Raw genomic sequence first — 241,834 nt, forward strand, 5'->3', positions numbered from 1 at the left:
CAAAGGATTTGAAGAACTTGGCATTTAGTTACCTCAGCATGGCACTGTCAAAGTGGCTGATGGTCTGCTCTCCAGATTCTCTGCCTTTCAGTGGGCTTGTGCTCTCTGTTGTTGAACTAATTATCACTGTTGAAGATGCCAAAGCCTAACCTGCTATTACAATAGTAAATCTTTTTCTAAGACTTGGAAGGGATGTTGAAAAATGTCATCATGCACAATAGCTCCATTTTCTGAGAACAAGACTAGTGTGTGATAGTTGTTTCATGTTTCTTAACTTAATTACAAATTTTTTACTGAACATTTCTTACTTTGGTTAATAAACTTTCTCAGTGAAATTATCCAATTATTTGGATAATAATCTTACCTTTTCTACCTGGTGAAGGAAAATCCATTGTATGCCTCCCCCTCCCCCCTTTTTTTCTCAGTCAAATCAGTATTACTTCTTATGTGTCCTCTTGAACTGTCATATTGTACTAATCATTATCTGGGTAAATATTCTTTGCTGAAATGTTCATAGAATTTGGAATCCATTCCCCCTGGAAGAAATAGTATCTATTTAGACTTTAGAGCATATAAATCTATTGTTTCTTAATCCTAATTTTTAAGAAAAATGATCATTTTTTCAATCTTCTAATCTCAGTAATATCCACTTAACAATCTTTGGGAAGCTAACCATTGCAGCTTTGTATAACACATTATTTGTGTGTATGTATATTAATGTATATACATATATATATATAGTTACATATATTATAATTTAGCTTATAAAAGTCCAAGATTTGTTATCAAATAGATTGCTAAAATAGGATGACAGTGTAGATAGAAACACTTTACATTTTTCCAGAGTTTGTTAACCATAAAATATAAAAATTAAAAATACAGAAAGCTGGGTTATATCTATCATGTGTTCAATGAAGCTGGGTCTTTTTTTGTAGTATTCTCTTACCAGATTTTGAATATATATAGTAAGAAAAGACCATAAATCTGTAACAAATACAATCTGACAATATATATCTTATGGCATTAAATATACATTATATTCAGTTAGATCTCAGAATAGTAGTTACAAGCAATACCTAAGTTTAAAAATACAGTACTAGAGTTCTCTACCCTTGCTGCTAAGAAAGCAAAAGGTGACCTAAAATTGCCCCATTCTATTAATTAATGCATAATAAAATTCATGGAAACACCAAGAGTAAAAAGCCAATTGCTTCTACAACTTGAATACAGTATAAATATAGTATAATAACTTGCTATTTTTTTTCAGAAAAAAAGTTTTGCACTTGTTATAAACTGGAAGTCCAATTCAAACAATTCTGCAATATGTATATAGTATAGGGCATGAGGATGATAATGTCGAAGAGAAGTGTTTGTCTTAAATGGCAAATCCTTGAACTGATGCAGTTTGATCTATGGACTAATAAGGGGTGTATTAATCTCTGGAAAAACTTTAAGCCAAAGACTCACTCCATCCCTGGCCCTAGGAAGGTATTTAAAAGCCACAGATGTTTTTTCCTTCCTAGAATGTTAAAGTCTGCAGGTGGAGTCAACAGCATATGGAGAAGCCTTCATTTTTACACATAAGAGAACTCCCAGGGCTATGAATGGAAGGGCTGTGCGTGTAAAGTGCACATGATTGGCAGAGGGTCAGGCCCAGAGAAAGAAGGTATAGAGTTGTCTTGGTAAAGAATTTTACAGTGTTTATTCATAGCTTCTTTCTTGACAGGTATGATTATTGGTGCTTTCTTTGCCTTTCATCAGTTGCTGTAACCCTGAAGCACAGATCCAACTCTACATGATGGCCAGACCACTGGATCTAAATATTTTCTTCTCAATGACCTAAAGGGAAGAAAAAAAGAAAAAAAAAACAATTTGAGAGAAATGAGCTATTTCTCTCCTCCATTGACTAAAATATGCTCAGAAATACATTCATTTGCAGTTTTTTCATTCAGGCACACCATTTCTAGGTGTGAAAGGGGTTGGATATCTGTGAGAGCAATATTTTGAATGAACAATGGAAAAGCAACACTCATAACGGGGAATGAGAGACAGGATGCTTGCAAATAGCACTAGTTTGGAAACCTGAAAATGTGAAACATTTAGACTCTGTTTTAACTCAATTGGATTCAAGAAATACTAAATGCCTTCAAAAAATACTAAAAGAACTATAGTAGGAAATACTAAGTCAGAAATTAAAAGTATGGATAGCCCTCAAAGGGATGACAATACATTTAGGGAAAAAGCATCTAAAGGAATGAATTTAGGAAAATTTGAGGATGGAAAAGGCACTAGTGACTAGGAGGAATCAGGGAGGGTTTTCTTAGATGACACATAAATTGAAGATTGAAGGAAGAAACAAATTCTAATAGCTGTAGCTAAGGACAGTGAATATTACAGGCATGGTTTTATATAAAATCATCTTTTCTGCTTGTCTTTGTACAAGGAAGTGATCATATTTGTTAGTATTTATTAATAAATTCATAATAATAAAAAGCAATTAAAAACAACATTTTTAGGACATTATCAATATTTTTTTTCCCAAGTAGCTTACATAAATGAGAGAAATCTTTATAGGGGAGTTGGTAAAGGGTTAAGATTGGAATATATCATAATGATCAGGCACAGTGTTAATGAAGTGGCATAATGAAGTGATTTTAACAGCTTGAGGGATTCTGAGGTCTAGATATAGACCCTCTTTGAGGGAATGGGGCTTCAACTGGAGGGGAGATGGAAAGGTGCTATGAGGAAATCCAACATGATCTAACCTTATGGGTAGGCAATTGAGTCACTTATGCATGTTCTCAAGGTATTTGTTGGTAGGGATATGTGATAGTCTTTTTTCTACCTCCAAGTCTTTATAAGGCTGCTTTCCATGCCTAAAATTCATTCTAATTTTACTTTCTGCTTTTACAATACCTTGTTTCCCTTAACACTAAGCTCAGTTGCCACCGTCTTACAAAATCTTCTCTCAGATGCTAGTGTCTTCATTTCCTCTAATTAACCTTGCATTTATTTTGTGTGTTTTAAATATACTCACATATTACTTCCATTGATATAATATAAGCTTTTTGAAGGCAGGTACAATCTCATCTTTCTCTTTTTGTCATCATTGGTAACTAAAGTGCCTGTCATATAATAGGATTGCTGAATGATGAAGTAATTTCATTTCTGAGGGATTTGATCTTTGGATGATTCCATATCTGTAAAAGTCAACTACACATGTCAAATCAAGTCAATTAGCATGTAATAAGCATATTAAAGACAGTGCCTGTCACTCTACTAACTTGCTGACACTTGAAATATTCCTAGAAAATAAAAATATAAAAATCTAAAGACATGAATGGGTTGTAAGCTCAATATAATTTAATGTATGATACAACAGTGAGAATAGTTAATGAAATTGGATCTGAGTGGATTGTAAGCTTGACACAAGTCAACTGTATGATTTAACAATGAGATGAAATTTCAGATTATCTTAATATATAGATGTTTGTGATGTTTGTAATGAGGTGAGAAATAAGCCCCCTGTACTCTTTCCTGTCCTTAAAGTATTCAGCTCTGAGTCCAACATTTAAAAAAGATAAGTTGGTAATACATCTGGACAATCAGGATGTTGAGAGGATCTGAGGATTGTGTCATATGAAGATTGGTTGAAACAAGTGGTGATGTTCTAACTTTTAATATCTTCTCAAAAGGTGTTTGGTATAATTAGTGTTGAAAATTTCTCTACCCACTGTAATAGAGCCTTAGCATGATTCCTAGTGCTTGAAAGCCAGAACATGGGTAGTGAGGATGCAAGATAAAGCAGCATATGAAGAATGAAAATCTGCTGCTTGGTTTGAAAACTATGGAAGCAGAGAAAGTAGCTAGTAGGTGTGTCAATGTAAACATAAATTCAAATGATATCTTAGATTTACAGGTAGAAGTGATCTTAGAGGTCATATAGCCCAACTTCCTCCTTCTCCCTTAATGACTTGCCTGAATTTATACAAGACAGTAAGTAGCAGAGGCAAGAAGCGAACTCAATACCTTTTCATCCAGTGTTAAAATTGAAGAAGTCTTTAGGGTTCTGCTGTAAATGAATTGGGGATGGGAGCTGTAGCTGAATTATAGGTATCCAGGCAGGATAATGGTACATTTAGGGCTTCCACTCATAGATATCCCAGAGGACTTAGGAAACAGCATAGGCACAACCAAGTATTAAGATAGCATGCAGAAACAAGCAGATCTGGTGCATGCTCATATGGAGAAAATAATTGAAGGCCAAGTCCTAATGATAGTTCCCAGAAAGCCTTTTGGGGATCAAAATTCTGAAGTTCGCGCAGATGTAGATATTTCTTGTCACAATTGTTTGCTCCTAACTATCTTTGAATAAAAAGAGAAAATATCCAGGCATGGGGTGAGTGAATTCAATAAAATAATAACAAAAACATCAATTTATATGAAAAGCTTACTCTATGCCAAACACAACAGACACAATTGCATTTTCAAAATAGTTGGTATTTTCAAAGAAACAGCATGGAAAGGATAACAGTAGTTACAGGTAAGTTTTTGGACAAGTGGTCAGGCAATAAGGACTTATGCACTTAACTATATGTTAAATACTAGGTATTTAACAGGTTAGAATTACAAGCAAAAAGATAGATAACCCCTGCCCTTAAGGAGATTATAATTAATGAAGGAGGAGGAGACAGCACATAAGTGGGGACTGAAAAGTTAGCACAAAGAGAGGAAGAAGGAATAAAGCAGGAGAAAGTACTTTCCTGAGTCAAAAGTGCAAAGGTTTGGTCTAAATCACAAAAAACAGTAACGATTGATTGAATTTGAGAGAAACATGTGGGTGGTCCATGTAAGCCTGAGCTTAAAAGGGACACAATTACTGTTTAAATGTTTTACAGACTGTCATATGAAGTTAAATTGACATTATCTTCTTGGCCCTGGTGAGAAGTAGTAGGAACCATGGATATGAACTAAAAAGCAAGTAAAAACCCAAAACCCCAATAACCCTAAAACCACAAGCAAACCAAAATTTCATTTTGATACAAGAGGGGAAAAACCAATTTTTTTTTTTTTTTTAACAATTGAAGCTAGCCAAGATGTAATCCTTTTCCTCTCACTAGGAATCTTCAAGGATAGACTGGATGGACTTTCTTAGGGATCGTATACAAGAGATCCCTATTCAGGTACAGAAACCTCTGAGGTCCCTTCCAATTTAGACATTCTGAGGATTTTTTATTTTTTCTTGTTTTTTATACTCTGTGAAGAAGACAAAAAATGCCATTGAGGAATTTTCCTCTGGTTAATGCTATCTAATGTACCTTGGATGCAATGATGCTTAATTGGAATTTTCTTTGCACAAGAGAATTTTAAAAAGCATTGGATGATCTTTCATCCTTTCCCTTTCTAAATAAATCCAAAGTGACCTTCAAATAAGAGATTTTATGCCTACTTAAAGCTTTTCCTTTCCTGGGATTCATGAATCACTTGTGAACATTCATGTGTGATTGGTGCATAAATTAGAAACACTTTAGAATGGTGCTTATTGATTGTTGACAGTATGGTGAATGTGGACTGGAAGGAGATGATGCTTCACTTCAGCATTGGTATTAGTCATAGTCCTCTGAGAATTATGTCTATTAAATATTAAGAAACTAATTATGGATGATTGCCATAGAGTGGAAGTATGCTAAACTTACAACCAACTAGTTGCCAGCCTGAGATGGCAAAAAATTTAGTTGATGCCATCCTTACTGATTGATGATGCTAATTCTGGCACTGACATTTATATATTGTATGTAAGATTGAGAGGATACAACAGTAACTCCTACTTCCTGCCCCATAGCACAGATTCTGCTCAGGTTTGTGGCTGTAGCTGTTGATGGAAGAACTTGATGCTATTTGCAATTCAATGTTTTCTCATAATCAACTTGACTTACCATGTGCTACCTAATCCAAATCTAACTGAGTAGCCTTACCTTCATCTCCCACAAGACTTCAGCTATATCGCCACAATAAGAATCACCCAGGATCTGGCAGCATCCACATTGAAAGATCGAAGGGCCTGGAATATGATATTCCGAAAGGCTAAGGAACTTGGTATGCAACCAAAAATAACTTACCCAGCGAGAATGAGCATCTTTTTCCAGGGAAGAAGATGGACATTCAAAGAAGTAAGTGAATTTCATCTATTTCTGATGAAAAAGCCAGAACTTAACAAAAAGTTTGATCTACAAATATAGAACTCAAGAGAAATCTAAAAAGGTAAAGATTAATCTTGGGAACTATATTTTGACTATATAGATGTATAAAGAATACATGTATACCTTGTTCTAGAAATTGATGTGGAAAGGACATTGTACCAGAAAAAGGGTAAAGTGGGGGTACATCTCATGAAGAGGCATAGGAAACCTATTATATCTGAGAGAAAGAATGGAGGGGGATGAATATAGTGGGTATCTTACTGCCTTCAGAATTGGCTTTAAGTGAAAAATCTTAAGACATATTCAATCTATGGTGAAACTTCTCCCACCTCATTGAAAAGTGAGAAGGGAAAAGTGAAAAGGAAAGGAATAAGCTAAGTGGAAGGGAATACGGAAACTGGGAGGGAAAGGGGTAAGATAGGGGGAGGAACTCTAAGGCGGGGGGAGGGATACTAAAAAGGGAGAGCTGTGAGAAGCAAGTGGTGCTCACAAGCTTAATACTGGGAAGGGGGGAAAGGGGAAAGAAGGGAGAAAAGCGTAAACCGGGGTTAACAAGATGGCAAGTAATACAGAATTGGTCATTCTAACCATAAATGTGAATGGGGTAAACTCCCCCATAAAGAGGAAGCGGTTAGCAGAATGGATTAAAAGCCAGAATCCTACAATATGTTGTTTACAGGAAACACACCTGAAGCGGGAAGATACATGCAGGTTAAAGGTAAAAGGTTGGAGCAAAATCTACTATGCTTCAGGTGAAGTCAAAAAAGCAGGGGTAGCCATCCTGATCTCAGATCAAGCTAAAGCAAAAATTGATCTAATTAAAAGAGATAAGGAAGGGCACTATATCTTGCTAAAGGGTAGCATGGATAATGAAGCACTATCTATATTAAACATATATGCACCAAGTGGTGTAGCATCTAAATTCTTAAAAGAGAAATTAAGAGAGCTGCAAGAAGAAATAGACAGTAAAACTATAATAGTGGGAGATCTTAACCTTGCACTCTCAGAATTAGATAAATCAAACCACAAAATAAATAAGAAAGAAGTCAAAGAGATAAAGAGAATATTAGAAAAGTTAGATATGATAGATCTCTGGAGAAAATGTAATGGAGATAGAAAGGAATACACTTTCTTTTCAGCAGTTCATGGAACCTACACAAAAATTGACCATATATTAGGACATGAAAACCTCAAACTCAAATGCAGTAAGGCAGAAATAGTAAATGCATCCTTTTTAGACCACCATGCAATGAAAATTACATTCAACAAAAAACCAGGGGGAAGTAGACCAAAAAATAATTGGAAACTAAATAATCTCATACTAAAGAATGATTGGGTGAAACAGCAAATCATAGACATAATTAATAACTTCACCCAAGAAAACGATAATAATGAGACATCATACCAAAATGTATGGGATGCAGCCAAAGTGGTAATAAGGGGAAATTTCATATCTCTAGAGGCCTATTTGTATAAAACAGAGAAAGAGAAGGTCAATGAATTGGGTTTGCAACTAAAAATGCTAGAAAAGGAACAAATTAAAAACCCCCAGTCAAACACTAAATTTGAAATTCTAAAAATAAAAGGAGAGATCAATAAAATTGAAAGTAAAAAAACTATTGAATTAATTAATAAAACTAAGAGTTGGTTCTATGAAAAAACCAACAAAATAGACAAACCCTTAGTAAATCTGATTAAAAAAAGGAAAGAGGAAAATCAAATTGTTAGTCTTAAAAATGAAAAGGGAGAACTCAACACTAACGAAGAGGAAATTAGAGCAATAATTAGGAGTTACTTTGCCCAACTTTATGCCAATAAATTCGACAACTTAAAAGAAATAGAAAAATATCTCCAAAAATATAGCTTGCCCAAACTAACCGAGGAAGAAGTAAATATCCTAAACAGTCCCATCTCAGAAAAAGAAATAGAACAAACTATCAATCAACTCCCTAAGAAAAAATCCCCAGGACCAGATGGATTTACATGTGAATTCTACCAAACATTTAAAGAACAATTAACTCCAATGTTATATAAACTATTTGAAAAAATAGGGATTGAAGGAGTCCTACCAAACTCCTTTTAAGACACAGACATGGTACTGATACCTAAACCAGGTAGGCTGAAAACAGAGAAAGAAAATTATAGACCAATCTCCCTAATGAATATTGATGCTAAAATCTTAAATAAAATATTAGCAAAAAGATTACAGAAAATCGTCACCAGGATAATACACTATGACCAAGTAGGATTTATACCAGGAATGCAGGGCTGGTTCAATATTAGGAAAACTATTAGCATAATTGACTATATCAATAACCAAACAAACAAAAACCATATGATCATCTCAATAGATGCAGAAAAAGCATTTGATAAAATCCAACATCCATTCCTAATAAAAACACTTGAGAGCATAGGAATAAATGGACTTTTCCTTAAAATAGTCAGGAGCATATATTTAAAACCATCAGTAAGCATCATATGCAATGGGGAAAAACTGGAACCTTTCCCAGTAAGATCTGGAGTGAAGCAAAGTTGCCCACTATCACCATTATTATTTAATATCGTATTAGAAACACTAGCTTCGGCAATAAGAGTCGAGAAAGATATTAAAGGAATTAGAGTAGGCAATGAGGAAACCAAACTATCACTCTTTGCAGATGATATGATGGTATACCTAGAGAACCCCAGAGATTCTACTAAAAAGCTATTGGAAATAATTCATAATTTTAGCAAAGTAGCAATATACAAAATAAATCCCCATAAATCCTCAACATTTTTATACATCACCAACAAAACCCAACAGCAAGAGATACAAAGAGAAATCCCATTCAGAATAACTGTTGATACCATAAAATATTTGGGAATCTATCTACCAAAGGAAAGTCAGGAATTATATGAGCAAAATTATAAAAAAGTCTCCACACAAATAAAGTCAGACTTAAATAATTGGAAAAATATTAAGTGCTCTTGGATCGGCCGAGCGAACATAATAAAGATGACAATACTCCCTAAACTAATAATCTATTTATTTAGTGCTATACCAATCAGACTTCCAAGAAAATATTTTAATGATCTAGAAAAAATAACAACAAAATTCATATGGAACAATAAAAAGTCGAGAATGTCAAGGGAATTAATGAAAAAAAAATCAAATGAAGGTGGCCTAGCTGTACCTGATCTAAAATTATATTATAAAGCAGCAGTCACCAAAACCATTTGGTATTGGCTAAGAAATAGATTAGTGGATCAGTGGAAAAGGCTAGGTTCACAAGACAGAATAGTCAACTATAGCAATCTAGTGTTTGACAAACCCAAAGCCCCTAACTTCTGGGAAAAGAATTCATTATTTGATAAAAACTGCTGGGATAATTGGAAATTAGTATGGCAGAAATTAGGCATGGACCCACACTTAACACCATATACCAAGATAAGATCAAAATGGGTCCATGACCTAGGCATAAAGAACGAGATTATAAATAAATTAGAGGAACATAGAATAGTTTATCTCTCAGACTTGTGGAGGAGAAAGAAATTTGTGACCAAAGATGAACTAGAGACCATTACTGATCACAAAATAGAAAATTTTGATTACATCAAATTAAAAAGCCTTTGTACAAATAAAACTAATGCAAACAAGATTAGAAGGGAAGCAACAAACTGGGAAAACATCTTCACAGTTAAAGGTTCTGATAAAGGCCTCATTTCCAACATATATAGAGAACTGACTCAAATTTATAAGAAATCAAGCCATTCTCCAATTGATAAATGGTCAAAGGATATGAACAGACAATTTTCAGAGGATGAAATTGAAACTATTACCACTCATATGAAAGTGTTCCAAATCATTATTGATCAGAGAAATGCAAATTAAGACAACTCTGAGATACCACTATACACCTGTCAGATTGGCTAAGATGACAGGAAAAAATAATGATGAATGTTGGAGGGGATGCGGGAAAACTGGGACACTAATGCATTGTTGGTGGAGCTGTGAACGAATCCAACCATTCTGGAGAGCAATCTGGAATTATGCCCAAAAAATTATCAAATTGTGCATACCCTTTGATCCAGCAGTGTTTCTATTGGGCTTATATCCCAAAGAAATACTAGAGAAGGGAAAGGGACCTGTATGTGCCAAAATGTTTGTAGCAGCCCTGTTTGTAGTGGCTAGAAACTGGAAAATGAATGGATGCCCATCAATTGGAGAATGGCTGGGTAAATTGTGGTATATGAATGTTATGGAATATTATTGTTCTGTAAGAAATGACCAGCAGGATGAATACAGAGAGGACTGGCGAGACTTACATGAACTGATGCTAAGTGAAATGAGCAGAACCAGGAGATCATTATACACTTCGACAACGATATTGTATGAGGACATATTTTGATGGAAGTGGATTTCTTTGACAAAGAAACCTGAATTTCAATTGATAAACGATGGACAAAAGCAGCTACACCCAAAGAAAGAACACTGGGAAATGAATGTGAACTATCTGCATTTTTGTTTTTCTTCCCAGGTTATTTATACAATCTATATAGTAATTTATACAATCCAATTCTCCCTATGCAACAAGAGAACTGTTCGGTTCTGCAAACATATATTGTATCTAGGATATACTGCAACATATCCAACATATAAAGGACTGCTTGCCATCTAGGGGAGGGGGTGGAGGGAGGGAGGGAAAAAAAATCGGAACAGAAACGAGTGTCAATATAAAGTAATTATTAAATAAAAATTAAAAAAAAAAGACTTCAGCTATATCTTACTATTTGGAATTAACAGAAAACAGTCTAGATATGCATAAGGTGCATTATTTAACTAAATAAAATGAAACTTGACTTTCTGTCTCTTTCTGTCTTTGTCTCTGTGTATATGTGTGCATCCTTATACTATTGCTATTAGATAGGTAGGTGATGAGGATATATTTAAAAAGCTGATATTTCGGAAGGAAGGGTGAGGAAGCAAAATAGAGGCAGCAGATAGAAAAGGGGGGGATCAGTTCCTAAGGTCACTTAATTTAATACTCTCATTGTAGAGAGGAAGAAATTTAGACCTAGGTAGGGAAGCTATGTAATTTAATGAAGGGCCAAATCAGAGATAAGCAAGCATTACAGGTAATATTGAACCTATGTGTTTTAATTCCAGGCTAATCTTCCATTGTACTATACTGTAAGATAAATAGGGAAGAAAGGGGGAACTTCTGCAAAGGTCTAATACCAAGTCATTATGAAGTAGTGTTGTATATGAAGAAGGAGATCTTGAGGGTGGCCAGGATATTGATGAAGCTAAAAAGAGAGATTTAGGCTAGGGCATCCGGTGATCAAAGTAGCTAGGAAGGTGGTCTTTAATACCAAGAACAACTAGGAATGGTTGGAGTATAGATGATCCAAGATGGTAGAGGTGGCTGGGAAATGTTGAAAGTACTTAGGTTTTGGACAGCTGTTTTGAAGAAGAGAGATAAAATTATATGCTGGGCCTCAGAAAGTATTCCTGGGAGCAATGGGTGATTTCTGTCTCTTTGTCTATCTGTCTATCTACTATTGGCTAGCTCTTTGTCTATCTCTATCTATCTTTCTTTCTATCTATCCACATACACACTTTCTAATAATTGGAGACATACAAAAATTGGAAAGTGATGCTCCCTCTTACACATGAGGATTTTTACATATAGATAGTATGATATATAATATTTAGGTATGTTTGTCTATCTGTCTATCTACTATTAGCTAGCTCTTTGTCTATCTCTATCTTTCTTTCTATCTATCCACATACACACTTTCTAACAATTAGAGACATACAAAAATTGGAAAGTGATGCTCCCTCTTACACATGAGGATTTTCACATATAGATAGTATATCTATCTATCTAGTCAGGTATAACTTTTATTAATTTTACATATAATTTGTATTTATATACATATTTAATTCTTATCTGTTTTCCTCCCACTCCCTAGAACACAAACTCTTTAAAGGTTTCTGCTTTTTTCCCCTATATTGAGATGAGTACAAAGCCTTTCATATTGTAGATGATTGGTAAATAATACTTGTTAGATTGAACTGGATTAATGAAAATATTGGGTTTCTCTCTGTCTTCTTCTTCTTCTTCTTCTTCTTCTTCTTCTTCTTCTTCTTCTTCTTCTTCTTCTTTTTCTCTCTCTCTCTCTCTCTACTCAACTGAGCCTCAGAAATCATAGATATAAGCTGTAAGAGGCCTCAGAGACTATTTGATTGAAATAGAGTTTAACCATGAACCTAAATGAGTATATCTTGTTTTGAAATTATTGCAGCAATTCTACACAGAATCCTTGAAGAAGCATCTTTTACTTCTTTTTTCTTTGTTAACAGATATTTCTTTGTTATAGTTAATTTTCTCTATTCTCTATAACAAGCCCTGGCAAGGGGCTTGCTGGACACAAAACTCTCTGTAATTTATAATTCTTTCAAGTTTGGAAAATCAGCCCTCTAAGATGAGGACATTTAAATCAACATAAATCAGATAATTTGCCAAACGACAGAAAATTTGCCAAAGTTAGGATTTGACTCCTTGGATTCCAGAACTAATATTTTCTCCATTCTACCTGATTGTCTCTCTAGAGTGTTGTCAAAATAGCAATCATGACAGTCACAGCTACATCTTCCATATTCTTTTGGCTTTCTGGATCTGTTTTTTTTTTTTTTTAAATCATGATTTTCAGGAAGTCCAATAATGCTTACATTGCCCTTTCCTAGATCTATTTTCCAGGTTAGTTGTTTTTCCAATGAGTTATTTTATATTTTCTTCTATTTTTTCTTTTTTCTTTTGTTTTGTTTGACTGGTTCTTGAAGTCTTGTTGCATCATTTACTTCCATTTGTTCAATTCTAACTTTTAGTGAATTATTTTCTTCACTTAGCTTTTTTTTTTTTTTTTTTTTTTTTTTTTTTTTTTTTTTTTTTTTTTTTGGCATTTGGCCAATTGAACTTTTAATTTTTTTTTTTTTTTTTAGCATTTGGCCAATTGAACTTTTAAATGAGGTGTTTTGTTCAATGGATTTTTTTCCCCCATTACACAAATTCTATTTTTCAAGGAGTTGTTTCCTTTTTTTCCATTTCATCAAATTTATTTTGTAAGGAGTTATATGCTTTTTCCATTCCATCAAATCTATTTGTAAGAAGTTTTTTTCAGATAATTTCTGTGTTTCCTTTTCCAAACTCTCTTGCAAAGTTCTCATTTCATTTCTCCATTTTTCTTCTAACTCTTTTAAAATCCTTATTAAATTATTCCAAGAGAGCCTTGTGAGATGGGGACCAACTCATATCACCCTTTAGGGCTTCTTCTGGAGATGATTTGCTTTTAGGATCCTCAGGGTTTGAATTCTGTTGTTCTCTTTCTCCATAAAAGCTATTTATGGTCACAGCTCTTTTTGCTTTTTTGCTCATTTTTTAAAGATTGAAGTCTGATCTTAGGGCAAAAGGGAGATTGTTCCAAGCTTCCTCTACAAGTGACAGTGGCTTTAGGCTGCTCTAAACTAATGCTGTTGACTTTCTCCCTGTGCTGGGTGGGCCTGGCTAGATCCTGCATTATTCTGGGATTCAGGGACTCACTATTTATCTTTTGTATTTGCATTGGATGTCTCACAGCTAATTTGCTGATCCAATGGATTATAACCAGGACAGAGTAGCCAGCACTGCTAAATGTTGGCTAAGAGCCTCCCAGTAAATTCCCCAGCAAGTGGACACCACACTGCCCTAGGTCCCTGCACTGTGCCTGTATTGACCCCCCCCCCCCCCGCCCTTTGTTCCTCCTGTTCCCCCTCCCCAGTTGAAACAGACCTTTTCTGAAGTTCTTCCAAAATATCTTCTGCTGGAAACATGTTACACTCCAAATATTTGTGGGAACTGTCACTTCAAAACCAGTTCAGAGGTTTGATCTGGTGTTGATCTGAAGGACATCAGGAGAAGCTCAAATAAAGACCTGTCTGTTCTCCATCAACTTGCTTCTGCTCTAGGATCTCTGGCTTTTCATGCATACTCTGTTGAGTATCTCTGATAAACTTATCATTAGTATCACCTACTCCTTGGCTACTCTATCTGTGGTCATTACAATGTACCTTTGCCTAAGTTTTTAACCCATGCTAATATCCTATTTCCTCCTATCCTGTCCAGATCTCTCTCTCCAGTGACTTTTCTCTCCTTTGCATCTTTAATTTTTTCTACTCTAGCAGTTCTTCATCTGCCAATAACATGCTCAGGCCCTTTCTTTGGCCTTTTTACTCCATCCAGCTGCTTTCCCAATCTTCTGTTTCCCTTCTCTGACAAACAGATTGAAAAAAAAATTTATACTTTGAGACTAAAAGAGTTAAAAGTTCATTAGTAAAAACTTGCCTAACCCTACCCTATGCTCTCCTCCTTGCAATTAATTTTTCATACAAGCTGTGGAATATTCTTAGCTATATGTAGATTTAATCCACATCATTACACATCATTACTTTGCTAAAATATCGTTGTAGTTTCCTAATGCTTTCCAAGTCAATCATAAACTCTTTAAACTAAGCATTTAAGATCCTCTACCATTACATACACTTTATGTTACAATCAGAATATTTTCCTCTGTCACCCTGAGTGCCATGTGCTCTGCTTTTACTGTTATCTGTTTCTGACCATTTTCCCTACCTTTACTATATGATGCCTTCTTCCCTTTGAAATTTCAGTTTATTTGCCATGTCCTTTATGAAATCTGCCTGATCTCATTATCAGTGAAGACATGCCCATTTGGGCCTCACACAATACTTATTGGAGGGCAAGATTTTAAAATATTTATGTGATGTTGGGCATTATGATTATTTGTCTTTGTTCCTTTATAGCCACTGTATTGCAAATTCCAAGAGGCCAGGGTCTGTGTGTCTTAACTATATTTAAAATTTCCCTAACTGTTAGCATAATGCTCTATACCAAAGGTGTCAAAATCCTGCCCTCCCTCAAGTATGGCCTAAGACATAAGACAGATTAAAATGAAATTAATAAATGTTTCACAAAATAAATAAAAATACAGTACAACATAGATAGCAAATTTGTTGTTTTCTAAGTTAATATACTTCTTTATCCCAATCTGATACTGCTACTCTAGAATTCTCTGATATAAAATCTTCATTTCTGGAGATTTTGGGGAAAGGAGGATCAGATTATTTTTTTCTTTAAAGAAATTTGAAATATGAAAGTATGTAGTACATTAAGTCTCTGGGGAATATTTGTTTCCAGCCTCACGCTGCATTATTATTCTTTAAAGACTTAAACACCCACAGATAAGGTAAAAATAGACATGGTTACATATTTGGAGTGTAGAAACTGTAGTCCACTTAAAAGAGAACAAATCTAAATCTAATATGCATTTTATAGAGATTGATCCCTCTGAAAACAAAATGATATTGAATGTTTTCCCCAAAGCAGTAAGGTAATGATGAGTTCAAATCTTTTCTCAGAAGCAACATTGATCTGAATTAGCAAGTGGAACAAATCTCATTTAAACCTTTAAAATCCAATTAATTAAATATTAAATTAATAAATTGCACCATAAATTTTTGACTGGATTCTGCATCACACCCACAAATGGATTTGTGTTTTATTCTTTTTTTTTTCTGGTCCGGACCTCATGAAATGATCATATTGTTGAATCATATAATAATAGATTTCAAACTGGAAGGAATATTAAAAGCTATGTAGTCCAGCCTCCTCATCATATAGATGAAGAAACTGATTTCAGAAAGAGTTAAATGCCTTGTCCAAACTTATACAAGTAGTGATAAAGATCAGATTTTAACCCCAGGTACTCAGACTCCAAAGAAAGTGAGTGATTTTTCCAACAGAAGGAATCTAGAGATACCACTTCCAACAGATCAATCAACCAGTAAGTATATATAAAGCATAGTTGTAGGTCTTGGACATACAAGGATTAAAAAATGAAATATTAAAGTACCTCCCCAGTGAAACTTATACCATATGCTCTATTTTTTCAGGGAGAAATATACATTTCCAAACACATTCAAATATATTTATATCATAGAAGCATATGGAAAATCTACTTTCAAGCTCTGCCCCATGATATTAGCTATGTGACCCAACTTGGCAAATTACAAACTCTAAACAATTTGGTGAGATTATAAATTACTGAGAAGTTAATTAATTACATTGGTGGAAGGAGTTTTAATATCAGGAATTCTCAATGCCCATGAAATCAGTTTCATGAGTGGTTCTCCCTTCTACCCTCCAAAGATCCATAACCAACATAAGAAAAAAAATATATATATATATGTATGTATATATATATATATATATATATATATATATATATATATATATATATATATATATATATATTCTTTACAGATACCTTTTGCTTGAAAAATAGGTTAACATAATGGCATAACAATAGGATCTGAAAACATGTAATATTTAAATGTATTAACATTAAGGGAGTCAAATTGAAATTAAGTATACAAGGCAACAAATCTTTAGGGCCACGATAGGCACTTTTAGATACCAAAACATGACAATAATTTTTTAAACTACTAAGTAGATCATTGCATTTTTGTATAAGGCACAAGGCTTCCCAAGTCTTTAAAGTAAAAACATTAGGGGAGCAGGAGGAATTAGTAATCATGGGCCAGTGAGTTCAAGTGGAAGTGACCATAGCAGTCAAAGCTACCTAAAGCCTACAACAGCAATAATCCTGGCAGCCTGAGTCAGGGGTGGGGATCACCCCCATGAGAGGAAGGGGCTCATCGTGGTAGATGATTTGATGAAACTCCTCTACAAAAATTGCTAAGTATTGAAGAATGTCTTTATGCCATGCCTCAGAAAGAAATGGAGAGCCTCTTATCAAAGTGGCAAATGGTAATGCTCTAAAGCATGCTTTGAGACCTGCTTTTCTATTTACTTTAGCACTTGTAACAGACCAGGAAAGCAAATTTGGACTCTGAAAAAATAAAAATATCATTTGCTACCGCAACACATACCAAGTAGTCTGATTACCATTGGTGGTAAATTTCATAGCAAGCAGCAATATTAATATTGGATTGATTGTCAGCCTAGAAAAGGAAATTGTTCCAATGTTTGAAGAGTTAAGGCAGATTGTAGAAAGTTCTTAACCTGGTTGTGGTTTGACCCTGATCATATTGTAATCCCAGTAAATCCAGCAATCTTGATTTCATCAAGTAATGTGATTCCACGTGGTCAGAAAAAACAATTTCCCCCAATTTAGACTTAGGAAGAAGTATATGTTTATTATTTCTAAATAGATAAACTATTGTGTTGGGTATTAGGCTCAATTCTTCTATAGTATGATTTCTGGGGAAACCACTAAAATGGTTCAGTGTCAATCACAGTTCCTATGGTGTTTAGCCCAGCCACCTATGAAAAAAACTAAGATTATCCAGTGGATCAGAATCAAAATGTTCCCAAGATCCACATGAGCTATAAGCTTCCCTGTTCTGTACAGTACATACAGACTTGCAGGAAGTAGACCCTACTCAGTATATGTTATTTCTTTATTGTGAATAATAAAAAACTTATTTTTGTGCCATGTTATATGTCTGCATTGAGAGGAAGATATCCTTAAATAGCTGTAATAAACCAGTAAAATCACTGACTACCCCTTAATATCATTATGAGATGGAGATTTAAGAAAGCATTACTCAATGTGTTTTTCTTTAAAGTCTTGTTTGTCTAAAAAGAACTCTGTTGCTTTTGATTTATTATTACATTTAGCTATCAATAACCAATGAGTATTTTGATGTTTGTTTCTTTGTACAATTTAAGTGTGAAAATCATTATCAAAGCTTTTGTTTGTAAGACTTACAGGAACACTGCAACACAACAGTTCTTTTTTTTTTCCTTTTCCTAAATAAGGGTCTAAATAAAATAGTATTTTGTAAAAGTATAGCTTGACTACTTAATTTATATAGCATTGGGGGGGGGGCGGGGCAGGAAGTGAATGAGGACTTATTTAACAATAAGAAGATTGAAAGAACTTTTCATGGAATAGTGGCTGAGACATATATCAGACTGGTCTAGATAAGAGGTGGTAAGAATCCAAACCAGCATGGTTGTGGGATGACTAGAAAAATGAAGGCGCGCACTAACTGGGAGAGTATAGCAGTCCTGGGATATACCAGGGATAGAGGATCAGATCAGGTTATGGAGAATGAGAGGGATTGTTCAGATATAGGAAGACAGCATAGAGAGTAGCATCATAAAACTGAGGTAGATCAAGTATCCAAACGACATTTAGACCGAGGACTGTTTCAGAGAGCTGGTTCATAGCTCATAATACCTTCAGAGATTGAGATGAAACCCTTCCTACTGACTAGTAGTCTGTACATTGCCCCACAAAGCTCCCCACATATGACGCCATAATGCAAAGGAGTGAATGCAGAATAAAGTACCAGACAATGATTTCTTAGGTCAAGGGAATTCTTCATGTTAACATGAGTTGGAGAAAGGGAAGGATGTCAAAATGGAGACCAGGAGTGAGAAAAAGAGAAGTCCATTCCAAACAAGGGGAGAAAGTAGGAAAGGCATGGAAAGAGGAAAGAAAAGTACAAAAATGGGGAACAATCTTGTCTTAACTTTAAGACGCTGGGATCACATTAGGCTGCAATGAAAGGTGGAACTAGACTTTATAAATTACTTAACTAAAGTAGCCAGTGTTGATTTAGGGGAAATAGTTTGCTGTATCTAGATTACTATAATTGCATTTTGTGCCATGATGGAATTCTATCTTTTGGATACTTGTAGAAAAGTACATATAATGTTTCTTTATGCTATTTTTGATTTTACAAAATGGGAAAACATGCCCTTTCATAATAGGATACAAATAATTATATGTTTGTATATACATATAAATGATGCATTATATATGTATAGATAGTTAATGTAATTTAAGCATTAATAAATTTAAATTGCTCTTTAGATTTTTGACAGACACATACACATTTATGAACAAGTAACAAACATGGCATTTAATGAATGCCAATTATTCTGAAGGTGTTGTATGGTGTAATGGAACCACCAGAGTTAAAATCAGGAAGACTTGGGTTCAAATTCTGTCTCAGACACGTAACTTTATAACCTTGAGCAAATCACTTAACTTCTCTAAAATGATGGTAACAGTCCTTCCCAAGTAGTTGTAACAATCAAATCAGATAATGTATATAATATTGTAAACTTTCAAGAGCTAAATAAACACCAGTTATTGTGTTTATATAAAAAAAAATTAGGATCCCTTCTAATAATTGAAATGTCAATTGATTTTGGGAAATTTTGAAAAAGTACAGAAAAATAAAAATCCTTTATGTTTATACAGTACTTTATTGCTGCAAATAACTTTAAAAATTATTAAGTAAAAGATTATTAACAAAAATAAACTTTCTTTATAAAAAGAAAACTCCCAATCAGAATAGTAAATTAAACTGTGAATCTGTTACATACAGCATGTTTCTCTTAATATACACTGAATGTAATAGTAGTAACATTGTCTTCTTTGCACATGTCCTCCTTTGAACTCCCTTCTGGGTTCATCTGTATATTTCTAACTAGTTAATTGTTACCTTTTTCTTTCTCATTGTCCTATCTGACTACTTTACTCCTCCCACCTTCTTAAAAAACACAGTTTAGCAAACACAATTCGGGTTGTAATGGTTGTATATGGAAATGTTTGTCTCCTTTTGCACCTAGTGTCTATCCCCTATCCTGGAATAAGTAAAAAGCACACTTCATCATAACTCTCCTCTCGAGCATGATTGGTTATATATATTGAAGAGAGTACATAATTACTTATTGTTTGAGGAAAAATCTTTCAATTTTATATAAACAAAATTGTCTGTTTTGCATCTTGCAAATTTCTATCACTCTTGGTTTAGTCAAAAACTCTTCACTTATTCATAACTGTAAAAAGTATTTTTCCTTTTCTCTTTGTCTACTCTAATTTGTGATAAGACTTTTTTATATCTAGTTCATATATTCATTTGAGAATCTTTATAGATGCTGTGAAATATATTGGCCTACATTCACTTTATGTCAGCCTAATTTCTAATTTTCCCAGCAATTTTTGCAAAAATAGTGACCTTATACCAGTGATCAGCTTCCTTGGTTTTACCATGCTACTATATTTGATTGCTTCCAAATCTTAAGTATGTAATTTTTTTATTGATAAACATTGATATTTCAATTAATGTCAAATTGTTTTGATGGTATTTTGAATTCTGGTCATGATAATCCCCTTCCTTGTCACTTATTTTTTTTTTTCATTTTTTCTTCAAGTTTCTTGACTCTTTGTTCCCTTAAGGTAAATTTTGTTATTATTTCAAGTTCTGAAAAATAATTCTTTTGTAGTATGATTAATATGACAATGAAATTATAAATTAATTTAGATAATCTTCTCATTTTTATTAGATTGTCAAGGCCAAAACAATAAACAATTAATGCCACTCCAATTATTTAGGACTGTCTTTATTTTTCATAATGGATGTTTTGCAGTTCCATTTATATAACTCCTGTATGTGTTTTTAGTAGATGGATTCTCCCACAACCATAACATGCAAGGAACAAAACAAAATAAAAACCCAACAATAGTTGCATTCCTTTATTATCTTTCAATTATGATCCAATCAATTTCTTTTTCTTCTTTTGTTGCTAAGGCAAATGTTTCTAGAAATATATCAGATAATAGTAGTGACAATAGATATCCATTCTTTACCCTGAATCTTGTTAGAAATATCCCTGGTGATTCTCCATTATAGATATATTAACCTTTGGTTTCATATACTATTTAACATGTTAAGAAATAGCTGATTTATTTTCTTTTAAATTACTTTAATACAAGGGAGTAGTATGTATAGCCAAATAACTTTTTTGTCTATATTGATACAATCATATGATTTTATAATTTTAAATATGAATATTTTCTATTATGTTGATAATTTTTAAAATATTGAACTAATCTGCATTTCTCATATAAACTCAACCTGATGTATAATTGATATATGAATTGATATGTTAGATAAATGATTTACTAATATTTCATTTGATATTTATTTATTTATAAGATACGACATTGTTCTATTTATATGACTTATCTCATGATGGTTATTTCAGAACCAAATCTGTCTTACAGCAAGAGTTTTAAAAATAATGCTTATAAATTGAGGAAATTTAATAGTATTTATAATTCTACTTGATCCTTCCTCTCACCCATGCTAGGGATTCATCCATATATTGTTTTTAATTTCTTTTTTTCTATGGGTTATTTCAATTCTTTATTTCTTGCTCTGTTAATCATAGCATTTTATACTTTTATACATATTTATTCTCTTTATTTAAAGCATCATCTATATTGGCACATAACCATGTAAAACATTTTTATTTCTTTTTCATTTGCTGTTATTTCTTTTTAATTTTAATTAATTTGACAATTTAATTTTTATCTGTCTTTTTTGGGGGGAGATCATATTTTAAAATGATCTGTTTTATTATTTTTTTCCTAAAAGTCAGATCCACAAGAATTTCAATTTTGTTTAGTTTTTTCCTCTTTTTGTTTACTACTTATTTTATTAGTAATCTCAAGTCATTTCTTTAAATTTTAAATATTTTAGATATCTTTTGGGGGGTTATAATTATTTTGCAGTATAGTCAGTAAAGAATTATTTAATATTTCTGTTTTTCTGTATTTATGAGTTTTTTAATGCTTAATAACATGGTCATTTTATGTAAAGGTGAGCTTTGCAGTTAAGAAAATTCTATACAGATTTTTAATTTCTTCTATTTTTCTACTTACTTCTAGCTTTAAAGGGGCACATTAAAGTAGCCAAATATTATAATTTTGTCCTTTCGTGGTATCATAAATTAACAATTTAAAGGGCCTTTAAAGTCATAGAGTTTAATACTCCTATTTTACAGATAAGAAAAGTAAGGAACAAAGAGGTTCTTAGTGATAAATAAAAATTTAACCCAACTATTCATAACTCTGAGTTCTGTAACTCATTCACTAATGCTTTTAATTTTATTAACATTTCAGAGTTCAGATGATATACCATTCATTACATGTATTTTAACAGTGGAAGTCATTTTATTTTCTTTGATGCTTTTTAAGCCAAATATAGTTTTTCTTATCATTTTTATCACCACCCCCTTCATTTTTGCCTTATATAAGAGAATGATGGTTGCCTCAATACTTCTTTATTTTTAAAATTTACCTGAAACATAATAAATTATATGCCAACCTCTTATTTTAACTGTGTGAACCTTTATGTTTTAAGTATTTTTCTTATAAATAACATCATGTTGAACTCTTTTCTAATCCATTCTTTTCCTTTTTTTGGTTGAATTCATCCCATCCCTATTCACTCATGATTGTAAGTATATTTTCCCATCACCATATAATAATAACAACTAGCACTTATATATTTTACTATTTGCAAAATTACTTGATCCTCACAACAACTCTGTGAAGTGCTTCCTATTATTACCCCTATTTTGCAGATAAAGAAAATGAATTTGAGAGTGGTCAAGTAACTTGTCAAGTATCACACAGTTAGTGAGTATCAGAGGTCAGATATAAACCCCAGTCTTTTCTGATTCCAAGTACTGCACTCTTACCCACTTCACTATCTACCATATATACTCGAATATAAGCCGAGTTTTTCTGCCCAAAAATTGGGCAGAAAATCCCCTCCTCGGCTTATACTCGAGTCACTAGATAAAACATGTGTAAATATCCCTTTGAATGCCCCCCTACTGTGTAGTATACCGTGTAGTCGAGTGCCGACTGTGATACTACAGGGCCGGCCGTTGCTACGGTGATGTGGCGCTCTATATACGTATACCGGCACCTGCTCTCCTCCTCTGCGGGCACTGGTGCGCTACCTAAACCTACTGATATAATAAGTTTTCCCAGATTTTTGGGTTAAAATTAGGGGCCTCGGCTTATATTCGGGTCGGCTTATACTCGAGTATATACGGTAACTACCCAATAGTCAGTTATATTTTCCCTCTTTCTTTGTATACACAGAGAAAGAAAAAGAAGAAAATTATATAAGCCCTAGTAATCTATAACTAAAGTTATTTTTTCTTTCTCCTCTACTCCTTTTCTCTTCATCATTCTAGACTCTAACTATTGGTTATTATACATTTTCCTTTTTTTTTTTTAACATTATCTTTCCTGCCCCCATTTTCTACCCCATGATTAATTTTTTGAAATTAAGGTTTATTTTGGTTATGATAGTTTTCTCCCTGTCTCTGCTTTCCTTGTCAACACCTTCTCCTATCCTCCTTTTCTTCACTCAACTCTTGGTTTGATCCTGATTAGTTACTTGGTATTTAAACTATCTTTTTGGCATTTGTATCTTTGATTTAAAAACCTTAGATTTTGTCTATCACATTAGTGAAGGTCTGGAATTCCTTTCAGGGGAGAAATTGATTCTTTTTATTTTGACTTTGACTTTTGTTACCAATATGTCAGATTTATTTGATCACTTCTTAAAATGTAATATTCAAGGTTTTTTTGTTTGGCCATAGTTTTCTAGGAGTTTGAGCATTTTAAAATTATCTCTCCTCTACTAATACAGCAGATATAACATTGGTCTTGGAATCAAGAAAACCTGGATTTTAGTCTCGCCTCTAACAGTTCCTAACTGTGTGATCATAATCTATTTAAGTTATCCATACATGGGTTTCCTCATCTATTTAAAAAAAAAAAATACATTGAACTAGATAGGCTTCAAGTTACTTTTAACTCTTCATCTACGATCCAATGAGAATATAGCTTCAATTTTCTTCAGTTTTTCTTATTGTGTCATTTTGTTCTAATATTCTTTGTTTCAAGGAGTCTTTGAGTTGTTTGTACTAGTTCAAGGAGTCCACCACTAGGGTGTGGATTCTCCTTTCAATGATTTTCTCCAAAATTTTTATTTTATCCCTTGCTTCATTTCTTTCAATTACTCTTGTAGTCCTTGTGATGAAGTCATTTCCCCCCACTCTGACATCCCATTGATTATTTATTGTGAAGTGATTCTTTTATGCTGGCTTTACTTCTTAGATTTTTCTTCATTATATTCAGTGTTTTCTTCTGTTTACTCATATTTTTAGTTCCATGTCTTAGTATAGGATTCTATGTTTGGGCCAGACCACACCAGGTTGCTAAATGATTAGATAGGTCTTTGTAATTTGAATGCTGCTGCTGTCACTGCCTATCTGATTGGGATGAATCTCTGAATTAATCCCTGTCTTCATTTTCTAGTGGCCCGATGCTTATCTCTAACTCTCTTTTCACAATCTTTAATTGGGAATTGATAATCTTTTGTTGTGTTGATAACAGACTCCAGTGGATTGATGAATATTAAATTGATCTTGAGCATATTTTGGCATTAGTGCCTAAGCATTAAGTTGACTCTTTGTCCAGTTGTGGCTATCAGTTCCACGTTTGTCTTCCTATGCAGTGATTCATTCTGATTGGTTCTGTCTCTGCTCTGCAGGCCACAGACAAAAAATGGCTTCAAGCACCCAAATGTTGGAGCTGGCTTTATTTTGAAATATTGGTTTGCCTAGTTTCTGTTTTTTAACCAAATCTGTTTGTAGATATCTGGGCTATTGGGTATCTCAGTTAGCTCTCTGCCTCTCACCTCCTTTGCTAGTTTCTGATATTACTTAGAGAGCTATTTTCCCTAACACAAATCCCTTGCCACCCTCAGCTTCCTAGAGGTGATAGCTGATAGATTAGATAAAACCCTGAGATTTCAGTCAGGAAGACTTCAACTCAAAGATGTCTCAAATACCTGGTAGCTATGAAGTGAGGGGAGCAAGATGATGAGATGGTGGTAGCATAAGTCTATAATGAGAAAAATGTGATTGGAGGAATGTGACAGTAGATGCTGAGAAGGTGCAATTCAGTGAGAGTGGTTGAGGATTAAAAATTCAAGTATAAAACATAGAAGGTTAGGTAGATCCCAGGAGTGATCTAAATCTGATCCATGCCTCAAATAAATCTCTATTTTAACATATGCAACAAGTAGTCATTTAGTCTCTGTTTCTAATTAAGGGAGACGTATTGTATCCCTACAAATTCCCTAAAACCAAGATGGGTTTATGGATTCTGAGAAAACAAGCCTTGAGCTACAAAATGCAGACACATTGTTTAACTCTATATTGCAGGCAGTAGAACTACTGTATTCTAGCACCTGACTCACAGGACAATTCTAACACCTAGGCACAGTGATGAAAGAATCCCAATATTCTATATGACTAGCAGCTCTGAATTCCATTATTCTTGAAATGGGCAAAACAAAGAGCTATGAAAATATGGACTGAAGAATAGAGTATGAGCAAATCAGAGCACTAGTGTGATTAGATTCATAAGAGTAGCAGATTTAGAACTTTATTTTTATAGTTTTTTTTAAGAAATAGATTTTTATTTATATATTTTGATTTTACCTCACCTAAATTTCCTATATCTCTCTATTTTTCCCCACTCTTTTTCTCTTCCCCTCCACTAAAGGACCATAATTTATAAGAGAAGTTTAAAAAAAGAGAGAGAAAGAGAAAAATATTCAGCAAAACTAAATAAAATGTCCAAAATATTCTGATGCTATAGGCAATGTTTCACATCTGTGAACCTATCCACCCCTCAAATATATATGTCTTTGTAAAAGGTGGAAGGTGTATATTATAATACCTCTTCTTTGGAGTTACGTAGCTTGTCAATTTGGTAACATTCATTTTCCATTGTTTTATGGTTGTATTTGACTTTTACATTGTTGTAATCATTATACATATTGTTTTCTTGGAACTATGATCCTTTTCATCAGCTCATGGAATTCTTTACATGCTTTTGTGTGTTCATTATTTTTTAAAAATCTTACTGAATAATAGTATTCCATTTTATTCATATATCATAATTTGCTTAGTTATCTTCCAAATAGATGGATATTTGCTCTGTTTATTTTGCTCCTACAAAAAGTATTGCTAAAAGCATTGTTACAGCTTTGAGCAATGTTAAAATATCTAGAAAGCCATTTGAGAAACTGTCAATGGATATTTCAACAGTTTTAAATTTAATTGGAGCATGGACCTTTTTTATTAAAAAATAAAATCAAATTTTTCAGAAAAAAAGTATTGCTAAAATATTTAGTCTATATGGAGCCTTTATTTTCTATTAGTAATCTCCTTAGGGGTATAAGCCTAGTAATAGAATTTTTGCACCAAATAGTATAAAGATATTAGCCACTTTTTTTTTTTGCTTTCCAAAAAAGGTTGTGCCAATTGATAAGAACTCAGACATGCAACCCCAACCTCCTGATTCTCAGATTTATCAAATGGTATAAAATTAGTATGACTTGATGATCAAATTGTGGTTTGGCTAAAGCAATCACTATCCTATCATATTTAAATAAAGAATGGGTAGCAGAGAAATAATATATTATCATAAAGGGGTAGTTCTTGGGAAAATGTTAACTGGTTTCACATGTCATCATAAAATACTAAATAAATAAAGGTAAATATATTATGACAGATATATATATATATATACATATATATATATATCTATATATATCCATGTGTTTCATTCTGGCAATATCAGAACACTCTTTACTGTTACCCTCTCTCATAGATGTTTTTGAAAAAGTACATTGAAATAAGATTCAAAAGTTTCTTGGAGAAGTGAAGTACTTATGGAACTCTCTAACCTTAGGACCTACTGAGTTTTTATTTTCTAAAATGGAAACAGTGGAGCTACCAGATGGCTTACTCACCTTTTGCATAGATTCTCATAAAATGTTGGATTTTAAATTTCTTCAACATAGAATAGAAACTCAATATGAATCATTTTCCTCTTTTCTCCTTTCTTTTCCATTTCTTTTCTTTCCTTTTTTCCTTTTCTTCCTTTCCTTTTCCCTTTCCTCTTTCTTTCCCTCTCCTCTCCTCTCTTCTTCCCTTCCTCTTCCTTTCCTTTTCTTCTTTTCACTTTCTTTCTTCTAGAAACTCCTGTTTCCCAAGGGATTTATATAAAGGATTTGCAATACAGCCTAGATGGGTCAGATACAGAATTTTATCTCAGGTTTTCCTGATTCAAAGCTAATGAGCACTCTATTTGAAATTATAAGCTCTGGGTTCAAGTTTCATTACTACTATATTCTATGTGATCTAGAAAAACTCAAGTCTCTCTGGGCCTCCATTTCAGTTTTTAAATGAAAAGATATCAGCATGAACCTTCGCCGTCAATATATTTTTACCCCTTGGGCCAGAATGGCTCTAATATTCTTATTTTAAGGCAGAAGCATTTTAGGACCCATTAAAATAGGATTCAGCTCTAAGGGACATAGAAGACAGAGTGCTGAACTGAATTCAAATCTTGCCTCAGAAACTAGCTATGAGACCTTGGTCAATTAATAATCTCTCTCTGAGTCTTAGATTTTTTGTTTTTAAAATGGGGATGATAATAGCACTTCCCTTGCTGGATTGTTACAAGATCAAGTGAGATTACCTACGTCAAATGCTTTGTAAAGACTCAAAAATTTATATAAATGCTAGTTGTTATTATTTTTCTTCTATACCCAAAGCACACAATGAGATGGTGCCATAGCATTGACTCTGAAGGTACTATTTAGGAGTTGTCATTGTATTTTTTTCCTCATTGGAGCACTGCTTTACCAAAGGATACACAAATAGCCATTTAGAGCAATGCTTCTCCTAATCCTTCCTTTTATGGAGCTATTGGTGTCCCCTTTTCTGACCCCATCAAGGTGAGGGTTTTTTGTGTGTTGACTTATTTTTGCATTATGTTTCCTATTCCATAGAATGTTCATTCATCAAGAGATGGTTTCTTTTTTGTTTTGTTTTGTTTTTCTATCCTGGGTACCTGAAAAGCACTGTTTGGTCTCGAAGTCAACATTTCCTGGCTCTGTCACCAAGTCTCTAAGTATTCTAAGCAATTCTCTAAGGTCATCAGTTTCAAAGAATGTGTCAATTATACAATTAGATGTAGTTTCCTCCCCGTGGATTTCTCAGTATCAGTAAGAACCAGATACGGCCTCTATCATGCTCCCTAACATTTTACTTACAGCAAGAGCTTAAAAATGCTTGTTGAATAAAGCAATTAAAAAAGTTATAGACTAATGTTCTATCATAAGGTAGCACACACATGTTGAGAGATGAGCTGAATGCACAAATAAACAAACAAATGTTCATTTACTTAAGTGAGAATTTTCCCCTTCTAACTGTGCAGTTTATTATCCTGTACCAGAAGTCCTTCTTTGCCTAGGAAGCCAAGATGGTGCTCACCTAGGACATGTGGTTTTGCTGTGTCTGCTGCTGCTGCTGCTGTTGCTGTTGCTGCTGAATCAGCAGCTGCTGTTGCTGTCGGCGCCTAGCAGTCCGGAGTTTCTCAAAGCGAGCCTCCATCTCTTCTAGCACTTTGGGTGTGTAGCGGACCACCAGTTTGACACTTTCCTTAGCTGCTTTGAGCAGTTCCACCGCCTTCTCGTGATGTTCCCCTTCCACACTCTGTAGGTACACAGTGAACAACAGAACCAGTGGTCATGTTACTAATGGATCCTCCCATTTTCCCTTCATCATTCATGCTTGACTGCTGGGGGTTTGGTTTTTGAAGTCCCAAACCTTTAAGCACTACATGGTATTTAATTTTTGAGAAGTCTTGACAAACAGAAATTTGTCTGGTGCATCTTTAAATAATATACATCCTATTTACTAACATACCCAAACCTACATAACCATAAAGTTTAATTAAATAGGTATGAGTAGTTGAGTTTTAAATAGATGAGTACTCCTCCAATGCAAAAAGCTTCCTCCTTGCCTCTGCCTCTTAGAATTCTTAGCTTCTTTCAAAATGCAGTTTAAGCCATTCCCAAGACAAAAAGGGTCTTGACAGTTTTACTTATAGCCTCCCCTCCCAATATTACTTTACCTATTCCTCCCATTTACAAACCCCTCAATACCTTCCTTCTGATGATTATTTCCAATTCATACTACACATATCTTGTTTCTACATAGTTATATGAATGGATGTCCCACACTTAAACTGTGAGCTACTTGAGACTAGGGACTGTCTTTGACACGGTGTAGAACACAATAGCACTCAATAAATGTTTGCTGACAGACTTGATGACTAATTTCTCGGTGTTTCTCATCTATAAAATAAGGGTTAGAATCTTTTTTTTTTTTTTTTTAAGAAAAAGAGGTTAAATAAATTACTCCTGACACTCTGACTTGGATAGATGGAAAAAATAAACAAAACCAAGAAAACAAACAAAAATGCCAACTAAACATATGGTTACATATGTATTGGAGCTCAATTTTTTTCAGTCATATCTGATTCTTCATGTCCCCATTTGGGGTTTTCTTGATCAAGAAATTTTGACATTTCCTTCTCCAGCTCATTTTACAAAAGAGGAAATTGTGACAAACAGGATTAAGTAACTTTTCCAGGATCATCCATAGTAAATATCTGAGGCTGAATTTGAACTCAATAAAATGACTCTTCCTGACTCCAACAGGCCATGCACTTCATCCATTGTGCCACCTAACTGTAACATACATGCTCACATACACACATATATAAAAAGTTGTAATTATATATATATAATTATACATATTATATATATAATATGACTGCTGTTATTAATTACATATATATCAATATGTCATATAAACATGTATACATACATTGCAATTATACATACACACACACATATACATATATCCACATATATTTCTAGAGAAGTTTATTATCTATTTTTAGATAGCTATTTTTATTATTATTTTAAATATTAACAACTTGGCATTCTGACTTTGATAAATATCAACAAATAGTAGCATTTCAACATACAGAAAACAAAAATAAGCATTATATTCTTTTTTTAGTATATAATATATCCAACATTCCAAAGCTCTCACCTGTATGTTGCCTTCTAGACCTCCTTCTTTTCCTTTCTGTGTCCCACTTTTAAAAACACTTCCCTGATATTACCCTTTATTTTTTCCTTTATTATCTTTATTATTCATATTATTATAAACTGATTAACAACACTCTAGTGAAGTATTGTTATCTTAGCTGAGAAAATGAGGAAACTATAATTATTTTAAAATAAATACAGTTGAAACAGTCTAATTTGCTATAGCTCATCTATTTTTACATAATCTCCCACACTGCTTCACTGTCAAAACCCAATGAATTTTTAAAAGATGGAGCAAATAATATTTTACATCATCCATTTTTTTCTATTCCTATATCAAATTGATCTAATACTATCATTCAATTTATGTTTAAGGATTTAAAATATAGAATTCTTTTATCTGCAGGATCTAGTTAATTATTTAAACTATAGTCATCCCCTAGATCTATCTAATATCTATTTTGTTCTTCTCTCGCTCTTGTTTTAATTTTTTATTTCAGTGCTTTATGTAGGTTATGGACTGAAGTCACTCATTTACTAAATAAACATTTATTGAATATCTACTTCATTCGTTGTACAATGAACTTTAGTGAGTATGAAAAATATGGAAACTAAGGACCAATTCTATACTCAGCATATTTAGGGATTGTTTTTGGTCATTTGGCAGTAATTATGTAATTTTTATTAAAGATTACAATGATTTGTTTGAAACCCACCTCCCAATGGCCATTTTCAATGTTTATAGCTTACTTTTGACTTCAGAGAGCAAAATAAGTGAGCCCACTCATGGGAGTAATGTCTATGACTTCTTTTTGTCTTTTCCCTCTACACTAGTATTAATTAATTGGTTTGGAAATGCCAAATGAGCCCCATAAATCTGATGATTTTCTTTAAATATTATTTACACATATCCATATCTCATATATCCTTTAACTAAAACATGAGCTCATTGAAGACAAGGAATATGTCTGATAATATTTTGTGTTTTATATTATTTCTGTATTTCCAGTGTCACTATAGCATGTAATCGATAATGGGATTTTTGAGTTTGAATCTGACACCAGTGCACTTGCAAATGAATACATATGCTTAGTAAATAGAGACACTTGACTAAGTATGGATAATTCAATTTAACAATTATTTAATTATCATCTACTACATTCAATATAATTTGTTAGCAGTAAATGATCCATCCTGCTTTTAGACCTGCTCCTAATCAGCTACCAAACCTTACAGTTACTACTATAATACCATTATAGTTGTGGCTCATCCTCCTACTAAGTATAAGTTCCATAAGGACAAGCCTTGTTCAAAAATTTGGAAAAACAAATTCTCTCCTCCAGTTCCTAGCAAATAAGTTTAAATACATTAAATGTTTATTGTAAAAAGAGTTTTTCACTGAATAACTAAGTGAGTGACTGAAGAAAACTGGAAGTAGAATGCATTTAAAGAAGGTATGCTGACTTAGCTATTCTCAGAAATACTATGATTTAAGAAAATTCTGAAGGCCTTATGATGACAAATGTTATCTGTCTCAAAATTGATCAAATCTGAATGCACAGAAAAGCATACTTTTCTTGTTGTTGTTTTTTTTTTTTTGCGGGGGGGGGAGTAGATCTGTTTTCTTTTATAACATGACCATATGGAAATATGTTTCACAAAACTGTACGTAAAATACATCACATTGCTTGCTGTCTCAATGAGGTGGTAAGGGAAGGAGGAAATCTGAAACAAAATTTTACAAAAAAAGAATATTAAAAGCGTTTACATATAATTGGAAAAAGTATTTTTTGAAAGGCAGCCTGACATTTACAGAGATGCTTATTCTCTAAAATGTGTTTTAGCTTTACTCAGAACAGTAATAGGGAAATTAAGAAGAAGGATTTTTCTTGGGGGAAAAAGATAATGGGCTCTGTTTTGGACAAATTGAGTTTGAAATGCCAGTAGAACATTCAAATTAAAAATGCCCAACAAACTGGGCAACATAGAGCTGGAGCTCAGGACAGAAACCAGGGATAGATATATAAATCTATGAATCATCTGCATATAAAAGATGATTAAATTCCTAGAAGGGGATCAGATTACCAAGTGAGAGAATATAAACAGGAGGATCCATGGGAGAGCTTTAGAGGGACATTCATAATGTAATTATGTAGATGAAGATCCACACATAAAGTGAATGGTGGGTTAGACAGGTAGGAGGAAAAAAGTGTTATGAAAATGAATTCAAGAAAAAGCTTCTGGGGGAAATGAGGGAGGAAGGATAATGCTTGTTGTCAAAAGATGCAGAAAGGCCAAGATGGATGAGATTTGAGAAAGTACTGTTAGATTTGGCAATTAAGAAATCACTGGGTGAAAGGAAGGCGCAGGAAGTTTAATAATACTTTGGGCATAATTACAGATTGTTCTCCAAAATCTCAGTTCTCAGTTCCACCAACTGTGAATGAATGTCCCAATTTTTCCATATCACCTCTAACATTTGTTTCTTTCCCCTTCAATTATCTTAGCCAATCTCATGAGTATAAAGTAGTATCTCAAGATTGTTTTAATTTGCATTTCTCTAATCAATAATGATTTAGAATATTGTTATATGATTATAAATATATTTGATTTCTTCACTGGAAAACTGATTGTTCATATCCCTTAAGGATTTATCAAGTGGAGAATGACTCACATTATTATAAATGTAACAAAGTTCTTTATATATTTGAGATAGAATACCTTTATCTGAAAAAACTATGAATCTCTTCTCCCAAATGTTCTGCTTCCTTTCTAAGTTTGGCTACATTTGTTTTATTTGTAGATAAATTTTTTTAATTTAATGTGATTGAAATTGTCCACATTATTATTTAATTCATTTTGTTATTAATTAATATTATTATTAAACAGTCTATATCCTTTGATACAGCAATATCACTCCTAAATCTGTTTCTTAGATGATTAGGGAAAAAAGAAAAGAACTAATATCTTCTAAAATATTTACAACAATTTTCTTTGTGGTGGCAAAAATCTGAAAATTGCAGGGATGCTTGTCAATTGGGGAATGTCTAAATAAGTTTTGGTATATGATTATAATGGAATACTATTGTGCTATGAAAGACAATGCACTCAGTGATCTTAGAAAAAATGGATAGACTTACACAAAATAATAGAGTGAAATAAACAGAAAGAAGAGGATACAGTACAAAGTAACAGCAATATTGTTTTAAGAATGCTTTTGAGTGGATGAATCATTTTGACTATTATAATTACCAAAGTTAATTACAAAAATTTCATGAAGGAAGACACTAACTGCATCTAGAGAAAGAACTGATGAATAGAAGTATGTCTAGAATGATTTTCCCTACTTGTGTGTACACAGACACATATACATATTTGTGTCTAATGGTAATCATCTCTAGGGCAAAAGAAAAAGAAGAAAAAATAGAAAATTACATCAAAAATTTATTATTTATTTAAAAGAAATAGCAAGTTGTATTCGTAGTTTCATGTGCAATCATCTATTTCTATTCTACTATATTATAGAAATGTTTGTCTTATTTATAAATTTCAGAATAAAATAAATTTTAAAAGAGGAAAACCATATGAAACCAAGTCTCTGAACAGAATCTAATGGAATAAAAACATTCTTCAGCTCAAGAAAAACTTCAAGAAAGGTCAGTCTCACTGGGGAGAAAGGGGTGTTCAGTCCAGCTCAGTCAGGGAAAGCCAGGGAAAGGGTCTTAATCACACCAGATAAGCAATTGAGACCCTCTGTCTGGTTCAGTAGTGGAGCAAATCAGTAGGGCAGTCTCCAGTCCCTGCTCATAAGGCAAATTCTGAAAAATCGGGGTGTTTTCTGGAAAAAAAAAAAAAAAACAGGCAAAGCTATCCCCTGCAAACATAAGGGGCCCATGTGCTCAAAGCCAAAGATCAGAGATGCACAAGAAGGTTGAGACAGCACCTCCTTTACCCCAGGAGCAGAGCTCAAATGTCAAAGTAAAAAAAGAGGAAATACCAAAAGAAAAGGAAAGAAAATGAGCTAGAAACAAAAAAGAACTTTGACTATAGATAACTACTATGGCAACAGGGAAGATCAAAACACTAACTCAGAGGAGAACAAAATGTCCATAGAAGAAATCTCAGAGTGATATGAATTGGTCCCAAATCCAAAGAGGCTTCTGGAAATGCTCATAAAAGACTTTAAAAGGCAAATAAGAGAGGTAAAAGAAAAAATGAAAGGCATGCAAGAAAGAATCAGCAGCTTAAAAATGGAAAGCAATTCCTTAAGATATACAATTGAACAAATGCAAAAAAAAATTCATTGAAGAAAATAACACTTCCAAAAGTAGAATTAACTAAATGGAAAAAGAGAGACAAAAGCTAACGGAAGAAAATTATACATTAAGCAAATGACTCTATGAGACACCAAGAATAAGCCAAACAAACTAAAAAGAATGAAAAAAAAAAGTAAAATATAAAATAGCTAATTGGAAAAATAGCTGACCTGGAAAATAGATCCAGAAGGGAAAATTTAAAAATCATTGTCTACCTGAATGCCATGACTAAAAAAGCCTGCATAGCATTCTACAAGAGAAACAGAGGGATAAATACTCCATTGATTACCTTCAGAAAGACATCCTACAAGGAAAATCCCAAGGAAAATTGTTGTAAAACTCCACAACTATAATCTCAAGGAAAAAATACTGCAATCTGCCAAATATCAAGAAGCAACAATCAGAATTTTCCAGGATCTGGCAGCTTCTACAATAAAGGAATTGAAACATATTCCTCTGGAATACCATGTTCTAGAAGGCAAAGAACCAAGAAAATTAACTACCCAGAGAAACTGAGCATCAGTTTATAGGCTGTTTAATAACAATATTAATTGATAACTAAATTAATTAAATAATAACATGAACAATTTCAATTACATTAAATTAAAAAGATTATCTACAACTAAAACAAATGTAGCCAACCTTAAAAAGAAAGCAAAATATTTGGGGGGGGAATTCATAGTTTCTCAGATAAAGATATCCTATCCCAAAGATACAAAGAATTTTGTCAAATCTATAATAATATGAGTCATTCTCCACTTGATAAATCATTAAGGGATATGAATAATCAGTTTTTTGATGAAGAAATCAAATAAATTTATAATTATATAAAAATATTCTAAATCATTATTGAGTAAAGAAATGCAAATTAAAACAATCTAGAAATACTACTTATCAGATTGTAGGGGTAATATTTGATAAAGTAATGTAAGGAGTGGGTCAAAAAAAATCGCAAACAGTACTAAAGACAGGATGTAGAGAGAACAAAAGTATGTGCTGGGGAGAAAATAGGATAGTGGGCATATAAAGTTGGTAATCATGTGTGAATATAAAACAAACAAAAAAACCCCAGAAGTGAAGAGCAAAGTGAACAGAATCCTACAATATATTGTTTAAAAGAAACACATTTGACAAAGAGAGACACGTTCAGAGTAAAGGTAAAAGTTTGGAAGAGAATTGATTATGCTTCAGCTGATGTAAAAAAACAAAACAAAACAGGGGTAGCAATTCTGATCTCAGATAAAGCAAAAGTAAAAATAGATATAATTAAAAGAGATAACGAAGGAAAGCACATCTTGATAAAGGGTACCATAAACATAAGCATCAAGTGGTAGACCATACAAATTCCTAGAGAATATATTAAGCCAATTACAGAAAGAAATAGATAGCAAAACTATTGTAGTTTTCAATCTTCCCCTCTCAGAATCAGACAAATCTAACCACAAAATAAACATGAAAGAAACTAGAGAGGTTAATAGGTCCTAGAAAACACATATGATAGACCTTTGGAGAAAACTGAATACAGCCAGAAAGGAAAACACTTTTTTCTCAGCAGTATATGACACCTACATAACCATATATTATGGCATAAAAATCTCACAATCAAATGCAGGAAATCAGAAATGCTAAATGCTTCCTATTTCAGACCACAATGCAATAAAAATTATATTCAATAAAAGACTGGAGAAAGATAGACTAAAAACCAATTGGAAATTAAATAATCCAATTCTAAAGAATGAGTGAGTCAAGCAACAGATCACAGAAACAATCCCTAATTTCATCCAAGAAAATTACAATAATGAGACAAGCCAAAATCTATGTGGCACAGCCACCAAAGCAGTTCTTAGGGGAAATTTTATATCTCTAAATGACTATGTGAATGAAATAGAGAAAGAGGAGAGTAGGTTTGAGTAAGCAAAAATGCCTGTAGCAGCTCTTTTTGTGATAACAAAGAATTGGAAAATGAGTAAATGCCTATCAACTGGGGAATGACTGAAAAAGTTGTGGTATATGAATGTTATGGAATATTATTGTTCTATAGAAAAATGATGAACAAACTGATTATAGAAAGGCCTGAAAAGATTTACATGAAGTGATGTTGAGTGAAACGAGCAGAACCAGGAATACATTGTACACAGTGACAGCAAGAATGTGTGATCATCAACTATCAAAGTTGGTTCTTCTTAGTGGTTCAGTGATCCAAGGCAATCCTAATTGATTTTGGATAGAAAATGTCATCTGTATCCAGAAAAAGAACTATGGAAATTGAATGAAAATCAATATATGCTATCTTCACTTCTTTTTTCTGTTTTTTTTTTCCCTCTCTCCCATGGTTTTTCCCTTTAGTTCTGTTTTTTCTCACAACGTTATTCATAAAGCAATGTGTATTAAAAATAAATCATCAATTAATTTTAAAAAAGAGAGAAAAGAAATCCCCAGTAACTTTCAAAGAGAACAATCTCCTTTGAATGATGGGATCAAAAATCAACTTGTTTAAAACCATAATAGAAGAGCGGACGAGAATGTGCCTACTTTGCATTGGTCTTACAGCCAGAAAGCAATTTTTAAGAGATTTTAGAAGAGATAAAGTAGAAGTAGGCAACTCAGATGGCTTTTTCAAGGAATTTACCTAAGACTAGGAGGAGAGATATAAAATGATAGCTAGTAGAGAATAGAGAATCTATTGGGTTTTTGTTTGTTTGTTTGTTTTAAATAGCAGAAAAGATTGGATTGTGTTTGTAAGCAACAGGAAAGAAACTAGTAGATGAGAGACTGATAGTAAAGAGAGTATGGGGATAATACATTGGGCAATCTAATGGAAAAGACAGTAGGGAATCTGAACAAGGGTCCATGTAAAGGGGTTGGTCCAAGCAAGGAAAATGTTTCCTCTACATTATGAGGTAAGAGAAGAAAAGAATAGAAGAGTAAGATGTCAGAAGGATGAAAAATGAAAATGGGGGGGAGGGAGAGAAAGCATTTGGCATATGGACTTCCATTTTTTAGGTGAATTGTAAGGCAAGGTGTTCAGTTTCTTATAGGATCCAGTAATTCTTGTAGATTATTAAATGACATAACTAAATGTAGGTATCACAAAATTATGAATTATTATCAATAAATGTTTGATTTGTATAACAATTTTATATAGCTGAGATCATGTAAAATTTTTGGCACAAGTGGGAAAAGTTTAAGAAGCTCTGGTCTAGAACAGCTATTGTATTAAATGAAACAAGGACTCCTTTGAGAAATCAAGGATTCTCTTGTGAGAGTCCAGAAGAGATAGCATAAATATTTCATGGACCCTCTTCCCCCTCAACATGGTTTCATGATTTTTTCTAGTTTTGTTTAGTTGTGCTCATGTAAAGGAGGTGGATGGCAGTATTAGTACAGTAATGGAGATTTGGGGGAATAGGAGATAGGATAAAGTTGTTCAAGAGTTGGAAATAAGGACATTGTACCCAGAAAAGGTTTGGTGGCCTGGGAAGATGCTGAGAGGCAAGAGGATTGGAGGACACAATAATGAAGAATAGAAGGTTTAGGAGGTGTAAGGCTTAGGGAGTGTGGAAAGATTATAAATTATGATAAAATAAAGAAATTTCAGAGTACATGAACATGGAATTGAATTACTTATGGGGATGCTAAGATTCATGATCTAACTTTCCATAGGGATAACAGAGCTGGAGTAATTAGGCACTTAGTTAATTCTTATTGATTGGTTGGTGTAATGTTCTGATTATCTTTCTGGAGGTCTCAGGACCAGTCTTGATCTCAGCAGAATAATTACTAAGAGAATAATCAGGGATAAAGTCCAAAGTCTTTATTATCTCCTTCATAGTCTGTCTCCTTCGCCTGGGGCCTGGCTAGCTTTCTGGAAGCCCTCCCAAATGGGTCTTGGTCTCAGTGGAGAAAATGCAGGCGGCAAGAGAGCCACCAGAGGCTGGTCCAAGATGGAATCTCTCTCATCTCAGTGGAGAAGTAAAGGAGACAGAATAGCCAATATGAGGATCTTTATCTTCCAGTCTGTCTCTCCTCCCAAATCTTTTATATCTTCTATTATAAGTATATCATCATAAGTGTCAATCTTGTAGAACTAAATACTAAGTACATGTAAACTAGAGAATCAGTTTCTTAATTCCACTGAGTTAACACCTTGTTTTAAGATTAAATCAATCTTACTGAATTAGAGAAATATTAATCACCATACTAAACTAGATAACCATTGTCTTACCAATTCCACTGAGTTAACACTTTGTTGTAGGATTAAATCAATTATACTGAGCCTTAAGTATATTTCTCCTCCTGCCCTTTTAAGGTTTAAGTTTTCTTTTTAACTTCATATGCAAATGACCTTTGAATCGGCTGTGCTTTTTATCTTTTAGAGCTCCTAACAAAAAGCTAAGGGCCTGGTAGTTGTTCAGTAAATATTTGAAGGCTAATCAAACCTATAAGAAGAATAAATGGTTCTATATGCACAGTACAATTGGAGAGATTTAGATATTTGTTTCACCAACCTTTTGTTAAGACCTGAAATCCTCACAAATTTTAACTACAAGATTTAGAGATGTCACTTATTCAGAGTTTTGATTGATGTGATAGTGTGATAGTGGAGTAATGCATTAGACTCAGAGCATCTGAGTTGAAATCCAGTAGTGTGGTGGAAAAAAAAGAGCTGGGCCTGGATTTGGAAGTGCTGGATTCAAATTCTGCTTCACATATTAACTAGTTGTATGAACCTGGGCAAGTCATTTAACTTGTTTACCTCAGTTTCCTTAGCTATAAATTGGAAATAATAATAGCCCTTATATCCCAATATTTTAATGAAGTCCAAATGAGAAAAGATATGTAAAGTGCTTAGCACAATACCTTGCACATAGTATATGTTATATAAATATCAGTCAGTTACCCTCTCATCATCATCGTCAATACTAAATCCTAACTCTGCCACTACACATAACCTTGACAAATAACTGAAATTTTCTGGGTCAATATAGATCCTCACCTATAAATTAAGAAAATGACACTAGATTTATCTAATGTTTCTTCCAAATCTAAATCTATGATTTGATTATTTTCTAAATGCTTTAAAGAGCCCTTCCCCACCCACTGGCCCTAGAGTGAGCAGTTTGCTCTAGAGTCATAAAAATGGTGATAAAGCAGGGGTTTGTACCTCTACGTTACAAATTCATCAATCTTCCTAATGCAACACAATGAAACTCCACTCTTTCAGGCTGAAGGATTTTCAGATGTTCTTTAAAACTTAAACATGCCAGAGGGAAGAGTTCATAGTTTAGCATGAGTTAATTTTGCAGGTGCTTTTAATAAGATAATATGCAGAGGGCAGGCTTTCCTAAATTGAAGGCATGGTGTTAGAGAACACTGCAATTGTATTGGAGGTGGTAGGTGGGAAAAAGAGGATCCCTGAAGACAGATTTAACTATTCCACAGTACTGGCCAGCAATATGTCATCAGCAATATAATTATGCATTTCTCCTGTTCCAATCTTTATTTAAAATACTTAACAAAAATCTCTCATAAGGGAAAAAGTTAAAAATAGTTTTATTACTATTTCCAGCACTCAAGACTACAAGCTAACAAAATCCTGAACAGATGTAAAAACATATGAACAGGATTTTGTTTAACTTTAACACATAAAGAAACTCATTTTCATACAGGAAGCTAAGAACAACGTCTCAGTAAGCTATCACATGTGTGCTTATTTCACTTGTAAAGCCTCATGTTATAGTAGGCAGTAGAAGCTTTAAAACTGGTTAATTTAATTGGAAATAGGCAATAATCAAGAAACTGGTAAAATGCACTAAGCTTTTGTAATAGAAATGTTCTATACCCTATCAAACTTCCTCTTAGTGTTACCAAATGGATTGATGTGGTTCTCTGTTAGCCTCATACAGCCCAATTCTCCATACAGACTAAGGGAGGCACAGTTTTAGATAATGAAAAACCATAGGGAATCTGTTCAGCTGCACTGGGCCATGATTCAGTTCACTGTAGCAAGGACGCTTACCATGGGCTTCATGGGAAGTCATGGCTCTGGGCCAACAGGGTGGGCATGATTCCTGCCCTAAGAGAGTTTATTGTTTGCAACTGGGTAAAATCCAAGAACTCACTTTTTAAGGTGTTTATCTGCTGTGGAGTATTACAGCAATTCAAACCTTTGGAAAGAGACTTTTAGATATCATCTGCATTCATTTTTCTACCTAAAACATGAATATTTTCTACACTTCTAAGGGGGCAATGGGGAGGAAAAGTGATATGGCTGCTTACACTACTTGGATGATAGATGAGACATAAATTACAATACTTGCAGGAGAATGGAGAACCAGAGGCCTTAGTCTTTGTCTTACCTTGGCATAGTAAAGTCCTTTGGTTCTCACTGTCCTTCTATAGCTTTCAATCTTTGGGCAGTGTTCAGTATTATCTGATCTGTTGTTGCAGTTTAAGTACTACTGGACCTTTCCATGCACCATGCATGGAAATGAATTCTCTTCATTTGCTGTTTTCCTCCAATGAGAGTGGGAGCTCCTTGAGAGCAGGAGCCAAACTACTTTCGCTTTTTATCCTCAGCTCTTTAGCTGAATCATTGGCTTGACACCTCCTAAGGAATTAATATTTGTCATTCATTCATTTCATTCATTCAATGAACACTCTTTTTTTTCTTGAAGACATTTAGTAATTGGAATCTCACTAACACATCTGGTAACCAATTTCATGGTTCAAAAACTCTAGTGGCAAAAAAAAGAAAAGAAAAAGAAAAAAATCTCTTCTGTTATATTAAAATGTGATTTGTCTCCCTATAAATTCTTGCTACTTTTTAACCTCTAGAACCAAGCAGAAATCTGATTTTTTTTCAGATATTAGAAGAGAGTGAATATATGTCTTCTTCCTCACTAAATCTTCTCTTCTTCTCAACTTCTTTTAACTGAAACAAAGGGTCATAAGCCTAATCTAATTTGCTGGGTGGGAAGAGATTTTGTCTTTGTGAACAGTGGACTAGTTCTTGTTTCTCATTCAGAAGGGACATGCACAATTTACCTACAAAAGGAGGCAGTATGCTATCCCAGATCTGCCAGTTTCTTCTAGGATGATTATGGCCATGTCAAATACTAGCTTTGGGCCTCAGTTTCCTTATGAATATAATGATGGACATAGATTAAAAGACTTTTAAAGGCTTCTTTCATTTCTAAATCTATGATCCAATGTAACTGGATGGTGTAATCTGAAGGGAATTCCTTAAAAGTGTACCCCTACCTAAACATATTATACTCAGTGGCTTGCCACAGTGCCAAAAAGTATACAATTAATCACTTCCTTGCATGAAAAAACTATAATGTATATGGCATCAAAAAGACACATGACATGATCTATCTTAAATATTTTAATATAAATTTCTTAGCAGCTCAACTTAAAAGGGAAGAGGATACAGAATAAGAATAGATCCAGTTTCATTGGAGGAAGGGAGTCATGAATGTAACAGTATTTAGGAGGCTGAGGATCCCAAACCCATATATTTATGGCAGAAGTAGCAGCATGAGAAAGGAACAAGAAAATGACATTCTGTGTAACAGACTCATGAAATTATATTTAAACCAAATTTTCTATTCTAGATTCATTTCCATTACTGATTGATGACTCTCAGCATTAGAAAGATCTCAGAGGTCACTGAGTAAACCTGTATTTCAACAGGCAGTTCTGAAATATCTAACAAGTAGCTATTGAAAATTTTGCTCAGAAGTATAGACTACCTCAAGAAGTGGCTCATTCTATCTCTAACCAATTCTAATTATTGAGAAGTTTCCCCTTAAACTGAGTCTAAATTTGTTTCTTACAGATTTTCACTCAATGTTCCTAATTCTTTTCCCTAGGGACAAGAACAACAATCAATACCAAAGTGATAGCCCTCTAAATATCTAAGGAGGGCCCTTATATTTCCCTAACTTTTCTCCTTTTCTAATTAATCACCTCTGGGCAGGAAATTCATTTATCACAAGATCTCCTAATCTCCCATTCTTTGTGGCCATTCTTTTCTGCACTTATTTTGTTGGTTTCTATCCTTTCTAGAAAGTCTCATTACACCATGAACAGAATACTACCGATTCATTGGTCAAGCAAAAGTTGATGATGATGGTGATGATGGTGGTGGTGATGGTGGTGATGGTGATGGTGATGGTGGTGGTGGTGGTGGTGATGGTGTGTGTGTGTGTGTGTGTGTGTGTGTGTGACCTCAATCCAGCTAGATTTTCTACTTTTCTACTAAGGAAGTCTAAATAAAATGATATCTGTATTTTTTGGCTGTAGTGTCCTCCCATTAAAACACTTTAAGCTTGTTTCTTAGACACTTGTTTTTTTTCCAGGAAAATTGCTGTATTGTTATTTCTCCTTTGGTTTGTACTTGATTAATTGGTTACTTGAACCTAAGTAGAAGATTTTATATTTATCCCTCTTAAATTTCATCTCAGTAGATGAGTTCATTTCTATCTATCATTCTATCCTGCTGAAATTTTTTTGGTATCCTATTACCCAATGTCTTAGATATTACTCCAAGTTTTACATCATCTAAAACATAATAAATATGCTATCCTAGTTTTCATCTGTCGTTATTAAAAATGTTGAAGAGAACGGGATTAAAGACACATCTATGGGACACTCCATCAGAATTCCTTCTAACCAAGAACAACCCATTAACCATTATTCTTTCAGTCTAAGCATTCTGAATTCTGAATTCACTTGGTTATACTAATATTTATCTCATACCTCTCCATTTCATTCCCAAGGGTATTGCTATTTGCAGAAATATGATTCCCAGTGTTATGCCACAGTTTCTTTTGAACTGTTCTACCTCAGTTTCCCTATACGAGTTTCCCTTGTCTCAGTCTCCTTAACTATTCCCCTTAGTTGCAAACCCCTCCTCCGGTCCAAAACTGAGGACCATTTACTCTAAGGTTATAAATTGTTAACAAGCAAGATAAACAAGAGAGTAGACCTCCTGACTCTTTTCTGTCTTCAAGAATTTACAATATCCCTCTAAAATATTCCAAGATACCTCACTGACATCTTTATTTCTGTATATTCAGACGTCCTGTCTCTGGTTTTAAGAATTTATGGCCTCCCCTATCCTGACAGAAGTTTTCACGCCCTTTTCCCTTTTCTTTGTTTCTAAAAGGTATTTAAGAGTTTGAGATTCTCCCATTCAGCACTGGATAATTTGGGACAAGAATCCTGTCCAGTCAATTATGCTCTCCAATTAATAAAATATTAAAAACTCTCTAATGTCTCTCCTGCCTCAGTTTCTACAGCATTACATTAGGCTCTCATATTTACAATATAATATCATAACCCCAGCTCTTTATCTTTAAAAAAAAATATTTTGCTTCCACATATTCACTGATGTTTTTACTGTATACCTTTAATATTTATCCCAATGTTAATTATGACATATAGAGAAAAAATAATCCAACAACACTGTATTCCAACTCAGAGGACCAGTTTAGTTCTGAAATGCTCTGCTTATTAATTATGTGACCTTGGGCAAAATACACTAATTCTTCCTGAGTCATATTTCCTCAGTTTTAAAAGTGATAAATTTTGTATATACTACCTTCTTCAAAGGACTGGCACAAAAATTATATATAATTTCATCTCTGTGAAGCTTACTTTCTGCATGATGAGGAACTACTTAAAATAAATTATTTTTATTGATAATAAAAAGGGATTAATACCATAGGCAAAGGGGAAAAAGTTGTTCAGTCCAAAGTGGTCTTTTTATATATGTATTTTCCTCTCAGTCAGCACCTCACTTGTTAGTTTAAGGAAAATGGATCTTGCCCATTAGAGTATGGAGGCACCTGTTTCTGTATTATTCTGGGAATTGGGGGAGTAGTATTTCTGGAATAGGTCATTAGATGCTTTAAGTGCATGTAAAGCTAATAACAGAATAGTGTGATTAGAATTTTGCCAAAAGTATCGACAAAGGTGCAATAAAAAGAGCACTGGCTCTGGAGTCGGGAGGGCCTGAGTTCAAATATAACCTCAGACACTTAACAGTAACTAGCTGTGTTGGGCAAGTCACTTAACCTAATTGCCTTGCCAAAAACAACAACAACAGCAACAAAACCTAATGTGAACAATAGGGTCAAAAATTTAGAGCTAAAAAGGATCATAGAGTTCAATGAATTCAATCCATTCATTTTACAAATGAGAAACACATCTGTGTCACAGAGAGGTAAATGACTTGCTCATTGTCAAACAGCAACCAAGTTTCTCATACAGACTGAAAATTAGGTATTCTTGATTCAAATTCTAGTGTCTAATCTATTGTGCCATGACCCAGAGGACCTTCTGCCCAGAAAAGCCAAAGAAAATTGGGAAGAGGCACTATCCTCTACAATAAAGTAGACTAAGTCAGAAAATAGGTGACCCAAGGGGTTTGAAGGCTTATGCCCAGAGTAAGGAAACTCTGAATTCAAATCCAGCCTCAGATACCAGCTGTGTGACTTTAGGCAGGTCACTTCTTTTTCCCTTATTTTGGGGGATTATAACAATACCGAGAATAAAATGAGATTATAATTTGTAATGTGGATAGCAACAAAGTCTTGGGCACTTAAAAGACATGATAAAAAATATTCATTCCTTCTTCTTTTTTTCTTCCCTTTGTATTCAAACTTTAGAGAATTTGGTTGTTGCCTATGAAAGTAGGCAGAAAGTAATAGTAGAAATGGCATGAGAAGTACAAAGCCAGTCATAGAATCAAAAGGTTAAAGAAACTGAAAAGTGATTGGTCAAAGTTATCAAATGTGATAAATAATGAAAAAAAAAAAGAGAGAATGGAGGATTGGGATATCTTTCAATTGACTTATGAAATAATCCTTGTTGGTCTTAAAAAGAAGCCAGAATGCAAAGGGTTATTACAGAGGGTGACTAGGTGAAGAGGAAGTAGTAGTAGATTAGTCAAGAAAATTTCAGAGATGAAAAGAACATCCAGTATGAGAGACAAAGAGGATATCAGGATCAAAGGAAAGGCTTTGCTTTTGGTTTCATTGTGTATTAGGTCAGAAGTTATCTAAGCAAATAAGGAGACATTGCAGAGGAAGATGCTGAAGATTTAGAAGATAGGAAGATGGATGAAGATCACTGTGGAAAATTAAGGGAATGAAATCAAGGGCAGAGATTGAAAAACAGAGGAGGCAAAAATAAAAGCCACCATCCTCTTAGTCAAGAGGGAAAGAGAAAAATGCATGAAGATGCAGAATTCTGAAGTGTAGACAAAAGAATGAATCAGTGAAGTAGAAAATCATGACTGCTCAAAAGAGAGGGCAGGAATGGATTTAGAAGATCGAGTATGAAGAAGATTTAGGACAGATGGGAGGAATAAATGATAAGGAATCATCAAAAATGAAATAAGGAATTAGTGAAATAAGAGAAAGAGCCCAGCAGAGCTTAAATAACATGAATTTATAACAGTTAAATCACTATTAGCATCATGATTTTTCCCAACATTTAAAAGAAAGAGAAAGCAAATCCCATTGTTTACCCAGGGTTGGAGATTAGGAAACACACAGCATCAGAAAGCTAAGAAAGTAAGTGATTCTCAGTAACTAAGTCATCCTGAATAATTAGAAGAATTATATGTAAACATATATATTAAAACATGTATGTTTCATGTCTGGAAATACTTCCAGATAGAGTGGAAAAATAGGTAGGAATTAGGGTTTGGAAAATTGTAAATGAAGCTGAGACTGAGGTTCATTAATACTGAGGAATTTTCAAAAGTATCTGAGTGATTTTAATAATGGTCTGAAGAAAGCATAGTGGAACAAAGATTAGACTTGTTCCTTCTAGTTCTGTGAATGTAAATTAGGGGTCGAGAAAATGTTAGAGTAAATGTATTTGGAAAAGGTATTAAGGGGAATGGCTCCATTAGAGGAAAGCATCTTTCATTTCAGGTAAAAAAGCAAGAATCTTGGTGGGAGGGGTGGAGAAAGGGTGAGGACATAAGGAAAAGGACGTGGGTAAGGTAAGGGCATAGGGTATATGAAAAAAAAATTATGAGGGGAAAGAAATAATTGGGCCCAGATAATGAGAAAAATGTGATAAACTCCAACCAATGACGTGATCTATGATATGGGATTTAGCACCAAACGATAGCAGGAACCAAAATTTGGGGTTCAATCATTTGAAGAATTCACAATGGCCATTCTCTTTGGCAAAAGGTAAATTTATTTAGGGAAGAAGTTAAAGAGAAAATGAAAGGATACAATAGATACCAGGAATGGTAAATATGAAATAAATTGGGAGAGCATACGAAAGACAAATTCCTCAGTGACTCACAATTACCTAGTAGAGAGGTTGGGGCACGCTGGCAGGCTAAATCCTGAAAGGTGCTTAGCACCCTAAAGTAGCTGTGAGGACAAGTGGGAGTAAGAAGCATAATGGAGTTAGGGGAGCTACTGCCTGCAAAGGCAGGTAATGGTGGTAGGAAAAAACTTTACAAGGCAGAGTGCCATTGGCAGGATGACCCAAAGGAAGGTAGTAGCCATGGGATGGCCCACAACTAGGTTTTATGGGGAAAATTTATCCCCTGGATCATGATTGGGATTTCTGACAGGGTATGGTAATGTGAGATTGCTGAAGATCTCTACAGAGGGGGGGTGTCTCAGGAATTTAACATAACTTGAATATTAGATTTGATCACCTCCCCAAAGGGTGAGACCATGGAGCTAAATTTATGTCTATCAGAACCTTCTGCCTGCTTGCTTCAGAGATCATTTTTTTAGTTTCTCTCTTGGTCCAAAATATTTAGAATCTCAGCACCAAAGGCTGAACTTGAAGACACTGAATGTAATTATGAATCTTACCTGTGCTGCTTAACTACTATTGTGACACTGCAAGTCATTGATACAAGGGTCTTGTTCCCTTATCTGTAAACTGAGGTTAATATTGGATTAAATAACTTCTAAAGTTCTATCCAGATAGAATCTGTAATTCTGAAGTTGACCTACTTGCCATGGACTTGAGGTCCTTCACATGGCTGAACTCTTTTGGACATCTTCCAATACATCAATGCCCCTCTTAAACAAAAGCCCTCAGAACTGAATATATGGTGTCTGAAGTTCTTTCTAGCTCTAAAATTATGGGTATTTCCCAATATTTACTCTTCATGTGTGTTATATTTATTTGATTATTTGAATGACCTGTTTAATATCCTCCTTCATTCTAGGTAAATGACACTTACCATGTAAATCACTCTAAAGCTTTGCCTTAATTTGAATCTCATCATTATCATTCACTATCAAAGACCCCAAATTCTCAATATTCTTTTTTCAATTAAGATTCTGATCTTAAACTTGCAAATTCTTCACTTCTATTTTCACCTCCACCAAACCAATATAAATTCCTTGAGGCCAAGGACTCTTTCTTCTCTTTGATAACTTTGAATCCCTAGTACTCCACCTAAGTTCATTGCCTGGCAAATAACAGCTACTTAATAAATCACAATGGCTGACTTGTAAAATTTGTCCATTGAGCTCATCTCAACTCCAACTAACAATGGGAAGCAAACCCTTGAATGGAAAGAAAGGCTCTTGCTTCATAACAGTTTTAAATCTGACCTTTGTTGGTAATTATCTGTAAAATCCATTGGGAAATGGCTTAATCTTCCCAGTCCTCACATTTTCACATTTCAGTTATCTGACTTCACGCTCCCATTTGTGGTTCTCTAGGCAAAGATACTAAAATGGTTTGTTGTTTCTTTCTCCAGTTCATTTTACAGATGAGGGACAACTACTAAACATCTGAGGTCAGATTTGAACTCAGAAAGATGAGTTTTTCTGATGAGTTTTCTTGACTCTAGACCTGGTTCTCTAACCATTTTTGCTACTCTGATGCTCTGATCTTCCCTTTGCTCATCAAAGAGGGAATTGAAATAAGTGGCTTCTAAATGACACTGTGCTATTTTATTTTAGGCATCTTAGTGGTAAAGTGGGTAGAATGTTGGCTCTGCAGTCAGGAAGATCTGGATCCAAATGTAGTTTCAGATACTTACTATGTAATCCTGGGCAAATCTACTTAACCTCTATTTGCCTCAGTTTCTTCATTGGTAAAATGGGGAATAATGGCACCTACCTCCCAAGGTTGTGAGGATCAAACAAGATAATAGTTGAATACTAAATGCAGTGCCTGGCACATAGTAAATGATGAGGTTGGAGCAGCAATTCTTAGTTTGAAATAAAATGTGACAAATTTATAATGGACATTCTAATTGGCAAAAAGCAGGTTTCTTAGGGGAATAGGTTACAGACAGAAATAAGGTAAGATTGGCATCAGGAATGACAAATATGAAATACAGTTGAAAAAATATATAGTTAGCAAGGAAAAGAGTAGTTCCCCAGAACAACTCACAATTAACTAGGAGAAAGGAAATATTCTTTGAAATGGGAGGAAGCCATTGACCAGCAGATTAGACTAACCAGAATTAGCTAGACTAAGAAAAATGGCGCTATTAAAGGGAAGGCATTATGAGAGAGGGAAAAAAAAGTACCTGATGGTGGGCTTAGTCCTGAAAAGAATTTAGCAAAAATCTTCATCATAAACAGATCTTTTATTTGGGAATTATAACCTTAGGGCTTTCTCAGGCATAAAGCCACTAACTCAAGAAGAAGGGGTCAAGGAGACAGATGAAATGCACTTGGCAGACTAGGTCCCAGACCTGTCTAAAGATATGCTAATCAATATTTCAAAGGTTGCTTGAAGATACCCAGAAAATGGGGGATAGACAAAGGGGGTTGATTAAGAGTTTTTAATGATCAGGATAGTCTGATATCTGATAATAAAATTATCTAATAATAGTTTCTTCCTGACAGGGAGGAGAATAAGTCACATCAGTAAGTGGTTAAATAAATGTTAGTTATTATTATTATTATTATTATTATTAAAATCTGGCTTCAAAAAGACTTAACCTTCCTGGAATCTCAGTTTTCTTATTTACAAAATGGAATAATCAAAATAGATTCCAAGATCCCTTCCAGTTTGAGAAGTAATGTCTAAGATACAAAGAACTTAAGTGTTTAAGATACAAATGGAATGTTTCAGCTGGGGCTTAGGGTGAAGTTTGTACTATCTGAGCAGAAAGAGTTTGCTAAGCACAAGATTTCGAGGACATGGTTTAAGACTTTTTAAGAGAACCAGCCAATTGGCTCTCCATCACCCTGGAGAGTTTAGAAGTACCATCTGCAAAGGCACAATTGATATGCTAATTCGAAATCATCATTATTTATTCATTAAAGTAGTTCTAAGAACCTCTACAATCACCCTTTGTTAAGAGGAGGAAGCCAGCACAGAAAAATTGATAGAAGCAAAACCATGTTAGGAAGAAATTAAAGGAAAAAAAAAATCCTTATAAGTAAGCAAATATTACTAAGGTCAAATTGAAGCCAGGAGATCAAGGGTAGGGATGGGGAAATGGGTGTGCATATAGTTATAGATAGCCTCACCTTAAGAGGTCTAGTTATGACTATTTAATTGAACGTTTCTTGAACCATGAAAGTGCAGCTAGTGCACAGCATTAGCAGGAGACCCAGGGGGCAGGGAATCTACTAAGAGAGGCAGAAGCTTTAGTTAAAATTGGTGCCAGGAAGAAGCCCATAGCAAGTCTTAACATTTGATTGATATTGGCTCCACCTTTCAAATATGGAAATTACATTTAGAAATGAAAGGCGGGTGATAGTGCACCAAGGCGACACATGGCTCTGTAGTAACACTGGAAATTTCTGCTACTAAAGAAAAAAAGTATTACTTCCACTTCCCCACTTCCAAACTATGATTCATTAGAATCAAGCAGTGGAGGGGGGTAGAAATCTACATCTGAAGCTTGAACAATTCCAATAAGAATAGACTGATTACTCCATCCGTGCTTTACCTTGACAGCAGAAGGAGGGTAACTGGAAATATGTATTAGGAAAAAATGATGTTTGAACGAGTCTTGGGGTGCAAGGAGGGAGGCGGATTGGATTGAATGCTGGCAATACTGAAGCTACGAAAAGCTTTCACATTCACAGATTTGTGACTCATGGCTCTGAATAGCTGAGGTATAAACACTGCTTCCCCACCTCCCCACACTCCCACTCCTACTTCCCAAGAACTCTTTGTTTAAGCTCCATGGGGCATGGAGCTCCTTGCAGAGATGAAAAAAATGCATAAAATATTTGACAAGTGTCCAAGTTTCTATTTTATTCTACAGAAGACTATTTAGACTTTAGGAAAGAGGAGTGAAAGGAGAAATATTACCATACACAAAATTTGGGTACAAGTAGCACCTGCTGGATGGATTTTGACCAGCGGATATAGTTATAGAACCAACTGGTTTTGAGCAACAGTTCAAGTGCTTTGATGATTTGAGTGGATGTGTGCTGGAGTCAAGAAAACACTTGACTTCCAATCTTACCTCATTATACTAAGAAGACTAGTGACCAAGAGCATGTCCTTTAGTGTTATTTACCTCATTTGTGAGAGGGAGATAATTAGAGCATTTCCTTTATAGGGTTATTGTAAGGACCAAATCAATCACTAGGGAAATATTTATTAAGTGCCTCTTATGTATGAGCTCCTGGGTTAAGTGCTAGAAATACAAAAAGAGGCAAAAAAAAAAAAAAAGAAATAATGTATAAAGCAGTTTATTTTCCAATCCTCAAAACAGCCTATCTTGTTGTTGTTTAATCATGTCCAACTCATTGTAACCTCATTTGGGGTTTCCTTGGTCAAGATATTAGAGCGGTTGGCCATTTTATTTTCTTCTCTAGCAAATAAAGTTAAGTGAATAGCTAGGTTGTATCCTCCCGACTCCAAGCCTAATGCTCTACCTACTTTGCCACCCCACTGCCCAAAGTTGTCTATAAATGTTAGATATTATTATGGATCCAAGAGAGGAAGCAATAGAATATAAGACTGAGATCAGAGAGGAAGAAGACAAATAGCAACCAGAAGAAAGAATAAAGAAAAAGGTAGGGACAGATGGATATCCAGGAGCTGGAGCAGTAAAGTCCTATGAGGAATTCAAGTCAGATATCGACAAAGCAGAGATTTGAGTAAATTGACTATAGAGGAGATGGTAAAATGGCAGAAATCAGTCACAAAAGTTCCATGGAAAGCTGTTGAGGGGCAAGATAGCTTCTCATGACCAGAGGCCACTGGTTGGTAGAATTATGATAATAAGTGGGATCAAAAATACTTAGCCAATTAAGGCTCTTTGAAGGCCTACTATATCAAATACGATAATTAGTAAAGCTACATTTTGAAGACAAGAGCTGAGCTGTGATTTGACTAAGGCAGAGTTAAAGGGACTATATTCTCCTTATTTTTGGATACTGGATTGTTCTAAAGGTAGGCTAGAGATTGAAGAAACTTCAAAATCTAAATGCAACTCATTCATTATTCATTTTATAGATTAAAAAAAAAAAATAAGGCCCTTAAGTTCAAATGGCTTGTCCAAGATCAAATAGGCAAGACTTGAACCCTGACTTCTAATTTTATATTCTAACAATTCACAACCAAAAGTCTTCTTTCTATTATATCAAACTACCTGTTTTGCCAGTGTGACCTGGCCTGTATGATTGTCTTTCCTCAATTTGTTCATCTTCAAAATGAAGAGTTGTGTTGTTCAGCTGTTTCAGTCATTCTAACTCTACATGACCCCACGTGGAGTTTTCTTGGCAAAGATATTAAAGTGGTTTTCCATTTATTTCTCTAGCTTATTTATTACAGATGAGAAAATTGAGGCAGACAGGGTTAAGTGACTTGTTCAGGGTCATACAGCTAGTAAATGTCAAGCCAGATTTAAATGCAGGGCCTCTTGACTCCAGGGCCAGCACTTTATCCAGTATGTCACTTAACTTCTCCCAAATGGAAAAATAACTTATATAATAGCAACAACAGTGTAAAAATGAAACCATAAAAAACAAAAATGGAATAAATATGGAGAATTAAACCCTTTTTAAGACATGGTCAAATATTGATAAATTATATTTGTCAAAATTCCCCCCTCCAATTCCTCCTTATTTCTTGAGGGGGTGGCTAGGAAGAGGAGATAAATGCTTGTTAACTGGAAAAAAATAAATTTAAAAATTGAAGACCTGTAAATGACCTATAATTTTCTTTCCTCCTCTAAACTTTATCATGCTCTAAACCTTTTTCCTTTTTAAAAGGATTCAATGCTTGTACTTTACTGGGTAATTAATCAAAGTTGTATCTTATGAATGAATATGGACATTATGTTGCTTTAATAAACTAAAAAGTCTGACTTAATTGGAAAGATGTGATTCTTGGTTATTGTGAAGAAAACAGTCTGTAAACCTTATCCACTATACCAAGGTGAACTATGAATTTTAATGGTCCTTCTGACCTGGAAGAGGTACCCAAACCAATTTTTTCTATGTGGGGCTGGAATCTGGTAGAGAGAATCTCTCTTTGGGTTGTTTATATTTATAACACCCAGGTGGCCACCAAGAAGAATTTAGGCAGAGGTGAGGAAGGTAATAGATAAAAGGCATTGGATGGAGGAAAAGGCTCATTTGAGATATTAGCTTGAGAACTATGAATTCTAGGGTTTATACCGAGATGAGAACACAAAGTCATCTAAGTATTTGCTGGCCAAAGTAGATCAGTTATCTCCAGCACCAGACCACCAGGCTGGCAGGGAGAAACTGAACCAGAAGGTTTGTCTTACCAACATATAATCTAATTGAATAAGGGTAAGATGAGAGAGATCAGCATGTTTAGATCTCAAGTTCATAAATTTAGAGAGGACCTACAATAGTGTAAAGCAGTGGTTCTCAAACCTTTGTTCTCAGTATCTTCAAGTTGTTAAAAAAAAAAAAACTATCGAGGACCTGTTAAAAGAGTTTTTGTTCACATGGGTTATATTTATAGCTATTTACTCTAATAGAAATAAAAAATTTTTTGAATTTGTAGACCCTCTGAAAGGGTTTCAGTGACCCCACCAATTCTTTGGACTATACTTTGAGGAGCACTGGTGTAAAGGCTTAAACTAGCATGCTGTTAGTAGAATAAAATCAATTCAAATATTTCTAAGGAAATCTTCCCTGATTTTCAAAACTTGGGAATGACATTCTCCAGTCTCTTAACTGATTTGCCTCTCTATTCAAACAAGAAAATAATCCTCTCAACACTAGAGAACTCACTAAAAGCTAAGACTTTTACTAGCCAGGCTTATGAGATCATTTATTTTCAGTTCAATCTTCTACTGCACCAGATGTTCTCTTTTTCTGTATCCCTATACCCTCATTTAAAATTTCCTCTTCTCATTGTTCTCCATTCTAAAAATCCTTGTTGTTGAAACAATAATTTTGGAAACCTTGTGGCAGATGAATCTAGTAATATTTCTACTCTGTTATACAAGATGAATATGAAGAATTTAGAGATGCATTGGCAAAACATATGAACTGATGCAGGGTGAAGTAAGCAGGACCAGAAAAATATACTTATTATTATAATAATTAAAGTAGAAAGAAAAAAATGAATGATGTAATTTTTTTCCATGGTCAAGCTTAGCCTCAAAGAAGGGGATGAGAAAGCAAACATTCTTTCTTTTTTCAGAAGTGGGAAACTATAATTTGGAACTATGAATACACTGTCAACCTGGCTTGATATTTGGGTTAGATTTGTCTTTCTTATCCTTCCACTCCTCCCACCCCCAAAGAAATCTGTCACTGGTTAGGGAAAAGGGAAAGGGAAAAAATATATGTTTTAGAAATAAAATGAAATAAAAACAAAGATATCAATAATTATTTTTAAAATTTGATTTTCACATTGATCGGTATTATACACCATATCCTGAAAAACTAGCGACAAGAGCTACATAGCAATTATCTTTTTCTTTGTTTGGTATAAGCAGGGCAGAGGGATGTTCTTCTCCAGAAGTCTAAGGACCCACTCATTTTCATCTCTGGAATAAGCTCCATACCTCTTATCTCTATCTATCATCTCTTTTGACTCTGAAGTGTTTTAGAATGTTCTTCATGTACCAGTTGTTACTGCATAAATGATATAACATTCTTCTGATATATGCACTAGAGCTTAGCAATTGGCTTATTGTTTACTACTGCTGGGATCTTACAGCATAGCCCAAGAAATACCAAAAGATGATATTATCCCTTTTCTCCAGATTAAAGAGGAATTCTTAACCTTTTTCAGATCATTAATACCCATTGATCTTCAAAGATTCCTTCTCAGAATAAGGTTTTTAAATACAAAAAAATAAAATACACAGCATTATAAAGAGAACCAGAGGTTAGTAGAAATAAAGATGTAATTTTAATTTTTCATCTAAGCTCACAGATGCTCCTGAAATATATAACTGAAAGGGGTTTATGGGCCACAAGTTAAGAACCACGTCAGAAAGAAAGATCATTCTGGATTTTGTTATTTTTAACCCTAAGCATGGAAAATGACATCTGCATCCAGAAAAAGAATTATGAAAAAATAGACTGACACACAGTATTTTTACTTTTTGTTTCTTTTTTTCTTTCCCATATTTTTTTTCCCTTTTGGTATGATTGTTTTTCTACAACATGACAAATATGGAAATGTGTTTAAAAGAATTGCACATTTTTTCTTTTTATTAATAATAGCTTTATTTTTCCAAATACATGCAAAGATAGTTTTCAATGTTCACTTTTACAAAATTCTGTGTTCCAATTTTTTTTCCTCTCCCTCTCCATCTTCCCCCTTCTCTAGACATCAAGCAATTCATTATGGGCTAAACATGTAGAAAGGAATTGCATATATTTAACCTATATCAAATTATGTGTTGTCTTGAGGAGGGGGAAAGTAAAGGAGAGAGGAAGAAAAACACTAAGTCTTACAAAAACTATTGTTGAAAATTACCTTTATGTGTATTTGGAAAATAAAGTACTATTGAAAATTGAAAAAAAAAAAAAGAATTTAACTCTATGCTTTCTTTTGGAGCTCTCCTCCTATCCTTTCAAGTGGTATATATGAATGGGCTTCTTCCATTTCACTTACAGTCCAGATAAATTATAGAAAGTGAGTAGAAGGAAAGACTACGGAGGGAGGATGTTTTGAATTTTTGTCTCTATACCTCTGCCACTTATCACAGTTTTGACATCTAGCACAGTACTTGGCACATAGTCCCTTAATCATTGCCTATTGATTGATTGTTGCTTATATACTTAAATTGTGCGCAAAGCCTCAATGAAAAACAATTAGAGAATTGGCCTGTGCCTGGGAGATGAATATTCTATGCTCCTGAAATTGCCAGAAAAATAGATCCCTGAGGTTATTCAATTAAATCTTGGAAGGGATACAATTTTTTATTTAACCTGCTTCACAATCCTGGAAGCCCAGGAGATTAATAAGAGCTATGAAGGATGAAAACAAATCTTAGGCAAAAACTCTCTGAGGACAGGGCTGTCAAATTTGTATCTTATGAATTATAAACTGACATGGACATTGATGCTGCTATGTGTTAGGAATAATAATTTTTTTTTATTTGAAAAGCTGATTTAATTGCAAAGATGCAAAACTATAACAGAATTCAAGCATGGAACTAGATCTCCTTTCTCTGGGGCATAGCCAAAGTGACTAATAAGGTTATAAGTATAATCATTTGAGTGACAAAGAAACTGTATGAACTATATAAACCCCTGGATGCATCATTAGTTAGCCTACTCATGATTATTGTATTCAAAGGCACCTGGAGTTACTTACCCTGGATTAGTGAACTTGGAAGGGGGACCCACACTCGCTGTACTATTCAATGGGAAACCACCTAATCCCCAATGATTAGGAGTTATTCATGTCAGGATAGGATCCTGGCAAAGCTGACTGGCTACTGGGTGAATGGACCTCATCTATACTGGGGCATGTCCCCAGACAAGGAAATTATGCTAAGTAATAAAGCCATCACCTGGATTCAGACTCCTTTAATAATTTCTATAGGGTCCAGAACAATTTAAGAAGCTGGGGGTCATAGATGATAGACCAGTTTTACATCAATGACAGCAGGATCCTAGTTCACTTACTCTTTCTGGGCCTCAGTTTTCTCATTTATAATATGAAAGGTTTGGTGACTTTTAAAGTCCGTTTCAGGTGTAAGATATATGATCCTAAAGGGCCTTAATTTCAAAGGGCTACAGAGAACTCTTGAGAACTATAAACTAAGGGCCAGTTACTGATTTGAGTGGCATCTTTTACATGAAGAAAAATCACAAGACTGCATTAAAATAATAATATTTCTTGCCATTAATTTTTGGGTGAGGCACAATTTTGATTTAATTAGGCGAGTAAAAGTCTAAATAGATATTCTGGGATATTTCACTTATTAGTGTCTACATAGTTCCCCATCAAGGTACAATTTTTGATGTAGACTCATAATTTCTTTGGTGTAGAAAATTCTTGGTGACAAAAATACCCCTGCCAATTTGGATCCTTCTCCAATTAAAATTCATTCATATACATCATCCTTCTGATTCAACTTTGGCACTTTGTCAATTTATAAATTGATCCAAAACCAAATAAACAAACAAAAAGCCAACCACTTTCTTCTTTCCTCCAAGTTTGACTGTTATAGGTAGTTCTCTTGAAATGATACTCTCTGGTACAGGTTAGTCGATATGAGGGAGAAACTTAGAAATCTGTACTTTTCTTCTGAACACTGGCAAGTATTTGAATATAAAGTACTGTATCCCGGCATTGCCAAGGGAAAAATTAAAGAGCAGGCTGAATAACAATAAAAAGGGTGGAAGACATGATTAATTCTCTTTAAAAAGCACCTTGTGGTGGGTTTGGGGGCTTATTTGTAAAATATATATATATATATATATATATATATATATATATATATATACACACACATACTGTTCCATTTGTAATATATATATATATATACACACACACACACATATATATACACATACTGTTCCAATTACTTGAGGAATGCAGGTAAAATTAGGGAGTTTTCAGCAAATTACTCAGGAATTGTAGCTGCAGAAACTGTAGAAACTCAAGAATTATGGTGGTTGCTGACCCACTATTATAACTGGATATCTCCTCAATTACATTTGAACAGTCATGACTGAGCTTTTTCTCTCTATATAATTAATTCGATGGAAAATGAGTTTTGCTTTCCTTCATTTCTTCCTACTTGATTATTTCAGTTGGTACTCTTATTTCAGCTGGGTGTGCTGAGCTGATGGGAGTCTGGGTGTTTTGTCACCAGGTTTTCAAGGCAAAAATTTCTCTGAAAATGGTGAGAATCATAAAATAATGCATGTTTAAAATTTTGCTTTTCATCTAATAAGATTAAAAATTGCAGTAGCTTCTGAGCTTGATAGATGTGGAGTCCCAGAGGGAGTTACAAATCAATCAACCTAAGAGCTTTGGGTTTTTTTTGAAAATGTGGTTAGATGACCTGGTGTTCTTACTCCTTCTACAACTCTAAAGTCTGTAGAGAACAAAGGAAGAAATACATTCCTTAGCTAATGGACTCCCCAGTGCCTAACATAGTGCCTGTCATGTAGTAGATACTCAGTAAATGCCAAATAATTTCTCTCTTGACTATATCAAAGCTGATGTTTAAAATATGAAGTTTAAGAAAAATAAAATAAATTAGGTGGGTGTTTACATCTGATAAATATTATTAATAAATGGAATATCTTAATAATCATTGCAAAATGATGTGTGATCTTGACATTAGTATTCAGTGGCTTTCCCAAAAGTTTCATTGTAAATAATAAGATCCATATGTTAACACTTCTATAAGCTTGATTTATTTTTTTAAATTTGGCATCAGCACATTAAAATGGGTATATACTGCTCTCAGTAATAATTATACTTATGTTGGTCTCTCTGTTCTCAAAGCTAATAGAAATTTCCTTAGCACCCTTCACCAGGGTCAGTGACATCTGATAAAGAGCTACATAAAACTGAAAAACATTGATAAACTACCAAGGATATAATTACATTATGTGGGACCCTTTGAGAGTTTACTGTTTCTTAGTTACCTATAACCAGTTATCTGGTAATAACAACATGGATAGGTTAGTTAAGGATGTTCATAGAAGTGGTAATAACCCTTTGTTGTTTGAGGAGGAGGATTATTTTATATTCAAAGCCTCTTCAGTCCCTCTGACTGTTTCTATTTGTGTTTTAGAAAAAAGGTATTGTATTAGGAGCAATATTTACTCCACGCACCCTAGAATGCTGTTGTTATTGTTGAGTCATTTTTAGTAAAGTTCAACTCTCTCCATAATCCCATGTAGGATTTATCTAGCAAAGATACAGAAATAGTTTGCCATTTCTTTCTCCAGCTCATTTACAGATGAGGAAACTGAAGCAAATGACTTGCCTACATCACACAGCTAGTCAGGCCTGAAGTTAGATTTGAAATCACAAAGATCAGTCTTTTTGATTCCACGTCTGGTGCTTAAGGAACCCCTCCCTTATGATAGCTAGCATTAAAAAAAAAAAAAAAAAACTTTAATTATTACAAAAATAATTTTAAAATATTATCTAACTTTTATACTCATAACAACCCTGGTAAGAACATGCTATCCCCATTTTACAGATGAGGAAACTAAAGTGGACAAAAGTGAATTAATTTGCCTAGTATCACACAACTAATAAATGTCTGAGACAGAATTTGAATTCAATTCTTCCTGCCACTAGGTTCAGCAATCTAACCACTTAGCCACCTAGCTAAGATGTTGCGACTGCAACTAAATTAGACATTTTTATTACTCACAGTATTATGTAATCTGAGCTGAAAGGAATCTTAAATATAATTTAGTTTAAATCCTTCATTTTCCAGAAGAGGAAACCCAGTCCAGAAACCATGAGAGTATTTTCCCATGGTCACAACATATAGCATGTAAATGACCTACAATTTGTATCCTAGGTCCTTTGCACTGCAATTTTTGAATTTTTTTAAAAAAAGATTAAGTTGCTTAAGAGAAGATCTGATAAATAATCTTCCTATTATGCTACCAAGAACTTTTTCTCACCTTGATATCCTGCTTTGCAGATTGGTGAGAGTTTACTATATCTAGACTCACCACAATGCTTCTGCCTTGCTGCTATGCTGCTGCCTTTCTTGACCTTTAACCTCACTTTTCATTTCCTTCTCTGATAATAGTAATCAATTCAACATCATCACAATATCATTTCCGGAAATGGCATATCAATTTTCCCATGACTCTACTTACCCTCTACTATGATTTCTAAAACTAGCACACTCCTTGTTAGCCTGTATACCTAATTTTTTACAATCCCCTATAAGTTCCTTGAGGTCAAAGTACCTTTTGTATTTATATCCCCAGCATTTTGCACATTTTTAGGCACATAGGAAATCCTTCAATAAATGCTTTATTTAATTTATTCATAATTTAAAATTTAAAACTTAAGCAGTATAGGAAAGTGATAATAAACTATTTAAAAATATAAATTACTCAGAATAAACACCTTTGAGGTCATTCTGTGCTCTTTATGGATCTCATTTAGAAATCAATAGGCCAGGTGTTTTCTTATTTTTATCATCATCAATTTTTCCTCCTTCAAATAATTCCTGGAACCACTGCTTGGGAAGGGTAATAGAGCTCCTGGGTAGCTCAGTTATTCTGAGAGCTAAGAACTAATCAAATGATACTCTATAACTGAATCCGTTCCTGGAACTACATTTAGAATACAATTTTAAAAATAGATGATTATGCTGAGATATGAGCAGTGACCTCACTCTAGAAACTAAAGATGAAAATTTAGCACATTATCATTTTTAACAAAACTAACTGAAAGTACATCAGGTAGAATTTTAATATAAGAGTAATTTGATTGCTTTGTCTAATTCACAATTTAATCAGACATGACTTTTAAATACTGCATGTAATTAGACTTCAAAGGTTTCTTTCTAAGAAAAATCACATTATAATGGATTCAGACAAACTCTAAATATATCTGATTCTTTTTTATATATTTTATTTTGGGATACGACCTGTGATTTTATTGGTGTAGGGTATTGGTCTTTAAATCACTTTAATCACAGTCTCCTATCATTATAAAAAAGAAAAAAAAGTTAGGCAAATAATTCCTATATATGTGTATTGGCTTATATATTATAGATAAATGCATCATCTACTAATAAGTGTACACATTGATAATCTAAATTGAAATTTAAGAAAATGAGATAAAACTGAAATATTTTAGTCTAAAATCAATAGGGAGCCACAGGAGATTATGATGTGGGGAATGACATAGGAATGACAAAAGGAATGACATGGTCAGATCTGTGCTTTGGGGAAATCAATTTGGCAACTCAGTGGAAATGAATTCTTAGAGGGAGATTTAAAACAAGGAAAAAGTTATGATGGCATTATAACAATCCAAATGAGATGATTAGAGCCTAGTGTCTAGATTGGTGGCTATGTTAATAAAGAAAAGGGGATTAATATGAGAGAGAATCTAGAGAGGGAAGGTATAAGATTTGGAAACTGGTGAGATATATGAAGTGAATGCTTAGTTGAGGATGACATTGAGGTTGAAAAAGGATAATGATATGCATTGCGGATGTTCAAAAGAGAGGATTTGAGGTAGAAGAGATAATGAGATGTCTTTGGGAAATTTGAGTATTGGATTTGAGATGTCAACTGGGTGTCCAGTTTGTAATGTCCAAAATGTACTTGTTGATAGGGGCCTAGCAATCAGAAGTATTTCAGACCTGGACAAACAGTTCTCTGATCATCTACATAAAAAGAATACTTAAATTCATGAAAACTGATGGAGTCAACAAGAAAAGCTACCAAGAGAAAAGGCCGCTAGACAGAATATTGGGGAAAAAATACAAATTATGGTGATTATATAGATTAAGCAAAGAATATCAAGATAGTTCAATAGAAAACAGTTTTGACACACTCCCCATTTGGGGGGAAAGGGTTAGAAGTGTTAAATATTGCAGAGTGACAGGTAAAGATGGATTAAGAACAATTTTATTTGCCAGTTTAGAGATCATTGATGTTTTAGAGAACATATTTAATAGAATGAGGAAATTAAGATAAATAAAAGAAACTGAGTACCTAGCAGGCAGATTGTAATTTTCAAAGAAACAGGTAATTTTAACCAAATGAGGGAGATTTGGGGAAAAAATAATGTCTAATGCATGATTACTTATTCTTTCCCATTACAAATGAAAACTGTATGGGTTTGAGTTGGGGGAAAGGATTACTCTCTATTCCCCTCACTTTGATTTCAGCCCCAGTTGGAAATGTCTGGGGCAAAACCAGGAACCTTGTAGAATGATCTGGAGCCATCATCAACTTCTCTGATACCTGTAAGTAGGTACTGAGGGGCCTTCCTCCCACCCTATGAGCAGATTCCCACAAATAAAGGAAACCAAGTTAGGAGAGTTCTGGAAAGGTAGATTGTTTGCTTTTCTGTGCCATTTTTGGACCTGTCTATAAGCAGACACAAATTAAAGCAAAATCTTATCTTTTCATGAAAAGGGAAAAAAATACATGCTATTAGAGGAACTTAACAGTAATTACCTACAAGTATTTATCCTGAAATTCCTAAATTTCCATGGGTACAATATTCAATAAAGTGAGTGAGTGTTAATTATTTTGTCTTTTCATATCACAGCCATATGATCAGTGAGCATGTTGTCCTAGCTCATGCCCATGCCCATGGGACATGGGGACAAGCTGTCATTTATAAATTTCTCTGCCTGACCAGATCTGATAGAGCATCATTTTTGCTGATCTTAAATCAGAGGGCATGATGGATAGCATGCAAAATGTACTTTGTGGATTTTAATAGAGGAGCTATTGGAGATCAGTTTGTGATACAGTAAAACATCAGTATTTGGACTGAGGCAAAAGTCAGCTAAAATTAGCAAAAAGTCTGCTCTATGGAACCTTTTTCAAGTAAATGGATTTTCATTTATGCAATTGCCACCAAACCAACACCAAATATTCTTCCCTTCCTAACATATGGGTCTATTTTTTTATTTAGTTGCAAAGTGCCTATCAGGCACATTCAATTCCAATTCAATTCAATTCAACAAATTGATTCCCAAATTCTAAATGAGATTCCAAAGTCAGAAACAATCAAGTTCTCTCCTCTTTAGTAGTGGTCCTTGCAAGCAGTTTCTTACCTTTTGCTCACCTTTAAATCTTGGGGTTAAGGGAAATTTTGATTTCCTTTTATTGATGTTTATTATTGAGAGTAAGGGCAATTTTTCCTAGTGAGAAGGTTATTGAGATGACTGAAATCTCTCCCATAAGCTGTGATAATTTACTTAAAGTCTCAAACATTCTTTATACAAGCTCAAGAAAGAATCATCTCAGGACATGTGAATCCTTTCTCCCTTAATTCATCATTGTGAATCCACTAAATGGTTTAATTTGTAATTTGACTTCGTTTACCTGTGGAGTCTGTTTAATCGGGTTTGTGTGTTTAGGTAATATATGAAATCACAATCCTGTTTAATTAAATTTGTTCAACTTTTATGATATTGAAGGGAGTATGGGATTATAATTCTTTAACTTTTATGGTCTAAAAATATATACGATTACAATATGTAAGAAATGTAAGATTTTTCTTTCTCTTTGATGTAATTCTGTCTATAAGAAGTCTTGTTAGTCAGCACAATGCTGGTTCAGGTTTTTTAGTTTAGTTTTGTTTGTTTTTCCTGACACTTGAATCTGTGCCTAAGTATAATAAAAATCTAGGAAGTTTTTGTTTGTTTATTTTTAATCTTCACATCTTCTTCATTGTGCTAGAACTATTTTGGCAGCAGTTAACTAGAAAAAGAGATAGACCAGATCACTACTACACATGAAAGCTTTATTTTTTCCCTTCGTCCAAACTGTCACAACTTTTCTAGAACAAAGTATTGGATTGTCATCAGAAAATATTATTAATTAAAATAGTTCTATGAAAAATATATGTTTAAAAGTTTTGAAGGGAAAAGACTCTAGCTCTTTAATAGTCCTATTAGGGGATAAAAAGAAGGAAGGTTCCAGATAAGAAGTCCTTTGAGAAGGCTAGCATATCTACGTTAGTAAAAAACAAAAATCTTCTTTAACTAATAAATAACCTATTGGCAGAACAAAGAATTAGGGGCCTAAGAAATAGAGGAGCATAAGATTTAGGCCCCAACTTTAAAAACTCCCAATCTATTTGAAGATTGTAAGTTAAAGAACGGAGATAATTAAATAATAATAGAAAAGATGAGTAATAGTTCAATATATGACAGAGACAGCCACAAGATCAAAAAAGATTCTTTACCAAATGAAAATGCATATAAACTCCCTGTGAATGGAAATTGTTTAGTTCTTTGTATTTATATCTCTAGTTATCAGGAAGAAAGCCTGAAGTCAATTTGAGAAAGGCCTAGCAATTTGGAGGGTTTAACAATTAGGACTTTTTCTGATGAGTTGTAAATTCTGTTAGAAGCTTGTTTTGAAAAATGCAAATTTGTTTCAATGAAACTGATTTAACAATTTGAGTATAACTTGAGGATTTCAGTTTTCTTATTAGAAATTCTCTGAGATATAGGATGATAATATAGGAAACTTTACTCAGCTAAACCAAACTAGAAGACAGACAAAGAGTTTCACCCACCCACATGGAATGTTGAGACTTCCCTTCTGAATTGTAACAACCCTTCCTTATTATTCACTTTCCCTAACTCACAAGTTACAGCCCTTCCCACAATTACTAATATAGCAAGTTTCAGGTCTTTTTCAAGATAAAATGCCATATTTATTTGTCTATCTTCTGGTGAAGAACTAGCTATAGGCAAAGAAGGACTGGTCACTGTTCCCACCTCCCCTCTCCACTGCCACCCCTCATCTCATTCATACCAGGGTTTCACTGCCAGGTCTCGAGCTGTGGGAACCTAACTGTAGGCAGAACAGCAGATGGAAGCACTGTTGCTCCCATTTGTGTATTTCTTAACCTCTTAACATGTATAAAATTACATTAATTTTTATGTTATTGATAGTTTTTTAGTATTATGCTCCCCCATTATTGCAAGATTTAGCAGGGGATTTTTAGGAACATAAATATAGTATTAAAGCAAAACTAATTATATTAGTAATCATAATAGTACTAGTAATAATATTTGTAATAGTCATAGTGATAGTAATAGTAGTCGTAATAATACTAAGAGTAACAATATTAATAATAGTCATAGTAGTAATAGTGATAAATATAGTAGCAGTAATAATAGCAATAGTAGTCATAGTAGCAAAAGTAGTAGTAGTAGTAATGATAATAGTAGTAGTATTAATGGGAGTTGTAGCAGTAGTAATAGTAATAATAATAGTTATGGTAGTAGTACTAGGAATAATAGTAGTTATATTAATAGTAATAGTAGTAATGTAATAATAGTAGTTATAGTAGTAGTAGTAGTCATAGAAGTAGTACTATAGTGACAATAAATTATAGTAGTAGTAGTAGCAATAATAATAATAGTAGCCATTGTAGTAGTAATAGTAATAGGAGTAGGAGAAGTGATAGTAGTCATAGAAGTAATCATAGTAGTGTTACTAATAATCATAGCAGCAGTATTAGTAGTCGTGATAATAGTAGTCATAGTAGTAGTAGAAATAGTTGTAGTTGGTAGCAGCATTTACATAGCACTTTAAAGTTTGCAACATGATGTGCACTTGATCCTCACAGCAACTCTATGTGATATTATTCCCATTTTGCAGATAAGGAAACTAAGACAGGTAAAATGACTTGCCAAGAATCACACAACTAGCAAGTGTCTGAGACAGGATTTGCACTCAGTTCCAGACTATAAGTCAAACATCCACTTACCTCATCTTCTTGCTAGCTGAATGAAAACTGAACCCTTTTTAAAATAAGATTAATAGGATTTAGGAGTTAGATCCTAAAGATCAACTATGCCAGTCCTCCTGATTTTATAAATGAAGAGAATTAGGAATCTTACTCATAATATTGAGATTAAGTAGCAGAAGGAAGCTTTGAATCCAAGCCCTCTAAACTCCAAATCCAGTGTTCTTTCCCCTGAATTACCTAAATCTAGCACCTGTATGCATAATGCATTAGAGGGGATTGAGACTGAAGGCAGGGGCTATTTTGACAGTCCAAATGGATGCACTGAAAGTCCTAGACCAAAATTTTAGCAATGAGAACTAAAATCAAGTGATGGATGGATGGAAGAGGCATTTTGGTAATGAGGGAGGAGAATGACTCAAATATGATTCCAAACTTTCAAGCCTATTGTTCCTAAGAAAATCAAGATACTATGAACACACATGAGGAAAGAAGTTGTCTTGGGAGAAAGCTGAGTTCAGTTATAAGCATAAAATTATTGATCCTGGGAGAAAGAATAAGGCAGAAGACAAAATTTTAGATGACAAAGTTAATAGTTTGACTTGCAATCTGGAATAAACTACTTCCATTGTTTCTAGGACTAAAGCTTTCAGTGTAGACAGCTGTCTGTACCGTTATTAAGTCTTTCTGCTTTGTAGCATATTCCTTCTTCCTCCCTCTATCTCTTTGGAAATCCTCCATTTCTGTCTGGTCCAAGACCTGTTAGCTCTTGCCCCATTTAGCAAGAGTAAGCTAAAATGGCTCCTTGTACCCTATTCTTAAAGATTTCATATTTCTGAGATTAATCTGAGCCCTGGGAATAGACACTTGCTATACTAGATCCTGAGCAAATCACTTCACATTACTTGCTCAGTTTCCTCATCTGTAAAGTGGGTTGGAGAAAAACATGGGAAATCGCTGTAGTATTTTCTCCAAGAAAACCTCAAATGGGATCACAGAGAGTTGGAATTGACTGTAATGACTAAACAACAAGAAGAGGAATAGCCAAGGATTTTCTCAGAGAAGGTAAAAGCTCAGTTAATGCATCTGGGGAGTGCTGCCTCTTTTCTTTAATGAGTCAGCACAATTAAGGAGGCAATCTTGACTAAGTGTGAGGACTTTTGAGATGTCCATACTCAAAGTATAAAGTCAATCAAGGGTTCTTTGCAAAAGTAGCATAAGGTACTCAAGCTCAAGGTCTTTCTATTCAGATACTCTCCAAGTAATTTCTCCATGATGAGAATGGTGAGAAAACTTTAGAGTATGAGAAGATTCTGCACATATGCTGGTTGTTTGTGGGAGAAAAGTGCAGTTAATTTTAAAATTAAAAAAAAAAAAAAAACCCTTTCCCTTCAACTTTCTATTTGAATACCTCATTCAGTGCCTTCGTAAACAGTAAGAGCTCTATAAGTGAATTGAAGAGAAATTAATTAAAGTTTCAAAGTGATTAAGTAGGATTGGGTTCATCTTTTTCTTATAAATGTTGTTGCTTAAGATCAAAGATACTTTTCCTTTATTTATTTTTTTTTGTTTTATTTTCTTTCATTGCATGATTTACAAGTAAAACTGTTTTGCATGATTACCCCTATGTAACATATGTCAACTTGCTTCCCTTCTTACTGAGGGGAACTGGGAGTATGGGAGAGAATTTGGAACTCAGAATTAAAAAAAAAAAAATCTTAAAATTATTTTATATAAAATTGAGGAAAAATAAAATGTTAAATTAATGGATAGAAAAGTAGAAAAGGTTGTTGCTTAAAATATTGTAATTTTCATAAAATCATACAAATTTAGAGCTGAGAAGAACTTCAGGAGATAATCTCTTTGGGACCTCATTTTCCCAATATGTAAAATTATACGTAAGTATATTAATTAATTCTTGTATTTTCTGCCTTCCAAGATTGCTCTGAGGAAAATACTTGCAATCATTAAAGCACTAATAATAGTATCAACACCAACATCTACTTCTGGAGTTCTTAAATTTTGGGGTCATGAACCCTTTTGTCAATGTTATTAAGTACTTATTCAAGCCTAGTTTAACTTTGATTGATAAATTCAATGAATATATGTCCCGGCTTTCAGTGATTAACATGAATTAATCACAAGTACAGAGTCAGGAGCACAAATACTCTGACAGTTGGATTTTACAAACTCAAACCTATTACAGAGACTAGAGAATGGGGAACTACTTAGATGGAAATGGATACTTAGACAAACTTTGGATCCTTTCGATGTTCAGAGAGCACTCATTCTGCACCATTAGCCAAAAATGATATTCTTAAGACTTAAAATACTTTTTGTAGACTATAGGTATGCTGCTGATAGTGATGATTAGCACAGCAACTAGTGGAAGACATAATTCCTCCCTCTGTGAACAGAGCTCTCTTTGAATAATAATAGCTGACATTTATATGGCTCTTTAAGGTTAGCAAAGTACTTTACATGCATTATCTCTTTTTATCCTCAGACCAGCAATCCTCAGAGATAGTTATTGTTATTCTAGCTTTGTAGATAGAGGAAGGGAAGTTCAGAGAGATTTGGTAATGATTGTACCATAATCACAAAAGTAGTAAATTATAAGTTATATGTTCTAGCCTGTGTTTCTCATGCCACCAAGTCCAATGCTCCATCTATTTCCACTGTGCCATCTCTATGGGAGACAGAAGGATGCAGCAATTCTTGAATTGAATTGAATGGGGGATTCAATAAGTGTAGGGAAGGAAGCACACCCAATATTCTCATTTTAGGAGCAGGGTCAACCATGATAGAAATCATAGCTGGTCACTATTCTGTAATATGAAGAAAAATAGTAAAGGACAAGTGGACAATATATTGCACATAAGAAAAGATACTGTTTCTGGAGTTAGAGTAGTCGGGTTCAAATCCCAATAGTCCTTTTGCCTCAGGAAAAGTCTCTTTACTTCTCCTAATCTCAATTTCCTCATTTATAGAATGTTCCCTTTCCAGATAAAATATTAAACCAATGGATAGAAAAGTAGAAAAGTTTGTTGTTTAAGTTATTTTTGATTTTCATAAAATCATACAAATTTACAGCTGGGAAGAATCTTAGGAGATAATTCTAGATTCAGGAGATAAATTCCAGATTTAGATCCATGGCTCTAGGAAGGACACAAATCCTACCCTAGCACAATAATAGGGGCCTCATCCTAAAGGGTACTTAGAGAAATAATGTAAAACTACATAACAATAAATAAACTACTTAACAATAACAAAAAACTTAAATATATATATAAACACATAAATAATTAAAATATAAATAAATATATAGAATATATAAATAAATGTATAAATAGTAACAATAAATGTTTAATAATAATGTATAACCAAGGTCCCTCAAATTTAAGAAAAACTCTCTGTGGAAAGTCATATATATCTATATATATTATATATAATATATATATTCTTATATTTATATAAGAAGACTTATAAAGTCTTCTTATGATCCCAGGAACTTCCATGTCCTAGTCCTGCATTTCTGGGAAACAGAAGTTAGGCAAGTAATGTTCAAAATATAGCTTGGGAATTTCACATAGACCTGCCAATTCCCTTATGCCTTCTGACCTGCACTTTCTGTTCTGTCTATTCTAGTATCCTCTATCTTCAATAAAAAGAACAAAATCAAGACTCCTCACGGCAATTTTTTTACAAGTCTGAGATTTATGTTTCAATTACATTTCATTACCCACACCAATGGCATTGCATCACATTAACAGCATACCAGCATTGCCCTAGGTTGTCTTCAGATTGCCGTCAGACATTAATAAGTAAAGTAAAGTAGATTTAAGTGAAACCACAAAGTGACCTGTCCCACTAACAGTTCAAATAATGGCAGATAGTAGGGCATCTGTAGGGTTGAGGTTAATATCAGAATGGGACAGATCAAATTCTCCACTGCTTTGACCAAAATCAGATTTTACTCAGTGAGACTTGAGAATTGGTCTTTATTGAGGTAATGTTGCAGTTTTCTTGGAAACTAATTGTTTGGTGTGAGGTACAGTCAAATTTGTTTGAGGTAAGGTGTGGTTTAGTTGAGGTAAGTCAAAAGACCTGTATTGGGATAGTGGCCCTGGATTCAAATGTATCTCAATTCAAACTCAATTACCTTAGGACTTAGGTTTATTTGTAAAATGGAACTACTTATATTCCTTCCTTCGCAGAATTACAGTGAAGAAATGATTTTTCAAAGTGCAAAACACTATGCATATGTGAGTTATAATTTTACAGTTGAGGAAACTGAGTTAAACAGGGTTTAAATAACTTGCCCAAGATCTTACAGTAAGTAAGGATCTAAAACCAGATTTGAATTGGGGTTTGCCTTAATCCAGACCCAGTGCTCTTATCTACTGCATCACTGAGCTGCCCATCTTTGATAATCCAGGTTTATTCTTTGCAAAATTCCTCTCTCTGGACATGAATGGTATGTGGGGGAGAAGATTACTGAGTCAGATTGGAAGGAGGAAGGATGACTAGAGAAAAAGAGCTATTTTAAAACCATGTCATCAAAATAAAGTTAATATTGCAACCCTTTCATTTTGAATTCTGTATAGAGTTACATGGGATAAACTCACCCCTCATAAGGATGTGGCTTCAACTTATGTCCTAATTGTGACTTGAGATTTTGCAATAACAAGTTGAGCTATAGCTAAAAGCTTTAGGTGTTAGATTATCTTAGATAAACAAATATTTCTCTCCTATCTCTCTCTCTCCTTTTCATTAGCATTGAAGAATCTAATATGGTAAATTGTGTTCTGGTGTTCATATTTAATCTCTGGTTAAATTAGAACTCTCCAGCCAAAGGGAGAAAAAGTCAGAGGGCAAGGTGGGGATTTTTGGATAGGGTCTATATAATCCTGTGTTTGCAGTTTGCAGTTTACTTTCATTCCTCTACTGATACCTTGTCTGTTGGGAGTTGCCCTTTCTCAAGAAATCGTAATAAAGCCCTTTTTTGCTTTTCTTACTCTGAAAGTCTCTGATTTTAATTTGGGTTCACACAGTGATGATTTTGCTTTGGTTATCTGGAAATGTTCGAAAATACCAGGCATAGAACTTTGAAAATGTATAAGATTCATACTCTTATAATCTAAGCTGATTGGCAGACATCTGGATCTCAAATAAAGATGGCACCAAGTGTGCTATCTGGTCTCTATTTATACCTTCCTTACTTATAAAGACAGTGGGGGATAGTGCATAACATAGTAATTTAGCCTTGGAGCCAATAAGACTTAGATTCAAGTTCTGCTATTGAAACATAGTGTGACTGTGATGAAGGGAGAAAGAAGAAGGGGAGGAAGAGTGAAAGAAAAAAAGAAAGGAAGAAGAGAAAAAAAAGAGAAAAGGAGAGATGGAGGAAAGGAAAGGAAAAGTAGGAGAAAGATGGATAATTATAAATTTATTATATGTGTTAGGCACTGTGCTAAGTGCTTTACCAATATCTCCTTTTATCCTCACAACCCTTGGAGATTGGTGTTATTATTATCTTCATTTATCACTTAAGAGAACTGAAGCAGAAAGAAATTTAGGGTCACTTGTCCAAGGTCACTCAGCTAATAAATGTTTGAGGCCAAATTTTAGTCTTCCTGACTCTCGGACTCATTTCTCTATCCATCAGCTATATATATAGCTAACCCTGGAAACAAATCACTAAAACTCTTGGGATCCCTCGCTCTTAAGACTGAGTAGCAAGAGACCTTGCTGAACTACATTGATAAATAGATTGTCTTTATCTGGAAACTCATTATGATTGATGAGATCATAGATCCAGAGTCCTGATTCTATAACAAACACACACACACATATTTTTTTCAAAGAGCAAAAATCAATTTTCTCTCCCAACCAACTCTGCCCAATAATTTTAAAACATTTTTTTAAAATTGCTCAGTTAATTAAAAAATACTTGATACTTAAAAACAATAAACTAGAAAACCAATTTTATCTCACTTTGTCTCGTATATAACCTAATAATTCAGTGGATCTGTAATTTCATTTATTTTGATATCCATTCAAAAACCCATTCTAGCAATTTTTGCCTGGGACACTCTTGTGTGTGTTGTTCTACATATACTCTCCTGCACAGAGGTGCCACCAGATAGCTTGCTCACTATCCTTTTAATCTTTTTATTTTACTGATGGGCAGCTAGAGGGCAGTCAGGAAGATCTGATTTCAAATCCAGCCTCAGACAATTACTTGGCAAGCTACTTTATCTATTTGCCTTAGTGTTCTCAGCTGTGAAATGAGTTGGAGAAAGAAATGCAAATCACTCTAGTATCTTGGCCAAGAAAACCCTAAATGGGGTCACAAAGAATTGGACAAAATTGAACAACAGTCATTGTGACAGGGCCAGTAAAGCAGCCAGATGACCATCTTTTATCTCTCACTGTCTCGTTCCATCAACAACTTGCCTTCTTTTTTGTATTTACATCTCAAATTATGATTAGATTATATCTTTTGCTCAACTTCTTAAGTTTGGTCAAAGATTGCAGGCTCTTTGTGCCTGATTACATACCTCTCTTTTCCTTGGGACGGCCAACTATATAAATATTTTGGAAACTCTGAGAATTTTCTTTGGCTGTCCTTCATTCTTTTAATGTTCTCCTTCTAATCTTTGCCCCTCAGCTTCTCTATGAAAATCTCATTTCCCACAGGAATTCTTTCCCAATCCCCTTTATTTCTAGTTAGCCTTGCCTCTCTTGATTATTCCCAATTTAACTTATATGTAGCTTCTTTTTATATAATGGTTTGCATGTTGTTTCCTCAATTAGACTATTGACCTCCTTAAGAGAAAAGATTTTCTTTTACCTTTCTTCACATCCTTAGAGCTTATCATAATATTTGGCAAAAAGTAAGTCATTAAATATTTATTAATTGACTGGAATTCCAAGATTTGTAGCCAGGCAATATAATTAGAAAAATATTGGCCTGGCTTACCTAACCTCCTTCAAGTCCCAACTACCAGAAGCCGTTCCTGAATCCCTTTAATGCTAATATTTTTCCTGTTAATTATCTCTAACTTATCCTATATATGGCCTATTTGTACATAGTTGTTTACATGTTGTCATTCTCATTAGACTATGAGCTCCTTGAGAACAGGAATTGTCTTTTGCCTGTTTTGTTTTCTCCATGCACTTAGTACTGTGATTATTTGTGATTGTGATTAATAAATGCTTATGAGGAAAAAAAGCACACTTAAAACTTAAAATTTAAAAAATATTGTGAAACAATTGAACAAACCATTATATGCAATCGGAGAGACAATCCACATAATTATAAATATAAGGACACATTTATCTCAAATACATGGATAATGAACAAAGAACCAAGTATGGATCAGGTGGAAGCAAGCCAGCTGGATCGCAATGGTGATGCTATGTTGTATTTTCTAAATATGCCCTATACTCAACTTTTGTTACAGAGATAGCATGAAGTAGTGTATAAACATTTAGCATGAGAGTTTGAAAGCCACTGGTTATGTGACCCTGATCAAACTCTTAATCTATGATCTTTTGAACATCTTAATGCCCCCAGACAGCTCTCAAAGATCAGGTGCCAATATGCATTAGTCTAGAGAATTCTTCATACAGTGAATCATAGGTTGGATTAAAAAAAACCTGAATCTAATTAACAATAGGTTTCACACACACACCCATGCACAGACACGCACACACACGTGTGTGTGTGTGTGTGCGTGTGTGTGTAGAAAGAAAGACTCTAATAGGTAATATATATGTGTATATAGATGTATATATAACATATATGTATGTGTGTATGTGTATGTATATGTATGTGTGTGTATATATATATATATATATATATATATATATATATGTATCTCCTTATATAAAAGATAGAGAATTGGTCTGAAAGAACCCAAAAGACCCAAACTGAATTCCCAATTCTAGCTGCAACCTAAATTTCACTCTATTTTCCCACCAGTGGCTTTACTTCTCAGTCCCAATTATATCACTCAAATAGATATGGATCACTAAATCAAAAGTAAAGATCCCTTCAGGCAGCATATAGACTTAGAAAACCACACATTAACATTATCTGTGTTCTATTTTACTTTTATTTTGTTTACTATTTCCCCAATTACATTTTAATCTAGTTCCATAGTATGAAACTTCCATTCTGAACAAGTGAACAGAAGGTATCTACTTGCATTAATAGAAGGAATATCCTTATCTGAGAGTTCCCTAGATCTTTTCCATTATAAGTCTAGTTCCTATTCCAGTCCCTTAAAGTTTACAAAACATCCTTATACAAATTCTGTCAATGACTCCTTATAATTAAGGGCAGCCAGATGGTTAATTGTAGACTTAGAGTCAAGAAGACATCTGAGTTCAAATCTGGTCTTAGACATTTACTAAGCTTTGTGACTCTGGGTAAGTCAGTTAACCCTGTTTGTCTCAGTTTCCTTATCTGTAAAAATTAGAGAAGGAATAGCAAATCATTCCAGAAATTTTTCCAAGAAAACCCTAAATGGGATCATAAAGAGTTAGACACGACTAAACAGACTGAACAGCAGTTATAAGACTGAGGAATAGCGTATATATGGGGGAAGCTGGTAGGGAACAGGTAATGGTAGTGTAGATAGATTGTAAACTCCAGACAATCAAACCTGAGATTATTTCATTCAATGTCATTGTATCCTCAGACCCTAGCACAGTGCCTAGCATAAAGACTAAGCTTAATACTTGCTTATTGATTAGTTTTATGGGTTATTGGTTAATTGGACGGGTGAGGAAGATGAATGGAAAAGAGGTTAAGTTAATAGCTAGTATCAAATATGAGATTCTAATCCATTCCTTTCTCATAGCTGAGTCTATTCCAGGCTATACCTGCCTGATCTCATTGCCTCTTATCCCACCAATGCCTAGAACTCAACTTGGCAGGTGAAATTCAGAAGCATTCTCATCCCTAGAATTCTTCTTGGCTGTTCAATTGAGACTAGAACAATATTTTTTCCATTTGTGATTTTAAATGAAAAACTCTCTTATCATGAACCTGTCAGGGTGAAGAGGACTGAAACAATGACTATGCAGCATTGCAAACCATGTCAGATTATGCCACATTGTTTGCTCTGTTCAAAAGGAGCTGGGATGAAACACCATAATTGCACTGCTCTTGGCGCCCTCCTGGATGTGAGTGAAGAGTCACATGTTGTTATTGCAGTGAACAAAAATTTCAAACACTTGACTGAAATTCCAGCTTGCAATCCTATTTAATTATAACCCAAACAAGCTCCCACTCAGTTGCCAAGAAAGGTAAAGAATCTGCTAACAACTCATGGACAGAGACGGAAACCAAGATGAATTTATTCATCTGAGCCCAATAAACCAAGAAATCAGTTGAGCTTTTGCTCAGTAAGCCTGTGGGGGAAGAATTACATTTACTTATTGATGTCTATTCAGAATAGCCTCTAATATCTAAATGAACACAGGGAACCTGAATTCAAAGCTTTCTTCCCTTCTGCTGGCTCCTTCTCTGCTACTTACAATCACCCATAGTTCTCCCCTATGTTTTTTTTTGGGGGGGAAACATAAAGCTTTACTTGACCCTACTTTTTATCTTTTTCTTCCCTTTTATTATCAGATTTCTAGAGAGAATGGTCACTATTTGCTCCCTTCCTTTCCTCATCTATCTGCTTCTCATCCATGCAACTTGAATCTATTCCATCCCTAATATACCAGTGAATACTCCTCTTTAATATGAATGACCATCTCTTTACCCTCTGTGATCACTAGGACTTCCTTACCTATTTAGAGGCAGCATGTTTCAACAGAAAGAGTATTAAATCTAAAGGTAGAGCATCTTGGTTTTAATCCAGCCTCTGATTATCTTGTGTGTGACATTAGGCAAATAACTTAAAATCCCCCGGGGGTCAATTTCTTCATTTGTAAAATGAGGTGAGTTCACAGCTCTGGATTTATGATACCCTGACCCCAGCCCTGGTCCCCCTCTATCTATATTCTTAGTTCTTCTCTTTATTTTTGCATTGTTTCTTCCTGCCTCTGGGGTATTGTTTCCTAAAAGCTCTGTCCTTGGGCTGCAGTCTTTGCTTTGGTGATTTCATTCATCCTTCCATAGTTTCATCTGTGACTCTTATACAGATGATTCCCATGTCTGTTTTTTCAGCCCTGAGCTCCTGGATTCCCAAAAGCCTAAGAAACATCTGCACCTGTTAGCATAATAATGAAAGTTGCTAAGTAAAGAGGCAAGAGGAAGCAGATGCAGCTGTGATCCTGGGAAGTGGCTGCAAGCAGCCTGGCATTTAAACAATGAACTCAGCTAGTAAGTGTCTGAGAGCAGATCTAAACTCTATTTTTCCTGATTCCAGGTTTGCTACTGTATCCACCAGTCACCTAACTGTCTCTAAGGCTACTCTATTATGTGTCACCAACTACCTGTCTGATTTTTCTTTTTAACAGGATGTCCCTTAGGCATCTTCAACTTAGCAAAAATGAATTCATTACAGCTAGATCTTAATTAATGCAAACAATGAATCTTTTGAGGTGGGCACATTATTTAAATTTGACTCTCTCTCTCTCTCTCTTCATATATATATATATATATATATATATATATATATATATATATATATATACATTATATATGTAAATCATTGAGCTGGAAGTCATTTATATTTCATACAATTATTACTTCAAATAGTGCCAATTTAAATACATGGGACTTCAGAGGAACCTTTATTTTAACTGTAAATCTAGCGTATTTTCCCCCAAACCCCACTTCCCTTTAGAAAAGTCTTATTTATGTCACCATCATCATTCTAATTCCCAAAGTTTATGACTTGACATTATCTCTGATGCCTCACTCTTTCCTCATTCCAAATATTACATCATTTGTGAAATTTTGTTATTTCTAACTAAAATGCATCTCACTGAACTCTCCTCTCCACTAACATGGCACTAACATCCTAATTCAGCTTCTCATTGCCTCTCTTCTGGATAAAAGCAACGTTCACTACATCTAGCACCACATCCAGTCATCCTAATTTACATCTTTCTACTGGACCCAGATGGTTCTAGAACAGACATTGAGGCTGGTGATTTTGCATAGCCTTTCCTCATTTTAATCCAACTCACTCACATGTCATAATATCACCTTCCTGTTGTCATGATTGTATTTGACAATGAAAGATAAACAACAGCAACCATCATAACCTCCTAATTGGTCTTCCTGATACAAGTTTCCCCCTTCTCCAGTCCATTCTCCACTTGGCTGCCAAATGTGATTTTTCAAAAGCACATTCTGGCCATATTATTATCCTGCTCAATAAATTCCAGTGTTTCCACATGCTTCTCAGATCAGATATAAATTCCTGTTTAGTTTCAAAGCCCTTCACAACTTGATCCTAACTTAGCTTTCAAACTTTATTTTATATTACACCCCCTTCCACACTGTAAGATATCAAGGCAAACTGGCCTTGCTGTTCCTTACTCCATCTCCCATCTGTTTTCCTAGCCTAGCATTTAAGTCCACCTCACTTCTACTTCTGAGAATCCTTAATTTCTTTCATAACTCTGTTCAGACCACATCTTTTATATTGTCTTTCCTAGAAATTCCCCCACTTCCTCACCAAAAAAGCATGCATTTATTTTTATGTTTATATATGTATATTTATATTTTATAACTATTTTATAGATTAGCATATATACTATTTAAATTTATATTCTATAGGAGAAGAGACAAATACACTCACACACACACACACACACACACATATATGATATATATGATAAGAACAAGGATTGCATATTTTTTATCTTTGTATGCTGAGCATCGAACCCAGTGCTGGCATACAGTCAGCATTTAAAAATGCATTTGCATTCATTAGTCCTCAGGTGACAGAAGGTCCATTGCTAGACTGTACTTCAAGCTGTTAGTATATATTGCCTTCAAGAAGGCAGGGTCACTTCTGTAGTCTTTAAACTATGATGAGGAATTTGGAATCTGGAAATGTGCCTCTATTCCTTTGTTTGAATCTGAAATGATGAGGAACTTATATAGATTCAGGGGGAGTGGGTAACCCCCTTTTTTTGGCTCTTCTCTCTGCCAGACAGCTCAAAAAACTCTCTAAATTATTTCAGTTCTGGATTTTGTTCTCTGTCTACAATTAAGTTACAGTAGTTAATTAACATTAGACTACAGGGTTTTTTTTCTTTCTATATAAACAATGACATGCCGAAAAGAGAGATTATTATTATTGTTTGCAATGTTGCAAATGACAGAACCTGATAGTAAGGATAACTAACAGAGGGCATATTTAAGAGGAAGCCTAAGAAGCTATTTCTGATCCAGCTTAATTCCACTGCCTTCCCTCTGTGAAATTTCTCTTCTGAAAGATAATCAGGGTTAAGTGACATGCCCAGGATCACACAAGGAGATAGAGTTGGTGCTCTATTTACTGTCTGATTTTCTCTTATTTGGTGCATGTTGTCCCCATCATTATGCTGTGAACTCTTCAAGAACAGAAGCTAGTTTTTGCTCCTTTTTGTATCCTTGGCACTTAGCACAGTGCCTAACATATAGTAAATGATTAATAAATGTTTGTTGACTCATTAAGACATATAATATATGAAAGAATTGGAATGGTATGATGGGTACAGTGCTAGAATAATGATATCTACATAGTAGGAAGAATGCTATATTAGAAATTTCCATAACTGAGATCAAATCCCAGCTGCCACCTATTGTAAAAAGAAAAAAAGAAATAAGCATTTATTAAATGCCTACTATATGCCAGGTACTTCGCTAAATGCTTTTAAACATTATCTCTTTTGATGACTTCCTTGTAACTTTGGGGGATCATTTAACTTCAGTTTTCTCACTCACAGAATAGGTGAAAATTTATAGGAGATTTCCTGTAAGGTTCTTCTAAATCTATAATCCTCTAAAGATAATGGAAAAACAGCATAGCATTGTAGATTAAAAAGCTGGCTTCAAAATCAGAAAGAAAAGGGTTAAGTCCCACCTTTGACACAAACTGGCTGTATGATCCTGGATAAATAACTTTACCTCATTAGGGCTCCAGGCACATAACTGTGACAAAAAGTTAAGAGTGAAAATACTGATCTGCATTGGGAGAGAGTTGTTTGCTTACTGGGAGTACCCCATACTAATGAAATCACAGATCAGGTTCCCTCATAACTCCAAATGAAATTGTGATAGTTTGGAAAGTTAGGGTGATTAATCTTTAATACAGATATGTGCAAAATCCACAAATGGTAGGGGAAAATCTGCTACTAAAATACAAGATCAGGAAGCTATTGCTATATAACATGGCATATAAAAAGTCTTGTGGGTTTTAGTACCCAGCAGTGTGCTGGTTCCCTGCAGAGCTGATAGTTAAATTTCCAATGTGTGTATTTTTATTTTGGAAATGAGCAAATGCTACAAATTAGGGCACAAGTTACTGTTTTGTTGATTGTCTAGACTTGAAAAAAGTATTAATGATGAAGATTAAACTTAAAAATGTGTTATGGGCATATTTTTCTCCCATTAGAAAGCCAGTCATTAAACATTTACCAGTCTACTGCTGACTGTTCTCTTTGGAGAAAAGTGTATAAGGAGCAGCCTGTAACTGCAAGTGAGAGTAGCACCATATTATTAGATTTGGTCAGACTCGCATCTTCAGTATTGTGTAAGCAAATGGAGAACTGCGAATGGGATGTTGAAGGAATCCCAGAACAATGCCACCAAAAGATCATTTGAAGTTAGGAATATTAAGCCTGTGAAAGACTTAAGGATGGGATTTTGGTCTTTAGCTACTTGAAGAATGGTTTTATAAAGAAGAATCTGCTGACTTCTCTTTGGAAGCAGGATGAGGACCAATGAGTAGCAGTAAGATTTTGCCTAATTATAATGAAAAGTTAAAGAAAGCTTGAATGAAAAGTTCAGATTGAATGGCCTCTGAGGTCTTCCCAGATCTAACTCTGTGATCTTATACTTTAATGATTTGGAACAACTTGCTATTATTCAATCATGTCTGACTCTTAGTGAAGATACTAGAATGGTTTACCATTTCCTTTTTCAGCTCATCTTATAGATGAGGAAACTGAGGCAAAGTGACTTGCTCAAGGTCATACAATTATGAAATATATGAGCACATTTTTGAACTTAGGAAAATGAGTCTCCCTGGCTCTAGATTTGCCATATAATTGTCCAATTAGAATTGAAAAATTAGACTTGTCCAAAAGAGGTATATAAGAGGCAATATCCCCATTTGAGGTCTCCAATAGAGACTGGTTATCATTTATCATGATATAGAGAGTTATTCTTCAGATAATGTCCCCATCCCCCCAAGCTAACATTCTTTGGATCAATGCTATATCTGCCAGCTGCCATTTTAGCTAACTTGGATTAAGAATATTCACCCCTCATATGCTAAGGTTATTTGGGAATTGAAAAGAGTTTCTAACAAAATAGTTTGATTTGATCCCTGTAATATATTTTTCATCTCACTTTTATGCCTGTGTCAGCTGGGATCCTGAATAAAGCACAACACTGCTTTATTTAGCACAAACTATAAGAAAAGGGTAGAATATCTAAGTGGTACAATGGATAGAGTGCCAGCTGGGAAGTCAGGAAGTCTCATTTTTGTGAGTTCAAATCTGGTTGCAGACAGCTAATTTAAAGTCATACAGCAGGCATAAATGTCCCTTAAATTTTTCACATCCAAGCATTTAATTCTCTCCTTGCCAAAGATACTATAATGGATACACAGAGCCAGCTGATGCCCTTCTCAAGTCCTAACAAAACATTGTGGGGATTCATAACAACCCTTTGTATTCATTCTATATAATGAGAAGGTTTCATAAGGTTCTTCCTACCTCCTTATATATGATGCTATAAACCTTGTCCAAAGTCAAGTATCCCTTAATAAAGTCTCCCAAACTTTGAAGTTATTAGGACTATTTTTGGATGCCACTATTGTTTTCAGAGGAAGGATTTATCAGGGGTCCTCAAACTTTTTAAACAGGGGGCCAGTTCACTGTCCCTCAGACTGTTGGAGGGCCGGGCTATAGTAAAAACAAAAACTTTGTTTTGTGGGCCTTTAAATAAAGAAACTTCATAGTCCTGGATGTGGAGGATAAACGTCTTCAGCTGCCGCATATGGCCCATGGGCCGTAATTTGAGGACCCCTGATAGATGCTCTGAAGTCAGTGCCTTCCTAGTAAGATGAGTAGGTGGTTGTCTCCTTGGTATGATTTGAAAATTGTTGGAATCTTCTTACCCTAAATTATCTGCTATTAGAAATGTTTTCTTTTGATTTTTCACCAGGACCCCTTTTAAAATGCAAAGAGATACAAGGTGGGAAATCACCCTAAAACCTTTATCTCTTAAGACCTTTGGAGGATCAATAGATAGGTAAAAAATGCATTGCGGAATTTTGGAGGGGATGTGGGAAAACAGGGACACTGATACGTTGTTGGTGGAATTGTGAACACATCCAGCCATTCTGGAGAGCAATTTGGAACTATGCTCAAAAAGTTATCAAACCATGCATACCCTTTGATCCAGCAGTGTTTCTACTGGGCTTATACCCCAAAGAGATACTAAAGAAGGGAAAGGGACCTGTATGTGCCAAAATGTTTGTGGCAGCCCTGTTTGTAGTGGCTAGAAGCTGGAAAATGAAAGGATGCCCATAAATTGGAGAATGGTTGAGTAAATTGTGGTATATGAATGTTATGGAATATTATTGTTCTGTAAGGAACGATCAGCAGGATGAATACAGAGAGGACTGGCGAGACTTACATGAACTGATGCTAAGTGAAATAAGCAGAACCAGGAGATCATTATATACTTCAACAATGATACTGTTTGAGGACGTATTCTGATGGATGTGGATCTCTTCAATAAAGAGAGCTAATTCAGTTTCAATTGATCAAGGATGGACAGAAGCAGCTACACCCAAAGAAAGAACACTGGAAATGAATATAAACTGCTTGCATTTTTTGTTTTTCTTCCCGGGTTATTTATACCCTCTGAATCCAATTCTCCCTGTGCAACAAGAAAACTGTTCGGTTCTGCACACATATATTGTATCTAGGATATACTGTAACCCATTCAACATGTAAAGGACTGCTTGCCATCTGGGGGAGGGTGTGGAAGGAGAGAGGGGAAAAATCGGAACAGAAGTTGTACTCACAGAAGTGAGTACAAGGGATAATGCTGTAAAAAATTACTCTGGTATGGGTTCTGTCAATAAAAAGTTATTTTAAAAAATGCATTGGAGAAAGGTAGCTATTATTATAATCATGAGGTAACTGAAGCTGCAACACTTTAAGTGACTTGCCAAGGATCACAGAAGTTCTAAGTGTTTAAGGCAGAATTTGAAGTGAAGTCTTCTGACTCCAAGTTTAGCACTCTCTCTTCTGTTGAGAGTAAAACCTGTCCATCTCACTCTAACTGACTGAACACAATGTTTGCTTTTTGGTCAGTATACAACATGTCCTTCCTAGAAGAGGCAGAAGGCACAGCTTGGAGAGCAGGGAACTAGCTTCTTTTGACCCCATCCTTCAACCATTTAGCGCTATGTTCCAGCCTAAATTCCTCTCATGGGTGGGGAACTACTCAGGGTTCACAGTTTCAGCAGGGTGCACAGTGAGACATATGAAATCAATTTACACCTCTTATCTTTTAGACCTGTGTGTTTTTATGTGTCTGGAGTGGCTTCAGTGACCTCACAGTCCCCATCTACCTGAATGAGTTTATATCACTCTCAGTACCTATCACTATCACATCTATTACTTCCTCCTAATGATTCTTATCGTTAAAATTATTCTAAGTAGTCTAGGACTGTGGATTAAGAAATAGTCACTTTCTTTCCTCTATTTTTCCATTGTCATTATGATGATAGATTTTTTATCTACTTTGTATTCATACAGAATTAATATATTCAGACATTCAGACATAATTTGCTTTAAGAACTGTATGACCTAATATAGAAGCCTTCTATTATTATCATTGGACAAGATAATTCAACTCTGAAATAAGTTTTCTTTTTGAAAATTTTCTTTTGAAAATTCAGGAGTGTTCAGAGGTCAATTAAAAATTGTAAAACATCATATTAAATATAATACAAAACAAGAAATAAATTTCCTCTAAAATTATATGAAACCAGTCTCTTATATAATCAGGAAGGAAAGATGACAGTTTTGATGTATGTCACACAGCATTAGAATCCTAAATAGTTTATGATGCCAGAGGCTTATGATTCAGGTTTGACCCCCATACTCCATGTTAAAAAAAAAATCCCTTTAACTGAAATAAATTATAAAACATCCCTCAAAGTTTTTATGTCTAAATCTGTATGTTCTAAAAAAAAGAATCTAAAAATGAATTAAGACTTTTGAAACACCCTGTGTAATTAATACCAGATTTTTATTCACTTATTTCCTATTATACTTTGGAAACAGGAAAGGAATATTAACTGGATAATTTTTCCATTCTTTGTTATTGAAATCTCAAGTTTATTAAGCAAGACAACTAAGAGTGGATGATCAAGGTAAGTAGCAAATCTGAGCCTCCTTTTCTGCACATCTTTGTCAGAAGATTTATAATTGGTACTTGTGAAACTTTTGAGAAAAAATTATTATAATTATCTGCTAATTGTAAGAGCCATGGAGTACACATTGGTACAACCATAGAAGGTTGGCTTCTGAGTTTTTACCTCACAGCTTTAAATGACATTTTGGTATATTATTGTTACAAAGGTTTTCTCTCTCTCTCTCTCTCTCTCTCTCTTTTAAGGGCAGAGTAATGGAGGAAAGCTAAAGATGAAAATAAATGATTTTATTTGAAAAAAATTTAAGTTGATGTTCCCTGTATGTATATTGAAAAGTAGCTGAAACTTTCACATAACTTAGCATAGTTTCTCTCTAGAATCTTTTTCAAGGTTGGGGGGGAAATCAATATTAAATGAGATTATTATTTTTTTAATTTAAACATCAAGAAACCCATGATTTTACCAATATAGATTCCCCCCTTCACTGGTATTCTATACCTTTCAAGCCTTATTAAGCAATCCTCATGTGTGAGTTTAGAAAAATTAACCACCTGGTGATCAGCCATCTGGAAATAAGCCTCTTTGAATTTGGGAAATATGGCTCTCCCAACCAAAATACAATCTCAAAATCATGCCAGAGCTTATGTTCTACTGATATAACCTGTAGGAACCCAAGTTTCCTTGTAAATGGTGAAGTATAAGGAGAGAACCTTGGTGAAGCATTAAGTACTGTAATCCAACTAAAGAATAACTTCTTTTGGGTTCACAAGACACAATAGTCAATGACTATAGTAATCTAGTGTTTGGTAAACTCAAAGACTCCAGCTTCTGGGATAAGAACTCACTATTTGACAAAAATTGTTGGGAAAACTGAAAAATAGTATGGCAGAAACTAAGCATTGACTAACACCTAACACCTTTATACCATGATAAGGTCAAAATAGGTTCATGATTTAGACATAAAGGATGATACCATAAGCAAATTAGGAGAACAAAGGATAGTTTACCTCTTGCATCTGTGGAGAAGGAAGGAATTTATGGCTAAAGAAAAACTAGAAAACATTATAAAGTGCAAAATGGACAATTTTAATTACATTAAATTAAAAAGATTTTGTACAAACAAAATCAATACAGCCAAGATTAGAAGTGAAGCAGAAATCTACGAACCATTGTTATATCCAGTATTTTTGATAAAGGCCTAATTTCTAAAATATATAGAGACATGGCTCAAATTTAAAAGAATACAAAGCCATTCCCCAGTTGATAAATGGTCAAAAGATATGAACTGACAATTTTCAGGTAATGAAACTAAAGTTATTTCTAGTCACATGAAAAAATGCTCTAAATCCTTATTGATTAAAGAAATGCAAATTAAAATAACTCTGAACTATTATTTCACAACTCTCAGACTGGTTAAGATTTCAGGAAAGACCGTGATAAATATTGGAGGATATGTGGGAAAACTAGAACACCAATGCAAAGGTTTATAGAGTTGTGAATGATTCAACCATTCTGAGGAACAATTTGAAACTATGACCAAAAGGCTATCAAACTGTACATAACCTTTTATCCAGCAGTGTATCTACTGGGTCTCAAAAAGGCCATTAAAAAGGGAAAAGAAGCAATATGTGCTGGGCAAATATAATAAAGATGACAATACTACCTAAACTAATTTATTTATTTAGCACTATACCAATCAGACTCCCAAAAAACTACTTTGTTGACCTAGAAAAAATAACAACAAAGTTCATATGGAAAAATAAAAGGTCAAGAATTTCAAGGGAATTAATGAAAAAAAAATCAAATGAAGGTGGCTTAGCTGTACCAGATCTAAAATTATATTATAAAGCAGCAGTTACTAAAACCATCTGGTATTGGCTAAGAAATAGACTAGTTGATCAATGGAATAGGTTAGATTAAAAGGACAAAACAGCCAATAACTTTAACAATCTAGTGTTTGACAAACCCAAAGACCCCAGTTTTTGGGATAAGAATGCATTATTTGACAAAAACTGCTGGGAAAATTGGAAATTAGTATGGCAGAAACTAGGCATTGACCCACATTTAACACCGTACACCAAGATAAGGTCAAAATGGGCTTATGATCTAGGCATAAAGAATGAGATTATAAATAAATTGGAAGAGCATAAGATAGCTTATCTCTCAGACCTGTGGAAGAGGGAGGAATTTATGACCAAAGAAGAACTAGAGATCACTATTGACCATAAAATAGAAAATTTTGATTATATGAAATTGAAAAGTTTTTGTACAAACAAAACAAATGCAGACAAAATTAGAAGGGAAACAATAAACTGGGAAAACATTTTTACAGTCAAAGGTTCTGATAAAGGCCTCATTTCCAAAATATATAGAGAATTGACTCTAATTTATAAGAAATCAAACCATTCTCCAATTGATAAATGGTCAAAGGCTATGAACAGACAATTCTCAGATGAAGAAATTCAAACTATTTATAGACATATGAAAATATGCTCCAAATCATTATTAATCAGAGAAATGCAAATTAAGATAATTCTGAGATACCACTACACACCTGTCAGATTGGCTAGAGTGACAGGGAAAGATAATGCGAAATGTTGGAGGGGATGTGGGAAAAACAGGGGCACTGATACATTGTTGGTGGAATTGTGAACACATCCAGCCATTCTGGAGAGCAATTTGGAACTATGCTCAAAAAGTTATCACACTGCATACCCTTTGATCCAGCAGTGTTTCTACTGGGCTTATACCCCAAAGAGATACTAAAGAAGGGAAAGGGACCTGTGTGTGCCAAAATGTTTGTGGCAGCCCTGTTTGTAGTGGCTAGAAGCTGAAAAATGAAAGGATGCCCATCAATTAGAGAATGGTTGAGTAAATTGTGGCATATGAACGTTATGGAATATTATTGTTCTGTAAGGAATGACCAGCAGGATGAATACAGAGAGGCTTGGAGAGACCTACATGGACTGATGCTAAGTGAGATGAGCAGAACCAGGAGATCATTATATACCTCAACAATGATACTGTTTGAGGATGTATTCTGATAGAAGTGGATCTCTTCGAGAAAGAGAGCTAATTCAGTTTCAATTGATCAAAGATGGAGAAGCAGCTACACTCAAAGAAAGAACACTGAGAAATGAATATAAACTGCTTGCATTTTTGTTTTTCTTCCCGGGTTATTTATACCTTTTGAATCCAATTCTCCCTGTGCAACAAGAGAACTGTTTGGTTCTGCACACATATATTGTATTTAGGATATACTGTAACCTATTTAACATGTAAAGGACTGCTTGCCATCTGGGGGAGGGGGTGGAGGAAGGGAGGGGAAAAATCGGAACAGAAGTGAGTGCAAGGGATAATGCTATAAAAAAATTACCCTGGCATGGGTTCTGTCAATAAAAAGTTATTTAAAGAATAAAAAAAAAGAAGCAATATGTGCAAAAACATTTTAGCAGACCTTTTTGTAGTAGCAATGAACTGGAAATTAAATGGATGCCCATTAATTGGGGAATGGCTGAATAAGTTATAGTATATGCATGTTAAGGAATATTATTGTTCTTTAAGAAATGATGAGCAGGCTGATTTCAGAAAAGCTTGTAAAGACTCGCATGAATTGATGCTGAAGTGAATAGAACTAAAAGAATATTGTACATAGCAGTGACAAAATTATGTTATGATCAACTGATGGACATGTCTCTTTTCAACAATTGATTTAGGGCAATTCCAAAAGACTTATGAAGGAAAGAGCCATCTGCAGCCAGAGAGAAAACTATAGAGAATGAATGTGAATCAAAGCATAGTATTTTCACTTTTTTTTTGTTGTTGTTGTTTGTTAATTGGGTTTTTTCTCATGTTTACTTTTATTTCATTTTTTGATTGGATTTTTCTTATGCAGCATGATAAATACAAAAATATGTTTAGTCTATATTTACCCTGTCTGTGGAAGGGGTGGAGGGAAGAGAGGGAGAAACATTTGCAATACAAGGTTTTGCAAAGGTGAATGTAGAAAACTATCTTTGAATATATTTGGAAAAATAAAAAGTCATTAAAAAAAACAATTCTTGACATATTTGCCATTTCTATATATGTTGGGCCTTCAAGACACAAAGGCCAGTTTCTTGCTTTTTAATATAGACATAAATACCTTTTATTTTATTATTTTAAATGATCTCTTTAATAAAACATGTATATTTGGCTAGATCAAAGCTTCTTAAACTGTGGACCATGACCCTATAAGGAGTTCATGTAACTGATTGTGGGACTCAAGAAAAACTTGGCAATAATAAAAAGTATCAAATATGCTAAAATATTGTAAAAATAAGCACATACATCTCATTAATATGTAAATTTGCTTTCTTCTTTCATAAATGGTAAAATTATCTTTATATCAAATAATTATTTTAAAATAAATTTATTTATTATTTATTATCAGTAAATGTTTGATTTATATACCCATTTTACATACCTATATATCTGGGGTAGTATAAAAATTTCTTGGGCCAAAAGAGGTCATGAGTGAAAAAAGTTTACGAAGCCTTGGTCTTGAGCAATAGTTTTTAATTAGGGATTTTTAGTTGTCTCCCCCAAATGATCTATGGATAGATTTCAGACAATCTGTGAACTTAGATGTGGAAAAAAATTTACACCTGCATTTTCACTGACTTTTAACTATAATTTAGGATTTCCTTTATTATTAAAATATCATTCTGAGTAGAATCTATGTTTTACCAAACTGCCAAAGACTTCTAAGTATCCCTAGTCTATAGTACTTGGACATGTGCTTCTATTAAAAAAAAAATTCTACCATTTACCAAACTCAGGTTTAGCAAGAAGAGAGTAAAAAATAGGAATTCCACATACATGGACACTTTCTCACTCAAGTTTTAATGCATTTGAATGAGAATCGAAGGGAGAAGTGAACCATAAAATAATTGTTAACCATTTACTATCCTCACTTATTTCACATGAAATTGTTGTCTATGCCAAGAGTTCTAGCTATGTCAACAGGATATACTAGGATTTCAGAGATGTCTATAATAATTCCATGGGAGATTTGAGGGAGGAAGGGAGGGAAATGCTCAGAGAAAATCCAGGGTTATCATAAGAACATACCACTCCATTCACTGACAGCAGCTGGTCTCCCCTTTTGAGGCCTCCATGTCTTTCGGCTACCCCTCCGGGAATGATGCGAGAGATATAAATGGGGGAGTTTTGCTCCTTTCCTCCCATCACATTAAAGCCAAGGCCCTCATCAGTCTTGGGTAGTTCCACTACTCGAGGATGGGAATGACCTTCACTAGCTGCAAAAGCTGCAACTGTTGCCTGAAAGACAAGATGGTCATTTGGCAATGAGATTAAGAACAAATCAGGGTACTAATTTTATAGTAGGTAAACAGCAGTTATTCAAGCTAGGATGACATTATCCTGGGAAAGAAAGGGAAGGAATGTGACTTTTCACTATTTAGATACCAATTGTTCGTTGGGATTTCTTCTAGAATGCCCTTGGCTCCCTTACCTTTTTTTTTTTTTTTTTTTTTTTTTGGACTGTGAAAATTCCACTCTTTAGGAAGGAAGAATGGTATGGTAAGAAAATTATTACACTGGAAGTCAAAGGACTAAGTTCTGAATCCTTGTCTACTATGTCCTCTGTGAGTGTATGTGTATCTGTGTTTTGAAGCAAATCAATTCATTTCTATTGACCTCAGTTTCCTTCTTTGTAAAATGAAAAGCTTGATCTCTGATTAATCTAAATCTGTGATTTATCATTCAAGGCCCAGATCAAAAGACATCATGCTCCTTAACTACCATAGCTAGAATTGATTTCTCTTCACATGATATATCACATACTGCTTGGTATTGAGATAGCTGTCTTATCTCTTCTTTTAGACAATGAGCTCTTTGAATCCAGCTAGGCATCCCATTAGAAGTGTTAAGTAATAAGCCAAATATAACTTGTATCTTTTATGGACATTATCAGACTATTAACTTAGCACAATTCACACACACACACACACACACACGCACGCACGCACACACACATACACATATTCCCTTTTTTGATAAATATTGATGATATCTATGGGGACTATTACCATTTAAAACATCTGTAGTTTTAAATATTTTGAATTAATTTGGGTTCATTAGAAATCCTGAATGAAGAAACTAAATATTTATAAGTGGTACTTTTACTGATATTCTCAGACTATTAATTTGGTAAATTTCATCCCTCCTTTAAAAAAAAAATAAAAACCGATGATGCCTATAGGAACTATTACTATTTAAAACATCTGTACATTCAAATCTCAGTTTTATTTGAAATTAATTTGGGCTGACTATACAAAGCTTGAATGAAGTTAATATGTATTCCCAGATTGATTATTAATTTGGTTAATTTCATCCTCTTTCCACCTCTTCCCTTTCTCCCATCCTTCCCTCTCTCTCCCTCTTTTCCCCCCTTCTTCTGTTTCCTTCTCCCCCCCCCCTTTCTCTCTCTCTCTCTCTCTCTCTCTCTCTCTCTCTCAAGTAATGATGACATCTATAAGAACTATTACCACTTAAACCACTGGTATATTTAACTATCTTAGTTTTTTTTTTTAATCAGTTTGAATTCATACATGACCTTTGATAAGTCTGAGATATTTATCTTATTGCATAAATATAAATGTGCTCTGAGTCTTTTTCCCTTTATTTTCAAATATTTTCACCCATGTTGGTATAAAAAATTTTGCAAAAGAGCAGCTTTCAAATATCATCTAAAATAGAAAAGAAATTAATATGCTGATTTTTCTTCTGAGCAACTACAATAATTTAATGCATATGTATTATTTAGCTCTTACATTTTCCACTATATTAATCATTCATTTTTAATAACTTTAAATAATCATCCAACTTTATTATTTTCAATAGAAATCCAGGTCATAAGGACGTCAATTTAGATTTGGAAGAGACTAGGGAGGCTGCCAAGTCCAGAAACTTTTATTTTATAAATGGGCAACCTGAAGGCTTAGAGACTAAGTGACACTCCTAGGATCACACAGCTTACTAAGTATGACTATACTTAATGTACTAAGTTTAAGTTTAAGAGACAGCATTCAAACCCAGGTCTTCCTGATCCCAAATCCAGTGCTTATTCACCATCCACTCTGCCACCAACCTTTGTGACCTTGAGCTAGTCATTTCTACTTCATTGGACCTAAGTTTCTTGATTTGTAAAACTTTGAAGTTTGCATGAGATGGCTTCAAAGGTCCCTTCCAGCCAGGATCTAAAACCCTATTATCCTAAAGTATGGAAAGTTTCTTTCAAGAAAAGCAATTTTCACTTTTATTTGCCCCTCATTTTTTTTTTTTGATTATCTGTCTACTTTGGAGTGATTTATGAAACATTAATAAAATATTGATCCTTGCTAGTTAACATTCTTTCCTTCACATGGTCTCATTAACATCAATTTAGCATTATGCTAATTTCTTCATTTAGTGATAGGAAATGAATGATATGACAGTAGTGGCTTGCTTTCAGCTACATGCTTTGGGCTCATGCAGACCTCGCCATCATGCATGGGTTAAATGGCTGACACAAATGCAGTGCGGACAGCCCAGAGACAACCAGGAAATACTGTGCTATTGGCAACATGGTGCTGCTCTCCTGCTGTTCTACATGAATAAGAAATGAGAATGGTAAAGCAGTACATAATTCTCGGCAATTTTAATTACACAACATAGAAAATATGTTTTTGTGTTCCACTTTAATATAAACAAATCACGATTTAATGAGAACGATATTCCATATTTGCTTGACTATACCTTATGGATCTACAGCATTCATTTATATTTTTGAATGTGAATATAAAGGCTCCCAAAAAAAGGACACGAGAGAAACCAGACAAAGGTTAGCTCTCAAACAAGGGATGATGAAAAGCAGAAAAGATTTAATGGGGAGAAAATTCTTACTATTTCTGCCATGTCAGACAGTTAGCTTTCCTGGGGAAAAAATACATACCTTTTCTAAAATATGCTGAATTTTTAAAAATACTTGGTTCATTGTAAATCATTTTGAAGGTCACAGTTTACTAACAGTTTATTTTACAGAATACTGGATGATCATTTTAAAATTTTCTTATAAGGTTCCTAATGAGAGAGCCTCTGATATCTCTCATTCTGAGTTTCAAAGAAAAAAGGTCCCTATCACAGGGTAGGTGAAGCAAGCCAGTCCTCTTGGGTCTCAAGATGATCAGGGCTCCCCCTCTGAGTGCCCACCCCATTCAGTGACCGTGAAACACAGAACCTAGCTGGATACCCAGGAGGAGTCTGAGGTCAATGCATGGAGCATGATACATTTACATAGCTAATAGATTCATTTTTCAGCCTTATGCAAAGAAATCCCCCATGCACTGAACAGGCCCTATTGTCCTAGAACAATATCAGAAAACCATGGAGTATCTCATACAATGAGCCAGTAGATTTGCTTGACACTCAGTGAATTCAATGAAATCATTCTCCTTTGTTAAGCTACAGAAGCAGCAGAAACGTTGAATTTTCCATTAGGAGTTTTACCTGGGAAGCAGTACTGGTCTAGACTCTGGGCTGCCACTGATGTCTAAATTTTCTTACAGTGTACACACGAGAATACCTGAAACACACACGCGCACAATCAATTACTGGATCACTGGGGTAGAATATATTTTTAAAGCAGCACAAGGCTTACCTTTGCAGTGGCCCTGGCACGGAACTCTGGGCACCCATTCACTGTTATGGTTTCATGCATATATTGATACACCTGAAGGGTTCACAGAAGAAAAAAAAAAGATCTTGTAAGAACACTAGAAAGGAATGTCTTTCATCATTCATAAGACATTTAATTTTCACAAAGAGAAAATAACAGGGAAAGTGAAAGAGAGAGCTGAAGCTTTTAGCCTAAATCCCTCTTGTTTTAGGAGGAGGTACAAGAGCTGGGGAGAAGATGTGTTTCACTTCTGAAGTTTCACTTTAATGAAATTTAGAACTTTCTCCTTTACTGTGCCATGGATAATCCATTACACCTGAATTATACATGTGTAAGGAGTGTATTTAATCACTTGGTGGTATAACATATTGGTTGGTAACTCTTTAAAAAGTTTTTCAAATTAATGTTCTCCCAAAACAATTCTATTCTTCTTCATACAAAACTATATCACTTTTTAATTTATTTTATTTCCCCCCAATTATAAGTCAATACAATTTTCAGCATTCACTTTTACAAGATTTTGAGTTCCAAATTTTTCTTCCTCCCTCCCATTCCCCCTCTTCCTAAAATGGTAGATAATTTGATATAGGTTATGTATATACTACTATCATGTAAAATATATGTCCATATTAGTAACAGTTATAAAAAACAGATAAAAAACATGAAAAAAGAATAAAGTAAGTAAAAGAAGTAGGCTTTGGCCTGCATTCCAAGTTCATCAGTTCTTTATGTGGTTGTGGATAGCATTTTCCTTCACAAATCCTTTATACTTTGTCCAATGTACTAGATCATTGTGTTACTGAAAAGAGTTAAGATATTCATAATTTATCATCACACAATGCTGCTGATACTGTGTACAATATTTTTTTGGTTTTGCTTATTTCACTCTGCATCAGTGCAGTCTTTCCAGATTTTCTGAAATTTGCTTAGTCATCATTTCTTAACGCACAGTGGTGTTCCATTAGATTCATATTCTATGGTTTGTTCAGCAATTCCCCAGTTGATGGGCATCAATCAGTTTCCAATATTTTGCTATGATAGAGTTTTGCTATAAGTATTTTTATTCATGTATGTTCTTTTTCCTTTTTTGTGATCTCTTTGGGATATAGACCTAGTGGTATTGCTAGATCAAAGGATATACACAATTTGGTTACATATTTCCAAATTGCTCACCAAAATGCTTGGATCAATTTACAACACATTAGTATCCCAATTTCCCCTCCATCATCTTGAATGCTTAACATTTTTTATCATATTGACCAGTCTTATAGATGTGAAATGGTACCTCAGAGTTATTTTATCATTTCTCTAATCAATAGAGAACTTCTTCATATGCCTACAGATAGCTTTGATTTCTTCATTTGAAAAATTCCTGTTCATATTTTGGCCATTTATCAATTGAGGAATGACTTGCATTCTTATAAATCTAAGTTAGATTTATAAGAAATGAGACCTTTACCAGACACGTGCTATAAATATTGTCTCCCCATTATCTACTTACCTTTTAACTTGGTTGTATTGGTTTTATTTGTGATAAAGTTTTTAATTTAATATAATCATATATATATATAAATATAATAATATGCTTAGTAACAATTTCCCTCCACTTTTTCTTCCTTCTGTTTGTCCTCTCCCTCCTTTAGTTTAATCTCCTTCCTTCCAATTTTCTTATTCAATAAGACATATTTCTATATCCAAGTAATTGTGTACATTATTAACTCTTTGAGCAAATATTGATGAGAATAAGAGTCAAATGATGCTCATCAACCACTTTCCCATCTTTCCCTCCACTATATAAAATTTTTTGTGATTCTTCATATGAAATAATTTGCCTGATTCTACCCCTTCTGTCCTTCTTCACCCAGTATACTCCTCTTTCTCATCCCTTAATCATTTTAGATCATTTCTCTCAAATTCACCTTCTATTCATACTCTCTATGTATATTCCTTCTAGCTATACTATTAGTAATACAATTTTTAAGAATTATGGATATTATCTTCCAATGAAGAAATATAAGCAGTTCACTCCATTGAATCTCTGGTTTACTTTCCCCCTTTTTCCTTTTAAGAGATCATTTTTTTGGTTTTGTTTTTCATTTTTGCTTTACCCCTTATTAAAGATTGATATCCTATTTCTTTGAATGACCATTTTGTCCTTTTTGAAGTATTATGCTTAATTTAGGGTGTTATGGGAAGGTAATTTTGTTGTAGTCCTAGCACTTTTGCTTTCTAGATTATGTTCTGTGATCTCTGATTATTTAATGTTGTAGTTGCTAAATCCTTTGTATCCTGATTGTGGCTCCCTAATATTCAGATAGTTTCTTTGTCCAATTGCAGTATGTTTTCCTTGAACTGAAAGTTCTTAAGTTTGGATATAATGGTTTTGGGTATTTTTTTTGTGGGGATGGAGGGATCTCTTTTCTGAGGAGATCAGTGGATTCTTTTAATGCCTACTTTGCCCTCTGGGTCCAGGAATCAAGGTAGTTTCTTCTGATGATTTCTAGAATGAAGCTATTCAAGTCTTCCTTTTGATTATGGCTTTCAGGTAGTCTAGTGATTCTGACACGATCTCTCCTGCATTTATTTTCCAGGTCATTTGTTTTGTTATCATGTATTTTCTATTTTCTATTTTTCCATCATTTTGAATTTGTTGATTGATTTCCCCCCTTTTTTCTGCTTTATTTTATGTATTTAATATTTTCCCCAGTAATATTCAAAACAATTTTTTCACATTAGTTTTTAAATTTTTTGAGTTTTAGATTCTCTCCTTTATCCCCACCCACATTTAAGAAACCATTTATGAAGTTATGTAAAACATTTCCATAAAAGGCAAATTGTGGAAAAAAAATTAGATATCCTACTCTAATGCAAATAAAAACCCTTGAGAAAAATTAAGTTTAAGAGAAAGAGAGAGAGCGAGAGAGAAACAGAGAGAGAGAGACAGAGAGAAAGACAGAGAGAGTCAGAGAGACAGAGACAGTGACAGAAAGAGAGAGAGACAGAGAATGCTTCAATCTGTATTCATTTATAATCAGTTCCTTCTCTGGATATGGATAGGATTTTTCATCATAAGTCCTTCAGACTAGTTGTGAATGATTGTATTGCTGAGAATACTAAAGTCATTCACAGCTAGTCATCCCAGAACATTGTTATTCCTTTGTACACAGTATATTTCACTTTGTTTGAGTTCATGGAGGATTTTCTAGATTTTTTTTTCCCTGAGAGCTTCCTGCCCATCATTACCCTTAGAACAATAATATTCTATCATAAACACATACCACAATTTATTGAGCCATTCCCTAATTGATTAGTATTTTCCTAGATTTCCTTTTTTTTGTCCTGAGAAGATAGTTGCTATGAATATTTTATATATATATATATATAAAATATGTCATTTCTCTTTTTTTGTCTGAATCTCTCTTAATATTAATGCCAAATAGTGGTATTGTTAGGTTAAAGGATATGCATGAATTTATAGCCCTTTGGGCACAGATCATATCTTTTGATCATTTATCAATTTAGGAATGACTTATTTTTTTATAAATCTGACTCAGTTTCCTCTATATGTGTGACAAATGAGACTTTACCAGAGAAACTTGCCTTGAAATTCTTTTTATAATTACTATTGCTAACTCTATTTCCCCTCATTTATTCTCTCTCCTTTTCACCCTGTCCCTTCTCAAAAGTATTTTGGTACTAACCACTCAGTCCCCCCAAATGTCCTCTCTCTTATCACCCTCCCCACTCTTACCATATCTCATCACTCTCCCATTTTTCCTGCAGGGTGAGGTAAAGTTCTATACCCCTATTATTGATTGATTTTTGATATCTCATAGAATCATCAACTCCCACATGACCAATTTTTTTTTCTGAAACAATTGGGGTTAAATGACTTGCCTGGAGTCACACAGTTGGGAAGTGTTAAGTGTCTGAGGTCACATTTGAACTCAGGTCCTCCTGACTTCTGGGTTGGTGTTCTATCCACTACACCAACTAGCTGCCCCCCAATTCTAATTCTTTAAGGTACTGTTTTCCTGTTAGCTTTTGTACTTTCTTTTCCATTTGGCCAATTGTATTGTTTTAAGTAGTTGTAATCTTTTTTTTTTTTTCAATTTGTTGATTCTTATTTTATAATTCTCATGCATTACTCTCATTTCTTTTCTCAATTTTCTTTCTACCTCTCTTATATTCATGATCTGTCATCTTTATTCAGATTGCTCATTTGGTGGCTGAACCCCCAAACAGAATAGCACCTATGCACACTAAGTTACAGGTAACATAGGGGGAATGCAGACATACTCCTAAGGTTTCTTGACTGTCCTTTTGATGGAATCAACAGGAACAGCCATACAGAATAAACAGGTAGGAGAATATTGAGGGTTAGGGTGACCCACCACTAAAACTACTGTTTCAGTATGCATAGTCTGTCCTGAATTCTCAGATTGCCTTTTGGATACACAAGGAAATCTGGGATCAATGTAAAGAATGCAATATATTTATGTAACTAAAACTCAATTTTCAGTTCTATGTAAAGAATTTCTCCAGTATTGAACAGACTCTACTGTCCTATTATATACTACACAGGAAATCTCCCAAAGGGCTACTCGTTTAGACAGTTATATGCTAGCCCTGATTTGGCTAGTATACCTTGCCTAAATACTTTTTCTTCCATGACTTAGTATGGGTGAATTAATCTCTTATTCATGGTCTTATCTATGTTTGCCCTTTCCTAAATTTATTGCCAATGCCCATCATTTTTCAAGTTTTAATTGTTAAAAATTAAAGAGTATAAGCTAGAAGGATAATTAGATAATCTAGTCCAAACCATGAATTTTAGAAATTAAGAAAATAAGGCTCAGAGAGAATGAAGTTTACAAAGGTTGTTTGTGGTAGAATTATCATTCAAACTCTATATTTTCATTTCTAAATCAGTGCTAAAGTGGACTGTTCTCAGAAATTTGCTAGCTGTATGAGTTTAAACAAGTCCTTTAACCTCTATGAACCTCAGTTTCCTCATCTGTAAAATAGATGGATAACAATTCCTGAAATAGAGAGGGTGCTTTCTTCAGTGAATTTCTTTTCCCAGACCACTTTGATGATTTCACTGGTATATGGAATTTCCAGTGAGGAAATTCCTTCAACCAACACTGATGCCTGTTTCAAATTATGGTCTTAGAGAGTTTCCTGGTGACTTAGCTAGGGTCACACAGTCATTAGTAGTTAGAAGTAGAAATTAAAGCCAAGTTTTCTGGCACTTGAGATTGGCTCTCTCGCCACTATACCAGCTGATGTCAAACTCAAACAGGACTGAGGGCTACTAGACTACAGACCCTGTAGTGTTATGTTGACTTAAAACATCATCTACTCACATTATCAATGTTACTTTATAGTTTATTTTATTAAGTATCTCCCAATTGGATTTTATTGTTATTATTATTATCAAGAGGAAGCATTTGATTCTAGGTCTTTCTAAGTGATTTGCTCTCTATTCACCAATACCATCTACTTTTCATATAAGACTTTCCTATACCAAAGAAATCACAAATCTACTATCCCCTTCAAATGTCTCTGTTGTATATTCCAGAATGGTCCCAAGTATCACAGGATCTCAAGACCATAGATTTAGAGCTAAAAGGGATCCCAGTGTCCATTTAGACCAAAATTCTAATTTTACAGGTCAGGAAAACTGAGACCCAATGAAGTTGGATGACTTGCCAATGTAGTAATTTTAGAGAAGGTATTCTATAACCCAGATTCTCAGACTAGAGAATATTGTTCTTTCACTAATGTAAGGAAATAAATTTGTTAAAAAAAAATAAACCTCTCTATAAACATCTTCATCATTGATGGACGCAACAGCAGCCTACTGAAGACAAGAATATAAGTCTATTTTTAATACTTGTAATGAAATGTTAACCTTTTTCCATTGGTCAAGACCTCAGGTTCTATGTTTCTCACTTTAATAATATTTGAAAAATAAAGTAGATCTGCAATATAGCTAATTAGAGAATTTTGACTGTGATCTTAATGAAATACAGCTCCTAATGCAAAGCTTATTGAAAATGTCTCACAATGAAAAGGAGAATCTTGCTATCCCAGAACTATCCATGATCCTTGATTCTTCTAATTCCATCCCCATGTTGTCAAAACATTGGAAAGCAAAATACATGAACTATATTACCTATTTTCCTCATTAAAAAAAAAACACACACACACACAGCAACAACAACCATGTTTACTTAGTTATGAGTTAATGATATGCCCTCTGCTTTTTAGAAGATGATGATTTACGCCTAGGTAGGGCTATGTGTGTGTGTGTGTGTGTGTGAATGTGTGGTTTTTGCAAAACTCAAAAGATAATGTCTAATACGTTATTCTCTATTCGTTATAAACAAACCCTTGTGATAAATTCCTGCTCTTGCCTGATTCTGCTGAATTTTGTCTCAGCACATGAATTCTTAAGATTTCTTTTGTCAGAAAATAAAAACTATGTAAGAAAGCATGGTCTGTTTTGGATTTAGCTACCAGGAAACTTAAAACACAATTTATCGCTCAAGTTTTCAAATCTCTTTAACTCATGTGCCTAAAAGTATATATCCCATCTCTTCAGATAATCTCTGTTCAGCTTTTACCTTATTTTTAATTTATGAGACCACTCAAATTTCTGAAATAAGGCAGGGTAGCCATCGAATATAAATATAATATAATAATAACTAACATTTATACAGGCAGCTGGTGGTAGAGTGGACAGAGTGCTGAGCATGGTGTGAGGAAGATCTACATTCAAATCTGATCTGAGAAATTTACTGGCTGTGTGACCCTAGATAAATCACTAACTTTCTGTTTGCCTCAGTTTTTTCAACTGTAAAATGGGGGTAATTATAGCAGCTACCTTGAAGGGTTGCTATGTGGATCAAATTAGAGAGTTCTAAAAAGTGCTTACTATAATGCAAAGCACATAGTAGATCATAGAAATGTTTATTCTTTCCCTTTATATATTAATTTGATATTTGCAAGGAACTGTACATTTATTATCTCCTTAAAGCTTCATAACAACTTAGAAGAGAGGTGCTATTATTATCTCCATTTTACACATTAGGAAACTAAAGGGGAGATTATAAGTGAATTGCCCTGGGTCACATAGCTAATAGGTATCTGAATCAGAATTAGAAAACAAGCCTTCCTGACTTCAAATTCAGCACTCTTATTTTGTATTTGACCTCTTAGAAACATTTCTACATCTAAATCTACATCCATCTTTATCATTCTATAAATTAATGAGTGCATCAATGCTGATCACAACCCATCTAGAACTTTCTTCCTCTTATCTTTTATATATGTCCATAGATGAGGTACCTAAAGGGTCTATTCAATATGCTAGAAACATTTTATTGTTGTTCAGTCATTTTTCAGTTATCTCCAACTCTTCTTGACCCTGTTTGGGATTTTCTTGGCAAAGATACTGGTGATTTGCCATTTCCTTAATTCTCCACCTCATTTTACAGATGAGGAAACTAAAGCGTACTGTGTTAAGTGATTTGCCCAGAGACATACAGCTGATGAGTGCCTGAGGTCAAATTTGAACACAGAAAAATAAGTCTTTTTGACTTCAGGCCTGGTGCTATGCACTATGGCGCCACCTAGCTGCCCCTGGAAATTGAAAACATGAGTATATCCCATTCTATAGTTTTCATCCCTGCATGTGGTCTCTTGTTTTTTGCTCTCCCTATGTGACCAGTTTACCTCCTTTTTCAATCATCAATTCCCTGGGTGACATCTTTAAACTTCAGGTACACGAACCAAGATTAACAATAATTAGCAGCCTATTTCAATTCACCATATTTTTTTCTATTTCTGTGTATGTCTGTGTGTGTTTGTGTGTGTGAGATCCCTTTAGCAGTTTGGTAGAGCATATGGACCCCTTCCCAAAATAACATTTTTAATTACATAGAGAAAACAACTATATTGCAATGAAGATATATAGATAGATAGATAGATAGATGTATGTATGTATATATACATATATATTTTTCATTGAACTTCTTAGACATCCTGAAATCTATATTTGATTCTCTTAGGGGTCTGTGGATCCAAGATTTAGAGACCTTTTTCTGGGTCACTAAGTAATTTTATTTTTCTTTGAAGACTGTGGTAGTCCAAGATTCACAGCCTCACAATATCATTGGAAGAGTACTAGTGTAAAAAAATCGGGGTTTTGTTGTAGGAAGCAGATTTACAGCGCTTGATGTAAATTCCTAACAATTGTCTAAATTAAATATGGTCATTCTCTACTTTGGGGGCATGCTTGAGCTGTGCTCTATGACTTCTGCAGTGTCTGTTCAAGATATACATACAATTCAATGGGTAACATATCTAAGTGCATATCATGAATAGTCTGCTTCCTAGGAAGCAGTTTTTACTGCATGGATTGTTCCTTGACCCTCATTAAAAGTTTATTAAGATTTCATCTTTCCCTTATTATTTGAGACTATCATTTTGGATAGCTTTGAAATACTTTGTTTTTGGACTAAAAGAGTTTTTAAAAGGAAAACTAGGAATTATTAATAAGAGGGATCTGTAACAATTTTAAAGCCCCTACTACGTGTCAAGAACTATTTCAACTGCTGTATCTCATTTTTCCCCATACCAATTATGTGAGAAGGGTCTTCTTCCCCTCCCCATTTTATAATTCAGAAAACTGAGGTAGACAGAAGTTAAATGATTAGCCCAGAGTCACAGCGCTAGTAAATTTCAGAGAAATCTTCCTGAATCTAAACTTATCATTGGATCCATTGTGCTATCTTAGCTATAGAGTAGATAAAATGGATTTCAGAAATAGGATCCTATATTTTTTTAAAATGTTAAATTTGGAGTCAGAAACCTGGGTTCTAATCTCAACTATGGCATTTACCACCTGTGTGGCCTCTCTATAGAGAAAATAATATCTTTATGGAGGTTTTATTATCTCCCCTTGAATAGTTTCCCTTCCCATAGATGGTACCCACCAAAGCTCAGACATATCACTTTCACAAAGTTCTTAGAATACAATAAAGTCTGGTTCAGTGAATAATACAAATGAAATATTTCAAAGAGCTATACCAAATCTCATTGTAAAGTTCAGCATCTATCATTTAATCCTTTATGGATTCCTCAAATGAGATAGTATTTGTAAAGCGCTTAGCACAGTGGCTGCAACATAGGTGCGATAAAATGCTTATTCTCTTCCCCTTAACCTTCAGCAAATCTCACAGATTCAATAGGGTTATTGTCTTCAGAATTTATGATAAGCCTACCAAGACATATTTGGAGAGAACCATTTGAAAAAGGAAACAAAATGTATTATTATAGGCAGAAGGTCATTTGTTGTCAGGTTTTAGAAGAATATTTAATAGAAATTAAGAATATTAACCTTTCCTCCACATAGTTCATTGCTATTTTTCTTTATATTGAAAATAAATTAGATGACTTTCTCTCTGGCTGAAAATTCCTTTATGAGATAATGGAAGTATCTTAAAAAAAACAAATACAACTGATATAAAAAGTCTATTCCATCTAGCAACACAGTATTCTGACTAAAGGGAATTTAAGTTGTTAAATTTCTTAAAGAATGATGTTCTTTCACCTTAAGACTTCCATTGATATTGGTGTCATTTAGTATAACTGAAAGAACATTACTATATCAAAATGCAAATTGTGTATATATGTATATCCATATATATGTAATAAAATAGTTTTACGCAGAGAAAGAATTCTAAAGCATTAAGAAGATAGAAATATATTTAATAAATTTCTGCAACAGAGAAGCAATTCTATGGAACCAATGGGTAATTGTTACCCATAAATTTGAGGAGAGCTTTGGATTAAAAACAATAACAACAACCCAGTGTCTGCAAAGTACTATATGGTTTTTGGTCCTTACTTGGGACCATAGTTCATAAGATATAATTGTAGGTAGGGATCTTAGACATCAGTCAGTCCAATTTCTTTAATTTACAGAGAAGAGAAACTGAGGACCAAAAAGTAGAGTGATTTTCCCAAGGTCTGAAATCATCTGATTCTAAAATTAGTTGTCTTTCCATGGAATCTTAAGGCACTGGGACCTATATACAAGGAAATCTTAACTGAATTCTCTTACTTTACAGTTAGGAAAACAAGTTCAGAGAGACAGAGTAGCATTCCTAAGAGCATACAGTGAATTAATGGTGGGATGGTCACCCCTCATTGATTCACCATGTGAGAATGCATATTCAGAGGCTGATTCAGATGGGTCAGTGCCCAAACTCTGTTGTCCTAGATATTTGACTAAGAGTATGCTGTGACTTTCCTTTTTGCATTGGTCTTTTGATACGTACTTTGAGTATAATTAACATGTTTATACTTTACAGCAACTAAACTATGACATGTTGATTTTTAAAGCTGGATCTCATAGGGACCATAGCTGGTGCCATAGTGTACAGAGTGCCAGGACTGGAATCAGGAATATTTCTCTTCCAGAACTCAAATCTGGCTTCAGAAACTGTGTGACCTAAAGTAAGTCACTTCAGCCTATTTGCATCAATTTCCTCATTTCTAAAATGAACTGGAGAATGAATCTTTGCAAAGTATCTTTGCAAAGAAAATTCTAATTGAGGAATGGAGAATTGGACACAACTGAAACAACTATACAATAACAACAATTATTTCATGATGTATGGAATTCCTTTTACCAATACTGATTGGCAGTTGCTCTATAATTTATAATCTTAGTTGCCTAGGTCAAGGGCTTCTTAAACATTTCTATGCATGATCCCTTTTCATCAGGGAAATTTTTATGTGACCTCTGATATACTGATATATAAAATAGGTACACAAATCACATATTTACTAACAATAAATAATAACTTCATGACACTGACATTCATTTACAAGATTCTATATAATGTTGTAAACCACAATTTAAGAAGATGGGGCTTAGTCACAAAGAAGTGACTCACCTAAAATTACTTAGGATGAGTCAAGAAGCAAGATATGGGCCCAGTTCTTCCTGATTCTAAGAGCAGCTAGTGATGCAGTGAATAGAGTGCTGAGTCCTAAAATCAAACCTGAGTTCAAATCTAGCATCATATATACTAGCTATGTGACCCTAGACAAGTCACTTAACCCTATTTGCTTCAGTTTCCTTGCTGTCAAATGAGCTGGAGAGGGAAATGGCAAATCACTCCAATATTTCTGCCAAAAAAACCAAAAAACAAAAAACCAAATGGAATTAAGAAGAGACAGGCATGACAGAACATCAACAATAAACTTCCCAATTTGGAAGTCAGCCTAGTATTCATTTTATCACTGCCTTTTGCTACTATGTTAGAATATGTTTTATAAAAATCATAGTAGTAGTAAATATGGCATGAAATTGCAACTTATTATATAAAAGGCTTAATGTTTTCCTAGTCATCTCCAGGTCAAAGAGTGAGGTTATATTTAGCACATTAAAGAGGCTTGGAGATGTCTGGTAAGAATACAGAAGCCTCAAACTGAGATATTAATGAAAAATTTGGTAGATAATAACAGAGGCTTCTATTCCAAACTAGATGGAAATTTTAAAAAATGAGTCAAAAAACTCTGATCTTATGCTAGATACTGAATGGCAGGGCTTTGAAATACAAAGAATATGATGTGCAGTCTTTGGGAAAGTGTTTGAAATAATACCAAAGAGACCCTGGGCTCCAAGGGTCATAAATGTGCAAAGGAAGTGATCTACTTTAATGGATGATAAAACCTTGTAGCAGATACAGGAATGCTCCAGCGATTTTCTAAGGCTTCAGTGTAGATGAGATGGGAACTCAAGTGTCAAAAGAATTAGAATTAGGATCAGTTTGGCCATTCTATATCTGTGACCTGAGGGGAGAAATGAACCTTTCACTGTAATTGGAAAAAAATGAAAATGACACTAGAGTGAGTTGCCTCAAGAGAGGGGGAGAAGAAAAATGGGAAGACATATAAAGGAGTAATTCTGTAGCGAATAAGTGATTTTATGAACACAGGCCATATAATGGGAGGGGAAGGTAAAGGATTATTAAGTATTATACTAAAAATATTGTCAAAAAATTTGATTAAGAGAAGGTTGTATATGATTTTTTTTAGAAATATGATTCCCTGATCTGCTTTAGAACTACAGAGATAAAAAAAAGAGAACTTAGAGATGTGCAGTATATGGTGGGATTTGAATATATGGAATTAAAACTTGTTTATAGCATCCATAACTAAAAGATGACTCCCCATGTCCCTTCATAATTTCAGGCCATCTGTGTACTTGGACAACATTTGCAATATTAAGCTACACTGTTTTTTACCATAATGCAATAAGAGCCCCAGAATTTTTATAGCAAACAGTAGGGTGTGGGAATTGCCTAAAATTAATTAGTGACTTGGAATTTAAATGTACTCAGTAAAATGGAGTCCACTAGAGCTAACTCCCAGCAAAGTAAAACCCTTGTAAATATTAAATGCATTGATGGGAAGATACATATTATACTTGCTTTTATTACAGAAGAGTACAGATACCTATTATATGCCTAAGCTAAACACTATTTGGTCATTTTAGGTCATTTTGCAGAAATAATTTTGACAGAATTGAATATTGATTCAGATGCTCAGAATGGTATGTATCTATGTTTGAAAAATCCCAAGTTTTTTGTTTGGCCAGTTTTCTTTCACAAATGACTAATATGAAAAGATGTTTTGAATGACCACACATACATTAACTATTTCAAATTGCTTGCCTTCTCAATGAATGGAGAGAGGAATAAGAGAATTTTGAATTTTTTAACATTGATGTTAAAATTATTTTTACAGGTAATTTAGGAAAAACAAAATACTAAATATACAATTTTTTAAAATCCTAAAACACACACAGAAACTTTTCCAATTGTTGCCTTGGAGTAATGGTGCTCTGAAATCATCAAAAATAATATTTTCTTCTAGAAGAAAACATAAAATACAAAATATGTTGAACATGAACATCTCTAGAATACAAAGTATTCAATGGCATTACCCAATAGTTTTGCCACAAGATAAAGGTTTGATTGGAATGCACAAGTTGTAAGATATCTACTGCATTAAGAAACTCTTGTTGTTTATGATCATTGTAAAGGCACTAGAATGAATGATGGTATTTTGATGTTTGAAAGACCTCAGAGGTTCTCTAGTCCAAACGGTACCTCAATAGGAAACTCTACTACAATATCTCAAATGACCTTCTAATTGAATTATCCAGTCCAATCTGTTTCAGTTCTACACAATCCAACCCAATTCCATTCAACAAATATTTGTTAAGTATGTCAAAATATTTTGGAAACACCTTGTTTCCCCCAAAGCTAAGGACCAGCAAGCAGATTGTTCTCTGAACATAATAACAGTCCTCTGTGTTCTGGATGAGTTTAATCTCTGGAAAAGTATATTGCTTTGAGTAGCGTGAGGTGTTGCCTCCTATTTCTCAGGGAAACATCTCTTGACATGTTCACAATTCCCGTTTCTTGTTACTGCTAAGTAAATAGAACGCAAAGTAATAGAACCACTAAGTAAATAGAATCAGAAATATTGGATTCCCGCTCCCAGAACACTGGTTCTGTAGCCTTCTGTGAGACAATTAACTTGGAGACTATTCCCTTAGAACCCAGGAATTTCTGCATTGTCTGTGCAGGAGCTTGCTAGGAGACTTGCTACTTAAGTCCTAAGAATGGTTATTTTCATGGTGCAGCCCACTTTTGGGTTTTCATATATAGAATCTGATTTTGCTCCAGCATGTTAAGCTCTCCTTCTTAAAAGGATTTCTGCTTTCTAATGTTTTCCTTGTTTTGGAGTTAATCAAACTTCTGTTTGATACCTGGCAGATTAGTGTCCGATTTTGGTCTATTTCACAGAGCTTAAAAACACACATGTGAAGCATTTATATCTTATATAGAGAGATAAAGACATAAACAAAATAGTCCTTCCCTTTAAGGAGCTTTATATTCTAGTAGTCACATCAGCAAACATTTATTTGTTCTATGTCATTTTCAAATGTTCCTACTCTTTATGACTTCATTTATTTTGTTTTGTTTCTTGTTTTTGTAAAGATACTAGAGTGGTTTACCATTTCCTTCTCTAGCTCATTTTATAGATGAGGAAACTGAAGCAAGTGAAGTGACTTACCCAAGATCATATAGATAGTGAGTATCTGAAACCAAATTTGAACTCAGGAAGATGAATTTTCCTGAATTCAGACCTGGCACACTATCAACTGTACCACCTATCTGCTCATTTATTAAGCACTTTCTAATATATCAGGCCCTGTATACAAAGTGTTAATAATACAAATATAAGAATAAAGATAGCCCATATCTTCATGGGACTTAAGGTCTAATTATGGAAGATAATACATTAAAAGGAAGGAGATATATTAAGGGAGCATGGTAGACAACTTTTGTGGAGAGTCAGGAGTAGTTTGGAGAAATACGTCATGGTTGGTCTGAGCCTCTCAAAGAATTTTGAAAAGAACCTAACAATCAAAAAAAAAGAAGTTATAAAAGACAGAAAGTACTACCAATGTGATTTCAGGGTAGTGGTCTACCTCTGGAATATTTTAGGATGAAGTGAGCTTTCAGGCTGATAAGGTTTCTATGGCATGCTACACAACATACTGTAATGGTGCAATCAGTATTGCAATCTGAATAAGAATGATACTCAATTGCACATAGAATGTCATTTCTCCCAAGGGATTCTCTTTCTACTTTTCAATATACTGTATTTTAAGACCACTAAACTAGTGGTCTTTGAGGGAATGCTCAAACTACTTCTCGGAAACATACAATCATTGTTCCTATGTCTCCATCATGGGCAAAGCAACAGAAATATAAAAGTTCTTCCATATGATAATGCTGATTCAGCTAGATGAAGGCAGCTATGATGTCCACTCTAAGGTTTTGTTTTGTTTTTCCCCCTAGGCTAAAAAATTTCTGTTATCTACACCAATGATTTTATAAGCCTCTTTACTAAACTGATAGGACACTAATCTCTAAACATGGAACCTTGATTACAATTATGTACCATGTGTGATCCTACCAAGTCAGAGGACAATAAGACAATCAACTTTCTCATGGTGGCTGTTAAGCTGGATGTTATACTATTAATACAACCTAAGATCCACTGTTTATTGTGTCATTCTTTTGACTTGGTTTAAGTTTAAAGTTCAAGAAAAGTTTTTCCCACATAAGTTATTGTCTTTTACACATTCTGTTTGTACAATTGATATTTTGAACTTAAGTATAAGATTCTTGTACTTATTCCTATTGAATTTAAACTTATTTGATTCGTTCTAGCCTTTTAAGTCTTCTATGGATTCCAAGTCTTTAAGCTAACTTCCTAGTTTTGGATTATCTACAGATTTGGTAGAGATTTCACACACTTTCATTCAAATCATTGATTAAATGCAAAAAGATTAGGGAGAATAGAGCTAAATACAGAGAACCTTATGCCACTCTACTAGAGAGAATAATCCTTTAAATGTATTACTTCTGTCAGACATCATCCTTGGTAAATGTTTATCTAAATGATATATATCAGTATATATATAAAGATATATATACACACACACAATACAGAGTTAGGCTGATAAGGAGATTTGCTAAAAAAAATTATTATTTAAATTATTTTTTAAAAGACAATATCAAACTTATTAATTCATTCATTGAAATGTATTCTTAATAAATCTAATTTATCATAATTGGTTTCCTTTCAAATTTAATGTATTTTTCTTTATGTATTTAAAAAATTCTATTCTGATTTAGCATAACTACATGTGTTTCCTGCTAGCTCTGGTACATCTTTGGAGTTTAGAAGTTTTGTTATATCTATCAAGGGACCACATCAAGTTTGACATCAGTATAGAGAATTTCTGTGAGTGGATGGGGAAGCAGTCAGATGGTTAAAGAAGAACTGAACCAACCTAGACTGGAAATGGAATAAGTAAAAATTAACTCCTGTGTCAATCAGTAATGGAATCAGGACTTTAAATCATCTTATCCATTACCTGTAAGTTCCAACCTGGGCAAGATGGGCAGATTGAATCCTAATAATAAAGAAACATTCTGAGAATGGGTTCATGTACTTCTCCAGACTTTTCAATGAGGTCTTTGATAAAATTAGGTTTAGATCAATTTAGATCTAATTTTACAAAGAAGGGAACAGAAGATTGGAAGCCAGATATAATTTTCAGGGAGAAGTTGATAATTTTATTTCATTACTGAAAAACATTTAAGGAAGAAAATATTTATTTCTTCTTAGGCTGCCACACATAAAGAGTCATAAAAGAATCTATCTTACTTCTATATAAATAAGTATCTGCTTATTTCAGCTTTTCTTTTCACAACATGAAACATATAAAGTTTTTGGAAAAATGAGGAGATCTAAGGGATATTATTGGTTCATTTAATAATTGGGATACATGGTGCAATAGAGTGCAATAGACTGCATTTGGAGTTGTGAGGAAAACTATTTCTTTGTTCCTCAACAAGGCCTTCTTTCAGAAAGTTACCCTCTATTAACACTCATGAATATGAATTGATTTACAAGGTTTGCCATAAGAAGTAAACTTTAATTTGCTGGCTTGTCACACAAAGCTAAATTCAGCAGTATCACTTAAGTTAGAAGTATCAAAACGTCTTGAATTTGGGCTGTTACCCAGATTTATGGTCATTTAATTTCCTAAGAGCCCTACTCCAATTTATTATAAGTGTAATAATAAATGATATATACCAAGACCCAGTTTTAGAATTTAAGTCAATAAATTAATAAATTAAGTATACACAAGTCACTAGGCATAAGGACAATAATAGAATAGTTCTTACCCTCAAGGAGTTTGCCTTCTCCTGAGGATTGCAATCTGCCTATGGATAGGTGACTGCAAGATCATTTCAGAAGAAAGTATACCAACAATCAAATTTTGTTCAAGAAATTTGGTCCTATGAGTGTCAAAATGGTTAAAAGTTTTAATAAGTGTAAGAAAAGGAAGAAGTCTCTTCAAGGCATGGCAGCAGAAATGCTGAGTTTGGGGTGGGGGGAAGTCAGTTTTCACTTCAATGCAGAGTGTAGGAAGGAATTAATGGGTCCTAAAACTAGAACCATGTTTTGAAGAGCTTTAAATGCCAGAATGAGCTATTCATACTTTATTAAAGATGAAATAGGGGAGGGAAGTCATTTCATATTTTTAAGAAAATCACTTAATATCTCTAGGTCTCAGGTTCCTCTCTTGCATAAAATGAGGGTGCTGCCTAAATGATCTCTAAGATAATTTCTAAATCCATAAGCTGGAAGGTTTTTTAGCAGTCACGGAACCTAGATTTAATCTTTAGGGAGATTATTTTGTCAGGTATATGGAAAAAAAGATTAGAAAAAAGGAGAGAATGGAGACAGGAAATCCAATTAGAAGGCTATTGCAGTAGTCTAGGGAAGAAATGATTAGAATACAACCTAGAGTGATAGATCAGAGTAGAGAAAAAAAGACATAAGGGATAGAAATGATCAATGATCATTGAACTCATAGAGGCTGATGAGATCACTAAGCAAAACAGAGCAGAAGAAGACCCACATCAGTCTTGAAAGAATAACCACCAATTACAAAGTACATTATGAGTTCAGCAAAGGGAGGAGGAGTTAGATATAGAAGGTAACCAGCATAAAGCATTATGTCAAAAGAGCCAAGTCAGCCAAGTCAACTAAGTCAGAAGAGAATGTTTAGGAGGAAAAGTTTGTTAGTAATGATCAAAGTTGTAAAAGAGTTTAAAAAAAAAAGACAAGGAATGAGAAAGAAAAGCTCATCATATTTAGCATTTAACAGATCATGGATAGCCTTAGAAAAAGCAGTAGTTGACTGATAGAATTAGTAAAGTCAGATCAGAAAGAATTTAGACGCTAATGGGAGGTGAAAAAGTGGAGACAATACTTTAATACCTCAGGGTTTTTGAGTTTGACTGGAAAAGAGAGGAGATGGTAGCTTGAGGGGATATCAGGACCAAATAAAGAATTTTAAAAAAATAATTTTTTATTCTTTTTTTAATATTAAAGCTCTTCCAAAGGAATACTCTTATTCAAGTAACATAATTTTTGATAACTTATTAGTCTATTCTTTATGCTTCTTATAATGTAACTCAATATCTATACCAACTGCCCATTCTTTTGGAATTATTTCTACCAAATATTGAAGGAGAAAAATGATAGCTATTTAGGGAAGGGCACTCTGTACTATAGAAAGAAAGCTAGACACTAGCATGACCAAATATAAATTGAGATAGTTCTTTAAAAAATTAAATAAAATGCTATAGTTAATATTTGAAGCAATACTCTAATCATGTGGCAACTCCCATTTTTGAAACAAATAATGTGTAACATATCCAAATTATTAAGCTTTGAATGAGTTTAGGGCATCCACTCTCACTGAAGCTGGACTAAGAATATTATTTGTACCCTTGTCATTACTCATTTATTTTATTATTTTTTAAATATGGTTATATAGACTAATAGCACACTCTGCAGAAAGTCTATTAAGAGTCATTCAATTTAAAGACTGATAACACAATGCAAAACAAATCAGCCAAACTAGATTGTACAATGACTAAGTGGAAAACAAAGGTCACAAGTTTCAAAACATTTTCCCCAATGACAGGGCAAGCAGCCAAGCCTCTAGGGAGAAATCTGCTTTTTATGGTCATCCAAATGGAACTCCCCAGAGGCAGTTGCTTTCACTCCTATCAGGGCCAGCGTTCCCCCTGGCAGGAAATGCCTGAGCAAAATTTTTCTGAGCTGTCATTCCCAATCAATGTATCATAACGTTCAGTGGTGCTGTCATTCTATTGGTTTAGGCCATCTACTGAAGGTAAATCTCTGGTGGGAATCTAATCTCAAAAAACAACTCTATTAGAACCTTCTAAATTCACTCTTAGCCCCCCTCTTTAGCTGATGGCATTTTGATGTGAAAGTCCCAGCAGGTTCTTAATAAGCCTGACTAGCAATAGGATATAGATTAGCACAATATTTCTACTGCTTAGTCTAGATTTTCATATTGCCAATGCATTGGAGTCATAACTAGCTCCACTGAAGATATAATGATGATGATAATAAATTTTAAAGCTAATTTTATATAGTAGTTTAATGTTTGCAAAGCACTTTACATATATTAGCTTATTTGAGCAGCATTACAATCCTGTGAGATAGAGATTACCCCCATTTTACTGATGAGGAAACCAAGGTTTTAAGTAACCTGTCTAGGGTCAAATAGCTATTAAACATCTGAAGCTAGCTTTGAATCCACTTCTTGCTGACTCCAAACCCAGTGCTCTAACCATTATACCATGACATTTGAGATGTAAAGGTGAGAGGGTAGGGATCCATGCTTCCTCTCTTTGTCATCCACTCTCTTGTATCCTGCTGTAAGTACTTTTATAGGGCCTGTTTTTCCCCAAAATCCTATGGGGGCAAGCACCAGATTCTATGGGACAGTTCAGCTTCTCCTATTCTAACTTTGGTGGGCTTGTCTTCACCACTTCCTCTACCCTTTTCTTTTGAAACTGAATTTGCCCCAAGTTCCAAGGAAATCAGGGTTCTGACCTGAACTAATTAATCTGGTCAGTTATATTTTTCTCAGTCCCATTAATTTTAAAGTCATATACATCATCAATTCTTAAATAGTGAAGTTCAATTATTAATACAGTTAATACAATAGAAACAATAGATAAGTTATATTCTTTGTCAAAATGATTGGATCAGATAGCTAATTACTGAGTATCAATCTGTAACTTGGGAACCTTTCTTTTTATTAAAGTTTTTTGTTTTCAAAATATGTACATGGATAATTTTCAACATACAAATCCTGTGTTCTATTTTTTCCCCTCCAGTCCCTCTCCCAGTGGGTAAGTAATGCAATATATGTTAAACATGTGCAATTCCTCTATACATATTTCCACAAATATCATGCTGCACAAGAAAAATCAGATCAAAAGGGAAAACTGTGAGAAAGAAAACAAAATGCAAGCAAACAACAACAAAAGGAATGAAAATGCTATGTTGTGGTCCACATTTAGTTCCCACAGTCCTCTTTCTGGGTAAAGATGATGGCGCTCTTCATCACAAGACCACTGAAACTGGTCTGAATCATCTCATTGTTGATGAGAGCATGTCTATCAGAATTGATCATCGTATAATATTGTTGTTGAATTGTATAATGATCTCCTGGTTCTGCTCATTTCACTTAGCATCAGTTTATATATGTCTCTCCAGGCCTCTCTGAAATCATCCTGCTGGTCATTTCTTACAGAACAATATTCCATAACATTTATATATCATAACTACAGAGGGCTGGAACTCTGAAAAGGCATATTTGAATCTAAAGACAGCAGAGTACTTAAGGCTAATAATGTGAGATAATGGCTCTTTATGATGACTCTCCTCATGTTAGCACTTGCTGAATGTGTTGTGATGAGGTAATCAGAGGCAAGGATTGGAGGGCAGAGGGAAAGGGTCAGACTCACTCTGCCACAGCACACTCAGGGGAGAGGACTTCAGGCTCCAGATTCCAGAGTCCAAGATTCATCTTTGGCAAGCCACGTGGCAGCTTACCTGCCTCCTTCACTTCTCCTCCTAAAGACCAAGGCCTTTGACTGATCCTGAGGTCCTCCAGAGAACTAGCCCAGACATTATACATAACTTATTCAGCCATTCTCCAACCGATGGACATCCAATCAGTTTCCAGTTTCTTGCTACTACAAAAAGGGCTGCCACAAGCATTTTTGTGCATGTGAGTCCCCCCTCCTTTATTATCTCTTTAAGAAACAAGTCCAGTAGATACACTTCTGCACCAAAGGGTATGCACAGTTTGATAGCCCTTTGGACATAATTCCAAATTGCTCTTCAGAATGGTTGGATCAGTTCACAACTCCACCAACAAAGTATTAGTGGAGAAAGAAGTAGAAAATCATTCCAGTATCCTTGCCAAGAAAAGCCCAAATAGAGTCATGATGAGTCAGCTCCAACAAAACAACAGGGAACTCGTGGTGAGGATTACTCAATTGTTAATGCAAATCTATATTGGTTTTGCAATATAGTTGTACTTGGGGCAATTGATAGACTAAAAGACTTGTCAAGGGTGACAAATACATCAGGTGTAGGAGATGATACTTGAACCCAAGTCCTGGCTCTATCATTCCATATCTACTGCATCACACCATCTTTCTATTTCAGTGTATACTTTTTTCTTTCAAAGTTGGAAGTTGGAAGTCTATATTTGAACTAATATATTTTATTTTTTCCCTAACTCGTAACTGTAACTTATTTCTGATGGCTGGGTCATGAGAGACTAATTTTAACCTGGTCTGAGGGACAAGTAGAAGTAGTCAATAGAGGGATCCAAAAACCTCTTTCCATTGTCCTAGATCATGCTGTTCAATTCCCACAAAGTCTTGAATATTGACTTCAGTTGCATGTTCAACCCCACTTCCTCTTCCCTCAACCCCTGCTTGAGTTAACCTAGGGTAGCTAGACCTTTTAATGTGTGTTTCTTCCCTTAATTAATAATAATAATAATAAAGAACTGTTTTGCACAGTGCTTAGCAAACAGTTTAATAAAATCCTTTTATGTTCCAGAACTTTTTAACCAACATTTGGATATTCAGAAAATGGCTACTTTCCTAATATTTTGTTTCATGCAAGAACTTTTCAATTTTATGTAATCAAATATAGTCCATTTAATTTTTACAATTACCTCTCTTTTCCAAGCCATAGATGTAAAATGTATTGTCCTCCATCACACTAGAATATTTTTGTGCTGTAACCTTTTACATTTAGGGTATTTGGAGATTATTGTAACACATACATTTTCAGGGACCAAAAAAAGTATTGAATTGTTTTGCTTGTCTACATTTCTTTTGAGGGAGAACTCTACTAGAAAAATGGCAAGAGGATAATTACTATGAAGGGATAAGAATGTGAAAAAACAAAAAGAAAGAAAAAATATCCAAATAGGGCATCCCAAAATCTTAGTGCAGTTTTAAGCTTTACTAATTTGAAAAGTATAAATATTACTGACTTTTAAAAATCACTTGATGTGTAGCATATGAAAAATGCTCTAAATCACTATTAATTACAGAAATGCAAATGAAGACAACTCTGAGGTATCACTTTATACCTCTGAAATTGGCTAAAATAATAGGAAAAGATAAGGAGAAATGTTGAAGGGGATGTGGAACACTAACATATTGTTGAGGGAGTTGTGAACTGGTTCAACCATTCTGGAAAGCAATTTGGAACTATATCCAAAGGGCTATCAAACTGTGTATTTTTTGATATAGCAGTGTCTCTACTAGGTCTGAATCCTAAAGAGATCATAAAAAAGGGAAAGGGACCCACATGTGCAAACATGTTTGTAGTAGCCCTTTTTGTGGTGCAAAGAACTGGAAACGGAGTGGATGCCCATCAGTTGGGGAATGGCTCAATAAGTTATGGTATATGAATGTAATGGAATATTATTGTTCTATAAGAAATGATGAGTAGGCTAATTTCAGAAAATCCTGTAAAAATTTGCATAACTTATTTCACAGTGAAGTGAATAGAACCAAGAATAATTCATTGTACACAGCAACAACAAGATTATGTGATGATCAACTCTGATGGACTTGGCTCTTTTCAACAATAGACTTGGATAGAAAGAGCCATCCACTCATACTTGTTGCTATTATTTGTTTGCTTGGGTTGTTTTTTTTCCTCTCTCAAGTTCTCTTTTTTCCCCTTTTTGATCTGATTTTTCTTGTGCAGCACTCCAAATATGGAAATATGTTTAGAAGAAGAATTGCACATATTTAACCTACATTGGATTTCTTGCTGTTTAGGGGTAAAAAGAGGGGAGAAGGAGAGAGAAAAACCTGGAACACAAGGTCTTGCACAGAATGTTGAAAACTACCTTTGCATATATTGGGGAAAATAAAAAAATTATTACATAAGTTAAAAAATAATAATAAAAAAGAATAAAAGGATTCCATACAAGTTAGCAGAGGGAGTTTAAATAAGTAAACATAGAAAAATATGATTGTGGTGATTTTTAACAAAATCAAAATAAAGAAAAATTATCACAAAAAATAAAAAAATCATTTGTAAAAGTTTAATTATTTAAATTTCTTTTAAACCTATTTTATGAATTGTATGTGATTTTTTAAAAAAAATTAATGAGGGGCAGCTAGGTGGTGGTGGAGTGGACAGATTATCAGCCCTGAAATCAGAAAGATCTGTAGTTCAAATCTGACCTCAGACACTTAACTCTTCCTGTGTGACCTTGGGCAAGTCACTTAACCTCAAATGCCTCAGCCCAAAAAAACCAAATTTAATGAGATAGGACATATAAGTAATTACATATTAGATACGTAAAAGTTTCTAACCACTGGATTGTTAGAGAACATCCTATCATTTGGTCATCTCAGTAACCTGATTTACCTCCATTACACATTTTTGTGGAGTTATGTCAGGACTGTCCATCAACATTTTTCACTATTTGGATGATACTAAGGATAGGATTACAAATAGAATCTTTTAATTCACTTGGCAAATAGCTGGGTGAATTTTAGAAAGTTTGAAAATTAACTAAAGCTATAGTACAGTATTATGAGTAACTTGAAGCATAAGAAACATTGATTTAAAAAAATTAAATATCTAATTTTTCAGTTTTTATAAGCTTAAAACATTTATTCTTCTGAAATTATCAAAATTTAAATTTGTACTAAGACTTTTAGGATACTTTACCTTGTGTATGTCTGTATGTGTATAAAATTACACATATATATACATATATATGCACATAAAAATGGCTTAAGTAACAAGTCAATCCCCTCTGAATCTCTTTTCATTTTCTTACATATATATACGAACCTCAGATGTATGTACAATGCACATATGTTCCAATATGTATACATATATTGCATATATATAAATGGATGTGTATATACAATTTATTAAAATGTCTATATACATATCACAGATGTCTACACACATATACACACAAAAAGATGTTCAAAAGCAGACTGGAAAACATGATATTAACTTGCTAAATGTAAAATACACTTCAGAAACACTACATAGGGGGCAGTTAAGTGGCTCAGTGGCTAGAGCACCAGCCCTAGAGTCAGGAGGACTTGAGTTCGAATGTGACCTCAAACACTTAGCACTTCCTGGTTGTGTGACTCTGGGCAAGTCACTTACCCCCAATTGCCTCAGGAAAAAAGAAAGAAAGAAAGAAAGAAAGAAAGAAAGGCTACATAACTTTTTTGTGCTTGAGTTTTATATTTCATTATTTTGTTTGTGCCTTTTGGTTATTAATTTTGTAATAAAAATAATTTGTAATAGAAAGAACTACCATTTGTTAAGGGATATTTTCATATAAACCTTCTCTGCATATACTTCAGTAGTAAGAGATCACATGGTTTTATTGGCACTGGTATTCTCTCCACTATGCAGATCACTGTCCCTTCTTGCCTGAGTTGGTCTTTACGGGTTACTCTGCCTGAATCTTCTGTCTGATTCTTCCTGAGGTTTATCTATCTGGAGGTTCATTCCTACATATAACAAGACTAACTGTGGACAAGTCCACCATGGGGTTTAGTTTGGCATGCCTTATCAGAATTTTTGCTTCCTACGCTCAACAACTCAGTCACCTACACACTACAAGTAGGCTGCAAAGTACTTTAATGCTTCAATGCAATTTTTAAAAATTAAGTATCTGTGCAATAGGTCACACTGTTATTTGATGCTGCTGTTGTAGTAACTTCTATTTTTTTCATTGCTTTACTCTCTTTGGCACCTTTCTTAGTTTTCTTATCTGGAAGGAAGGAGAAGAGAAGGAGACAAGTACTCCTCCTCTGAGGTCTTTCCAAATCTAAATATCTTTGATTCTATAGGATAATATCTGGGCCTGTGGCTTCATTGGTATAAGGAACTCACAGATGAGGAAACTCATTCCACCAATGACTGTCATAGAATCTTCCTCCTCATGCCTAGGATACTGAAAGTTTAAGTCACCTCCTCAGGTCAGAGGGTTAATACAGAGGTCAGCCAGGTGGAAGATTTGAACTGAGAGTGTTCTGGTGCCATGGCTGTTTCAACATTCACTCTAAAAAGCTACTTCTCATAAACCTAGTTATCAATAGCCTAATATAAGAAAAGCATTGCTCTAAAAGCAAGGCTTTTTAAACTTTTTCTACTTTTGATCCCTTTTCACTGTAGCAATTTTAACATGACTTCAGGTATATAAATATATAAATAAGGATGCAAATCAAACATTTACTGATAATAAATCAAAATTTTACAATTCTCAAATCCAATTATGAGATCCCACATGGGGTTAAGACCTACAATTTAAAAGGCTGGAATATTAAGAACGCTTCCTTATTAAAAAAAAAAAAAAACCACCAAAACAAAACTATGAAAACCAAAGCAACAGGGAACAAATAGAAAAGAGATAAAATACTCAACGTTCCTTTAAGATACATGCCTAAGTTTCATGAGGTTCTGTGCCCAGTTTCCATTAGTCTTGCCCTTTGAGGTCAAGTACACACAGGACCTACGGCTTACTTTCATAATTGATATACATCAAGTAGATTACAACAAAGATATTTTTAAAATGCCAATGCCTTGTGTTATTATTGCAATGGCTGTTAATTATTAAAGCCATAATTACTTACAAAGGAGATCTGGAGCATACTAAGATACAAATTCAACACTATGAGATGTGGGGTGGGGATGGGGGTTGGGAAGTTCATTGCTTTTCACAACATTAAAAGATTATCAGGCCTTCCTGTACTTTCTACTGACTCTTGTTCCCATTTGTCAAGATGCCCTTGTTCATCAGTTTCTACTCTAGCACATTTATTGGTTTCATCACTAACCCACTTGAAGAAAAGGAATAATGAGGCTACCCATTCTGAGTAGAATATGAAGGTGTAATTTACAATTTTACTTTTATTAAAAATAAGTCTATACTCTGTGAACTAACCAACAAAAAGTATGATTGTACTTTTAAAACAATAGTTTTTAAAGTAATTTTGCAGTCAGCGGGTCTATTCCACAAACTGCCAAAGAAAGTATTTAAAAATTATTTTTCTTAGAAACACTAGGAACTAAAGCCCCAGAAGGCTATTACTGCTTGGATGGCTAACCAGAAACCTCCAATGTATAGATGTCAAATCCTAGTATCCTTTCACTTGATTCATAATGTTCTGTGAGACCAGAATGCACTACTCCAGTTTTTAAACTATTGCAGCTGACTGTTAATTCAAAGAAATTGAATTCGTTTTGTAGGACTCTCCCCCTGTAACTACAATTTCATTTGTTTTTCCCTTTCCTACTGTGCTATTTTGGTTCTTTAAGGCTAAATAAGGTTAACAAGGTTAAGGAGGGGACAAGGCAATAGAAGGAAGATAGGGACATTTCATTACTCAGCTGACTATAGCTGATGCTAATAGGATCCAATGCTGTACACAGGGAATTTGCTTTCCTTGTGCTATAAATAGAACTCTGAAAAAATATCTACTTAAAGGTTAAAAGTAAATAGCCAATATGAGATTTCCACATGTCTTGCTGAAGATCCGATCCTCTCCTTTCCTGATATTGAGATCCCTATCAGGATAGATTACTTTAAATGAATGAGACTTGGCCAGATAAAATTTCTTCTCTGTGTGTGACTACCATCTTTGAGAAGCAGAATAATGAGATATATAAGATATATAAGCATGAAGGTGAGTCATGAAAACGACATTCTTATCTTGGGTCCCCCACTGATTCATTGTGTAATCACTGGTGACTTGCTTAGGCTAAACAAGTCTCTTCTGCTTTGAAAAACAAAGAAAGATACAGTGCCCTCTTCAGGAAGAGCTGTTGAGACAGTGAGGTTTTAAGTCTTGCTCTAAGTACTTATTAACTACATGACCATAGTTAAGATATAAATGTAGTATAGTGAGTCAGAGGACTTGGGTTCAAATCTACACTATTCCTCTTATTTGGATAAATCATCTAATCTCTCTGGACCTCATTTTCCTCATCTGAGACAAGATGATTATTAAAGCTTTCCAATTCTAGACCTGTGGTTCTATTAAAAGACTTTCATTTTAAGTAATTTTTTTTCTTCATTTAGCAAAAATCTGCCTCTTTTCCTTCTACCACCTAATTGAGAAAGAAATTTTTAAAAAAAACCTGTTACGCCATATATATTTAAGAGAAACATATTCTTGCATTACCATGCCTCCCTACCCCCCTTCAAAAGTCTCAATTTGTACTTTCAGCCTTTCACATCTCTATGAGAGGTAGATAGCATGCTTTTCATGAGTTCTCCGAACTGCACTACCCTAAACAGAATTCTACATCTTTCAAAGTCATTGATCTTTATAATATTGTTGTCACTGTATAAATTGTCATCTTGTTTTTGCTCACTTCACTCTGCATCCCTTTCAAACAAGCCCTCCTAGATATTTCTCTAAAGCTATCCTCTTTATCATTACAAGATAGCACAACTTCATTGTTACATTTGTATAGCATAATATGTTTAGCCATCATCCAATTAATGGGCACCCCTTCACTTTCCACTACAATCCTTTGCTATCAATATTTTTGTCGCTGCTCAGTTAATTTTGCTTAGGACTAATCTCTCCTTTGATCTATCCTCTTTTTATTCAATTTGTCTTGTCTTTTTCTCTTTGTTTTCCTGCTGAGTGAAATGTATTTCTGTATCCAACTGTGTATGAGCATTTTCCCCTCCTTTGATTACTTGAGTGTGAGATTCAAGTATATCCCTCTTTCCCACAGCCTGTTACCCTCCTTTCTGCGTTGCTTTAAAGATGTATTTGTACACCTTAACAATGACTTTTCCCTCGCCTGCATCTTCTCACCTACCCACCCCCCAGAATGGTTCTTACTTTCATTCTTTTAAGTTCATCAAGATATAACAGGACTATTTTTATTTTTTATACTCCCTCCTTCATGACCCCTAAAGATGAGTTGAAGAGATACTGTATCATCTTCTGTATTAAAATGCAAATGATTAATAATTATTTACAGTTTTATTATTGTATGGGTGTACCTATATATGTGTACACACACACATATGTCTATATGTATATGTGTGTGCATTCTTTATATATATACATACATACACATATATATGTTATATCTTGGCTTTCTCTTGATTATTGTGTTTGTGCTTCAGAGTTTCCATACAACTTTTCATCAAGAATGCTTCTCTTTCATTAAATGTCTATTTCCCCCTATAAGATTTTATTCAGGTTTTCAGGATAAATTATTCTTGGTTATAAACCTGTATCCATTTTCTAGAAATATGACTTTAAAGGATCTCCAGAAAATATGATCTTCCAAACTCTCTGTTCTTTTATAGTGGCAGCTGCAAAATAATGTGAGATTCTGACCTTAATGGATCAGTATTCAATACTGTTTATTTTGACCAGGTAGCTCTGAGTTTTGAGCACTTGGGAGATTTCTTTCAGGGATTGAAATTTTTTCCATTTCAACTTTTCCCTTTGATTCTAAGAGACCTGGACACATTAACTTTTTAAAAATGTAATGCCATTTGGTCATGGCAACTATTTCCTTTACTTGTTTTCCAGTTCAGTGTTTTTAAAGTTAAGATACTTTTTTTTCAATTGTTTGATTTTGTTTTAGTATTACTTGTTTTGGATCCATTGGTCCAGTTCATCCATTCTAATTTTGAGAGAGTTCATTGCTAGATCAACATTTTGTACCTCCAAGTTATTTATTATTCTTTTTCCAATTCTTTCTTCCATAGCTCTCATTTCTTCACCCTCTCTTTTTTTTCTAGCATTTTCATTTCATTTATAAACCCATTTAATTTTTTTTAAAGAAAATTCTTTCTTCATCTCTTCCAGGAATTCCAGGAGAAGTTATGCCCAAGCTATTTTTTTTTCTTTTGAGGATTTGCTTACAGACGTTTTGGAATCTGTGTCTTCAGTATCATGGTCAACATAACAGATTTTTTTATGTTAAGGTATTTTTTCTTTGTTAGCTCATTCTTCTAAGCTGATTACCTAATATTGAACTTTGTTATGTCTAGGCTATATATACTTCAAGAAGAAATTTCTGACATGATCCTGGTGCTGCTTTCCTAGGGTATGAAAATCATGTTATGTCAGAACCTCAGATACAACTTAAGCTTACAGTGCTCCCAAAATGATTTGCTGCAGGACAAGTCTTATATCTGCCCTTTTGATCTGAACTCTGAATGTTGCTGACCTGGGTTTGGATCTCAGAAAACATTCATGGCTTGCCTTGTTTTGAGTTCCCTCAGACTACTCTGCTGGGTGCAACTACTATTGACAAGCTGGAAATTTCTGTTGATTCAGAGCAGGCTCCCCTTTGGTCTGGGATTCCTGCCCTGAAATTCCACTTTAGATTTTGGTTACTAAACCCGTAACTATAGTTGAGACCCTGCTCCCCTACTTGGGTCCAAGCCACACAGCTGCTGTTGCTCAATACACAGCCTAGAATCTGAGAAACTTATGGCCTAGTCACAGGTCTTCTCTCAATCTATACTAGATCTATTTTACAGAACTGTGTTGTGAGCTACACAATTGCCATTTTCCACTTATTCCAGCAATCTATACAACCGTAGGATCCTTTCTCCTGAATACAGGATCTTGTCTTGCCCTGATTCACAGGCAATCCATGTCCTTGAATACATCACACAATGATCCCTAGACAGATTAGGAATATCTGAATTCAAATCCAGCCTCAAATATTTACTAGCTATGTGGCCCTGGGCAAGAAAATGAACTGAAGAAGAAAATGCAAGCCACTCTAGTATCTTTGCCAAGAAAACCCCAAAAGGGATCATGAAGAAACATGACAGAAAATGGTTGAACGAAACAAAACAATATCTACACACCTTTGCTGTTTCTCTTTGTTGACCTGGGCTTAGAAAACTGGGATTTTTATTGGATTCCCCAATCAAGATTAAAATGTGATACATTTTCTAGATCTGTTTAAAGGAAGTGGGAGGGAGGTTAGAGAGGTAAGGGTGGGCTTGCTTTACTTCTTCCTGCTACTCTACTATCTTGGCTCTCCAAAGAGTTTAGAAACTATTTAAGTCAACTTCTGGATTATGTAAGATTCAAAGCTAGAGGGGACATATCTCAGATCTCATCTGAGCTCATCCACATATTATGGACCACCAAGTGACTTGGTTTTAAAATATAATCTTATATGTATTTTATTATTTTAAGGTTTATTTTGTCAAATACTTCTCAATTACATTTTAATCTGATTCTGGTACACTGTTTAGGGTATTGAACTATGTTTTAGTCTTCCTTCCCTCATTTTACAAATAAGAAACATCCCATTTAAGTGACCTTAAGCAAATTACTTACTCTCTAAAACGTTCAGGGTCTCCATCTTTAAAGTGGGAATAATATGAATTCTTATTGAGACACTATTTATAAAACAATTTAAAATATCCCAAACAGAAACATGAAACTCATTATAACCTTGTTGACAGCATGACCCACAAAAAGCACAAAATCTGATGGAACAAATATTAGAATCCTACCTAGAGGAGTCTATTTCTTTAGTAACATCCCATGATGGAATGTCCCCTCGGTTTATCTGCTGAAGGTGTTCTTACAACTAGGGTAAGATTTGCTAATTCTGGGAGATAGGCTCACCTTGAAAGTGACATTATGGGTGCCTAAACTAATTTTAAGCACTCATGATACTGCTAGACAAAATCCCATATACGTAACACTTATCTGTAAAGTACAGTTCCTGTCCACAATTTTCGACTTTAAAAGCTGACTACATTATTAAGCAACGACTATATCAGCATTATTCTCTAATCTAGGAAGTAACAAATGAGTATGTGGCCCAGTGGTCATAGTTTTTCAATGATTCTTTGCCTAGACTCTGAAGAAATACTAAAATGAGTTTGCTGACCAATAGAAAGGAGTTTTTTTTTCTTTTCCCTTTTTTAGATTTTATTTTGATGCCTTTTGTTTTTACACATTGCATTTATTTCTGAATATACCAACCATTCTTTTTATTCCCTGAGCAATTTTCTTATAACAAAGACTTTAAAAAGAAACCATTATTTTAAAAAAATCATTTAAAAACCACCCAAATATATTAATATTTTATACTAATAAACTATGTTAATATCAACTGACATTAAAATGCATAGGACCTCCCACCTCACTTCTGTAATAAGGACTTTGGAGTTAACTTTGCTTGTTATGATTATCCTACTTTCAATTTAAAAAAAATTCTCTCTCTATTTACATTCTTGTGTTACTATATATGTTCCCCCCTCCTGCCCTGGATCTGCTTACTTTATTCTGCATTAGTTCTTAAAATCTTCTGATATATTTCAGAATTATTAATAATCATCATTTATTGTGATTCAATAAATATTTCATTATATTTATGCACCACAATTTATCCATTCTTCAATTACAAGATCATAGATTTATAGTTCTGGGGGGGTCATTGAATCCAGCTCCTTCATTTTACATAAATTAAAACATTGAAAGTTTATGTGATTTGGTGAGTGATTTGCTAAGTCATGTAGCTGATTCGAACCCAGAATTTGGTTCCACATCTAGCAATCAGCTCACTATATCACGCTGTTCTCAATGGGCATCTACTTTCTTTTCATTTCTTTGTTATGAGTACTGCTATAAATATTTTGATATATATGGATCTTTCTTTCTATCTTTTGATTTCCTTGGAGTATCAACAACAAAGAGCTGAACAGTACCTCCCAGAAGCTCTATTTAAGAAGGGCACCCAAGCAATCATCTCTTCCTGTCCCACCTTCCTGTGCTCTTGTGGACTTTCTCATATTTCCCCTTCACTTTTTTCACCACCTTTTCTGGTTTCTTTTTTATGTCTTTCTCAATTATAAGGTATGCTTCTTAAGGGTAGCTAATATATATACTTTCTTTTTTTGCATCTGTATCTCAAATGCTTGGCACATAGTAGGTGTTTAATAAATATTTATAAAGTGACAGGAAGGATATGTTTATTATAATGGAAAAGTTCTGTGACTTTGATTTGAATCCTAAGTCTTTGTTAATTTCCTCTATGAGGGAATATTGCATTTCTATGGGCTTAGGTTCCCTCCTAAAGGGAGGGTGTTAGACTAAATAATAACTAAGATCCCATAGCATTCAAAGACTATGATCATATAGAAACTATGTCTTTGTTCTCTATTTGATTACTTTCTACACTGGCAAACTGAACAGATCTGAGAAAAAGAAGCCAATACTCAAATACGCTTTTCTCATTAAAACAAAGGCTAGAAGTTATAAGCACTGATCTTCAAACAACCTATCATGAGACCTTTAATCTTATCTAGGTCTACAAAGGCCAAAAATAATAGAGAACAGATGCAATTCTGAAGAGCCATAAGGTACACACCAATGTGTCCAGCTGATCACTCAGCAAGCTTTTTACTTGACCTAATTATTACAAATGGCTGGCCACCTTGAACTCTCACACTGGAGAGTTATTCAGTTCACTCCATTAAGTTTGTGAAGACTTTGCCACTTAAAAAGAGATGAAAACTGGCCTTATTGTGCCTTCTAAAAATTATAGGTTTTAAATATACGCACCTGTATTACATATACATATACTATATGCATATATAGAAAAAATTTATATATATAAATTACAAATTTATATATTTATTAGATAATAATATATAAATTATTATAATTTTAAATTTTTTTCTATTATTAAATTATAAATTTAATAAAATTAAAACTATATATATTTAAATGTATAGATACATATGTACATATACATATATACATAGACATACATATTTAAATGTAACCAAATTTTTTATCCTATGGGAAATACCTAAATAAATTAAAATTTTTATCATATTATTTTTAAAAATATTTTGTTTTAATCCACAAGGTCTTCCTTTTCATATTCCCACTCCCCCATAAAAATAAAAATACTTTCCTCCCACACACACAAAAAAAAGGATTTTTCATTTTTAAAAAATGAAAAAAAAAAATAATGATTTGAACTCTCTGAATCTTCCAAAATTTAGGCCTATCCCTGGGAAGGTTAATCCACTTATTTTTGAAGCTCCTTTCTAGGACCTACTCTTATTTACCCCTATTTATATACTGATGAGCCTGAGGTGCCAAGATCATGTTTCAATTTTACCTTGTATGCAAGTATCCAATCATCTACTCAGGTCATATCTCATGCTCTTTGTTATCACCCAGACTCAGATAAGTAGCCTTTTCCAAAACAAAATATCTCTCTCTTCTTCCCTAGTCTCCTTTATATGCTATCTTCCACCATGGGAATGTAACTAGGGCAGCGTCTATCTTTAAAAAGAAAAGAAAGAAAAGAAAAAAAGTTGCTTCCCCCATGTTTAAGACAGTGCCTAGCACATAGTAAGCCTTAATTCCCCATTTCCCACCCCCATCTTTTCATTCATTTCATCAATGAATCCCTAATGATTGAGATGCATCCCTGAGGCACATCTACAATTCTTACAGGAAGCCTCAGTTGTATTTTGAAACTGAATGAGGTGATCCTCAAATATGCTAAGTTCAAAATCACACAGTAAATCCATCTCTCAGAACAAAATTCTGGAGCTTTGACCCCTCTTATCTAATCAGAAGAAGCCACTCCACTGAGGATCAGCCCTGACTTTTGTAAAAGCTGATTCCACAACACAAAAAAGACATGCTTTCATGAGCTGTCACCACCTAACACATGGAGATAAAAATGTCAAAGAAATAATTAGCTATTTACACTTGCCAATTGAGAATGCAGGTATTTGAAATTTTTGTTTTGAAAATGTGTTTTTTTTTAAATTGCCAAGAAGTTGTCATGTGTTTTCATTAGGAATATTGTTAGAAGATGGAGACAAAGAAAAACCCCCAAAACATCTGCATCATTATCACTGCTGTCAGAAAATTTCCCTGGCATGAGGGAGCTGTGGGTGTCATTTTATCTAAGAGAGCAGAGAAAGGAATTCATTTTTAAAAATACTCAAACCTGAAAATGAACCAAATTTCATTTAACTTTCAGAAGAGATCTGTTGGTTTTAATTATGAGATGTAAAGAGAGGAAAAAGGCACAAGTTGCAACATTTTTAATGTGAAAGTGTTTCAGAAGATCTTTCCTCTCTGAAAGGAAAACTAGGTCAGTTTTAGCAATGTGAAAGATGATTTGAATCAGAATGCATTATTAACCTGCCCTTGGGGGTGCGTACACACACACACACACACACACACACACACACACACACACACACACAAGTCTTCCAATTAAATCCTAGGAAAATCTGAGGTACTTTAAAAAAAGCACATCTTAAAACTTTTAATTAGGGTGAAGAGCTTCATTTACAACCTACGCTCCATCAGGTAAAGTCTGTCAATTCATACAGATGCAAAGAATCTTTCCACCAGTGATTATTCCTGTCAGAATGCCCATTCATTTTTATCAGAGATAATTTTGCCAGTGGGACTTATCATTCATTGAAAACAGTTTCTTGATCCTTGGTCTGTTTCAAAATCTACAATGATGTTTTTATATTTCTATTTATTTTTATATCTGATTATCTATCTATATCTGTATACGTGTATATATACATATATGTGTATATGCGTATGTATGTTATTATTCTTAAGATAAAAGAATTTAATTGACTTGGTTAGAAGATCTATAGTTTTTGTAAAATCACGGAAATAAGATAGGGTTAGTTAGAGTCTTTGGATTATCTTGTTCATTCTTTTGCTACCTCTGTATTACCCAGATGATTGATGATTGTTCTTGGATTTGGAATCCATAGAAGGCTTTTTTTTTTTTTTTTTTTAGCTCTTGTAGCCTTAGGCATCCTTAACCTAGGAAAATTAAAAGGAGTCATGGGAAAATCCCTGGATTTGGAGTCTAAGTATCTAGGTTTGAAGCTTCACTCTGTTACTAACTATTCAGATGATTTTGAATTAGTCATTTTCCTCCTTGGTTCCTCATCTGTAAGGCAAGGGAGGGAGTGGGGCTAGATGTTCTCCAAGATCCCTTGCTTGATTAAATACTATAAGAATATTAAATGATTTTTTTGTTATACCCTCTGGCTACTTTGAGATCTCTTTGTGAACTCCATTTTTTCCCTTCTGCTTCCAGAAAGAAAGATACTAGAAGAAAGATGGTATAATTCTGATAGGAGTAGGAGAGAGAATTTGTAATATATTCTAAGTCTGAAACTTCTTCAAAGGAAAAAACATTCCACAAGCAATTGGAATTTCTTCAAAGATGTAAAGGTTACCTTGGCAGTTGTTCTATTTGGTAATCATGTAACTGGACAAGGAAGGTAGGGACTATCGATTGTAAAACATTTAAGGTCGATCTGCATGGAGATATTCTCTGTTTAAGCTTTAATAGTTTAAAAATAAGATTTGGGAGATACCTAGTATTATAAATGGGAATATACAATAATAACAATAACATATGAACACATATGTGTATGTGCCTATAGCAGCTAGGTGGTAGCTTGGATAGAATACTGGGCCTGAAATGAGGAAGTCTCATCTTCATGACTTCAAATCTTTCTTCAGATACTAGCTGTGTGATCCTAGCCAAGTCACAATTCTGTTGGCCTCAGTTTCCTCATCTGTGAATGAATTAGCTAAGAAAGTGGCAAACTACTCTGGTATCTTTGCCAAGAAAATTCCAAATGGGTCACAGAGAGTCAGACATGACCAAATATGACTGAACACTGCATTACATAATATTGAGATAAGACACATTGAATCAAGTGTAACGGAAAGGATACTATCTTTGGATTCAGGACACCTGAATTTAACTCCAGAATCTGAATCTTAGGAACCTTGTTCACTTTGGACAAGTATTTCCTGCCTCTGGACCTCCAGTTTCCTATGAAGGAAACTGTAAAAGGAGAGCACAATACCTGGCACATAATAAACTCTTAATAAAGTTCATTCATTTAATTGCAAATATCCCCAATACCTAGTACATAGTAGGTACTTAATAAATGCTTATTGATTACTGATTGGTAAGAGATACACAATGAAATATCAGGATAACAATAACAATACCATTAAGATTGCTTTCTAAGATTTTGAAAACTTTTTTAATGGATGTTATTATAATTAATACTTATAAGAGCTCCAAAAGTACCAAAAAATAGAGACCTAGTGAAAAAATTCAAACTATATGAGAACAGATTGAAGTACATGATAATTTACACTTTACAAAACCCCTTTCTCATCATGGACTTCTGAGGTAAACAACATAGAAAGCATTGTTCCCATTTTACAGAGAAGGACACAGATCTGGATAATGATCCAGTTAGTAAATGGCAAAGCTGATACTCAAACTCAGACCTTCTAATTCTAAACATGTCCTACCACTCCTTTTATAATACTTTGCTATCAATCAGAATATTGTGTGCCTTTTAGTTCCTTGAAGAAAACTCCTAAAATATTTTTTCTCATTATTTCTTAAGCACTTCCTTAATCCTCTTTCCATTTTCCCATTCAATAAAGTGACCCAATAACTATTTTTAGCCAAAAATACAGATTACTCTTCGTTCTTAATTCTCCTATTCTATTTTCAAACCTTTAACCTTCTCTCTTTCTGAATAATGATTTATGGAGCTGGAAAGGACCTTAAACAATTATCTGGTCCAACAAATTATCCCTCAAATAGTCCCTTTTTGCAACATATCTGAAAAATGGTAATAAAGTCTCTTTTTGAAGACTTCTAATAAAGAGACACTTATTATGTCACACAGCAGTGCAATTTCTTTTTTTTTGTAAATATTATTCTGCATCACACACAAGAATCATCAACAAACATGAATATTTTGATAGCCAAGGGGTGACATAAAAGGATAATTGCACATGAAATCATATGTAAAATCACAAATCTACCATGAACTGCTTGTTTTTAAAGCTGTACATAGTGTTTGCATAGTGTTGCCAACACTAACCATTCTTATCTGTATCCCCTTCTTGATGTCATATTCATTTCTCTGTATTTGTAATGTGCTTTACTGACACACTTTTCCTTCTTTATCTTGTCTTTTTTTTTCTCCTAAAAGCCACTCTATATGGAGAACTGATTATGCACACGTCTTTATATTGACCTCTTTTGATACTATATCCAAGTGAATCTTTCTTCTTCTTTTTGCTACCACTTGTAAAATATTTTAGGGCTGAAAGCAACCTTGAACTGTTTTAGGGTCCATCTCCCTCCCTGAAAATAGAGATAATAAGACCATAGAAACAAATGGGAAAGTCACAGACTCCACTCCTCTCAGGCCTTGCCACACTGACTATATTTTGTGTGTGTGTGTGTGTGTGTGTGTGTGTGTGTGTGTGTGTGTGTGTGTATTGGTGATGCAATCGATCCCACCCTCACATTTTTGTACTTCAAGAGTTATTAGAATTACTTTGGTTTTCCATTTTCCAGAATTTGCAACATGTCTTAAGATCATGGGATTAGAATTTAGAGGGAATTTAGCCATCATGAGTCTAGTTCCCTTGTTTTTGCATGTGAAGATTATGAAGCATAAAAAGATTTAAATAAGTGTTTGAGACAGGATTTGAACTGAGATCCTAATGACTCTAAAACCAGCAGTCTGTTCGCTATTCTGTCCTACTTAATTTCCCCCCTAAGTCACCAGAAACATATAAAGATACATGTTAGTCAGCAATATTATACAATATATTCAACTATGAGTAACTTAGCTATTTTCAGAAATACAATGATTTAATACAATTCCACAGGATTTAGAATGAAAAATGCTGTCTACTTCCAGAGAAAGAACTGATAGAGGTTGACTGCAACATAACTATTTTTTTTACTTTGTCAATTTTTCTTTTTTTTAAACATTTTTCTTCTTTGGGTTAAGTTCAATTTAATTTAAAAAATAAATTAAAAAGAAAAAATGTTAATCACTTTGACATTTGGCAAGAATTATTTTATTTCTGTCCTTTTAATCCCAGGGCTTGGAAGAGTATATTGATACTTTGTTGTTGCTTAATAAATGTTTATTGATTATCATTTATTTTGTGTTCTGCATTTAGAAGGATAGCATTTAAATTTGAATTTAAATATATATATATATATATATATATATATATATATATATTTACTTTTAGTTCTGAACCCTTTGAATGCTGATGACAGAGAAATCCAATGCTGAAAGCAACTGATTTACATCTCCCAGAATGAAATAGTGGTTAGAGAATGTATTGTACCATAAAAGTATTTCCCCTCCCTAGAAAGCTCTGATTCTCCTTCCAGAAATATATAGTCACAATTACAGTAGGCCATCTGCCTAGTGATGAGGTGATCACTCACAAAGTTCTTACTTGGAAGAAGTCAATGCTGATATGCCTGACAGAAAGACATCCCCACTGGTGAAATTGGTTTTAAAAAGTGACAGGAAATAACACCATTCTTTCCTGCCATGTGTGATTTGTCCTTTGACATAATTTATGGTCAAAGTCCCCAGTTACTAATTAATACCACACTCCGGAAATGACACGTCTCTCATTCAGCTTTCCTCTCATGAAATCTCAGAGAAACCCTCATTGCACAGCTGTTCACTCTGGTCTACTCTTGAGTGTTAATTAACTAAATGATACTGTACTGCTATAAAGACTGTTGAATGAAGATAGGACTTGCCATAGATAATAGGTTTGCTGCAGGAACTGCAGTGGCTCCCACTGGCTATACATAGTGTCAAATAGTCCACAAGGAAATCATTAGACCTGGTTACCACACAACCATCCAAGTTACTCTTGAAGCAACTGAAATTCTAGGGATGTGATACACCTGAAGGATGAGTGCAGCGAGGGTACCATGAAGCAAAAGGCAAATGAAGTAGAACATTGGTAAAATATGAAGCACATGTAGCCTAAGGCTTGGCTTAATTGGGGAGATACAACAAATTCAAATTCATTATCTCTGTACCAGTCTCAAACTTCTTTACTTCTTTTTCTAGTATTCCAATGTCATTTCCAATGTCATTGTCATGTCCAATTCAATGTCAATTCCAATAATATCATTTTTAATCTACTTGCCCACATTCCTACATAATAATATTTATATAGTACTTAGGCATTACCCTAAGTGCTTTATAATTATTATCTCATTTTATTCTTACAACAAGAAGGTAGGTGCTATTATCATTATATCCCCATTTTACAGGTGAGGAAACTGAGGTCAAAAGAGGTAAGCCTAGGAACACACAACTAATAAGTGTCTGAGGCCAGATTTTAATTCAAGTCTTTTTGACCTGATGCTCAATCCACTAGGCCATTCAGTTGTCCCATATCCCAGTATTTGCCAAATCTTGTCATCTTTACCTCCACAGCATCTCTTTTTTCTTTCCCCTACTCCTAGGCCCTTCTCACTACTCTCAGTTACACCTATTTCCTCATCATCTTGCTCATAAAGAATCACAATAGCATCTTAATTAGATTCCCCACCTCAAGTCTATCCCTTCTCTAATCATTCTTCCTCATTGCTCCCAAAGTGATTTTCCTTCAGAGATCTGACCATGTAAATCACTAGTGGCTCCCAATGGCCTTCTAAGATCAAATAATAAACTCCTCAGCGGTTTTTTTTTTTTAAGTCCTTCACAAATTGTCTTTTCATCATTATATATTAATCTCCCTTTTTGTACTCTAGAGTCTACAAAATCTGGCCTTCTCTTTTTTTCTTGACTACAGTATATGCTCATCTCTTGACTTTGTACTAGCCCCCCCCCCATGCCTAGCATGAGTATCATCTCCTGTTTTTAAAGAATCTCTTGCTTTCAAAGACTCAATTCAATCAATACTCTCTAAATAAAACTTTTCCTGATAATCTTCATTTCTAGTAACCTCTCTCTCTAACCACCTTGTATTTATTTTTTTGTTTTTATATACATATAATAAACACATATGTACATGTACACCTATATTACATATACATATATATACTAAGCTTATATATAATTTAAACATAGACTATGTCTGTAATGTATATTAAGACATAAACTATGTTTATATATCTATGTCTATATAGGCATATTGTATATAATTTAGATATATGCTAAGTTTCCATACACTATATATGTACTATGTTATATATAATATATATTCAGAAGCATGTATTTTAGATATACTATGTTTATGTATACTATATATTTGTATATACACTGTATATTTCTATAAATTATATATTTATATTTATACTACATATTTACATAATATATATATTTATATATACTACATGTTTTTAACTTTATATTTATATATACACTATATATGTACACTAAATTTATTTACCTACATATATTAATGTAGACCTATAAACTCATTTCTATATTAATATTTGTAATATATATAGTCGCTCATGAGCAGGGTTTAATTCATGTTTGTCTTTGAATCCCCAAGGGCATCACCCACTGTTTGTCAAACAGCTCATGTTTAATAAATGATTATTGATTCTGAGTATAGGGGCCTATAACGAGTGAAGGTGAAGTGACCCAATCACCTAATCAGAGGGGAAAAATCTCAGCATAGCTAAAGCACAGAGTCTAGAGGAATATTCTCTTTGGGAAAACCTGATTTGTGATACATGGGCAAAATGGATTAATGTGTAAATTCTGGCTTGCAGTTAGGAAGCCCCAAGTTTGAAGCCTAATTAAGAGTCTTACTAGCTGTATCAACCCTATTACTGGAAGCTCCAAGGGTGAAATATTCTTCCAATATAGGAGCTTTCAGCTGTCTATGACATCAAAATTAAATCCCAGGGAGATGCCTGAGACCTAGACTCTATATTAAGGTAAAGTAATTTGGTCAAGGTTACAAAGGAAGTATGGAGAGAATTAATCAAGCTGGAAGTAGATTAGAATCAAGTTGTGATGAACTTTAAATGCCCAAATGAAGACTTTTGATCCCAATCTGTGTATCCAGTCTCTTTTCTGAGCTCTTGACATGAAACAACTTGATCTCATTTTGGTGACAGTATTAGAGAAATGACAGACTTGACTAAGCAGGGAAGTGACATGGACAGATCTCTGTTTTAGGAATTTCACTTTGGTAGTTGGGTAGAGAGTTGTTTGGGGAAAGAAGAAATTTGAGCTAGGGAGACCAATTATAAAGCTATTAAATTAGTCCAGGTAAGACACGGCAGATGGTGCCTGCTTTGATAAAAAGAAGGGATATGTATGAGAGATGATGTGGAAGTAGAATAGAGCTTTCTTGGCAATTGGTTGGATATGGAAGGAGTGTAGTAAGGGAGAATGGGGACTAAAGGATGATACAGATGTTGCACATCTGGTTGCCTAGAAAGAGAGATATACTAAGAGAAATCTTGTACCAAACATCCTTCCTCTCCTTTGCTGTCTCTTCATCCATATCCCTCCCTCCTTCTGTGAATATATGCCATGGCACTACCTTTGGCCATCACTGTTTTCTCTTCAAGAGAAGTCAGATGATGCCATCGCGCAAAGTGCACCAGACCTATAGACAGGAAGATTCAACTTCCTGAGGTTGAATCTAATCCCAAACACTTACTAGCTGCACGACCCTAGCAAATCACTTAACCTTCTTTACCTCAGTTTCCTCATCTATAAAATGAGCTGGAGAAGGAAATGGCAAACCACTTCCAGTATGTTTGCCAAGAAAACCCCAAATGGGGTCATGAAGAGTTGGACATGGCTTAAATGATTGAACAACTGATTCTCTCTCTCTCTCTCTCTCTCTCTCTCTCTCTCTCTCTCTCTCTCTCTCTCTCTCTCCCCCCCCATGCATTCACTTGTTGACGTCATCAGATCCCATGAGTTTAATTATCTTTATGCAGATGACTCACAGATCTGTGTATCCAGCCTCTCTTCTGAGCTCCTGACATGAAACAACAATAGACTATTGAATATTTTGACTCAAGTGTCCTATAAACATATCAACTTCCAACATATCTAATTTATTATATTTATTCATTATGATTATCTTTTCTCTCCCAGATCAGCATCTGCCTCCAAAAATTTCTACCTCTGCTCTTAGCAGCTTTCTCACAGATGCCTCTAACCCTACTTCCCTCTCCTTCTGTTAGTGGGTTCCTGACCAGAACTACCACTTAAGAAAGTACCAGACCATTCATCCATGCATACTTAATGTCCTGGCTCCACTCCTGACTTTTCATACTTTTTATATTTGTTTCAAAAACCTCTCCCTGTGTTGTTTTTAGGGGTTGCTTCTCTCATTAGAATTTGTAAGCTCGTTGAAATCAATGATAATCTCCTAATTATTTATATTTGTATTCCCAAAGTTTAATGTTGTGTCTGACACATAGTAAGTACTACATTATTTATTATTTTTTCTCTAAACTAGTAGGGCTAAAAAGAAGTGGATCTCTGCTGGCACTGACTTAGGAAACCACAAATTTAAATTTTGGTCAGTAGTTTCAGTTGTATCCTCTTCTTTTGGGGTCTCCTTTTGGGGTTATCTTGGAGAGAGACTGAAGTGGCAATTTCTTTCTCCAGCTCATTTTACAGATGAAAAAACTGAAGCAAATAAGCTTAAGTGACTTGCCCAGAATCACAGAGCTAATAAGTGTGTGAGGACAGAATTGAACTCAGGAAGATATCTTATGGAACCCAGGCCTGCCACTATTTATTGTACCACCTAGCTGCCCCAAATTTACCCTATCTTGTTGAATTCTATTTTTATTTATTTTGTTAAACATCTCCCAATCACATTTTAATTTCATTTGGGCCACTCTCTGGAATTTTTTCAAGTTTGATTCCTTTGGTCTAAGCTATCCTTCCCAATTCTTCATTTAAAGATTCCACTCTCCTTCCCCAATGTCTCTATGATCCCCTTTACTTCCTCTCACACCACATATCAAGTTTCTTACTGAATCTTATTGTTTATATCTCTAAAACTGATGTTTAACTAAGATATCACCTTAGTTGAGGTCATCCTCACCTTTAGCCAGAATACTGCAATAGTCTCCTAATTAGTCTTCTGATCTGTCTCTCTCATTCAATTCTATCTTCCACATAATTGACAGAGTAATTTTCCTAAAATTAAGCTCTGGCTGTCACTTCCCTTCTCAGTCACTTCCAGTGGTTCCCTATTACCTCCTACATCAAACAAAAACTCTCCTCTTTGAACATTTACACTCTTTTCTAACTTTTAAGCTTTATTACACATTATTCCCTTTTTTGCATCTTTTAATTCACTTAATCTGACCCTTTTACTATTCCCTCATACATAGTACTCTCCATTTCCTGTCTCTGATGTTTTGCATTATCCATTCTCTATTCTTAAGATGTACTCATCCTTTCCCTCTGCAAATTTCTAGCATCCTTCAAGATTCAACTCAAATGCCACCATCTACAAAACAAAACAAAACAAAACAAAGAAAAATGCCTTTTTTGATTGCCATTCCCCCAATTGCAAGTATCCTTCCTCTCTCAAATAATTTAATGTCTTTTGTATATCTCCACCTAGGAATCTATTTCACCCCTGATAAAATGTGAGCTCCATGAATATTTCTAGTTTTGTCTTTGTAACTCCACCATTCAGCATGGTGCTATACTGCTACATAATAAGAACTAAATGAACACTTGTTGATAGATTAATCCTTCACTTAGTTTATGACACGTGGACTCCTGTAGCTATGCTTTAAGCCATTATGAACTTCCAATCTTGCATATAACTGATAAGGGAAATCTTTTGGATAGCCATTGAAGTTAGGAGTTCTAGGAACATCTGTTAAATAAGGCAAGTGGAACTCAATAACCTCCAAAAATCCCTTCCCGTTCTAAATCTATGATCTTACAATCCTATGCCCTAGATATATATATTTTTTTTAATTTTTTGACTGTTAGCCCCCTAACCAGCCTTCCTACTCTCACTAATGAATTATCTGGGAGAAGAATCTAATCACAAGCCAATGGCATGCATCTATCCTATTCTGAATTCTATAGAAAGTGTTTTTAAAAAAATGTTTCTGGAGGTGCCTGGAAATCGCTGCCATCTCTTAGAAGTACCTGTTCTACTTATACCAATTATATATGATTCTTTAATTTTATTTCTTCAATTTTTCAATATACTAAAAAGCTCAGATACTTAGATTAAAGAAAAGTATTTAGAAGTTAGGAAAAATGGGAAGAAAGGCTTGCTTTTTAAGGCTTTGTTTAAAATAGTTTCTATATTTAGTAAATAAATGTAGAATTTAAGCAAGCATTTGAAAATTCATAACTGCATCTCAGTGCTAGAGCGAATACTTCACAGGAAACATTTTTGTCAATACTATTTTATTATACATACAAATGTAATATAATCATACAACAGAGAATAAGATACATTTTGCCTATTGTGAGTATTTTTGTCAATATTATTTTGCTAACATTTTACAAATTTTTTCTTTCAAAATTTTCTTCAATATTTTTATTCTTCTGTACTTGGAAAAAGAAATGGCTTCTTGTAGATTCTAGAGATCTGGTAAAGAACTGGGTTCGAATTGTATAAAGTTTCAGCAATACTGTAAGATGAATAATTATTCATCATGTTGCTATTCTCAGTAATACAATGATCCAAAATAACTCTAAAAGACTTATGATGAAAAATGCTATCCATCCCCAGAGAAAGTACTGATGGAGTCTGAATACAAATTGAAGCTTACTTTTTTTTTAACTTTATTTTCTTTGGGGTTTTTTGGTCTATATTTTCTTTTACAATATAACTAATATGGAATTGTGTTTCATATAATCTATATTAAATTGCTTTCCTTATCAATGAGCTTAGGTAGAGACAGGATTTGGAACTCAATTAAGAAAACAAATGTTGAAAACTATTTTTACATGAAATTGATGAAAGATGAAATATTAAAATTCAAGTCCTCTTTCTGATATATCCTGGTTATATGATCTTAGGTTCATGTGTTAACTTGGGGGAAAATGGGAAGATCTATACACTATAATAAGTCTGTTTTTTTTAATTAATAAAATCACATTAAAATCAGATAGGAACTACATTTCAATTGGGTTCAGGCTATACTCAGGAATTTTAGGAACTATGCTTGATACCTCTGCCCTAGGCCACTGTCCAAGTCTGCAAGATGCAGAGAAAGAGGCATCTTGCATTGATAGAAGTAATTTCTTCATATGTAGTTTCCCATACCTAAGAAATCCCCATTTTAGAGATAATGAAGCTACAAATCAGAGACATCAAAATGGCTTACTCAGACTAGGAGCTGTCAAAGTTAGGTTAGGAATAATGATGTTTCTGATCTTGACTAGTACACTATGTTGCTTCTTGTATTAATATAATAAAAGTTAAAGTAAATGAGGATATTTCTTCTAGAGAAGACTGAAGATGCAGAAGGATTGGAAACATGATGTCTATCTTTAAGTATTTTAAAGTCTGTCATGTTGAAGAGAAACTTAGATGAGATCTTTTCCTTTTTCCTTATCTAATGCAGTAAGCCCATTTACTTCATCCTCAAGAAATGATCATTGCGTTTCAGTTTGAATACGTCCAATCACAGGGAGGCGCATTAATTTTTGAGTAGCCTATTCCAATTCCAGTTGGAATGATTTTGAATGTTAGAAAGATAAACCAAAATTGGCCTCCCTCAAACTTCTATCCATTTGCCACAGTGTAACAAGAAATAATAAGTATAGGACTAACTACATCAGATGAGATTTAGTAAGAGATGGTTTCTTGAGTCCTTTACAAAGAATAGCTGATTCTAATTCCCATGGTATCCAAGAAAAAAATTAGACCAACTCCTAAATGTACACTGAAAAAAATACAAGTCAAGTAGGGGGAACAAAAAATGTCTGGGGAAGTAGCCGGCTTCTGTTGCAGTGGGGGTAATATCTAAGTCTGGGGAGAGATCCAAGCTTCTACTCAAAAAGTTAAAATAGCATATTTGAATTAGTTTCCAAACTTACAGGTTAAAGCGAAATTCAGTATGCTATCACAACAAATGTGTTCTCCAAATGAATATCTCTAAATGTTAAAAACAACTCAACGAGTTTAATTAAGACACAAAATTTTTTTCAACTTAGGATGATTAAATATTTCTCAATTTCAGGTTTTGCCATGATATGGATGACTCTATACTAAATGGCCCATTAGGTAATTTCAGTTATCAAAATACACATTTAACAAATAAATATGTGGTTTTGACGTAGAAGAAATAAGCATCAGATTTCCTTACTAAGATAGAAACATATTTTCCTCACTTAAAAAAAATATCATTATTTGGAAACATATGTGACATTGGATACACAAGATGTCTACAGAATTAACTTACAAAATTTTAACCAGATATTTTGGCATTGCAAAGACACATTCTTTATTAAAACTCCATTCTAAGACTAAAAAATGTATTGTCAAAACTTTCTAGAATGTCCCATTAATGCATTATCCTCATTAAGCCAATGAATTTCAATATTATCACTGGTTAACTAATGATCACCATAAATATTCCGCTTTAAAAATACTTTTTTAAAAGACAAACAGTAAGTACACTTATATTAAAAAATATTTTATAACATTTTCCTGGCTTTATTAATGTATTATCATAGAAATGCTTTTTCTCAACTAATTAGTAATGGATGATTATATATAGTGCTCTATGATTTACAAAGTTCTCTCTCTTTTTTCTCTCTCTGAATATATATATGCATATATATATATACACACACACACATACACACATATGTACATACATATATATGTATATATACACACATCTCTCATATATGTATATATCAAGAGAGAGGAGAGAGGGAGGAGGTGGTGGTGGCGGCAATGGGATATTCATTTGGTCTTTTCAATAACTCTGTGAAGTAGGTAGTACAAATGGTTTTATTGCCATTTCACTAATAAGAGGCTAAGAGAATATGTTCACAATGATCGAGTGATGTGCCCATGAACACAACCAGAACTTAAACCTAGATTTAACTCCAATTTTAACACTCTTTGTATTGTAATATAATTCTATTTTCCCCCTATATTACAAGATATACCAAATTCATCAAGAAACATAATTTTAAAATTCCATGTGTTGTCATAAGAGTTTGCTCTAGCTATGCAAAAATTTGAATCAGGATAAACATTTAGATATCTGGTCACATTGCATATATTGGTATAATTGAATTTTCTTTTTTCATCTGAAATTTAGGACAACATATTTCTATATCTTAATATTCATTTTACTGATTAATATCCAATTTAAATTATTTATTTTGATGCACAATGACACTTGTGAAGTTAGAACTTTAAATGAGTTCACTAGTATCCAAGTTCATATTTTTAGAGAGGTAATTCCATATCTGAGTTATGCTGCCATTACATATATCCCAAGGTCCTTTAGTCATAGAAATCCCAAAAAGTTCCTCCCTCAATCCTGATGAGGTTATGCCAAAATTAATTAAGGCAAATGAATGCTCTAAATTAATTCCTTCCTCTTAACTATTGTTTGATTAATTGCCTGTGCTTGACAAGGTATTTTGCATGAAATATCAACAATATGATTTAAATCACACTCATAATTACTAACTCTCCAACCATAGTAATTAATAAATTACTTTCTTCCCAAGGGACTGTCTTCAAACATTTAAAACTCTTCCAACTGGGATGGTCTCCTGAGCTTCTCTTGCTTCCTAATGATTACAAGAAACCTTGGATTCTTCCCAACCCTATCATTTTGTGACTCAACTTCTTCAACTCAATTGCTGTTCCATTTGATCAAAGACTATGATATCTTATCACTAATGAACTGCTCTCTAGTTTGTTTAAGGAGAAAAATAAAGTCCAATTAATGTACAATTAATTCTGGTAACTTTCATTCCTTTAGAATGTAAGAAGGATTACCTTTTATCTTTCTCCTTGACTAAAAGTAAGCATGAGCCAAGACTGTCCATCATTTTTCCTCCCTCTAGCTATGGAAGAATCCCATGATTTTTAAATTAATTTTCAAGTAAATGGAGTAACTAAGTGCTTGTGCAATAAAAAGGCTATCCAAACCCGGCAAAGGTACAAGATATTGCCAATCAGAAACTCTTGGTGGAGGGAACATTTCTGAGGGCCATGCCATCAGTAACAATGTTTTACCTCATCTTTATCTCCTTTTCCAGGATGGTGTATAAATATAACTATATATTCAAATTCACACAGTTTTAAGTTATAGTTATGTGAAATGTGGTCATTGAATCCAGTTTAATGAAAACATAAAATATGAATTCAAATAATGCAACCACTTTGGAGGAGAAGGGTTCAAAATTCATGCTAAATGGGACTTGGATATAGACTTTCTTACTCTGAATATTTGCTTATAATTATTACAACAGAAATCCAAAAAAAGCCTATAGGAAGATATATAAAGAAAATTATATGAAGGAAAGATGTGAAAATTATTTGTGGAAAAAAATTTAAATTTAGGTTTTTTTCTTAAGATTTTATTCTATGCTGCCAGATATCTGGATAGTTATAGGGAATTATACCAAGAGTTCTTTGACCTGAAATCTATACTTTTGTTCTTTTTTAAAAATATTCTTATATCTGTGTTTCAGCATAATTATTTTTTCTATAATCCTAGGTATTAAATTTTAACCCTTTGAAAACATTATTCTGACAAAGGGTCCCTCATGGTAGCTAACAGACATCTTAGATTACACAAAAAAGTTGAGAGATTAAATATAGATAGATAGTATGTGTGTGCATATATGTATCCATATATATATATATATATATATATATGTGTGTGTGTGTGTGTGTGTGTTTACATGTGTATATGTATGTGTCTATGTATATATAGTATACATGTATACACATGTGCATGTCTCCCCTCAAAAATTATAACCTCCTTGAGGACAGGGACCATTTCATTTCTTTGTTTGTATCTCTGGTGCGAAGCACAGTGCCTGGTACAGAGAACACATTTCATATGTCTGTACTGATTGATCGATTTGAACATCTGTCTCACTTTCAACATATAGCTATTAATTCTGCTTTATTTTCCCCTTTCTACTGGAAGGGGGAGAGGCAAACATAGAACCTTAGAATGTTGTAAATAGACAAAATCTATATAAAGTCTAGTTCATTCTCAGTGAATATGTGAGGTTCCTGGTATTCCTTCCAATCACTCATAGACATATACAGAGAGAATCAGGGTGACTTCTTAGGAATTCTGTTCTTTCAGATGGCCTAGAAGGTAGCCATGTCTACTTTGTACAAGTGCAAGATGCTCTAGCCAGGAACAAAATAAACTCAACTCCTGAGACAAGACATTATAAAATCAGAGTTTCTATGTAAGCTAGATTCATCTTTATATACCTATACACAAGCACATACATGAAATGCTTATAGATGTGTAGAATACATTTCACATGTACATATATATAAGACATACATACAACACAGTAAATATACACATATGTGTCCATTTATACATAGCAAACCAGCAGAAATCTAGCCAGTGGATTTCCTCCCTTCTTAGAGGGCTCCAGACACAAACTCTCAAGAAACCCCATTCTGTTTTTCAATGACTCTACTTGTTATGAACTTTCTCCTGATATAAGGCCTAGTTTACCTTACCCATCCATTTCTAGGGTCAAACAGAACAATCCTAACCTATCATGACAGGTACAGAAGAAGGTGGAATGAGAAAGAGATAAGACATGGACATCTTGAAGGCTTTATTGGCGTTGACACAATGGAGGTGGTTGTTGTTTGTTGTGTCTAATTCTGTGATCCCATTTGGGGTTTTTCTAGTTTATTCCCTGGAGTGAATTCCTTCTCCAGCTCATTTTACAAGTGAGGAAACTGAAGAACAAAAAGTTAAGTGACTTTCCTAGGGTCATATAGCTAGTAAGTGCCTGAGTTCAGATTTGAAATCAGGAAGATGAGTCTTCCTGACTCCAGGACCAGCACTCTATCCACTGCACCACCTAACTGCTCATTTATAGCCTTAGGGCTTTTAAAGTAAAAAATCATGGTAAGAACACATTCTTCCTGAGAAAGAGACGGAAAATGACTTAAGGACTTGAATTAAAGCTAGAAGCATGAAGAAACGATAAACAACTTAGACTACATGGACAACTGAACATCTGGTTCAGTGAGCAAGCACATCTAGCAGACATCAGAAGACGCTGTTACATGACCCCATCATATTTTGGGGGTAAGAACCATCCCTCTAGGCATTGCCAAGAACACAAAAATTCCCCATGTTTCTGTCCCACAGGTGTACCTTGGTCTCATGAGTCCCCTATAATTATATCTCCTATGTATGTTCCCAGTGACACTATATAGTTTGTGTGAGAATATGCTCTAGGTTCATAGGGGAAATGTATAAGGGTTACTTTTCTAAATATGTTATTTCATTACAAACTTTTTTCTTTTGAATTGTGTCTTCTAGTGCATTATTCAGAATTGCTATGGATTTTTATATGGTTGTAGATCCATATGGTGAAAACTTGTTTGCTTGATCTATACTGTGATTTGGGGGATGGGCAGAGAGAGTATTCCCAGGCTCTACACTACAATATATTACAAGGAATTTTTCCCGGAGCTGTTACTGAAGTAAATCCTTCCAGTAGGATGTGAAGGAGCAGTGAGGAAGCTAGGAACAGTAATACTTCTTTCTGGATTTTGAAGGCAATGCAAATTACATTTTTGTAAGGATAGAAAGTAACAAGCTTACAAAGCAGCAAAAGTTATGGCTGGGTTTGACAAACCCAAAGACCCCAGTTTTGGGGATAAGAACGCATTATTTGACAAAAATTGCTGGGAAAATTGGAAATTAGTATGGCAGAAACTAGGCATTGATCCACACTTAACCCCATACACCAAGATAAGGTCAAATTGGATTCATGACCTAGGCATAAAGAATGAGATTATAAATAAATTGGAAGAGCATAGGATAGTTTACCTCTCAGACCTGTGGAAGAGGGAGAAATTTCTGACCAAAGAAAAACTAGAGATCACTATTGACCACAAAATAGAAAATTTTGATTATATCAAATTGAAAAGTTTTTGTACAAACAAAATAAATGCAGACAAGATTAGAAGGGAAACAATAAACTGGGAAAACATTTTTCCAGTCAAAGGTTCTGATAAAGGCTTCATTTCCAAAATATATAGAGAATTGACTCTAATTTATAAGAAATCAAACCATTCTCCAATTGATAAATGGTCAAAGGATATGAACAGACAATTCTCAGATGAAGAAATTGAAACTATTTATAGACATATGGAAATATGCTCCAAATCATTATTAATCAGAGAAATGTAAATTAAGATAACTCTGAGATACCACTACACACCTGTCAGATTGGCTAGAGTGACAGGGAAAGGTAATGCGGAATGTTGGAGGAGGAGTGGGAAAACAGGGACACTGATATATTGTTGGTGGAATTGTGAACACATCCAGCCATTCTGGAGAGCAATTTGGAACTATGCTCAAAAAGTTATCACACTGTGCATACCCTTTGATCCAGCAGTGTTTCTACTGGGCTTATACCCCAAAGAGATACTAAAGAAGGGAAAGGGACCTGTATTGCCGAAATGTTTGTGGCAGCCCTGTTTGTAGTGGCTAGAAGCTGGAAAATGAAAGGATGCCCATCAATTGGAGAATGGCTGGGTAAATTGTGGTATATGGACATTATGGAATATTATTGTTCTGTAAGGAATGACCAGCAGGATGAATACAGAGAGGACTGGCGAGACTTACATGAACTGATGCTAAGTGAAATGAGCAGAACCAGGAGATCATCATATACCTCAACAATGATACTGTTTTGAGGATGTATTCTGATGGAAGTGGATCTCTTCAATAAAGAGAGCTAATTCAGTTTCAATTGATCAAGGATGGACAGAAGCAGTTACACCCTACTGTTTGCATTTTTGTTTTCCTTCCTGGGTTATTTATACCTTCTGAATCCAATTCTCCCTGTGCAACAAGAAAACTGTTTGATTCTGCACACATATATTGTATCTAGGATATTCTGTAACCTATTCAACATGTAAAGGACTGCTTGCCATCTCGGGGAGGGGGTGAAGGGAGGGAGGGGAAAAATTGGAACAGAAGTGAGTGCAAGGGATAATGCTGTAAAAAATTACCCTGGCATGGGTTCTATCAATAAAAAGTTATTTAAAGAATAAAAAAAAGTTATGGCTGGGTTTAATTTTGTTATTATCATTTGTTTTTATTTTAAACCCTATTTATTGGTCCTTAGGTTTCAAAATTCCCATAAGCTCAGTAGAGTCAGCACTCTGGAAAGTCAGTTTAACAACTTTCTTGCTGATAATATTGGCAAAAGTTGATTTTTTGACTGATAAAATCATTTTTAATCAAGACATCTACATAAAACAAATACAAAAGTATTATCCACAGTATTTGAATGTCCTTAGGTAAATGAGACAGAAAGAACTAAAGATCACAGTGAATTATTAACTCAGCACAAATAATTAAACTTCTGCTGTTGGAAAATTAAGGATGACATAAATCAGAGCTAACAATGTTAGAAGCCATGAAGTAGTTATGCTTGGCTCGATTCAGATCACTACTACAGTATTACCTCTAGTTTATAACTAGGAGAATATAGAAAAAAAGCTTTTGCTAATGAGGATTCAAAGGAGAATGCTGAAAAATATTAGATGACTAGAAAGTAAGACTAGTAAGAAAAGATAATAAACAAACTTGAGTGAGGAATCCTTGAGAATACAAATCTTTTCTAGAAAGTATGATTATCCAATTCCACAAAGAATTATTTATACTGGTATGAGGGACTTAAAATAAATATAACAGCATATTAGGAGAGTCACTTAGAGCTTCTTGATCATATGCTGACAAACACTGAAAGGATATTTCAGGAACTAACTTTTCAGGAATTCTATGAAATTGAATAAGTTCTTATCTTTCTGAATAATTTAGTTAAAATTTTTCTGAAAAGAAGAAAGGATGATATAAAATTATCTTCTTATTTTATACATATATGTCTGTGTGCATATATACCCATATACATGTGTATTTATGTGTGCATATATGTGTGTTCATATATATATATACACTTATATAAAATGTATATGTGTGTATATAATTAGGATGTTTTATATATTTTTAATATTACCAATGATTTTGTCCTATAATAAGTATCATATCAAGTACAGAATCAAGTAGTGCTTATCAAGTCAGTGCTAGGAAATTTAAATAAATGGCACAGAGGATATAGCATGTTGGACCTAGAGATTCAGGAAAACATGAGTTCAAATTCATCCTTAGATACTTACCAGCTATGTGACCCCAGCAAATAACTTAATACTGTTTATCTTAGTTCCCTCATTTGTCAAATGGATTTAAAAAAGAAATGGAAAACCACTCCTGTCTCTCTGCCAAGAAAATCCAAATGGAGTCACAAAGAATCGATCATGACTGAAATGACTGAACAACAATAGAAAGCCTGTATTCATTATTTGTATATTCACATCAAAAATTTTACATATTTATGTAAACATTTATTCTGTGTGTATACATTTCTAGGTAAAATATTTTAAAATTACCTAAAACACTACTAATCACAAAAAAATAAAAAGAATTAACATTTATCTAATGCTTACTATGTGCCAGGGCTCTGTGTAAAGTATGTTACAATTATTAGCACTTTTAATCCTTATAATAATATTATTCTCATTTATTGTTATTATCCTTGTTTTTATTGATGAGAGAACTGAGGTAAACTTTGGTTAAGTGACTTGCCCAAAATCACTCAGCTAATTAGTGTTTTAGGCTATATTTGAACTCATGTTTTCCTGGCTCTAAGCCCAGCACTATACCACATCATTGAGGTCACTAATAAATAATACTATCGTGTGGAATAGCAGTAGGAAGAAAAAACCTAGATTTAAATTCTCCTTCTGCTAAATTATGTGCTCTGTGACTATCAGCAAGAATACAACTTTGTAAGATAGCAATTTGTAGAAAAATTGCATTCAAGGGAGTTTCCTCACTTATAATGCCTGCTATCAATGAAGTTATACAATGAACATATAGTCACACATGTACATGGCATATATATCTCTATGGGCTCTCTATAGTTCTCATTACAATTCTGTTTTCAAAGACAATTTTCTGAAATTTTTATTAATTTCTTATGTTTTCACAACAGATTTCAAGTAGGAAAATGTTGTCTCAGGCTAAGTTAATACATGAAATGTAATCCTTGAGAAATTCACATACATTTGATTTACTCATGAAAATTCATGGTTGTGTTGACGGCAGAAGCCCTTACGTCAAACAAAGAAAAATTAACTTTGACAGCAAAAGTGGAAAGAGAACTATAATTAATGAATTTTTAAACCATTCTTCCTTATATATTACAAAAATCTGCCACCTTACATAGTTCTGAATAGTGAAGAGTATTAACTGTCTTTTTCTTTTCCCATCAAAATCTAGATGGAACACAATATGATTTTACAAAGTAATTATGACTTTTAAAATACCTATTTGTAGATTGCCAGGCCAATCAGGAGTAAGAAAAAGGTTAAAAGGTTTATTAGCTGGGCTGGGGATAGGGGAAGCACAACTGTCTATCATTCTACCAAAAATAGAATTTGTGACTTCTAGGCCTATGATCTCAGCAGAAGGAAAAATGCTCACTTCATCACACTGATGCAAAACACAACTTACATGAACACTCTATTATTTAGAACTACTGCTTGAGTACATGTAATTACAAGCTTCAGAAAATATGTACTATTTATTTTATCATCTGTAATTGCACACAGAAACAGGGCAGGGGTAAAGTATTTACATAACTGTGCTATGCAGACTATTTGGGAAGATCTGTTTAGATATCTTTTTAAGATCAATGACCCAATAGTGCAATTATAGTCTAGGTCCCTAAGATGCAATTCCTATTAACTAAGAGTGACATTGTTGATGGAATGGATGTTTTGTGCATATTGTTTAAATTGTACTTTTATTGAGAAGCAACTAAATAATTGGAACCAAGGACTCATTCATGGCTATATTCAATTATTTAACTTAATAAAAATATATGGTACTTTTTAAAAAGAAATCAATTAACCAATCAATTAGTAAGTATTTATTAAGCATCTATTATGTTGTAGAAGCAGCTGGGTTGTGCAGTAGGTAGAATGCCAAGGCTGGAGTCAGAAAGTCTTATCTTTATAAAGTTAAATCTGGCCTCAGAAACTTACTAGCTGTGTGACTCTAGGCAAATCACTTCTTCATCTATAAAATGAGCTGGAAAGGGGAATAGCCAACCACGCCAGTATCTTTGTCAAGAAAAGCTGAAATGGCATCACAGTAAGTCGAATATATTTGAAAACTGACTCAACAACAACTAATATTCTTGTACTCATAGGGGACTTGTTGAAGTTTCTCATTTTACAGTCAAGGAAGTTGAGACTCTTAAAGACTGAGACTTTCCCAAAGTTACACAGGTATCAAATGTTAGGTACTCTACTATACGAGAAATAAAATCTCCCTAATTCTCTTTTATCACTTGTAAAATCTTCATATAATTTATATGTTCAGCTATGCATACAAGGACTTCTATAATCTATCCCAAACATGGAATGGAATCTGGTTACTGAATTTCTCCTTGGTAGTATAATCACTGAATCTTCACTCAAAGGGAACTTTATGAGTCACTTACATCTACCAACCAATCACATAGAAGTTTCTGAAGTAGCAATTCAGTCTTTGCTTGAAAAGTATCAATTACAAGGAGTTTATTCCTTCACAAAAGAATTATCCCATTGTAGAACAGTACTAAGCATAGAAAATTCTTTTCTATGGTTAGCCCATCTGACTTTTTCTTAGAAATTGGATTTCTCCCCTTTCAAGTCACTCTGCATGATTACCCTGCAGATAACATTTTTTCAAACAGTTTTCCCTTCTCCAAGCTAAACATTCCTAGTATTTTAGAATCTTCATTTTATGACATGGTTTCTACACTCCTTCACCATCTTCAAAATACACACACACACACACACACACACACACACACACACAGACACATATATATAAATCAGTGTCTTACTTATAAGGGGAATATGGAATTAAAAAAAAAAGTCTAATACAAACCAAGTTAGATGACTAACTTCCTTAATCTGGCTATTCCTACTTAAGAAATGAAAGTTTTTAAATGTGATATCATTACATTATTGGTGTAAATTGGAATTATATTTAATTGGAATCCCCAAAGATATTTCATGCAAACTCCCATCTAGCTATTTACATACTCTCCAATACTTAGTGCAGTTGTTGGTTTTTTTTCCTAATCTAAATATAGGAATTGATATTTATTTTTATTAAATTATATATTGATGGTTTGAGCCTAATATTTTAGCTTCCTCTTTATTTACTTTGAATCATTACCTTATTAGTTATTCCTTCCTGATTTGAGTTATCTGAAAATATGAAAGATGGTGTTCCATATATTTGACCAAATCATTACTCCCTGTTGTTGGGTAGAAAGTCCAGTGACACACTATTAAAGATTTAAATGAAAGCAAATGAACCTGCTTTGTATTTACTTATCAATACCAATCATGTTTCATTTTCCCAATTTATTTTCAAGGAAATCATGAAAGACTATCTCAGATGTTTTGCTGAAATCCATTTACAGCATGTTAATGACCTTCCCTATTTCATTCACCTAAGTAACTATTTTTAAAAAGGAAATGAAGTTGATTCTGATTACCTGGTCTTGGGCAATGACTTAATCTTTAAGCACTTTGTTTTTCTCATTTGTTAAATGAGTGGTTTGAACTAGATTAAAATTCTTAACCTAAAGTTTATGAATTTATTTTTTAATATATTAATATATTTTCCTTTGTAATCTCATGTCTTTTATGATGCGATGGAAAGCATAACAGGCCTACAGTCAGCAAGAGCTGAGTTCCAATGCAGCCTCAGAGACATACTAACTAAACAAGTCAGTTAATTTCTATTTGCCTTAATTTCATCATCTGAACTATTAGCAACTACCTTCCAGGATCATTGAGATGAGTATCAAATCGTATAATATTTGTCAACTTCCTGGCACACTTCCTGGCACAAGTTAAACACCATATAAAAGTTGACTATAAAGATGATGATGCATCTAAAAACCTTACTGTGAGAAAAGGATTACAGATTTTATGAGGCTGTCAAAAGATTACAAGACAACAAAAAAATTAAGAACTCCCAATTTAGATGATTTCAAATGCTTTTTTTAGTTCTAACTTCTGTGATTCTATAATGTATGTGTGTATGTATATGTATACATACTATATGTGTATATGTGTATATGTACATATTATCTATGCCCACACTATATATGTGTGTGTATATATATGTATATACATACATACATATATATATAAACAAGCACATACTACAAGCACACACACACACACACACACACACACACATATATGGAAAAGAAAGAGAATTAGATATAATGCTCTTTTATATATACATATATTATATATAGATATATATGGAAAGAGAGAGGAAATGAAAAAGAGAAAATAAAAGATGTTCTTGATTAACACATTAGCCTCCATATAATTTTCTTCTCAGTGCTTGCTTTAATTATCTATCCTAGAAATTTGTTAGTAGTCTGTGATTTCCATCATATCCTTAGTAATGCTTTTTTTCAAAATAAAGGCAATATTTTTCCTTCTCTCCCTTTTTCTAATATTTTGGTATCTCTATTGTCTTCAAAGGTTATGACACAGTCTCTGTCATCAGCTCTGAACTTTTGGAATTCCATGGAGATCAGATACCTAGATCTGGAGATTTAAACTCATCTCATGCAGCTAGGTGATTTAGTAGATACAGACTTGACTGCAATCAGGAAGATCTGATTTCAAATCTGGCCTCAGACATTGTGTGATGAAATAGGGAAATAGTAGCATCTACCTAACACAGTTGTTTTGAGGATGGTTAAATAGCTGGGAAAGTCAATTAAGTTCTGTCTACGTCAGTTTTTTTTTTTCTGTAAATACAAGGAAAATAATAGCTCATAGGGTAATTTGTGGTGACCAAATGAGATATTTGTCACTTGCTTTGTAAATCTTAAAATATTATAGAAGTGCTACCTATAATTATGAATATTGTTATCTTCTACCTACAAGATTACAATGCCTTTAGTGCATTGAAGGAACATACCATTTATCTTATAAATGCCATCCCCTCTTTGGGGCACCAAAGAAAATTTTAACATAATCACAAGCAAAATTAAAACTTCAAAAGAGTTGAAGATATTGAAGAAGAAAGATTAAGATAACAGTCAATTCACTGGCAAGTCATAAATCTCTCTGTTAATTCTGAAAATAGGCTAAGTTTCTACTCACTCAAAAAAAGCTTCATTCTCCAGAGAGCTTCATATGACCATTATACAACATAATGCCATGATCACGTGTCCTCATCTCCCTAGCATGCAATCTCTCACCAGCTCCCCATATGTAGCATTTGTTTTTGTATGAATGTACCCATCACATTGGAGTTTAATTTAAGAATTTCACAAAATAGATTGTGTTTTATCATCTGTCCAAGAAGCTAAAAAAGGAAAAGACAAAGATTTAGCTCCAGTCTGTTTCCCTGTTTACAGATTATATGCAGAAAACAAGTCTACTTGTAGGACATATGGCTGAACGCAATGACTAAAAGCTGAATGCCGTACCTCGCGAATAGCTGTACAAAACTCACTCTGCAGAACTTTTTTGAGGGACTGTAGCTTTTGAACTGGTACCTCTCCAGATTCTTGTAGTTTCTCCAATAACTCAATTGCTCTTGCAACATCTGAATGGATTAAAAAAAAGCAAAGTCTAGAATAAATTCCCTCTGAAACAAAATTTCAAAACTATACTGCAATATAAAAATAATATAAATTATATAAAATAGAATAACTATCTTTTATTTTATTTATTAATATTTATAAATATAATTTACAACATAAAATCACACATTATTAACAGAATTAATGTTTACTAAACACCTATTATAAGCAGAGTAGTAACTCGGGGATATAAAAACTTTAGATAAGATTGTCTATGTTTTTTACAGATTTACAGAATTTGAAAGTTGGAAGGGACCTCATAGCCATCTGCTCCACTCCATAAAAAAAGGAATCCCCATTTATGAGATAATTGATGAGTTGTCATCCAATCTGTGTGTAAAGATATCCAAGAACAGGAAACCCACTACCTCATCGTTCCACTTTGGGAGAGTTCCAATTTGTAGGAAGTATTTTTTTTTCCTGCCATCAAACCTAAATTGACCCATTCTTATTGGTTTTCCTCTTTGGATATAAATATAATTAAGTCCACTACCAGGCACCTTTCAAGTGCCTGATAATAGTTCTTCTTTGGATTAAACATACACAATTCCTTCATCCAATAATTGTAAAATATCATCTCAAATTCCTTCACCATCCTGGTTACTTTCTTCTGTACCCTCCAGTTTATCAATGTCTTTCTTAATTAAACTGGGACATCTAGAAGTGAAGCCAAAACCACTGATTTGGTCTTGTCATGGGAAAGCCCAAAGGGGACTATCACCTCCCTATTCCTGGAATCTCTGCCTCTCTCAATACAACTTTGGCAGCAATTATATCACATACTGAATCATACTAAGTTAGTTGTTGTCTAGCCCACATCCCTCAGATCTTTATCAGAACAACTGTTATATAATCATGCCTCTTTTCCCAAATTATACTTGGGAGGTGATTTTTTTCAATACAAATGTAAACATATATTTGCCTCCTATTGAATTTCATTTCATTATATTCAGCCTAATATTCCAAGGATCAAGATCTTTTTGAATCTGGACTGTGGCCATCTAGTATGTTAATGAGATTTCCTAGCTTTGTATCATCTGCAAATTGGATGAATGTACCTTTTATGCTTTCATCTAAGTCATTAATAAAATATTAATTCAGCAATAATCAATCACATCTGCACTGAAATTTTACACACACTGTTGTTTTGTTTGTTTGTTTGTTTTACCTTCACAACAACTGTGTAAAATAGATTAGAGTTATTCTCATTTAATACAGGAAACTAGAAACTGGAAGCTTTAGTACAAAGTTTAGATTAAGACAATTTTTGTCTTCAGGGATACTGAAATGCATTTACAAAGTCTTCACAGAACTTTCTATATATTGTCTCATTTAATCCTCTCAAAAATCCTGTGAGATAGGTACTAATGGGTTACCACCATTTCATAGAGGTTCTAAAATGTTCAATGATTTGACTAAGGTCACAGAACTGGTAAGTATTAGAGACAAGATCTGAACTCAGAGCTTCCTGACTCCTGATTCAGAACTCTGTTCATTATACTATTCTACCGAAATAGCTCACAGGAAAGTAAGGGGATAAGATCCCTAGACAGATAGCTAGAATAGACCATATAGATTAAATAAATTATGGATTTACAATATTCTGTGTGGCATTTCAAGGGGATAATCAATACTGGGAGGCATTGTGGAAAGGGGATGTCAATCATGACAGTATCCTGTAAAAGAGTTATGGGCAAGAATTCAAAAAATAAAAGGGTTTAAGAGGGAAGGTATTCCAATTTTAAAAACAAGAAATAGTTTGAGCATAGTCATTTTAGAAGGAAAGTGAAGTGTTTGTTTTCAGGGACAAATTGATCCATAACTTGGGAAGTTTTAAGTTCACAGCATAAGTGATATAGTAGAAAGAATAGATTATGACATATGGTGAGCAAAAGGGAAACCCTAAAGATGTCTGTTTCAAGAAATTACATAATTAGTTTTGTGCCTATAAAAAATTATTCAAGTAGACATCTGTAGGATGGATTAGAATTGTTGAGATGTACAGAGAGAAGCCATTCCAAATGTTCACAGAGACTATTTGTGTCCAACCTGTGGCAGAGAATTCTGAGCTCATATTGGTCTAATCAGCCCTAATCAGGCACATTGTAACTCAACTCTAGCACAGTGATGACATTTCAGTCCTCTTTGAAAATGAAGAGCAACAATCAAACAAACAAACAAACCAACAAACAAAAGACATAAAAAGTAGAAATCTCTAAAAAGAAAAAGCTACTGCAGTTATCCAGATGACAAATAAGGAGGTGACAGAAATGAAAAGGGAGAGGAGGAAGGAATTTCAGAGATGTTATGGGGAAAGAAGTGCTATTTTAATTGACTTGAAATAATAAAGACTTTAAGAATCTTAAAATTGGAAAAAACAATAACAATAATAATAACTAACATTTATACAGATCTTAGTATGTGCCAGACACTAAGCTAAGAGATTTACAATTATTAACTCATTTAATCTTCACAAGAACCCTATGAGGTAACTGCTATCATTGTCCCCAATTTACAGAAACTGAGGCATGAGGGGTTAAGTGATTTTCTAGTCTCTAAGCTAGTAAGTCTCTAAGACCCCATTTGAACTCAGGTCTTCCTGACTCTAGATCCAGTGCTCTATCCACTGTGCCACCTCTCTAGTCCAATGGATATAAACAAGAATACTCTATTTCTTTGACCAGTGGAAGTTTTATGACAAAAGAATCCATTGTTAGCATGGCATTGGAAAACAAGGGAAAAAAGTCAAATTAGATCCCAGTTTCTCAAACTGTTGTTCATGACCCCATATAGGTCTTATTAACAGAATGTAGGAGGGATTATAAAATTCAGCTTTATTATCAATAATTTTTTTTATTTTTATGCCTATTTTTAGGATATATATCCAGGATCACAAACATTTCTCAAACAAAAAGAAATGTTAAGTGGAAGAAAGTTTAAGAAACCCTAGGTTAGATAACACTGAGTTAGGCCATGAAGTACATCAACAAAGAAGGGTGAAGGAGGGCTGTGCTATATATAAGCAAAGGGCCTGATTTCCTGAATGTCCAAAGGCAGGAAATGATACAAGACCAGATCTACAAAGATGATGGCTTAAATGCAGAGGATGCGAAAGAAGGATGGGATGGTGCATAAATTAGGATCAGAATGATGGCACTAAAAGGATCACATCTGTGAATTCAAATTATTTTATCAGCTGTGTAATAATGGATTGGAGGGAAAAGGCTAGAGGGAGGAAAAACAATCCAGACATTAGCCTAAGTTAGGTAGGTGAAGAGATTATAAATTCACAGCTAGAAGGGAAATTAGAGCTTATTTAGTCCAACTCCTATATTTTATAGGAAACTGAGGTCCAGTGAGGTTATATCCAAGGTTATACAGGAAGCAAATGACAGTATATCATGGAAACTTGAATTAAGAGTGGAAAGGAGCTGTATGCGTAAACAGAATCAAACCATGTATACCCAAAGGAAGTCAGGTAGAAACAAAAATACCATATACACCAAAATATTCAAAGCAATGTGGAAAAAAAAAAAAGAAATGGAAATAAATTCAATGTGAAATCAATTGGAAATGATGAAATCAAATGAGAGGTAGGGTAAGGTAATGAATAGAGAGTTGGCCTTATAGTTAGAAAGCAATCCATTTCTATTATTTCCTAGATATGAACCTGGGCAGATCACTCATCTTCTCAGTGTCTCAAGACAAGTTTCCTGTATTGTTTGCAAGGTGAGTGCCCAGTTACAAGTTAGAATTTCTTCTGTAAAATATTCCCTGTAGCCATGAAATGAAAGGTCTGGACAAAAACAAATGGATGAAGAATTTAGAGAAACATATGAATGAATTCAAAGTGAAATAAGTAGAAATAAAAAAAAAAACAATATCAATCATTATAACAACAAAGCAGAAAGAAGAAAAATGAAACATTTTACTTTGTGTCTAAGTAGTTTCCAAAGAAGAGATTTTTAATGTTTTTTTTCATTTCTTTCTTCCTTCCTTTCTTCCTTCCTTCCTTTTTTCCTTCCTTCCTTCCAGACATGGGAGACTATAATTGGAAGATTTCGTATTCAGAAAGACTTAGTTGATGTGTGGGTTCGTTTTGCTATATGCCTATTTTTTCCCTTCTTTTATTTTTTTGTTACAATTAATGACAGAGTTGGGTAGGGGGAAAAAAGCAGGATATATATTCAGAAAAGATGATGTAAAATCAAAATATGTCAATACTTTTTAATTAAAAATGTTGAACAAAAAATGAGGAGACCAAGATAAAGAGATGTTATGTGACTGAGTCAAGGTTATACAGCCAAGCTCATTCTATACCCAAGCATTTTCAACCCCAAATCAAATGGATTTCTAGTAGAACATATAATTTTAAAGTCATCATTTTTGAAGGAGAAAAGAATTTAAAACTGCAGAGCTGAGAGCAAAGGGCAGGAAATATTTCAGGGAGTTTTATAATGCTGTTTTAAAAATTATTTTTATTACAAGAATATTTCTTCATACAAAAAGAGGTTAAATGCCCTTAGTGAATTTTAATTAAGTAGAGCTTAATTTTCAAAATTATTTTTCAAGTTTAACATGCTAATTCTAACAATTTTTCCTCATCTGTATCCTCTTCTGACCTTCTGTTCTTTGTGTTTTTTTTCAAATTATTCATTGATGTTATCTTCTTTCATCCTTCTTTTTTTGGGGGAAAGGTATTATTACCCCACCATTAGAGTCCTCTTCTCTCTTCCCTTAACTGTGTCCACTACAAAAATTCATCCTTGCAACAAATAAATATAATAAAGTAAGAAAGTATATAAAATGACTACAATACCACAAAAGAAATAAGCTCTGAAAGTCACAAGAACTCTGACTGAGGAAATGGCCAATCAGGTCTCTAGAAGATTGGTGCTGAATCATGCTTCCCACCTTTTAGATAGAGATTGAACCAAGCATAGAATGAGGCACATATTTTCAGAAATGACATCTTTTTTTTTCTTGTGTATGCAAAGTATTTTTATACCTAGGTCTTTATCTAGATATCTAGATCTTTATACCTAGGTCAAGAATTTATTTTGAAGCATATAATGCTCTGTGGTGTGAAATGCCAGCTGAATTTGATTTTTGGCCAGGATTTTTTTTTATCCTGTTTTAATAGTGAGTCTTTATTTTAGTGGTTGGAACTCCTCAGTTTGTTGAACACTACATTATTATATGTGATTACTTTTAGCCTTGTGTATATAATCTGGGCTAGAATTCCACTCTATTTTTTTAACCAGCATAGTTTTGTTTTGTTTTGTTTTTAACGATTACTATTTTGTAGTAAAATTTAAGATCTGACGCTTCTAGTTCGTGTCTTTTTTTTCCATTATTTTCCTTTATATTCTTGACCTGTTTCTCAGATTATTTCTGTAAACCTTTGGAAGTTTAATTAGCATGGTACTGTCTATGAATTAATTTACTTTTTATTATATCTGCTTGGTCCAACTATGAGCAATTAATGTCGTTACAATTATTTGACTCCATAGCTTTACTTATATTTGTATTCAAGTGATTGCTGTATGTGACCTGAAAGGTAGACTCCTAGATATTTATTATACTATTGTTATTCTGAATGAAACTAGTCTATCTTCTATTGATGATTATTTTTATTGGTAACATATAGACCAGCTGAAGATTTTCATAATTTTATCTCATAGATCTTATTTCTTCAATAAAGTTTAAATATTGTTAGTTGAAATAAACTAATTCTAAAGCAATCTCTAAAATTCGCTAAGCAAAAGTCCTATCTACAAAAAAGCTAGTTTTACTACCTCTTTGCCCTTACTTTTTTTTCTTTTCATTTTTTTTCTCATCCCATTGTACTATCTAGCTTTTCTAGAACTTTATAAAATAATTATAACAATGGACATTCCTGCTTCACTCTTGTTCTTATTTTGAATGCCTTTAGGTTTTTTCATTACATAGTACAAGCTTTTGGTTTCAGATTTTCTAAATCAACTATGTAAGAACTGGTCCATTTATTTTTATGCATTTAAATATTTTGTTTTGTTTTTACATGAAATATGTTATACTTTGTCTGAAGTTTTCCCTGCATTTATTGATATAGTCAGCCATTCTCCAATTGATAAATGGTCAAAGGATATGAATAGACAATTTTCAGATGATGAAATTGAAACTATTACCACTCATATGAAAGAGTGTTCCAAATCACTATTGATCAGAGAAATGCAAATTAAGACAACTCTGAGATACCACTACATACCTGTCAGATTGGCTAAGATGACAGGAAAAAATAATGATGAATGTTGGAGGGGATGTGGGAAAACTGGGACACTGATGCATTATTGGTAGAGTTGTGAACAAATCCAACCATTCTGGAGAGCAATCTGGAATTATGCCCAAAAAGTTATCAAACTGTGCATACCCTTTGGTTCAGCAGTGCTACTACTGGGCTTATATCCCAAAGAAATACTAAAGAAGGGAAAGGGACCTGTATGTGCCAAAATGTTTGTGGCAGTCCTTTTTGTAGTGGCTAGAAACTGGAAATTGAATGGATGTCCATCATTTGTAGAATGGCTGACTAAATTGTGGTATATGAACGTTATGGAATATTATTGTTCTGTAAGAAATGACCAGCAGGATGAATACAGAGAGGCTTGGAGAGACTTACATGAACTGATGCTAAGTGAAATGAGCAGAACTAGGAGATCATTATACACTTCAACAACAATACTGTTTGAGGATGTATTCTGATGGAAGTGGATTTCTTTGACAAAGAGACCTAACTCAGTTTCAATTGATAAATGATGGACAGAAGCAGCTACACCCAAAGAAAGAACACTGGGAGATGAATATAAACTGCTTGCATTTTTGTTTTTCTTCCCGGGTTATTTTTACCTTCTGAATCCAATTCTCCCTGTGTAACAAGAGAACTTTTCGGTTCTGCAAACATATATTGTATCTAGGACATACTGCAACATATTTAACATATATAGGACTGCTTGCCATCTAGGGGAGGGAATGGAGGGAGAGAAGGGAAAAATCGGAACAGAAGCAAGTGCAAGGGGTAATGTAAAAAAAATTACCCTGGCACGGGTTCTGTCAATAAAAAGTTATTATAAAATATTGATATAGTCATGTGGTTGTAATTGTTTTATTTTTATATTATGTTATGTTTATACTTTCTCTATTATTAAAACAAACCTTTAGGGAATTTTCTTCCAATTAAGTGGTTTCCTTAGTGCATTGAGAGACTGGAGGTAAAAGCTCTTGGGAAAGGTCTTGGCCTCATGACATAATGCTCTTTTGTGAATTGGAATTTCCTTTACTTCTGGTAGTTTTGTTTGGGGAAAGAAACATGTGGGATGAGTAGAGAGCAATTTTTTAAGAATAAGATGACCAAATGTCCTAATTTGGTCAAACAATCCCAGTTTTATGAATACTTGTCCCAAAGGTTATTAAACAAGGCTTGAAGTAAAAAAAGTAATAGACAACAAATCTTGACCTGAATCCCAAATCATCACTTAAAATTGTGTGTACGATGAACAATGACTTCCACCTATATTGCCACTGTTTCAACTATATTTTATTTCAATTCAATTCCATTTAAGAAATATTTATTCATTACTTATTAGATGTAAGGCACTGTGCTAGGTTCTCTGAGGACAAAAAAAAAATTAAGCAGCCTTTGCTCTCAAGGATCATATATTTCACCAGGACAATTCAACTTGTACATAACTAAGAAAATGGGAAGGATATACTAAGTAATTTCAAGCTATCAAGAAATCAACAAAACTCTCATGTGATTGGCTAGGGATTCTAGGAGGAGAGAATATGTTTATTCCATTAACTGGAGATCACCTTGCAAAGGCAAGAGATATTATATTGTATACAGTGAACAGCTAACTGTTTCATTTTTACCTGAATGGAGAATATAAGGGGGATAAGATGAAATAAAGCCAAAAAGATTGTTGGAAGCCAGCTCAGGGGACAACTGAAATGCTAGGGTGCGGGACTGGTGTTATACCATACAAGTTAATAGGTTTGTCATTGAAGAATTCTATGAAGGGAATTGAAGTGATCATATTTGAATTTTAATTATTTTGGGGAGGTAGGGGGAGAAAGACAGGACCTATCACTGATACAGAAAATTCCCAAACAACCCAATCAAAATCTGCTTTGAATTATCAGTCTAAGAAAGTTGCCTGGGAAACTCTGAGATGAAATGACTTGGGTCGGGGTCACACAGTTAATATCTCAGAGATGGGACTTGAGCCCAGGCCTATTCTGACTTACTGTTCTCTATCCACCATGATACATAAATAACTTCTCTTAGGATGTTTCAGATATTCCATTACCCAGTTGGTTTTAATAAGCATACAAACTAATGGTAAAGAATATCCATTTTTCACTCCAAATTCTGTATCGAACAAGTGTACAATTACCCTAGAAAAATGGCCACTACTTTGATATGTTTTAGCTGTATTTGTGTGCCAGAAAGTACAAAAAGCAACCACATATAATTTCCACATACCCTGGCATGAAATGAGAACTTAGACAATTTACATGTTATTAATGAAAATGACAATCAGTGTGTCTTATTAATCTGACACCATCAATATTTTCCATTTTGATCAACCAGCTGTTATCATGTCCTTTAAATGTAGGTTAATTGGTAAACCCCAGGGGAGAGATTGTCAGTCAATTAAAAATACTCAATTTTAAAATAAGTTCATACCATATATTTGAAGTTCTTCCTTCCTGTACTTACTATCTGATGATGAATATGTTTTTATACATAGGATTCAGGAAGATTTTTCAAATGCATCGCCCAAAATGATTTGACAATGTTTCTTTTTAAAAAAAAAAAAAAAGAAAAGAAATCATGTTTGTGTATTATAAGTCTAAAAAAAAAACCCGACCTTGGATGTGATTGGTTTTGTCTAGACCCATTGCATCTAAGGGGGAAATGTCCATTTGGAAAGAGAAAGCTGTCGCTGCTATAATATTCTCTGAAATTGAAGTTGCCCATTTCACTTGAGAGAGATTACTTACCCAATAAACAAATCTTAAGGTACACAAAGCTTAAGATGTGGCCTTCATTATTAAACAATGACATCTCAGTAGTTTTCAATGCTTAGATAGGGTTATGCTGCCAGAATAAAGAATGTATTACCATCAGCTTTTTCAAGAACAATATCTAGCTTTCTTCTTTTTTTCTTTTTAATTTTTTTTAAATCAGTAGCCTAGCATCATTTCAGTTTTCCTAAGCAGTGGGATAGGGAGAAATAAAATTATTTTGCAGACTATTCCACTTTCTACAACCAGCACTTTAAACAATGGACTATGAATAAATTCAATTCAATTCAATTCCTTAGACATTTATTAAGTCCCTCTTATGTACCAGGTTCAATGCTAAGTTTTATCTCTTTAAAGGGATAAAAATTAACTTGTCCCTAACCTCAATGAGTTTAAGTCATACTGAGGAACAGAACATGTACCTAGATATGTAAATATTAGACTCAAAGGGAAAAATACCAGCACCTAAGAGAATGTTCCCTTTATTGTCTTCTTTGGGTCTTGCTTTTACCCCACCCTTGTTTTTGTTGTTGGTTTTTTTTTGTTTGTTTGTTTTCTTTTGTTTTGTTTTACCTTTTCTAGCTGACTATGTCATTCTCAGGCTTAACTGTCTCAATTGTGCCTATACACACAGCTATATAGACATATATATACATATATATACACACACAGAGACATACAAGTTATATACATATAGATATGTATATATATATGTGTATCTATATGTATGTATATGTGTTTATCTGTGTGCATGTAGATGTAATTATCGAATGATTTCAGTTATGTCCAGCTCTTCATGACCCCCCTCTTTGGGGTTTTCTTGTCAGAGATCTTAAAGTGGTTTATTATTTCCTTCTCCAATTCATTTTAAAGATGAGGAAACTGAGGCCAATAGAGTTAAATGACTTTCCTACATTACAGCTAATAAATGTCTGAAACCAAATTTGAACATAAAGATGAGTCTTCCTGATTTCAAGTCCACTGTACCATTTAGCTTCCATGTATGTATGTGGATATGGGTGTATATACATATAAACATTTCAATGTGTGTATATATATGAAATATAAATGTGGGTATGTGTTTATATGTATAAACATATTTTGATATATATGTGCAGTTTACATATGGGCATATATAACACACACACACACACACACACATATATCAAAAGGATAGAATTAGAAAGATACACCTCAAGTAACTTACATTCTAATGGGGGGAAGATAGCATCTAAAAGGAGCCAAAATGGTGCGGTGCTAAAAAACAGATGAAGGTATCTGTCATGGCCATTATAAAAGCCCAAAACAGCCAAGATGACAACCTGTAGAGAGACGAAGACATAGTTGCCCTATACTTCTTCCACAAAATGGAGGTTCTGAAAGGAACTGGCCAACCAGAGGAAGAGATTGTATAAGTAAAAGATACTTCCAAAATTATTGAATCAAAGAGAAACAGAGAGATGTACGGTAGATGTTAATTAATTCAGTGATGACTTCTGTGCAAGAAGTGGAAAAGGCATTAATGGGGAGATGTATAACTAGGAAGGGATGTAGGATGTTCATATATAAAGAAGATAGATGACCTAAGTACTGCGCTCAGTATCCTTGTACTAGTATAATGTAATCAGTCCTAAAGGTTGACCTTGAGTCTGTTGGCTAAATCTAACAAGACAAATTTGGAGGAGGAAAAGGGGGGACTCATATAGGATGAAAAGATTTGAATTGGTCATGATTCTCCACCGATTGAGGGAATGATCACAGTGATGAGAAAAGAGATTGGTTGAAATGCTAAATCATGATAGTGACAGTAATTCCTCATCCAGAGAGAGATCAATATTGGGAGGGAAGAATGAGCCTACACATCTTCTCAGTGCTACAGACTTATAATAATGAAATGCACTTAGAACTTTCTGGTTTTCAGCCTCCTTACACTTCTACAAACAAGCACATAACTATCTTTTCAAAATCGAAATAAATTAAGATGACATAAAAAGTAATTATGTAACCAAATGAAGGAAATTCATTAAGTTCTACCTAGTGTTTTTGTGTTATTTAATGGTTGTGTGTAATTGTTGGAAATCTAAGCCTACTCTAAAGAAGTGGCAGAAAATGAGAACTGAGGCAGTTAACTAGCAAATGACAAGTAAAGTATTCTCTAAAAAACATCATTACTAGATTAATCTTTTTTATGCATAAAACTAATCATATCACTAATCATACACTAATTATTTCAAAATCCTTCAATGGCTCCCCATTTCTTATGCAGTAAAAGCTCTTTTACATGGCATCCACAATTCCAAACTCATCTCATATTATCACCTTCCATGTACTTCCATATTCTAGCCAAAATGAACTATTCCACTTCTATTTCTTAGACATGTCCCATGTCTGCTTATGTCTTTGTTTTTGATCACATTGTTTCTTTATGCCTGAAACATTCTTCCCACCTCCCCTTCAAGTGAACCCCATTCTTAAATGCCCAACAAACAAGGTACTTCTTTTAGTGAGCCTTTCTCAGTCTGTCCCACCTAGCATTGTATCCTTCTTGATAGCTCATTTTTATTATTATTTATTTATATGTCATTCTCCCTACTAGATCATAAGCTCCATGAGAACAGGGATTTTTCTTTTCTAAACTGGTCATTTTTCTCCCATCATTCCCAACACAGTATTCTATAATATATATATATATATATATATATATATATCTTGTAAATCTAATTTGAATTGAATTTTTCCTGTTTCAAGTCATCTGTTGATAGTGATCAAATTAAAGCCCAACTTCCAAGAATGCGTAGGGGAAGTAAATGTGGCTAGAAGAGAAAGGCATGAGTCAAGATAGATTACACACACAGGTGAAAACTCTTAAGATTTCATTTTTCAGCTGAGCATAAACAAACATATTTAAGTATGCTATTTACTCACCAAACTATAGCGTAATATTATTTCCCAAGTCCCTTGAGAAGTGACTTTAATGAACCCATTTTTGGAAATGGCCTTCAGCAGTATGGAGAAAAATGCTATAAGAGCATAGTACCAGAAACAATCATTTATAGCCATAATACATTTAGGACCATGGATTGTCCACAACCCAACTAACCAAATCATGGTTTCCCTTATAAAAGTTTATCCATAACTTTTCTTTTTAAGGGATCTCCACAAAACAGATTTCATGGAGCTTTCTGTTTAAAAATATAATTTCATTTTTAATTTGAAATTATTTTTTTTCTTAACTTTTTTCCATACTCATTTAAGTTTCTTTTGAGGACTCAATAAAAGTGTTTAAACTATTATTGTCCAATATTTTAAGATGCCAGACACAGTGAATGGTCTGTTCCTTAACCTCAGGGATTGTAATATTTCCCAGTAGTAACAGCACATAAATACAAACAACCAGCTCCACATATTGCCTGCGCGGCTGAAAACTAGAACAGCAGAATTGAGAGTTTTCATTTATAGCTTTCATTGGGAAATCCCAATTCCCTTTACCATAAGACTCAGGAAATTGGTCGTGAGAGATGTTATCAAGTTCTGGGTTTACAAAGACCTTTTAAAAAAATAAGAAATTCTATGAATTTAACTTTCTACTTTCTCAAATTCATTCCATACGTTAAAACAGATGAATGTTTGTATCCAAACTGACACTTTGATGTATTATTCTGCTATCATGGTACTTAATAATATGTTTCCTCTCCTATATTATCAGTGTTATGTCATGCTGTCATCCAATTTCTAAGTTACTTTAGGGACAGTACTGCAGCAAGAGTGTATGAGAGGTAATCTATGGTTCTGAAAGATAATTTCCACACAAAAGCAAACCTTGGTGCTGCCATGGTTTTTAATGATATATTCTATTGTTGTGATCCTGATTACACTATCATACAGTCCAAAAGGTTATTTAAACTTCAAAGTTAGAAAAGTGAAGTGATGATTTCCCTCCCTCCCTATCATGAGATGTTGCTTATTCAGACTTTCTATTGATGTTTCTTTCATAAGGCATTTTCTAAGAACGGGAACAAAATAATTATTTGGAAAATTTCTGCAGGCAAAATGATTTTAATTTATGAGTTGGTAGTTAATCATTAGTGCAGGAGATCATATGAATAAATGAAAAAACCCACTAACTATGACATTTTATATTTCTTTTAAAAATTTCAGGGTATGGGGGGAGGTTATTGGTAGAGAGGGTTTTCTAGCTAGATAATATGATGTTGAACTCATCTTAAAGAGCTTTTAAAAATATAAACATTGTCACAATGAACAAAAATCATAGATTCAGAGAAAAGCTAGTCAGTCCAACCTGACCCTAAAGAAGACTCCTTTCTATAACATGCCCAACAAATGCTCTTCCAAACTTTACTTCAAATACCTCAAATGAAGGAGAACCTACTCCTGTTTCAGGCATAGCATTCCTTTTTTGTATATTTCTAATTCTTAGGAAGTTTTTCTTCACAGTATACCTAAACTTCTTCCTTTGCAAGTCTATTAGTACACTTGATTCTGCCTATAGGGTCAAGCAGAATAAGTTTAATTTTTCTTTGGTGACATAACCTTTCAAATACTTGAAAAAAGTCTAAGATAACCACCCCAGCTAGTGGTACAGTGGATAAAGTGCTGAGCCTAAAATTGGAAAGATCTGAGTTTCAAGCCATAAATACTAAATATTTGGCCCTGAAGCAAGTTGCTTAACCTATCAGTCTCAGTTTTCTCAACTTTAAAATAACTATAATAAGAGCACTATCTCTTGGGAGTGTTGTGAAGATCAAATGAGATAATATTTGCAAAACAAACAAATAAAACACTAAGCATGGGGCCTGGCAAATAGGCACTATAAAACCACTTATTCCCTTCCCTCCCTTCCATTCCATCCCCAAGTCCCCCCACTCCCAATCATCTTTTCTCTATGTTAAGTTTAAAGAAGATTCCTTTTAATCTTTTCCCAGAAATATGATCTTGGATATAGAGAAGTCACCAAATCCAACTTCCTCATTTTACACATAGATGGTTAAATTATGTGCACAAAACCAAAAGGCTGTGTGTCAAGGTAAGATATGAACCTAGATGAATGTACTTGTCATTGATTTGGTTTATTTGAGCCTCATACCAAATCTATTTTCCTTTCCAAAAGTTCTCACTATTTTATGACATAATGTTATTCATAATCTTCCATCATTATCTTCCATAAACTTTTATAAAGAAGTTTATATTCTAATAGAACATTGTTCTCATTTTCCATCTTTCTTCATTGGCCAAGTAGACCAAAGTTGGATTATTTGGGTTATTTCTATGTTCTTTTAGCCTCTTCAGTGTGCCAATTGATTTATATTGCCTAAATTCTGATAAGAACTCGTGATAAACTTGTGCAGCAAAATGGTGCAATGGCTTGAGTACCAGCCATAGTGTCTAGAGAACCTGACTTCAAATCTGGCCTCAGACACTTGACACTTTGTAGATGTGTGACTCTCGGCAAGTTACTTAAACTTAACTACCTTATTTTTGGTGAGGTACCTCACCAAAAATAAGTCTAAATCATATCAATATGTTATTTATATATTTGTAATTTTGGCATCTTTTTAAAAAATTAAAATAGATCAGAGTTGTGTTAACTGAATCTTTTTCCCCTTATTTTTTATTCTGATTTTAAGTTCATATTATTGTACTAAAAAGTTGGTGATCTAAACATACCTATAAACAGCCGATTTGGAAATGACTCAGATATCAACAATACATTTTTCCAGTCTCTTAAGAATATAATCAAATTTCATTTTTTGTTATGTTGTTTAGTACTTAGCATATTTACTGTATCCGAAATCATTTCTTGTAGAAATATTCCTTGTATATATGTGTGTTATCAGAATTTGTTATCTTTTTTCCTTTCATTTTATCCACGTTTTTCAACTATCCTCATAATGAACTTTTATACAAAGTCACAAATAATTACATATTTCTTAGGATGGTCAAATTCTATGCTCTTTGTATTCTGTTTCTCTATCCAAACATCCCTTATATTTGATATTATGACTTTTGCTTTTTCTGTGAGCACTCGAAGGCAAGATGACCAAGTAGCTCATCTTCAGGTGCTTATAAAACAAATCTTCCAATGCCTTTGTGTCTCCAAGGAGAATACTGAAGTATCCTTTCCTTCCATCTAGTGAAAGTTTTTCTTTTTTAATATCTTTAGTTTTATCTACAGTGATATCAAGATTGGTGTGATTTTATTTCTCCAGTAACAGTGAAAACTGTAGTATGTAAACTGGATGGAGCATCGTGATTTAGAATACTGACAGTTAATATTTATGGATCATCTGAAAACCCAGTCATTCTTATTGACCTCTGCTCCCTTTTTCTCTTCCTCTGTCCTCTCAATGCAGAACCAAATAGAGACAAAAGACTGAGTGCCAATTTATACTGTTCTTTGTTTCACAGATTGCCAAGGAAAAAAAAATTATTCACCTAGAGGTCAGATGATTCTTTCTACCTAGCTAGCCTGGTCACTGAAAAGCACAAACAACTTGTTTCTGAAATGATACTCAAAGCTTTTCCAATAGTGCTTAACCTTAAAGTAAATGTATGCAATGCAAATACAGTCTGAAAACCACAGGTCATCTCAATGCTATCAGTTTTTTTGTGGAAGGACTCACATGTATATTTAAACTGTATCAGAAACCAAAAATTGTGACTTATCATTTAACTAGAGTCAGGGATTTTCATGTAATTTTTTCTCTTCTCAGAGAATAAAATCTTTATTAAAATGTAGGAATCATAGGAGCATAAGTATTTTTAATTACATAAAAATTCTATTTTAATTTGTTTTAGTTGAACAGACATTTGTAATGCAGAACTGGTGTTTTACCTTTAATTTACAAAACAAATAAACAAAATACTTAGGAACACAAATTTAGAGATGGAGACAGAATTTAGATGAATTAAAAATAATCTCATCTAACTCTCATTTTACTGATGAAGGAACTGAGGCTTAATGATATTCACTGAATTGGTTGAGGTTACATACACAATAAGTGACTAAGGGAAAGGAGGAACCAAGTTTTCTTACTCCAGATCCAGCACTGTGCCCATTATAAATTTTCTCTATTTCTATTATACTTTTAAGAGGGCATATAACATTAATGGAAAGAACTTGGAGCTAAAAATCAAGATATTTGGGTTCCAGTCTTACCCATGCTTCTAACTATCTTTGTGACCATCCTGTATGATAATCTGGATAGAAGAAAGAACCTCTGAATTCTGGAAATATTTCTTAAAGACTAGTCAAGGTCAAAAGAACAATTCACTTTCTGTGTCTATGTTTTCTGCTCATTGTAAATAACCTATGGTCTTATAATAATAATTAGATTTATATAAGGCTTCCTTAGAATCACAGGGTTATAATGAGGAAAGAAAGGAAAGAAGAAAGGAGCCCAAGATCCAGAGTATGCAACAGCTATAGTCCAGAAAAGTACACACACTAATAATGGCAGATGCTTTCCTACTTTGATTGAGGGGAAGAGGTTTAAGAGCAGACATCATGAGATCCTGGTTATTGGGGGAGGGGAGGATGACAGTTAAGATTAAGGTGGGAGAGAAAGAAAAAACACAGTCAAATGATGCACAACATTTTCCTGTAGCAGCAGATTTGTCTTCAAAGAGCAGCTGTTCATGAAGGTTCTTGACCATACTTTCCCCTTCCTCCTAGTTTCCTTGGGAAACTAGGCTCAGCTCAAATCTTACCTTTTATTAGAGAATATTCTCAATCCCTTTAACTGCTAGAAACTTCCCAATTGTCTTCCCTACATTCTATATATGTCGTGGTAGGTTCTCAATATTTGTATGTTGGACTGCTCCACCAAAAAACAGTTCTTTGATATGTTTGTTTTTCTCTGTATCCAGTATTTAGCACGGAGTATAAACACACAGTAAGAACTTAATAATTGCTTGTTGAGTTACTGTATAGGACTATTTTAATAGTTATTTTGCTGGATTAGGTTTTCAAAGACATATCTCCTAGATGCAATATAAAAGATGATAAAATGAACAAAAATCCCTAAGTGAATTTTTTATTTATTATGCCTATACCATGTTGTAGTGATTGGAAATTGGCAAAGGAAGGTTAAGAGATAAATGAAATATTCAATCCAGAGAAACCTGTATCATCTTAAATGTTTTTTGCCTTTCAGTCCCTTATAAACTCAAGACCAGAAGAATGAGCCTCTGAACTTTGGAAATGTTGCTCAGAGTCTAGGCAAGGCCAGAAAAACAAACCCCTGTGTCTATTGGAATGTGTCAAACTTATCCATGCACAAGTCATATTCTTTTCTTCCTTCTCTTTTGTCTTCTCAACTGACTACAATGCCCAAAGATACCAAGAGATAATTTTTCCAGTTTCCCCACCAACCATTGCTCTAGAAACCCTGGAGGGGAAGAATTATAACTGAGAATTGCCATTTCCTACGCAAAAGGAGAAATTTAAGAAGCCATCTCTGGAGCTGTTTTCCCTACTCATCTCCCTCTGTACCTCACCTCAACACACACACTCTCACACACACACTCACACACACACTTGATCTGACACAAAATTTGTGACATCCCTTTCATCAACTCTCTTGAGGCTCTTAGGTTTGAATCTTAGTTTAGCTGGATGAGTTTGGACAAGTCACAAACTCTATGTCTCAGCTTCTTCATCTGTATAATTGAGGAGTAGTATGCTCAACTTCTAAGGGACCTTCCAACTCTAAAGAGAAGATCTTATGATTTTAAGTCCACATATAATTTTTAATAAATATCATTTAGATACATAACTCTTGCTTAGGTTCCTTCTCCTTTCCCCTTTCTCTAAGCTGATTTGCCATAAACATCACTTATTTGGAAAAGCATCTGCTGCCAATGTGAAAACTAAAATATGTATAGCTTTAGCATTTCTCTCCATTTTAAAAGGGAAAAAGTCATGTGAGCTCAGAAAAAAATAATACTAGTTCTAAAGGTATGCAACTTAGTAAGATGACCATTAAAATATAATATTTGTCACCAATTTGCCATAATTTATATAGATTTTTCATTTGTTTCATTGTTTTGAATGACTTCCCTGTGAATCAAATAATGGATTCCTCACTTAGGGATTGAAGAATTATAAATAAGGCAGTTATTTGTCATCTTGCCATTAGATGTTTTCTCATACTAAAATACAATTAATATAAATATAGAAATTCAAGGAATTTGTTTTTTTGCTGCTAAAAAGAGCGCCCTCACATTTGAGAATATTGGAAACCACTAGAATAAAGACGACCAACTAGGTGGCACAGTGATTAAGGTTGACAGCCTGGAGGAGTCAGGAAGACTGATCTTCCTCAAGAGTGGCCTCTGACACTTTCTAGCTGTATGACCCTGGGGCAAGCCACTTAGCCCTGTTTGCCTCAGTTTCCTTATCTGTGAAATGAGCAAAACCAGTATTTTTGAAAACTCCAAATGGAGTCACAAAGAATCAGATACAACTGAAATGAATGAAGAACAATAAAGAATAAAGAAACTTTGTTCTATCAGGCTTCATTAATTGAGCTCACACAATACACATCTGTAAATTAGGAAATGATCAACTGTAGTAAAGGATAAATGAGATGGTCTTAGACAAGAGAGTTAATGGAGGGGCAGGTCATTGTTTGTAGTAAGGCAAATATTAACAGCCTCATTTTACAGATGGTAAAATGTGGATTGCCAAATTCACACAGCTACTAAATAGCAGAACTGGCTATTGAACCTTTCACTATATTACATTTCTTCTTTGAGAAGATTAGATCAAAATAATTAATTTACTGGCAGGATGTTGCCTAAAAAAGATACTAGCCAAAAAGAGCCACTGTAGGTACTTTCACAGGAGTGATATCATGCGAGGGATGCTATAAGGAAGATTAATCTGCTATGCTTTTATAAAATGAATTAAAGGCAGAGAGATTGGAGACAGGCAGATCATGTAGGAGGAGATTATAATGAAGTAAAGAAGTCCTACAGGAAAGTGATGCCAGCAGAAAAGATTTTATTTTGGGGGTACAGCCATAGAAATGCATTTAATAACAATTAATCCATAACAATATGACTAAAGTTTTTGACAATGGTATTGTTATTTTATTTTTATATCAACTTCATTTTCAGATTTATGCCTTTCTCCTATACTCAGTGAGCCATACCTTATAACAAAGAATAAAAAAGAAAGGGAAAGGGGAAAAAGCACCACCAAAAATGCCAAGAGAATCTAAGAGGAAAAGAAATCAGAGTGGCATAGTCAGAGTCCTTCATCCATAGAGAGAGAGAGAGAGAGAGAGAGAGAGAGAGAGAGAGAGAGAGAGAGAGAGAGAAGAATGAGGAGGAGGAGGAAGAGAAAGAGAAGGAAAAAGAGAAAAAGAAGAAGGAGAAGAAAAGATAACAGAAAGGGAGTGGGAGAGAGATTGAAACAGATAAACAGTCAGAGACACAGAGACAGAAAGAAGAGAAGAGAAGAGATGAAGAGAATGGATGAGGAGAGAAGAGGAAGAGGAAGAGACAGAAACAAAGACAGAGAGACAGAGAGAATCAAATATTTTCTCAACTCAATTTCCATTTATAAAACTTATTTCCCATTTCAGGAGCAGAGCCAAGATGGCAGAGAGTAGACATGTCTCTATCTGACCTCCTTTGAGCTTCCTTCAAATCAACAGCTGAACTGGTTTTGAAATGACAAAAGCCACAAATATTTGGAGTACAACAAATTTCTAAGAGAAAATAGTTTGAAAGAACTACAGAAAAAATCTGTTTCGATCTGGCATGGGGAGGACAGGGGTAGAGGCTGCCAAGCCCAGACCACAGCAGAGAGCCAGGGGCAAGGAGTTGGAGTGGGGAGCCAGGGCATAGGCTCTTAGGCTACTCTGTCCTGGTTAAAAGCCAGTGGATCAACAGATTAGCTATAAGACAAATACAAAAGGCAAATTGTGAGCCCCTAAACCCCAGAACTCAGAACCTGGACGTGCCTATCTAGCATTAGAAGTCAGTCAGCAACACTAGGGCAAACTAAAGCAGTTGCTATCCCTTTGCCTTAAGAGCAGACCTCAGCCTTTAAAAAAATGAGCAAAGAAGCAAAAAGAACTCTGACCATAGACAGCTTTTATGAAAAAAAGAGAAGAACAGACCTCACACCTGCTAGGGAACCTAGCAACAAGAATGCTAGGGGACAGAATAACAGGAGTCTTGTTATTAATCTTGAGACCTTTCATCGTGTACCTTGCACATAATGCCCCATTTGCATAGGCAACAAATCTGTGCAAAGATAAGTTTTGTGCAAACTTGACCCTTGTGGTCTTTGGCTGGTTGGATCTCAGTCAGCTCACTCTTGGGAATGGATGTTGAAGCCTCGGGTGTGAGTTCTGCCTCACTGGCTAAAGGTCCGGGTATACACCCTGTAGACATGCCAGGACAGGTATCGAGCATGCACTAAATCGAGGTCTCCCCCACCGTCTCAAGAGTTGGGCTCCTGGATACACAGGCTAAACACATACTTGTTGTTAGGGCAGGTTGGCAAGGAAGATAAGAGGGATATAAGTATAGGACAGCAGAGAGAGAGAGGAAGCAGAAGAAGGGACAAGATGATGTAACCAAGCAATAAAGCTTTTCTAACTGCATAAGTGGTATCAGACTGCTCTGTCGTATCCAGAGACGTCCAAAAGTTGTAGAGATTATGATAATGGGTTAAGTGCTCAGACTCAAACTGGTATCAGCAGGACCCCAACATATACTCTGAGGATCCCAAAGGCAAATCAGTTCTAGATGAAGCCCCAAAGGGTGATGTGAGTTGGTGCTCATTTCACAAGGCAATTCTGGAAGAATTCATAAAGGATCTTAAAATAGAGTTAGAAGAAAAATGGGGAAAGGAAATGAGATCTTGGCAAGAAAGTATGGAAAAAGAAAAACAGAAATTATCTGAAGAAAACTCCTTATAAAACTTCAGTTTCTGGTGGGGATGCAAGTGTTTTTCTGTTTGCTTATTTTTCCATTGTTGGTGGTGGATTTTTTTTTTTTTTTTTTTGCTCCTCATTGATTATGTTATAGTGTAACATATGCACAATTAAACAAGATCTTCCTTCAGTAGATACTTTAGGTCTGAGATTTAGGTTCATGAGATTTGTTGGATTAAGAAAGGAGAATTCTTAAGTCTGGCACATCCCAAGCATAGCCTCTTATTTTGATTGCCTACATTACTTTTGGTAACCCTTTAGTATAGTTTTAATTTTTTAATTAGACATTTTTTGAAGTCCTGGCCTTTTCTTCCTCTAAAAATACTGTTAACATGTCTATTTTCATTAAAATTAAACTTAATCCAAATTAATTTTATTTAGATAACTCTTTATGTATCTGCTCTGCTGAAGTAAGATCAGTCATATATCTCTCCTAACCATTGCTGGCAAATACTATATCTTATCTTTTCAATATACAAAATTTGGAACCAACCAAGTACTTCTCATTATGGATTTATGAATAAACTAAGCAAATTCTCTGATAGTTCATTTTGCTCTTCATTAAAGTAATCAATATCCTTGTTCACTCATTCTGACTCCTGAATTTTTGTTCTTGTAGTCATAGTTTCTACAAGATTTTTAGTTTTATTTCCTTTTCTATAAATTAAAAAGTTCTTGAGAGTTAGAAAATCAAAGGCATTCTGTTTAAGTGTTCTCATTTTCCAAATGAGGTGAACAGAGACTGGTAAAGGAGCCTGTTCAAGAAAACTATAGAAAGAATTAGTAAAGAAGACTAGACCAGAATAAGTGTCCCTAAAATGGCAGTCAAATCCTTTAAAAATTTTTTCATCTGAATTTAATTGGTTCCAGGAACTCCTACTGAGAAAACTGTCTTTAAAAACTCATTCTGGCAACTACTCTGCACTATATAGGTTTAGAGAGTTTCCTGGGACAACTAGCTAGTTATATAATAAACAAAAAAGTACATATGACTAATAATAGCTTGGTGCTGATAGTAATGGTCAAACTGAGCACACTTGGTTTAGAATAATTTCATTGGATCTTCTCATTGTAATTTCATCACTGCCACAAATGTGCATGTTTTTTGTTCTCAAAAAAAAAAAAAAAATTAAGAGCAGCTAAAAATGTGGGAAAACTAACCAAGAGAATGAACCATGAGTCAGGAAAGACATGAGTTTAAATCTAGATTTAAAACTTACTTTGTAACTTAGCTGAGTAATACCAAGTAAATCATTCAATTTTTGTTGGCCTCAGTTTCCTTAACTGTAAAATGGGAATAAAAATAGCACCTACTTCACATGGTTGTTTTAAAGCTCAAATTAGATAATATTTTGGGGGAGTGCTTAGCAGAGTATCTGCCACATAATAGGCTTTATATTAATTATTTCCTTTCCTTTACCTCTTCCCCTTAAGATATCTGGTGATGTGGGATTGAGGTGTATAAAGGGAGAAGTGCCTGACTATAGATAGCTGTTTCCCCTATTTATACATAGATCTCCCTATATTTCAGTGATAAGATATGTATAACAAGTTAACTGTATACTATATGCAATGTGGAAACTTTAATTTTTTTCTTCTTATCAAGCACTTTTTCCTATCTTCCACTATCTTCCACTTTTGGGGAAAAAAAGAAACAAAAAAAAAAAATTCTAATAGCAAATCTATATAGTTAAGCAAAATAAATATCCAGACTGCTGTTGGAAAATGTTGTCTCATTTCTACATATAAATCCATCACCTCTCTGTCAACATAAATTCTCTAGAATTATGGTTGATCATTGCATGGATCAGAATTTTTAAGTCTTTCAGAATGATTCATTTTTATAATATCAGTGTATTACATGAACTGATGCTAAATGAAATGAGAAGAACCAGGAGATCATTATATACTTCAACAATGATACTGTTTGAGGATGTATTCTGATGGAAATGGATCTCTTCAATAAAGAGAGCTAATTCAGTTTCAATTGATCAAAGATGGGCAGAAGCAGCTACACCCAAAGAAAGAACACTGGGAGATGAATATAAACTGCTTGCATTTTTGTTTTTCTTCCCGGATTATTTATACCTTCTGAATTCAATTCTCCCTGTGCAACAAGAAAACTGTTCGGTGCTGCACACGTATATTGTATCCAGGACATACTGTAACCTATTCAACATGTAAAGGATTACTTGTCATCTGGGGGAGGGGGTGGAGGGAGGGAGGGGAAAAATCGGAACAGAAGTGAATGCAAGGGATAATGTTGTAAAAAATTACCCTGGCATGAGTTCCATCAATAAAAAGTTATTAAAAAAATAATATCAGTGTAGTATAAATTCTTCTTCTTGGTTCTGCCTACCTTACTCTGCATCAGTTCATGCAAGTCTTCTCAGGGTTCTCTGAAAAAATCTAAATAGGAACTTCTTGATTAAATTTTAGATAATAATATCTATGGGAGAAATAGCAAGTTGATTTAGGAGAGGCAGTTTGCTATGGTAAATAGGGAGTGATGGGAGGGCAGAATGGGGCAAGATTTGGAATAAAAAACATTTGAGTACAAATTCAGACTCTGAACAGGTGAGTTAAATTGTCTGAGTCTCTGGTAACCTACTAAGACTTCGAAGGAATTAAAGAGTTTCTCTCTGTATTGGAAGAAATTTCTGCATGAATGAAATCAGAGATCTTTTCTTTATTGATCATACAATGTTAGAGATGCATTGTGATGTATTATGAAAAGTGTTGGGCAGTTAGAGCAGACCTGGACCCCACCATGCCTGTAATATAACTTGTAGTAATCTACATAAACCAGAGCAAGTTACTTGAAAGCTCTATACCTCAGTTTCCTCATCTATCAAATGAAAATTATGATTATCTGAGAGGAATGTTATAAGAAACACATAAATCTATACATTAAATCTATACATTGCCACTAATGTAAAATTACATCCTCCTATGAACAGATTACTAGTGCTACTAATAATTACATATTTCTACTACATAAATATGATTTAATGTGAGATGAAATGGCCAACTTCAATTTGGGAGTCAAAGAGAGGCCTGTTTTTTTATGTTAGGCAATGGAGATATCACTTCACAAGTCTGTCATAAAGACTAAATGAGATTAAATATTGTGCCATACAAAGGCCAACTATTATCACTATTCTTACATGAACTACAACTTAAGATTTAAAAAGATACTTTAACTTAAATGTGATTTATGGTGGCTTGAGAAGACTACTTATATTTAATGGTAATTTAAGATAGGGTAAAAAGCCACTTAAATTCAAAAAAAAGAAAAAAAATGGAATGACTGTATTTTCTCATTAGACAATAGAGACTATGAGTGGGAACAAGTCCTTAAAATGACATTTGTACCTTGGTTGGTTTATGAGTCATTAAGAACCTAATTGGCTCATAATAAACAGCCAAATGCAATGAACTTGGAATGGTTTGTTCAACCAGGTCTTGAATTTATAGTAAATAGCTCATTTCAGTTCTATTTTAGGAATGATTAAATAAAATGAACTTAACTTTGGGTTACATTTTGGACAGCACACACTGACTTTATTGAAATATTTAAACCTGTGTGCCATTCATGAGGCTTTCAAGCAAGATAAATGATGAACAGAAGCAGCCCAGGATGATAGAAAGCATGCTGAATTTGGAGTTATGGGACTTTGCTCCATTATTAAACCACTAGTGGTTCCAATCCCAGCCCAGTACTGTGTTGCCCGAGTAACCTTGAGAAAATTATTTAATCTCCCTGAGCCTTAATTTCCCCAAAATGAAGAGGTGAGACTAAATGATTTCTAAGCTCTCTTTTTTAGCTCTGGATATATAATTTTATAATCTGCATTAGGCAAGGCTGATAGAGAAGTCTGTTTCTAGTTGTCTTACAATACAAATTCTCTCACTATCACTGCCTTCATAGTCTTGTCTAATAAAATTCTACTTACAAGAAATACCTTAATGCAGTATTTTATTCACATCTTATTAACGTTTTAAGTACCTTCACTCTCTTGCTCAATCTGCCCAAGGTATGCTCTGACAGATAAGGAAATGATTAGTATGCATCTCTTTAGGATCCCTCCTCTCCAGGGTCTGAGTGTTAACACATCAATGCACATATGTAGGAAAAGGATGAGTTTGGTGGTTTAGAGCAGACAAAAAGAGCCTTTCTTCTACATTTCTTTATCTGACATTTCAATCCTCCAATGCCAATTCACATGCTGCAGAAGTTTGAAAGCAGTGCCTGGGGGAAAAAAGGCCATTGTTTACCTGGAAGTCATTGTTTTCTTGAAAGTCATTATATTTCCCAGGGAAGCAGTAACAAAGAGAGGGCCTGAGTGGACCAATACCATTCCCTTCCAGGAAGGTTTTGAGATGGAATAAGATTGAAAACAAATGTGGTTTTCTTTACAGTAACATTCAAGATGATTTCTACCAAAATCTTACAAAAATGGAGCCTTAAAAAAAAAAATCTAAGTGACAATCATCATAATCACTCAACACTAAGTATTTATGAAATCTGATCTAACCCAGTTCCACAAAAAACTGTCAAATGTTTCTATATGTAATTGGTGTTGAAATAAAAACATAAAATGAGAGAGAAAGTTCTGCTCTCAAGGAGCTTATATTCTACCAAGAAAAACAATATATAAATAGATAATCATGTACACTAGAAAGAACAATGGTTCTGGCATCAAAAGACCTGGGTTCAAATTTTGTCTCTGAAACTCTCTTATCTCTGTGATTTGAGGCATGTTAATTTACCTCTCCAGGACCAAGTTTGCTCCTGCCACAGTTTGGCTAGAACTACTATAGGCAAAGGGGTACCACATGCTGTCTGGAAAGAGACAGAGAAATAAAATTTCATGGACATGAGATTAAGAACTCTTGCTAAAATTTCTCTTTAATCTCCAATTTCATGATGTTATGATCCAAACTTCAGAGTTTTTACATGGATCTTCCTAGAATTAATATTAGTTATATTGATTCCTTGCCTTCAAGGATCTTACATTCTACTAGTAGAAATATCAGGAATATAAACTGTATATAGAAAATATATAAATGAACAGCAGGGTGGTATAGTAAATAAAGCATTGGGCTTGGAATCAGGAAGACATCTTTGTGAGTTCAAATCTGTGACCCTGGGCAACTCACTTAACCCTGTTTGCCTCAGTTTCCTCAACTGAAAAATGAACTGGAGAAGGAAATGGCAAACCATTTCAATATCTTTGCCAAGAGAACCCTAAATGGGGTTACAAAGAGTTAGACACAACTGAAATGAGTTAACATATTATAGGCAAAACAAAATCTGTCCTTGGAGAAGAGAAAAATTTAGATCCAAAAAATCCTTAGCAACAGTTTTGAAAAATTCCTTTAATAGTCAAAATCTACCTTAGAAATATTCTTACTAACAACTTATTTATACAAACCTTTAAGGGAGCACTTATGGAAAGAGGCAGAGCTCTGGAGTGAAAATGCTTGAATTGAAATACTTCTATTGCTAGCTTCCAGAGATCTCCTCTTTCCTCAACTGTTTAACAAAGCAATGGAGTTACTAGGGTTGAATCTAGCTCTAGAAAGCTATGACCTTAGTCCACAAGCATTTCCTCATAACATTTCCATGAGATAGTAAATTGAAAATATTGTCTTCAGTCCCATTTTACAACTATCAAAAAGTTAAGTGACTTCATGTTTAACCTATTTTGGATTTCTTACTGTCTTGGGGAGGAGAGAGAAAAAATTAGAATACAAGGTTTTACAAAGATGAAAACGATCTTTGCATATATTTGGAAAAATAAAATACTAATAATTTTTTTTTAAGTTGTAAATGATTTATTCAGAATCACAGTGAATATTGGTACCAGTATTTGAACTTGACTTACTCCTGATAAGTTTTCCACTGAACCATTTACTATTTTCTTATCTAAACCAAAGCTTCTTTACCTATGGGTTGCAACCTTATATTGGGGTTAACCAGATGTGGGGGTTATAAAATTATGACTTATTATCAGTAATTGTTTGATTTGTATCCCTATTTTATATGCCTATATAATCAAGGTCATATAGAAATATCTCAGGAAAAAAGAGATTGTGAGCAGAAAAAAATTAAGAAACCCTGATCTAAAGTATCCTCTTATTTGGTGCAAGAACCCTTTTTATGACTTCTTTACAATTACTGAATATAGTTATTTGTATTTTACAGAACAGTTACTTGTGTTTTAAATGTATTTCAGAATAATTACTCATTTTTTAAAAATCATCTTAGCTTTTAAGATTAAAAAAAAAAGCCTGCTGCTTTAAGGGGCTAATTTTTTTTTAAAGTATTTTCTTCAAACAAACACATTAACTAATGTTTACTGAATAGAAATGAAATCCAACTAGTGTACATTTTTTGGGGGGAAGAGAGGTTGGGGAGAGGGTTTTTTTTTCCATTGCAATTAAAATGTCTCATATAACAAGCCAGTGGGTAAACAGAGTTCTACACAGATGCACAATTCACAGGCTAAGAGAACAGTAGGAAGGTGATCAGCTGGGGCTAGCTGGCTGACTTGCTTTTCCTAGGATCCGACCTTCTGCTACATATTTCTTTTCCAAACTGTATATTTTGACCTTGAAAGAAATAACAACATTTTTGCTACATTTATACCAGAGAATAATTCTGAGTAAGTTTAATATTATATTCCATTTAACTGATTATCACTTTGGTGTTTAGGTTTCATTTAGGTCAATTTTCTTGTTACAAAACTTGCCCATCTTTTTTTATCCAGAGGATTTTGTGAATTTCCTTAGTGTTTTATGGGTACCTAGGCTTGACAGAGCTACCATGCCAAACTCTAAAAGTTTGTAGCTAAATTTTTGTTTTACATTAACAAGGACTTTATTGGTTTACAGCCTTCCCAGTGAGAAACAGACCTCCTCCAAAATGAACTACTCAACAAGCATTTATTAAGCTCTTACTATGTGCCAGGAATAAAAATACAGAGAATGAAAAAAACTGCTCTCATTAAGCTACATCTAATTGGGAGAGATAACGTGTGTGTGTGTGTGTGTGTGTGTGTGTGTGTGTGTGTGTGTGTGTGTGTGTGTGTAGTGGGTAGTGTGAAAAAGAGAGCAAAAAGAGAGTGAGACTAAGAGAGCAAAAAGAGAGCAAGTGAGACTAAGAGAGTAAAAAAGAGAGAGAGAGGGAGGGAGGGAGGAAGAGAAGGTAGGAAGAAACAATAGAGGGAGGGATGAGGGAAGGAAAGAGAGGGAGAGAGACAGGAAGAGAAGGAGGGAGAGAGGGAAGGTGAGAAGGGAGATAGGAAAAGTAAGAAGAAGGGAGAGAGGGAGGGAGGGAGAGAGAGAGAAGAAGAGAAGGATGGAGAAAAGAAGAAAAGAAAGGAGAGAGGGAAGGGGAGAGGGAGAAGAGGGGGAGGGACAGATAGTGGGAAAGAGACAGAGATAGATGTGTGTATAATTATCTTCCACATCGTGGAATTATACTTTCTACAATGGGGGTTAAGGTCACAGCACCTTCCACCCACTCTAGAAAATCTGCTAAATTTTCTTAAATTTTTTTGGCCCTCCCAGAGGGGGGAAAAAAAAAAAAAAAAAAAATATATATATATATATATATATATATATATATATATATATATATATATATATATGGTATTAAAAGACACAATACAGTATATATAGTATGCATTTTAAAACTTGTTCTGTGTCGTTGCTGGTCTTTTGCTTCTCATTTGTAACTTCCACAAAACATGCCCTAAAATTCCATTTAATTTATATCAAAATTGGGATGGGGAAAGTCTCAATGCAAAAGGGATCACTTGTATATTTGTATATATTCAAATATATGTAGCATAAAGAAAATACATATAAATAAATCCAAAGTAATTAACTATAAGGCAATTATGGAGAGCACTAGCAATTGAGGATATCAGGAAAGAATCCATATAGAAGGTAGGTCTCAGTTATAACCTGAGGGAAGGGGTGCCCTGAAGTGGAGGTAAGGAGAGAATGAGTGAATATATTCCAGGTTTTAGCCAGCACATGGAGTATTATGTGTGATGAACAGGAGAAAACCAGTTTAACTGGATTACTGAGTGTAAGAGGAAGAATACTGTACAATGAGGCCAGAAAGAGAATTTGGGACCAGGTTGGAAAACCTGGTTTAGCTCACAATTTATATTTCCTCTTAGCAGTCAATCAGTGCTCAGAAGTTAAATGACTTATCCACAATCACAAGGTGAACATATGTCTGGGGTGAGACTGAAATCCAATATGATGAAGGCTCTGTATCTACTAAACCACATTGCTTCTCAAAAAGAAGGAGAAGATTTTAAAACTGACAGAGGGAAAAGCAAAGAAAAAAAATAATAGATTTTTTTTCCCCTTTTAAAATTTTTATATTATTTTTAATTTATGGAATAAAACAAACATTTTCATAATACAGTATTATAATAAAAATATAATTGCACACAAAACTGCATATCTGCTATGTACAACTTGCTATTTTTTAAAAATGCTTTGTAAAAAGAAATTTACATAAACATGAATATTCTAATGTGTATTATTTTATTCTATCTAGCCTAATGCTCCTTCCTTGTCCTAGCTGTTATATTTCAGTCTTTGGAATTTCTCAGGTACTTGTATTATCTTGGGCCCAAACTGAATTCAGCTTTCTATAATATATTTGTTTATTTTCCAACATTTGTTAAGTTCCTTGAAAGTAAGATGTTTGTTTATATATATCCCCAAAGTTGCTTCATAAAATGCCCATTACATTGTAAGAGTGAAATACATTTTTGCTGAATGACTAAAAATATAGTATTAAACATTTATATAGGTATTAAGGTTTGCAAGAAGCTGTATGTGTATCATCTGTATTTTTCATAATCATACTGTGAGGTAGGAGGTAGTATTATGATGCCCTTTTTCAGATAAGAAAACTGATAATGTTTAAGTGATTTACTCACAACTATGATGTCTCAAAGATGAAATTTGTACTTTTTTTTCTTCTGCTGATAGTCTAGTACTTTTGCAGGTTGCTATTGACCTGAAATTGTTCCTAGGCAAAGATAAATGCAAATTCTGTGCTCTCCAACAATGGTACAGCTCCCTCTCTTCAAAGCTTCATGATAGGAAACTATTGCAACACTATTTGTTGTCACAAAGAACTGGAAATAAGCAGATGTCCATCAGTTGATAAATATTTGCTATGACCAATAGTTGATAAATACTTAAATGTGACAAAAGAATATAGTGGAATATTATTATTTTATGAGAATCAATGGATATGATAAATACAGAAAAGTGTTAAATGACTTACATGAAGTGATTCAAAAAAAAGTAAACAGAAACAGAAAAACAATGAACACAATGGCTGTAATAAGATGAATGGAAAGAAATATAGCCACAAACAGCAACAACAACAAAAACCCAACAGAAACTAATTGCTATAAAATTATAATGACAAAACTAGGTCTCAAAGATGAAAATACCTCTTATCATTCCTTTCTAAAGATGGGAGTCTATGGGCACTGAACATTGCATAGAATCTCAATTCTTTTTTTTTTCAATACATTTGATTAGTTTTGCTGAAATTTTTTTTTGAATTTTTTTATAGTAAGGGATGAGCAACCTTTGGGAGTTGGGGAAGAAATAAGGATACTAGTAACAAAAGTATGTGATATGAAAACATGTTTCATCAAACATTTACAATAAAAAATAAACCCACAATTGGCTAGCATTTAAATCAATATCTCTTTTAGCCCAGAGAAATAAAATTATCTATCTTCATAAAATTAGTTTCCAGGTTTTTTAGGAAGTAATATCCCTGGCTAAAATGTTAATGTCAATCATAGTGAACATATTGCATAACTTAGTTTGACACTTAACTACTTAACAATTTGTCTCTGAAAAAAAGTAATTACATGTGGTCCAAAGCACAGTGGAAAGAACACTGACTCTAGATCTGGTTATAACAATAAAATAATTAATAATTACAATAAAACTAACATTTATTCAATGCTTACTCTTTGCCAGGCACTTATAAGAACACTTATTATCCCATATGGTCCTCATAACAAAGTTGGGAGGTAGATGCTAATATCCCCATTTTATAGATAAGGAAACTGAGAAAATAGAAGTCAAATGACTTGCTCAGACTTCCTTAGTTTTAATCCTGTATCTGATGTTTACTACTTATGTAAGACGAGTATTTCAGTTTTCTCCTTTGTAAAATAAAGGAATTAAAGCAAAAGGATTATGAGGTCCTTTCTAGTTTTAATTTAGGACCCTCTTAAAACATCAGTTTCATAACATCATAGTGACAGAATCAGAGTGGTCAACAAACTAGAATTCTGAAGGTGGAGGTCATTTGGAATTAATGGCCTTATTTTTACAGAAAAGAAGTTGCAGTCCAGAGAATTTAGGTGTCTTCTCCTGGATCAGACAGATTACAAGGAGGCACCATTTTCATCCAGTCCTCTGTACCCATAGGTATGAAATTATATTAGTAAATTTAATGGCCATATCAAAGAATCATAGAATTTTAGAACTGGATATTACTCTCAGCTCTATTAACTACATTTATTCTCTTTCATTGTCATAGAAATATCAAAAGACTAACATAGGAATAATATGTTCTTTACATGACATTTCTATGGCTTCAACTTATTTCCAAAATATTATCTGAAAACCAAAATAACACATGAGATTCCTATATGTTAAATCCTGAAACTTCCAAAAAGGACTAGCAGCAGCATCTATATCAAGTATGTAGAATTTGCTAAAATTTAAAAGTGATACAATTGCTCCTTTAGAATCCCATGGATTTTTTTTCCTTATGGAAATTCCTACTTTTCCACATTTGTGCTCTCCTTAATTTGTCTCATATCTGCTTAGTTGTGGTCATATTGTCTTCCAAAGCACAATGTCAACTCGTTGAGTTGTTCCAAAGCTCTTCCATCCTTCACTTTGTATCCCCCAGAACTTAGCATAGTGCTTTGCAAAGAGTTTCATTAACAACTCTATGATGCACTTGTAGGATGTTAAATTTAACGTCCAGTTTTAGTTTCTAGTATACTTCACCATACTGTCTCATTAAACTATGCGAATTGAATTTTATATTTAGGAAAGAATGCAAATAGCAGTGATACTATCATTCTGATAGAAATATGATTCAGACCTGTATTATTCATCAGATGTGCAAATAAGTGCAAAAATTCATCTGGCTATTGGTTTCCATAACTATTTTACCATCCTCTCTTCCCCAAGGGAAGCAATGGACAGTTTTCCTGCTCTCCCAGAATACATTATGACTCATCCAGGTAAAGCTGGTATTTGCAAAGCTGCAGTAGTAGATGTCACACTGTTCTTAGGATGGCCTAAGGCTCGCATTTATTCTAGACTAATAAAGCTCTTTATTTGCAAATAAAACAATTTATTCCTCAAGCTGTCTTTTTAGAAACTGAACTGGCAATTTGCAAGTATGAAATCTGCCTTTCTAGCAAATTCAGTAAAATGAATTCAGTTGAAAAAAGATTGAAATATAATTCCTCCCCAATTTCCCCAAATATTCCCCAAAAGAGTACAAGAAACATTTTTTAATTATTGTTATAAAAAAGGATAAAGAATCAGACCAGTGAGGAATTTATTGTTTTAAGGAACTTCTGTCAATGCAAGTCAATAGTTTATTTGAAATTTAAGGTTAAGGGACTTACAATCATTCTGCCAGCGTTATGGGTGGGTGGAATGGGGCCTTAAAATAAGGTCTTCCTGGCTCTAGAACTAGCCCTCTATCCACTACATGCTGCCAACTGCTAAACATATTGAACATATTACTTAGTTAGGAATTTCTAAGCATATGGAAGATAGTTATAAAATTGAGCAGAGAAATTCACATAAAAATATTGATGTGTCTAGTCTGTTACCAGTTAGTAAACCTCCTTGGAGTCCAGGTCTAAGGAGGCTAAAATCACAGGCTGGATAATGCTAAGCCCATTTAACTAGGTGCTATTTTGTGGTCACATGCTATTCCCCTAATTCTCCCCAGATGTAAGTCATCACTTTAACTGCGCTAACTGTGAATGTATAGTAGGTAGCATAATTTATCTGGAAATTGCTCATCTGATACAACCTTAAATACCTGGAACAGAACTGTGAGTAACCAACAAAGGTCTTAAAGATACTAAAGTGATGATTCAAAACCTATGCAAAAACCTTGAAGCTGTCTTGAAAGTCAATTTTTTATTCATTCATTTATATTTAATTTATTGAATAAAACAAGCATTTCCATATCATGTAATAAAAAAAAATGATTGCACATAAAAACTGCAAATCTATAATGTACAATTTGCTATTACTTTTAAATATATAATAAAGCCAATTTTACTTAGGTACAGCTAATTCTAACTCTGGGTTTAATTTAATATGTTTGAAATAGTCTGTTTTAGAAGGCTGAGAAGTTTATACTATTTTTCCCCCCCTGAGGCAATTAGGATTAAGTGACTTGCCCAGGGTCACCTACCTAGGAAGTTTTGTGTCTAAGGTCAAATTTGAACTCAGGTCCTCCTGACTTCAGAGCGGATGCTCTATCCACTGATCCATCTAGCTGTCCCTATACTCTTCTTTTCAAAGATTTCCATCTCAAATGTTAAAACTCAAGAAAGTTTCATACTAAATTCTCTAAAAAATAGAACTGTAGGAAGCATCTCATTCCCGCGCAAGGATTCCAGATGCAATAAGGAGTGCTGGAGTCAGGAAGATTCATCTTTCTAAGTTCAGATGTAGTGTCAGACATTTACTAGCTCTGTGACCCTGGGCATGCCCCTTAACCCTGTTTGTCTCAGTTTCCATATCTGTAATATGAGCTGGAGACCCCAAATGGGATCATAAAGAGTTGGACACGACTAAACAAAACTGATAAAAGAAGGAATATATAAATGTGGAGTTTTTTTTTTTTAAATCAGTGTGAAGTTCTGGGGATCCACATGTACATTTTAGTGGCCCCCATTTCTATTTGAGGTTGACAACATTGCTCCAAGGTATAGGGGTCTCTCTTTTTAAGAACCCTGGAATCCCAAGTCCCCAGTAATAGCAATGACTTCTTTACATAATGCTTTAAGGTTTGCAAAATGCTTTTACAATATCATTATCACCATATCATCATCACAAGGAAGTTGTATGGTTCAGTAGATAGAACACTGCCCTTGAAGTCACTTCATTTGGATTTAATTCTCAGCTCTGTTCCTCCTTACTTGCGACAGTAGACTGGACATTGAACATTTCCCTCGAAACTGAACTGTAAGATGATCTCCACAGTATCTAGCCCTATAATTCTGGTCCTATTAAGCTTATTTTGCAAACAGTAAGAACCTATATTTAGCAGTGGAAGGGATCATAGCTATCTAGTCCAATCTCATTTTACAACTCAGAGAAAAGAAGATTCAGACAAGATCACACAGATAGTCATTAGTGGCAGTGGTAAGATAGGAACTTCTTACTCCAGGGACATGTTTCTCCACATGGAACCACAAGAGACAGAGACTGTTCATTTGTTCATGATCACATGGTAATATGTGATAGGACATAAAACTCAAACCCTGAGATTAGAGATGGTTATTATACTACATTTTCAATAATGACAACAATAACCATGTTTATATTAATTATTCAAATAATCATATTAATATGACTTATTATGATTATAACAATAACATTATTTATATAGTACTTTAAGACTGAAATATCAATTTATATATTATCCCATTTGTTCTTCAAAATCCTGTGAGGTTAGTGTTACTATCATTCCCATTTTGCAGATGAGGAAATTGAGGATAGAAAACAAATATTCAGTAACTTGCCCAGGGTCACACTGGACATAATCATAATTTCATATTATAATGTAATCATTTCATATAAGTATCTGAGATGGGATTCACACTGAGGTCTCCTTGATTGCAAGCCTACAATTCAGATCATTATGAAATGCTTCCTGACACATTATTTTATTCTTTTATTAGACTCAACTTTTATTTTCTATTTTATTTATTATTACACCCAATTTTTATTCTCCTTTCATTATTAATGATAAGTGGTGAAGATAATTCTATCGAAGGTCTTCTGGTGATAGTACCCTTTTTGCTTTGACCTGGAAGAAGGCACCAAGTCTTCACTATTAAGCATTAAGGCTAAGAGAATATGACTTAAGAATCTCAGGTCACTGTCTAAGAAACCTTAATGTTGCCATAAGTACACAACACTGGTCATCCAGGAAAACAATGCTGATCATGTTCTTAGGGTTGTATTGTTGTTCATTTGTGTCTCTTTGTAATCCCCTTCTCCTTATTTGCCATTATCTTGGCAAAGAGTGGTTTGCCATTCCTTTCTCCAGCTCATTTTACAAAGAAAACAGGGTTAAATAACTTACCCAGAATCATATAGCTTAAAAGTGTCTATGGTCATATTTGAACTCGGGAAGAAAAGCCTTGCTGACTCCAGGCCTGCTGCTCCATCCATTGTACCTCCTAGTTGCCTATTTAAGGTTAGAGGAGTTTTAAGCTATTTCCTTCTTTTATCATGAAAAGAGAAAGTAGATATAGTATTTTAGAAAGGACAATGTGATAATATTTGTAAAGAGTTTAAAAGCACAGTACCTGACACATAATAGATGTCAAATAAATGCTTATCTATTCCCTTCTCCTTCCCTTCTCCATTTCCCTACTTTAGAACAGGACTTCATTAGTTTCCTGAAGGCTATTTCTTTCCTGTCATCTGACTGCAGGTCTCTTTTGGTATCTGATTTGTTAATAAAATATTGCAGATTTATATAACTTTCTGCAAGATGAAAATGTTCCTGCTTTGGTCCATGTCCTAAAGATTTCATACCAAGGAGGAAAAATTGCCACTATATTGGGAAAATGCACAAAAATAACAAAGTAAATTGGAGTTGAAATCACTACAACATTTTTAGGGGAAATTACCATCAGTTTAAATTAGAAGTCCTAGATTTGGTTCCAAGACATTTTTCTATCTGCATATCTCTTCAAATCAAGCTTCCACACCAAACTATTTTAAAGCATTTTGGGATATTTGTTTCTATCTGGTATTTATTTACATTTATAACTTTTATAGGCATTGCAACTCTGTGGTGAACAAACTTAATTTCTCTGTGAGTTAAAAGCAATGCACATTAAGATAATCAATATTTTAAAGGTTATGTTCACATTTGCTAACACCTGAGAAACTTTAATTTAAATCCATTTCAGATTATTCTGTGTTTATTACTGCACAGAGCCAACAGTCACACATATGGATTTTACATTTAGAGATTCATCAAACCCCATGGAGCTTAATGTCAAAACGTCTTTCTTTTTCTTCTAAGTTGCTTCATGGCCAAAGAATAATCAAATCAATGAAACCAGAGCTGGAAGGGGAAGATAGTAATCTTTGAGTCCAGTTCCCATATTTTAAAGATACAAACTGATTCTCTTCCAGATAATGATGGCCAATATGGCAAAAGAACTGGAAATCTACCTTCTGAAGTCAGCACTGGTCTAAATAAAGGATTCTTTACCTGGAGGTCACAGACCTTTAAGAGGTCACAGAGAGATTTCAGAAGACCCATGAATTAAAAACAACAACAACAACAACAACAACAACAAAATTCTGAGGAATCTACAGCTGAGAGTCTATAGCTCCTAATGTCTAAGGAGCCCGGATCCTTCTTTTTCCTCCCACTTCTCTCTCTCTCTCTCTCTCTCTCTCTCTCTCTCTCTCTCTCTCTCTCTCTCTCTCTCTCTCTCTCTCTCTCTCTCTCCCCTCCCTCACCCCCCCCATCTCTCTCTCTCTTCCTTCTCTCTGTTTTTCTCTCCCCTCTCTGTCTCTGTCTGTCTGTCTCTCCCCTCCTCGATTGAAAACTTTCTAAAAGAAAAGGGAGAGGGAGATGTAATAGCTACCTACATATGAAGGCTTGTCACTGTGATAGAGAGAAATAAAAGAAAGAACAAGACTAGGAGGAGAAGCAGAAGAGGGAGAAAAGGAAGACTGATAAAAGGATGAAGAAATAAACAAAAAATAAGAAAAGAAGAAAAAGAGGAGAAGACAATGATAGCTATGACAGTGAAAATGACCAGTTCTAATCCAGCTTCTCACACATACTAGCAATATGACACCTGAATTAATCATTTAATTTCTCAGTGTCTCCAAATAATGTTATAAGTTATAAGTTGCAGAATAGGATGCTATTGGTAGAAAAATTATAGATGAAAAATAGATATTTCTTCTACTAATAGTATGTACACATATATATATATATCATATTTATGTGTTGGTATAGGTATATATATATACATATAAATAAAATGAATTATATATTGTGTTACTTTATTAAAAAGAGAGAGAAGAAACATGTGTATGTGTTTATATCTGTATATTCTTATGAGGAAGAATAAATCTGTGATTTCATCTACTTAAGAAACTCATTCTACCAAAACATAGTGGTCTGTGCTCTTTAAAATTATGGAATAATAGGTCTAAGTTGTAATCATCCATATAGGGAAAGGTCTCAGTAATGAAATTCCCTCTATCATTGAAAATCTAAAGTCCGTCTCTTAACTTAAAAGTTAGTAGGGGAAGGGGAGATACCATAGATAGAGATTCAATGATCCTGGGATTACATAGTATAAGATAAGGAGCAAGATTTCAGCCCAGCCCTCAGAGATTCACTGCCCCACACCTAGTACTTTAAATTATCTAAACTTGGAATGAATCAGTTTCTTATCATTGGAGATCCAGAGGTATAAGATTTATTAGAGAGCAGAGTTTTCAAGTATGAGTTATTGAGGTTCTTTCCAACTGTGAGATTTTGTAACTGTGAAGCTAAGAATCAGTGACAAGAAGTCACTTTTACCCAAAACCACAAGACTCAGGAGGCAGGACTAAAACTAAGGTCTCCTGGGCTCTCCGACATGAGCACACTTTACATTGCTCCATATTGCTTCTTACTGCACAATTAAGAAAGCAAAGCTGACAGGGTGGACATCTGTACCCCACCACCAACCACCACTTAGCCATATATTTAGTCTTTCCTGTTTTGTAGGGTGCTCTACTTTGAAGGGACAATGTTGAGTTAGTGGGAAGCCCAGTGAAAATGGAACTATCTACTATATTTTCACAGGGTCTGTCTTGATTTATGATGATTTCATATGGCACAGTAAAAAGGGGAGTATAAGCTTTGGACCCAGAGGACCAGGCTTCAAATTCTAAACCTGATGCTTACTATCTATGTGATCTTAGTTAACTAATTTTCATTTTACTTCAGTGGTCCTCAAACTTTTGTTCTCAATATCTTTATCCTATTAAAAATGATTGAGGATCTGTCCAAAGAGTTTTTGTTTATGTGGGTTATAGTTATAGATATTGATCACATTAAAAATAAAAACTAATTATGAATTTGTAGACTCTCTGAAAGGATTTCAGAGATTCCCAGGATGTTCTGGATCAGACTTTGAGCACCACTGGTTTACTTATTTGTAAAATGAGAATGTGGGACAGATAGCCTCTGAGATTTCATCCAGCTATAATAATAAATGAAAATTAGAAAATTTTAATAATTAAATTAGATAATTACTATAACTAGTCTATCATGCATATTACTTACAATGTAATATATTGTATTTTTCATATTATATGTATATGCATGTGGGTATATATATGAACATATATACATAAATATGTGTGTACACATATGTATATGGGTATATACATGCAAATACATGTATATGCGAACATATACACTTATATGTATTTGTACCAGGCATTGTGCTAGTGCTAAGTGGTTTAGAACTATTCTCTCATTTGATCCTCACAACAACCCTGAGAGATGTTATTATTGTTATTAATATTCCCATTCTAGGTATGGGGAAAATGATCTATGAGACTATAATTTCATTTGACTGGGTCAACTTCTTGAGTCACATTTTTAGCCATGAAATTCACCTATTCCCATGGCAACTTTTGCCACTAGAAAATCCCTCTTGCTCCTACAACCTCCCACTATACACTATTCTCCAAAGTCCTCTTCCCCCTGCTCCTAGATGAACCCTTAATAGAATCATTGGAATTCATGGAAGATACCTGTACCAGAAAGTGAAAACAGTAGCTACATGCCCGCCAGTTAGTATTTTGGATGGGTCTCAGTGTAAAGCAAAGTGAACACAGTCTTAGAAGTGTGATGACAAGCTTTTTTTAGGTGCTCCAGATGAAGATGCTATATTTATCTGTTTTTTACAGAAGAAGAAACTGGTAGTCAAAGGTTAAGTGATCTCACAATCAGTAAGTATCTAACACAAGACTCAAGTCTCACTGACTCACTCGTGTTCCAATCACTTTGATATTTAAAAAAAAAAATCCTTAGAGATGAGCATTCATAATTTTTACAAGATATCATTGCTTAACAATGGAAGAAGGCAAATATGGCATAATTCGGTCTAAGGTGCCAAAAATATTTTAAAACACTATTAATAATAATGCTTTTGGAGAAGAGATCCCTATTCTTAAAAAAATTCTTTTTAAAAAAATCACTTGACCTCTCTCAGAGTCAGCTTCCTCATCTGTAAAAAGGGCAGTAGTGGTGGATTTGATGACCTCTAAGGTCCTTTCCAGCTCTGAGTCTATGATCTCATGAACTATAGCTTTACTGTGAATTAAAAGTATTCAAATAAAAAAGCAAATGGCTTATGAAAAGAATTTTTGAAAATGTTCAGTGAAGCATAAATAGGATATAATGAGAAAACAATCTTTAAATTGTTCATGGACTCAAAGTTGTCTGGTCTACTTCTCATCTGCCAGAGGGAAGGCAGGCAGGGTGGAAAGCAGACCTCCATTAAACATTATCACCCCCTCCCCCTCTCAATATGACACACACACATGCACACACACACACACACACACACACCCAGTCCTAGTTCCTGTGGGCCTAATGAGTTTAAAAAAAAAAAAAATTTGATTTTCTTCCTCTAGACATTAAATGTTTGGAATAACAAGGTGAGAGAACTCTTTTGGAATGGAAGCAAAAACAATTTTCAGTCTAATATGGATTTTATAAATACTGGTGAATACTGCTGATTGGAAATGCTACAGGCAGCCCAAGGGTTGGATTGAAAGATACATGAAGTAATAAATTCTGTATGGTTTAAAAAATGAGAAAGGAGGAGGAGAGCTCTTTACTGTTGTGCCATTTCATGAGAAGTCTACAGTACCATGGGAATTCATTTGCATTCAATTTTAGCTCTTACAGAAAATGATTTTCTTGAAGTTTGAAATCCATAAAACAGCAGCTCTTCATTTTTATATTTGAATTTTTGAAAAGGACAAAGGTTTTGTTGTTCGGTGTTTTTGGTTGTTGTTCTTTTAAAGGATTAAAAAAAAAAATCCAAACCATCAATTGCTATACTGCTCATGTATTAATATAATTATGGCTTCAAAAACCTCACAGTATGTATAACAGTTTCACTGATAGGTCAGGTACAACTTCCAAAACAGGTTTAATGTATAGGAAAAAAACAACAACTGATTTTTAGCAGGCCAAGTTAGCTTGTCATGTTCCAAGCAAATGGCAATAAAATGTTTAAGAAAGGCTGTTTTTGCCTGTCCCAGAAAAATAATTCTTAACTTGTTTCTAGATTCTCATTTTTTCTTCTAAATTTCATTTAAAATATGCCTTTAAAATAAGGTAGGAGCCTGGAAGAGTGGCAAAATACCTTGTTTTAAGGTAAAGGCAGGAGTGGTACAGGATGGGGAATGGGACTAGTGGATTAACTAATTGATTCATGAGTTCTCACCAACACTAGGGTCAAAGCCTATTAGAAATTCACATTAAGTTCTTCATCAGTATGGTGAATTCCCAAGAGTTTAGAGATACCAGGCTAAAGAAAGGATGTTTGGGATTGGTTGAGTCTTAGCCATTGCAATTTCAGTATAGGAAAGCTAGAGAGACCCAATCTCCCAACAAATAAATAAATAAGATAGGATGCTTGAAGTTGTGCTTAAAAAAGATGATGATAAAAATAAATGCTTCAAAGGATTCTGTTGGATTATCTTCTCTGCCCTTAAAATGAAAAGTGCCTGATATCTGATCAAAAAGACTTAAATCTAATCTGACCTTATATGTAGTTAATTGGCCCCATATCCAGTGCTATTAAACTATCTGGTGTCCCAGATTTCAGGAGATAATCCTTGATTTGATCCATCTATTCCAGGGCACAGTTCACCCCAGATTTAGAGAGAAAAGTATGAGAAGTCTAACCTCTGGGGAGAAAAATATTTTGAATAGAGTAAAGGAAGGAGAAGGTAGAAGAGGCTCATTTCAGTTTTTCTGTCAGTATCTACTTCTCTTACCCCATGGTTTAAAATGCCATCATGTATTGAAAGAATATTGAACTCTATTTATAATAGAAATTGCTATGTTTTATTGACTGAATCTCTTAAAAATCAATATATAGATTTAAGCCAAATGATATGTAAATTGGGGTCTTCAATTAAATTTTAAAATCTTTATCTCATTCTTTAAATAAGCTTTTATTAATGTCTTCTATTTCTTACAGCATCATAGTTATTTCTATTTTCAGTTAACATTTAGAAAAATTAGCTTGGAAACACATTAAGGCTAAGTCTAGAGCTAAAAGAGAAGCCAAAAACTAGTTAAGAGATTGAGGAACTACTTTTTCTCTTTTTTCCTCTTCACTCTCCCCACTATAATTTCTAAGTGCAAGATTGGTGATCTATTCATTTATTATTAAATTATTTTAGGTTCATTTTCACAAACCCTTCTCGTGAATACTTCCATGGTTATGGAGTTGAGACCAGAATAAATTAATTCAATCAACAAACATTTAAGATCCTACTATGTGCCAAATAATATGCTACCACTGGGAGTACAAAAACAAAAAAGAAGCCAGTCTTCCCTCTAGCAGGTTACAGTTCAAGGAGACAATAGGTGCACATATAATTGTAAGCAGCTTTAGTTTTTTTCATAGCCAAAAAGAATCACCAAAGCAATCAGGCTTTGCTATATATAAGACACACACGTGTCATACATGTGACACAGTGGCCATTCCATAAAGTACACCTGGATAACAAGTGTGCACTCTAGTGATTACTGGTGATAATGAAGCCATTCCCAGAGCCATCCCCAAAGTGGTCAGTGTCCTTCAATGTTGAACATATATGTTCCCAGAAATAGCCAAGGTACAGATCATACCTCTGCAACCATAGTAATTCATGGTAGTCTCTACTCATACATAAAAAAGACAGGAATGTGAGCAAAATAAATAGTGCATAATACCTAATTCCCTTACCTTATTTTTTGTTCTGTTTCAAATTTATTTGCATGCTACTTCTGAGAGCATCTTGGGATTAAAAAAGTATTTAACTTTAAATTAGTTATCTGTAAAAGAAGGCTTTGATCTCTTCCCAGGTCTAAGATCAGTTACGAAACAAAGGACAAACAAAACTAATACCCCCAAACAAACAAGCATACACACACACACACACATACACACACACACACTAGAAAGGCCATTGTTTCTTGTCCACCTAAATCCACATTCCTATCTTTCTTATCTACATCTGTAAGTAGCAAAGCCTGATTATTTTGGTACTGAGTTTGAGTCAGCAGAAAATTCTGTCTCCCTACAAAATTATTTGTGAAATAGAAGCATAATTTTGTGGGGAAGCGCAAATAAAAACATAATTTTGGGGGAAGCAAAATAGAAATATAATTATTTTGAGGGTAAGAGGGAAACAGAGAGGGAAAGGCTTTTCAAGTAGGTTGCTTTTGAATTCAGCTTTGAAGGATGCTCCCGGGTTCTTTTCTGGCTCCTCTAGAGGCTCTCTCTTTCTTAAAATATGTGATTATGAAGGAGCATTCAGAGTCACTCAAAGTGTTAATGTGAGTATGTGGGCATAGGAAAGTGGACTTTTCAATTTATTTGGTTTGCAAAGATTCTGTAAACCACATACTTCAGCATGTAGGAGAGCAACCTGGATTAGAAGGCCAGGATGACCCAACTGGACTTTTCTCCCTATCACCCCCAACTTCCTTGTTTGTTTGTTTAAATCATGAACCTGAGAGCCTAGTTAAAACCAATAGGATTTGAGTCCCTATTTCTAAAGCCCCAAGGCTAAAAAAAAAAAAATTAAAAATCTGTCACTCAAATCAATTTTTTATCACAAGTTTATATTGCTTCTAAAATGCAAGGGCATTTTAACGCTTTGTTTCCCCCATGTAAAAATCTGATTTTTTTTTAATGAGTAGTTTAAAACTTGAAGATATGTTGTCACTTTCACTAGTTTAACAATAATTTCTAAACAAAACATTAATTTTTTAGAAATGCATTAATATGCAAAGTCATCCTTACAAATCATTAATCCATAATCTCTTACATTTTTTCTAGTCATCAGAAGATCTGGACTTTTTTCCTGCCAAAACTAGCTCTGTGACCTTGAGTACTTCAGTTTCTCATTGAGCCTCAATTTCCTTTTCTATAAAATAAGAATACAAGGATTAAAACTGGAAGAGGTCTCGGGATTACCTAACCCAGCTCCCTCCCTTTACAGGTGAGAAAATAAGAGTAAGAATAGTGGGGGAGTTGTTCAAGGTCATATATAGCACATCCTGCTTATTAAATAGGAAGACTGTGAAATGCAAATTAACATTGTGTATATAGAAACTGTTAAGTATTATATAAATATTCAGTTTTCCTAGCCATGCTTTCTATGCACTAGATAAGCAAGTTTACTGGACAGGCTTAATGGATTGCCAAGACCAAAAAAAAAATTAAAAAATAAAGTTTGGACACTCCCCTTTCTGTGACAATATAAAAGGGTGACTTGTCTCATTAACAGTGTTTCCTACAGGATCCCAAGCCAACCCAATTAAATGATAGTCATTGAGACAGGTCTTTTAAAAGCACCTCTGTCTGTCCATATTCTTCCACAAGAGGCTGCAGTAACCAAAGTACCACACAAAGCTTGCTCACTATCCTGAAGAGCTTTATCAGTCATTTAAGGAATTGCACTGATGGCAGCTCCCAGCATGTACCAGTGCAAAGCCAGTTATATACTATTAGCTAGTTCAGGACTAATTAATTGCCTGCATTTTTGCAAGTCATTAGAAAAGGTTGGGAGGCAACAGGACATGGGGAAAAGAGATTGGACATAGAATCATGAAGACCTGCATTCAAAATATGCTTCAGATACTTACTGTGTGACCCTGAGAAGTTACAGCCTCTCTCTCAGTCCCTGATTCCTCAAGGGTAAAAGGGGGAAAATAATAGAACTTAATTCATACGAGTGTTATAAGGATCAAATGAGATAATATAAGTAAAGAACATTGCAAACCCTAAATCACTAAGTAAATGTTAGCTAATGTTTTAGTATCAATTTTCTCAGTTGTAAAATGGGGATAATTATCACACAATCATCACACAGAGTCATGGGAATATAGATTTAAGAGCTGGAAATTTTGATTGTTTAAGTCACCAGCTTGAAAAGTCAGAAATTGAACACAAGTCCTATTAATTCAAATCCAGCATGTTCCTCCTTCACCTTTGCCGCCAAATGCATTTTGAAAAGAAAAAAAAAAAGATCCTATATGTAGACACACTTTGCAAACTTAAAGCTTAATATTAATGCTAGGTATCATATAACTATGGCCATGGAGTAGAATGACATTAGCTAAAACCTTGGGCTTTCTAAATAACTCAGCTAACTAGCCACCCATAGTGCTATGCAAGTCCTTTATAGCCTGTGATTTTAAGAAGTTGTGTTTTGTTTGGTGTGTTTAAAGTGTTGAGAAACTGGCTCAAAAATGAGAGGCTATGAGGGGTGCAATATTAAAACAATAATACTTGAGAAATTCATGATTACTAATGCCTTGCCATCTGGTTAGCTCTTAAAGGCAATGGACTGACTCTGCTTTGGGCAGATGATAATACTGAAGGTGAACCATGAACTGAACAATACATTTCTGAGCTAAGTATACTTATTAATTTATGATGTTGCAGACCAACATTTCTTCCCATTGTAGAATCTATTTATTTATTTGAATTTTACACTCCTACTACAAGGTTGCCATGGGTACCATACAACATCTATTCTAGCCCCAATAAGTTCTGATAAAGTAACTTACAAATTCTCTAAATTAAAAATCTCAAACTGAGTTAGTTGGGTTTTTTTTCATTGTGCTCATAGCAGGGTTCTCTGTGCCTTGCCCTACAGTCCAGTTTAATCCTCTAGACAGAATATTTTTAGAGGCACATCGGACCAAATAATTTCCCTTCGAGCACACCATTCCCAAGTGGTTTCTCAGGGTCCTAAATTCACCAGCTGCAAGTGGGAAGAAGGGAATGCCCTCCCATTACAGAGTGTGAGCTAGGAGCCAGCTGGAGAGCTCGGGGAAAGTCGTCCCGATGAGCCAAAAAAAGGAAACTGATCAAATAAAAGCAAGTTACATTCATTCCCATCTGCTGCCATAAGAAACAAAAATTCTTGCATTGCATGGACCACACATAGATACTTTTACCTTTGTCCTGCCTGAGAAGCAAACGTTGGTTACCTTCTATTCCCATACAGTTGACGGGGTGGGGGATGGAGAGAGAGAGAGATAGGTCGGGAGGAATAGGTTCAAAGGATCTAAAGTTTAATTTTAAACCAATTTACAGATATTCCCTGAGCCTTTACACGCCCAGGCAAGGAGTCTAGGGGTTGGGGGATGCTCATTCAGCTGGGGAGTAATAAACTGCTCGCTCCATTGGAAGCTCTGGCAGCCGGCCCAAGACGCACGTTCCTTGTAGCCCTTTCAGAGCTCAAAGGGACCAGGGAAGCTAGTCGCCTAGGCACCTGGCTGATCCCCACCCCAGGTCTCGGATCCCGGCCTCTTTGATCTCTCTTTAACTGGAGGGGAGCAGCTCAGTGACAGGGCAGTCAAGCCGCAGGGCGCATCCGGCAGGAGCGACCTCCAGAGTGTGCCCACCCAGCGGTCAGGGATGGACAGACACTTCCCCGGCAGGCGGTCGTCCGGGCAAACTTCCCTGTCCTTTGGACGCTCACCCTCTATTCTTTGAGTGCCCTTCTTTGCAGCCCCCAAACCAACAAGAAAATAGAAAGGGGGGTTGGGGGGGAAGAAGCTGGCGGACAGCTAGCCTCTTCCTTCCTGCTCTCTAGCTCTCGCTCTCTCGCTCTCTCCTCGCTTCCCTCCCCACACGCCGATTTGCACTTTCCCTCCCCCACCAAAAGGCTCTTCCCTTCACTCCCCCCTAAACCCAAGCCCTTAGCTCCTAGCTGTCCCATAGCCGCGGTGGAAACAAAGCCAGATGCGGGGGAGGGGGCGGGGGCGACTGCGGGGGCACCGGGAAGGTAAATGGAAGACAGGAGCCCAGCCCAGGTGAAGCCGACCAGCCACGGGTTCCGGGCTCCAAGGGCCGAGCTACGCCGAGCGCTCGGAGCGCACGGGGGCAGCGGGGCTGTGGCCGCTCAGGCAGGATAGATGTAAGGCAAGAAGAAAAGTAATGCTCTCCCTCCCTGCGCAATCGTTCCCTGCCTCTCCATCTGAAAACCCCAGCTAGACAGCCCTGCCTGCTGAGCGCCTCCGGCTCTGCCCGGCTGGGAGTTGGCAGTGGGTGAGAAGAGAGAGAGGACAGACAGGCTGGAGGAGAAGAAGCAATTGCCAGAGCGAGTGAGCAGCGCTTACCTCTGTCCAGTGTGAGCGGCTGGACCACTGTCAACGTCGCCATGTCTGCGGTGGGAGCTCAAATGACTCTCAGCCCAGGCAGCCGCGGCTGCCTATAGTGAGAAAAAGAGGAGGGGATGGGGGGCGGGGGCGGGGGAGGGGAGACTAGAAGGCAGGCAGAGGAACCGGAGGAGGGGCGATGAGGAGGTGCTGGGGTGGAGGAGGAGAGATGAGTCTGGGGTGGGTTAGAAGACAGATGGGAAAGCGACTGACTGCTAGGTGATGTGCACAGCCCCTTCCAAGCAGTGGGAGCAGCCAGGAGCGGAGCAGAACAGGTATTCCCCACATCAGCACGGAGCTATAAAGCCCCACAACTTTGCTTTTCGGTTTCAGGGAAGCTCCCAACAGTCACTTCCATCTGGCCCTTTCCTTAAACTCTCCGGTTAGATCCACATTCGAAGGGCTTGGCCAAGATAAGAAATTGTCCTGAATTAGTAAATTGCTGCTGCTTCTCTGCCACTTGGAGAATAAACAAAAACAAAACAATAATGTCCCTTCTTCCCTTTTCCCTCTTCGAACCTCTCCTGTTTTAAAGATCTGTTTGATTAATTAGAGATAATGGCATGGACAACAATATTGATGTTTCCGAATCCCCTCTATAAGTTTCTGTTTAAAATAGAATTTTGGAATGTTTACTTATATGGATATTACAGGTAACCGACTTAAGGTTACTCCATCTAAAAGTGTCATGTTCTAAAACTAAGGAGCATTTTTCTTTGGAAACAATTTACTTTTGTGGAATGTCTGTTCTCAAAAGACAAAAGTCAAGGGAAAGTGAAGACAAAATAGAAAGAGAAGTCTATACCTTTCAATTAAAGGGGAATAAGGCCTATTTAAAGAAGAACAAAAGCAGCTAACTTTTTTATATAGCCCATTAGGTTTGTAAAGTGTTTTCCATGTTATTTAATTTTATCTTTACGTAACACCCTGATTTAGAACAATAGCTATTCCATTTGTTTTCATTTAATGACCCATCTGAGTCCACTATTGGTGGCCCTTCTCTCTGCCTCCCTTCTTTGCCCTTTCCCAACATCCCTGCTCCCTCTGAATGAAGGGTGGGGGCTGCAAGTGCAGCTGTCACCATCTTGTCATAATAGGAATTCTTAATTCATAAATCACATGACCACATCATGCTAGACAACCCTAAGAATAAGAAAAATGATGGTAGTGATAGCATTTTAGGAATAATGAAACATCATTGGAAAGAGGTGTTCTACTGACAACATCTTGTCTATTCGGTGTTACCTTTTCTCACAAGATTATAATAGCTCATAACTTTTTGCTTTTCTAAAAAAAAAAAAAAGAAAAGAAAGAGGTGTTCTGGAGTTTCTTAGATATACTAGAGTGTGATGCTTTGAACTTGCGGCTGAGCTTGGAGGACCGAATCCAATCTAAAATTTGAAACCCAGTTTTGCCATTTACTGCATTCCTTGGCTTGGTTAAATCATTTAAGTTCTGGGGCCTTGATTTCTTCATCTCTGAAATGAAGGGATTGGTTTAGATAATCTTTAAAATTCTAGATCTGTTCTAGATTTGGACTTTTATATAATAGAAAGCTGGCCTTGTAGAAAGGAGATGTTGGATTCAAGTCCTGCCCCCTACTTCCCCACCCCTCCCACTCCTTTACCCTCCTTTCTTTCACATATACTAGGTTTATATAAGTCCCCACCCCTAAACTACTATGCTAAGTGACTTGCCTATAGACAAGTGACAATCTCTCAGTGCCCTAAGCAATTCTTTCTTTATTTTTTTTATTATAGCTTTTTATTGAGAACATATGCATGGCTAATTTTTATAACATTGTCCCTTGCACTCACTCTTAGATACAATATATGTGTGCAGATCCATACCACTCTCTTGTTGCACAAGAAAAATTGGATTCAGAAGGTAAAAATAACCTGAGAAGAAAAACAAAAATGCAAGTAGTCCACATTCATTTCCCAGTGTTCTTTCTCTGGATGTAGCCGATTCTATACATCATTGATAAATTGAAACTGAATTGGATCTTCTCTTTGTCGAAGATAGCCACTTTCATCAGAATACATCTTCATACAGTATTGTTGTTGAAGTGTATAACCTCCTGATTCTGCTCATTTCACTTAGCATCAGTTCATGTAAGTCTCTCCAGGCCTCTCTGTATTCATCCTTCTGGTCATTTCTTACAGAACAATAATATTCCAGAACACTCATATACCACAATTTATCCAAGCATTCTCCAACTGATGGGCATCCATTCAATTTCCAGTTTCTAACCACTACAAAAAGTGCTGCCGCAAACATTTTGGCACATAAAGGTCCCTTTGCCTTCTTTAAGATCTCTTTGGGATATAAGCCCAGTAGTAACACTGCTGGATCAAAGGGTATGCACAGTGTGATAACTTTTTGAGCATAGTTCCAAATTGCTCTCCAGAATAGCTGGATCCGTTCACAACTTCAACAACAATCTAAGCAATTCTTTAAAGACTCTAGTTCATATTTACTCCCACATCTTCATGGTTTTGGCACATATTTAAACCAAAACACAAATCAACCACCAATTCGCCTAGACTTTGTCAACATTGACTTCTTTTGAAAAAGGATTGCCATAAAATATTTCTTTACTTTTATGTTTCTGATTCTTGAGGCCAAAATGTTTGTTCTTTTTTGGGAGGGTGGAACAAGGAAGGGAGACAGCTAGCTAAAATACTCCCTCATCCTCTCATCCTATAGATTCTATTAGAAATAATAGGAAATATTTAACAATAATAAGAAAGTATGTCACAAGTGGAACAAGCTTACAGAATGTATATACTAAAAGGAACTCGGTATATCAAACCAGCTTCAGTCCAGGGGAAGCTGGGTTCAAATCCTATATACTAACACTGCACTAGCGCTGTAACTCTGGGCAAATAACTTTTCTCTCAGTGCCTCTAAAACATCTATCCAAGACTATATGTTTAAGAGAAGGAAATGGCAAACCACAGCAGTTATCTTTGTTAAGAAAATCCTAAATGGGGTCACAAAGAGTTGACTGACTGAAATGACTAAAATGACTGAACAACAATAATTAATATAGGAACTGCAATGGTAGAAGGAGTTTCCATGCTGGGAGTTCTATATGCTAATAAAATCATATCCATTACTCTGATGCTAGAAGAGCTCCAAAAGCGAGGGAGGGAGAGGGCATGGAGAGGAGAGAGGAGAAGTTAAGAGAAGAGAGGAGAGGAGAGAGAAGAGACAGAGAGACACATGGACACACAAAGAATAACAGACAACACAGATACATTCGACAGAGAAACAGCGACAAAAAACAGACAGAAAGAGCCAAACAGTTTAGATCAATGGTTCTCAAACATTTTTTTTCTCAGTTTCTTTATACTATTGAAATTATTGAGGATCTGTCCAAAGAGTTTTTTGTTTATGTGAGTTATATCTATAGACATTTACCATATTAGAAAGAAAAACAAATTTTGGGTTTATAGATCTTCTGATAGAGTTTCAGAGATGTCTCAAGATTCTCTGAACTATATTTTTGAGAACCATTGCTTTAGACACTTTTCTAAGACTATATAGAGAAGATCCTAACCCATATTAGTAGGATATTCACTCTCATTCTGGGAATTCTCTGTCCCAATAAAATCACAGGTCTAGTCCCCATCTATCCCTTTTGTGCATATTTATTTATATGTACTTTTTACATACTTCGGCAGCCAGGTGGTGCAATGGATAGAACTCTGGTCCTGGAGTCAGGAAAATCTGAATTCAAATCTAGCCTCAGACATTTATTAATTGCTGTATGAACCTGGACAAGTCATTTAACCTCTGTATACCTCAGTTTTCTCCATCTGTAAAATGAGAATAATAATTGTTTCTCCATCTCAGGATTGTTGTAGGGATCAAATGAGATATTTGTAAAGTGTATAGCACAGTGCCTGGAACATAGCAGATATTAAATAATGCTTATTCACTCCCTTTCTGCTAGATATAATGAACAATTTCATTTTCTCTGTGCCAAACATTGTCTAGCACATAGTAAGGCAAATAATGAATGATTATTGAATGACTGATACATATATATGCATATACATGTACAACTATTTAAATGCTTTCATTTTTCATATTCAAGCTATAAAAATAATTTGAACTTTGCACATTAGTTGTATGGCAATTTGTCTACTTTCCTAATATAATTAGTAATGTTAACTGTGTCCACAGGTGGTTCAAATGTCAAGTTTAGATCTCTTAATAATATACTTGGGGAGCAGCTAGGTGGTGCAATGGATAGAGCATCAGCCCTGAAGTCAGGAGGACCTGAATTCAAATGTGACTTCAGATACTTAACGTGTCCTAGGTGTGTGACCCTGAGCAAGTCACTTAACCTCAATTGCCTCAGGAAAACAACAACAATAATGTACTTGGGCATCAACCCAGGTCCATAGTTCCCAGATCCTCCTACACACATTTCTCTATTGCTTTGTCCATAGAGCTGAAATTGATCTTTTTTTTTAAATAGCTTTTTATTTACAAGTTATATGCCTGGGTAATTTTTCAGCATTGACTATTGCCAAACCTTTTGTTCCAATTTTTCCCCTCCTTCTCTCCATCCCCTCCTCTAGATGGCAGGATGACCAGTAGATGTTAAATATATTAAAGTATAAATTAGACACACAATAAGTATATATGACCAAATCGTTATTTTGCTGTACAACAAGAACCAGACTCTGAAATATTGTACAATTAACCTGTGAACGAAATCCAAAATGCAGGTGTGCAAAAATATAGGGACTGGGAATTCAATGTAATAGTTCTTAGTTATCTCCCAGAGTTCTTTCAGTAGGTGTAGCTCATTCAGTTCATTACTGTTCCATTGGAAATGATTTGGTTCATCTCATTGCTGAAGATGGCCAGGTCCATCAGAATTGATAGTCATATAGTATTGTTGTTCAATTATATAATGATCTCCTGGCCCTGCTCGTTTCACTCAGCATCAGTTCGTGTAAGTGTCTCCAGCCTTTCTGAAATCATCCTGTTGGTCATTTCTTACCAGACAATAATATTCCATAATATGAAATTGATCTTTGAAAGAAAAATACTTGTAGAAAAAGTAGGCTATAAAAAAAAAAGACTGAGGCTAAACACTACATGTAAAGGTCCTCAAAGCAAGTAGAGGTTACTATAAGCATAGCTATTCTGGAATATATAAACTGACCCAGGTAGAAAAGCCAGTCAAGAATCTTGCTCTCCTGAATTGATGTGACAAAGTCAAATGTATGTCCTTAAGAAATCAGAAAATGTTTAGTTAGATTATAAATAGTGTGCACTAAGCACACTTCTAAAGGAGAAAAATATCACCCTAAAACTGGGACTCTCTTAGCCTTAAGAGTGTTAGAAATTATTTTGAGTGATAAAGGACAGATAAAGCATTATCTGCCTTCATTCATATTGCATCATCCAAATAACTTAAAGAGTTTAAGACCGAGTACTAACCTTTTCCTTTGAATGTAATTGTATGGAGATTTTTTTTTTTAAAAAAATCATTATCACAGGGGCTCTTGACCCTGTTTTGACTACTATTTTTTTTTAATAACTTCAGTTAGTTTAAATTAAAATTCAGTCCTTTTAAAATTCCTGAGCAGACTTTTTTTGTTTGTTTTAATTTCATCTGTCCAGATTTTCATCTTTGAATCCTGGAGGACATCGAGTTCAGTGATTAGCAAATGGACAGGCAAATCTCTCATTGGCATGGGCATCACGTTGTGTTGGAAGAAAATACCTGCTAGTTATTTGGCATCTGGAATGAGAGAGTTCCATCATTGAGAGAGAGAGAGAGAGAAAGAGAAAGAGAGAGAGAGAGAGAGAGAGAGAGAGAGAGAGAGAGAGAGAGAGAGAGAGAGAGAGAGAGAGAATTTTGTTATGCCAGAGGATATTCGCTAAGGGCAATTTAAATATTTATTTACCTACTTTAATATAATCAACACATTTCCATTAAAAACCAGCAGGAAATATAAATGAACTTGTAACATTAAGTCACTTTGTGCTCATCAGGCAATAATATGTATGAGCAATAACCTTCAGGAGCAAATAAGTGTTAAGGAGAAAATCAATGTTATAGCCTTTGCATTAGAAAACATTAGTCAAAGCAGAATTAAATGGATCCATAGCCAGATGTTTGAATATTAGAGTCATAGGATCATAGATTTAGAATTGGAAAGGATCTTAGGTTCCACAGAGTTCACTTTTCTCTTTTTTCAGATGAAGAAAAGGAATATGAGAGATTAAGTGACTTGTCTTAGGTCATAACAGTAAGTATGTGAGGCAAAATCTGAACCCAAGTCTTTCTAATTCCAAATCCAGTTCATCATCCATTACATCGTGACATGAAAACAGTTTGTCCCAATGACCACGAAGGAGGCTCATGTAGGCACTATGGAGCGCATAGAATTTGGTAAGTCATGGAATATACCATGGTCATCCCCAGCATTCTAGGCCATCACCAGTCTTGCCACTAGAAGAGAAAATAAGGCTGATGATTTTGTGCAACTTTTTCTCATTTAAGTCCAATTCACTCATGAGTCAAGACATCACACTGTGATGTCATTAGTCCTCTTGAAAACAAAGGTCAGGCAACAACACCATGATGCCTATTAAAATATGAGAGGTGATGCTAAATTGTTAAAAGTTCTTTCAAATTTCTTTTCATTTCTTTTTAAATAAAGATATCAAAATTTTTATTCCAGAAAACTGAATATTGAATAAATCAAATCCACTTTCACTTGTTATAAGGGTTTACTGGCGTCACTGAAAATTGCCAGTTATTATGAAAATTCTAGGTAGGCTCATAAACTATTTTCCATGAATAGTTGCTTGTCATTTTTAAGACTTACAGTGGGAAGTCTGCTTTCCTATTTAAGGATGTTTTTACCTTGTGCTTAATAAATGTCGGTTGAATTCTGGGATCAGATCTGCCTAAGTCAGACACTACACAGAAACAGCAATCATTCTTCAGAGAGGTCACTTTCTTCCCCACCCAAAGAACAGGCCTGTCCATATAGAATGAAGTCAGCCTTTAAAATATACAGGGTAGTGAGTTCAGGATCTTTTTTTTTGACCTAAGTCCCCACCCTCACCCTTTATAAATGCCTTAGAAAAGAAGATACAAATATTTAATAGCTTTTAAGAGTGTAGATTACTTAATATAATACTCCTCATTTTCTAATTGAGGAAACAGATCATTGTGGCTTTTTCTTCCTCTATGCCTTCTTCAATAGTCTTTATATCCTCTAAGGGCCTTTTAATCTTAATATCCTCAGATTTTCCTTTTTTCTCTCAGTCCTAAATCTGGAAGGCACCTCAGAAGTCTTCTTGCCCAATCATTTCATTTTATGAGAAAACTGAAGTCTGTAAAGGTTAAATGAGCTGCCCCAAAATGGCAGAAATGGCAAAGCTGGTTCTTAAACCGGAGAACCCAATCTCAAATTCAACTCTCTTTTTATGGTATCACAATGCTATGTTCATGTTTTTGTACCAAAAAAATAAGCATACCTTATATGAGTCCCTACCTTATACAAAGCCCAGGTTTGGGCAACTGGGCATTACATAGAATTGGGAAGGATGTGAAAGAATTCCCTTGATGTGTGATTTCAAGTATATAGTAAAACCGAGGTAAGAAATCTCCCTTCATCATGGCAGATCAGAACTTACTTTGTAATTTATTCCTAGAGGGGGACCTACAGCAGTGGTGTCAGATTAGTGGGGTCTCTAATCTCTACCTAGGGTGTCTACCTGGTGAATATTGACATAGTTTTAAAATGGAATGCTTTCTGTTTTATTGCACTTTTATTTATGTTGTGAGCATTTCTCAATTACATTTTAACCTGGTTTGGTCCATACTAAGGAATGTTGTGGGCTTCAGGTAAAACTGAGAGATTAAGTACCTTGCCCAGGGGTCATACAGCCAATATTTATCACAAGCTGGACCTAAATCCATGTCTTCAACAAGAAAGCTCTCTAGAACATTGAGAAATTAAATAAATCAGTATGGGTCACTTGGGAAACTTGAACCCAGATCTCTGTTCTGAGGTCAGTTTTCTCTTTTCATTATACAAATTGACACTCATAGTAAATATCAAAGCTAATAAAAATCTACAGTTCAGTTCTTTCATATTTACATTAAGGAATTCTGGAAAAAGGAAACTGAAATGTCTCTTTCATATTTATCTCAGATTCACATGTTATATAGCTAGTAGCATCCAGCTCCATTCTTATTCTCAAAGACATAGTTCAGTAGTTAGTACTAGGAATCCCAGAGCTAAATGTACTTTTATTTACATGGGTAGCATATATCAGAAATGAAGCCACATCTTATTCTTTATGCCAAATCTGGGCATACAGTAGTATTTGTTTGTTCTTTGCCAAAACTGAGGTTTAACTCAATTTTTAGACTATTTCAAATTATTTTTTATTTTCCCCCTACTCCTTTGTAGGCCTATTCTCTGTTTATTTTTTCCCCTATTCCAGACTCTACACTTGAAGAACAGAAGTTGTGAGCTGTTTTTTTAATTGATTTTTTTATTGCTTTGATTTCCTAAGATATTCATTCCTCTCCCTTTAAAAGAACCACCCCTTAAAGAATGTTTTAAAAATGAAAAAAAAAAACAGCCAAATTAATGACTCCAATCAACTACATGAAGCATCATATGTGGCATTACATGCCCATTTCCCTTCCCTCTGTAAGAAGGGAGGGACCTAGCCTTAATCACTGATTGGGCATTACCTCAGTCAGACCTAAGATCTATTAAAGATCTTAGCTTAAAAGGGTTTTAAAAGCTATCTCACTGCATGCAGGGCCATCTCCAGCAGTCCTGATCAATATCTTGCCACTGGATCTAGATGGCTCTGGAGAAGAAAGTGAGTAACTCTGCACTGTCCTTCCTCACTTATATCCAGTTCATTGCATATCCCTGCATCAGGATATCATAGTCTTTTCAAGAATGAAGGTCAAATAACAAGAGGAAGGGAGGAAGGTACCTTTTCTTTTATCTTTTTGGGAGACCAAGTTTAATTAATGTAACCAAATTATACATATTATATGTATATATGTGTATGTATACTATATATATATAATATTATATATAGTTATATGTATGTGTGTATGCATATGTATATGTACATGTATATATGTGTGTGTATATAAAAATAATGTGATTTCACTGCATTCAGTTTGATTTATTGTTGCTGTTATTGTTCTTTTCATTTACACTGTAATTGTCATTGTGTGCATTGTTTTCCCAGTCTCCTTTGCATCAGTTCATATAACTCTTCCAATACCTCTCTGTCTTCCTCATATTTATCATTTCTTTCAGTACTGTCATCAGTGAGCAATTCTGTCCCAAAATCATTTTCTATGTGAGTTTTTCATCCCTTAAATTCACAGCTATTACAAATTCTGAGTTTATGTAGAACCCCATACTTTCACTCAGGGATAATGTTTAGAGTCTTCTAGGTGGCACAATGACTGAACTTGGAATCAGAAAGATCTGAGTTTAACATCAAGGGCTAGCTGTATGACCTTGAGCAAGTTATATATCCTTCATTTACCTCAGTATCCTCATCTGCAAAACAGAGATAATATTAGCACCTGCCTTGCAAGGATTGTAAGAATCAAATGAAATAATATTTATAAAACACTTAGCACAGTAGCTAGCACATAATTGGTGCTATATAAATCTTAGAGGGAACAAAACGAGACTGAAAAATAGTTTTAGATTAGAGACTAAGGCTCTAGGTTTTAAATATCATTTCTCAAACTTAAGCTTTGAGACTGGGGCAAATCTGGATAACAAAACAAGAGTGAAAAAAGTTTTAGATTGGAGACTAAGGACCTAGGGTTTTTTTTTTTTCAGGTTAAGGGAAAAATCTTCAATCTTTATTGAAGTGAAGAGGTGAAAAAGGATGGCGATAGTAATATGGGCAGCTGTGACAGGAAGCCAGCTAGCAGAGGGGGTTGGAGATGAAGAGCCGGCGCAATGGCAATGCGAGCAGCCGTGTCAGGACGCCAGCCAGCAAGGACCTAGGTTTTAAATAACATTTCTCAAACTTAAGCTTTGAGATTCGGGGCAAATCTGGATTTTCTGAGAATCATTTTCTTGTTATGTACTTAATCTTTATAAAATACATAATGCTACTTACTTTTTAGGGTTATAAGTGAAATATCTTCTAACTTTTAAAGCACTTTATTCTTGCAAATAATTTTTGTTGTTATTTATCCATAAATAAAATAGAATGAATTAAGTTATCTGAATATTTTACAAACATCATAGTGATAAGCACACTGGATCATAAAGTCAGAGGATGCCAGCTTCAGTCTCAAATCTAGCATTTACAACCTGAGTAATTTTGGACAATTCACTTATATTCTCTGAGCTTCTGCATCTTCATCTATAGTGAAAGCATTGGTCTATCTACCCTTAAGGATCTCTTTTTGTTTATGAGCCTACTCATTGGAAAAAATCATAGGGAATGAAATTAAATTGTGGATCTGAAACCACCTATGGAACCATGGGAAAATTATTAACATTCTTAGGTCTCAGTTTTCCAGGGCTATCTCCAGTTATCCTTATCTACATCTGTTTATTGGACCCAGATAGATCTGGAGGAGAAAATGATGCTGATGATTTGGTACAGTCCACCCTCACTTAAATCCAATTCATTTGCATGGCCCTCTTTGAGAATGAAGGACAAACAACAAGATGACTAGATGAGGACCTTCTACATCTAAATTTATTATGCTACAATTTAACCTCAAGCAAGGCAAAAGTGAAAGGACTGACAAAGTCTATTCTCTTTTTTCTTCTTCCAAAATATAAAGTGTGTATGTATATGTGTAAAATATATAATATATATTAAATATATAAAATGTATGTGTAGGTATATTTTATGTATGTGTAATATATTTTATATTATACATAGATATATATTTTATACATCAAGTATTTAAACATGTAAAATATATGCAAACATACTTTAGAAAAGGAAAAAAGGGAATGGATTGTGTGGGGGGAGGTGTGTGTGTGTGTATACACACACACACACCTACACACACACACACACATATTTAGCCTATCGATTGCAAACAAAGTTTGTATTTATTTTTACATAGGACTTATATATATGTGTGTGTATGTATATATATATATATATATACACACACACATATATATATATACATATATATTACACAGCAATTTTCTCATAACAATCCTATGACATATATAGGAAAAGAGTAATAATTATTATTTTATAGGCAAGGAAACAGAAGTTTACAGATCAGAAAGGATGACCTGAATTCATAGAACAAGTGCTGGCAAAGGCAGATAGATGATCCAGGTCTTCTCCTTCAGAGCCCAATGTTCTTTGGATGATGGTCCTAATTACCTTGAGCTGTGGTTTTCCTATTGTGTCAACTCTCCCTATGTTGGAGAATTGTGGAGTACCATGTTATTTTCTCAATATGTCATCATCAGGACTGTTCCTTTCAAACAGCATGCCCCCAGAGGACAAACTGTAATTGCTTGATTACTGTTATAAATAACAAATAATAACTTCCATGTATATAATACTTTAAGATTGAAAAGGCAGTTTACTAGAAGTTCTATCTTCATTTTATATATAAGGAAACTGAGTCTCACAGCAGTTAAATGATTGGCTCAGGAGTTACATAACTAGCAAATGTGTAGACATAATTTAAACTTGATTCTTCCTGAAATATCAATAAGTAAAGGAGATAAAAATCACATTCAGACGTGCTCATTAGGACATAAAATACTGAAATAGTTTGTGCATGGTGTGTGTGTGTGTGTGTCAGAGAGAGAGACACAGAGGGAGGGAGGGAGAAAGAAGGAGAGAGGGAAGGAAAGGGAGGGAGGAGAGGAGATAGATTTTAGAAGCTACTTTATACTGGTTGCTTTTTGTCAGCTTAACTAAAGAATGAAGGCAGTCCCAGCACTGTGCACACTGCCCAATAATCCAGTCGGCCAAGACCATTGACATAAATTTAGCCTAAGTAGGTACTAGCTCATTTTTAAATAAAAGAAATAAGCTAAAAGCCACTACCCAATAATCCTCGTTCTTACTTAATATCTTCCTGCTGTGACACAGAGATCCAAGCACAGAGAAGGCTGGAAAAAAGAGTAAGAAGAATCAAATGTGTGTACTTCAGTAATTGAAGTATAATGATTAACCTTGCTAAGTTTAGGACAAGCTGTAACTAAAATTTAAAATAAAAGAGAAATTAAATGTTGGTTACTTGTTAATTGTGAGCAAGAAAAAAAAATCAGTGAATGTAGTGCTCTCTCTGCTGGCCTGAGTTTTATTGCAACTGTAATATTTGAAATATCTATAATTCTATGAAAAATTTCAAAAGTATTATCCACTATGGCTCCCAATTTTCTTTCATTTTTCTTCATAATCCATTATAAATATGTTGCTTTCTCTTTAAGAAAATATTTATAATATGTTGAAATCTTCTGAATGAGTCTTCATATTGGCAACTGATGGCACAGTAGAACTGAAATCATGAATCCTTTAATTTAAATCTAGCCTCAAACATTAACTAGGTGTATGTCCCTGTAATAGTCCCTTGATCTGCTGTCTGTTTCATTATCTATAAAATCAGGATAATAATAATACCTAATTTCCAGAATTATTGTGAAGATCAAATGAGATAAACTCTTTATAAACCTTTAAAGTGCTATATAATTGCTTCCATCACCACTATCATTATCATCATCATCTAGAAGCAATCATAGTACAATGCATAGAGTGCTACCCTTGAATTCAGAGAGATCTAGATTAAAACTCTGCCTTCGGCAGCTAGTATTTACTAGCTGTAGGACTCTGGGTGAATCACTTACCTTCTCAAAGACTCAAATAATTCTCTATGTCTCTCAGAGGCAGATCATCCATCGAGGCCTTTTCCTCTGCACAGGTGGTCCAAATCATCATATACTCAATTCTTTGTATGAAGGAAGAACACACAGATTCAGAGTGAGACTAATTTTCCCTCCAACCACTAGAGATAAATGTTCTTTGCTGATTCTAATAAATAAAGAGACAAGCTCTGTTTCTTTCCTTTGTGCTTAGACCTAGAGAAGGAAGCAAGGGTATGTTAAAGGCTGAGTGATTCTAGTGGGACAGTTGTTACACTACATGCTCTACCCCTACTGTGTGGATCTGTGTGTGTGCGTGTATGTTGTTGTTTCCAATATATTAAAAGGAAATTATATTGCCAGTCATAGTAAGGACACTTTGTTCCTATCATTCAAGCCCATAGAATAATGATTAATTAATAAACATGTCTACTTACGGGTAGGAAATCTCATAGTGTTCCCCAATAGGATTCCATAGAGGGTACCCTAACTGATAGAATGGAGTTAGATTGATCAACACACTTGATTTTCTACCCTGAGAAAAAAGACAGATGGAAGCCAGAGTTCAAACTCAATTGCTCAGAATGGTCTTCAGAGAAGGAAAGTGAACCAGCCTTAGTCAATCCTTACAGCCCAGTAACTCAAGGTAGGATTGACATGATACCATGAGAGTATTGTGAGTAAGGGAAAGTCCCAGACACTGGGAGAGTAGAATTTTTTGCCAGGAAAGTGAAAGTGAAATAGCAGGAGGTCTGTGGTGCCCCTAGATTCTGTTTTCTCAGAAGGCAGCTCCCAGGCTAGTGATTTCTTCTTCTTTTTCTGCCTTTCCTTTTCTGGGAGAGTTGCAGCTGTTCCCCAGTCTCTTTTTCTTAAGAGTTTGGTTGCTTTCCATTTCACACATGTTTTAGCGTTATTTTGTTTTCCTAACGTAAATGTGAATAATCATTTAATTACTGATATTCTTGTTCAAATGCTGCAGGAAAAGGATGAGGGAATCTCCAAAGAGGGAGAAAGAGAGAAAGGGAGTGCAAAAAAAGAGAGAGATGAGGGTACGGTGGGGTGGGATTAAATTGAGAAAAAGAGACCCAGAGAGAGGCAAAGAAATAGAGTCAGAGAGAGGAAGATAATGGAGAGATAGACTGAGAAAGAGAGAAGGAAGAAGGGGAAGAGAGAGAAAGGTTAGGAGGGGGAAGAGAGAGAGAAGGAAGGAAGGAAGACAAAGAGAGAGTGGAGAGACAGAGACAGAGAGACAGACAGATACAAACAGACACCGACAGAGACAGAAAAAAAATTACAACTAGTAGGAAATTTATTTCTTAGGAGGGTGTCTGAGAACTGAACAATAAAGAATTATTGATTTACATTTATAACTTCACAGAGCAGGGAAAGAAGCTTAGACTCAGATCTTCCTAATCAATGAGTTGTAGCTTTTATTAGGAAAGGCTATCACTGATATGAGAGATGAAGCTTTGTTTCTACTTCTTCTCATTTTTTCTTTTCCAAATGACTGTTTGAACAGAAGACCAAGTCGCACCTGAAGTTCAGTGAGGGAACTGAGTAGAGAAAAATTCATGTCTGATGAGGATGACTGAGAAAAAATGGCATCACCCTCAGGAGTGAAATCCAGATGGAGAGAAATGAATAGGTAGCAGCACAATGATACTGGTTCCCACACCACTGCTAGACCTATACCAAGTGCAGTGTAAAGAGATAATCTTGGAAGGGAATAAAGAAACAGTCCTCCTATATATTTGTAGCTAAAAGATTGCTCAGAATGATCATACTTTCTTGCTTTGGGCTTCATTTTTAATCATCTATGTTGGGCAAATAAGTTTTCAAAAATACCCCAGACAAGATCCCCATGTTGAATAAAGTATAAAGTGCTTGAATTATTTTGTTAATTATCATATTTAAATATTTTTGTAATTTAATAACTAAATGTTACTTCATAAAGTAACTTTGAGTATTTTGGAATTAGTCATCAACTTAGTACTCCAGTATCCTTTGCTGGAGCATATAACTGTCCTAAAATGAGGGGCTCCGTAGCTCTATAGTTTATAAATTGCTTCATTGTTAAGAAAATATTAAATTTAAGGAACATTCAAGACTACAGAGAACCCCTTACCTACCATTTCCTAGTGGCAATTCCATGAGATTACTCATTGAGTAATCCCAGCCTTGGGATTCATCATGGAGAGTTTTATCTTTTGGTTTCACACATCTATTCCATAAAGATAAGTTACAAATATGATGACTTTACTGTTGAATCTAAGAAACTTCTCTGAATCATAAGAGAAATTGAACATGATTTAATGGAAAGAGCTCTTTATCTTGAATCACACTTCTCAGGTTAAAAATCTCAGGTCTGCTATTTGCTTCTATTGCCTCTGTGACATTGGGCAAGTAACTTTCTCTCTTAGGCCCTCAGTTTTCTTAGGTATATAAAAAGAGGGTTGGACTAAATCAGGAATAATCAAACTATGCCCTACAGTCTATTTTGTATAGACATTGAAGCTAAGAATATATACACATACATAACTATATATATATATGTATATGTGTATACATGTGTACATATGAACACACATATAATATATAAATAAAATATTTTTAAAAGAAAATAAAACTTTTAAATTATAAAAAAATAGCCTTAATTCAGAGGGCTTACAAAAACAAGTAGCTGCAATACTTTTTTGCTCTCAGACTATAATTTGCCAGTCTAAGACAGATGACCTTCAAAGTCCCTTCCTAACATCCTATGGTAAGTTCAATTGCAGTGATTTTTATAACAGTTGCTTGATTTGGAATAAATATACAACAAAATGCCATTAATTAGCATCTTAAAACTTGGAAATTTTGATCATTAAGAATGGAATTTAGATGAAGCTCATCTTTGCATCATTTATGGGTAAAAGTTTTACTAAGCCAATGACAGAGGAAACGGTTTCAAGACAATATTCAATTTACTTAAGGAAGCAGACAATTTTCAAGTATAGTGAGGTTGGCTTGCATTATGTCATGAAGAAACATCAGAGAATGAATTTATAATAAGCTGAGTCAATCTGGGCACTTCCAGGTAAACAGTTGAAAAGAACTGATCATATGGATGGTGAAGCAAAACTCTGGAAAGTCTCTTGGTCCAAATTCCATTGATAGATGAAGCAAGGGGAAGTGATATCAATTGTCTGACAGATATAATTGGATCTCAAAATGACTTGACTTTTATCACTTTGCTTCTTTTGCTCTCTAGAAGTCATCATATAAATCTGGGACTTCCTCTTAAGGATACAAGAAAGATAGCTTATCATATTTCCCACTCTACCCACTATATAGCAGTGAGTACATGATAGATTAGCCATAGCCTATTTATATAAGCCTAAGACTGGATCTCAGAATCCTGGCTGCCATCTAAAAATTGAGTTTTCTTTCATGAATAGTTGACAACATTGATCTCATAATGGATATATCCCAGCTTTGAAATGAAATAAAATGAAAAATAAATTCAAGAAGTGAATTTATTATATGAATTTATTTTGTGATCTGGCCTTATAAGTATAAGTCAGTCCGTCAGCATACATTTATTAAGTTGTTGTTCATCCTTCATTTTCAAAGAGGATCAATGACGCCATGGGATGATGTCTTGATCTGCAAGTGAATCGGATATAAGTACCTATCAGTTTCACTCTCTTTTTCAAAGTTATTGAAGTCTATTGGCAAGGCAAAAGTCAAGATGACTGGCAATGGCCTAGGATACATTAGATGACCTGGGCATCCAAAATGCCTGATGAAGTTCTTAGTTCTCCATAGGGCATGCTTCAGCCACCTTCATGGCTGTTGAAACAAGTTGTTCTCATCCATTCATCCATCCATTCCAAAGTCCATATGTGCTTGAGATAGAGATCTTCCTAACTCATCATCTACTTTGAAGCCCATTATTTACCTGTTTACTATGTACCAGGCATTTTGCTAAGTACTGCACATTCACAGAAAGGTAAAACCCAGCTTTTTTTTTTTTTTTAGGAATTCAGAATCTAATAGAATAGGATATGAAATAATTACATATAAACAAGTTATATATGGGATAAATCATAAATAACCAATAGAGGGAAGGCATTCAAAAAAGGGGTTGAGGAATGATTCTTATAAAAAGTGGAATTTTAGCTGGGATTTAAAAGAAACTAGGGAAAGAATATGGTATAGTCCAGGCATGGAGAACAGCCAGGAAAAATGCCTGGAGTCAGAAGATGGAATATCTTACTCAAGGAACATTAAGAAGACTGAATCACAGAGTATATTTGGCATGATGAAAAGACTGGAAAAGTTGGGATGGCAGATTATGATGAATTTTTAATGACAAATAAAGGAGTATTCAATGGGTAGGCTAACTGGTTGCAAGGGAAGTTTTTCACTAGAGAATAAGACTATCACCAAGAGCATGAGCACTAGATTTAACATGGATTGGCAGAAGACATGCACCAAAAGTTATTTTTAGAGTGCAGAACCAAGATAAAATGTCAAAATGCTATTCAACTGAACCACAAATTTCTTTTCATTCTGATATTTATGATCTACTTTCTGGCAGATCTTAACAGTTGCTATAAATTATAAATTACTGATTGCTTAATTGTTATCTATATATTCTATGCATTTTTATGTCTTTTAACATTTCTTTTATGTGTTGGAAATTAATAGCCAGTCTTGCATTGTTCAGGGGCAGGTACATAACATATCGAGCACTGATTTCCTTTGTAAAATGAGTACTTTTTTGTTCCCAACTTTGGAGAAGCCCTAAATATGGCCAAATACCTAAACTTCAATTAGTACTTAAGTTCTTGGCTGAAATTAAATGGGAGAGAAGGGAACCTAACCTCTTGTTGGTGTTCAATACTAAAGAATCCTTTAGTAGAGAAGGAAAAGGGTATGGCATCACAAACCTATAGCACTTAGACAATCAAGAAATATGCTAATTTTCTTATCTACTTAATAAAAGACCTCTAAATCATTCTACAAGATGGATATTTTATAAATTCAGAAAGACTTCAATCAATTTCTTTTTATATAAAACCCTGCATTAATTGGGTTTTATATGTTAGTAGAATACTAATAATTATCTTTCCTTCTTGAACATAATTAGAGATAATAAAATTTGCAAACATCCTAAGAAACAATCACAGATAGCTAAAGGAATAAATGCAATGGTTTGAAGCAATACAATCCTCCATAAGCACATAACATTTCATTGTTTATTTATGTTATCATCAATTGTAAAACAGTTTTTGATAGCCTTTCAAAGAAGTTCAATAATTCTTAGACAGGTGAAAAAATTTACTTACAATCTTTAGCCTCTTAAATCTTTGCCAGGTTTTGTGTACTTATAGCAATAATACATTTGCTCAAAAGGATCAGCCTAAAGATGCATATGACAAAGGAAATACATGGCATTTTCAAATCTTGTTTAAATATACGCCTTTGATTTTCTTAGGCTGAATCTAATTAATTTCAGCCTCTAGGTGGAGTGCTGGTAAAGACTCATCTTGAGTTCAAATCCAATTTCAGATGGTTATTAACTGTGTGACCTGGCCAAGTCATTTAGTACTGTTTGCCACAATTTATTCATCTGTAAAATGAGCTGGATAAAGAAATAGCAAAGAACTCCAGTATCTTTGCCAAGAAAACCCTATATGTGATTATGAAGAGTCAGACATGGCTGAACAAAGAAATTATATTTTAATCAAGTTCAGGCTGCACTGGTCTTGAGGCTTTGGCCTTAAATTGGACACCTCTGCTCTACATGATCTATTTGGGTTTTTTTTGGTTGTTGTTGATTCTTTTATGCTGATGTAGCCCCTCACAGTTTATGTTGTAGATATGGGAGACAGTATGCATGAGAATGCATGTATATAAGCAATACCAAGATGAGATCAAGGAATACCTTGGTGTCCAGTTTGATTGAAATTTATCCTGAGTGAAGGAGAATGAAAAAGGTTAGGAAGGTAGATTTGGAAAAGCAGATCATGAGTACTTTGAATTAGTTTGCCTTTTATTCTATAGGGAACAGAAAGCCACTGATGGTTTTTGAAGAAATTACCTGATCACATCTGTGAATTAGTAAGATGATTTGGGGCAGTAATTTGAAGAGTCAATTGAAAACCATGTTGAACTAAGGAATCAGTATTGTGCTAAGTACTTTACAATTGTTATCTCATTTGATCCTCAAAACAACCTTTGGAGAAAGGTACTATTATTATCCTTATTTTTATAGAGGGAGAAACTGAGGAAAACAGAAGTTTAGAACTTGTCCAATGTTATATTAAGTAAATGTCTGAAACCAGATTTGAATTTGAATCTTCCTCAGAAGTTCCTTGAAGTCATCAGTGCAAAGGCCAATGTTTGGTAGGCTTAAGCAAATTTCAACATGTGACCAATGAGAAACCCTCAAGAAGAATAGAAATGAAACATGTCACTTAGGAATTATATTATCAGAAGACAAATGAACAAAACATGCTTGAGTGGAGAATCACCAGAGTGCTAATTGTACACATATGATGTTGGGGTAAAAAAAATGAGGAAGGTATTGACAGGGACCAAGACAAAGAAATGGAAATTGGAGGAGGTATGCCATGTGTGAAAAACAAAAAAGACAGTTTATCCAGACTATAGAGTTCATAAAAGAGAGTGCTATATAATGAGGCTGGAGAAATGACTGGGGTCAGGTTAATAAGAGCTTTACTAGTGAATCAAGTGTTCATATTTTATCCTGGAGACAATAGGGAGTCATTGGAGATTTTTGAATACATAAGTGAAATGGCCAAATGTATCTTTAAAGAAAATCACATGAGGAAATGAGGCAGAAAGACCAATTAGTAAAGCACCATAATTTTCTAGGCAAGAGGTGATGAGGTCCTAAATTAAAGGGATATTGTGTGATTGGAGAAAAAGCTTCAGATGTGAAAGATGCCACAAGGATAGACATGCAAAAAAATTGTCAAATTACTGGTGGGAAAGTAAGGAGTCATGAATAATGTTAATAAGACAAACATGGTAGACAGAAACCATGTTTTCTCAACAGAAAAAAATAGTAGTATAAATTTTGAGGAAAAGTGAATGAGTTCAGCTTTTGACACGTTGACTTTTCTAGATGTGTCCATTTTATTCAGTTTGATTGTTCAGTAGCTGGTTGTTGATATGGAATTGAAAGTCAGTGGGACTAATATATAGATGTGTGAATTATCTGCATAGAAATGATCATTAAATCTATCCAGACTAATAAAATGTGCATGCCTGCACGTGTGTGTGTGTGTGTATGAGTGTGTGTGTGTGTGTGAGAGAGAGAGAGAGAGACAGACAGACAGACATAGAGACAGAGAGAGAGACTGACAGAGATGGGTTTAAGACAATGCTTTGGAAAATACTCATATTTAGGAAGTTGGAAAAATAATTGAAGATGGTCAATAATATTAGTAAAATAGGGCAGAAGAAGTCTACTAGCTTTGCAGAGAAAATAAATGTTAGCAACAACAATGATAGGTTGGTAGAATAGTAAAGAGGAAAAGTCCAATAAGAAGGCTTCTGTAATTCTAAATGAATGATAATGAGGGTCTATACTAGAGCAGAAGATGGCTAGGTGACGCAGTAGATAGAATGCCCGAATTCACATTTGGCCTCAGACTCATACTGTGTGACCCTGGGCATTTCACTTTACTTTATTTTCCTTAGTTTCCTCTTTTGTAAAATGTATTGAAGAAGAAAATTCCTGCCAAGACTTCAAATGAGGTTACAAAGACTTAGACATTATTGTAAAATGACTGAATGACAAGAAATAATTGGGCAGAAGCAAAGAAGAAGATCCTTCCTATCATCTTTCCAGTCACTATGTCTTCCTCAACATGACTTCACAACATCTTTTGTATCTGGCTTCTGAACCAGTCTGCTAATCCACTAGCTTCTGAACCAAAACGAAGTAGCCAACAGCCAAAAACCTCTCAAATGTTTAAAATAGTTATACTATGTGGCTAAGAGTCACCCACTAGATTCCCCAGATGCATGGAGGGCTCTCTGCCCTGTGCCTGTGCTAAAGCATCCCCCCCCCCGCCTGATTGAAACAGATCTTTCCTGAAGTTCTTCCAAAATATCTTCTGCTGGAAATTTGTTACATTCCATATATTTGTGGGTTCTGTCACTCTAAAACCCATTCAAAAGCTTGATCTGGTGTTGATTCTGAGGGAAGCCAGGAGGAACTCAAAGACCTTTCTACTCTCTGTTATCTTGGTTCCACTCTTGTATCTATATCCCTATCTCTACTCTCACAAATATCACTCTAGTTTAGGCCCCCAATGCTGTTTGCTTAGATTATTATAGCAGTTTTTGAATTTGTCTTCCTGCCTGCCTTTCCTATTTCAATCTATCTTTGTCTCAGCTGCTAGTGACTATGGTCATCCTCCTACACACTCAGTAAACTCCAATGGACCATATATAAATTCCTTCATTTTGCCATTTAAAGCTTTTTATTTGAAGCTGCAGCCTACAGTGGTCATACCCCAGTAAAACCATCTGAGCAGATGGAATAAACCAGGTTGAGGGTAACCAACAGGCCTTAAACTCATCAATGAGTTAGGAGAAATGTCTGTTTCAAGCATGTGAAAACTTCCCTAAGTGGAATGGGAAGATGATTACAAATTGTTCCAGTGGCAATGAAAGTAGTTAAAGCAAGTGCTGTGGACAGCTTAGAGCTTTGTTGGGCATTAAAGACACAAAGGTCATCCTGAACCATCACCAATCTTCCTAACTTCTATTTTGCCACTGCATTTTAATAACTTTGAAAAAGTCAGACTTTGCCTCACTCAAATACAATTCACAAGCACGTCAACACTTAACCCATATCCCAACATCATAGTATCACTAGTCTTCTTAAAAAATGAAGGACAAATAACAACAAAGTTCTTCACAATATGTTTCATTCTTATCATACCAGTATTCTTACTCTTAACATCCTCCCTTCTCCTCTACCATCCAAGCCTTTTTGGATGCAAGTTCCTCACATACAACACCCCATCTCCTATCTCTGTGCCCTTGCACCAAGCATCCTCTATCTCTAGGATAGTCTTCCTCCTTAAATTTGTCTCTTAGAATCTTTTTGTTTACTTCAAGACTAAGTTCAGATTCCTACCTCAACAGGAGGCTTTTCCCAATTCACCTTCCACTTTCTTCTCGTCTCTCAAACTACTATTATTTCTACTTATCTAGTTATTTACAGGTTTGTCTCTCCTTTTTGAATGGGAACTCCTTAAAGGCAGAGACTATCATCTACTTTTTTATATTTTTAGTGCTTAGCACAATATCTGGCATATGGTAAGAATTTAATAATTGCTTATTGATTGACCTCTCTGTCCTCAAGTAACTTCTTATTTTCTTCCCTCTGTATATGTCTTATCCCTACTCCAATAGAATATATACTTCTTGATGGCAAGCCATGTATTTCAGTTTCTTTTATTTCAAGAGCCTAACAGTGACTGAAACATGATAAATAAATATTACATTCAATTAACTATATTACTGTATTCTTTGGCTACCTATAGGGGGATTCCATGACCTTAATTCTGAGGATTAATACAGAAGAATGGGTCAATAGATAAAATAAATGAAATGAATTTTTAAAACTTTCCAGATATTTTGTTTGAGGGAGAAATGATAGAAATTTTCAGGAGAGTTATAATCTCTGGGATCAATTAGTGGAGTATGTATGCCCACAGAGTGTCTGGGTTAATTGATCTGACTGTGGATTTTAGTGATAGGCTTAGAGAAGCATGAAATGGGAATTGCTATCTTGCCCTAGGAATCAGAAACAGGAGAGTGAGCAAATTCAGAACTGAAGCAACTGGAAATGCCTTGTCCTAACTTCCTGAGAATGGAGAACTTCAATGACTTTGTTTTAAGTTACCCGCATGTCAATGAATCAAAAAGGGAACAGAAAATACAAACCCAGACAGCAAGAAGATGGGAAATTTTTGTTTGAGAAATTCAAAGCTAGTAGTGAAAACATTTTAAATCATTGGCAATATCCTTGAAAAAACAAATGGGAGCAGAAAAACAAAATTCTCTAGAAATTAGAAGAATATGGGGAACTTCAAATTTTTCTTGTTATGGGATCCAAATGAAAATATATGGGAGACTTTAGAGAACTTGTCTATGATTTTATTAATCTACAGAGTTACCCATAAAGAAATTGCCTCCCGATAATTGTATAAATATGTATACATATATATTGGATTTAACATATTTCTACCATATTTAACATATATTGGACTATTTGCCATCTAGGGGAGGGCATGGGAAAGAGAGGATAGGGATAACTGGAACAAAGGATTTTGCAAGGGCTAATGTTAAAGAATTGTCTGTTGTTTTGAAAAATAAAAAGTTTTAATTTTTTAAAAAAAGAAATTACCTTTTTAATGCCAATTATTACTTGCTCTAATCCCTAATAATGATGGGATATGGCACTAGAACTCATTTGCAAAATAATAATTTGTTCCTGATCCATTTTTTCATCTTTGAGTGAGACAGGAATAGAATGAAATTTGATTGACATTTGTCTTTCATTTTTCTTGTATTCTATTTTTGCTTATCTTTTATTTTCTGATTTCATTGCTACTGCATAGATGAATTTTACCTTACCCATTATGTGAGAAGGTGAATATGATATTAACCTAACAGACATGGACTCATACAATTACAAAATTGGCAGAAATGTCAATGATCATTTACTCCTTCAACTCTAGAAAGCAGGAAATCATATTGACAACATCATTGACAAGTGGCCATCCATTTTCTTCTTGAAAATCTTACACTTTAAATATACTTTAAATTAATAAAAGTTGTGATTTTATAAAATCTGGATCTTAAAGAGTTTCATTGATATAGAACTCACCACTCCTTGGAGGAATCTGTTCAATTGTGGAGTGTCTCTAATTATTAGGAATATTTTCCCTATGTTGAGCCAAGATCAACTTCCCAGAAGATTCCATTTACTGCCCCTACTTTTGCCATTAGGGAACAAATGAAATTGTCCCTTTTCCATGTGACAGTGCTACTAGTAATTGAAGACGACTATTCTATCTATTGTATCATACTGCTGATTTAATCAGTTACTCAAAAAACAAGTATTTATTGAAAACTTGGCACTGCATGGCACTGAGATGTAAAAGACAAAAAAAAATATCCCTTGTCCTTAAGGAACTTCTACACAAAGAAGAAATGTCCACACATGTCTCTATACATTACAAACAAAGTAAATGCAGAGGAATGGGAGCAATAGGAAGGAAGAAAATAGATATTGAGTGCCTAAACCTAAATGCTTTTCAAAGATTATCTCTTTTGATCCTCATAACAATGCTTGGAGGCAGGTACTATGAGGATAATAATCCTCATTTTCAGATAAGAACACTGAGCCAAACTCTGACTTATGTAAGAGTTCACAGATAGAAAGCATCAGAGACCTGCTTTGAGATTAGGTTTTCCTGCCTCCATACCCTGGTCTCAACCCACAGCTCTCCCTAGCTGCCTCTAGGACAGATGGGAGTCAGGAAAATTTTCATATATATAGTATTAGGACCTGAGTTTTGAAAGAAATGAGAGATTGATTCTATGTGGCAGAAGGGAAAAAAAAAACACAGGGCATTACAGTTAAGGGGACAATCAAAGTTATTCACTCATATTGGTCTTTCAGCCATCTAAAACCCTTAAATCTTGTTTTTCTCACAAATTGTTTCTTACCAAATCCTTCCTATCATAGAAGTATACAGGTTTTTTTCTTTTAACCAAGTATAGAATTTTACTTTCCTCTTAAATTCCATCTCATTGGTGTTAACTTATTGTTAACAATTCAGCAATAATGTTTATTAAGCATCTAAGTTTGTATAATATATATTTATCTAAGTTTGTATAATAACTTCCAGATGCTGGCAGTATGAAATTTTTTTTAAAATGAAAAATTTCCTGGTCTTAAGATGCTTACATCATATTTTTCCAATCTCTCTTAAGTCTTTTGAGATTCCTAGTTCTGTCTTCTGATACATAAGTTATTTGTCTTTAGCCCTTATGATGATAGAATTGGGCTGTTTCATCATTTGATAATTGCATATATATATATATATATATATATATATATATATATATATATGTATACCTATATATATATACATACACACACAAACACACATATATATATATACACATATAAGAAAGAAAAAAAAGGAAGGAAGGAAGGAAGGAAGGAAGGAAGGAAGGAAGGAAGGAAGGAAGGAAGGAAGGAAGGAAGGAAGGAAAGAAAAGAGATCTAGTTTTAAAAATTCAAATATTTAACAGAAAGATCCAAGAAGAGAACTCTGGAAAGAAGTCTCTGGTCCTTTCTATGTATTGATATTGACCAATGCACTTTGAGCTCTGTAAATTAATCAACATGATACCTATTTATATATCATCATTCAAACATCTTTCCATCTTGGCTGAAGACATCATAACAGATTTTGGAGAATAATTTACTAGAATCCTTATGAATACAACAGCTATTATATACACATACATGCACATATGAATTTGCAAAGCACTATAGTAATTAGTAGAAATAATATTTAAATAGCATTTAATGGTTTAGAAAGTATTTTATGTATATTATTTCATTTGACTCTCACAACAAGCCTGAGGTAAGTGCCATCATTATTTCCAATTTATACAGGGAGACCTAAGGCTAAAAGAGGTTAAGAGAGTTGCCCAGAGTTACGCAGTTGGTAAGTACCTAAAGGGGAATACACAAGTCTAGTCACCTTATCTAAGAAGGAAATAAGGTATGTGTGGTGCAGATCATTCTTATTAAAGACTTATTTAACTCATCTTGCTTCCACACTTCTCACAAGCCATCCTTTTAATAATTCATACTGACAAGAATGCTAACAACTAAGCCTACAGCACAGGTTTTACTAGTCTGTTGGTCTTTGAGCCATATTTTCCATGGAGCTCATGATATTTTCCATCTTCTTGCCTCATGGGCATATGAACAAGTTCATAATCCATAACTTTGTTGGCCAAGTTCTTGCGAAGATTTAAGAATTTATGGAGTTTTGTGTAAGGTAACACATGTAGCCATGGGATGTATTTTCTGTTGCTTCCTTTCAAATAAAAAGAAAGTAGGTTAAATAATATTAAAATTCTGAGAAGTAGAGATGTGAGCTAAGGCTAAATTAAAAAAAAAAAAAACAAGCACTCCTTGTGTCTAATTTCCATTTTTTTTCCATTTATAAAGCTATTAAATAGATGTCCAATTTAATGTACAATTTATTACTTAGTTAATGCTCTGACTCCAACATTTACGTTTAATAATGTTAGGTGCTAAGTGGCAACTCAGCCAAGTTAGCCTAAGAATATTTCTTGAATTGAGACTTCCTTAATGGACATTTTAAAAGAAGATGAAGACTTTGTTTTTAAATGAAGTAATGAAGTTAGACAGACTGGTTGCTTTTGTTAGCATGATCATATTACATGTAGACTGGGAAACTCAAAAGAATTTCTTTAATTTTTCTACCTAAAGGATGTCCCAAAAGTTTTAGTGCAGTTTTAGGCAAGGTGCTTAAAGCTAGGTGGCACAGTTGATAGAACACCAGGAAGTGAGGAAGACTCTGATCCAAATTGACCTCCACATCAGTTTCTAAATGTTTTCTCTTGTTTCTCTCAATTATTCATATTTATCATTTTAATTTTTTATTATAGCTTTTTATTTGCAAGATTATGCATGGGTAATTTTTCAGCATTGACTCTTGCAAAACCTTCTGTTCCAACTTTTCCCCTCCTTCCCCCCACACTCTCCTCTAGATGGCAGATAGACCAATACATGTTAAATATTTTAAAGTATAGGTTAAATACTACCTATATACACATACACATATCCATACAGTTATTTTGCTGCACAAGAAAAATCAGATTTAGAAATAAGATAAAAATAACCTCAGAAGGAAATCAAAAATGCAATAGACAAAAACAGAGGGAGTAGAAATGCTATGTTCTGGTTCATACTCATTTCCGATAGTTCTTTTGCTGGGTGTAGCTGATTCTCTTCATTATTGAACAAAAGGAATTGATTTGGTTCATCTCATTGTTGAAGAGAGCCATGTCCATCAGAATTGATCATTATATACTATTGTTGCTAAAGTATATAATGATCTCCTGGTCCTGCTCATTTCACTCAGCCTCAGTTCATGTAAATCTCTCCAGGTCTTTCTGAAATCATCCTGCTGGTCATTTCTTACAGAACACTAATATTCCTTAGCATTCATATACCACAATTTATTCAGCCATTCTCCAATTGATGAGCATCCATTCAATTTCCAGTTTCTAGCCACTACAAAGAGGGCTGCCACAAACATTCGTGCACATATAGGTCCCTTTCCCTTCTTTAAGATTTCTTTGGAATATGAGCCCAGTAGTAACACTGTTGGATTAAAGGGTATGTATAATTTGATAACTTTTTGAGCATAGTTCCAAATTGCTCTCCAGAATGGTTGGATGTATTCACAATTCCACCAACATTGTATCAGTGTCCCAGTTTTCCCACATCCCCTCCAATATCCAACATTATCTTTTCCTATCATCCTAGCCAATCTGACAGGTTTGTAGTGGTATCTCAAAGGTGTGTTAATTTGCATTTCTCTGATTAATAATGATTTGGAGCATCTTTTCATATGGCTAGAAATAGTTTCTATTTCTTCACCCAAAAATTGTCTGTTCATATCCTTTGACCCTTTATCAATTAGAGAATGGCTTGATTTCTTATTATAGTCAATTCTCTATATATTTTGGAAATGGGGCCTTTATAAGAACTTTTGACTGTAAAATGTTTCCCCAGTTTATTGCTTCCCTTCTAATCTTGTCTGCATTAGTTTTGTTTGTACAAAAACTTTTCAATTTGATATAATCAAAATTTTCTATTTTGTGATCAATAATGATCTCTAGTTCTTCTTAGGTCAGAAATTCCTTCCTCTTCCACAGGTCTGAGAGGTAAACTATCCTATGTTCTTCTAATTTATTTATAATCTCATTCTTTATGCCTAGATCATGAACTCATCTTGATCTTATCTTATTGTACAGTGTTAAATGTGAATCAGTGCCTAGTTTCTGCAATACTAATTTCCAATTTTTCCAGCAGTTTTTGTCAAACAGTGAATTCTTATCCCAAAAGCTGGAGTCTTTGGGTTTGTCAGACACTAGATAATTAAAGTTATTGACTATTTTGTCCTGTAAACCTAATCTATTCCACTGATTAACTAGTCTATTGTTAGCCGATACCAAATGGTTTAGGTGACTGCTGCTTTATAATATAGTTTTAGATCAGGTACATCTAGGCCACTTTCATTTGATTTTTTTTTTCATTAGTTCCCTTGAGAGTCTTGACCTTTTGTTCTTCCAGATGAATTTTGTCATTTTTTTCTAGGTCATTAAAATAGTTTTTTGGAGTCTGATTGTTATAGTACTAAATAAATAGATTAGGTAGTATTGTCATCTTTATTATATTTGCTTGGCCTATCCAAGAGCATTTAATATTTTCCCAATTGGTTAGATCTGAATTTATTTTTGTGGAAAGTGTTTTGTAGTTTTGCTCATATAGTTCCTGACTTTCCCTTGGCTAGATTCCCAAATATTTTATACTATTGGCAGTTATTTTATTTATTATTATTATTATTATTTTACCTTCAAGTAGCTTAAATTCTTTTTTTGTGTGTGGAATACAGAGCTATTTATTCATTTAGATGTTACATTAACAATATATAAATGATATTCTAGGCATACATATCCATACATATATTCTCCTTCAGAATAGAATACCGGTTCTAAAGTCAGAAATCCCAACTATTTATGCACTTTGTGGTACAGTGAATAGAGTACCGGTTCTAAAGTCAGAAATCCCAAACTATTGATCTCCTTCATTCAGGCCACCTTCATTAACAAACCCAATGGAGGGGGCAGGTTTTGTTTATATGTGTGAACATTCCCGGGTCTTAGCTTTGAAATATTTCAGAATTATCTTCTTGACCATCTCTTTTTACTTGTAGATCTTCTCAGAATTCTCAAACTCCACCTTTGACTGCAGGGCATTTGGTGGTTAGTTCAATGATTGGGAGACTATGGGGAGCTCTGGTGCCAGCTGAGGCAAATCAGCTCTAGGGTTGTAACCATGAAGACTATTCTAGTTTCCTTTTGCTTCCAAATGTTTAAAGGGGAGGGGGCAATAAGGAAATCACAAACAGGCAACTTCATGAGAAAAACAGGCCCGGATAGTCTTGGTTCTAATCAGATTGTACAAATTGCCCATTTGACAGTTCCATAAGTATCCTCCCATAGAGGGAAGACCTATATTATCTAAGGCAAAGTGAAATGAGCAGAACCAGGAGAATAATTTATACAATGAATATATTATAGAGAAAACCAACCTTGAAAAATTTTAGAATCTGATGATTCCAATTATAAAATGGAGTGCAGAGGACTGAAGGTGACTCGTGGCATTCAACTCCTGTCATAGATAATGTACTTGAAATCCAGCATAAGACATTTGGACATCAACAATATGCTAATTTATTTTTATGCACTTTGTGGTACAATGAATAGAGTACCGGTTCTAAAGTCAGAAAGATTCATCTTCCTGATGTCACTTAACCCCATTTGCCTCAATTTCTTCATCTGTAAATTTATTTATTTATTTTCTTTTTGCTAATATTTTATTTAAGATTTTAGCATCAATATTCATTAGGGAGATTGGTCTATAATTTTCTTTCTCTGTTTTCTTTCTTTTTTTTTATTACTTTTTATTGACAGAACCCATGCCAGGGTAATTTTTTTACAACATTATCCCTTGCACTCACTTCTGTTCTGATTTTTTCCCTCCCTCTTTCCACCCCTTCCCCAGATGGCAAGCAGTTTTATACATGTTAAATAGGTTACAGTACATCCTAGATACAATATATATGTGCAGAACCAAACAGTTCTCTTGTTGCACAGGGAGAATTAGATTCAGAAGGTATAAATAACCCGGGAAGAAAAACAAAAATGCAAGCAGTTTACATTCATTTCCCAGTGTTCTTTCTTTAGGTGTAGCTGCTTCTGTCCATCCTTGATCAATTGAAACTGAGTTAGATCTCTTTGTTGAAGAAATCCACTTCCATCAGAATACATTCTCATACAGTATCATTGTTGAGGTATATAATGATCTCCTGGTTCTGCTCATTTCACTTAGCATCAGTTCATGTAAGTCTCACCAAAATGACCAGCAGGATGAATACAAACGCTGAATAAAGCCTATCCAACTTTGCTGGGCTAGAAATCCTGGGGGGGGGGGGGGGGTGCTGCCGGAGAAGGACGCCTGCACGTTCCAGGAGCTTGGATCCCGGGGCTGACAGGACATTGGCTGGGCGATCTGGACGTCTGGGACTTGGAAGTGGGAGGAGTGGGGTTCGGAGTGCTGGAATGGAAGATGGGACCGGGAGAAAGGAGGCTGCCCGGGCCCTGGGATACCGAGACCTAGCCGGAGCCCATGGAGGGACAGCGTTGAAACAGATAGGAGAGAGGGGAAGCATCCAGCCTGCGCGGGGTGCTCCCATCTGCGGACTGCCTCTCCCTCGTTTGTTGTTCTTAGGTCTGCAGTGTATTGTAGGTGGAAAGAGCTGTGGACCCGAAGTTGCCTTTTTTTATCCCCTTTCATCCACCTCAGTAGTGGGGGGAGGGAGGGGAGAAGTTCTATCAGGGTACCCCATTGAGATTGTGTCTTTGTATTCATCCTGCTGGTCATTTCTTACAGAACAATAATATTCCATAATGTTCATATACCACAATTTATTGAGGGGCATCCATTCATTTTCCAGCTTCTAGCTACTACAAACAGGGCTGCCACAAACATTTTGGCACATCCAGGTCCCTTTCCCTTCTTTAGTATCTCTTTGGGGTATAAGCCCAGTAGAAACACTGCTGGATCAAAGGGTATGCACAGTTTGATAACTTTTTGAGCATAGTTCCAAATTGCTTTCCAGAATGGCTGGATGTGTTCACAATTCCACCAACAATGTATCAGTGTCCCTGTTTTCCCACATCCCCTCCAACATTCTGCATTATCTTTCCCTGTCATTCTAGCCAATCTGACAAGTGTGTAGTGGTATCTCAGAGTTGTCTTAATTTGCATTTCTCTGATTAATAATGATTTGGAGTATATTTTCATATGGCTAGAAATAGTTTTAATTTCTTTGAAAATTGTCTCTTCATATCCTTTGAGATAGTTACTTTAAATTAAATTTCTCTTTGTATCTCTAACTGTTGGATTTTGTTAGTGATATATAAGAATGCTGATGATTTCTGAGGGTTTATTTTGTATTCTGCAAGTTTGCTAAAGGTGTGGATTATTTCTAATAGCTTTTTAGTAGACTCTCTGGGGTTCTCTAAGTATAACATTCTATCATCTGCAAAGAGTGATAATTTGGTTTCCTCATTACCTACTCTAATTGTTTTAAGCTCTTTCTCAACTCTTATTGCCAAAGCTAGCGTTTCTATTACAATATTGAATAGTAATGGTGATAGTGGGCAACCTTGTTTCACTTCTGATGTTATTAGGAATGGTTCCAGTTTACCCCCATTACATATGATGCTGACTGATGGTTTTAAATAGATGCTACTGACTATTTTAAGGAAAAGCCCATTTATTCCTATTCTCTCAAGTATTTTTTAAATAGTATTAGATGTTGAATTTTATCAAATGCTTTTTCTGCATCTGTTGAAATGATCATATGGTTTTTGTTATATAGTCAATTATCAATATAGTCAGTAATTGATATAGTCAATTATGCTAATAGTTTTCCTAATATTGAACCAGCCCTATATTCCTGGTATAAAACCTACTTGGTCATGGTGTATTCTCAGGGAGATGATTTTTTTGTAATCTTTTTGTTAATATTTTATTTAATATTTTTGCATCAATATTCATTAGGGAGATTGGTCTATAATTTTCTTTCTCTGTTTTCGACCTACCTAGTTTAGGTATCAGTACCATGTCTGTGTCATAAAAGAAATTTGGTAGGAGTCCTTCATTCCCTATTTTTTCAAATAGTTTATATAACATTAGAGTTAATTGTTCTTTAAATGTTTGGTAGAATTCACATGTAAATCCATCTGGTCCTGGGGATTTTTTCTTAAGGAGTTGATTAATAGGTTGTTCTATTTCTTTTTCTGAAATGGGATTATTGATGCAATTAACTTCCTCCTCTGTTAATCTGGGAAGTCTATATTTTTGAAGGTAGTCATCTATTTCACTTAGGTTATCAAATTTATTGGCATAAAGCCGAGCAAAGTAACTCCTAATTATTGCTCTAATTTCCTCTTCATTGGTGGAAAGTTGTCCCTTTTTATTTTTAAGACTAACAATTTGATTTTCCTCTTTCTTTTTTCTAATCAAATTTACCAAAGGTTTATGTACTTTGTTGGTTTTTTCATAAAACCAACTCTTAGTTTTATTTATTAATTCAATAGTTTTTTTTTTTACTTTCAATATTATTAATTTCTCCTTTTAATTTTAGAATTTCAAGTTTAGTATTTGATTGGGGGTTTTTAATTTGCTTTTTTTTCTAGCTTTTTAAGTTGCAAGCCCAATTCATTGATCTTCTCTTTCTCTATTTTATTCAAGTAAGTCTCAAGAGATATAAAATTTCCCCTTATTACTGCTTTGGCTGCATCCCACAAATTTTGGTATGTTGTCTCATTGTTGTCATTCTCTTGGGTGAAATTATTAAATGTGCCTATAATTTGCTGTTTTACCCATTCATTCTTTAGAATGAGATTATTTAGTTTCCAATTACTTTTTGGTCTATTTACCCCTAGCTTTTTGGTGAATGTAATTTTTATTGCATCATAATCTGAAAAGAACGCATTTACTATTTCTGCCTTTCTGCATTTAATTTTGGGGTCTTTATATCCTGATATATGGTCAACTTTTGTATAGGCTCCATGAACTACTGAGAAGAAAGTATACTCCTTTCTGTATCCATTCAGTTTTCTCCAAAGATCTATCATACCTAATTTTTCTAATATTCTACTTACCTCTTTAACTTCTTTCTTATTTATTTTGTGGTTTGATTTATCTAATTCTGAGAGTGCAAGGTTGAGATATCCCACTGTTATAATTTTGCTGTCTATTTCTTATTGCAACTCTCTTAACTTCTTCTTTAGGAATTTAGATGCTATACCACTTGGTGCATATATGTTTAGTATTGATATTGCTTCATTGTCTATGCTGTCCTTTAGCAAGATTTCCTTCCTTATTTCTTTTAATTAGACCAATTTTTGCTTTTTCTTGATCTGAGATAAGGATTGCAACCCCTGCTTTTTTGACTTCACTTGAAGCAAAATAGATTCTGCTCCAGTCCTTTATCTTTACTCTGTATGTATCACCCTGCTTTAAATGTATTTCCTGCAAACAACATATTGTAGGATTTTGATCTAGTCTGTTATCTACCTTAAACTTTTGGGCATCAGATAGGAAAAAAAATTAAATCCATTAAACTTAGAACTGTACTTAGACCTTTTGACCACACTGTATATAATTCAATGTGGATGACTATTCATACCCAATGGTTTTTTACAATCAACATACATTAAAGTGGTCTTCAGAGATAGCATAGAGGTATTGAGATACAATAGAAAGAGAAATGGCTTCAGATTAAAAAAAAAGCCTAGATTCAAATCTCATCTCTGATCCATCATTCACTTGTTGGTATCCTAGGCTACTCTCTAAGACTATAAGTTGCAATTTGACTCTGATCTGGATGAGCACAAGGGATTTCCTAATTAGGAATTCCTGATACCCACAAAAATCATAGTTAAATGGAATATTTGCACTGATTTAGTTTAACTATACATCTTATTATAATAGTTTTATTTTTCTTTTCATTTTTTCTAATAAAAAGAGGAGTAGTATGAGAGAGAAAAACAATAAATGTTTGATGGTTTAAAAAATTTAAGTCAAAACAAATTCCCTTCCCTAATTCCTTTTCCTCACAACCACCTATTACCATATATCTAAGAGGTGACATGACATGGTCAGAGTAATCTGGACTGGGAATCAGAAAGAGCTGAGTTAAGATCCATCCTTCGTCAGTTAGCAATCACTTTATATCTTCAGGGAATTGTTTTCTTTTTCCATTTTAACAAATCTATTTTGTAAGAAGTTATATGCTTTTTCCATTTCACTAAATCTATTTTGTAAGAAGTTTTCTTTAAATAATTTCCATTTCCTTTTCCAAACCCTCTTGCAAAGTTCTCATTTACTTTCCCCATTTTTCTCTAGCTCTCTTTTACGATGTTTTTTAATTCTTCCAATGGAGCTTTGTGAGATGGGAATCAATTTATATCATTCTTTGGGTCTTCATCTGGAGACAATCTGCTTTTAGTGACCTCAGGGTTTGAATCTGTTCTTTTCTTTTACCATAAAAACTATCTATGGTCAGAGTTCTTTTTGCTTTTTTGCTCATTTTTTTTAAAAGTTGAGGTCTCCTTTTAGAGCAAGAGGGATATTGTCCAAGCTTCCTCTACAAGTGGCAATGACTATGCTGGGTCATTGCTAACTTCTGGTGCTGGGTGGACGTGGCCAGATCCCATGAAATTCTGGCGTTTAAGGGTTCACTATTTGCCTTTTGTATTTGTGTTGAATTTCTTATAACTAGTCTGCTGATTTACTGGCTTGCAACCAGGGCAGAGTAGCCAACACTGCTGTACATTCTTCCCAGTATATTCTTCAGCACACCACCCCAGGACTGTGTGCTGCCTGTACTCAGTATCTATGCTTGGTCCACCTGCGCTTGGTCTGCCTCCTTCTGTGCCCAGACCTTTTCTGAAGATCTTAAATATTATCTTCTGCTGGTAATTTGTTACACTCCCAATATTCATGGCTTCTGTCACTTCAAAACCAGTTCAAAATATGAATTTTCTATTAGTATGAGGTCATGGAGAGAGCTCAGAAAAAAGATTTCTCTTCTCCATCATCTTGGCTCCACCCCCCCCCCCATCTTATATCTTGGAGGCAGCTAGATAGTAAAATGAATGGAGTGCTGGGGCCTGGAATTGGGAAGTTCAAATGTGACCTCAGGCTCTAACTAGCGGTGGCCCTGGATAAATCATTTAACCTCTATTTCAGTTTCTTCATCTTCAGTTGTTGGAATCTTTACAAACTTTTAAGTGATTAGAGTTGATAGAGACAATAATTATCTTATTTAGCATAGTTCAGTATCCTTGATCTAATCTTACAAAGAGATGTTTTGGGCCAGAACCTGAAACAAGATACTAAGTAGAACTAATTGATACAATGCTTGTGTTCACACCTTTACTCATTGGAGTTCACAAGTATGGGAGATTCACAAAGCAAACTTTGTAACTTTGTGAATTCACACCTCCCTTAGGTGTGCCTCCAGAAAGAGGAGTAGTCAACCTTTGGGAGATGATATATAAGAAGCGGATTCAGTCGGGAGTTCAGCTGAATTTAGATTGAGAGAGGAGCGTCAAGTGAGTTCAGTCAGAAGCCCTCTCTGAGTGAGGAGTTTTACTTCAGAATATTGACTGGGGTGGGAGAGGAGCACTCTGGGAGATTGAGAGCCAGAAGCCCTCTCTCAGAGGCAAGACAGATTCACCTTTGTGCTGGCTGGGCTGAAGGACAAACCTTTGGATTTGGAGACATCCGGAGGGTGCTCTTGGAATCAAGAGGCTGAAGGACAAACCTTTGGTTTTGGAGACGTTTGGAGGGAGCTCTTGGAACCAAGCAGAGAGATAGGCCTCTAAGCTAACCGGGTTACATTGGAGGCAATAAAAGATCTTTTATCACCTGGCTGTGTTTTGAGGTGATTATTACTTTCAATTGCAACTAAGGCTGCCTCCAGAAAACCTCCCCAAGAAACCTGCTTTCTCCCAGAGAAAACCATTATATATTATATTTGAAAGAAGAAAAGAACACCAACAATTAGTGACTTGCCCAGGGTCACACAGCTATTAAATGTCTGAGACCAGATTTGAATTCAGGTCCTCCTGGCTCCAGGGAAAGCACTCTTACCTATTTTCCCACAGGATTTGCTAATCCAAAATGAGATAAAAATTTATAAAGTCCTTAGTACCTGTCACATAGTAGATGCCATATAAACATTAGCTATTATCATCACTATTTAATTTTATATATTATTATTTATAATCAACTCTGAGCCCCAGACAACTCCCTAAAATTTATCCTAATTCCTAATATTTGGTCAATAATTGGTGGGAAAAGTCCACATATCTGAAGTTTTGTGACTGTTCACAAATCTGCACATGCACCGTATGTTTTTATCAACATCTAATTTGAGGGCTGTACCTCCTTATCTCCTTCCCTCCTTTTCTTCCCTCTTTACTTTCTTTCTTTCCTCCCTCACCCTCCTCTGTCTGTCTGTCTGTTTCTTCAATCTTTGACATTTTTGTAAAATGCTTGCCATAATTTACACTTTGCAATTTTAATATCCTAGCACTGAGCTGTCAAACAGACTCATGATTTCTCCCATGTCAACTGTGCTCATTTACCCTCTTCCAAGGTTCCTTTTGAAAACACTTTTAAGATTCTTTAGAGCCCTCAAGAATGTCCTAAGAGCTATTTGCATTTTATATTTGGCTATTTCAATTACTTTGAATTATTCCCTTTTGTTTTTTTAGATTTTATTTTTTGGCTTAGTCTTTCTATTTTGTTTTCGAATCAGAATGCATTTGAAAACTGTGAGCCCCATTTAAGAGACTCTTGGTCTATTGGCCTGTGCCTTACCCAAAATGTTAAAAAAAAACCTTTAGATCTCTTTACGTGAGATTGCATAATATTTCTGAACCTTCATAAACTAAAGAAAGTTATATAACTTGTCCAAGATGTATAGGAATTGTAGACAGAATGTTAAATGAAAGCTATGGAAGTGAACAGTCTTTTATCATGGTCACTAGAATATTCTTTCTTCTTGTTCTCTTCTTTTCTTGCTTTTTATACTGTTTCTTTTCCTTTACACATCTTATTTTTGGTTTTTACAAATGGATATTTGCTGTGACGACACAATAAAATAACTTTTAACATCTCCCCTAATATTTGGGACTATACTGGTTCCTATGTCACCTTGGTCCCTAGGGAAGAGTAGGCTTTGATTTGAATGCAATTTTTACATAGCATTTATTCCATCAAATTCACCTTGGAATCTGCATCTGGCCTGTATCAGGCAAGTTGCTTTGGACATTCTTTCCTTGCAGCATTTGGCAAATCTGAACATTTACTTCAGATCCTGTAATGGGCTGAAACTCTTGAAGCTCTTGTTGCACTGAGGTCCCAAGCACTTGAGGCTGATAGCAATTGGACAATACACTATTAATATATGCTTGGAGAAAGAATGGCCCCGCCCACTCTCTGTACAAGTTGGATGTGTTGTATAGGAGATTGCAGACAATTTGGTGGGTGGAGTGAGAGAGGCAGGGACACTGCTGGCCGGGTTCATGTCGCAATTGCTCTCACTTCATATCGCCATTCCCCTTCACCTCCACAAAGAATAAAGATCAAGGATTTTCCCTTATTCTGACTCCGGCTGATTTTAATATACTCTGGGTGCAAAACACGGTCATCACATGATCCACTGACCTTTCACACAGCCATCCTCAATGTCTTCTTCCTTAAACATGGATGACAAATGTAAAGGTAAAAATTGGAGATCAGTATCCTCAAACTTGAGGCCCTCTCCCAGATTAGAGGTTGGCAACATGTCTTTTTCCTCCCTAGGAAAAAAAATAAATAAAAGAACAATATATTATAGCTTGCTTTTCAATAATAATCAGAATCAGAAACTATCATTTATTAGGATGATAATCTCTCTCTCTCTCTTCTCCTCTCTTTTTGTCTCGTGTGTATGTGTGTGTGTGTGTGTGTGTGTGTGTGTCTGTATGTCTGTGTGTGTGTTTAAGACTGGACCTACTATTGTTGAAATTCCCACCTATCCTGATTTAAATCAACAATCTGTCTGCAATTAATATTGTCTTAGAGAGTTGCTGAGAGTTCATAGAACAAAGAACCCTGTCTGGTATGTCAGAAATAGTACTTGGACCTAGGTCTCCCTAAATCCCAGGCTGGTTCTTGGGTATCCAGTCATTACTCCTAAATGCCTTTCAGTGAGAACACAGGGAAATTAAGTCTAGTGATTTCATTTTAACCGATACATCAAATACAGCCTAACCTTGTATGTGAGTAGAAAGTTTGAGAGATATAACTTTTGGCTAATTTAATCAATTTATTAATAAAGCTAGCATGTTTATTAATAAAAAGTAAAAGACTCTTCATGGTAGTGGGTAATAGGTGACATCCTGAGGATGTCAATTAACTCTGATTGGTTAAGAATTAATGATTAAATGAATATTGCAATGAGAGGCTGAGCTATACTACAATGAGGATCTTGGAACACGGACTTGGATGAACCAAATCTTTGTCAAAGAGACTTATCAATTTCCATATCATTTGTCTGACAAAAGGGAAAATCAACATTTTCTCAAATTTGTCTGAGTAAATATGAATGGGAATTCTCCCATTAGCCCAAACATAGAATTTCTTTTATGGTCTAATAAGACATTGACCTGGATAAATCTTTGAAAAGAATTTCCTATACTGGTTGTTTTATAGATGAGGACGTAGAAAAAGGGAAAAAAACCTTGGCCCTAATACAATAATTAGTTACTAAATAGAAGAGAGAAATAATTATTTCTTTCACTACTTAGCAATTAATTGTTTGATATCTTTCTCTCAGTCCCTAGAATATCTCTTCCTCCTTCCTTAACACCTTTTCCTATATAGAATGACTAATGATATGGACAAATTATAGGCCTCAGGAGATGAAAGAGAGAAGGCTTTAAAAATTATCAATAAAATTCACAATCTGTTACCAAATATTTATTTGGTATTTATGGTATTTATTTGATATTTATTAAGCATTTTTTTCTGATAATACAGGAGTTCTTAACCTTTTTGTGTCATGGACTCCTCTTGGCATTTGGCAGTTTGGTGAAATCTATGAACTTCTTTTGAGAATATATTGAAATGCACAAAAATAAAACACAAAATTACAATTATTTAAAATAGTATTCAGTATTTTTAAAAACAAGTTTATATACTCTAGGTTAAGAACACCTATGTTATGACCTTTAAGGAAATGTTTTATATAACTTCACATGTGCCTCCTCAATAGGGTTGGGGGTGGGGGTGGGTGGAGAGGAAGAGAAAGAATCTCAAACTCAAAGTTTTAAAAAATAATTGTAAAAAATGTTTTACATGCAACTAGGGAAAATATATTAAATTTTAAAAAAAGAACCCCTACGTAAGAGGTTCCTACTTGCATGTTGTTTTACTTATCTTTAAATACCCCTAATAAACATTTGTTAATATGTCAGTCATTACTAATTGTTCTCTATTCCATTAAGAGTATGTTGTTTCTCATTTGTTCTTTCATTTCAGTCATGTCTAACTCTGTCACCCCATTTGTGGCTTTCTTGGCAAAGACCCTAGAGTAGTTTGCCATTTCCATCTACAATTCATTTGACAGATGAGGAAACTGAAGCAAACGGGGTTAGTGATTTGATCAGTCACTCACACAACTAGTAAGTGTCTTGAGGTCATATTTGAACTCAGGAACATGAGTCTTCTTGATTCCAGGTCTGGCACTCCACATAACTGCCCAAGACCATGTTAGAGAGTATCAAATCGATTCAATAAACATTTTTGATTATAGATTCCACACACATCCCTTCCCCCAACATAGGGCAGTTCATTAACTATCCTCCATAGGTTACTATAGGACATCTTCTGGAAAAAAAACTGATGTTTAATTCTGAGTGAGTATGCTTCTTGAACTGTAACAGGAAAGTTGAGTTCTTCCTTATGCTGACTCTCTCCACCCCCGTGCCCATCCAAAATGAACCACTATTGCAATGTTCAATGTAATTTCCCGGAAGACTTGGTGACAAACTCTCTGTCTCTGCTCCCTTCCTCCTTTCCCCTACCTTTTGGTTAGCTTCCAATGTAGAATACTTGAATTAAATTTATCCCCACTAGACTTAGCCTTTAACAGTATCTTTCTATCTTCCTTACAAAGAATCCCTAAATGATTTCATTATATTTCAGAAGATGGCTACTACTGCTATTTTTTTCCTGTAGTTGTAACTTTTTCTAGTCTTGATTAGATTCATATAGAGTGCCACATTTGTTCCAGATGCAAAAATTACAAGTTGTCTATTTGCAAGCATTATCATGGACTATTTGATCATGTTGTATGTCATAGGAGAATAAATATCTACAATCCTTTTTTGTCTCTTTTATTCCATTCTGTCATGTCAGTCATGACTTCATATCTGAAACCTTGCAAGATATCATGGGGTTTATGAGCTGGGACAATGCTTGAAATTCAAATCACTCTTAATCATTGACTGGGCATTGCCTCACTCAAACAGAGACCTGTTAAAGGCTTTTGCTTGCAAAGACCAAAGTCTCCCACTGCATACACAAGCCCTTTAGACTTTTTTCTACCACAATTATTTTTGATCAGGTGTTCTTGAAATTATATTTTATCTGTTTTAAATCATCTTTTTACAAGAAGGAATAGTCTACTTCAGGAAGAAACTAATAAAGACAGTGGTAAGTCTTTAAAGCAAGGAGACTATGTCCACAAACCATACATGTAAACATGTATGGAAATGACGTGGAAACATTGTAATTTATCCATATCAAAACTGGCCTGTTCCAGAAAGACAAGATGAAATATGCTTCTGGAGACTCCTCCATCATTCCAGAAATCCATATAGGGACTCCTGGGATCTGACAGTGATTCTGAGATGCTCAGGTTGAAGCGCAGAAGGCTGATGTTCGACAGCTATTCCTGAAGTCTTCAAGTGGTATCAGTGTTCTCTGTCTGAGCTCTGATGCAGGTAGGATCAGCCAATCTCAACGTTTTCCTCCACAGAACAGAGGACTATTGAGTTATAGAGTTTCAAAAGGGTTTAGCACATGGACCTCCTCCCCTAACCAATCTATATGCAGGGGCTGAGTCTTTCCTGGACCTGAATTTAGTGGTGGGAACCCAGCACAGGATTAATACATGAAACTAAGAAAAGACAGAAAAGACTCCAAAGGGAAGCTTTTAGGCAAGAGTTCAAGGAACCTTTTGACAAGTAGAAGCCTCCAGATTAAATTTAACCCTGGAAACCCTTCTGGAGTCTCTTGAAGAGGGGACTGATTTGGTCCAACATATTCAATACAATTCAAGCTTGGTACTCTTTCCCCCCCCTCCAAATTCCTGAATGAACCAAGACAATCTTTGATAATCATGAGGTTTGCTTTGAGAAATACTCAGAGCATAAATCTGGAAGAGGATCATCAATTCAGATGTTCAGATTTAAAAAAAAAAAAAATTCCTGACCATAGGGATTGCAGAAGTACTTGGAAGAAATAAAGAAATGACTCTATAATGGAAAAGGTAGGGAGGAAAGAATGGTGATGAAAACTGATAACTTAGGGCAGATGGCTAGAAAACTTCATTCAAGAACTTAGAATGAACTGAACAGAAAACAGTGAATCAATAATACAATATGAAATATAAAAAGAAAACCAAATAATTAGAAAAAAAGAAAATGTAAGAAATTATCAAAAATAACTAACCTGAAAAAGAGACAAATTAAGAATTTTCTGACCATCTAAATTTATAATCAGAAAAAAATTCTAGAAGCTGTATTTCAGAAGTTGTAAATGATAATTGGCCAGGATTCATAGAATCAGAGGGCAAAATGAAAACAGAATCCAAAAGTCACTTCCAAAAAGAAACCCCAAAATGAAAACTTCCAGAGATATCATAAGCCAAAAACAAGAATTTCCAGATTAAAAAACATATATACTATGAGCAGTCAAAAAGAAGTTCAAATACCAAGTGTCCAAAATCAGGATTACAAGGGATTTCATAGTTGCCAAAATAAAGATGAGAAGAACTTGTGTTATCATATTCCAAGATTCAAGCAATGAAGTTTTAGAACCATGGAAAACCTATTTAGCAAAACTAAGTTTAATACTACAGTCGGGGAAAATGAATTTTCAATAGATGATTCCCAAGTATTTCCAATGAAAAGACCATAAGGAAATAGAAATGAAGGTGCCAAAAGAAATATAGAAAGGTATGTGTATTTATATAATTGAAAGGAAATATGTGGGGATAGATTGTTTACATGTTAATAGGGAAATGAGAAATGTCATAAGAATTCTAATATCTTTAAAGGTCAGAAAAAAAATTTAAATGACTAAGGTCTGTGGGTGGGTTCAGTTTTGTCATGAAGAGACAAGTAGAAGAGACTGAAATCTATACTGGGAAGGAAAGAAGAAAGAAATAAAAGAAAATCATTTCTTCATACCATGAGAATATATAATTATCTTTATATATTTGAGGTACATGCATAAGTACATACATATATATATCCTTATATATTAGAGTTCTTTAGAGGAATGGTGGGAAAAGGGGTGATCCCATGAAGCTCATTCTCATTTAAATAACTAAAAAGAGTGAGCACAATTATACAACCCTTCCTCCCCTCTCCCATCAGATCATCGTAAAGACATGCATTCAAATAAAAAGGGACAAAGTTGGGGGGGAAGGAATAGAGAAGAGTTGAAAAGGGAGGGCAGGATAGCTAAGGGAATAGTCATGAGAAAAACAAAATAGAAAAGGTAGAGGGAGGAATGTGAAAGTCCTCCTTCTCCCTCTCTATTCATTAAACCCCAGCTGGATTTGCTCCCCAAATCCAGAAATTCTGGATTGCTCTACATCCAGAATCAAATTTAAATCCTCTACTTCGTTTTTAAATCCCTTCTTCTCTTTCTAGTTGTTTGATACCTTACTCCTCCTTCTTGTATGCTATGACTTTCTTGCTATTGCTCTCACAAAATACTCCCATTTCCTAATTCCAAAGCTTTTCCCCTGGCTATAGCAAAAGCCTGGAATGCTGTCCCTCCTAAACTCCTTTTCCTAGCTTTTTAAAAATCTCACCTAAAATCATATCTTCTACAAGAAGCCTTTACCAGCCACCCTTAAGTTTTATACTGTCCCTCTGAGACTTTCTCCAGTTAATTTATCTGTATAACATCTTATTTAAACACAGTTCTTAGCATATTTTCTCCATTGCAGTTTGAACTCCTTGGAGACATGGATTATATTTTTGTTTTTCTCTGTATCTTCATTCCTTAATATAGTGACTGGAAAATAGCAGGTATTTAATAAATGCTTATTGGATGAATGAATAAATGAGTGGATTTTAATGAAACAACAAAAACATATTTATGGATACAAAGTTGGACCTATTGTACAAAATTGTATCCATTTTGATCCTCATAACCATCCTATGCTGTCTCTTGTGCTGGCTGGAATAAGTCAAGCAATTTGACTAAGGATATGTGCCTAGCAAACAAACATAGATACAAGATTCATTTCCACTCATGCCATGTCCAGATACTTTCCATTATACCATGATGCCTCCATGTATTTTAAAGCTATTAGTCAAAAACATAGATTGTCCAGACATTCTTTTGAATAAAGGTAATCCAAATCATATTAGCATTGATACAAATACATTTTCTCCATGATTTGCTCCTTCAAATGATTTTCCCTTTTAAATTTCAGTTGTATTGCTATGTTTTTATTTTTTATGTAACCTAAATTTTAAAATACATTCTTCCCCTTTCCCAGCACAGTGAGCCATATCTTGTGATAAGAAATAAAAAATGAGGAGAAAAAGCAGTTCAGCAAAACTAATTAACACCAGTACATTAATACACCCATATTCCCCCACTTTAAAAAAAAAAAAAAAGGTACATGCACTTCTCATCTCTTCCTTCAAACTAAACTTTATCATTACTATTACACCACATTATTTCATTTTTTAAGGTCTCAATAAATTTTTAAAAATATACTTTATTTTCATTTTATAACTTTTCCTAAATGAAACAGGCATTTCCAAATGATGAGGTACAAATGATGAGGCTAGTGATTGAAAACTGGGGTGGGGAATTCCCTCTGGTAGGGGCAGGTCCAATGCAAAAAAAGTGGCAAACTCGAAATTTGTTTTTGGCAAAAGAGATTTATTGTTGGCACTAAGAAGCCAGCTTTGCTAGGAAGACAGACTTCTTAGTAGGTAAAGTCCTGTCAGAGAAATAATAAGGGTTAACACTGAGAAGAGAATATCTTCACAGTGGGCAAGAGTCCTGGTAGAACAACTTTGCCAAGAAAAGAGCTTCTATGGCAAGCATAATTCTGTTTCGGACTTCTGCAAAGATTTGGCATTCAGAATTGTATTTTATTAGCAGTCTGAGGCTTGGGCTTCCATTCAAAATTGAATGAGAGTCTTTAATGTTGTCACTGCCTGGAGCTTAGATCGCCAATTGAATAAAATCATTCAACTGGGAGTTTTAAGGCTTCTTCCTGGAGTCTGGGAATTCCCTGAAGGGGATCCGGGCCACC

At 34.5% G+C, this 241,834-nt stretch overlaps 1 protein-coding gene across 5 annotated transcripts; it reads right to left on the minus strand.

The window, feature by feature from the left end:
* Positions 1-1,674: 1,674 nt before the first annotated feature.
* On the minus strand, positions 1,675-198,347 carry LIN7A (lin-7 homolog A, crumbs cell polarity complex component). 5 transcript variants are annotated; one of them, XR_007947884.1, is made up of 7 exons: positions 175,561-175,798; positions 150,358-150,476; positions 91,572-91,643; positions 87,983-88,192; positions 28,505-28,726; positions 26,977-27,249; positions 1,675-1,839 (listed from the first exon to the last, which is right to left on the minus strand). XR_007947884.1 is itself a non-coding variant. In XM_051963260.1 (6 exons), the coding sequence occupies exons 1-5, from the start codon at positions 175,676-175,678 to the stop codon at positions 28,505-28,507; spliced, it is 741 nt and encodes a 246-aa protein (XP_051819220.1). In that variant the 5' UTR covers positions 175,679-175,798; the 3' UTR covers positions 1,675-1,839. The 5 variants fall into 5 exon arrangements, 4 of the variants coding, with proteins under 4 accessions (XP_051819220.1, XP_051819221.1, XP_051819219.1 ...); XM_051963260.1 differs by lacking the exon at positions 26,977-27,249; XM_051963261.1 differs by lacking the exons at positions 1,675-1,839; positions 175,561-175,798 and adding an exon at positions 197,305-198,347 and having other exon boundaries at positions 26,756-27,249.
* Positions 198,348-241,834: the final 43,487 nt, after the last annotated feature.

This window comes from Antechinus flavipes, chromosome 5, assembly GCF_016432865.1.
Source record: "Antechinus flavipes isolate AdamAnt ecotype Samford, QLD, Australia chromosome 5, AdamAnt_v2, whole genome shotgun sequence".
Taxonomy (NCBI): domain Eukaryota; kingdom Metazoa; phylum Chordata; class Mammalia; order Dasyuromorphia; family Dasyuridae; genus Antechinus; species Antechinus flavipes.

Excerpts from the sequence above, each read along its gene's own strand:
- LIN7A (XM_051963260.1), bottom strand. The coding sequence starts at position 175,678 with ATGTGCATTGATGTGTTAACACTCAGACCCTGGAGAGGAGGGATCCTA. Across the intron at positions 88,193-91,571 it reads GTGCCAGGGCCACTGCAAAG|GCAACAGTTGCAGCTTTTGC; the intron begins GTAAGCCTTGTG and ends CTTGTCTTTCAG. Across the intron at positions 28,727-87,982 it reads TGCTGTCAGTGAATGGAGTG|AGTGTGGAAGGGGAACATCA; the intron begins GTATGTTCTTAT and ends GTGTACCTACAG.